General features: G+C 41.4%; 3 protein-coding genes across 6 annotated transcripts in view; 1 reads left to right on the forward strand and 2 right to left on the reverse strand.

Moving 5' to 3' along the window:
• Positions 1 to 35,550: 35,550 nt before the first annotated feature.
• ARHGAP24 (Rho GTPase activating protein 24) lies at positions 35,551 to 218,666 on the reverse strand. 4 transcript variants are annotated; one of them, XM_036382895.2, is made up of 10 exons: positions 218,431 to 218,666; positions 188,745 to 188,944; positions 153,854 to 153,941; positions 65,793 to 65,915; positions 53,985 to 54,192; positions 43,489 to 43,621; positions 42,645 to 42,718; positions 42,114 to 42,235; positions 38,495 to 39,566; positions 35,551 to 36,281 (listed from the first exon to the last, which is right to left on the reverse strand). In XM_036382895.2, exons 2-10 carry the CDS (start codon positions 188,922 to 188,924, stop codon positions 36,038 to 36,040), a joined length of 2,244 nt encoding a protein of 747 aa, XP_036238788.1. In that variant the 5' UTR covers positions 188,925 to 188,944; positions 218,431 to 218,666; the 3' UTR covers positions 35,551 to 36,037. The 4 variants fall into 4 exon arrangements, with proteins under 4 accessions (XP_036238788.1, XP_036238790.1, XP_054370736.1 ...); XM_036382897.2 differs by lacking the exons at positions 153,854 to 153,941; positions 188,745 to 188,944; positions 218,431 to 218,666 and adding an exon at positions 122,298 to 122,373; XM_054514761.1 differs by lacking the exons at positions 153,854 to 153,941; positions 188,745 to 188,944; positions 218,431 to 218,666 and adding an exon at positions 106,733 to 106,875.
• Positions 218,667 to 249,002: 30,336 nt separating this feature from the next.
• Positions 249,003 to 250,030, forward strand: LOC118686440 (U4/U6 small nuclear ribonucleoprotein Prp31). Its single transcript, XM_036382669.1, has 2 exons — positions 249,003 to 249,059; positions 249,473 to 250,030. Exons 1-2 carry the CDS (start codon positions 249,003 to 249,005, stop codon positions 250,028 to 250,030), a joined length of 615 nt encoding a protein of 204 aa, XP_036238562.1.
• A 35,597-nt stretch (positions 250,031 to 285,627) lies between these two features.
• The window catches only part of COPS4 (COP9 signalosome subunit 4), a 9,001-nt gene continuing 6,270 nt past the window's right edge, over positions 285,628 to 288,358 (reverse strand). The window contains exons 8-10 of the mRNA XM_036382534.2: positions 287,123 to 287,238; positions 286,676 to 286,760; positions 285,628 to 286,180 (exon numbers count right to left, since the gene is read on the reverse strand). Of these exons, the coding sequence (XP_036238427.1) occupies positions 286,047 to 286,180; positions 286,676 to 286,760; positions 287,123 to 287,238 (335 nt within the window). The 3' untranslated portion in view covers positions 285,628 to 286,046. The remainder of the gene's footprint in view (positions 286,181 to 286,675; positions 286,761 to 287,122; positions 287,239 to 288,358) is intronic.

The raw sequence follows: 288,358 nt of genomic DNA on the forward strand, positions 1-288,358 counted from the left end.
CACTTCTAAAAACCACCACTGCACAGAGGAACTATTGCATTTTTTGCTCACAGAACCAAGCAGAGTTGGTGATGACTTCTGATGCCCTCCAGTTTAAAAATTAAGCAGATAACATTTCTTCTGCACATGTCAAACTGCAGGATGTCTTCTCTCTTCTGACATAAAACAGCAAAGAAAGTACATAGGAAGGGTACTACACTTCCATGAGATTTAGGCTGGGATAAGAGCTAGTCAGACATATTATCATACATAGAATGGTTTGAGTTGGGAGCAACCTTAAAGATCATCCAGTTCCAATATCCCTGGGCAGGGATGTAATTGATTTGACCAGATTGCTCAGAGCCCCACCCAACGTGGATTTGCACATTGCCAGGGATGGGACATCCATTCTTTCATTCATCTTTCATCCACCCATCATTCTTAATATCTAACCTAAACTTGCTCTCTTTTCAGTTTTAAGCCATTCCCCCTCATCCCATCATTCTAGGCCCTTGTAAAAAGTCCCTCACCATCTTTCCTGTAGGCTCCCTTCAGGTTATAGAAGGCCACAGTTAGGTCACCCCAAAGACTGCTCCAAAGGCTGAACAATCCCAATCCTTTTTGCCTTTCCTCCTATTATGGTGACATTCTATCTTGCCAAAAATACCCTTTCAAAGAACCAAACCATTTTCTTCAGTATATCAAATTCATTGGTCAAAAAGAACGCCAAGGAACTCATTGCAGCTTTCTGGCCACTGGTCTGAATATTCCACAGGTTTTGCCACACCCAGAGGCAAACACAGTCCTGTGAGACCAGGAACTCAAACACAGAGGTTATCTAACCCAGGCTGGGTAACTCCTGCTTTTCTCAGGGCCACCCAAGTGCCCTAAGCAGCCCATACATTGACATATGGCATGACACATAAACATTTAAATCGTTTAACCTGGCTACAGACCAAGTGAAGTCAATGGCTGTGATGGGCCCCTGAGTTATTGGTTGCCCATTCTTCCCTATATATACACCACTCCCCCTTCTCCATCAGCCTGTTTCTTATCTTTTGGAGGTGAAGGTTTTTGTTTTAATTCATACATCATTCCTGCATACATAAATAATACATAAATACATGCATGAAGGTCTGAACACATCTAGTTGCAGCGAGAAAATATTCTATAGTTCCAACTTTCACACAGCTGCCTTCCCCCCACCCCCCATTTACTTAACAGCTCCACCACAAGCCAACAATCACCACAGAAAGGCCTCCCCACACTCCACATATTACGAAGAGAAGATGTGAAGATGTCCTGCCATTGTCACCAGTGCCCCTTGGAGGGACAAAGGGCAGCAGGGCACAACTTCCACCACAGTTTGTGAACACCTGGACGGTAAAAATAAACAATATGCCAGATACTTTTAATGTGTCAAGCTACTGGTCTCAGTACTGGTCTTCTTCAACAATTCACTATTTTTAGGTAAAATACTAGGGTGAAATTACCTCTCTGAAAGATTTTTTTTTCTTAAAATATATCCATACACATATTTTTCTGCATTACAAAAAACATTCAGCATACAATAAATTTAAGTTTCATAGGAAAAAAAAAAAACAAAAAAAAACCAACAAACCCACACTATTGTGTGAGTCAGGAAAATACCTTTGAAAATACCACTAACTGACCACTCACTGGTGCAGAAGGGATTAAGGGTGGCTGCTTCTGACATAATTACAGGAGTGGGGTTGGAGAAACAGAGAGGAGACAAAGAGCCTAAGCTTCTGCAGCAGCGACAGAAGCTTTGGAGTACAATTAGGATACTTGCCCTTGAAACAATGGAAAATAATGGAAAATAGCGGCTTTTCAAATGCTTCTTTCCCCAATGAAGGGATGCTGCTTCCTCAAGCTCAACACCAATTCTCTCCACATTCATCTCGGGTGATTTCAGTGTCCTCCTGAGATGCTTTACTGGCTGGGCCAAGATACACCAAGATGCCACAAAATGCATTCCACACTGGAATCAGGCCTCAGCTAAACACTGTAATGGCCTGACACAGTGCATCAGACTGGCATCAAACAATTTAAACAGATCATTTTTGGCACCAGTTTCCCAGAATAGCTGCCCCAGTCTTAACTGGTAGCTATGCTCTGTGTGACAGGTAAGGCCAGAAGTGGGTATGGCCTAAATTTAAGGTTGACTGGATGTGAGCAGATGTTTACAGCACAAAATTAGCTACAAAGGTCACAATGAGCCAACTTAATTAATTTCAGCTAAACTCTTGGACCTCCTCTTTGTGCCTCTAAAGCATTCAGTGTTGGTCCTCCTTAGTACAAAAATAATTTCATTTCAAATGCAAATTCTGCATACAATTTGCAACCCAGGAGATGAAAGCTGGACTGTACCTCTATCACTGATTTTCATGAGAGACACTGGGAGCACATTTCTCCCAGAGCCTGCTGCAAGGATGGCTGAATGTAGCAACTCCTGAATTGCCACAGTTTGCAATCCAGCACATCAAAGCAATCTCAGCTTGGTGACGGCTTAATGCAGTGGGCTGCAAACTGTGATGGTTTAAGAGCTGTTACACTCTTCAGCTCTGCCTGCCTTACAGGGGTCATATTGCTCTGAATCACATTAAATTAAAGCCACTACAATAAAATCCTAGTGAGCGAGCATCTTCATGTTTTAAGGCATAAAGCAACAAACCAATCTCTGAACAAATTCTTCCACCCCAGTCGGTGCTAAAGCCAGGACTAAGGGATTTCTCAACATCACTTTCAGTCACAGCTTTGTATGATTCCAGCCTGATGCAATGCTGCACTCTCCAGTGGAACAGTGAAGGTGTGTGCCAGGCTCTCCATGGAACCAGCCACTGCTGTTCTCCCCAGGTATGTACCCGCTGTACACGAAATCCAAGAGTGTCTTTGTTCCAAAAATTATTCTTCAAGAAGGGTGCAATATAAACAAACTCTTTTTTTGCAGCTCTCCTTTGTCTGCCATACAACCCTCCACTGTACTGAACTTCTCAGCTAGTTTTTAACAAAATCCAAAAATTTGCAATGCTTTCTTATTCAGTCTCATTCTCAAGGAAAAATTACTGATGAAAATTACTGTCCTTGACTTCACCCCGGATAAAAGAAATAATAATCTTGGATTTTGTGTTCATCTCCATCAAGAGGACTTCAAAGCCATTACATTTTCTACATTGTTATTATGCCAATGGTTGAGAAAGGCTTTAAAAAAATTTAAGAAAGCTACACATACTCCTATAACCCTTCTTTCATCCCCTTTACTGCCACTACCTCTTCACTGCTGTATCATAAAGAAGTGGACATTTTAACCTCAGGATTTCTCTTGTTATGCAGGTGGACAAATGTAACAGAACTAAACTGAGATGGAGTATTAACTATGGCCAGCATCATGTCAGTTTTCTATATAACTCTGAGGTGGAAAAGCACAATCTAAACCTTCCTGTTACCTTCCTGAGGCCTGACCCACACAGAGATGCTGCAATTACAAAGCGTAATTGGAGACAAAGCCGGGTAATTGAGAACAGGCAATGATATCACAGGGCAGGGCACGGCGGTTGGACAAGTCCACTTGATTCATTTACTCACAAGGGAGGTTTTAAGTGAAAGAAACAGTGAATCAACACAACAGGTGCACCAGAAGAATTCTTAAAAGACAGACTGATTAGCAATAAGCAATCTAAGAAGTTGCACTGATGACTTGCTTGTACTTTGTATCAAAATCTAGCACATATCTGACCAAAATGCATTATTTTAGATATTGAAATCCTAGCTTAGATCTAGTAGAGGACAAGAGCAAATTCAGAAAAAATGGTTCTTCAAGTCAAGAGTGCTTTTCATTACCCATACATTTCTAAATCAAATCAAAGATAGGATAAAACAAACCTTAGCAGATATGCATTGAGCAGCAAAAACACAGGCAATAAAACAGGGGAAATGTGCACACAAATACATGCACATGAATACACAAACTTGAAGGGTTCAAGCTTTTACACTCATCAACATTAGAAAAAGGATGTTGTGATAGCAAGCCCATAAAAATGAAACAGCAAGATGCACACATATGTCACTAGCAATAAATTAGATGTACAAAACTGGACTGTTAAATACTTACTTCAGTAAAGGGAATGAACTTAATGAATAACTTCAAGCATCCAAATGTTAGAGAAACAGGACTCTCTCTGTACATGAAACTATTTCATCTGTTCCTTCAATTACTGCATCGTTAGTGAAAAATATTTTACTACTTACTTGATGACACACATATCAAAATTACAGTTTTGGCACACAATAATACAGCTGCCATTTTTGAAACTGCTTTGTCTGCTGTCAAGGGCTGCATGTCCTGTAAAAGTCTAGCAAATAAATATACCCTAAAATGCACTGATACAATTTTGAATAAATTTATCATGGGTGTTTTATTGTTCTAATGATATAGAACATTACATAAAATGCCAAAGGTGCCATAAACCAAATGCTTACTATGAAAAAGAAAAAAACCTTAATTCTAAATTGCCATCTGAAGGTAATGCCATGAACTGCTCAAGTCTTATTTAATTTTAAAAATTGCCACTTCCTGTATTCAGTAATTCTTCCAGAGCGCATGATTTCATGCTCAATTTTCCCTGCAGAGATCCATAAGGCATGTATGAAGGATTCAATTACAAATGATTCCAGTACAATAGAGCACTAAACAGAATTTAATCTTGTTTCAGTATGCAAACAAACAGAAACCAGTCCCTCCCCCAAATGAGTACATTCCCCATTTACATAAGATGAACACACAGCCATCGTTTACAACATTTCACAGGTTTACCTGAAAACCAGGACACACTTCCAGCTGACTTCTGTGAAAAATTCCACACTGTCAGTTCACTTTGCTACGACCATAAAATTAAATCAGACTGTGACAGATGGTGTCCAGCCTGTCTGAAGACATTATCTGCTGTATAAATTTTGATGATTTCAATAAGTTGTGCTCCAAATATACATTTTGAAACATACAGATTCCTATCTTGAGCTAACAGTAAAAGCTTTGGCTATATTACTATGACAATAGTATGTTCCCCAAGGTAGGATTTAGAAGATATGGGCCAAATCATTCTCTTGGCTAAAAATGCTGTATTCAAAGTTGCACAGACTTACTGAAATGGGAAAAGAATGCATTAGTAGATTTAGTGAACTACATGGATTTCAGCACCCTGCTGAGGGATGGCTCAACCTGCTCTGCTACTGAAAACTCTGGCTCCTGGGTTGCTCAGAAGCTTTTAATATACTGCCTTTTCTTGTAAAATCTTTCTTGGTACATTACTTGCTTGGGAATTGTTTCATTTCTCAAATTTAATTCTCACATAAGAGCTTGGATCACTCATCGATTTTTTTTCTCAAGCTCACCGGGTGATGCTTTCATTTACCAAGTCCTGATTACACATTTCTTGCACATAAGCAAGTCTCTGCTCCCACAAGGAAACCAAACAGTTCCAACTAAGACTACACACTACGATTATATAATGTCAGAATTAGCAGTATGTGTTTTTTTTTTTAAGCAATTGGGCTGACTGCCTCTGTGCACTTGGTTCTCCCAAGTATTTCTTCCAAATATGTGATTTCAAAGGTGTTCTTGTTCCCCTTCGAGAGCAGAGTGATCACAAAACAGAAAAAGCATTTTTGGATGTTGTATTTTATCTGAGCCCTGACCCAAGAAATAGGTCAGAAAGGTTTCACTAAACTCGGGAGTTGTAAAGGCTGCAGCTCATAGAGACAGAAACTAGCCCCGAGGACTCCAGCATTGCCTGTGAGTTAAAAAGAAGTAGAACAGCCAAACTTTCATTTGATTTGTACAAAATTCATTCACAGCAAAACACAGCGAGGTAGGGACACCTACCTAGTGCAACATCCATGAGATGCACAATCTCAAAGCATGTAAAAATTCCCTCCACCACACCTGCTTTCGACACTTGATGCCTCAGGAATGCTTGTGATGCTCTCCAACGCTGGACAACGGCAGGAGAGTGTGAATTACACATGATGCTGCACCGGCATTTGCATGAACCCTTCCCACCTGAGGCAACACTGCCCAAGGGAGCCTTGGCTGCCCCACCCCAGCAGGAGCAGCTCACTCTGTATCTCTCTGTGTCACACAGGCTGGCATGGGGCTGAGAAACCACCTGAAAAACCTCATTTCCTCTTCTCCCACAACTCCTCATGTAATCCATGGTCCCTGTTGGAATGGGTACAAACACAATTTAATGTCACACTCAGATCCTGTTTGCCAAGACACAGCAGCAGACACATCTGAAGACAAACAGAATAAGACCCTTGGGGTTGTTGCTTCCATGGTGTGCTCAGATGCTGCTGTCATACGGCACTGTGCAGGTCTGTCAAAGCAACACTTTAAACACCATATTTCAATATTGATTCTGGAACAAAGCAGCAGCTAAGTGAGGACAATGCACAAACTGACTCTGCTCAACAGCTCCATAATTGCCCAAAGGTGCAGAACAGAGATGTGAAAAGAGAGTAATTCCAAGGCAGCACATTTCAATTTTAGAATTGAAGTAATAGCTCAGATATAACAGAGCTATTCATGTTTTCCAGGCATTCTCATTCCACTTAGGCATTGTTCATGCTTCTAGCCATTCCCCTTTGTCACTGCCTCAGCATTCTTCATTTCATCCTGCCACATTGCAAAGAATGCTCAGAAACAGCAAGAAGGAAAAAAAAAAACAAAACTCCAAACCCCCAAAAATTTATGCACTCATGAAAATCCTGCCAAGGCCAGAGAAACATAAGGATCCTAATCTGTTACCTCACTGAAAAAATAGAGAGATGGTGTAATCAATGCCTGTTTTCCTACACTAGAATAAATTACCTGATCTAGAGAGTCACCTAATCTTGTAAATCAGGGTAAACCTACAGCCAGCAATTGGAATATCAATCTAGGCAAAGATGGAAAATAAAAAAAAAAAAAAAAGAGTCCATAACACCATGTTCTGAAAGTTATGCCAAAGCACCTGGCAGGCCTCAGTCTAATACTGCATTATTTCTGCTGACAGGAAATTCAAGACCATAACCTGCTTCAAGGTTTAAAGACTTAGGCAACCGCTTCTGTTGACTGAGAATAGTTTGCAGAGGCCAGTTCTCAAGGATTATTCTTTTAACTGATCTAATTACATCACTGAAGATGGACTGCAACATCCTAGGATGTTTATGGTGGGGAAGAGGTAAAATATTCCCATTTATTAAGTTAAAAGGAAGTTAAGAGAGTTTGAAATTCAGGACTGATAACTACTGAAATAAACTATTGACTGCTGGAAATAAAAAACAAAACCAAAATCAGCATCTGCAGAAAATTCTATGATCTGCCTTCAAGAGAGAAAGAGAGGCTCTAAATCATGGTTTAGCAACTGGCCATTTCAGAGAATGAAATAACACTGGGTATCTGTATTTGAATCCTAAGAATTAACATATTGTGGGGATGGATTTCTCTACGGTGGTTTTTACTGAGGGCCACTACAAACTCCTGTGACACCCTGTGTTTATTTTACTTGAGCTGAAATCCAGGACAAAACCCAGAAACACTTCTGACACCTACCTGGCAGGTATCTCTCCTGTGTTTTCCCCTCAGTGATTTGTCTTATTTGCCCTGGACTCAAGCAAAACAAACACATTATGGAAATCATACACTCTGAATCCAAACAACCCTCCTGGGTGAGCTGGACTTCTTGCATCTTATGGAGCAGGATTCTGTCATCTCCTCATGAGCACTTGATGGTATTTAAGACACCATTTGAAGCCCAGGACAGTCTGCACAGGCTTAGACATCAAGGAGAGCTATATCCCTCCTGAACTAGCATCCAGATAACAAACAAAATTCCCTGTGGCACTTCACATCCCACTGGCATCTGGTGTTTGTGCACCTGATTTGGGCTTCTCATGTCCTTGGATATCAACTCCACACCAGCCAGCTGCCTGTTGTCAGCTCCAAGTCAGGCTCCAGCTTACCTTCCATTGTTATCACAGACAGATGAAGCGAGGTAACAACATGAAACCACGGCTTGGAAGACATCCATGAAACAGCTCTTGTTTCCTCTTCTTTTGATGCCAGATTCTAGGTGTAATCTTGACATGGATTCCTTTCAAGCATAGCATTTTCCTCCCAAAACAAAGCACCAGGTGCCCCAATGAATCCTTGTCAATCAGTGAAGCTCTTTCATCTGCATGCAGTGTCATTTAGAGTTATTACCAAGGCATTAAACCATCCAGCAGGTGACAGCTGACACACATTCTGTAAAGTGGCTTTGGGATGAAAGACATTATAGGCATTAAAAAACATTAAGTTTAATTCTGTAATATAACAATTGTTAACAACATCACTTCTGAACTGGTAGCACCTTCACATGAAGAATGTCACATTCACCTTTTTCTCAAATGGGAGATTCACAGGAAAGGAACATTCTAAAAGTTTTTAAAATTAATTCCTGAAATCAAGAAAAGTACTTGAAATCCCTACGAAATAATAGAATTAATCAGAACTTAGTGAGAAAGCCTCTTGAAGGAAACAAAAACATAGATGATGGCAACCAAAAGTTATTTACCCTGGACATCAGTGATCACTTCACAGATTCAATAAATCAAGTTTACACAAAGAGAAATTACAGGAGTGCTTGCATATCTTTGTTTCAACCAACTTTTCTTAAGAAAAGTTTTAATAATTTCCAATTGCAAGCATATTTATTAACCTCAGCACAGAAACAGCTGTGCTGTCTTTTGAGTGTTTCTGTAGGTATAATCTTAACATTTGTTATAAAAAATTCAAAGCTGCTCCACTTTTGCATCTGGTCAGCCTTTTTTTTTTACCTTTAGGATAGAAATATATTTTGCCAATATCTTCAAACCAACAGTTCTCAAAGAATCTCATAACCTGTATTGTTGCACTGCTTTCTGAAGACGTGCTGTCATTAACACAGAAAATTCTTGGAAATGAGATGAGGAGTTCAAAGGTTTTGTGCTAACAAAGCATGAAAAAGAAAAGCAAATTACCATTACCAAGAGTTACCATTACTGCCAGCAGTAACTGCAACATGGAAATTGATGCCAAAAGTAAGTAAATCATATTTTTTAGTGGTTACCCAGCAAAGGTTTATAATAATAACTTTTTTTTTCAATTGACAGTGAAAGGATTGGGAAAGAAGACATGCAAAAAAACCCCAATTCTTCAAATGTTAACTGGAAAAGAAAGCATTGCCAATCCATGAAATTCCTATTAAAGTCATGACATTTCACTTTACTTTCCCCCTTAGACAAGCAGCAAGGAAGAAGAACAAATTCCAAAGTAATTTTAGCTTCTTTCCCATCACAGGAAAAAAAATAAAAGAATCACACAACAGATGGACAAAATGCTATATAACGAAACCTTCATGCTGGGGACTGTACTCAATATGTGCCATAAATAGCCACCTCAAATCCGCCCCAGATCACTTCACCAAACCCAACATTTACTACAGAGCCTCTGTTAAAATCACTGGGCTCAGTGAGAAACCTGCACACCTAGGAGTGGCCCACTGACACATCTGTCTGTCAGGCCTGTGGCTCCCTTGGATGGAATCCAGATCTCGGAGCTGCGATCCAAGGCTTCCCGTACCATGTCTGGGGAGGAACAGGCGTTCAAGCCAAGCTTATCTAAAGCTGCAGGCGTGAAGGATGACAACCAGCTAGTTATCTCAGAGGAAGCATTTTCAACTGCACTTGATCCAAATTCCTGTCTCTGTCCAGAATGTGGACAGTCCAGGTCTCCTCTCACAATCCTAGGTGCCTGCAGCTGGTCTTTGAATGGCCAGAGAAGGACTCTGTTTATTTTTGAAGTGCAGCTGGAAGAAGTTGCAGCACTTTTAGCTAATAGCTCAGTGGCATAACCACTTTCCCAGGCAGTGACAGGCTTGGATTTACTGCACAGAAGTGAATGCAAAACCCTAAAGTCAGAAAAATAAGGCACAGGGGAAACTGTAGCATTCACATTCTCTGGAAAAATCCCTTCACCCAGGATTTCTCTCCTGGGAAGCTGAGAAGCCTCAGAGAAAAGGAAAACAATTCTTATCTCATTTGCTTCTCTGTGTTGTGCTCCCGTGGAATGTGTTTGGAGATTGTTCACCTACAGGTGATTGTTTCATTGGTTTCTGGTGTGAGTTGTTTTGACTCTTTGGCCAACTGGGGCCAAGCTGGGTCAGGACTCTGGAAAGAGTCACGAGTTTTCCTTATTATCTTTTTAGTATTCAGTAAGTATCCTCTCTGTATTCTTTAGTATAGTATTCTTTAATATAATATAATATCATAGAGTAATAAATTAACCTTCTGAGAACATGGAGTCAGATTCATTATTCCTGCCTTTTTCAGGCATTCCCAACAAATACACTAGGAAATAACTCACAGAATCACTGGGTTGGAAGACACCTTCAAAACCACTGAGTCCAACCCGTGCCCTAATACCTCAACTAAACCATGGCACCAAGTGCCACATCCAGTCTTTTTTTAAACACATCCAGGGATGGTGACACCACCACCTCCCCAGGCAGACCATTCCAGTACTTTATCATTTTTTCTGTAAAAAACTTTTTCCTAGCATCCAACCTCTATTTCCCTTGATGCAGCTTGAGACTGGGTCCTCTGGTTCTGTCAGTTGCTGCCTGGAAAAAGAGATCAACCCCCACCTGGCAACAACCACCTTTCAGAAGCTGTAGTGAGTGATAAGGTCACCTCTGAGCCTCCTTTTCTCCAGGCTAAACACCCCCAGCTCCCTCGGTCATCCTTCATAGGGCTTGTGTTCCAGACTCGCTTGTGCAGTTTCTGCAAAAGCGGTAAAAGAGGATCCTTGGGTTTATTCCTATGACTGTTTAAGCAGAAAGAAGCAGTTTTTAGAGCATCAAAAAATAACTCAGACCTGTGGTGAATGTGCAAAGCCACTGAGATAACAGGCCTGCCTTTCACATCCCTCCCTCTCTCTGGCTGCTTTTCCTAAATAAAGTATTCCCAGCTGCAGCCACAAAGAACCCAGTTTAACTGCTATGAATGTTTTCAGCTCTGCCCTATTTCTCAATCCCTACATTTAAAAGAGATGTAGGTGATTATCTCATCTGATACATAAAGAAGGGCATAGAATTGCAGGTGCCAAGATAAGGAAGTGATAAGACTTTACAGCTTTGTGTGTTTAAAAACCCTCAGATTGTGAACACTTGTCCTTCTCACCACTGCTCTGAATAGCAGAGGGAGAATGAGTGATAAGTCACAGACCAGCCTCAAAAAGACTTTTTGTTTTATCCTCAACTCTTAGCAGCTGAAGATTAATAATTTATAAAAAATATTAGTCAAATATTAGATACATGATACTGTGGGTGTGGTCCAGGTCATCTGATGGTTTCCAACTGCTGCAGACTGGATACCATTTTCCTAGTTTCATTATGTTTTCATTAACAATATCAGGTAACAGTTATTACCAAATATTTTACTTCCTGCCCTAGAAAACAGTTATGTGCTATACCTGAATGAAATAATGAAAACCAAATTTTTTTAAAATTATCCTATTGTTCCATTTCATAGTGCGTTCACTTTGTCCCTTCCGCTTTTTGCTTGCATCCTTCATTTAAAACTTCATTACTTCAGAAAGAAGCAAACATTTTGAATTTAATTATTTCTGCAAATTGAGGTTTGGGGTTGTTTTTTTTCAATATTATTAAAGAAAGATTTTTAAGTAAAATGTTTATTGTCAGCACAGAATAAACCAACAACAGCTACAAGACTGCTTCCATCAGCCCAGTGGCCCCAGTATTGAAGCAGGTTGCCTTGAACAAGCTAAAAGGATGATTCAGATGTTTCTGGATGTGAGAGAGTAAATCAGACCCTTGGATAACTGAACCAACGAAAAAAAATAAAGACAAACATTAACTCAAATGATTAGCTTGATTTAGTATTAATGAAATACTACATTCATTGGGGTGTTTTTATAACTACCCTAGACTTGTGAATCTAGATTATTTAAACTGTTAATATCCTGGGTTACAATCCTTGAAAGCAGTTTGAAATTTCATCAGAATAGGCCTGTTCTGACATGATCAACTGAGTGAATGTCATTTTACAGTGGTTATCCTCAGGAGTGCAGAGATTTCTTCTCAACAAAAACCTTGTGTAACTCTACCATCCTTTCCAGAGCACAGAAATTTAAAACCTCAGCATGATTGAAACCTTGGTGCCTAAAGGAAAATGCTGGAAATACAGATTCCAGAAGTCCCTTTCTGTGCCCCTTAACATTTCTCTAGGCAGAGAGGCCATTTTTATTCAGCAATGCTCTTTGCTTTTTGCCAATAGTAACTTACCACAAGAGCAGTTGGTCCACTTCCATCTTCACAGAAAACACCACAGTTCTGTGCAGCCACCACACCTTTGTGTAACTGCATCTCCTCTTGAAAAGCCAGATCTAAACAAAAATAAGCATTCATTATCTTCTTTTTTTCTTTCCTAGAAAATGCATGGAGAAACATGGCTAATTTTTCCATTTTAATCTATTTTTCACATATAGATCCATACATTGCAGCCCTTTCTATTCAGACACCAATATCACAAAAAAGCTAGAAAAAAAAACCCCACCTTACTTTTATTTAATCATGTCATACAAGTTTTATGCTCCATGTACATAAAACTATAGAAACCCATGATCAGAGTGTAATTTTTTTACTTCCAAATTCTTTGCAGGCATGCATTTTGCAGACATGTAAACAGAGAGGCAATGCAACCATCCACTACAAAACCTATTTTAGCCCATTATGAGCAAGTCTTTTTTCCCCACCTGTCTCTACATGGGAAAGAAGGGCTCAAGTCAGTAAAGATTACAGTGAAGCAGATTAAAGGTACAATGTTTTCTATTTTAGGTCCCAAACTATTTATGTAATAAACTTTTAAAATGTTTTGTCTTGGAAGGGACCTTAAAAATCATCTAGTTTCAACTCCCCTGCCATGGGCAGGGGCATCAAGTATTTCAAAGGACCAACCATCATTTTAAAGCCATATTTATAGTCCAATGACTTTATTATAGACATGTTATAGAACTTTTCTGATTCCTACACAAATCAAAAGGTTTCTTTACAGCTGAGTATGGTATAATTTGACTTCCACTTGTGGGAAGAGAGACTTCAGGTTTCTATTTTTCCCCAGGTATTCCAGAATGGCTGTGACTGCACATCAGCTTTGGGCTGGATGCCAACAGTGACCTGGTAGACTGAGAGATCTCCAAGCAATTCCCTGATGCTCCTGCATAGTACATTGCACACACCACCACAACTGGTACTAAAAGGAGTTCTCCCTTGGGTCTCAGCTGGCCTACATTGCTGATCTTCTCCTTTTATCCCAGGACAGCATGGAATGTGGTGCAGCTTTGTGGCATTCACATTCTCTGGAAAAATCCCTTCGCCCAGGATTTCTCTCCTGGGAAGCTGAGAGGCCTCAGAGAAAAGGAAAACAATTCTTATCTCATTTGCTTCTCCTGTGTTGTGCTCACGTGTGGAATGTGTTTGGAGATTGTTTACCCACAGGTGATTGTTTCATTGGATTCTGGTGTGAGTTCTTTTGACTCTTTGGCCAACTGGGGCCAAGCTGTGTCGGGACTCTGGAAAGAGTCACAAGTTTTCATTATTATCTTTTTAGCATTCAGTAAGTATCTTTTCTGTATTCTTCAGTACAGTTTAGTATAGCATTCTTTAATATAATATAGTATAATAAAGTAATAAATTAGCCTTCTGAGAACATGGAGTCAGATGCATCATTCCTCCCTGCCACAGGGGACCCTGCAAATAAAATACAGCTCCACCATAAACTCCCCCACTCCTCTGCTGTCTTTCCATACATACACACACACACACTACACAAATAAGTGGATATATAGATAAATTAGATAACATTGAACTACTGCTGTCATACCTTTGTATTTCCATCTACCTCTTACTTTTTGCTCTATATGAGACCTCTGGGTCCACGCACACCTTCACATCTCACAGTACCAGGCACTGAGGGAACACACAGAGTAAGGAAAAGCCTCCCACTGAATCCAGCAGTGATGCTTGGGCAGGTCACAGCCTCTTGCCGGGGGCTCCAGCTGCTCCCCCCACCCAGGGCACAGCCTGCAGCTCCCACTGCATCTGCTCACCAAGCTACTGGCACTGTGGGTATTCCTCAACACGGGCAGTTCCTCAGCATGAGGGAAACAACAAGGCCTCTGTTTTAAAGATTTTAGCTATTTAAGAAAAAAAATTCTCCCTTTGCATACGCTGGGGGCTACACTTCTAAAGCACATAGGGCTTCCTTCATCTTTTCATAGAGTTTTGATTATGATCAGTGAAATGGGTGCACACTGCAAGCAGCAATCCAAAGATTCACTGGCACCAGCACCTGTGTGCATATCAGCACAGTCATGTAAAGAAACTGTATAATACAAGCCTGTACAATACAACACCTGCAAAGGGCCTATGTAATTAAACCCTTCCCATCCACAGGCAGAGCTGAAACAGCTCAAGATCCCAGATAAAAGGTGTCAGGGAAGACAGACCTATTACTTATCACACAGCTAGCAAGACCAAATATAAAAGACTAACCAATAGCCTTTCCAATCCCACACTGCCAGCTGGCACTAAATGATAAGTGAAAGCACTGCAAAGTGCTTTTTCCCTTGCTTTTATAACAGTGCAATTTTAGTATGTGGTGTATGGCACAATGCCATTTCCATTTTTTGAGTGCAAAAGCCTTGTACAGGGAACAGGGAGTACAGCCAACAGAACCAGATCCACCTAGAACTTTGAACTAAAATTTATTCTTTCATGGGTGAGCAGCAAATGCTTGGAGGTTTGGTTTTTTTGGTTAGTCTTCATGCTCAACAGTATGTATTTAATTGAACAAACTGTTAAAGCAAGCTTTTAATAAATGCATTATCACCAAGAGGTTCTCATTTATCTTCAACTCTGCCCAAATCGATTTTGCCAGAGGGATTCACAGCCAGCTATACACAAATTCTCCCAGGAGCAGCAGAATACCTCACACTACAGTCCATAGTGGGTGGAGGCACAGGATTCAGAAATCCTAACACTAGTGGATGACATGGGCTGCATTCAGCCCTTCTATTTATCTGTAGGAATAGACAGGGGAGGCCCTAATTGATTCACCCTTGCTGCATCCAACCCCACGTTCATAACCAGCCTACTTCAAGAGGTCAGCCTCAAGGACACACTGGTTGGTGTTACAGACACCAGAGAAGGCACTTTTGTCTGACAAGCGTGCATACAAGTAACTACTGATATCACAGTGAGTGCTCAGACCTATTTACAATGCAGAGACAAGGCAAGTACACATTGTTCAAAGAAAAATCTCTTTGCTCCAACTTTATCCTGGGAATAATAACAATCAAAAAAAGGGCTGTAGTTACAAACCTACCCAAAAAGCAGGATGCAAGATTCTTGGTGAATTTTACCCGCACATGATTATCTGTGGGGGGTTTTTTTAGTATTTATTGTATTTGTGGTAGTTCAGTATAAGCAGTTCCTCTTTCTGCATTCAAATCGCTAACTAAGCAGGATAAAAAAGGCAGATTATGTGACAGACTCCTTTCAAAACCTGGAGACTCCCAAGACCAGGCTAAGAAAACTGATAAGCTGGCTGGAAACCTGAAAATTCAGGAATAATAGCAGGGATTAAAAATAAACACATCTCAGAATAAGACTAATGCTATTGCATGTCGATGCTGCAGAATTACATTGGCAGAACAAAACATTGTTGTTGAGGCCTGACTAAATTAAATGCTGCACTGCCTCTAAAATAAGACTACAATTACATTAAAAACCACTGCACACAGGGAGAAATGTTTTACAGAAAATACTGTTTTGTGACCATCTGCCTGTCAGTAAAAGCAGACAGTCCCTTAAAGGTTTGAATAGGAAATCCCTTCCATCTCTGGCACCTGAATTGCCCCCTGAATGACACAGCTTAACTAAACCTCCTGAAATAAATATACTAAAAAATTATAATTCTGAATCTGGGGGGTTTAGTTTGGTATCCACTTAAACTATCATTTATATTACCTTCAACAAGTAAGAATAAAAATAATTCTTTTTAAAATGATAGATATTACCATGAGAAGTCACTCTAATAATTTTGAAATGTTTAAGGATAAAGAATTTTCATATGTATAAATAGGGTACAGCAAAAAAAATTAAATGCTGTGGGCTATCAGATTCATGCTTGTAGTGGGTTTTGGTGTCAAGTTTCTCAAAACACATTTTGCTATTTTAGTAAAATAAATTATTTTTAGGATCATTTAAAATAAAAATGCAAGATATAAGAAAACCTTTTTCTTTTTTTTTTTTTTGAGGGAGGATTAAACAACCATAAATCTTACTAATACAAAACAGAATTTTTTCACAAGATAATCCTAAAAAAGTCCAAGACTCATACTATTGAAATAGGACTCAAAAAAATTTAAACTTCCTTCTCCATATGAAACAGACAGTGATGGAATTGCAGTGCAACAGGACTATGGCAGCAATAAGCAAAAAAAAATTCCACAAACTGGAAAACACAAGAGCTTTGTAAAGGAAGATAGAACCATACCTAAAAAGCTTCAAAACCAATATGTAAATAATTTATTTTTTATATATAAATTTATATATAAATTTATTTTTTATATTTATATATATTTTTATTTTTTTATTTTATTTTTTATTTTTATATATAAATTATTTTTTATATAATCAGGAATGCCACTTGGTTGTGGAATACATATAGACCAAGAGTATGAAAACAAAGAGTATCTCAGAGAATGCCACCAGATAAAATTATTAACAAAATTTAACACCTAATTCTAATATAACACTTAGTAAAACCAAGTCTTCACCCATGTGGTGAGCACCCTAAGAAAGTCAGGATTTTGGTTTTTTGAGGGTTTTTTCCTAAAAGTTGTGGCAAAAAAGCAATGGAAATCTCTTCTATGTCCAGAACTCACTGAGAGCTTCTCCTGAATTCCAATGTTTTCTCAGCCATAAAAGAAGAGGGAAATAGAGGAAAATGAGGGAAAACTCATTTGTGAAGAGAGGAAAATGAGAGAAAGAAGAATGAAAATGAGAGAAAACTCAGGAGTATCTGACCTCAGGGCAGGCAAGAGGGATAATGTTCTCCTCAGATTCCCATTGAACTCAGCTGTGGGATGCTCGGGTCTCACCTGTGTGTCGAGACACCCACACACGTTTTTATAGCATCATAAACCGCTTGTTGTGGAGAACCTAAAAGTTGGGGTTTTTTTAAAAAAAGAGTGTATTTATTACAATTGAGGCAGTATCTGCGACTTGCTGAAAGCCCAAATCATATAAGTGCCCTCTCTACGGAGGGGCCTCTCTGGGAAGGGCGTTTATCAAGCACCAAAAAAAGAGAAAATAAAATAAAAAAAAAAAAAAAGTTTAAATTCAAAACTTCCCCGCCACACTCCTCACACCTGTGCTCCTGGCACAGATCCCGTGGGAATGAGGCCCTTTTCAGCCCTTTTTTCATCCTAAAATAGCGACGCCCCCGGCGGCGCTCGGCAGCGGCGGCGTGAGGGGAGAGCCGGAGCTGGAGCTCCGTGGGGGCCGCTTCCCTCATTCCCTCCCTCCGCGGGAAACCGGGAATGCGCGGTGCTTGCGCACCCGGCATTCCCAGAGAAACTTCAGCCCGCAAAGAATACAAACGTAGTGCATGGCCGAGTACAGGACACCTGGGAAGTCCACAATGCTTGCTCCCCGTGGGGAGCAGCACGGGGAAGTACCAGCGCAGCTAACTTCAGCTCCATCGGTGATTTATTATTCCAAAGCAGGTGCGCTGTCTGTGCCTCACCTCGCTGTGCCCGCACGGAAACACTCGAGGTGGTAACTGGCAGCCTGCTTGGTGTTCTGGCTTTCTCATGGAACTGAAATCTAAAAAACAATGCTACCAAACGAATTAAGTAACCTTAAAAATTCTGCTTTCTACTCACGGAGCAAGAAGCCAGTAAGGCATTTTTTGACTCAAAAATCAGCATAACTAGGCAATATATGATCATACAGGATGTACACAGAAGCTCTTGCCTGCTACAGTGAGCTACTAGCAAAAAAACACCTACAAGAACTGAGAAGTGAAGAAATTAAGGACTGAAACTGTACCTTGATTTGCTGCCTTCTTCAAGATGCAGAAATCATAATGCTGTCCAAGTTCTAGAAAACATAGTGCAAAATACAAACAGTGATTTTAAAATAATTTGGAGTCCCATAAGCATTAGCTGGCTGTGTGCATTAGCCTGCATTACTTATTTCTAGCACTTCATGCTCTGTCAAAGAGCAGGACTACACTGAGCTATGGACAGACACACAGTTAATTAAGGTGCAAATTAAGCTCAGAGAGAATGATAGTCTATACCAATTGCTTTTCTAGAATTGGCTACAGCTGTATATTTGACACTGGAAATGCCTCTAGTGAAGCTAATATTAAGAAAGAATTGGCAGTATATTAGTGACAGATGTAGATAAATTCTCCACTGTGAATGGGATTTTTTTCTTAATCTGAACAGGGGAAAAAAATAAATTACACAGTCTCTGCCAGTTCCATTCCTTGAAACTGAATGGCAGTGCAGTTATTGGCCACAAAGTCCTGCCCAAGTGAATTCATACCCATTTGTTTACGCTTCTGACTAAAACCCAACTCAGAAAAGGCAAAATATCTGCATGACTATTAAGAGTTTTTGAAGGTGATACTCTTGTGCAAAGATTAATTTAAACTTCACTTAAATTCATTGATTTCTATTTGTCCTTCAAAATTATTTTTAATAGGCTAATTATAGTCCAGGCACAGTACACTTGTAATGCTGTGGGATAATATCTCCAGAACTAAAAGGCTGCATTTGGGATTCCTTTTTTTTCTCCACACAGTGGCAAGAAATAAGTTAGGTTCTCCAGTTTCTGCCTAATAGGTATCATTATACTTATATATACACTGGTCACTTAGAAATTACAGCAGGCTAATACCTACAACTCAATCCTAAATCAGACAGTTGCATCTCCTTGCAATTCCCAGCTCTCAAAAGGGAAACAGGGAACTACTGCCCTGTGAGGAATTTGTTAAGAATTTGAAGAGAATTCTCCAAAAACAAAGAGAAAAATTCCACTAGTAAAGAAATAGAGAGCTATTTATCAATTTACTTATATAAGCTATTTTCTTAAACTAAATGAGAAACATGTGATTACCTTTTTATTTAAACCTAAATTAGATGAGTATCAATACTTGTTTATCTGACCCCTTGGAGCACTCAATCTCTACTTTTTCAATGTTTCTTACAATACACATACCAGGTAACTTTCAAAGTAGTCAAACATGCACTTTCTCTGCATTTCTTAGGAGACTGAGGAGTACTGTGCTAAGGTATTACATAATCACTCACTGTAGGGGGTGGGGAAACCAACTTGATATTAACTTGTAGGATAGACTGTAACTTGGTATTACCTTATAGGACAGACTGTGTCACCCATCATTACATGAAATTCTTTAGAAACAGGAAAACAGCGATTCTGACAGCACCTTTCTGGCTTTTCTCATATGCTCTCTTCAAGCTCCCTCACATTATGAAACAATCTCAGCCACTGAATCCTTCTATCACTCCTATTTTTCTTTTGCCTGTCCACAGGGGATAATATATACACTACCATCAGGACAGAATTTTTCCTTCTGCGAAGAAGCTCTCAAAATGAGATGACTCATTTTTTCGTTCTCTTGATCATGTAAGCAAAGGGCTGAACTAGTCATTCAAAATGTGTCTAAGCTGCTTGGAAAGAACCAATTCAGTTAGGTTAAAAATGATCCTATTCCTGCCACATAATCAGTGCTTCTAGGGAATGCAGTACCTGGATTTATGTGGCAGTAGCTGGGGGAAGTTTGGGCCAGAAATATCCACCCCTCAGAGTATTCCTCATCTGAGAGAACTCCTTTTTCTTAGGAAGGCAGAAAGTTAAAGGTAGAAAATCCTGCCTTTGCAGTTACTCTCAGCTGACCCAGGAGTGCATTCAGAAAGCCTTGGAAGCTGAGAAAGGCTTGTGGTTTGTTGGTAATCGAGGTGAAATATAAATTGTGAACCACCTTCCCACGTGGGTGGTAGGTGAGCTGAGGATCTGGAAAATCACCATGATGGAGAAGGCAGAGTAGCTGCCTCAACACTTCTAAAAGATCCTGATTTTCTGTGTGGTAGAAGCTGTAGGGTCACAGAACTGTGCTGCAGCACAGCTTCACCCTATTTGGGTTAAATATTGAGATTTCTTAGAGTTTTCTTAATCTAGGAGCACCATTTGCCCAGCTTTGGTTACCATCTCTCCTCAAAACCGAAGCAAGAACTACAAGTGTGCTGCCCCACTTCCATTGCAGCCTATGAATGTTTTACTGTATTTTCTCTTCAAATTGCAGACCTCTTGAAAACAAATCCCAAAGGAAAGTACAGAAAGAAAGACATTCTAACACAAATAGCAGTCATAACAGTAAGAAATTACATCTAAAATTATCATAACTGAATTGGCAAAGAATAAAAGCAGTCATCTCTTTTTGAGAGAGTTTTTTTCACAGAGAATGTTAATAATGGGAAAAATTCTGAGATTGTTTGATTTTTGATGTCCTTATTTTAATAAAGCATTGGTTGTTTGTGAACCTAGACACTGATTTTATGACTGCAAGTCTATGCTTGCAGAGTGTGCTGGCTGTAAGTATGATCTGCACCCTTTGGTGCACCAAAGCAAACTGAGACTTCGGCTCATGAATTGTGGTTAGAGCAGCTCAGTCAAAATAATCCCATGAAGCCCAAGAAAACTTAATATATTACAGTTGTGCATTTGGCCCCATTTCTCCTTTGATCCATATTAACATAAATAATTGCCTTATTTTAGAATCCATGGCAAGCAGGTTCCACCACAGAGGGGTTGGCTGTGGGCAGCAAGGTCCTGCTGAATACACAGAGATTCATTACATTACATTGCCCTGCACACTCATGTTGAGGTGCTCAAGATGGGCCTCTGAAGGAAGCTTTACTCAACAGGATGATGCCCTGCTGGAACAAATGTAAGCAGCTGGCAGTATTCTGTCATGCCCTATAACAGGGAAAAAAAAATCTGGGTTTGTTTTTAAGACTGCTATGTATTCAGTAGACAAAATATGTATAAGATGACTTCGGGAATGGCAAGATCAATGATGCCCTGAAATGAGGCTTGGGTCCAATATAAAATCACAAAATGGTTTGGGTTGGAAGGGATCTTAAAGATCATCCAGTTCAATAGAGACCTTCTACTAGACCAGGTTCCTCAGAGTCCCATCCAACCTGCTCTTGAACATTTCCAAGGATGGGGAATCTGCAGCTTCTCTGGGCAACCTGTGCCAGTTCTCACCACCCTCCTAACACATTTGTTCCTAATATTTAATCTAGACCTGCTGAATGCAGCACTCCAGGTGGGGTCTCACAAGAGTGGGGTAGAGGGGCAGAATTAACCTCCCTCAATCTCCTGGTCTCGCATTTTTTTATGTGGCTCAGGCAGCTGCTTCAGAAGAGAATTCAGTTCCTCGTACTTCTGTTGATTTATGTAGAAGTATCTATTGTTTTTATTTCAAAGAGTTTTCACAATCGTCAACTCCAATGTAACCTCAAAGCTGTTGTCTGACATCACAATCATGTACTAAGGAATCTTAGATCAAGATTTTAAAAAAAAAGTTTGCAATTTTTGTCCTGTGAACACAGTTGCAAACTCATGTGGAACTGATAAATTCTTTATATGGGTATTAAAGTTGTATAAATTTTGAGGTCCTGCAGAGTTTATGGAGACAGTCAGCTCCATGTGAACACAATTCCTTCACTGTCTGTGGTAATCTTAGAGACCTGCACATGTGCAGGAATCTCTTTTGCAACAACCAACAGTAACAACTGCTTTTCATATACCACCCACAATAATGGCTGTCCTTATTCAAAGTACTTTATAAGGTTGCAATCTCACCTTAAACAAAATGTCATTGGAAGTATTTGAAGGATATGAGTGACAAAGCAAAGCAACCCATCACATGCAAGAGGAAAAGAGATTAACCCTCCAGACTCTGTTAAGCACAGAATAGGTTAAAGAACATCCAGAACTAGAATTACACACCCATACTTGATTGCCCTTGTTTTTTAATCTCAGCTTCAGGCTTAAAATGCAGACTGCACCATAGAGAAGAACATTTTAAGCTCTATGACCATCCAGACAAAACACAATATGATGCAGCTGGACAGTGGTTTCTGTAACAAAGAAATACACCAGAACACTCATCAATTTTCAGGCAGAAAATGAATTAGAGGATTTTCCACAGGATAACAATGCACTGCTCTGAAAGGCTGCCATCCTGTGGCACTTTAGGGATGCTGTAGTAGCCCTGAGTTAGTAGTTTCTACACTCTGGACTCAAAACATGTCCTAGATAAACTAAACACTTCTTTGTTTTTTTAAAATATTTAGATAGTTTCAAGAGAAAGCTCTGACCCCTTCAGAGTTAAATGTATCATAGCTCAGCTTATAAAATGGAGCTTGGTCAAAGTTTTTTATTTTATTTCCATCAAAAGAGCCAATAAACATAACATTCTTAACCTGAAAATATTCTATTGTACTGCTGCCATATTCAGCAATAAATTCCAGCTGCTGAATGAACACATACATTTAAAAATAGAACAGGTGAGGGAAACTGATTTGCTTGCAGAATCATTAGTATGTTGTCAGTAAGCAGCACATTATGAGTTAGAAACTAGTCCTTGGTATTTTTTTCCCCTACAAATCCTAAATTAAGATGAGCTTGCAACTGTAAAATAGAATTCCATAGTAAATAATCAAAGGAGAAAAAAAGCTACACTTCTACTCTTTAGAGAGCCTTTGTTAAAAGGGCTAGGAAAAAATGGGTAATTGAGAAACCTTTCCTCTGTTAGTACAGAAGTGATAAAGAAGTAACACACAGCTCTGAGACATACGTGCAAAGTTTAAATCTTGGCTCCTTGAAACACATTTCGATTACTTGAGCAAGACTTGTATTCTAACAAGTTATATAAGCCATGTGTGTATATGTGTATATAAACACACACACACACGTATATATATATATATATTTATATATATATATACACACACTTTAGGACTCAGATCCCAGGCAGTTGGTTCAGCTTTTTGACATCCACACTCCATTATCTGCAAGGATAAAGGATAAAGCAGCTGACCCGTGGCCCTGGCATAGATTTCTCCGACCTGAGCTGGCTTTTCAATCTGCTCTCTGGTGGCAGGTAGTATTACCTCACTGGAGAAGCGGTTCTCAGTTCTATTTCTCTACCCTTGTGCCCCACTCCCAGGCTATTTTTCAAACTGTACTGTCAAAGCTTTTAAGGATTAACCATAATTCTCTCCTCCAGTGTCCCTTGAAGCACCAGCCACCTTTCAAAGTGCACAGAGCAGGAGCCCTCAGCAGCACCAACCTCCACCTGCCACGTCTGTCGTGCTACTGGAACATTAATCTGCTCTTCCCCTCCAAGACCCAAGGACATCACACCTGCCATTCCACACCTGCCTCCAGCCTATATTTACCTTTCCACAAGCAGGAGGGGAGGAATTTCTGGTCAGACAACAGCATTTCCACCTCTCAATCCTGGCTGACACAATCTTCTTTCACAAGTAGTCCCAAACCACTGAGTGTCCATTAGTCTCTTCTAGCTGATGAAGCCTTCACTAAGTGAGAAATTAACTCTCCCTTAAAAAAACCCTAACACCCTAAATTCTAATTCCAGTGGTCCCAGAATTCTAGTCAAGTATTTACTACAATTTTTCATTATAGCAGGGAATAACCTAGAACATCTTCCTGTTTAATCCTACCTTATGGGATTCCTCTCTGGAAGCTTCATAAGTCACAGCATTTTTAATCTTGCAGGAAACACACTGATAAGGAAGTAAGATGGTTTCTTGCTCTGCACTTCAAGCCAACATACTCCTGCTTTCACTGCTTAATTAATTATTGAACGTAAGGAAACACAGTGTCACAGGAGACAAGGGAGGGAGAAAAGTCTGTATCAGAGAAATTACACTCACCTGTTGTACTACTCCAACCCCTTATTGACATGGGGAAGAGGAGACTGGGAAATTCCGCAGCTGAAGTTCAAATCTTTCAAGTGAACTCAATAAGTGCAAGCCTAGGCCAATGCCCTTTATTTAGAAGAGAGGCTGGGGTACGTGGGATTTGTATCCTTTGCATTGTAAAACTATTTTTAATGAATCATACAGCTTAATGAACTCACTGCCCATCCCACAGTGAGGAAATCTGATTTTAAGTTTTCATTGTTTGGCTGGCTGGTTTCAGCCAAATGTGATTATTCAGTAAAACCATTATGCATCTTTGCAAACCACTTCATTGTCTGCAGCCTCACTGCTAGTTTTCTTTGCTTAATTTTCTTTTGTTTGGCAAAATGATGTAATAAAAGGCTGAGCTGTAGGGTTTTTACTGTAATCCATCTTTCCTTTGTATAGTTCTGCTTCACCTGCAGTTACCAGAAATTACAGATGAAAAGATTCATATCTTAATTAACCTGTAAACTTATTTTAGAAGCTTGGGGTCTGGGCCTGGTTTTATGGGTTACAAAGAAAATTCAATTTAAGCAATATTTTGTTATTATCTTCAGGCTTAGATTAGATGCATCACAACAGCTTTAGACATCCAGAAAATCCAGAAGGAATGACAAGCTCTTCTTCAGTCCACCCCAACCCCACAGAAGTATGATTGGCTATAAATAAATTCCAGAGTACTAAATTAGCTGTGGCAGCACATATTTTGTAAGGCACAATACACAAACATCTGAGACCCCAACAATTTCTAGAGCTGGATTTCTAGTGAAACTAAATCTTCACTAGAATGGCTGGTGAAACTTTCCTAAGAGCAAGACCCTAATAAACTCAACTAGACTTTTACAGTTAATTTTCTTGTCTAAAACAGTATTTCCTTTGCATATTTCTCAGCTTTGAACTCTGCTCTAATCTCCTTCAGCTATGGGTAATTAATTAATGAACACATCAAAAAGATTTAGCCGTGGGGGCTCAGTTTGGGATTGCAATTCTCATTTCCATTTGAGAAGCTTCAAACTTTAGTTCACATAGCAGCCATTGCTAGATGTTGTAACAGCAGACACAATTTCCTTTCTTCTGAACAAACAAGCAAACAGAAACCAGTATTTTCTCCTCATAGTCCAGTGGGTGAATCGCTGAGCTGAGCAGTAAACGCCTCGCCTAAAAAGGTTTTTGCAGCAATTAATAAAAGGTGTTCTGCATGGTATTTTTGTACTGAACTCCTCTTTCTGGTATCAACACTTTATGAAAACTGTTTGCACCAGCACAGAGCTGTCAACCTGCTTTTGTTTATAGGAGCTGTAACATGATTTAATGAAAAACTTCCTGAAAAATGAAGTAGAAGAACCTGCAAAGAGGGATGTCTTCATATTGTTACAGTTCAGTAATTTTTTTTGCATAGGAAAAGCCTATCAAAAGCCTATTGCCAAGTGTTGAAACAACAGGAAAGATACAAAGTTGACAGGGACATAAAAAGAGGTGGTAAATAAAAAGCTCACTTGGAATGTTGGCTCTAGTAATTCCCAACTTAACTCATGACTTGACAACGTGGCATGCTTTTTGAATGACAAAGGCTAAAAGGCACTTGATGATTTCCAAAGAAGTTGATAAACGTGAGGATTGTTGCCCACTACACTCTGACACGTGTCATGTGAGGGAAACACTTTCTGGATTTGAGAATAATCAGAAGTTCGCTTTTTTAATAACAAAGTGGTTGCATGTATTCAGAAAACAGAATTTTCAGTTCTTGTCTCCCATAAAGAAATCCCACAGATTAAACTGGAAAAATCTTCAATATATAAAAATAATAATCCTTCTCTGGTTGCCCAGCAGATCCCTAATGCTGCTCAGGATATAATGGAATTATTTCTAAATAGCAATGTGCTTCCTAAACTCCTATGCCAGCATGGCAGTTGTGAAGTGTCTGTGATCAGCACCCATCAAGTCAGGATTAGATGCAGGCTTTATCAGATGTGCTTACATGCACTCATATAAACCTTCAATAAATTTGTAATTAACAGCTCTGAACTTTATTGGCACATGAGCTGTGCTGTGCTAAACAGAACCTGTGCTGTAGCCTCAGGAAGCTACAGAGTGTGGAAATTGTTGTTATCCTTCACTGATACTGGTACCCAGATTAAAAACCTGCATTCCAATGTGCTTTCTGAACAAGTCACACTATTACGCAGCACTGCATTTGAAGCACCTACTGCAACACTGGAAAGCTAGCAGAATGAAATCCCTTTACAAAAGCATTTGCACTGATGCAGAAAACCTCTTGGCACAGGTGATAAGGCAGGAATATGGCTGAATCCCATCTCTCCTAATCACTGGAAGACACAAGGAGACATAAGAATGTTAAGAATAAAGTGGTTACACAATTAAATCTGGGTAAGAGAGATTGAAAAGCATTGGATTTCCCAGTAGAGAACGCTGAGGCATGGATCAGTCCTTACATGGCAAATTCTCTTACACCAGGCTCCACCCCATTTTCTTTTCCAAGGACACAGAGGAGAACTGCCTGGATTTGCAGAGAGATTGAAGGAACCACATAAGCAACATCATTCCTTTCTCTGAACACACAGTGGCATGTACATGGTGGCAGAACTAAATAATCACATTTCACAAAACATATAAAATGGAATTTTTTTTTTTTTGAGAACTCAGCGTTACTGAGATTCTGGTGCAGAGAAAGAATATTTGTAGAACTAGCTGTGAAGTGTAACTGAAAAGCCACAATTATTTTCCTTCCTATTAGGATTTTTTACATGTTAGATGTCTAATACTTCAGTGCACTTAAGTGTCTCTCAAGAGTCCTCCACATTTGTGATTGAATTTATAATTTCCATTAGTGCAACGTGAATCTCACATCCACAAAACTGGCAGCAGACACTTGAATATTTATAGACTGCAGTAGCTCCAGATAAACTTAATATTCTATATTTACACAGCACTGATCCAAAGGACCAACAAAACACTCCAAGAACAGGTGTGTAAGCACTGATTGAAGCCTTGGAGGGAGAGGCACAGAGCCCATGGTAAGACCCTTGCTACCAAAAATGACTGCCTAATTGAATTGCAGGCTGTGAGGGTTTTCTTCTTGGTATCAGTATGCAGGGGAACTGCCTCACTGGCAACATAATTTATGTTATTGTGGCTGCTGCAGATAACCTTAGCTTCTGAGTAAGAATAAATGGTCACAAGCAAGAAATGCTGTGGTTACTGAGTCAAATAGGACAAAATAAAATGCCTTGTTGTATGTGTCCCAGGAAATCTCACTTATCTTTTCAGATATAGATGGAGTACTATCTGTTTATATATCACTGTGTATTTATCTACTCCTCCTCTAAAATCCTTAAAGCTTGAAACCATTGCCATCCTTCACAGTTATTCTGCAAGCATGATTATCACTGAGATAGAAGAGGGTGAGACCAGCATTTCCTTCCACTACATCAGTTTAAAAAAACAAGTAATTCACACATTTAACAAGTTTTATGTGCCAAGTAATGGCATTTGGTGTTAGCATCAAACATTTGAATTGCATGTAAGAAAGCATTTAAAGATAGATGCAGGTTCTGGTGTTGTGATTTATTTGGTTTTGTTTCTCTTGTTGGGTTTTTTAGGTGATTCTTGGCCTGATAATAAGCTCACATAATTTCAATAGAGTAAGTCAATCCTTCCTAAAATTTATATACACATGAAAAGCTCAAGGCTTTGGGATTTATCCAAGCACACAGCTCCTGGATTGGGATCACAGCTATCGATATTTGAAGGTTTACTCTGTGACTGCTTTTCTTCTGCTAGTATATTTCTACCTATGTGGTGCAGATACTTGGTCTAAGTTGTTAGTGGTCCACAGAAAACCTTAGGAATCAACTAAGTTAGTAGGTGAAAAGAAGACCAGAAAGACTTTAGCAATGGCTATTAGGACCCTGTGGGGAAAGATATTAAAGATATTTACAATTTACAAGAGGAAATTGTATAAGGGTAGATAATGGTCACTGCCAAAAGTGTCATCAAGTTTCACAGATTTTCAAGATGCCTTTCCTTTTCTGGAGCCAAAACAATTAGGAGGAGCAGGAAACATCTTCAAGTCTACCTTGAAGATGGAACTTGTCCTTGCCAGACACATCCCATCAAGAAGAAAGTTCTGCTGTGTCATCAAGCAAAGACACATTCCCAAGGTAGGAAAAAAAGCTTCCCTGACATTCACTTCCTTGGTGTCACTTCACAGCCTCTGGACAAAGAGACACAGTCCATTGTTTACCTGATTCCTCTCTGCACTCCTGGGCAATTACTCAGCCACCGTCTGGGTTTTGTTCTCCTGGGCCAATCCTGTACGTACCTAGGGTTGGAGCTATCTTCCAAGAAGAAAGCATTTAAAGGGCTTGTTTTGCCAGACCACAGTACTCAGCACACAGAAATTTCCCAATTCCGTATCGTCTCAGACACTCTGGTCTTAATACAAATTTGAATCTTTCTTTCACTTTATTGCCTTTCAATTGTCCCTCCATATCCACAAAGAGGAAAAAAGAAGATGGGGTGCAGAGTTTTGCATTTATCTCTAAATTCCTGGGCAGTCACTCTCTGAATTAGGGAGCTCTTGGTTTTACTGCTTGATCTACAAACTCCTGTGATCCACTGGCACCTCCTCCTTCACCACACCAGCCAATTCAGCACTGAACAGTCTGCAAAAACAAAGACATTCTGTATGCACAGCACTGTCATGGTTGTGACAGCGTGTCTGTACATACAGAGTGCAGGATAATCCACCTGAAAGCCTTTGCAGTGCTGAGAATAGGGGTTTGTGGCTACATTGCTTCTAGCAGGATGACATCTCTCTTGCCTTCTGACTGTGTCCCCATCTCATACATCCCATGCATAAATCAGAACTTAGGGAATATTCGTTGTTAAGTGGTGCTTCAGTGTCAAGAGTTCAGCAGAAGTGGATCAGGAAGAAGGAAATAAATCCAACAGAGTAGATGCCCAGAGATTAACCACAGAACAATCAGTAAATTGTCAAGATTGTGGCCAGTTTTCTGGAACTTGCCCAAGCAGTTTCTGGACACCGTATTCTGTTGATAGTAGGCCACATTTGATCCCAAATTTATGCCTTTAGTAAGTCTCTAAGGCCTTTAATTAGGCCCTGCCTGATTTAGAGGATAATCTATAGAGGACAACATCAGATTTGTATTTCTGCAGTACCACAGACTTTCAGTTAAACATCACCACCCTCAGTGTCAGCCATCACACGAAGGTGATGCATTATTGCTGTCCTCAGGTGGGTCACTGATTCAACTCCAGTTTCTCAGGCCAAATCTGCTGACCTCTTCTAATGTGTTCAGCACACACCTCTTAACCATATATTCCTCTTCTATTTCATATCAAAATCAATGCAATATTTACACCTAACATTCACAACTGACTATTCTGTAATTTTTTTAAATTCCTAAGTAGGAAATCAATGTCTGTGACAGGCCTGTTGATTTGTGTTCATCAGGGTGGACCTCAGTCTCCTGCTAACCTGCATTTTTAATTGCCTTTGCTGAGGTGTGATGGATTTTGGCTCCCCACAGTAAAACCAAGATTTATTGTTAAGTACTGCAATGCATAACTAAAGCAGCAGAGAGCAGGGCCTGCCTGAGGTGTGCTTCAGTGCATTGGAATTACAGGTTTGCAAAGAATAGGGTTTATACAGGTCCACTGAGATTATAAGGTTTAAACAAAGAAACAGATGCTACAACTGGAGCCGGTTTTCTTTTTCCCCCCCCGTCTTTCTTCCTGTTTGCCTTGACAGTAGAACTTGGATGGTAGAGAAGGAGTGTCCAAGTAATTTGTTTACATTTTCTTAAAAATTGCCCAGAAACTGACAGGGAACAAAAACCTGTCACACCATTAATCCACAGCACCTCACACCTCTAAAGTGTGTGCGATCAGTACAGAAGAACACAGAATCCACACAGAAGAAGAAAATTCTTCTGAACAACTGCTCCTAAAATGGATGCCACTTGGGCTTACTGGCTGGACTGGGGAGCGAGAGCTCCAGGTGGGATGTGTGCCTGGTCCTGTAAGCTACTGCAGATGCACCCAGCCCCGCTGGCTCCAGGGCATCCAAAGCTGTCCATCTTCACTCAGCATATCCTCCTGAGTAGATACTAGCAGGTCTCCACCTCTTTCCTTGTTAGACAAGGCTTTTAATAGCTTAGTGTGCTTTTTGGGCCTTGGGAAAAACAGGCCTAGCTGGCAGCACAGAAATACATTAATAGTTCATGAACTGTTCTCTTAATGGCCTTTGGAATTGCCTCCAGAGATGCTTCATTTCTGCCATGGTTCATACCCTGCTTACTTTCCATTTCAGCCTCCTTTGATGTAGGTCCCTCCAGTCAGACAGAAGAATATAAATTAAGTCAATTGTGATAGAGTCACTATTAATACCATTAAACTATACAAATATATCCATTAGCCACATGCACTGTTAGTATTAAGGCATGTCTACTCATGGGAACTCCTATGGAATGAGGGAGGTGTGAATTTGTAACTTTTTCCACACACAACTTATCCTCAGAGTAAGGTCTCACTGTTACACAAGGAACACATCTGCAAGAGGAAATTAAGCAAAACCTCACCAGAGTGCTCAGTCTAGGTTAAAAGTGGGAACAGCACTACATTTGTCATCCTGCTCTGCCAAAATCCACGTTCATCCTGATACATACAATGCACAATCAAAAATACCAATTACTGGCATAGCTCAGCAATGCTGAAGATTTGGAGAACCGTTTTTGTTACAGTTTAGGAAATTGATTTGCAAGTAGTGCTACATGCAACAATCATCATTGTTTTTACTAAACTGTAGACTACATTTCAGTAAATGCTAACTTTTAAGGTCAAAAAATCAAGATTGCACCTTTGGCACATGAACAACAGGGAAAATACTGGTGCTCAAAATTACCTATTTTGGTCCCAAGCCAAGTCACCTCCTAAATACCACACACTAAAAAAAGTACAGCCATGCTCATAATAGTATTTTAAACACAAAGTGCTACTGAACGTTAATCACTTTAAACCTCTTTCTCATGAAGAGAGTAATACACAGAGGTAGAAGGGGTTTTCCACTCTTGCATTTATAAGATTCAAAAGTGGAATTGTCTTGCATATAAAGCTCATTATCCTGGATCCCTCTGGGAAAAAGCAAGGAATACATTTGCATCACGATCATGTTTCTGGCCTCAAAAAAATTTTTTTGCACTCTCCATTATTACTGGCATACTAAAGAAACCTGTTTTATTGCTGGCAAGCCTTTTTCCAATAAAACCTTTTTCCAATAAAACTAGATCACCAACGCTAATTGTAATTACACACATTATGACAGCTTCTAAAAGCCTGGCAGGGAGAGCTCTCAGTGTCTCCCACCGCTTCCTGAACCTCTGCAGAGGCACGGCAATTTGCATCAGCATGAATCTCATTTCCTGAGCAGCAGCAGCGCTGCTCCAGAGATGCTGGATGACAGGGCAGGGCCATTAGCAGTTTCCAGAGCGAGTGCTGGCAACCCAGGGGAACTGCCCGAGCTTTGGGCTCCCTCCCTCCTGCCACTCCCACGGCAATGGCTTTGCTGGGTGCTTCCCCCCAGGAACTCTCGCTGCTGGCACACAGGACCCACAAAAGCAAGGCAGGTAGTCGGGGAACAGCTGAGCCAGCTCCTGGTGTCAGCCCACAAAGCAATTTAAAGCCAAAAAAGCTCTGAAATAATAACACAACATTCTCAAAGAATGCTCTTAACTGAGGGCAGATTACTACCACCTACACATGGCAATTTCAGGCATATTAACTTCCTTGTTTTCCTCATCTCTCCCATCTGCTTCCTCTATTTTTGCATGCCCACATCACAAGTACGTGTTAATTTCTATTTGCCCGTCTCCCCTTTCCATCTCCTCTGCTTCCTTCCAGATGTGCCGGGGCACAGAGTCTGCACTCTCCTCTTCAATGGACAGACTCCAGAGGGACTTAAGAGTAAGAAAGGAAATTAATTAGGAGTTTCACTCATCCAGGAAGTGTTCAAATGTAGAGCAGCTGGAGGCAACTCGCTGTTTTGACTGGGCTGTCAAAATGTGCAAATCACTGTACCTGCTTATTCATTCTGTCCTTACTCTGACTCTGTTCCATCCCAATAGGGACGCTACACAAGAAATATTTGTTAAATATTAGGTTTTTTTAGGAAATTGTATCTTTCTCAAAAATTTCTGGACCAGCACTTTAACTACTCGATCAAGTACTGCTTAAGGGCAGTAATATTAGCAAGCTCCTTTCCTCTTTGTTCTCATGAAAACCTAACACCAGTTTTGAAAATCCCTTCACATGGTATTTTATTTATTAATCTTTTTGTTTGGGAAACTGATGCTGAGTTGCTGAAATAACAACATGTGGCAAAGATGTGTAGTAACTTCATTTATCCTGCTGCACCGGGGCATATTCCAAATGTGTAGTAGGACTCTAACAAACAGAAGGGGAGACAAAAGCTTCTCAAAGTAGAGCACCAGCATCTAACACTCAATAGTTATGGGGTGTTTCTGCCACTTCTCCAGTCTGCTGTGCAAAGGCACATAAGGGTATGAGCACCCATCCCAGTGCTCCCACGATGTGGTTGAAGACGGGATTAACTGGGCATCACTCTCTTACTCTCTGTGCATCAACTCCAGCCTGCTTGTGTGTCTTGAAATTATGCTTTTGGATGTAATGTGAACCTTGGGATTGGACCAGAAGGTCATCAGCTCAATAGATTTTTTCCCACCATCTGTGCTGATTAATTGTAAAAGCCTTGCCTCTCGTGAGCTGCGCATGAGGCAGAGGGACAATGTGCTGGAATGAGCTGTACTGCCATTCTCAGCTTGGAGCTGGCCAGTGAACTCATACAACAGACTATTAACCTGGGGAGCTCACTAGACCTGTCAGGAAGAGCTGAAAGCAAATATATTAACCTCATTTTAACTGATACTTGAAACTTAGTGCTCTCCTGCAGCAGGTAACACTCTTAGCTTGGCCTGCTTCATTACCCAAGCTTATGATAAAACCAGTTGTCTCAGTTATATTCAGTACCTTAGCAGGTAAGAATCCCAAAAACTGCCTTTATGAGAGACACCGATCTACAAATGCACTGCATGAAATCCTTAGGTTTTATCACAGCTTTCAGGCTCAGTCTGCATTAACCCTAATGTTGTGAATAAATCTTGCCCCTTTCCACTGCACTGAATGAGCAGGAGTGTGATTTTATGTCCTGGCCACTTGGCTCCATCAGCATGTCCTCCCCAGCAGGTCACTTGACACTCAGGCTGGACATGCTGAAGGGAACAGAGAAGCACAGGAGTTGTGGGCCACCTGGGAATGGTGACATCCAGATGAGAAGTGACCAGTGTTAGATTCTGAATGTAAGAAACATCAAGGACTTTGTGCTTTTAAAGAACTACGACAGTAACAGGAGCATGAAGATGACCATTTAAAAGACATAAATGAACTTTATCACCACAGCCTAAATGCTGCTGCAATCTCACAGGTGGAGTGGGATACTTTGGATGGATCATGATGGGAAGGGACATCTGCTGTCAGTGGTGTCTTCTAAGTTTGCTGTGCCTACTCAAGTTCCCCCTCTGTACAGATGATTTCTGCAAGACAGTGAGGTGAAGACTTGCTCTGGACTGCAAAGCAAGAAATTTGGGTGTCAGTGCTTAGCCATGCAACTGGAATTTGAACATTCTTTGAGGAACTGACTAAATACCTTTTGAACCATGGAGGTAAGCTTCAAATGCAGGCAAAGTTAACCTTGAAACAAACAGACAAATCCTGCCTAACACAAGGTTTGATAGAAGCATTCATTACTATGTACATCTAGTGTAAGAAAAGAAATTCCATTTAAGAAAATACTTAGAGGCTTTGATGTCATGTAAACAGATGTCAGATATTTCTAAAATTGTGAAGCCTACTGCATCAGTTATCAAGGTCTCTCATTCAATTTAAAAAACCAGAATTAACATAGTAATCTGTTTTCTTCTCACCATTGTGGCTACATGTTGTGATTGCTGCTAACTGATGTAAAACATGCAACTCATACATTGATCTCTCCCTTTCTGACTTTTTTCTGATTTACACATAGACTGGAGGTGCACTGGACATGTTCACAGCAATCAAGACAACAGCTGCCCTGACAGGACTTTGAACTTCACCACACACAAACAATGCATCCACAAGCACCACATGTAATGCTCTGTATTTCTCTGGAATTTAAAACTTCATGTTTGCTTCCCAGTGTAATACCCACACCCAATTAATACTTGTTTAATATCCATACTATAACCAAGAAGGTTCTTTGAAGCCACCTTCATCAATCATTTTCAGCTGGAATTAAAAACTAATTGCAATATATTTAAGAGACACTAGAGGGAAGCCAAGATGTCTCAACAACCCTCCCTAATAATACTGCAGCCCTAAACCCTAAGTTAAAACCAAACATCCTTAACACGGTGGAGAAAATACAGGTTATACTTACTGTGTTTAAAGATGCCAAAAAACAAATGATTAATTTACAGGATGGCTCTGCTGTTTCTTTCCATGGCACTCTGCCTGCTGTGACGCTCCAGGCTGTTCCCTCTAGGTGCTCCCTTGGTGATGCTGAGAGCCTGGAACTTTCACAGTTGTAACACTTGACAATAATCTCTTGAAGCATTCATGACAGTGTGATAACTTGTTAATATACACTGTAAATACAAGTGGTGAATATGTTGGTGTGTTTTCTTCCTTATTTACTGTTTGTTGCCAGCTGCCCCAGTAACTTCTACCATGGGCATTTTTTAAATTATTTTTTTGATACCCATCACACCAATAAGGTTACCAGAATCCCCAGGTAAACCTCCCGTGTGTCTCTTCACCAGCACTACAAAAAGGACTTACCTTCACCCAGAGTGCAGAGGTAAGTCAGATGCAAATGTGGTCTGAACAACTGGTTTATATCCCTGCTCTGAACTGCAGTGATCAGGCACAGGGCTTCTTTAGGGTACACCAAAAACTCTGGTCATGTGATGAACTTCTCCTTAAGTCCCCTCTCCCCTCTCCCCAACTTCTTACTTGGTCACTCATATTTGTTCCCAAACAGCAAGCTGTCATTTGTTCCCAAGCAGCTGTTTACCCCTCTGTCACTGTCCCCAGCCTAGGCTGACTTCATATCCTCACTTGTTATTTAACAATGGGGTGCCCTGGAACTTGATCCCCTGGCCATCAATTCTGTGAAAGCAGTATTGCTTTATTTTTCCCGTGGCATACTTCAGTCATATTTCAGTTTCTCAATCCTGCTGTCTGTTTGAAAGTGACGCAAATCAGGGCTAACCATCCACACATTTACCTTAACATATCTGTTTATCCTCACTCCCCAGCAAAAGGGGTAACAAAACAAAAACAAAAAAACCATTTGATATACAAAATAAGCTGATGGTAACACAATGCCAAAAATAGCTTATTATGTTAAGTGCAAGGGAGAAAAGCCTTTATATAAAGCTTGATTGCAACAACATCTCAATTTACCAGTTTAAATACAAGACTTGCATTAAAATATTTCTTCAGATACATCTCTTGCTATAAGGTGGTTTTTAAATTTATATACACATATCCAGTTGTAACACTTGACAGTAGTCTCATGAAGCATTCAAAGAGTATAACTTGGTAAGTACACACTGTAGATATGACTGCTTAATGTATGTATGATTTCCTCCTTCAAGGGTTTGTAACATTTTGTTGAGTACTAGCCTCAGACAGGTGACCAGCCACCTGATACAGTATAATACCCCCAAGCCCTTCCTCAAGTCCCACAGCCTATGCTTCCACAGCTCACTGGATCCAGATGGTGTTGCCTCTTTCTGGTCTGCGAGACTCCACTGTCAATTCCCCAAAAGTAGAGAAAAACTGCTCCATTTCCTTCTGCAGCATATCATTCCTCTTCTCTGCATCCTCCTTCGCGCGCTCTGCGTTACGCATTTTGATTTCTACCATTGTGAACTTCTTCCTCTCTTGATCCAGCTCTTCATGCAGGGCCATCATTTCAGTCTCCAGGGTGAGATTTCTCTGCTCCAGGCTGCATGAAGGAAAAAAAACAGACAGGTTCTGAGCAGCACTCCTCACTCACTCAAGCAGAAACACACACCACCAACAAATTCATACACGTCTTGTCATTTCTAAAGCTTAGACTGAATTTCTGATGGGTGTATCTACAAACCATGGCTTCATCCATGAACTGCTCTCACAGGGCAAGCTCTCTGGCTGTCTGTTAAAAAAATACCTTTGTCTCTTTGGTAGCTCAATTAGAAAATGCCTTTGAACAGCAAAAGGCACAGAAGGAAACAGCTCCATGTCATTCTCCAGGAGTAGGTTAACTGTTCCCTTTACTTCCTGCACTGTTGACACCCAGCTGCTGCTAGTTGCAGTAGTGCTACCCACAAGGTCAGAATAGTGCCCTGAATGCTTTTGTTTCACTGCTAATCTCCTTTTTCAGCTGACCTGCCTGCTGTATTTACTTGCCAGTATGGATCTGCATGTATGTGTAAATATGGCCGTCATGAAGTTCAGTAAAGCGAGGTCCTACACCTGTGCCATGGCACCCCAGGCACACCTACAGGCTGGGCAGAGAAGAGACTGAGAGCAGCCATGCTGAGGAGGACTTGGGAGTGATGGTTGATGAAAAACTCAACATGAGCCGGCCCTGTGTGCCCACAGCCCAGAAAGGCAATCATATCCTGGGCTGCATCCAGAGCAGCGTGGGCAGCAGGGTGAGGGAGGGGATTCTGCCCCTCTGCTCTGCTCTAGTGAGATCCCACCAGGAGTGCTGTGCCCAGCTCTGGGGCCCCCAGCATAAGGCGGACATGGACCTGTTGGAGCAGGTCCAGAGGAGGACCATGGAGTTATAAGAGGACTGGAGCACCTCCCCTACAACGACAGGCTGAGAAAGTTTGGGCTGTTCAGCCTGGTGAAGGGAAGGTTGTATGGAGATCTCATTGCAGCCCTCCTCTATCTGAAGGGGGCCTACAGGGAAGCCAGAGGGACCCTTCATCAGGAGGTATAGTGATAGGACACTATCAGGGAATGGCTTCAGCCTGGAGGAGAGTAGGTTTAGATGAGATGTTTGGAATAAATTCTTTACTGTGAGGGTGTTGAGGCACTGGCGCAGCTTGCCCAGAGAGTCTGTGGCTGCCCCATCCTTGGCAGTGCTCAAAGCCAGGCTGGATGGGCCTCTGAGCAATTGGGTCTTGTGGGAAGTGTGGCTGCCCATGGCAGGGGGTTGGAACTGGATGATCTTTAAGGTCCATTCCAACCCAAACCCTCCTATGATGCTAGTAGTACTAAACACAGTGAGCACACATATTAAACTGTACATGAAGTGCTCCACTGCAGTGCACGCTATGCTGGAAAGAGTGATGCAAGTAAAGACTACAACACCCTGCATGCTGCACTTTGACTGGCAGCTGCTGTTGCCAGCAGCTCTCACACTGTGATCTATGACTTGCAGTGCCAGAGGTACCAGTGCATAGAGCTGCTGTGTAACAGAGGTGAGAACAGAAAGTCCTGAACAGCTTGAATGAAGAACCTTTGTAACAAAGAGAGCATATTCAGCTCCGCATTGCCGAGTGCATTAATTAACACTAAGCCCAGACTTTGAGGTTATTCACTGATCTCTACAACCATCCACCCCAGCAACATTGCTCTGTATGAGCAGAGTCTGCATTATCTGTAGATAAAGACACCCTCCTCCCTCCCTTGCTCTCTTTTAACAGGTCTGAGCTTTGAAGGAAAGTCTCAGCAGCAGAGCAAAGACAGGACGATGAGCAGAGGTAACTCCCAGATGCTGCACCTCCTCAAAAGGAATGAGGACTGCAAAGGAGTCCAGCAGTCTCCCCAGTCCCAAAACCTACAAGTGGAATATGCCACAACATTGCTTTCACTGAAGGGTGACACTCAGTTGCCTTTCTCTCGAGAATAGGCAACAGCTAATGGAAACACTGTGAGAGGGTACTGATTTTGTTAATTAGATTATACAGAAACTCACAAGGTTCTGGCTTTGCTTTTGACACCAACAGGATAACATGTCACAACCATGGCAAACAACTGCTCTGAAAAAAACTCCTCTGGATCACAGTATCACTGAAGCAATGTCAACACTGAAAGATGACAAACCATTGGCAAGCATCTAGTGAGTGACACAGCAGTGACTGCAGTTAGTGCAATTCACAAGAAGAAAAACTTGGATTTACTCTGCAAAAGCCAGTCAGATGGTAGAGCGCTGAACCATCTTACCTTTTTATCCTTGTCTCATATTCTAGTTTTTGCTTGGCCATTTCTTGCTTCAAGCTGGACACCAGGCTGTGCAAAGCACTGTGGTTGTTGGTACTGTTGGGCACAAACGTTTCACTGTTATCGCTGCTGCTGGTGGCTCGGCTGCTGTGGCCCCCCACACTCCTCCTGTCACTTTTGTTCTCATAGTCACCAGGGTTAGAGAGCTCTTCGTGGGGTGGCCCATCCAGCACAGAGTCTTCGAAGTTACCCGCATAAAAGTCCTGCTCAGGGCAGGTGGTGGTGGATGAGCGACAGGAGTTGGAGTGCTCTGGGAGGGATATTTCACACGAGGACGTGGACCAGGTGGCACTGTCCACGCTCTGTTTGTCATCAGAGTTCACCATGGAGAACTGCTGGTGGACATTGTCGTAGGTGGAAAGCCTGTTGTGCTGGCCTGACTCAGCCACCGAGGGCTCCCTCTGCTTGTTGTCCCTGAGGGTGACGTAGCCATTGGGCGCCCAGCCCGGGCTCCGGCTGCCCAGGCTGTTGCTGTGCCCGTCCGTGCTGGAGACGCCCATGCGCACCCCGCCATTCTGCACGCTGTGTGTGCCCATCTTGGTCACCGGCCCCTTCAGGGACGACGTTCTCCTGGCTTGCAGGGAGCAGTTTGGCACGGCCTGGCTCTTCTCCGGGCCCTCCACGGAGCTGCTGAAGGACCCGTTGGTGACTATGCCGCTACCTTTATTAAAAGCAGGATTTTTTTTCACCGTGAGTGGCGGGCTCCTGGTGACATCTGGTTTCTGGATGCTGTTCCTGGGGCTGTTTGTCTTGCTGCTGGGCAGAGCAGTTGGAGACTCACAGTCCATGCTTCCCCTTTGGGGAGACTCGGGTGTATCCCACGAGCAGCGCCTCACTGCCGTCTCCTTGGTATTGTTGTTCTCTTTGTTCTGTAGCTGCCCTGCAGTGGTTTTCTTTGGAATTTCGTTGTTGTTGTTGCACACCTCAGGTCCCATCTGAGGGTCTACATCCTTGGGAAACAGCTCTTCATGTTTGCTTATCATCACTGACATGAGCTGCTGGACTACTACTGTACCTGAAAGGGGACACCAAGCACGTGGTTGTGAATGGCCTGTTTTATTTAAGGCATAAATATATTTTATCTCCCAGATTCCACAAATACCTAGCAAACACTGAGCTTATACAAACACTGACACAAAGCAGCCATCTGTGTAACACCCTGAATGTTTAACAAGTCTGAAGTGCCTCTTGGCTACAGGGTCACAACAGCATGATCTCTTCCGTCCATCACACCAAGCCAGCAAGGCCTCACAGACCCCCTAAAAACAATGGGAACATTTGCAAAGAGGCTGTTACCGTGACAGTAACTGCATCCCATGAAGACCACAGGAGGAGATAATGAGCAGAACATGGTAACATCATTCTAAATGATGGCTTTCCACTCAATGTGGTGAACGTTTTAAAACCAAAGTCTCATTCTGGCACAGCACTTATGTCTGATAGTTTAACAGCAAATGGGCAGGCAAGGGATTTGCACTGGTGGAACAGACTTTTTAGTCTTCTGAAGCAAAACAGTGCAGTAATGAGACAGAATTAATTTAATGTGAATACATTTAACCACTCCATGGTGGTTAAACACAGCCAGAAAACTATGCCACATTATAGCACACTATGGAAGTAATGCAGGACCACAGCTTGGTGCTTCCTGTAATAGATGGCCACTTCTCCTCTAAAAGAACAGCCCCTTGGTGTGCACACCACTTGACTGCACTGTAATTTACACACTAGCACTTAGAAGTGGACTTGGCATGATAAAGATGTGCAACTCTATTTTGCTAAGCAGTCCCTCATTACAGTTTATTAAGAATATTTCAGGAACAAGGTCAAGGTAGTTATAATAATCCCCTCATTTTTAAACTGCTAAAAAGGTTTGAGAGGCATGCTGTGCTTTTCTAATCAATAAATTTCCACTGTGCAAAAGTCATTTCACATCAACTTCTCTATAATATTCTGGATTTTTAAAATACACCAATACCAAGAGTCAATTCAATGTGGGTACTCAGTATCTTTTTTAGCTGTTCTCACTTGTTTGTTTGCTGAGGCAAAATGATACTTTAGAACTAGGCAGCAGGAAAATTCACTTAGCTAATCCCTTGGCACACTTAGCTGCATTCCTTCTTAGAACATTACCTGTTGTGTGCAGAACTTTACTACAAACACTGCTTTGTCCTCAGGCAACTTTTATGACTGCATTTGACAGGAAAAAAATCTCCCTGTGGCTGGAATTCTGAAAGAAATCTCTGCTGAATCAAACAAAACCAGCTCCTGATCCCCGTCATAAAGATACGATTCCCCAGATCTGCATGTTTTGTTTTGAATGATTGTGCAAGAAAAGCACTCTGTATCTTCCAAAAGGCAAAGAGAAATGATGAAGGGTGGCCCTGAGCACCAATCAATGTATAGTCTTTGTTCAAAGTCCCTATACATTTGAATATGTGTAGCCTAATTGCAAATCAGCACTGTTTTATGTCTAATCTTACAGTAATGCTTAGAAGAGGTCATGAATCTGTTTAATCAAACCTGTTTCTCAATAGTTAAAGATGTGTTATGTGTTTTCCTACAGAGAATGTAGTATCCATCCCGTTTCCTGCAACAGGCACCATCATTTTAATTCTAGGGCTGTTGATAAGCAGGCTGGAGAGCTGCTCCAGACAGTATTCTCAGATTTCATACATGATTTGGAAATGTCATGTTTCTGTTCACAACAACATGGTCATTGTCATAAGAATTAAAAAGAAGGAGGAGAAAAAGTAAGGCTTCAGAAAAACATGTGAATGAACTTGTAGAGGGAATTGTATCTGGGAAGAGAAAAGGCATCATACTCACAGGGAAAGTGAAAAAATTCCATACAGTATCAAATAAACTAAGAAAACTGCATTTTTTGAATTTTCAGTGTACAGTCTGTGTACAGCCCTAATTTTCAAGAAAGCTGAGTAAATCCTACACATTAAACAAAACACGTTTGATGGCAGAAAAGGCATCGTGTACTTCACGCAGAGTTAAAGTTACAAAGATTAAGACTAGAAGAAAGTTAGTCACAGGAGGACATTGTCACATCCATATTTTTGCATTAATCACAGCAAAATGCTACAGCTGAACATGGCTGTAAATGAGAGCATGCAATCAATCTGTTAAATTGATTCCTGCTGTTCAGCAAGGCATGCAATACACAACTGCCTCGTGGGGGTTCTACATGGGTCACTGCAGTGTGAACCTGAGCTCTTCCTGGTCCTCAAGAACCATAGGTGAAATATTAACTGCACTCCAACTTCACATGCTGAGTAAGAACATGCCATGCTTGCAGGAATTTTTGAGAGAGAAGGTCCATGTTTAGTGAAGCTGCCAAGGCAGAACAATCTCATGGAAAGTCTGTTTGTAATGCTGCACATTTCAGTACCTTTCACACTAGCCTGCAAGATTTAACCCAAAAGCTCGTTCAGGTTGAAAATTTCTGTCTCTATATAACAGATATATGGAATTTATTGCACAGACTGGTATGTGCTGGCAATAAACCTAAAGACATTTCTTCTTTTCTCTTACAAGTCATGTACAGTAAGCTCACCCTCCATGATAGTCAGAGGATCTTCCACTTTGGGGCGCAGGATGTTGGGGCCAAAAACTGTAGCCAGGTTTTGCACACTCATTTTGTTTACACCTGAATAGGACTGCACTTCATCAAGGAATCTGTGGGGAAGAAAGAGGTCCTTAAGGAACATGTAAGGAGGAAAATTAGGGAAAAAAAAATCAAATCACATGATTGTTTCTTAACATAGTTTAAGTACTGCATTCCAAATGCAAACAAAGTGAATAACTACAGTTAGAAATGGGAAAAACAAGGTCCTGTCAAGAGGATACAATATATTCACTTCTACTTTCTTGCACTCCTTGCCTGCTTATGAAAGAAAGTCACAATCTTGATAGAGCAAATTACTAATTAGTCATGCAGTAAACCTACCATTTTGGTACCTTCACTTGAGTTCTCCAGTCCTCCAAGTGTGAGTAATGTTTTTCCTTCAGGGCACACAGACAGACAGGTCTGTCTGTCAGCTCACACTTATAAATACCATTGTGATAGTCTTGCAAGAACACTTACCTACAGATGTATTTCAGCAGATTGTAATTGACAGCTGGCAGGCTCTTCACTTGCTTCACCAGTTCCTTCAGGCCCTTTAAGAGGTTTAAGGAAAAATAAAGAGTGAGTAGGCACAGTTTTTTAATATTTTATCAGAGATTTAAAAAAAAAAAAGTCAGCACTTCCAATTACAAGACAACACACATGCTACTGAAAGTGCAGCATTAAATACATTAAATACAGGTTATGATCAGGAACAAACAGCTTGTAGAACCCATTTTGGATTAGGCTAACATGGATTAGCTCTGGAAATAAATAAACAAGAAAATAGATATCTTGTTTCATCATGCCTTTTCTTTTTCTTTCATTCTTCCTTTTTTGACCAGCAGCTCCATTCCTCCTGCTGTTAACAAGGCTAAGCCTTCCAGGAACAGTTCTGGTTTGACCTAGCTGGCATTTCTTACAAGAAACTACTTGGTTATTTTACCCAGTTCTGGTCCATAGTAATTATTACTAATAAATGACTCCTGATTTAACAGCAAGAATTGAACAGCGACCATCAAGACCCTTCCTCTTACAGTTCAGAGTCTAATCCATGAAAATATACATCTCTTCCATGCAAAATGGAAGCCTATTGATGTTTACAATGTTTACTTGAACTGGATTCAGTGACATGCAATAAATACAGCTGAGGTTATGCTACACACTTTTATTTAGAACTCCCCAGGACCTAGGTGGCAACAATTTTCATATAAAACGCACTTCAATTAATAGATGCTCATTTAAATTAGGACAATCTCCAGCTTCTCTCCTCCTGAAAACTGGAACAGCCTTTTATTTCATTTTACTTGAGTTACCAACTCACCGTTTCTTCCTCCTTGCTGAGCATTTTGGCACAGGAAAGAAAATCTTCATATTTTGCATATGGTACAACTGGTTCTGGGAGCTCCCTTAGGTACAGCTTGAGCAGTGAAGCCACGGTGTGCACATCTGTGTTGCTGTTGGGGTGGAATACGAGAAGTCATGAATGTGAATCAGGATGATGCTGTGAGACTGGCAAGCTAAAACCTGCCACTTTTCCACTGCCACCCCACATTTTACTCATCACCAATATATACATTTACAAACCTTACCTGTAATCTGGTTTTTGTTGGATTTTTTTGTCCCATAAAGAACTCAGGATACCCACAGGCAAATGTCCATCAACTCTAGTGATTTATCACCATAAATAATTATACATAAGGCCCTGTTTGCAGAGACAGGTTTGGAGGAGATAGATCCTGCCTCTTGTTGACAAGCATCTCCCTTCAGACATGCAAAATTCATCCTAAATTACACTTTTCATTTTCACCTGAGCTAGAAACAAGGCATTTACACACTGGAAATTTTTCTCCCACTAGAGATGGCCCCAGGTCCCAAAACATGCCCAGTGTGTCTCAATTCCATTTTATCAGCACATCCTCTGTTACCACTATTCAAGAGGCAGGTTTTAAAGGAAACATATATACCACAGGCATTTAGTTGAAATCTACCTACTGGAATTACAGCTTTTTTCCTGATATGTGTCTTTTTCCTATGGGATCCCACTAAATAACTACTGTGCCTTATAGCTGTACTCTTACACTGAAAACCTTGATAAACTATACTCAGAACCACAAATCCCTGGGAAATGAGTTAGCTCTATCCTCTACCAAATAAGCTGATGCACCAAACAGAAAATGTCTGAATGCTTGTAGAACAGGTAACATCACAGGGCCAGCAGTCAAAGGCCTGATACAACATGTGCTCCCCATAACTGCATTTGCAGAAATGTAAGGGTTTTTTGGATACAGCTAGTAGGAGCCTTGGCTGTTTATCAGGCACACTAAAAGTAACACAGAGGGAAGGATCACAATCACAAGTTCAGACAATGCAATCACACTTGCTTCAATGTTTCTGTGGTGTGTAAATTACACTCCTGTTAACTTAGCAGTACTTATCTAAAAATAAGTAAGTAGAAATTAGATATAAGGCACAAGTTAGCATGAAGAAATCTCTCTTGCATTATGTCTGGCTCCATCCCTGGGTTTAGCATTCAGGCATTTATTCAAATCCTTACTGGAATGTTCTACATGCTTACCCTGGCTCAGATAAAGAATTGTACTGCAAGCTGCTATCTTTCCCTCTGGTCTCTGAAAAATCACAAAAGGGGGCACTAAATTATGCTCATTTTATTAATAAGAAACAAGAAAGGCACACACACCTACAATGTGCATTATTATGTATTTTCTTTTTCTTTGAAGACTTCACACATGGAGTATTTTTTAAACTCACAGTGTCTCAAAGGGAGCCATTGGTATTTGATGCACTTACGCTTTGCTAGAGGTATGTTAATCATTATTTTGGAATAATCTGTTAAAACAGTAATGGCTTTTACTAAGTTAAATCTTAACAGGAATGGTGGGAACAGCCTGAGAGAAATGTGGTATGTCAGAAGAAGAGAGATGATAAAGCACTGTATATGTTTTTATGTTCACCACCACCAAACTCCTCAAAATGAATGTGCAGAAAACATTTCTAATTCCAAAATGAATAATTCCCAGCCCAAATACCAAAAAGGATTTTCTGGAGAAACTGTATAAAATACTAATGCAAACCCACATTTTTAAAGACAGTTCAAATTCTAATCTCTTGACTGCAACCCTCTGTTGTAGAGTGGCTTGAATTCAAAACAGTGTTTACCTACGCCCACAGTTTTTGGATACATATATAACAGATGTGGGGAACTACTAGCATGAAACTAGGCCTGATTGTACTCTTTAATGAGATTTCAAATGCTAGCTCAGATTTGGCCTCTAACCTTTCTGCTCTATCTAATCTCAACTCAGCATTGATCGTCTTTCTGAAGATTTCATTATTACTGCTTTTTTATTTAAACCAGGAAATTCCTCACACCTTGCTGAAGGACTTAACCACCTCTTTACAGAGTCTATTTGCATAAAACTGGAGAGGTCTTTCCAAAATCCAAGAATCAAACAGGTTAAGTGAGGGAAATTACTGAAGAACAATTAGAAGTTGGCACACAGGTGTCTCAGTAAGGGGATTACACAATAACATCTTCCCTTCTTTGTACTGCCAGCATCATGCTGGTACATGCTGGTACAGGATCATACGGACATACAATGCTTCATGTAGTACGTAAGAAAAATTTCACACCAGTCCTTGCTGTGGAATACTTGTTCCTAGAGGGCACAGCAGCTGAAAGTTAAAAAAGGCTGAAGAAGGGGACAGAAGCCTTGAAAATTAATGCAATTTCTAAACTTTCTTATTTTGGTGTGAAGTACTGTTAGGATATCACTGCAAGAGGTAAACTGAGTGCCAAAAATTGTGGGTCTGCCATGGAAGAACTGAGAGGGAAACAGGGAGGCAGGATGCTGAGGAGGAAGGAAACTGCGAAGTGTTGCTCTCAAATTAACTTCCTGAAGCACATGCTGTATTTACAAGTATGTAGAAAGGTGTTTTATAAAATGGGATTAGAAACCCAGGTCACAATCAGCAGACAGAGATACACATATACAATATTTTAAACTAAGTTTTCAATTCTTGTTTTCTACGGCACTACCACAGACTGCCACGAGATGGTGGGGTTGCAAAGTAAGATTTTGGAACATTTGTTATTTTTTTTCCCTTAACGGTACTGGACCACTTCTTAAGATTTAATCTATCTGTACAGAAATTACCATACAGATTTGGGCAGCACAAACAAAATAAACACAGCCTGCATACACAGACATACTGCTTGCCAAGCTCTTTAAGAACTGGATTTTTAAATTCTGCTTTATCAACATTTAGACAAAAGCTAGTAACTTTCTTGAGTGCAAATGAGGGTAAAAAAAATCAATATTTTTATAAATAATGTAACTAAAAGACTGTCTCAGAATCTGAGACTTGTTTAGACTTTGCAAGGTAGTATAATTTTTTCACTTTTTGCTTTAAATTACAGGGGAAAATTTTAAAATGGCTGACTCCAGTCCTAATACATCTGTGTTTTGAGTGTTTTAGTCCACAAATACCACTAAACACTTTTCAGCCACAGAGGACAGCTGTAGGTTTCAAACAAGTGCTGAACTGGAGGGCTGGGAGCATTTATTTCCCTTTTTAGTCTACAGTGTTCCATCGACAGTGTAAGTTAAAAAACAGCACTTAGATTCCTGCCTTGAGGATAACTGGTGTAGTTTTTAAAACATGGATCTTTGCAGGCCTATGGAGGACCTTTTCCTCATGGACTTTTTTCAGTTACAAGTGATTAGCTTAAGACAGGGCAGAATTTCCCCCTTGAGCACTGTCCTTGCCTACATTCCAGAATCATTACAGCTACAGAAATTTAATGATTATACCTATCATCATATTTCTTTTGCTATCTGACTGTGTAATATCAAAGTGTTTTATGATTACACATTCATAATTAACATGATTAGAAGTATTCATTAATTTTTATTAAAACACAGGATGTCAATTCTGGCAGAAAATCCTCTGTTATCTAAATTGGAACAACTCTCATTAACTGAGGCAGACTTTTTCCAAGTCCACAATTACGAGCTTGAAATGGGAATGACGAAGCACAAAATGGGGAATTTAATGTAAAAAGCATCAGCAAGCTGAGGAACAGCTATTTTGGCATGTTGTGGTGGGAGGTCTGAGAAAGATGACTTATCTCACCGAAATATTAATACTGCATTCATGGTGGCATTTCCAAAGGAGCAGGCCCCCACTCCAGCACTGTTCATGCACAGGCATGACAAATGCAAACGTGTCCCAGCCTCTCCTTAGTCATCATATTCAAAGGCCCATTCATCTGAACTTTGTCAGTAATATCTCTCATGGCGCTGCCGTTTTGACAGCACTTTCCTTTGTGATACCACAGACACCGTGGAAGTGGCTGTCAGACCGATTACACTCCCTGCAGTTTTTCACTCCCTCTACCATAAACAATATCCCTGAAGCCCAGCAGGTCACCAGAAATCCAGGCAGAACCCTCACACCCCGAGCAGCAGACAGTGTGCTCAGAGAGCTGCAGTCAGCGCTTCAAGCACAAAGCCAACAAGCCCCTTGTAAACTCTGTGAGAGGAAGTATTAACAAGGCAAGGTCACATTACAAAAAGATTAATGCCCTGCCAAAAATAGCTCTAGATCATGATGGCACATAAACAGTTTGCATGAAGAACAAACAGTAGGGAACAATAAGCTGCGAGGCTATAATTCAATTTAGGAGTCCTGGTAATAAAACAAAAGAGAACATTGCATTTTGTGTACCAGTTTGACTAATTTTTGGAGACAAGCTTTGCTCCAGAAATTCAAAGGTCAGGTTAACGTAATGTGCTATGTGATTTTTCTTCCTCTATGTAGGTATTTTCAAAGCATTACTCTATATAATTTTCCTACAGAATGTAGAGATGTAGTACAAGCAGTCCTGTGCTTCATTTAATACCAATTTAATTCTGCCTACACCTTGTGAAGCATATATGAAAGCATTTACCAGTCTGGCTCTAGTATAAGTTAACAGCTGATTTCTATTCTTGTTTTTTGGTTTAGACAGAGAAATAAACCAAACCTATCCTGCTCCTTTGTCCTGGTGCTCACCATTTTTACAAAGCATGCTACCTTCCACAGTCCACAAGGAATAGTGAAGACTGGCAGACTCCATTCCCAAGTTAGGTACTAACTGCAGTAATTGTAACAGCAGCCAATTTATGCAGGTTTATAAAGGCTTTAAAAACAGCAATGAAGACAGCAATTTAGGACAAGGAAAAAGACAAGCTCTATGGGGAAGGATGTTAAAAATTACTTCAAAAAATACAGATCCTTAAAGAGACACAAGTACTTTCAGCTAAGGTGGGCAGAGGTCTAAGAAACAGCTGGGTTTCCTCTACGAAAAAGATCTACCAGCTCCACTGAATATACTGAATATACTGGTAATTATTTTCTCTTGCTAGATTGTTCACAAAAACTGTTAAATTTCTCCAATATTTTTCAGGGATTGCAAGCATATGTAAAAACATGGAAACCCACAACAAATAACCTACCTGTTCTTATTTACTGGAAGAGAAAGCCACCAATTTAGCAACCCGTTTTTTTTTCAAGAATGCTTGAAAAAAACACTCTCTCAGACACTGTGCATGGTAACAAAATGTCATCCTTTCTTAAAGGTGACCAGGGCCCTCTAAGAAATCACTGGTCACTGGCAAATGAAATACATAGCTGGCTTTTCTTTTTTTTTTAATCAGAGCTGACAAACCAACCATTTCTGAAATTGAAATTTATGCAAAGTAACTACAAATGTTTATTCACTGCCAGTAACTAAAAACACTCTGAGGACACCAAACCCAACTAAAAACACAACAGGACACCAATTAAACTAATTTAATGACCCTTGCATCACACTAGATATATCTCCTAATGAGTATTTAATTGCTAGATTAGGTCTTTAAGTTGTGCCATATGCAGTGATTATTTCTGTTAGCTGGTTAGAGTAAAGGCTGGAACTGGAAAGGACATGGAAGTGGGTCCAGAGGCATAGCTGATGAGCAGATTGAGAGGATCAGGGAAGAAAGGCTGGAACCAGCAGAAACAAACAGGAATTTTCACAGGCCTAAGGACATTTGTGTTTGGCAGGAACAAGCTTTCGAGTAAAGACTTCATTTCACACAAAAATGTGGAGTTTAAGAGATTACTGTACTTTGCCAGTAGGAAGGCATATGAAGCCCCTTCTTTGTGGGAAACTATCTGCTTCTAAACAAATTCTTATGTACAGGCTTGGATCTGAAAAACAAAGAACAATTTTTACAACCAGTGTTTTCTGCTTGCCATCTGCACAATGCCAATGCAGACTGCAGCCCAAATGAGACACGTCCCATTTCCAGCATTCACCAAAATTTTAATACATTCTTTAAAAATTTTTCTCATCCTCCAGAGAAGAAAAAGAATTGTGCATGCATGTGCTCCTTCTCACCTCATCCTTGTAACTGTCTTATTTTGCTTCAACAATCCCAGTGATTACATGCCTAGGAACATAGCAGCTTTACATTTTGCATTATTTGGCTCCAGTGAATAAGCATTTGCCAGCTATCACATACTACCAACTTAGGTACCTTTTTCTCAGCTGACTCCAATGGTGACCAGAGCAGTAACATTTTGTTCCTTTTTTAGAGCAATTCATACTCATAAGAGAATGTATTAGGGATTTTGATTTGCTAGATATGCATTTATGTGCCATCCTTCTCTCTTGTGCATGCACACAAAATGCTGGTGAGTGAGCTATGTAACTTTTAAACTCTCTGAACCACTGAACTATGTTCATCAGTAATAGTTATAAAAATTCAAGCCACACACATCAATCATATTAATTTTTTTATTAATATTTGTTTCAGTGACATTTCAAATATTTTTTCTCCCTGAGAAATCTTATCTCACATGTCATCTGGTAGTAACTGTGATGAACAGCAGATGAAAAGAGGCAATATGGAAAAAGAAATCCAATTTTTACCCCTCCGAGGTAAAAACTGGAGAACAAATCCTTATGCAATTTTCCTTATGCAGTGCCATATTCTCTGTGCTAATTTCACAGAACAAATGGTCATAATTCAGTTTGTGTCATTACAAATGTATGATTTGTAAAGGAGATGAGGGACTTTATAAGTAAAACATAAGCCACACACACAAGAAGAGAGAAGCAAATACCCCAAGGGGGAAGAAAATGAATTCCCTGGAGGGGGCAATTTTACACAGAGGTGGAGCTGTACTGGAAATACCAAGGATATTTCAAATAGTAGCAAGCATGAGTGATTGCCTAATTGCACAGCTAGTTCCTTAGAGCAAATTTCACAATATGTGCAGATACATTCAGAGGGAGTGAGGTATTTATTGATTTTTGTTTCTAAACTGACACACAATTTTGAGGCGTTGAGATTTTCTTCACACGAAAGGCCTCAGCAGTTTTCTGCTGCAGCAGCTGCACCTCACCTTTCCAATACTGATCATCAAGAAATGATGGTGTTCCAGTTTTTGTCAGAGGGGGCTTGAGGTGTTGGATGTTTCAGATCAGACACAGGGTTTTCTCAGTCTGTGAGATTGAAAATTTTTAAACGCTTGTTCCATTCTCATACACAATTCTTCAGCAACCTCTTATTCCAACCATAAGATCAAGATCAAAATTAGTAAGTGGAGGTTCTTTCCACTATGTTTTTTATAACTGACTTCAGTATTGGAACACCCAGCTCCTAACTCACATGAGAGCAACCATTTCTCAGATATGTTTTATATGTTTCAAAATATGGCTGCATTTTCTTTTGAGTGAAGCTATTCCCCTTCTTGTTTCTAATTTGCTTTATTCACTCTGGTTGTGCTTGCTCTGTGGTCTTCTCTGCCAGGGGGGTGCAGACAGGAAGGCAAGAGGGGACAAAGAAGGACAGGGGCTCCACAGAACCATGGATAGCAGCTGAACTCTGGGCAAAGAGCAGATCTGTGCCTCTGAACTCCATCTCCCAACACCAGCATGGTGAGGTGTGCAAGCATCTTGAAACACAGATGACATTTTAAAGGAGTACTAACTATGGCTGTATGATCTTACTTTTGGTTTTGTCTTTAATTCTATGGTACATATTTTACTGAATCAGCTATAAAGGCATAAAGAGAATTGTTTAATAGCAATTTGTCACACAAAAATAAAGCCTACCCATATTTCAATGTATTTCACGTTGTTTCTGTTTCTGAAGTGTTTGTCTAACATGCACTTGCATATGGAAAAAATGTGAGTATGGAAAGTGGCAAGCTCCTCAAACACCAGCTCTTTGTGTTATTTCCAACACTGATGAGAGCAGCCAGTCTTTCTCCCTGTCAGAGCCAGTGACCCAGCACCGCTACGGAAGTGTGACCTGTATTCCATTGTGTTCCATGCCCCAGGAACAAAAATGTCAGCTCTGCTCCAACTGCAAAAATCTCTATTACTATTGATATAAATTAATAGAGAGAACCTGGGTGGATCTTGCATGATGGGACTTTTGGCTAATAATAACATGTAATTAATTACAGATTAAACACAGTGGATCTAGAGGTTCACAAGAAAAAGTGAGCATGGATGCCTAATGTATATGGTTTTCTCCTTCTCTACAGCACTCTTCATACTGTGGCCACTTTCCAAGAGCTCAGCTTACCAAACAGGCTGCATCAAACCCAGAGCCCATGCTACTGTTCAGCACAATGAAAAGTTACCCCAAACCAAGTTCATCACACAGGTACTCTACTCACAGGTACTACATTGAAATGAACTTCACCTCAAATGTAACAACAGCCTGGGGGAAAAAAGCAGATGCCCAATGGAAACGATGGAGAGGTCAGAGCAGAGTTTATGCCTGACTTCTGAACCACTGCTACATCTGAATCACACCTCTCCAAACTCAAATGTGAAAAAGTGAACAGGAAAAGCACCCTGTGCAAGGCATGGGGACATACAAGGTCAGTGTTCTATAAATTCTGAGCTTCAGAAGCAGAACTGCAGGACCAGCGATTTATAGGCAGCTCCTGCTGCTGTTTCTAATTGCTAGAGTAGAAATTACGTGCATCCTTCACAGCAGTAGCATGTAAAATCTCTTCTCCTTTTCATCTGCTAAAGCTCAGCCAGCATACCTGTTCATGGGGCTCATTAGTCTGTGCTGCAGATGTTGCTAGATAACCTTGAAAAAGAATTAGTGCAGCTGAGCCCTGTTCTCATTTGTTTGGAGTAGTTAGAATTTGTGCACTTCCTTCAAGCTGTACCTCTCAGTGGGGTGTTCAATACATCATCTTCCCACAGCTCAGGGTGGCTTGTTTTCTTAAGCATTTCCTCTACAATTATTTGGTTTACAGGCACAGAAAAAAATAACCTTTTGTTTCTGCCACTCGCCTACCCTTTGGTAGAGCCAGACATTATCAGTAATATTTATCATACTGTCCAAGTAAGGAAACGTATCCAGTAGATGCTTCTTCACCATTTTTAAATAAGCTTCATGGTATTTGAACAGTGAGTGAGCATGCCATAAGCATTCATCAGCTAACACAGTCACTTCCCATAGTCCTCTGGCTCCATAAAGCCATTTACTCATCAATTATCCTAACTCACCTTCAAACGAGAAACTAATAACCTCATAGGAAGAGCATTATAAATTCTTAAATTTTCTTTTAAACCAAGGGTCAGGACTGAGGAAACTGTTGGAGATGAAAGAACATTACAGGTGTCTGCCTTCTGTGCATCTGATGCACAAAACTTCAAGCTTAATGAATCTGCTCACTTCACAGGAACAGGGAATGGAGGCACCTAAATGATTTCCAGCAATCAGGTTTGAATCATGGTATGTTTTTGCACTAAAAGATCAAGCTACAGTTTCTTTCCTGTTACTTGGATTGCTATCAGACAAAGCTCTCACATAATAAATGCAATCTGCCTCTTCCTCCTAATTCCCATTGGGCCCACAACTGCAGCAAAGCAAGCCAATGCCACTGTCAGATGGTGTGTGATGTCACTTATGGATGTCACTTAGGGCACATGCTGAGGACAACCACTGTTTAACAGTCTCTTCAACTGGAATTTCATGACCATCAAACTAATTCTGGTCAGACTTAAGAAGTCCATGTGGCACTCATAATGCACTGGTGCTGTTTCTCTGGATATGTGACTACAGCTGCCAATGCTTACAGGAAGACAGCACAAAAATCACAGGGGACTACAATTACTTACAGGAGAGTAAAGTCATACCCAGCTGAGTGAACAGGACCAGGTTTTCCTTGGCCCAGAAACTCTCATTAACTCTGTAAAATTGCATAAATACTGGAACACAAATCAGACCTGGACCCTCAAGACCACATAGGTTTGTTTTTATGGTCAGAGTGACTTTCATTGTAAGACCAAAGGCCCAAAATTATAAAGAAATGCATGAAAGTATCTTCCCTTCCAGTCAGTTTTATAGGTAACAGAACACACTGAGAGTGGTGATAACAGAAATTCTTCCTTTGTGGAACTGACTAAATGCCAGCATCACCACTGCATTTCAAATGATATTAAGATCAAGGCAATCCAGATATTTTTGATTAAGCCAAAACATTAGCAATACTTCTCCTAACCAACTTTTCACAAAAGGAAATTCTCCAGAAACGCTTTGAAATCAGACATCAAAGTCAGAACAAAAAAGAAGACATTTCAGAGCAGTAATGGGAAACACACAGAGAAACCTACAAAAACATGCCACTCTGTCTGCTGCTGCCACGTGTTTTACAGCACTGTGGGTCAGCCAGCCCAGCACACCGGTGCCCTGCCTGGGCTGCAGGCCGTGGGGAACAGCTGCAGGGTTTTACCTGTCAAAAGAGGGCTTTTCTCCACAGTCAAAGGCATCCTGTAGCTCCTTGACGAGATTAGCCTGCCCAGGCAGTCGGAACAGGCCTTCCTCCTTCAGGCCCCGCTGGCGGATGAAGTCCACGCACTGCTCCACCAGCATGGGAGCCAGGCGGTTCCCATAGCGCTTCTCGTACCGCACGGTGTCTTCCAGCTTCTGCCCAAAAATACCTGCACCAGAAAGAGAGCTCTGACTCAGCTGAGCAGCACAAACATATCTGAGGAGTCCACCCTTCTCTTGCAAACCCACGCAATTTGCTGGTCATTTAAATGCCTCGACAATTAACCTACTCCTTTCTTAAGAACAGAATGCTCAGTTTCACCACTGATACTCTTCTGGAAATACAGTGCTGACATGTTTTCCGACAATGCTCAAAAACATTTGAGCACTTATTTAAACATTTGAACATTTATTTAAAATAAAACACTAAATTATTTGCGAGATCACAGGCACAGAAAACACAGAAATAACACAAACAGGATTTTCTGTCATAAAGCTTCTGATTGAAAATTGATGCATATCTCCATCTTTTTTGGTTAATGCCTAATTATTAAGTATCTCCTGTATTAGTTCTACAGACATATTAACATTATCTGTACACATGGAGGGAAAAATATTTATAACTCAGAATTTTGTTGCTACTAAATGAAATTACTATTTTCTTCTCCAAACAATGATAAATCCATTATGTATTACCAACTGCATTATCACCATCTGCTTTAGCAGTAATAAATTTTGTGTACGAAAAGAAGTTCCTGACATGAAAGGTGAAATATGTCAGATGAACTGCACGAAACCTGAATTCGTCCTTAAGCTCAGAAGAAAATGGAGGTTTTTTGACAGAATTAATTTCAACCCTGATCTGAGGGTATGAGTGCTACCACTGGAACGACAGCTACTCTTTACAGCTTATTTTGCCTCTCCTTTCAAAGTGCAGAGCAGCACAATAATGTTCAGGCATGTCATCTGTGCTGGAAGCTCTCTCTTGAGACCACCACTTGCTGAACAGTACTAGGGCTGAAGCAAGGCAATTCAATTTCTATATATAGCAAGACAATGAATGGTTCTAAGGCAGTCACGATCAGAAATTAAAGACCAAATGACTACTTCGCTTTTGCAATGACGTGCACTGTAAAGTATAGGAAAAAAAGAGGCAGTAAATTGTGCCATTCACTGAGCACACTGTTCCTGCTGGTTTAAAAATATAAAATATTTAACAAGAAAAACACTGTTGTTTTGGTTTGCTTTTTCTAAAAAAAAGCCCAAAATTGACCTAGACAGCTTTTGCTTTTGACCTAAAAACTCAATTCACCCTGATATTTCAATTCAGACTGAAGCATCCATCCAGGTAACCTTTTATGTGTACATTTTTCCTTTAACAGAAAGGTAACTTACACCTCAGTTGTCGGTAGGACAGCTGCCTTGCAAATGCACAAGGATGTAGGGCAGGTCTCAAGTTACCATATGGAAGGTCTGAGGTTTGTAGTTAAAAGCAATTATTTTTACTGCAGCAGAGGAAGTAACTGGAGAGAGTAAATGATGTCCTGCTAAGACATCCAGAGAGTCTCTGAGATGCAGAGCAGTGTATTTTGTGATTTCCATGGTACCCACACTTGGGGATGCCAAAACCAGCAGTAGGTAAGGGGAATGAACATCACACAGTCATTCCTTATTACTCCTTTTGTACATGCTGTACAAAACCCAGAGCCCAACAATTAGCAGTTAAAGAAGGAATTTTTGCAATTTCAGAGTCAAGCTTAGAAGAATACTGACTGAAGTAGCATCCACAAAGTTTGGGGCCTTGAGGTTGGCAGAGGAGTTAAGTATGCTAAGTATGTTTTCTTAATTATTGCATACCTTCCTAACCTCCTAAAAACTGACTATGGGGATGGGAGGAGTATTAATTGAATTTGTGTTTCTTGTATTTTTCCAAGTTAAGAGTTGCAGCTGGATGACACAAAGAAAATCCTCAAGTCCTTCCACTTGCTACACTCCTTCTCAAAGTAGTGGAATTAGGGAGGAAGGTCCACTGAAAGTCAGTTAAGGAATCTGTGTGATTATGAGACTCTGGGGATTTCAAAGCTGTTAATATACGAGAAGGCTGCACTTCAGTGCCCCCCAGTCTGTCCCTTCTCCCAGCTGAACGAGCCCCATTTTCTCTGCCTCTCCTCAAAGGACAAGTGTTCTAGCTCCTCAACCCCGTAGTGACCCTTTGCTCAACTCATGTTAGTATTATCTCCATCTCTGGGTTTGATGGGTTTTTGCTTCTTAAATGATGTAATATTTGGATATGGTCTAAAAAATGTTAAGCAGAAGACATTAATCACCTTCCTCCTTCTGCTAGCTCTGCTTCTGCTGATACTGCCCAGACTGCTGTCAAATCTTCCTTGCTGCCAGGTCCACTGCTGGCTCATGTCCAGCTTACTGTCCCCCAGGACACCCAGGTCCCTTCCCCAGAGCTGTTTCCCTGGGGTTATTTCTTCTTAGGTACAAGACTGGGCCATCCTACTCTAGCTTGCCCTATGAACATACAGCCTAAGCCTCCTTGCAAGAATGCATGAGATTTCCTGGTTTTAAACACAAGACTCTGCCTCTTTTCAAACAAAATAGGATAGGATATTCCAATTGTATCACCAGAATGTACACATAACTACACTTCATGCCCACTGACAGTACAATTAGCAGGAGTAAGCTTTCTGCCACTGGTTATACCTTCTTCTCACCATGACAACTTTCTTTAATCAGTAATGGGCATATTGCAGCTTCCATTTGTAGGAGAGAGTAAGTTCTTAGATCAGAGTGCTTAGGAACTCCTATTAGTAATGACACTACAGTCAAAATACATCACTTTCTATTAATACATTTTTTGATGCTGCCTCTTTTTTTTTTTTGTTCATTTTAAAATTGGTTTTCAAAGCACATCTAATAGATAATGAATAAAATCAGAATAAGGGCATTTTGTGCAGTGGGAGCAAAAACCCCTTACTATATTATTATAAATTGCTGATACACCACAACATAAAATGTACTGAAAACAGGTGGGAACCAGAAAGCACCAAGATGTCTGTAACTATTTTTCAATGTGTTTGGCACTGGAATTAATCTCAGGCAGGCTTGGGTTGGTGTCTAAGCGTAGGTTGAACAAGATTCTCCAAAGGAAGCATTTCCTCCACCTAACAAACATGGAACACTGCACCAGGCAGCACTTGGCCATGAAATGAATCAGTAGTGATAAGCTTGCACAAATATTGACCTGAAGTTAGAGATTTGCTGATGCCTTATGGCAAAGGCACTCTGCTGCCAGGGGCAGAAGGGACAGAAACATGGCAACTGTGCTTCTACATCATGTTGCCATAGCTTCTACCTGGCTCATCATCCTCTTCTGGTGTCTCCTGGGTCAGGCATACCTTCTCCCACTGCCCTCTCTAATGCTTTCATCCCCTCTCATGCATGCCACAGCTAACTGCTACAGAGATGCTGCAGACAACAGTCTACAAGCATTAAGAGGTTGACTATTTGGAAGCAAAAGCATTCCTGTGGAAACTGCAGTTCCACAATGTTTGGCAGAGAAAATGAGAAACACTATCAGTTATAATTGGTAACTCCTTGCACCTCCTTTATAAAGAAGGAAGGAAAAGACAGTCCAAGCTATGGAGACTAGATTATAACCAAAATCACAGAGATAATCTCAAATGCCGTTTCTTAGGAGTAAATTTCCACTACAGTAAATAAACAAGAACATCTCTGTTGGAGAAGGAAGTAAAAGAGAGGCCTCATAACTCATGTTCTAACCCAAACTCAAGTGGCTCCTAAATCTCAATGTCTCCAAAATCCAGAAGTGCACAGATACACAAGAGCTGACCTGTGGTTTGGTTTATCCTTGGGATAGGGTACCAGAGGAGAAACAAATCAGCAAGAAACTATGAGATTCAGAATAGCACTGGTTTGGCTTCCCCACAGCTGGTGGAAGGCAGGGAAATGCACAGGATCCAGTTCTGACCAGTCATTAGATTTAATCAGCAGAACTGCTTTTTCAGAGAGCCCTTGCAGTCTGTAAAGCTATATCCAATTAAGCCAAGATCACGCATAACATCAAAGAGGAAAATCACATGCTGGTAAAGGGCATGCTGAGCAGTTATTCATTAACTAGAACATTCCCGTGGCACAAGTTTTGTAAACACTTTGAGAAACTGGGTTTCCATGCTTAACAGATACCCAAAAACCTTATGAAAAACACCACAGTGCTGTATGCAAATTCTGCATATGTCTTAGGAGCTGTGGAAGCATTGTGGTTATTGTTCATGGTACACAGTCACAGTTAAGAGTATGGCTTTAAAATCTAAGAATGCTATTAGTCAATGATTTCCTTAGCTAGCTGAACACAGGCAGGCATCACATCTAAAGTCCATGGACTTCTGATTCAGGAGGAAAAAAGGAGAAAAAATCTAGGTGTCGATTCTGCCCATAAGGAAAGGCTTGAAATAAGGAATATCTCAAAAAAGGCCACCTGCCACTCTAGATCCACCTCAGCACACACATTCAGTGAGCCAAAAGGTTTCAGACCGCAAAAGGCACTGAGGGCTGATGTTTTCATAGATGACCCAGAGGATCAAGGGAGCCTGGTGCTTGCAAAACACGTTCTGGTTTCATGGGCTGTACTGATCAGAAAGGGTCAGTTAAGGTTAAAGGAACTGATCTCAGCTTAGAATCTGGATGTGAATTGTTGATCAGCTCTTAATTCTTCATCAGTAATCCACTGACAGAAAATAACAGATCAGATGAATGGCTTTCAACAGTGGGGCTGGGAACAAAGGTCCTGCAATAACACAAAAGAAGTGGCTATCATGACCAAATAACACCTAGTAAAGAGCTTTTAATCATTATTTTCCATCACCTTTCTGCTCAGATGTTCCCCAGCAGTAAGTGCTGTTTTGAGTGGATCAAAAACAGGGAGTATTTTCTTCTTCTCTACAGAATTTTGTAACGTACAGGAGAGGAAAAACCCCACCAAAACCAGTGGTAGCAGAATTTTGTTCCTGCCTGAATAAGGTAAGATAAACCCCCACCCTGGAGTTTAGAACATATGCACACCCCAATAATCTGCTTGCAAAAACAACTCTGATACAAGGGCAGAATTAGATACAGGAAAGGAAAGGAGACAATCTTGAAAACATCATCAGGAACTTGTCACAGTTGAACACATCAGAGCCTGCACTATTTCTCTGGCCACAGCCAATGCCACCTCCTTCTCCACAACCCTGTCCACCCAAATTCACCACATTATTGAACAATCTCAACACTGCATGCCTCCTCAGATACAGCTTTTTCCATTGACCCTGCATGTTCTCTATGGAAGTTCCTGTGGTGGTAATCAGAGAGCGTCTGCTTCAAGCTGGAGTTTGAAGATGTTTGCCTCTGTCTCTGTTCAGGTGCTGCCCTCTGAACTTTGACTTCTCCTATGACGTGACTCCTAAACCCCAAAAGTCTGGCATCTAATTTTTTTGTGCCAACCACAATGGAACTTCGATCTGGATTTCCATGAGGAGTTCTATACTTGATGTCATTGGTGAAGATGATGTCATGATTCTCTTATACATCTTCCCATGACTAGCCAGTGGTTTTCCCTGCTAATTTTATTTTCTGCATTATGTTGCACAGCTTAGATCTAATTGATCTGCTTTATGCAATGATGGATTAGGTTTACAGAAGGCTAATTTTGCCTTTTTTTTTTATACTTAGGTATACAATCTGCAAATGAAGTTGCAATAATTCAGTAAACCAATTAATAAGACAAGTGCAGTTAGCCTAATGTGCCAGTGCCACCATAGTCAGGGCTTGACTGAATCCAGTTAGTATCTGTTAATCTTTCTGTTGACTTCAGTGGGATATGGATCAAGTTAAATACATGCCCCAGCACTCCACAGCTCTGATCTAGGGGCCTTTACAGAAAATGTATATAAGAAAGCAACCAAAACAAGTTTTACACAGAGGAAAGCAAATTAGCAGCATCACCTCCATCACTCTGTCCTCTGCCCCAAGTGCTGCTGCTTCACTTGGGAGTTTTAGGCATGGAGAGTTTCTGTATCAGAACATACGGGGGAACAATCAACAGCTGAAGCTCTTTCTTGGAGCAGCTAAGGCTGTACTCAGGCACAAAGGCAGCTGTCTGCAAAACTATCAGTTAATCCTTTATTCAACTTCCAAACATTTCTCAAATAGTTAAGGGTATAAACGGAGCACAGGCAGCTCTAATTCACACCGACACCTTGAAGTGCAATACACACACACATCCTCCTGGCCAGCCTCCAGCAGGACTGAACTCCAGCCACCAAGGGCCTTGGGGAGTGGGGTACAGGGGGCAAGCAGCTCCCAGTGCTACCTCAGCTGCATGTGATAGCTGATCTCTGCAGCAGTTCTGCAGTGAGCCCCTCGCTGGCTGCGATCCTTCCTTCCAAGACATCGCCCCTGACTGCCTGCTCGCCAACCCTCGAAAGCAATGATGTCACTCCATTGCTGCTGAGGCTTGGGAGCAAGGAGCTGCCTGCTCCTGCAAAAGGGCAAATGGCAGCACGGGGCAACAGCTGAGGAAGGAGCAGCAGAAGAAGGCGACAGAATTGGTATCATTTGTACATATTATTTGTAAAATGGTAAGATAATTTCTCACGCTTCAGAAGAACATGACAATTTAGCCCTTTCGCTTGGATTTCTCAGTCCAGCAGAGCTTTTAAACCAGCACAAATTTTCATCCTCTTTTCCCCCCACACAAAGTTTTTGTCCTTGTCATGGAAACAGTTTCTCCCCACCCATCCCAAGTGCCCTAGCACCTTACTATCCCTCCTTGTATCTCTGTCTCGGACATGTTTATCCCTTCCAGTGCTTTCAGCTGACATATTATGACATCCAGTCTCCTCTTTGCCCTTTTACCCCGAGTACTTCCATGCTCCGCTTCAACAGGGGTATGTGCAATCCAAAACAAAACTGGCTAAAAACCTCTCTATGCAGCAAGTGAAAAGGCAAATGCAGGCTGCAGGGCAGCACGATGAAGTAGCAATGCAGCCCTTGCACCAGGACAGTGCACTGTAGAGCTACACTTCATTCGATCAGAAACCTCTGAAATCAAGGACTCAAGCTTCTGCACAGATAGACACTGATCACCTTGCTGCTCCCTCTCTTCTCCCTCCCTCCTCCCACAGACTAAATGGAAATATAAACTCTCTTTCCTGATGTTCTGCCAAACAGGCAACTCAGAGCATCACAGGTCTAATTCCCTCAGTGTTCTCACTCAATTCTGCTCAGAGGCACTGCAATGATCTTGTCTCATTCCACCTCATTCCTGCATTCATGGGCTATTATGTAGAGGAGACTGTATCCGCTGGCCAGCTACAAACAAACGAACAAAGGAGTAAATAAATCATTCGTGGAATGTTGGCATCTGCATTGTTTAATGCCTTTTGTTTGGGTGCTCTCATCTGCCCCTGCACACAGAGCAGACCCCCTTGCCTTCTCAGAAGCCACGGCTCACCAGCCCAGCAGAGCACAGCACAGAGCACACCTACCTTTGCGGAAACTAAAGCACCGCTTAATTCTCCTGTAAGTAGTTTTGGGAATGAAGGGAGCTGCTGCTAAGGCACCTGGGCTGCGGACTCCAGCATTCCTGTCTTCAGGCATCGTACAGGCCAGAGCCCCCACGTCCCTCCAAAGCTCTCCTTTACCAGCAGCATCCAGACAAAACACCACGATTAATCATCGCTACTGACTGCTGAGGAGTTTTTGTAATAGTGTATTTTCCTCTGGAGCTAGGAGATTTGTGGTCTTCTAGATCTTGGGTAGGGCTTGCAACGATCTCGATGTTCTCTTCCCTGCTTCAGTTTTGCTTTGGGGAACAATTTCTTTCCATCTATTTCCTTTAGTTTCTTTTATTTCCTGCAGTGAGACAACTGCCTATTATGCAATGTCACAACAAAAGAGTTTCAGCAAAAAGATGTATCTTCCATTCAAACAGAAGTGCCTGCACAGATGGATGGGAGAAAGACCTCTTTCCTCCCGGCTGGAACAGGAGGCTGAGTGGCAGAGACTCTTATTCCACAGCAAAAGCTCAGCACTGTGCGGTGTGCAAGGGGAAAGAGAAGAACAATACCAAAAAGGCCTCGGAAGAATCCTTCGGGATACAACACTCCTCGTTGGCACCCTTTATTTCCGCAACCGAGAAGCAAAAATAACAGTCCCTTCGCCCGAAAGGCTCTTTGTCGGTACCAGATTCCTCCCAAAAGTCCTTTTACACGGCCAGCTCCTCGTGTGATGCTCTCGCGGGCTTCTCGCTTGTTTTATTGCCTTCCAACTACCAGGAGCTCTCCCGGGAGAGGCGCGTCAGATGCGGCAGCGGCGCATCCCTGCCGGCAGGATCCCGGGAGCCGCTGAGGAATCCGTGCCTGCAGCGGGGGATGCTCTGGCGGCAGGGCAGGCGACAGGGCAGGCAGCAGGGCAGGCAGCAGGGCTGGCAGCAGGGCTGGCAGCAGGGCAGGCAGCAGGGCAGGCAGCAGGGCTGGCAGCAGGGCTGTGCTGCTGCCGCCGGCGTGCAGCAGGTGCGGGGAGGACGCGGCGCGGCAGCCGCAGCGCAGGTTTGTGGCTCCTCGGGTGACTTTGAGTTGACTTCAGGCTGTGCCTGTCATGTGCGGCGGCTGGGAGAGCGAGCAGGCTGCGCCCGGCTCCTGCAGGAGGTGCCAGACCTTACACTACTACCTACCCCTGCTAAAATGCTCATGCTCCTTCTCGCCGCCTCCCTCCCCGCTTACTTGCAGGCTCTGTGAAAAATTGCCTTTTTAATCTAATCAGGAAGGGAATTTCATGTGCAAACAGGCATTACATGCCCTGCCTCATTTGCATTTCTTTTCCCTTTCAGATTTTTCTTTCCACAGTCACCTTATTCTTCTGGTGCAAAAAACAACCTGTTTCTGATGAGCTTAGCAGATTCCCACCTGCCCCACCTCCCACCTTCTCCTTCCAGCACAGGTTAACAAATAACAATTTAATGATAAGGTTAATTATTTACAGAGCTCCTCACTCTGGTACCAGGAGTCTTCTCCTGCTGCCAGACAAACTTTAAATATTAGTGGCTCAGCAAGGTTTGTACACATCCGCTGCACACACACACACAGAGCTTACTTACAATGCTTAAAAGAACCAGAAAATTCACGTGTTATTCAAAGTGGCACTTGACTTGTGTGACACCAGGCTATTGTGGTTTACCACTAAGGACTGAAATTCAGGAAGCTGATATAAAACGAGTGTTTTGATTAATTAGCTGTCTGAAATAATGTTGTGTTGCAAGTAATTACTTGTTAGTGGCTAGTCGTCAGCATGTGACGGCAACTTTCCTGTATATTTTTTAATATGTAAAACCATTTTTAACTTCAGCAGCTACAGATCAGAAAGGCAGGCTCTTAAGACATCTGAAGGCAGAAGTGCCTGTCTTAAGAAGAGTCAGACTGTTGAAGCAGCTGTAGCAACATCCACAATAGCAAGGATAATAAAAATGTGAGTGTGTCTGGTCATTCATAATTACAGAAGAGTTAACAGGATTTATTTATACTTGTTAAATAGCTCTGACTATCAAGTAGTGAATAAAATGGAGGACATGTTGGAAACTCGGTTCTTAACAGTGACACATCCCAGGATACTGCCTTTGCCTTGTTATCACAGTCAAACCTTCTCCATGAACACTACACTCTAAACTATGTTCCAGCTATTTTTGCATTTTCCAAGGAGTTAACTGTTTGCTTCCCAAAACAAACAACCCTGAATCAGTATACTTGCTCAAGAAACCCCAAAAGAAAAATAAAAACATACTTGGAAGTGTTTTAACTGCAAATGAATTGGAAAGGTAATGCAAGGATTGCACCCCTCTAGTTTCATGCAAATCAGCAAGTAAAATCCTCAGCGAGGTGCCTCCCTCAGTAACTGGCATTAAACATTCCTGCAACAATGATGATGTCCTGAGAATTTTCTTGGTGGCTGGAAGGATTCCCAGCTGCAAATCACAAATAGCTCTTGCCCTATAAAAGCAAATGAGGAGCTGGTGAAGAAAGCACAGGGTCAGGACTTGAGAGATTTGGTTTCTATTTGTAGCCCTGTTCATTGACTTGGGCTAGAATTTAGTTTCACCTAATGGCAGCTCCCCGCCTGTGACATGTGGAGACACCTCCACTTGCAGGAGAACAGCAAGGCTGCCTTTCCCTATTATCTGCCACAGAAAGATACTGTGGTGCAGGAAGCACAAAAATCCACAAAGATACTCTCTGAAAAATCCACTTCTGCTAAGCCTCCAGATGTATTACTGCCACAGCAGCTTATGCTGCTGCTGGACTGGAGTAGGAGAATGCTGAGGAGCTCAACACAAGGCCTACTTTCTGCAGAAAAAGCTGGGGCTGGGTGATCTTTGTGCTGTGTAAAACCACGTTTCTTACCTAGCCTGACTACAGAAGGCTGTGCTACTTATATCTTCCCTTTCCCAAACCAAGTCCACATACCTGTAGCAGTTCATGCCTTTTAAGATAAACCTTTCACTTGGTGAGTTTTGGGGTTTTTTTGGTACGTTGTTTTCTTTTTTTTAAAGCGTTCTAAGACCTACATTTCCAGATTCAGGACTGTGCCATCTTATTTAACATAAAGGGCCAGATGCCAGTGACATGACTCCTTTGCACCATCTTTTCAAGGCACATTCTCCCAGGAGAAGCCATGGAGAAGGCAGTCATGTTTCAGAGATGCCATGCAGGCCCTAGCTGGCCAAGTCCCTCAGTGCAGCCCACCAGTGAGGCCAAAGTCCTCTCCTAAACACTGTGTGACCTGAATAAAACACAAAGGATGATGACTGACTTACAAGAAAAGTTTTATTTAAAATTTCCATTAGTCTCTCCCTCCTCCCTCCTGTGTTCTACCCAGCAGTTAAGAGAAGGAAGTCAGCAAAAAGAGTTTTCAGTGATAGCTGCACTTCTTGATCGTGAAACAGCACAGACAATCCTGCCCTCCTGACTTTTTTCCAGCAATCTGCAGACAACAATAATCATTTGCTGCAATACAGGTGTAGGAAAATATTTCTGGCCTCAGAGTTAGAGATTTGAGAGGTCCAAGGAACAGACTGATTAACATACAGACATTTTGTGCAAGAGTATCAATCACACTCATATTATAATAAAGATATTATCACCAGAATAGTAATGATGAAAATTAGTACAATAATTTGCAACCCATTCAACATAAGAGAGCTTTTAAAAAAAGACAACTGGACTCCCAATGATAAATTTTGGTCCAGTACTACTGAAATCGTTGGAGATGCCAATCAAATTCCCACACTGTTAGTGCTAATATTCTGAGGCACAGCTTTATATAATGCTATTACTGCTCTTAGCTGTCACTGGCAGGAGAACTGCTGACAGCTTTTCCAACAGGCATTTAAGAAACACCATAGATGGTTTTTCAGCTGGTGACCAAAGGAATTACCCTGCAGGAAAGCTGATTTCATACAAGACCAATCTTCTTTAAAACTTCCCCTCACACTATCATGTGCTATCCTCACCAAGGGAAGCGGTTCCAGACAGTTCAAAGTCTTTTAATTGAGCCCTCTGCATGGAAACATGTTTACTCCACTTTTCTGGAAAGATCTAGACCCTTCTCCTCTTCACTTCAAAACCCTGGCTGCGACTCAGAGATAACAGAAGAGCCGCTGTGAGCCTTTGTGCATCTGTGAGCAGTGCATGTTCCCTCCATGACTCACCTCCTCCAAAGGGTGCCCATATAACCCTGCGGATGGATTTCACCCAATCCTCCATGTCATTCTGCGTGCTCGCCATGAGGAGGTAGGTCTCATGATTGGCTGTCATCCGCTCCCGGTCTCCTCCTGCAACACAAGAGAATTGCACTTAGGAACCCTTCTGCTTCCCTGCCCAGCCAAGCTCCTGCCACTCCGGCTGCTGGAAGCACCAGAGCAAGCAGACGTGGACACTGTGCAGTGCTTGCTGACAGACATGGCATGAAAAGAAGGTCCTGTAAGTACATTCCCCATGAGACACTGAGAAGCTGTCATGCTTCCAAAAGGAAATGAGAGGATAAATGTCATCAGTAAATAAAAACAGCCCCATGCTGTTCCAAGAACCACGGGGGCCTGCACTAATCTGTAACTTGATACACGCACTGGAAATTTTGCAGCAGTTACTGTACCACGATGGAGAGAATAAATGCAGAGACTGATAAGGGTGCTTTGAACAAGTGGGGATGACTCCATTCTTATTTTCAGGAACACACTGTGCCAGATTCAGGGCAGTAACACTTGATACACCCAAGTGCTGCTGTGACTCCCTAAGGAGAAGGCAGACGACACGGTACAGCCCGCTGTCTTGGACAGCTCGGATGAGGATTAGATAAAAGGGAACACGCTGCCTTTTTATCCTTTCTGTAAAGAATGGGCCCACTCTAAGAAGGTCAAAACCAGAACTTGGCTTGCCACAGCTCCATGTTTTCAGACCTGTAGTACTGTTTCATCTCCATTCTAAAAGGTACCTTAGTACAAGCGCACTGAGGATTCAAACCACCTTTCCAGCATTGCAGAATGCCAAACCCTTCCAGAAAAAGAGTGGCATTTTAATGCCCTTTCACTGAGCCAAGGGCATACACAAGTACTTCACACACAAATGCAATGCACCTAGAAATCCCATCAGTCCTGTATTCACATCTTTCCAGCTTCTTAAATTCCCATTTTTTATCCTGGTGATATCTAAAGTAAATATCTCTGCTCATTACAACAGGAATACTGCTCCTGGAAGAGTGCCATGCTTAGTGCTGGGTATTCAAACAGCTAGAATTTTAAAGAGAAATTTCTTAAGGACTAGAAAATCCTAGCCCAAGTATTCTGTATTAATTACTCCTGTAGACCATGCTTTACAGAACTAGGACACACAACTGTAAAAGAGACTTAACGAAACTTGATGAATGCAAAAGCCAGACATTGGCAGATTCTACTGAAAATTTATTCTTAAGGATTGCATAATTATTCAAAACCTAAATTTTAACTTGGAGGTAAACAGAGATTCTGGTTTTCTACAGCCGAAACTCAGCCATTCATATGCCCTATGCTCCCCAAAAAGGCATCAAAACAAATAATGCAACAACCTGAACTACAGTACCTTTTAGACCATACCACAGTTTAAAAGTCTAAAGAACACTGCTTTTTTTTTTTTTCTCTAAGATATAGTAAGGATGAACCTATATCAATACTAGAAAAATATCAAGATTAATTTTTTTAAAAACTCTTTCAGTGACTAGCCCAAGGTCAGTACAAAACACGGGTCTTACTTCCATGCTGTCCCATCCTTTTTACCACAGAGAATGAGGGTAAGGGGACAGGGAAGCATCAGAATTCCAAGACCTTAACATTCCACATCAACCCTGCCCTGCAGAAAACACACAGTCAGGCCCTGGGAACTTGCTCCCCACTTTTACCTGTTACACATTCATTTAAACCAGAAAAAGGACAGATTTCTGACTCAAGGACAAAAAGGAGACATGATACTATCTTCAGTTTACTTCAACAGTATCTTACACATCATCTATAGTTCTTACCCTAAAAAGACCAAAAATTAAGGATAGAAGCATAAAACCTCAATATATTCTTACAGCTATTAAATATAATAGTAATAAATACAGCATAGAGAAAAATAATGCACCACAACTGAATCCTTTCTGTCGCTTACGAAACCTGAAGAAATTACTTATCATATTGCACTGTAGCTCCTTTTTATTTCAGTGGACTAGGATCTTGCAAGGTGCCACACAAAAAAAAAACCACCCACAAAACATGCATAAACATAATATATATCAGATCCAGCAATTAAAAAAAAAAAAAAACCACCAAAAAACTGGCAATGTGGTCTTTTTCACTAAAGAGACAAGAAAAAATATCACATGTGATGGTCATCTCAGGTGCTGCCAGATCGATCCATATTCTTTTAATAGCCTGCATATTTAAACCCAACAGATTATGTAATACTTGCTTAACAGATGATGTAGTATTTACCAAGTTACCATGTTATGACAAATTGGAGGGTGTTCTCCAGATAGAGTGGATTAATCCTGGAAGCCTAGCTAGCTTATTTACAGTGTGAATTCCAGAGCAGTACTTTAGCTCAGGTAAACACCCACTGAGACAACACACAATCAGCCTGATTTTGCAGAGAAGGAAAGCATAATGTTAGGTTACATTTCCTTGTTATGAGAAAGTGAAGCTTTCCTAACAGAAAGAGCTTCATCGTTTTATAGCAATTTTGGAGCTACTTTGTAATTCATATCCCTTTCTTTCAGACACCATACTGGATCTTGCAGGTTCTCCTACTTGTGTGTTAGTGTAGCTATTATTCATTAACTAAAGCCACATTAAAAGATTTTTTGGGACACAATAGCACTTGGATTTGCGTTTTACAGCAAATAATAATTTTTAGTAAGAGTATATTTTAAATGCAGAATTTACAAGATAAGACAAGAAGAAATGACAAAGATAAGAAATATCAGAAAAACAAAAATAGAATTAGGACCTTTCTGAATCTTCAGTAGGTCTGCAGGACACTTGTGAAAGACAGTTTTTGGAACATTCACTTCCACTTTTTTTCCTTTTAATACTTTTGTTATGACCACAATGAAGCATGAAGAGATCACAATCTCCAATAATCAGACATCTATTCATACCACAGATATCAGCATTAAGAATATCAACTTGAAAATGGTGCTCAGCATGAAGTCACATTGCAGATGTGAATCCATACTCTTTTCCATGTGCAAACCATAACCTATTTTACCTATATTGTTTTCTAGTTTCAGATTTTGCCCTCTCAATTTTTCCTGACTGCAATCGCAGTCCAAGAAATGCCTGAGCCTGTGTGATGTGGCCTGGTTGTGAACAGCACAGCCAACTCAAGGGACTGGAATATGAACTCCACTTTTTCCCTTTGTTAATTTGCAGGTGCCAGAGGAGCTGGAAGGAGCAGAACCCAGACCACCTGACCAAAGAAGCTGACTATGGTGTGTTTAAGATGAAAAGCTGCTGTTTGCACCACTGATGTGTACATCCTGTACATTCCAGCCTCTGGAAACTGCCAAAAGAAATTGGATCTACACTGTTTGGAGTCTCAAAATGACAATGTACCATCACACAATGCTACTCCTGTGGCCCTAACCAGACCCTAATCCGCTTTATTTCCTTGGCAGCAGCAGAAAGGAACTCTTATTCATTAAAGGGATCTATCCATAACACCCATATGGGTGACCAGTACTCTGTCCTGCTGCTCAGGGGCTCCCTGACCCACAGACTGGTGCTGCTGGTACCCCCAGTACCACAAGAGATTTTAAGAACTCTTGCCAGCATCCAGAAAAAACAAAAAAACAAAAAAACACAAAAAAACCAACCCCCCCCCCAAAAAAAAACAAACAAAAAAAAAAACCCCACAAAACAAAACAAAAAACCCAAAAAAAACAACCCCACAATCCCAAACTACAATTAAAATACAGAGAGGCCAATTGCTGCAGGATCCACTCTGCAGGGGAAAAGAGAGGGCCCAGGCTGTGCTGGTGACACAGCACCACAGCTCCCACTTGGAGAGGCACTGGGAGTAGGGACTGCATTTAAGGGGGGGACTGCTCCCTGAAGTACCAGGCTCAACAGCTCTGCAGCTCCTTACAGCCCATCCATTAAAGGAGAAGGCACAGACATTCTGGCATCCAGTCCTGAAAGGTGTTTTTACTACTTTGTAGACATTTCCTGTCTAAGCCAACACCTTTCTTTACCTGGATGTACCCGGGCTGAACTCTGTACGAAGTATTGCCTTTGTCCTTTTAAAAGGATCTTGGATTTCCTGTGAACAGTGGTTCCAGCATTTCTTGAGAATGGAATGTGAAAGGATTAAATTCATACCAACTGTTTAAGAGAGAATTTTCTCCCAGAAGGAACATCAAAAAACTAGGATTAATCCGATTTTTTCTGAGCTGAGAATGTCATGGCCAACCTCACAAGAACATTCCCATTCTAAACAAAAAATTAAAATTAAATTGGGGACCAATTTCAAAGTGAAACAGTTTCCTACTCCCTTGTACATTTCTCTTAGCCACAGTTTCTGGAACCCGTAACAAGAGAACTCACTGAGTTTTCTCTAGAAACATCCTCCTGCTTGGATGCTTTATATTTGTCTCCTCAGGAAAAACCTAAATAGTAAAATTTTAGCCTTCTAATGTTTCAGATGAATACACTAAATGCACCTCCATATGGTATTCAAACAGAAACTCCTGTTTCTCCACCACCTCCCAGCACACTCTTCTCTGTTCAGGTGGATGGTAAGACTGTGTGACTTATCATTCCTGATCAGGACTCCAGTTAGTATTACTTCACAAGCAAAACACCAACATTCATGATAAAATTCACAGCTCTTCCACTACACTTTGTGTTCCTAAATTTTCCCCTTTGCTTCAAATGAACTGTACACTAACTGACATACTTAATTAATCTATGTCTCTAGAAAAACCCACCTGGATTTCCTGCATTAACTTTTATTTTAAAGCATTTGTATTCAGACATTTTAATCCGAAGCAGAAATCATCTCAGCAAATTGTGGAGACAGTATCAGAGAAAAAGATGAACACCTTATTATTCTCCTTTTTTTCTAATGAAACTCCTTGTTCAAGAAAAAAAAAACAGAAATTTTTGGTTACCCAACCTTGACAGCAAAAGCACTGCTGCTTTAAGCATAGGTCTGACCTGACACACTGATGTGCTACAGTTCAAATCCAAATATGCACATTTGTCTTGCATATACCAAAGCTGGAAACTATGGGATCCATCCATCCTCAAGTGAGACAAGGAACTCCACCACAGCTGTTAAACTTTAATGAAATGTGTGAACTATTCTGCTGGCCACTCCTTCTGTTGATGAACCCTATGCACCTTGAGTGTGATGAAAATCACACATGGCTTCTTTCAAGGATGATTTGGGCTCCTGCATTGAGCTGACAATTTATCCTTCAAACTGCCATGGAACTGGTAGATGAGTTTAAACACTAAAATGTTTCATGTTCTAGGTGGGACAGTGGAAAAACCTAACTGCAAAAAGCTTGGTTGAAGGATAGGCTGAGCAAAGACAAATGAAGGAGCTAAGCTGCAGAATGCAATTGTATTTTAATGAGATTTTCATGTCTTCTTGGGTTCAGGATTCATTGAGAACTTTTCTTTGTAGCAAGTGACAATCTGTGTTGAAGGCTGAGCAACTGCTGCATCTCAAAAGACCAACTTGAAAACCGAAAGAGAAAAAGCTACTTGAAACTTGCTCTCTCTGTGTTTGGGATTTTTTCTGTGTTTTTGTTTGTTTATTTAGAATTCTAAAAAGCTTCTTTATTCTGCATAGGCCTGGTAATTGGTCCTGTTCTTCCTGACTGTAAAACTTGACCAAGAATTTACAGCCTTCCCTCTTAGTTCATCTGAGAATGAAGACAGGAGTACACAGCCTAAGTTCAAGTCACTGCTGTTTGGTTTTTTTTACTACAGAAAAGAAAGTCTGGACAACCAATGGCTTTTAATGACCATGCAAAAACTCATGTCTTCAGAAGAACACTACACAGTTGCATTACCTCTAAAGCCTTAATGAGAATTAATAGATTGGGTTGAGGGAGATCTACAAACTACAATTCCAACTACAATTTCCCAGGACTGCCCTGTTCTATCTACTGTAATTGTTTGGCTCAAGCTTGCTGAGTCATCTGAAGGACAAAGACATGGCTGGAGAAACACTTGTGCTTTACCTGACTGATGCCACCACCACTGAGAAATCTCAGCTTTGAAATGCAGAGCTATCAAAATCACCAATTTTTACTAGCAAACCACATCAGGTGTCCTATTGAATTTCTCTCTTCACAAAGAATTAACACATTTTCCTAGAAGGGGAATCAAGTAACTGAACAAGTCAGTAATGAGGATACTGCTTTTTAAATACTTCAGTACAAATATAACTTTCTCTTGCTCGTATCCAGCCAAACTTTTGCATTAATAATCTGCAACAGCAGTGTTCTAAACTATGGGTGTATTTTTTTTTAAAGGGGCATATTAGCTTTTCAACATTAAAGCTGAAGCCTTATTTAATTGCTAAGTGGCAAAAGATTGCTAACACAAGTACATTCCCTGGTGGGCATTGTGCTCTAGCACAATCCCCCACTTGCAGAATGCCTGGAAGACAGCAGGGCTTTTTCAACAGAATGAGCTGTTTTCATGAAGCACTGAACCAGCTGCTGTCAGATATCTGAAATCAGGCTCAGGAAATGAATTCCTCATGTGTAACACAATGAACACTCTGTACAGGTAGGTCTCTCCTGTGCTGCAGGGCTACAAGGGCAGCACCATTAGTCCCTAAGAGCAAGTTCAGTGTTTTGCACAATAAAAGCATAAAAGCAGTGCCAGATTTAAGCATTTTTCGTTTGTATAGCTGTAATTATTGCTTAAATACCTGAGCAAAGAACTGTGATGCTTGCTCATCAGCAGTTATAATTGTGTGAGAAAGAGATCATTAATAAGGAAAAGAGACACAAATTCAAATCATCCCTCGCACAATGTAAGAGCTCCAATTTTTTCAGAGCCCTTTAATCTTTTCAGGCATGTCTCATTCTTCCCCCCGTTTTTGCTTCCCTTCCTTTATTCCTAATTTGAACTTCTGCTATGCTTCAAACAGATTTCACAATCCTCCACCTCATCCTCAGCCACAGATCCCAAGTGGCACCTATTTTACAGTCTGTTCATCCCACCCTTCCCTGTCTCTAAGATGTTGGTGCCAACACAGTTCACTTCTGTATTTTGCCCTTTCCCAGTGCCACTCTCACTTGAAAAAATCTCATTTCTCTTCTTGCTCAGGGCACACCACACTGAACAGTTTGTTTACAGGTTTTAATAGAAGTCCATCAATCTGTGTGGACCCCATCACAGCTCTGCACTTTACCAGCCCCTGAGCACACATTGCCCTCTTGCAATGGAATTTCATGTGGGCTTTTTTTTATGATAGAAAGATGGGAAAAGCATAAATAAACAAAAGCCAAGAGACTGGCCATAAGAAATCTGCTCCTCTATATCCTTCATTACTACTAGGACTTGAGACTTATAAAATATTGATTCAGTTAGAGAAAAAAAAAAACCATTGCATGCCACATTTGTCTATATAAATGTACAGTGCTGTTACAGTGCCCTATTTCCAAAATTTTAACCATAAAGAGCTTTCCTCTGAAATTTTGAGTTAAAAAGGAAAAATAAAGCAGAGTTTTGCCTAATGCCACAAACCATTAAAAACCTACTGTGGCTTTTTTAGCTAAAACTTGTACACACAAAAGCTATCAAATTGTCAGTGCTTGTTTCCTGGGGACAGAGACAAGAGAGATTTATTTTCTGAACAATAGCTTTGTTCCTATCAGACAGCAGAACTTGTTTGGGACCTCCTAGAATAAACAGCAGAGAAAGAAAAACATGAGTTTTTCAATGACCTGTGAAGGGAGGAGTTTGAGGGTCACATAATGTCAAACATCACTGGTAGTGCAAGAACTTGTGGACAACTTCACTGTTACCTGTTGTAACTAATTTATTCTAAGAGAAAAGCATAATTTCAAATTACTACAGCAACTTGTTTTCTCTGCCCCACATGACAATCTTGAAGATAAATTATTGTCTTTTGAGAGTAAGAACCTTCTTTGAAGCTTCTCAGGTTGGACACCAAAATGAGCATTATGTTATTTGAAATCTGGCTGATCTCCAAGCTGATTTTAGGGGAAGTCTCTGCAAACATATGCTTCTAAGGAAAGAGGGGGAAAAAGTCCCATGCATTTGCTGGTGTAGTCATAGTCAAACATGTAAAAAATGGTTTAAAAGAATTTGACTGTTAGGACTCTGTTTTGGGAAAAAAACAAGACCCTGGAGCTTTTGCTGCTGGGGAAATGAGTGCCCTGCACTACCAAATTCTTTCTTTGCTCTTCAGCCTCTCATCATGAATTGCACTGAAGTGCAAACACTCAACCTGAAATGGATTTTTCTGAAAGGTCAGGTCCACAGCACATGTTTGTATGGCATTTGATCTAGCAGGAAATTAAAACTTCTGATGATTTTAAGAAAGGAAGGATCAATACCTGAATGGAAGTCCTCAAGTGTAAATTCACCCAGGGACTGGCAGGACCTACCTATATACACACTGGCATGTGAACTTCAGGCTGCAAAGCCAGCATGTCAGGATGTCAGAGCAAGGCTGTTCTCAGAGACTAACAAGAACAACATTCAAAGCACATGCTCACTTCAGCTCTCAGCATTTACTCATTAAGCTCTCCAGCTCCCAGCATCCATTCATTAAGCTCTCTGCTCCTCATGAATATGGAATGTCCTGAGCCTTCAGCAGGTAAAGATCGAGATGCTCTTTTATCAGTCTAAGCATGCTCTTGTGTGCACAACACAAGGTGGGGAATTAACTTAGAACAAAACAGCTAAATTCATGTGGTATTTCTTCACAGAGTTCAGCCAAAAGAACTTCCATCAAGAGACAGCCTTCCAGTATCCCAGGACAGCAAATTGTGGCTAAGCCATAATATTGTATCTGCTGGGACCCTCGTGGCAGGGAGGAATGATGAATCTGACTCCATGTTCTCAGAAGGCTAATTTATTATTTTATGATACTATATTATATTAAAGAATGCTATACTAAACTATACTAAAGAACACAGAAAAGATACTTACTGAATGCTAGAGAGATAATAATGAAAACTTGTGACTCTTTCCAGAGTCCCGACACAGCTTGGCCCAGTTGGCCAAAGAGTCAAAACAACTCACACCAGAATCCAATGAAACAATCACCTGTGGGTAAACAATATCCAAACACATTCCACATGAGCAAAACACAGGAGAAGCAAATGTGTTAATTACTGTTTTCCTTTTTCTCTAAGGCTTCTCAGCTTCCCAGGAGAAAAATTCTGGGCAAAGGGATTTTTCAGAAAATGTGAATGTGACAGCAATAACTTGAGACACTCTAAAATTCTGTTTCATACAGTGGCCTACTCACAAGTAGAGTGAACTGCCCCAAACACAGAAGACATTGCATGCCTTCTAATTTTACAGACAATTATTTTGTAACCAGACAGAAAAGATAATGTCGCTCCAAAAGCTTCCAAGAAAAACAGTTTCCTTTCTCCATCAGGAACTGACCATATTCCTCCCTGCTTCTTGGTGCTTTCCAGTCTGCACTGAGTTAGACCCAAACACAGAAACACTTCATTTCCCCAGAGAGCAGCCAGTCCTTTTAGCTCATTCAAATTTGATCCCAGATAAAAATAACAGCTCCTTGTGGCATAGATACAAAAGCAAAATGATGCAAATATCCTAAATGAGCAAGTATATATTATGCATACATGTAATTTTATTGAAGCATCACTTATTTAATAATGCAAATTCACTTATTTAATAACGCAAATTCATGTTTTAGCAGTTCAGTAAATAAATCAAGAATAAGTTATTCAATAAAGCATGTGGGCTAATTGACATATGCCAAAAACAATTACCTAATAGAGTGTTAGGTCTCAGCATAAGACAACCTTGCTTATCTAAAGTAGCAGGAGATTTTAGTCATCAGCTCAGGACATTTGTTCCACAGCTCATCTAAAATCAGCCAGAAACACTGTGCCTCCTAGCACTGTTTTGGGATATCAATTCAATATTGACTTAAACAAAAGTGTGCTGCTTAATGAATTATCAGCTCAACTCTCCAGTCCTTTAGACATTTCAGTCTCTGAAATGTCAGATTCAAGCACAGCTTTCGTGTGGAAAGAGCCATCAAACACCAGTTATCTGCAAAGCACAAACAGAGCTTAGCGCTCTGTACATCTCCATACCTTGCAATAGAGCAGGATGAACAGAAACCTCATTTCAGCCTTGTTCTGCTGTATTTATGACACAGACATGTCCATAATATGGTCTGCATTTCCCCTCTCAATAATGAGCACAGAATAATCCCAGAGTGAATTTACTACTAATCTGGGTAGGTCTATACCTTTGCCATGACAGCTGGAGCCCATATACCACGGAATGGTTTTTTCACACAAAAATCACTTAGGTCTCATTTCTGGCAGAGTGCACTAACAGAAAGTGCTTGCAAAAAGAAACCCAGTGTATTTCAAAGTATCCTTTTTTAAAGGACATTATACAGTGAGTACCTACAAACCATTTATTTGTTAAGAAATATCAGTAAATCTATGAAGTAATCTGCAATTAAGCAGAAAAAGTTATTCAAGATGCTTTATTTTTCTGGTAGGAAAGAAACAAGGACTTCTTATAGTAAAGTCATGACTGCAAGACAAACTGAGAGGTTACCAGCAGGCATTTCTGACTTTGGTACACAATTATCGGCAAATTTCTGTGCATCAGTGAAGGGATTCCAAGTCTGATAATGGGAAAGGCAACAAAAAATCCATCACTGACAACGTGGACAACAATGCATTAACCAACAAAGGCAGACTCAGCAGACATTAGCTAATACTGAAGAGACAGCATCTATCCTCTAGGTAATCACTGGCCTCTCATGAAACACAGAGCCTTAACCCAGAGGAAGTTGTAAGTTTAGGATAAGGACCTAATGATGGCATACAAATACCTACTACTGAGAAAACAGGAGACAGGAATTTAACTACCATCAGCTCTGCTTTGAGAAGTTTACTGTCCATAACCACCATGTGCCATGTAAACTGAGGCCACTCTACAGAAGCTGCCACAACTTTCTGGTGTCCTCACAGAACAACAGAAGAGAATGCTAATTTGAGCTAGGAGTTAGACAAAGAGATTTCACTGAAGTTTAACAAGATTCTCTAGCTATGTTAGAATCTACAAAACTGTTGAATGCCAAGTTATGGCAGATTCTTTAAAATTCTGCCTTATGCTTAGACTAAGTTTAAACTCTCCCAAGAAAGGTAATTGATTCACTGACAGGTTACCATTCACTGAGGATGTTATTTCCATATGGAGGGTATGGAATATTTTCTTGTTAAGTGTGCTGAGGATGGACATAGCAAGTAATTGTCCCTAAACCATACAGCATATGTGGCAGAAGATATTTTAAAAGAACAAGAACCAAATAAGAGAGAAATATTTGCCAGTGAGATTACCCAATGCATCACCAAGATTCGTCACCAACTCAAAATACAGAGAGAACTGTAGGATCTCATATCATGCTGTACATGAAAATTGCCAAATCCTGTGTGATTTCTTGGAAAGGTGACTCTGGTATCTTAGAAAGACTCTCAGTATCAGTGGCACAGCTAGAACTGGCAATTATCACAAAGTCTGGGTGAGAGCCAGCTCTTGTAAGGTTTCCCACATTAAATCCTCTGACAGGGACACAGACTCTGATGGTTATCCCAGCTGAACTGCTGAGTCCCTCTGGAGTGTAGCCAGGCACTCAGCATGGAGAGAGAGGGAGGCTAGCCTCAAAACCAGGGTGTTTTTAGGTGACACAGCCCCACTAGAGGCACAGCTGCATTCCCAAAAGCTGAGCAGAAATCCCAGGTAAGCCTGACACAGCACTTTATTTCTTCAAGTATTTTATGGTACAGTCAGCAGCTGCCAGGAAAAGAGAAGTTCCCCATCACACTGCAAATGAAGTCGCTTCTCCCACGTGCCACAGAACCTCCTCAAATTGAGAGGTCAATCTATCAGACACAAAGCAATTAGCCCCCAGTTCAAAACCACCTTCCTCTTGCAGTTTCCTCTCCAAAAATGAGACATTTAGTTTGCTGCTGTTTTATGCAATCACACAGAGTTGAATTCCAATTCTAATTCTACCTTGCCCAAAGGCAACAACAGGCACACAGCAGCCTTAGAACAGCCTTGGTCTACAGGAATGGCTGTGGATTGGGGGTCTCCTTGCTTCTACACACACATGGAGTTCAACCAGTCTCATCAAACCCGTCTCTGAAGGGCTGTTCAGCCAGTGCTGGGGGATACAGAAGTGCTCTCCTAGGTACCAGCATCTGCTTAGGTTTTCAAAATGAAAAATGAAGGAGAGCAAAGGAAAATACTTGAAAGAGGATGCTTAGATGAGACCCAACCATGTGTTGGTGCCTGCACTGCAAATTTCACTTCCTTTCAAAGAATTCCTCTTCAAAACATCTCTGTGATCCTTTGCAAACATACTTCTCCCTGTCACTTTCCAAACTGTCATGAAAGTAAATTGGATACAAAGTCACTTTGAATGTTCAAGGATTTAAGCAAATTCCCTGGAACTCTGTGTTGCCTCCTGTGATTATTCTACTGTAAAAACATTTATTGATCACAGGGTGAACAGGAATACACTTTCCATCACACATGCTACATTTTGAAGTTGAAAGCACAAAATTCACAGGAGAACCTCTTATTCCATAATAAAATCTTATAAAAAATAAAATTCAAGTTGATTATGCCTAATCAAAGAGGGAAAGAGACTAAAACTTAGTAATTTCTGCAGATTGACAGATGGTCACATCTAGTTAATCTCATCATGTTCCTTACATATTAAATACATCAGCCAATGCCCAGCATTGTAAATTATTCTGTGACTACACAGCACTGAAAAGGAGAAAGGTCCTTATCCTTGGTAGCTCAGTAGTTGGGGATTTTTTTGAGCAGAAAAGAGTTGTTTGAAATGAATGGCATGAAAACTGAGCTGAATGACCAAAGGACACCCTGCTAAAAATGACAAAAAGCCACATCTCTCCACCTGGAGCTGCTACAGTACCCACAGATAGAGAAAGAAGTGACATGACTAAGGGAAGAAGTAACTCAAATCAGGTTAAAAATCCCCAGCTGGAAAGCAGGGTCCATAATAAGAACCAGGCTGTAGTGGGTGTTGTGCTGGCTGTGGCCAGGCTGCTAAGCCACACCTGAGTAAGCCAAGCAAAACCTCACCTGGGTACACCCATGTGGCACTTCAGGGACAACACTTCAGGAGAAGTCATTCCTGTACTCAGGCTCTGAGAAATGCTGCACTCACCTACTGTAGGATGGAGCTCTTGCCTGAGTCTGCTGTGGCAGGGGAGTGCATTTTCTGCTCTGATTTCTCTCTTTAGAGCCTCTGACTAGACTCACTTCTGATGCAGAATCACTCCCAGTGAATTAGGTTTTAGCCCTTGGATAGAGACTGAGTGGGGAAATGGCCCTTTCGACATTCAGATTCATCTGTTCTCTAACTGATATGCACAGAGTAAATAAACTTCATTTACATAAAAGAACATGATGATTTCTCCTCTAATGAAGGATTAACTATCAATGCCATGAAAGGCATCTGGCAGCAGTAATCCATGAGCCTTCCTTCTTAGGGGCCTGGACTACTTACAGAAATAACTTCTGTTCCAGCTGGGAGGACACTGACAGATCAACAAATGGATTAACACAGTCCCAAAGGCTCACAGATTCAGTCCTGTGCCCCAGTGACCAGGTTGTCCTTTTCCCCAGCACTTAGCTGCTGCAGTAGTTATGCTGTGTAGGCCTGAATTGCCACGTGAATATTCCAATAATCAGCACAGGATAGAAGAGCAAAACCTGTTTTCCACAGTCTCAGAGCTCTTTGCTACTGACTCAGGAATCCAGGGAAGTTGTGTCATTTTCCTGACCTTCAGATACTCTAAGTGGGGACAAATGCTTCTGCCTTACTCAGCTTATTATTCTGGCATAAAACACTATTTAAATGCTGATAAAATAATTATAAAGGAGACAACATCCCATGGAAGAGAAAATGAAAGTGGCAGCACGATCTGAGGGGACAGTGTAAGTTAATTCAAAACGATAGTGGAAATATAATGATACAATTAGAGTGGTAAACAAATCTAGAGGTAATGAATCAATTTATTAAACTAAATGTCACTATGCATTCCTACCATGTAGACACAATTCTCAGAAGAATGCCTTAAATAAATCTGAAGAACTCAAACATACCAAGATTGCAATTCAAAAAACTAATGGCAAAGTCTACCATTTAGGACTGCTAATAAGATTTCTGCAGTTTAATAGCTTTTCTCCCTAAAATAGATTTTGCTTAGCCATGTAACTAAGCTCACAGATCTCTGCTCTTGACCTTCTAGGGCAACTTCCATGACTGTACTAAAATATACACCACACTCCTAGGTCTGGGAGACAGATTTGTTGCCACAGAGGCTGGGTCACTGGAAGGTTAATTCTTTCAGTAACTGTTTCTCAGCAGGACTTTGGTATCACGTCCAACGGCTCTGCTCCAGTATGCAGTGATGAAATGAAGGTGTTTATCTGCACAAGAATGGGTGGGTAGGAATGGATCCCTGTTTGTGGGGTGAAATCCTGACACATCCATCCAGACATCGAAATTGGAGGCTTCCGAAGCAAAGACTGCCATAAATAAGAACAAGTCTCCTACTACATGATGCTCCTGAAGCCCAAGTCCTCAGGAAAAAATTAAACTCTTAGCTAAAATGGGGAATGATATTTCCATGCTTAGAAGAGAGGCCTTCTTGCCATACAGGGTATAGCCACCTTCTTTTTGCCTTTTTTTTTTAATGTGATTAATTCTCCTGACCTCACAGATCTGAAGACGTAACTCATAAAATGCAAGGTTATTACCTGTGGAGAGAGGCCACAAATGACTGTGTTTGTGCCAAGACAGAATCTCAGGAGTGACCTCTGGGAATGGGATAATGGAGATGCAAGTTTCAGCTCCAAGGAGGCTTTACTGGACAAGGACACACATCTGGAAATGCTAAGGGAGGGGTGGGTGACAGCAGGACTTAGAGACTTTGTTTAGGCTCCAGACATCTAAAGCACCTGGGATTCTCCAACCACTCCAGAATGGCTTTGGATCAACTCTCCATATATATATATATATATATATATATATGTGAACAGCCAGCCAACAATAAATTGGCTTTGCTCCATTTACCTCAGGTATCCTATAAACCCAACCATTTGCAATATTCCCTTCCTTTAACTTTGCTAGTGCATTACTCTTCCCAGGCTGAAAGCATATTGAAACCCAACAACCAAGTGCAGCACCTGTGGAACAGCTTCATTCATCCTCCCATGACATGAGAAAACCCCACGTCCCACAGAAGGACCAAGAGATGCACACAGCCCATTCATACTGCATCAGGAGAGAGAGGAGAGAGGTACCATCCTGAGACTGGAGAGGAGTATCTCCTTCCAACAATCCCCTCCCAACAGCAGCACAGAAACTTCCCTTAACAGCTTCATAAAACACACTAGCTGGGGAAGAGATCTGCTCATCAGGGCCAGTTACAATTATAAAAATACATTTAATAAAATTTATATAAAAATAATGTGCCGCCTCACTGTAAAAGGTACAGTGCCACCACATACACACCAGCACACTGCCACTGCACATCCCAATGTGCTATGGTCACATCAGCCTCATGAAGCTCCACTTACTCAGCAAATTCAGTATACATACAAGCCTGCATGAAATATTCCCCCCTGCTGTCTGCTGGTGTGGGGCAGCTGCAACACAGGCATGTCTGACCAACACGTCCATTTATTTGCTTTTGCTGAGCTTTAAAATAAGGCTTCAAGCCTATGGAAGCAGCTGCATGCTGCCTCAGTAAAACCTCTGAACAAGAGTTTGTTTACAAAGCAAACTGAATTTCTCTGGGCCACCACCAAACAAAACTGAACCTCCCAGACAGCATGTCTGTTCTCAGAGATGGCAACAGAACCACTTGAGCTCCCATTAGTATTTAAGCACACAATTGGGAACAACCCACCCAGAGCTGGGTACCAGACCTGCTGTGTCAGAGGCTGGTGACTGCTAGGTTTCCCTCAGAGACTGCTGCAGGAAGAGCCAGCCCCACACCTTCAGGAGATGGGAATTCTCAGCTAACTTTCATGCATGTGGCCTCTCTCTAAAGGCACCGAAAAAGAAATCACAGCACAACATTGCTGCAGAGCCCTTCAGAGCCATCCTGGAGCAGGCTGTGCTCACCCAGCTCAGGTAAGGTGCACGGGTATGCACAAGAGAGCCCTTTTACTGCTCCCCACACTACTGCAGAGGACACAGACACATCACCCAGGCTAGCTCAGCCATGGCACAGACTGCCTGCTGTCACTTGCCAGGGTGCCCAGCTGCACTTGGCTCTGTCCAGCAGATGGGCTGCTCCCACCATGTCCCATCACCATCACAACCCCAGACCACCACAGGAAGCTCTGCATACCTTGCCAACAGCTCACCTTGGCCCTTGCTCATGTCCAGTGTGGATGTGTAGCTCTCACAGAGACCCTGGCTGTTTAACAGGTGGGAACAGGGAAGCACTGCTCAAAATGCACTACTCCTGTGTGCTGCCTGCAGCTTTGGTCACAAGCAACCTTCCAGGCTGCTCCACAGCTTTTTGCTCTGATATCCATACAATTCACCTGCAGTGCCTTGCAAAACACATGCTTCTTTGCAGTTGGCCTGTCCATTTCTCCCCTCCCTCCAAGGGACAAAGGAGGCTTATCATCAAAAGAAGACAGACACGGATATCAGCAGCCTACCAAATCTGCTTGAAGCCAGGCAAACAGCAGCTCTGACCTTGGAGGCAGTCAAAACAAAATCACATCTTATCTCATTCCCAGCATGGGTATCTGATTAGTTGGAAGGACACTTAACATGGCGAGACAGAAGTACCTTCACTGCACACAGGAAAATCTTGCCTGCACACAGAAAATACAATCTGACAGTAAATTCACAAGGGTAAGTTTGCAAGAGTTAATTCATGAAAGGTGGTGACTGCATCCTCAAATCAGCTGCCTGCATGCCATCCTATCACTAGGGTCACTTGCCTTTCCTGCCCCAGAATTCAGTGTCTGATTCCAGTGCTGGGCTACCAATATGCAATTCCATTAGAGAAGAGTTATGCTTCAAGACTACACTTGGGATAAACTGCTAACCCCCCCTCCCCAATATACAGGGCTAGAAAGAAACTGCAGGCTGGTGTCATTTGCATCACAAACTATAGTGGGTGAATATTCTCCGCAGTGAGAGGGTGAGGTGAAGCACTTCAGCTGAATGAAATCAGGAACTTCATTCTGGGGTTATGGCATACATCTGGGAACTGAAATGTAGCTGTCATCTAAAGACATCTTTGCTGAGTATTTTATTGATGTGCATGATTTTTTTAAAAGGAATAAAATGCTATCCAAAGAAGTTATCCCAGTGTATGTAGTACCCAGTGTAAGCCAAAACCCTAAGTGGAGAAAGGAGCAGGTTGAGAGAGACTGTGGGATTTGCAGAGCCAACCACTTAAAAAAGCAAATCATCTCCGAGGACAAACCACACTGAAATTGTTCCCAGGCTGCATTCAGGGAAGGGAGGAAGAATGCTCCAGTTCTGAAAGAAAACCTTGCATTTTCTCACCTGGGCAAGTGTAGAGACTCTTTATTTAAAAAACAAACATATTTTCTATACCCAAACCCACTTCCTCTGCTAATTTAAACTTAAAGGAGTTCCTGAACCTGATCCTGGACTCCATAAAGCAAAAAAATATTTTTGAAAGAGATACTGGAGAAATAGACAATTGTCACAGCCAGGTTTTGGGAACCAGTAATTTACTTGGTCATTTGTGGATGCCAGGACCCAGAAGCTTCATTGCATTAGAAATTTACAAAAGACTCATGAAAACACAAAAAATCAGCTACATAAAATTTCAGATGACAGTGTGATGAGTAAGTACGTTGCCATCCTGTCCAGCTGGTGGTGACACTTGGGTACATTTACCCAAGACATACATTGTCCTTTCCATAGGTGCACACTGCTGTAGGCAGTAGAGCTTTCCCCATAGCACTACCAGAAGCTCAGTGCACTGGGAAAAAAAAGTACTGATGTGCAATACAGCCTTTACTGCACACAATTTCAATACTTTTTTTATCATGTGATCTACAAATGATCCAAGATAATCAGAGATATTTAACGAATATTTCATTGTGAATATTTCATCGTTTGTGATGACTTAGAAAAGAAGAAGCTACTTCAACTGCTGATCAAAATAAGCTCCATGAGTGGTCTGTGAGGTTAGGGAAGAGCAAGACAAGCAGATTTTACTCCTATCAAGTAAGCACAGACTTTTCACTGGCCTACCACAAGAACAGATATTTACTGACACACCAGTTTTCAAGGCACATATGATGGTTATTGATATAAAAACACTGCCTTCTGAAAGAACTGCATACTGCATGTGGTCATGAAGCTGTTCTCAGCCTCAATCCTCTGCTGAAAATACTGTAAACACCCCATACACAAACAGTCTGTGCTTGAAATTCAAACTGACAAATTATCTGATTCATAAAATAGAAACAAAATGTCTCCAACAACAACAACAGAAATTCCAAGTAAATCCAAAACATAACTCCTTATCAGAGAAATTAATGAAATTACAGACTCCTAAAAATGATGGTAAATCATGCAAAGAACTGACTCAGCAGTTCTCCATGTCCCCCTGAGTGGGTAGCAGTGGAAGCATTTCAAGCTTAGTGGGAACCTCCATTCCATTCCTAGCTTCAGGATCCAGTTTCAACAGGAAAGCTGAGCTAGAGAATCAACACAGCTCCCGAGTCCCCCCTGGCTGGTGGGGTGCACCGGCCACACAACAGGAGGGAGCCACACTTATCAGGAGCAGCATTAATTTCTTCTGTGAGAACAAAAGCTTCAGGTACGTGCCACAGGAAGATAAGCATCTGGCTCCTTATGCACCGGGAATAAATGGCATTTAGACCCCTGTGCTTCCTGAAGGACAGACTTGAGGACTCCAGCAGGCTGTACCTGCCCAGCAGCAGTGGATTGAGACTTGTTTCTGTGCCCTTAACCAGACCTACGTCCTTGCACTCCCCTTGAAAACACAACCAGGACTGAAACACAGCAGTGGGAGGGCACAGGAAGCACCTGAGGTTTCCAAAATCACCAAGCAGGTGTGTGAGACCTGGTAATCCACAGGTAGCATCCTGGTAGCATCCACAGCCTCAAAGGCAGGGAAAGGGCAGGTCCCAAGTGATGCTTATAAAGTCTGTTAACAGAAAACTGGGCACAGAGACCCTGTCTGGGTTGGCAGCCACTGAGTTATTTGTGAAATAACATGGGGATATTTCAAGTTTAAAAAAAACAAAGTCTACACCCCCAGGAACCCGAGACTCCACTGATGTTACACTGCAATGTGGGGACCTGGGGAGGGAGATCCCAAAGTGTTACAGTGAAACAACAGTGAGAACCAGTGGGGCACAGACCTCACCACAGCCACAGGGTCAGTGGCTGCAGTGACCCTGTGACCCAGTCCCCACACCATGCTCTGCTCACAGAGACTGCCCAGGGTGCTCCTCTTTGATTTGAGACTTGCCACAAATTTGTCCCAGCTGCTCAAAGAGGTGCTGGGGATTAATCTGCTCCTGAACAAATACACTCCCTCTCTAACAACCTCATGTGCTAGACTGCAGGAGCCAGATGCAAGCCACACAGTTTTCAGGACATCCATTAACAGCAATAAGCATAAATTCATTATGTGTCTTACCAGCTCTGGGTAGGTGATAGTATTTTCCCTCCTGTAAATCAGTCCATAGCAAATTAAATCCCTAATTTCACTACAGGGATTTGTATTAGCTTCCACCAGCCTTGACTTTAAGCTGCTTATTTCACCTCAGACATCACTGTTTCATTGATTAGAACATATAAATAGAAATGTGTTTCTGCATCAAGACTTTTTCTGTATTGCACAGGATGACAGATGTATTATGTGACTACACAAGAAGTAACCAGCCAATTCTAATCCCAATATGAAGTGCAAGTTTGGAATATTTCCACTGAGAACAGTAGGGTTAAATTTGTCCAAACATATTCATAGTAGGCTTTTGCATGCTGATTTTTAACTTATGATAAAAATTAAAATCTCACTGCTGTTTATTTCTCAAACAGCTACTGATATCAATGGTAATCATGTCATGAAAGAATGCATAACTAAATATACTAGAACAAAACACATTACTCAAAAAATCTTTCATTTTCAATTTTATGGAAGACACTGCAGTCCTTCTCATAAAAGATAAACAGATTTTTTGTTTTCAGTCACCTGTAAAAATGAATTTAACTATGAGAATGAATGCAGCAGTCAGAGGCAAGACTGCAGGCAGCTCTTGCAGTTCCACTCAACATGCACACAGTGTCAGGACCTGCTCCAGAAAACCCTCCTGCTGCTGAGAAGCACCTGTGTACCATTGAGCTCATTTCAGTGCATGAATCCTGGGAAACCAGGGCTGGAGAGCAGGCAATGATCCACCCCTCACCTTTGCAGCACACAAACTCTACCTTGTGATCCCCCCACTGCCTCCTGCTGCCCTGAGAAGCTGGGATGTAAGGGCAGAATGGGCTTTGCCAACAGCCAGGCTGTGCTCTGCTGTCCATGTGCCATTTCTCTGCAGGGAATTCAGGATACTCAAGTCTTACATTTGATGCTCTGTGCCTCTAAGATTCACATCTACCATGGTAGAGTTCTTCCCTTCTTAAGTATTAATTACAATATTTTCTTAGATCACTTGTTGAGTATCTATCCTTGAAACCCATTTCAACATATTTTTTAATTTAAACTGAAATTTGTAATCCCTTAGAAAGGACCTTCCAGGATACTCAGTTGCCCAGGGTTAGGCATTTTCATTGCACTTTTCTCTGGACTAATCCCAGCTAACCAAGCTGCATTCATTAAGCACAGACAATCACTTAATCCACTATTTTCATAACAGGGGCCGGATCCCACAAAATGTTGTCACATCACTTATTCCATCCTATGAGAGGAAGAAGGATGATGAGGCATCAATACTGACCCTAATTGTCAGAGCTACAAAATGTCAGTTTGCAATTAAACTTCCTTCCCAGTTTGGGTTTTGCTTTGACTCTAGATCTCATTATAACATACAGAGCAATTTTATCCAATGCTATGCCATGTTAAATATCCTGCTATAGGGTACTTAGGGCAGAACACCTTTCTAATGATGGGAATTACATTTCTATTAGATTTGCTGCACACTGGAAATCTGACACTGAGTGTTGCTCAATGCATGAAAAATCTGATTTATCTATTAATTTATTTAAAGTCACTTTCTGCTTACTTTGCCAGTGCCTTGAGGAACACTGCAGTAATGAAGAGGCTCTGCAGAACTCCTGAAGGTCTTACAAAAATAAGATATGATAATTCAGCAGTCCCTGTAGAAATCTGAAGTATTTTCAGTAACATTATTATTATTGAACACTAATAAAGGAGTCCCTGGCTTGCAGTACAGGTATGGTGGTACTGCTGACAAGATTTCATTAAAAATTCCTAGAGGGCAGCAGGGATCCAGCTATGAAGACAGCACTAACATCCAAAGCTCTGAAGGGAAGAAAGCAGATTTTTGGCTATCATTTATTAAAAAGGAGCTTCGCTCTTCAGCTCATTCAGAACTCATTCTTTCAGCTATATTTCCAGTCCTTCAGTTCATGTAAAGCACATGTTAATGCACACCAAGATGGCATTTCAAGCTGGAGTATAGTTGTCTGCCAGGTTTTACATCCTTAGACACTTCGCTTCAATTTTGATTCATGTAATTGCCACACTAAGTTGTGGTAGAGGGAGCCCAAGGAAAAAGGCTTTAAACCATGCTGTTATGGCTCCCTACCTCTTGATGTGACAGATATGTTATTAATGCACAGTAACTGCAGTATCTATTGACAGTGATACTTCCAACTCAACACTCTGTGCCTGTAATTCAGCTTGCTAACACATAACCTTGAGCGGTGTAATTGCTACAGAAAAATGAGATGGAATTACAAATTTACTTTACTCTGACATATTTGAGAAAAACACACAGTTGGTAAATTGTGAGATCAAGAGAGTGAACACTGAGTGCCTGGGGCTGGAAATGTAATAATGTACCTCATCTCACAGCTCCCAGCCCAAACCTGCCAGAGGTCTGTGCAAGCTGAGCTGCAGTGGACAGGCTGCAGAGGCACAGGTGCCAGGGTACTCAGTGGCCATGGTGGCAAAGGCAGTTTACCTGCTGCTGACCAGCACCAGACACTGCATGGGCCAGGTGCACCAGCTCTTCTTTGGCACTATTCACAGGGGCTGTATACCACACATTTTACCTGCACAGCTAAAATTAATGGTAGAGGAAGGGAAGGAAGGAGAAGAGTGTTTCTATGTTTAAGACACTGAAGACACATTAACTGGCAGCTACAATTTCTACCAGGCGCTTTAAAATATTGTATTTTCTGGGACCCCTGGACAATGGAAGGAATGACGAATCTGACTCCATGTTCTCAGAAGCCTAATTTATTATTTTATGATACTATACTATATTAAAGAATACTATACTAAACTATACTAAAGAATACAGAAAAGATACTTACAGAAGGCTAACAAAATAATAATGAAAACTCGTGACTCTTTCCAGAGTCTGACACAGAGTTTGACCCTGACTGGCCAAAAAGTCAAAACAATTCACATTAAACCAATGAAACAACCACCTGTTGGTAAACAATCCCCAAACACATTCCACATGTGAGCACCACACAGGAGAAGCAAATGAGATAAGAATTTGTCTTCCTTTTTCTCTGAGGCTTCTCAGCTTCTCAGGAGAAAATCCTGGGCGAAGGGATTTTTCAGAAAATATGAATGTAACATTAAAGCATTTGGATAAATATGTGAAGCCACAAAGATTGCAGATGGGTCTCCAAACTACAGTCTATAGAAGAGAAACCAAGGGAAGAAAGCAACTGGCCTAGAAATAAGTGTATGTGCATGGTTTGGTCTTGTTCAAGACAACGAGGGCTAACAGGAGACAGGGTTTGTGGTGCTCAGCCCAAAGCTGACACACAAAGGAAGATCACTCCATGCCATTAGTCAGCTACAAATGATGGTTCTAACTTGATGAGGATTTTAGTCAGAATGAAACCCTGCACTACACCCAGCCCTTGGACTCCAAATGCAATGAAGCACCACTGGGATTTATGGTCCTGAATTTGTATTATATGCAAGAATCTGACAAAACTCCTATTTCCCCCTCTTCTATGTTCATTTAGCCTCTCATTACAGATTCATAAAAGTGCCTCAGTAAAATGAGGCTATTACAGTCCCAAGCAATTTTGATTTGTTTAAGACAACACGAATGAAAAATGAGAATGTAAAATATTTATACAAACAAATGACATTTTACCATTTTCCACGCTAAAGCAGCAAGAGGAGAATGAAAACACAGTTGACACTGAAATTCCTTCTCCCAGTAGGCAGAAATTAGAGATCAATCATACATGACATAGAGTTAAAAACCAAAAAAAGTCAGTTCAGGAATTTAACCATGCTGTGGCTTGCATTTGCAGCTCCAGCCTCATTTCTTTGAATACATCTTCTCCTATAACTGCAGCAGAAAAATGTGCAAACCAGTCTCTGTCTTGGCTTCCTCGCCCCCATTCCTGCTTCCATCTAAGTCCAGCCTACAGAAGGCAGTTCTGAACATGACATGCCTACGTACTGCTGCTGTGATGGGTGTGGAGATGCTTGGCTGAGGACTGCTGGCCCTAAAGGCTTGATTCCAGCTGTGCTCATGGTTTAGCACAAGGCCCAACTATGTTGGCTCTTGAACTGATTGTTCTGTACTTCATTTAACCCTTACAGTACACATTAATTACCTCAAGTGTATTAGGAAGCCATTCTTAAGGCACACAGCTGCTATGGAAACAGCTTTTGTAGGAAGCAGATGTTCCACTCTCTCCATAAACCCAGCAGCTTTCATAGCACCTTGTGTTGTTGGCAATACCCAAGGAAATACTGCAGTCACAACAAGTGAAGCAGGCAGCCTGCTGCCTGCCATCAGCCACTGCTGTTTCACTGGAGACATCATTCCTAAACAGAGACCCCAAAAACAAGTTAGACAGCCAAGGCTGCCTCACACAGGGATTACTTCTGAAGAGCTCTACTCTGTTTTCAGCACCTGCAAAAGGCATTAGCAGCCATCACAGCCAGCACAGTGAACAGGCACGGAGAGGTGCTGAACAACTGGCTGCTGCAGACATGGATTATTAACAAACACAGGCCTTCCAAGGTTGCTGAGCACCCCTGGCATATTTTGATAAGAGAGCAGAAAGGCAGCAACTTCTTTTCATGATTCCTTGCAGGGGAGCCAGCCCCATGCTGCACAGCCATAGCAACCCAGACAACAACAGAGCATCAAGGCAGATGAAATCACAGTGACAGAACTGCAGAAACCACCCGAGTGAAGCATTTTCATTAGGTACTGCCCTGCTCCAGAAAGCAGCACCTGAGCTCTTTCTCCTTGAAACACTTAACTGGAGCTAAGTTTCAATCAGGACTTTTTGCCTTGAGTCCATGCTGCTTTTCATGTAACATTCACTTGTAAGCCAAGGGTTGTGATCACACAGGGAAGAGAAGACCAGACTTATCTTTCAGTTCTCAGGGTGACAACAACCACCTCTGAATAGCTCTGGCACACAGCTATTCATTGTAATGCACATGTGGAGCTCCCCTTTACAAGAGGCCCTGGTAACTGCAATGATAACAAAAGCCCATTATGAGAAGATGGTAGCTGCTGGCAGATGCCAGCAAGGAAGATGCTAGCTGCTGGCAGATGCCAAGTTGCTAATGACCCCACAAAGATGAAATCAGAGCCAGGGCTTAACCAGCTAATAGCCTCAGCAGATGCCATGGGCCTGGCTCTCCTGGAGCAACAGGAGGGGATGCACCAGAAGCAGCCGCAGCTCGGCCTCAATGACAGAAGCCTTTGTGTGGCAGCAATGCTACCCAGTCAGCCTTAGACCCACCCAGGTAGCTGCTCATCCCCTCTGGGGCTGCAAAGATTAAAAGAACACATCTGTGGTCCTTGAAGCACTGCTGCTTCATTTTCATTAAACTATCGACTGCTATTTCAGAGAAGAGTCAGGAAACAAACCTCTGCTTACCTAAGAAAAATAGGAAAGAAGAGAAAACAAATGGCTCCATCCCAAGCAAAGCCCTCTGCTCTATTGATTACATTTAGCAGCACAAACATGCCTTTTCCCTCATCCTCTCTCCAGCCTGCCCCAGATCTGTGAATTAACCCTCCACAGGAAGAGGTGACCTGTGACGCACCAGAGAATTATGCTTTTATTTTTTGAAATGCACTGGCAGTCCAGCCAACAAAACACAACAGGTTCCCTCAATGAGGCAGTGAGGTAGAAGGGCAAACAGTCACTGAGACTCCTCTTACACCCTGCCTAGAAAAGCAATATAAGGGGAGGCTTGAGGAGAGATCCTCAAGCTCTGGGTCCCTCACACACACATCTGCATGGCAAGGAGAGGAAGGGAGAAGGAAAACATGGTTCAGGCAGCTAGAGAAATCAGATCTGCTTCTAACTGAACCTGTTCTTAATTGGGGAAGAGGTTGAGAATGTGAGGTCAGTATTTCCTTAACTCACCCCACACCTAGGGAGGGGGTTCAGTCTGCTCTGTCACCAGGCACTCAGGGACCTAGGCCTTCATTGCTGTTGTTTATGGAACAACAAATACCTCTTAAATATCTCTCTCAACAAACACCTTTGATCCCCACATAAATATTTTTATTTGTATATCCATCACAGGCTGTGGCCCAAAGACAACACACATTTTCATATAGTCAGGTTTTTTCTGTCATGTGTATAACCAGTTAAGAAAGGAAAAGACACATATGAGGGTATTTTTCAGCAGTTTACTGTAGACTGGGAAAGCAGTTATTTTCTTTAGCTGCTTAGCTGTTATAAATCAAAATGTGTAGATAGGAAAATATTAAGGTATTTATAGCTATGTGAATAAGTGAGTTTGTGGGATGCTGGCCAAAGAAAGCCAAACAGTCCTTTCACTGACTGAAAATGACAAGCTTTTTGGCTTCCTTGGTAAAACAAAACTGCAAATGTTCATTTCAGATCAGTAAAAATACACCATAATGCAATATTTAAAGTATTTTGTTCATTTAATGCCATATATTAATAGCAATCTTGATAATGTTACAGGCAATATGAGGGTCACTCAAAAGGAAAAACACCTGACCTGTTATTTGTTGAAAACATCATACACAATCTACTCATATTTTTTTACCTGACCTCTTTGGCAAATTCAAATGTACTTCATGTACGATTTTAGTTAACCAAAGGAATCAGGCAAGTGTTCCAGCCCTCTTCTACTAGAGCACCCAAGCCCTGGGTAACACAAAATACTTTATCTGGTCTTGTGTGCTCAGGGCACTGCCCAAAGCTCCCTGTGGCTGCAGGCAGCACCCACTGAGCTAAGTGCAGCTCCCCAGGCAGACTCCAGCCACCACCTGTTCCATTCCCCACTTCCTCTGCTTTCCACCATCTTCACCCATTTTACTGACTAGAGTAAAACTAGTGTAAACACTTAAGCATTCATTATCACACTGATACCTTGTCCAGGGACACACTGATTGCTACCAAGTCGTTTTGACACCATGCCAACACATTACCTGGGACCTAGCTGCCAACTCTGGCATTTTGCTTATTTTATGAGCAAGATGGCATTTTGTAATTCTAGTAACAAACCATTAAGACGGGCAATTAAGTACATTATATGGGGAATTAAATGTAAGGCATAAAGAGCAGCAGCAATTTCTGTGGTCCGTTGCTGTACAGAACCAGACAGATGTGTTTGTGTTGTTTGGTTTAGCAGAAGGATCCCAGCAGCAAGAAAGGGGATGGAACCTGACTCCCTGGGCCAGCTGGGCCAGTCTGGGCTGAAGCCCATGAAATGCTGCCCAGTTTCTTGACCTGGGTCAAGCAACTACCTGCCAGCATGAAAGCTGATCTGAATCCTCAATGTTTGCAAATGATCTTTCTGTTTCTGCTGTCCCAGCTTTGAACTCAATGTACACTTAACAGTCAAACTAAAAACAAAGCCATAATCACTGAGGTGGAAACGACTGCAAATACTGTTTAATATCCCAAACTGGTACCTTTTGCTAGCTGAGCTCCAAGGGCCAGCACTACCATGCTGTTTGTTTGGGGGGTGTTTCTTTGGAGGTCACCTGCAGCCACAGGAGCCAAAATTGCAGCACCTGGGCCTTCAATTCTGGCATTCAGATGTGACCTCCAGAGCTAACACAGGCCATCTGCAGCATGGCCCCTTTCCCTCTGCCCTGCACCCTTATCTGCACTTGCCTGCCCAAGGCACTTTTGGGCAGCTAACAGCTTCTACTGGTCTCATTTCTCCTCTCCCTCTCTCCCACCCATTCCCCCATAGGAACCCAGTCCTGTTTTTCTCAGAAATGCTTCCATTTCTCTCCACTAAAGGGACACTGTGTCTTAGCCCACGGACAGTATTTAACATACTGCAAAATGTTTATCTTCAACTAATTTACACTTTGTTATTCTTGCAGTCATCCATCTCTTACATTTTTCCAAAGTTTTTCAGCTGGGAATGGAAAGCTAGATCCCAAGACCGTAAAACAAGCTCCCACCAGGAAAGGTGTTCTGTGAATTGCTCTTTTAACAAACAGGGAAAGGATTTGAAAGCCAAAGAAAAACACAACAGTGACAACAGCCCTGACAGAAACCTGACTCATAATTCCTGCCTGTATTTCAACATCCCCTCAGCCACAGCATGCAATATAAGCATTCTCTTCTGAGCAGACTCAGTCAATATTAATTAAAGGCACAAGCATTTTAACATAGCCACCAGGCCGCTTTCTCCACCTTTGTGACAAAGGCATCACTTTCTTGCTCCCGCTCTTCTAAAATAATCTCCATCCCTGAGTAAATTTACATTTCAAGGCAGAGTGCAGAAGGTCTCCAAAAACCTCATTAAAGTTCTCCTTTCACTGGGGCCAGACAGATGTTTTTATTTGCCAAAAAACAAACAGAGTCCCAAGCCAGGGGCAAATGTCTGCCCCAGGAAGGAGAGAGGTGAGAAGTGGCAGTGGTGGGCAGGTTTCACTGTCTGCAATTGGCTTTTGCAAAAGGTTAATCCCTAACGTGCTTCAAGGAGGCAAACACCAACCTGCTGTACATGCAGCTGCATACAGTGGAAAGAGCTTTATGGCCAAGGACAGAAAGGTCAGGAACAGTCATCACGTTCACATTTCTCCTGGAAAGCCATGCTGAAAAGCAAGCTCCTGAACATGAGCCTCTGCTCACAGAGAAACAAGCATAAACTAAGGAATATAAAGCTGCAGGTGCTAGGAAAGGGGCAAGAAAGCACAATGTGTAGCTGCTGTAAAGGACCTCATTTGTCCCAAGCATCCCATACATTCCCTGTATTGAGCTATCAAGCTCTGAAAAAAACAGCCTGTTAATAATTGGATTTGTAGACACGTGGTTTATAGAACACTAAGGCATGAAAGGCCTGATAAATAGAAAGAAACACATTTTTGTGAACACTACTGCAAAGCAGGACATTTGTTGCTTCCAATACCACAAGCACTTAAGTTGAGCCTCATTTTTTAGATCCCATCCTTTAGATTATACTTGGGAAATTCCTCCAGCTCCTAGTAGAACTGGTGAGCTAAATCTTGCAACTAAACTACACCACACTATACAACAAAGAGGCTCTTCAGGCTATCAGTGCTTGCATGACTTTTACACACCTTGGGATCCTGCTTTCTCCAGAGGGACTGGCCTCAGCTGATCCAGATCCCATTTCAGAGCTCCCACCGTGTCACCACAATGCAGATGCAGCAGGAGCACTAAGGAGAGGGCAGGTGTGAGATGCCACTGCCCTCTTTCTGCACACATTGTACAATCAAGCCCCTGAAAATGAGGCAACTCAAGCATGAGATACCAAAGGAGTTACCAAGGACAAGCTCCCCTGCAGACTCCTGTGCTGAGGGAGCTGACCCACGAACAGAACTGCCTTCCTCAGCATCTGGGCTAGAAGCAAAGTCCTTCATGAGCACAGCTGGCTGAACAAACTGGAGGAGTCAGTTCCTTCCAACTCGGTGATAGCCATGAGCATGAAAGAAAAGCTTATGTGTAGTGTAATACCAAAACCAGCAGAAGAAAGACCGAAAACTGGGATGGAAAAAATAGAGAATTTAATTATCAAAGCAAGGAGTATCTTCCATCCAGATCTAACAAGTTACCACCAAACAAATGAATGAGTACTATAGCTCTAATTCCATCCAGCAAGACGTAGATTTTGCTGAAATGATACAAAACACCATCCCTGCAAATTACTCTGCCACTTTTATCTCTTCCCAAACCTCTGCAGCTATGCTTCTGGGCAACTGTCCTGACCTTTGGTACAGCCAGGTACAGAGCTGATAGAGATGCAGACATTCCTTCCAGGTTATTCTCCCATGCTTCCTCTCACCAACCACTCTGTTCAGATAAAAAGGTTGACAGCTGAACTGTAGCACTGGAAAGAGAAGGTGCCACAAATAAACCTTCAGGTCATCTGAAAATTGCCTCTGAGAGACAATCACAATAAATCCCAATTTCTTTCTTGAGTTATATTACCAGCTTCTTTCTCAGAGCTGTGTATCAGAATACCCTGGAACACTATCATACTTCAATACGTTATTTCCTGTCTATTTACAAGAACAATTTACCCTCTAATTCTTTGCACTTCACCCATTTCTAAATCTGAGCATAACTGCTTCTTCTGCATTAAAATCTGTCTCATAGCAGGCTTATGTTAAAAAAGCAGTCATGTTTGTGAAGTTTCTGACAAAATAAGCTGGTATTTTGTTTGAAGTATGAGAGTTACATTTATTTTCCTGTTTGCTGACAACTTTTCAAACTACCACAATTCTATGCCCCTGTGATCTGTAACAGCTAGAGCGTGACTGCAGAACAAATTTAACACATTCTTGACTTGTTCTAATTCTGATTTTATTTTGGGGAAGTTAGGAGGCTTTTTCCTTAACCTTGTGATTCATTTTTGATGGGAAAAAAAACGCAAAACACACCCATAAATAATCCTGCCTTGTTTTAGGACTTACTGAAACAATTCTCTCCAAGAAAGAAAAAATAATTTCTATTTCTGCTATCTAAAAAAATCGAGACTCCAGAATCAGGCTTCTCTTCTGTCAGGAGCACTGGGAATTAATTCATAGCACATGATGACATATGCACAGGCTCTTCCAGAGCAGACAGAGTGGAAATTTCTCATCAGGAAGCACTGCCCTGCCCCTCAGCTGGAAGTGCATTATAGCCACAGGTCCCACATGCTCACTCTGAGGAACTGACCAAAGTTGAAATTTCCACAATGCAGGTAAGTTTCAGCAGATCCAAGATTTTGGAAAGAGATTCCAGCATATGCTGCAGGGATGTAAACATCTTTGTAAGACTACAGATCACAGTGCTGGCAAACCCATTCCAAATGAATACAACAAACAAAATACGACAAAGTTCATCTGGTGATATTTATGCTGGGAGAACTTGTATAAATTTTTGAAAAAGGGACTTTTCTACTTCACCACGAACACAATGTACTTCTAAACACTGTTGCTGATTTAATTGCCCAGTACAAAACCAAAGAGCACACAGAGTACCTCTGCTCCTTACTGCTGCTGCTCCTTTCCAGTCCCAACCTCCCTTCCAGTTTTCCAGGACAGTGTGGATGCACTGGTTTGTCCCAGCTCAGCCCCACCTTCAGCTACCAACAGCCCATATCCGAGCAGCTCTCCAGCACTGGCCCAATGTATGTTTTACTCCCATTAGGGCAGCTCAGACTGCTGCCTGAACAGCCCTGGACAAAGATTACGCTGCCACAGCGGTTTCTACGCGGAAGAGCCATTTCTTGTTAATGCCTCTGCTGTCTGCAGCAGCCTCACACAGCCCCGTGCCCTGGAAAGGGGCAGGGGAGTGGGATGGGGCTGTCTCCCAGGCAGTTGGCTGCCAGCCATGGGAGAGCAGCTTTGCCTTTGGGGCTGCTGTCTGAGGCTTTTTTAAATCCCACTTTACAAACGGCGGCTTTGATTTGTCAGATGTAAAGGTGGCCTGCAAGAGGGGATGGCAAACTACTTAATTCCACCGTGTTATACAGGTTTAGATATACTCACTTCTTTTATAGCATATGAGTACACAACCATCATCTTCTCTGGATATTAAGTGTCAAGCAATGAATCTAAGGGGACTCCTTTCACTTTAGTCATGTAATTCAGATCACAGTGTGGTATCAGCTGCACTAGGAGACTATTTTCAGTGCTCTGAATAGATACAATGCACTCAAAATTAGTCAAAATACTGATCCAATACTTCAATGAGTTAGTAGCTGCAGAAGTAGATGAAATAGGGTAGAAAACCCACAGGGGCATGTAACAGAATGGATAGACAGCATGGCAATGGTTTTGTTGTCGTAACACTGAGGTCAATCCTACAGATTACAGAAAAAGAACATGCCTGTCATCTGGTTTTGCAATGCTTGGATCTCAGTGCTGAAAATGCTCAGGTACCTACCACCAATAGGGTATTATTCAGTAAATTACATTTTCTAGACTAAAGCTACATTTTTATCCTCAATCCTGTAAGTTCTCCCCAAACTGGAAGCTAACAAAGCACTATAGAAAATTTTAAACAGTGACATCTCAGCATTTCCTCTTCCAGATCAAATAATTAATCAGCTATGCAGTCCTGAACCTTACCTCCTTATGGCCAAGAAGCCCTTCCTGATCCAGACTGTCTTTGGTTGTTAAATGATGGCTTTAGCCATATTAGTCACAGAAAAAGGAAAAAAGGAATTATATACATACTCCACCACTGGGAATACTACCATGAACTCTGAAGACAGGCCATCAGAAATAAAGGTCACGTCCATTCTGGACTGACCCTGGTTCCTGGCTGTTTAAGTGAACACACTTCCACCAGTTCATAATAAGATGCAAGAGAAACATTGGTTCCATCTGCAATGCAGCAGACACAACACAGGCAGAATACAGGAAAAAGGCATAAGCAGCAGGAGTTTTGTGGGACTTTCCTACCCCCAAAAAACCCAATCTTTTCCAAGCTGGAAGAGTTCTCACACTAAGGTCCCCTGCCTGTATTACCAACTTCTTGCTGCCACAATAAAGGGAATTTCAAACTTTCTGGTAGTTTAAAAATATACCTGGAATTGGCTGACCAGCACTAAGGCATTTAGCTTGCTAACAGTGATTTCCTACAGGCCTGACACTCAGCAGAGGCATGGTCAGGTGTAAGGCCATAGCCCCCAATGCCTGCTTGCAGCAGGGCTCATTTGGGATTGCTGCATCATCAGACAGCTATGGATGCACAGTGTTACAGCAAGCACCAAGTCACTTCCCCTGGTTAAGTTTCATTTCAACAACCAAACCACTGTGACATTCCAAATTTAACAGCAAAAACCACAGGAGAGATGGCAGGGTGTCCTTAATGCAAAATCACTGCACCAATTTCTTATACAGAATGACACCTACCAAACCTATGCCCTGTGAAACAATGGGATGAAAGCTTCACCTTGCAGTCTCTTCCCATGCCATAGGTGACACACTCCCCACTCCAGCCTCCTTCAGTTCAGCTGGCCGACTGGGATGGTTTGTTTGCTAATAAACTACTTACACAGCAGATCATGGGCCTGTCCCTCTTCATTTTGTCCCTACTTTCCTGTGGGTTTAAATGAGTGCCACCAGCACCTGCTCTTGTTTTAGATTGTTTTAAGTCACCCCCTGACCTATCACAATTCTTCACTATCAGCCAGAATTATCAGTAGCTAATTCTGTTAAAGTCTCTAGGCAAGAATTCCAAGCAATTCTTAATGATAACTGCTGTTTCAACAACTATTCTGTGCCAGCACAATTCAAGGCCATAGGAATCTCTAGTGGCTCCAGCCTTCCCTGCTTTAAGGAGGCTTTCTTGGGGCAAAGCAACTCCACTCTCACAACAGTGACATGCTTTTATCTGTTGAGCTGAAATACAAATGAGTTGTGTCCAAGCCTTCTTTCTAGTGTCCCTGTAGAAAATAGGTGATTTATTTTCTAAGAAAAAAATATGTGAGGTGCAAACATCAAAGCAATAATAATCTAGAGTTAACTCTTCATTGTTTCTCATTTCACCTAAATGAGCTCATCCAATTTGTTATTGTACTACTGCATTTACTGTAATATCTATTTAACATGTGCTGGGTAAAAGAAAGTGCCAAGGGCTTCAAGGAAACAAAGGTTTTGCCTTCTTTGTCCCAGCTGCTCCTGGCTTCTTTGCAACTTTCACAGTCAAGAGCCTGCTTTGTACAAAGCCAATAGTGCTTCAGCTCCCAGTGAAGTATTTCAGAGCACCAGCAGCAAGGGCTGTCTTCCCCTGGCACTTCTGCACTGCCACTCTGACAGTGGTTCCAGCACTTTATTCCCTTTCCTCTCAACGACAGAGCAGCTTGTGCTGTCCCCTCTTGCCTTTGCATTCAGGACATTCAAACGCAGAATAAAGCCTCCAAGTCCTTCCAATCTTGTCATTAGAGCCATTCTACTTTCAGGAAAAATAAACCACCAGGTACTCAAGGGTAAAAAAGAACTTCCATGTGGTGTGGAGCACGGTTGAAGGGACAGACACAGCTTTTTCACACAGCTGTGAAAGGACAATGATGCCCTGTTAAGCTTCCTTCCTTGGTGGTCCTTAAAGCTAGGCTCACATTTGTATTGTTACCAGTACATATGGTAATTTCTGCTCAAGGTTCTGCTACCATTTTTCTGATAAAGTATTCAACAACACAGTGGAAATCTGTTTCCCCTTTAACTCAGGACAGAGTGAACAACATCCTTTGATCAAAATGGGACTGAAAGTCATCTTAACACTGCACATTCCCCTCTTCCCAAAACCTCCAGTGACTGGGCCTGGCACCAGCAGCCTTGAAGAAGTGTCTGTCTGTCCCCGACAGCCCGTTCTGTCTGCTCCCTGTTTTCACCAGGCACAGAAGGTGACAGCCTGACGAGTGCATTAAAACTTTAAACTACCTGAAGGCAGCCAGACAGCAACTTTGTGTACAGACCCCCCAGGGGACTCTTCTTTGATTTAGCTTCCTAAAAATAGCTCTTCAGAGGGGACTGAGGCTTTCAGGGGTTGCTTGTTGCTTTTTTAACCAGTTCTGAAAAGGCTCCCTCATCCACAGGCTTTTGTTGCTTTCATCAACTTAGAGGTCAAAAAGCAGAAGATGCACTGACAAAAGAAACCTGACCTACATCTTACCTCACTCTGCTGGGTTACATCGTTCCTATGCATGCTTATGTAACAAAGAGAAATGGTGCACACCAGAGAGGGTTCAGGAATCACAGCCTCTGCTGCTGCCTCTTCAGTAGGTTTTCACCCAGCATTGGTGAATTCCTTTAAAATTTCTCTACCATATTTTCCTCTTGCTGCAAAAAGCAATTAAGGGTATTTACTGACCTCAGAGGGGAGACACAGTATTTCAGTTAATTATATCTTGTTAAGACTCTAAGAACACCCAGTGAAAGACTTTATAGCAATGTGAAGTGCATCATAAACTCAGAAAATGTACCAGCAGAGACAAAAAGGTCATACCTGAAGTGAAGTATGTCAAATAAGTATCCCCCCGTTTAAAGAAAAAAAGTTGTAATTTAAATAACTACAACATGCTGTCCCACCATACCTTAACTGAGATTTTACAGGACACCCATCAGAAACTCAGTAATTTCACAGGCTACTTGGTGAACCAGAAGGAATCTAAATAGATAAATAAGGTGATTTGCAGTCAGTGAGAACTGTTAGAAACCACTAACTATAAAAGCTGGTTTATTATTTGCTTTAAAAAGACAGAGCGAGGGCCCACACAAGCAGAAGCAGAAATGGCTCTCACTACTACCTTTTGCTATCTTTAAGTAAAAGGCTCCTTTCAGTTTTGGTGATAAAAAGCAGAAATCAGATCCTTTCAGTACAGAAGCTGAAAGCTGCCAGTGCCTGGGTTCTTACAGGACTGAAGGACAGGATCCCTGAGCTGCAGGGGAGCAAACAGGCAGACAGGGGCAGGGACTGTGTGCAAGGGCAGGGAATAGGCTGCTGCTTCTACCATGGCAATCTGCTGGGCTAGCTGTAGATTTGTAGATTTTGCCCCCAGGGGATTTCACACTAAAGCAAGATCCCATGCCCCGACTGAACAACGTGCCAGCTGCCAGCCGGACCAGCCAGCATCACAAGTCCAGTCACGGACCAGGGCACATACCTCAGGGGCCCTGATGTAATAATTACACAGCAGTGACTGCACCATTGCACAAGTACCCACTGCTGCCTCAGTATCCTTCTGCTAAGCCGAAAGATTCAAATGCAGTTGGGACCACAACTTGGCCACTTGAGAGAGGGAGGGCTGGCAGGTGAGGATGACTCTCCCAGGAGAGCCTGGGCACTGCACAGCTGTACTCCTGCTGGAAAGCTGGCCCGCAAAATGCTTTTGACAGTTCACTTAGTTGCCCTTAAGGTTACCAAAAGTGTATGCAATTTGTCATCTTCTCTGGCCCAAACCCCCACAGCATTTGTTTCTTTCCCCTAAGAGTCCTCTCTATTCCACGTGTGAACCTCAGGGTGTTAGGTCAGGTTTTGTAAGGCTGATGCACTTGCACAGCTGCCTTTCCTGTTTTGCCTGATGAACATCACATTGTCCAGGGCATCCAAAGCCCTTTATAAAGCAGACAGATCCCACCAGTGGCCTCACATCCTTCTAGGATCAGACAAGGACTGCTTAAAGAATTTCTTCGGTCAAGGATGTTCTTTCTGTTGCTCTACTGCTTCCATCAGCTTCTTCTGCTCTTAGGGAGCATCCCACCCTTCACCTCTCCCAGCCAAAAAGACATGGCTTTGCCATGTACCAGGGTACCCCAGGGGAAAGGCAAAATGAGATCTGACTTTCCCAGTCTATCTCCCACGTTTTGGAGGCAGAAAAAGGACAAAGATAAGCCCATGTTTCATTAATCCCCTCAGGATGTCAGTACTGAAATGCACTGGTTGTGGCCCAAGATTCACTCCTGGTGACCACAGTGTGATCTGGGTAAGGTGTGCACCCTGATTGCTGAAGGAAGAGCATGTGAGATGCAGTTTCCATAAGCTGCACAAAGGCAGATGATACTATGACTCAGCACTGAGGTTGCTTGCTGGCACCATATCCTCACCATTATCATCCTGTTTCTGAAAAAAACCCTAAAACTTACAGTTTGCTTAAATCTGACCAAGTGACCTTCTATCACTCCGGCGCCTCCTCCTAATGACCGCAAAACCTCCAACCACAGAATTTCTGATTCACTCACATGTGTCCAAAAATCCTACTTACAGGCTTTTGCCAGTGGCAACCAAGATGAAAAAGCTATTTGTGGAACTGAGAAAGACAAGATGATGTGGAAGAGGGAAATACAACAACCAGGGCATAATCTAATTCCACAAGAATGAATTCTACTTTCAAACCTCCTCAAATTAAATTTAAATGAAGAAAGTATTTCCTTAGAACACATTTCTCATTTGAAGCAGCCACAACTCTCCTGATTCTGAGTGCCTAAATAAATATATTGCACACACCACTTTTAATAAGGATAGATTTTTCCATTTTATCTTTGACCATTTATTGCAAGCTCCAATTGTACTGCCATCTCTCCCATATTTTAAGTCACTCTGGGGCTATATTTTACACCTTCAACCTATCATTTTATTAGTTTTCCTGTTAATAGCACACAGAAACAGAGATGTCCAAAGCCACTAACCCCCCTTTTATACTGAAACAAAGACCCCAATGGCAGGCCATGGGGAAACATGAAAAAATGGTGCCAAAATACACTATCTCTTTCCTCTGGTAATACAGCACCATTAATTGGCTCCCTAACTGGCTGAAGTTTAAAATCCACAGACAAGCTTGGTGAATTCTTACTGTTAGAGGAAACATTTCAGAGGTTTGTTCACTAAGTATTGGAAACCTTGTGCTCCCTCATTACAAATCCAACACATTTGCAATGGAGATATCCCAGGGGGAGAATAAAGGAAACCAAATGAAGCCTGAAGCAGGCTGCAAACAAGGAAGCTGAAACAACTGCTGGATGTTGTTAGCTCTTCCACACATTTTCAGGAAACACTCCTAGCACATAGATAGCTGAGTATTACCTGGATTTTCCTGCATGAGAATGGTTCAAAGCTGCATTAAGGGACATTTAGACTGGACATCAGGAAGCATTTCTTTACTGAGAGGATGGTTAAACACTGCAATAGGCTTCCCAGACACGTGGTTGTTGCCCCAAGACCGATGAATCTGGACAGTGCCCTTAAAAACACACTTTAAACTTTTGATCAAGTGAAGTGGTCAGGCAGTTGGACTGAATGAGCATTTATAGGTCCCTTCCAAATGAAAAATTCTCTTTGATTTCTATTCTCTTCTAGCCCATGCCATCTCTAAACATACTATGCTTATTTTTCACAAATATTCTTTGCTACTACTAGCTGCCCCATTTTTATTTATGGCTAAGTGTAAAATGTCAGTTCAGGTATTCTCTGACACCTTTCTCATCCACAGAAACTGGACTTTTTTAGTTTTGTGTACAAGGCTCCCTCTTTACCCTGCTGTCAGATGGGCTGAAAAGTGCTCTGGGTCCTGGACCTAGCTGCATTCCTGGAAAAGGGGAAGGTTTCAGAGCAGCTCTTGTGACAACCTAAATGACCCCAATATGTTCCTGGTCATGTTGAAAGTCTGACACTTCCTTTCATCACTAAATAAAACCCCTGCATTATTCACAAAATCTGTTGCCAAGAGAAGTTTCTAATTGCTCCTCTGCCAGCAGGAATGAATGCTGAGAACTTCCAAATTTTACATGCATGGTATTAGTACATTTCATAACTATATCTTGGAAGAAGAGAGAGCTGCAGTCTATGGATAATGTTCAGGTTAAGTACTTCAGAAATCTGCTACCATCTGACATTCACAGACAAAAAAGTCAATGACTTCATTTAATGATTAAAATTAGTTTGGTTTTGTATCAGACTTGGCTTAAGAAGGATGAGCTGGATTCATTAGAAAATGATGTTTAATTTATAAGCCACTTCTACTTGAATTAGCTAACAAAGATCAGGGGAAAAAAATCAAAAATCTCCAGAAAACTGTTTTAAAACAGATGAGATAAATGTGAGTTACTGCACTGCATTCAGAGGACATGAGAATGAATCTGACACCTGCTCATCTTTAGCCATAGCTCAGAAACCAGTATTTCCCTGAATGGACATTTAAATGACAGTGTCAGTCTGGACTTTACAGTTTGCTTTTGAGTTGCATCACTTGGATTTATGGCCTGCAAGAGATATCAGGTGCAGAGCTTATGTGCAATCCATCACTTCCCAACTGGTACAATAAAGCCAGAAAGATACTTCACCTCCTTCAAATGAGATTTCTGACCTGTCTCAGAACCTGCAATGAAGACAATGAAGTACAAGTGTACCCCATTTAGGAAAAAGAAGCCCAGAGGTAGCAGCAGGTCATCCTGCAGAGCACAGGGAGGGAGTTCTATCCATGAGCAGCTCCAGAATCAGGGTGTTACAACACACCCTGCAGGACCACCTTCTCCCATGCTCAGGGCATGATGTGTGACCAGCAGCACAGCATCTCACCCACTCACCTAACTAAAAGGCTTAAGGGTGTGAGAGAAAAGAGGGGTTTTATATCCAAATATTGTGTAAACACATACTCACTTAACAGTTCTCAGAAGCATTGCAACTCACTTCCCCTTACCTCTCATATTCCCACTACCAAACACCAACTGAAGTGCTGCTACTTTGAGCTGTCCTCAGGCAGGGTATGGACAGCATCTGTGGGTAGCTGAGAAGGACTGCAGTATCCCTGAGGTAATGGAGTTTGTCTTTTGAGGGCCATGTGTCTTTCAATACAGAGGTACCAGAGTATCAAAATGAGACAATGCAGTTAGTCCCACAGAGTGTCCCCTGTGCCAGGCTGATTCTGGCATGTGCCAGACACAAACTGCACTGCTCACCTAAAAGCTGTCACGGTTGTACTGTGCACAAGTATCCCCTGTGCAAATACAAACACTACAACGTGCCAGTGAGTATTTCTAGAGGTGGGCTGTGTGGTACCTGCCCTTGAAACACTCAGGATAACAGGACAAGTAGATGGAAAGACACAACACTGATCAAGAAATATCCAGTCAGCCTTGCCAGCAGTTTGGTAAAATTTGCTTACGGTGATCAAATGCACAAACACAGAGCTTTCATCTACACTGACATGTACAGCATGTCCCAGAGAAGTGCCCTAACACTAAAACATTTGTCACTGGAGTTTTAATAAAATCTCATCCACCTCTACTTTTTGCCAGAAGAAAACCCAAATAATTAATCTTAATTACTCTGAAAGTATAACAAGTTCTAAACCATGCAGACTCAGTTTACTGAATTCAGGCCATGGAGTAATTGACTTTTCATTCTACTTGTCTTTGTTTTAGTAACTAGCACTGAAACTGGCAACTAGTGATGAAGACTATTTCTGGAGGATAAAAGTCTGGATTGGCCAGAACCAGCGAGAACAAAACCGAGTATGTGAAATTTTTTTTAGACAAGCACCAAAACATTAACTATTTCATCTCCCATGAGCATGACTGATTATTATCTAATTATATGAACTAATTTAATGCACAAGTAAGCCAGCACATGCTGTAGCTACTCTGCTTGCACCATCTGCACTGTTAATATATAGATGCACAGATCGAACAGGAGTACACTAAAATCCCCATTATGGATGTGCCATTCCACCTGTATTTTCAAATGTACCTTAAGCACAGCTAGGGCACAGAATGTGACCACAGCAGCAGAGAATAGTTTGTAATACACATTTCTAGTACACGGAGAAGACTGCTACAGCAGCTCAGCATGCTGAAAGCCTAGCAGGATCTATGAACACAAAGTTCATGGGAATTCAGCAGTTCCCTTTCCTTGTTTTTTCTACCAAGTAACTCAAGGGAGGCAGCACATCGAGCTATTTTAAGATAATGGTATCATTAAGGGTGAAACACATGTAGTTATTTTAAAACAAAGCAGTGCAGCTAAATTGCATCAACGCTCAGTCCAAAGCGTGGGTCTGACTCTGAGGCAAGGAATCCACAAGCACTGCACAGCGGAGTTGAACCAAAAGGGTGTAAATGCGAGACAGCAAAGCACTGCCCTGCTCCCCACGGCACTTCACACACGCACAACTTTCCCTGCCGAGCCCTGCCGCCTCTCCAGCAGGCCGGGATCCTCGTTCTTGGGGCAGGCTGGCAGAGGCTGTGACACAGCGCTTGGAAGCGGGCAGGAGGCGGGCGGGATGCAGCCGGGATCGGGCGGCCCATCCCGCCGGCAGCGCTGCCGTCCCTGCGGGGCAGGAGCGCCGCGGAGCCGCCCGGCGCTCACCTGGCACCGGCGGCCGAGCCCGGGCAGCCGCGGCCGGCGCGCCCTGCCCGGCCCTGGCGCCCGTCCCGCCCGTGACTCCACCGCCCAGGAATGGCGACCACCGCGCCCAGGAGCAGCCCCTGAGCCCCCCGGGACCGGCTGCCCGCGCCCGGCACCGACCTGCGGGGAGCGCCGCGGCCGAGGCGGGGTGCGGCGGGCCGGGGACCGCTGGCGCTCGGACACGGCCCGGGCACGGCTCCAGCCCCTCGGGCGCTCGGACCGACCCCCGCCGGCCGCGTCCTCTGCCGGCCGCAGCTCCGGCTCCTTCCCGGCTACTCACCCAGGCACTGCCACGGCGGGGCTTCCAGCAGAGCACGACGCCTTCCGCTCGGGAAACTTATCTCTCTCCCGCTACTGCCATTTGCTAACTTGCCTAAAGAGCCTGCAAAATCCCAGAAAAGGCTAGGAAACGAGAGGAGACGACTTAAAAGCTGACGGTCAGGACAGGAATTTATGGAATGAAATCTTTAAGGGCAGGAGCAGATAGAGCCAGCCAGCTAACGCTTTCATGCCCTGACTCTGGCCAGCAGCTTCATTTCGTGGGCAGAGCAAGGCTCAGGAGATGATTTAAAATACCTGCTCCTGGCGTGTTCCCCTGTGCATCAGCCGGAGTGCCCGCTGTAGCCAGCACGCTGCCGCGCCTCGTCCTTCTGCCTTTTCCAGCAGACCCCTCACGATCACGGTGTCACGGCTCCCCAGGCCTTACAATCAAGCAGTTTGTTGTAAGGGAACTAAAAATAGCACTGAATTTTTCACTGGAGCACTTGCTTGAGTGAAGATAGTGCCAGTCAGCCCGTGCATTAGTGAGCCTTACAGACCTCTAATACAGCCCAAATCCTCTTGGAAATACGGCCATTGACTTTTTTCAAAAGATTTTCTTTCTTTCTTTTTTTTTTTTTTTTTTTTGGAAAGACAGCACAAAATAAATCTTCTTTCTGACCACTAAAAGATGAACTGAGTGGGGTTGTTTTAAGAATATCCTCGGGAAAGAGTGAGTCACTTAAGCTGCTTTTATGATAAAAGATCCCTGGAGGAAGTATATCTCCTTAGTCTCTGAGCCGTTCAGAGATCTGTGTGTCCTCCTGCAAATCAAAGTTTCACACTGTTAGGGTTTGTGCTGTTTGTTTGTAATAGTATGAGCACCTGCTTCCACTGAGGAGTTAGGTCTAGCATGGGGAAGAGAAAAGGATTTTATCCTGGCCTCACACCAGGATAAGAAGAACACCTCAAGAAGCTCGCTAACAGAAGCATATGTCCTGCAGGGCATTGAGTAAGGTCTGCAAAAAGTCTACAAAATGGCCCATAAGGTAAGTTTATGGCACAGGCTGACAAGTCCAGAAAAAAAACCTCTGGAGGAATTATTTTTTGCAAAGCTTTTCATTGCTGTGCCCTGAAAAAAAAATCACCGACAACCAAATTTGCAGAAGATGTCATTCAAGACAAAGATGCCAGAGCTGCTGCCAGTATCTGAGCCGGGACAGCAGATGCAGATTTGAATGTAAAACTTCCAGTCTGTGGATGCCAGCTTCACACATATTCACACTGTGTCACACAAAGAAATGGGAAGGGGCAGGTGATGGCTGGCAGCAGCCACTTGTGGCATTCTAAAAGGCTGGTAAAGCCACAGTGATTCTCCTGCTAGTTGCTCCAGCCGTGAAGTATGCCTGACAACAAGCCAGGATGTCCAAACCACAGCAAGTTAAGTCTTATTAAAATACATATATTTCAAAGGAAGATTTTAGGATAGAAGTAAATTAAAAGTTGGAGACTTACTGGGAATATCAGAGGAGAGACGCTGGATTTTGTTTCACTTTTGTATGAAGAAGTTGACTGTTAATGTAAAGTTGTCTCCCACACTTGTTTCCCTTCATAAGTCTTTGAGCATTCTGTGGGTTTTATTTGTTCTGCAGCAGAATTGCAGTATTTTCGCCCTCATGAAAGGGCTGGCAAACTCTTTCTACTCTTTTCTAGTGCTGACCAAACATGCTAGAAGGCATCATGTAACATCTATGTAGCAGCAGCAGAGGTAGCCACAAACATAACAGTGTAATGTCCTCATTCCTGCTCCACTCGCCAGCTATTATTTATAGAGAGAAAGAGCATTAACCGAGCACAACGTTCTCACTAATTTAGTCTCACTTCACCATCTGTTACTTCCCATGAGTTGATCCTAATGAGAAACTACTTCAGAACACATTTGAGAACCAGCTGCACCCAGTGAAGTCACCGTAGGAGAGAAATATTCCCCTCCTAATACATCATATTCCAATGTTACAAAGCAGCTCCTTCCCTATCAAAATCCATGGGAACAGTGCTGTTAATATGAACACAGCCCTAAGTCACAGCCTCTTGCAGTCATGTTGAGCAAGTATCACTCTCAACATTGTTTTTCTGAATAATTCACAATTCTACCCAGTTGGCAGGGCAATGAGAGAGTTACAGACATCACCCGTCCCCCAGGTCTGAGCAGCCTGCTTTCTGGAGCTGCTTCTCCTCCAGTGAGTTCATGGAATGATCACAGAAACTGGAATCTCCCCAGGAATAACATGTGACCATTACCCCTCACCTTTTCCATGCAACTCCTTGTAAAAAGAAGTCTCCATCTTTATAGGCACCCTTTAAATACTGGAACATGGTGATATAAGGCCTCCCTTAAGCATTCTTTTCTCAGGGCTGAACAAACCCGTCTCTCTCAGCCTTTCCTCATATGGCAGCCTTCCCAGTCATCTTTGTGGCCCTTCTCTGGAACCCCTCCAGCTTGTCTACATATTTTTGTATTGTGGGGACCAAAACTGAACACAGTATTCCAGGTGTAGCCTGACAAGCAATGAGTAGAATTGGATAATGATCCTTTATCTCTGCTGGTGGTGCCCTTGTTGGTGCATCCCGTTGGATCTCTGCCACAGCAGCACTGTTTGCTCATACTGAGCTTGCTGTCCACCAGGACCCCTTGGGCCCTTTCCACAGAGCTGCCTCCCACCAGGCAGATCACACACAGCCTGTGCTGCACCCCTGGATTATGTTTTTTCCAAGGTGCAAGACCTTACACTTGGCCTTGTTGAGCTTCATATGGTTCAGGCAGCCCACTCTTCCAGCCTATCCAGGTCTTCCTGCAGGGTAGGTCTCCCTTCTGAAGTGTCCCCTTCCCTACTCAGTTTGGAATCATTAGCAAACCTCGCCAGGGTGCACTTGGCCCCATCACACTGATCACTTGTGAGGATATTAAACAGTTTTGGGCTCAATATCCATCCCTTTGGACCCCACGTGTGATGGGTCACCAGCCTGAAGAGGAGCTGTTTACTGGCACCTCCTGGGTGCTTCCTGCCAGCCAGTTCCCCACCCACTGCAAGGACCGCTCCTCTAGACCATAATGTGTCTGTCTGTCCAGGAGGAGGCTGGAAATATGGAAATCCCTGCAGAAATCCAGGTAAACAATGTCCAACCACCTGCCCCACTTGGACTGAGCAGTTCCTTTGCCACAGAAGGTGATCAGCTCTGTCAAGCACGATTTGCCCTTGGTGAATCCATCATGGCTTTTCCCAATCCCCTGCTTCATGTATCTTGCGATAGCTCCTAGGAGGATTCCTGTGGTAACTTTCCCAGGAACTGAAGGGCCTTGTATCACTGATGGGCCTGTAATCTCCTGGATCCTCTGTTAAGCCCTTCTTGTATATCCGGGTGAGTTTAGCCTTCTTGTAGCCTTCTCTGATGTCCCCTGATCTCCAAGATTAGGGAGAACAGACTCACAATGAAGCCATCCAGCTCTCTCAACACCCTCAAATGGATATTGTCAAGGCCCATTGATCTGGGGGGTCAAGCTCCTGAAACAGTTCACACAGCAACTCTTCTCCCCCAACATGGTGGGTTTGTGTTTGCACCAATCTGGATTGCTGTTCCCAAAGCCTCGGATCCAGCAGTGCTGGTGAGATGGACGTGAAGAGAGTGTTGAGAACTTTTCAGTGTTGTTGGTGACTAATTCACCTCTCCTGTTTAAAAGCAAGCCAGTGATGCAAGTATTCAACAGTCAGCCACTCTCCAAAGAGTCAGATGTTGGCTGACACCATGCATGGAAAGACGAGTGGAAATACTGGCCCACAGCTGCCAAGATTTAGAGTTCACTACTGAACTCGTAACAAGATTGCTACTGCCAAGGCCCTGCAGACAGCTGAACCACATCACAGCAAGTTGCACCATTTTCCATTTGAATTGCTGAGGTTAAACCTCTCTGTCCTCCTGAGAAAATTCCTTCTGAACATCCACCTAAATCATGTGGTGGTCCCACATAGTGGTGGGAGACACTACAAGATCAGTTTGGTTGGAAGCCAACCTGTAACACTACTGCATATTTTGGTCAAAAGCACACTAGCAAGAACGATGCCCTGGAAAACAGAAGTTGCTTTTTAACTGTTTGAGACAAAATTCCAAGGCTTTGTGCTGTAGGATTCCTTATTACAAATCAGGTTTAGCCTTAATCCTCTCTGTTGCTGTACCTAAGTGAATCAGCTGGGCTTGGGAGTGCACTGAAGAAACCCAAGAAAAAGTTGTGGAACAGCTCTGCAGAGTCCCTGGGTCCACTTGCATTCCCCAGGGCTCAGAGGAGCAGAGTCTGAATGCAAGTTACCACTGCCTAGATAAGTCACTGCTCCCAGTCAAAATTAAGCTAGCAATAGCCTCCTGCCTTCCCTACAGTTCATAAAAAAGGCAAAAAAATCTCCTTCTGTTGCCTTTGTTGCCTCCCAATTCTGTTCTCCGTGGCACCAGGGAATATTTAGAGCAGTATTTTGTAAACAGCACGTGTTCCAGTGGCTGGCGCAGCACTGGCCCAGCACCATGGGGCTGCGTTCCTCACATTTTTGGACGCTGGTGGACACCAGGGCTGCCTGGGCAGGGAGCAGCTGTGTGTGTAGGTGGGCAGGGAACAAGGGGAGGGACAGCAAGATGGGAAACGCAGCAACTTTGCAGCTTGCAAATGTCATGGTCCTGACTGCAGCTCCCTGAATCCAGACTGTTCAACAAATTTTCCTTTCGTGCCAGCTGGCCGAGGTGAGGGAAGCTGTTTTGCCAGACATTTTACTTTCTTCCCAAGTACCATGAGAAGCAATAAATTAAATTTCTTAAATGACGAAACCAACTGCTTAGGGATTTCTGCTCTGCCTCCAAGGTTTGGAATCTGCCACCCAAAGTATCCACTACACATCCCACTCAAAAATTCTTCCTTATTCCTGGAGAGACAGCAACTTTGCATACTGGGGTAATTTTTAATACTTCATGTGACTTCAGAACAAAATCCTTTCCTTCACAGTGCTTAAATGGGATTTGAGCCTCTACTTCTCTTCATTTTTAGTACTTTATGGCGGGTTTTCAGAGGTGCCAGCTGGGTTACACCCATGCAAAATGGGAGTAACACCCAGAAATGGGAATTAAGGATCACATGCTAACGTAAATTGAGCATATCCCTTGTGTTTTATGACATGTGTTTAACAATATGACCACAAATATATTAAAGGAGGAGGTATGGAAGAAGACAGCTGTGCAGTGTAGGTACTTGCAGAACCCTACAAGGGGAATTTCTGAAGTACCCATAAATCCCCAACTGCTTAGGGAATTCAGTGTGACAAGAACACTTGGGGTTCTTTGTTAAAAGTGCCTAGAATATGTGAGGATATCCAGATTTTGATCTGCGCTCCACTTTATCAGCAGTCTCTTGCTGTCAATAAAATAATCTCTGCTGAAAGCAAAGCTGTCAGTTTGTCCATCAGCATTACTAAAGGCAGCATTACAGCAATAGGCATTACTAGACAGCCCTAGGAGAAGCTGAACTGTCCTTTCAGTTGTTCTGCTAGATAAAATTGCTGTACACATTTCACAGACAGGTGAAAAGTCAGTCACACACACAACCGTAACAGCAAAGAGGATGTTACAATCACAGAAATTATTTCCTCTGTGATACAGATGCAGCATCTGGTTTTGCATATTCCAGCACAAGAATAAATCTTACAGAGTGCTTTCCTCCATTTCCTTCCAACTTCACTGCAGTCCAAATACAGTTTATCTGATATGTAAGAAATTATACTTTCTCCATATGTTTGTGTATTTGAGCTTGGAATTGGTTATATTCGTGCAGCCCTCCGGGATGCCCAAATAACCCTGAATATCATGCTGAGATCTTCTCATGGAAGCTTCTGTCAGCTGTACCATGCAAAGGGCTCTCAGCTGCACACTATTTAACTTGCCCAATTACATTTTAGGCTGCTGTTCTGCATTGCAGCTTAGAGAAACCCTTTCCAAGAGCTAGGTCACAAGAAAAAATTGCCAGAATATGCTGTTTTTCAAAGAACCTATTCCTAAGGGGAATGGGAGATAGGAGAAACATTATAGCAGGTCTGGAAGAAAACATCAGAAAAAAAAATTACCATGAAATTATAATCCATAAGGACAACGTATTTGTTATCTTCCCCTTAAATCTGGTTGTTACATTTGGAATGAACAGGTTCATAAACACAGATGCATCCACAAATTGCCCTTCAGATATTAACTCCCTTTCAGTTTTGATGCTGGAAAAGTATGGTGTTTGTGTGAGGCATCTGTCTACTAGACATAAGCAAACACCAGCTGTTATTTCCTTGGTTTATGAAAAGAAGGAGTAAATAAAAATTTATTAATTAAACATGGAATTCAGAAAGCTCAGATGTGGATTCAAGACTTGTTACACAATCATGTCAACTTTGAGTCAAGGAGAGCACATGAGACCTGTGTCTCCCTCTGTATCACAGTGAAATGTGGTGACAGCAGCATCTTGGTTTCAAATCCAGAGAGGAAGTCAAAAAATAAGCAGAGGTTCTGAAGGTGAACATGGTTTTGAGGTTTCACCATGGAAAACAACCCTCCATGTGAGCCAGAAAAGCACATTATTTGCTCTTACATGGCAAACAAAACTTCTCAACCTCTTAGCCTTTGAGAACCAGACAGCACATCCTCTGGGTTTGCTTCCCAGCAATTTTTCCAACAGCTCAGTGACACATGCACCAGGGAGGTACAGTTCATCTGCAGCATCAGTTATGAATCCAGCTCTTTAAAGCTGCTCCCTCCCGGGTCATCAGTTCAAACACAACCCTAGTCTGAGATGATTGAAACTTGCCATAGCCTGACACCTGTAAATCAGCTCCAATGAAATGAGATTGGCTTCACTCCCATGGCTGCTGGAGAAGTGTCCCAATAAAAATTACTAATCAGCAGCACCTCTGATATCAAGCTCAGTAGAAGAGGCTTTGTCTTTATAGATCATCTGTGGGACCTTCAAAGATCCTACAAAAAACCTGACTTACAGCTATAATTTATAAAATATTAATAATACACAAATCACACATGTGGACTCCAGAAGTTTTCCTAGGTTACAGCATCAATTCCATGAAAGACCTGTCTTAACCTGTGTAATGTGGGCTCTGTCAGGAGATCACTGTTCCTTTCCATAAGTTTATGTTTATTCCAAAGGTCCTGGGAAAGGATAGCAAGGACAGGACAAGAATTAGCTGTGCACCACCATTTCACAACTCACACACAGAGAGGCACATCAGCTACAACTTGGCAGCTAGGATCAGCAAATTATTCCAAAAACACAGACTTGACAGCAAGCTGGAAGGTAAAGGTAAGTTTCTGTGCTTTGCATTGCTTTAACTCTGAGAAAGGGTCAAGGGAAAACACAGGAAGAAGGCAGAAATCTTGCTCCTGTCCACAGAGGCTTTTGTGCAGTTCATAAGCTGAGACAAAAGAAGAGTAGTGAAAACTCATTTTCCATATCCCACATAGGTAAGTCCTAAAATAATAAATGTCTACTAGGTATAACTGTTGTCTCCCAGGGACCAAGACAAGAGAATAGTTTTTCTTATGGCTAATGATAAAATATATTTGAGAAGGCAGTTACATAAACAGATTATTCCTCTAGGCTGCACTAAGCAAGTACGTATCTCTATCCCTTTTCACAAACAGCAAAATGAATGTATCATAGAATCATAGAACGGTTTGGAAGGGACCTTAAAGACCATCTAGTTCCAATTGCCCTGCCAGGGGCAGAGACACCTTTCACAAGGCCAGGTAGCTCAGAGTGGTATCCCTCCCCTGGACTTGCTCCTGTGCTGGGGACCAAAGAGCTGAATATGTAATGGGGCAACAGTGAAATATCTAAAACAGACCTGAGAGAGGCAGCTCCAGGAACAGAAATGTAATGTATTCGTTCCCTGTTTTTGCCACTACTCACTCCATCACTAACAAGGCTAAAAATAAATAACAGATTTGCTTTGCCTAGGGTAGAGGTGTCCTCAGCAGATGCTCCCTGTTCCGAAGTGAGAGCAGGGTATAGCCATGAGCTTATTTCCAATTTGGCTTGCTCAGCTGCAGTATGGAGTGGGCATTCCTGAGGAATCCTGGAATCTACCACTGCACACAGCCTCCTACCTGAGCAGCCCATTTTTGCTGGCTGTTGGAGCTGAGCTGTCACACTCACTGCACAACTTTTGGCAGCTCATAAAAAACCCTTAATTTCTTGGTCAGTCCACGCTAGAGAAGAAATAAGTCATGAGTATCTTCCAAAGGGCAGGATCAAAACGTGCTGAGAGCAGAGCCCTGTCAGAAAACATCCAGGCTTGCTGCCAGCACTTCATGAAGGATCTATATTACACCCAAACAGAGGCCTGGGGATAGATTCACTGCTCCAGTGATATTTATGAGCTTTTTACTTTGACAGAGCTCATTAGAGCATTCCCCCATGCCGTGCTCCCCTGACCTGTGCAGCAGGTTCACTGCAATCCTGATGTCTGTGGAACACAAGATGCAGTTTTGCCTCGTCCTCTGGGAAACAGGAACGTGATTTCTTAGACAGTAATCACTACCCTTATACCAACCCAATATAGTTCCATGGTCTTACACTGTTTAGATCACCTTTTCCTATACTTCCTACAATTGCACACTTTTCAAAGGAGATGAAACACATTTGGTTTTCCCTTTACAAACACATCATCCTTAGGGAGCACTAAGAAATGCTTAGGATGTAGCATGCATCTGTATCAATTAGAAGCATGTTGGGAACTCTGAGGAACTAAGCCAAATCTACCCCAGCTCTGTAAAGCAGGACCATTCTCCCCAAGTGAAACACATGCACACAGAAAATCCACAAGCCTTGTTTCAGGTGTTCTATATGCATCTATACACTACCACACCAGTAACATTTGGAAGCAGCCAGTACTATTTACTGAAGGATAAATAATCAAATGTTTCCAACCAGTACAGTTGTACAGCGGCAACCTTCAGACACAGTGTGATACACAGGATATATGATGTCCTGCAAAAATCCTTTAAATAACTTCAAGTGGAGTAAGAGGACTTCAAAAGCATACAGGAATTTCTCATTAATACTACAAATACAGCATGTTCCAAACTGCAGATGTGCATTCACTATCCCATATTTTGTGTATCCTCCTCCATGTTCCTTGGCTTTATACCTACATCTGGTAGCAGGACTCCTTTGTTTGATGCCCATATTGATTTCTCTTTAAAGCCTATCCAGACAAAATGTGTACACAGGCATGGTATTACAGCCAGACTAACAGCACTTACAAATGTCCTTCCCCACACTAAATGAGCTCCAATCTGACATCATCAGGATTTGCAAACACACCTGTCTTAGCTGACATGCTTCCTTCAAACAGTGATTACACAAAAATGGGGATGAAAAACAGTGCAAGTCATGGGCATTTGTCAGGAAGCTTGTTGTCTCTTCGATAAAAGGTGGCTTAACTGGTCAAAGACAACCCTACATCTTGTACTCCAAAGAAACCAGATAAACAAAAACTAAAGTGCAAGTTGTAAAGTTTTTCAAGTGTCATTATCATAGAAGAGGGAGAATCTGAAGCTGTTTCCCTGCACTCTACCCAGACCACTAGATTTTATCCATAGCCTCCCATGCAGTTGTTCAGACATTAAAACCTCTTCAAGTCCTGACAAATCCTTTCCTTTAGGTTCCTGAAACATTGGAGACAGCATCCTGCAGCTAAAAAGGCAGAAAAGCAGATTTAGCAGCAGTACTTCTAGCATTGGCTCATATGTTGCAGCAGAAAGATTATCTCACTCAGAGATGAGAGTATTGGCAGACAGGTAAGTATTTACCTGAACTCCAAGTTCATCTGTTCTCCAGATACTCAGTTTTGTATAAAGGGAAGCCCAGCTGAAGTAACACACCAGCCACACTCCACCTGCTACTTCAGCAGAAACCAGCTGCTGCATGAAAAACTTGGATGAGCACGTTTCAAAAGCTTAAAGAAAATTGATTCTGGGTTAAAATTATCAACTGATTTCCCTCTTGGCCTTCCTGGGAATTGAACCTGTCTACACAATTAAGCTGTATAAAGATTTTCTCTGAAGCTGTAAAAGCCTTTTATTTATAACAGCATCTCATCATAATAAACACCCTGCTCCAATCTATTACAAGTTGAAGGGATGACAAATACTACAGTGTAAGCTGAATACACTCAGCACATTAGGCATCTAAAGCACTGCAAAATTTTACTTATCAATTTCCACCTTAATTAAGAGCAATCTTCTCTTGAACTGACTACTTTGTACGAACCCAGCGACACTCTGCCAGCAGGGGATGAATCTATGAGTAGTGTGGGGGTTTTAAGGCACATCTTAAAAGTTTCTTAATCTGTAACCCATCCTGACTATCTATTGACTCAAGTTTAGTTATGGTAAGTAAGTAATTTTTATGCTCCTGTTATCTGAAATCTACAGTAGCAGCTGTGGCCAGGACTAAGTAGCAATGTGTTAGTAAAACCAGACCTAACTGCAAAACCAAAACTGTAAAACAAAAGTTATGCAGCTCAGAAGTGAGATGCTGCAATGTACCTCTGTTACACTTACTTAGAGCCTGACACCTTGCCTTAGGAACCCCAGAGCTCCAGGGTCAGTGTATCTTCCCAAAAATAACTGGGGCAGTGCTGAAATATACCCTAAATCTAAGAAGCTGCAGAGAGAATTGCAAATATAACCCACCCAGATGGCACAATGCTATCAAAGTTTAACATGTCAATCTGCTCATTTAATTAAAGCCCTTTCATCTCCATGGTTAATGGCAGGTCTGTACAGCAGAAATGGCACCAGAACAGATGTTAGCAAATTTGTCAAAGCTGCAGGATGATTGCTCTGGCTTTAGTGTCTTTTGGAGGACTACTCTATTTACATTCCTACTGATCTCTCATGTCAAATCTGGTAAATATTACCTCTCCTTTGGCTGCTCTACAGGAAGGCATAAGCCAAGTTTCTTGGTTAAAGTCATCTGCTTTGGGAAAATATCATATAATTACAGGCCTTTTTTAAGATTTCAGGGGAAAAACCTTTAAATGATGGAAAGCATGCCTTAATTTGAAATAGGCCTTCCTCCGTATTTTCTTCTGTCTTATCTGTTCAGGATTCCCTTGAGAAACCACAGCTGTGAGTTAAGACAGGAAAAATGTACTTGGAGAATGGCTTGACTGCTCAAGGAAGTCCTGTACAAGGGAAGTCCTGTATCATAATCCACATTTTGGTGGCATCAAGAGTGTCCAGGGCAAAGTTAAACCTGAGGATGCACAGAAGAGTCTCACTGTGCATGCTGGCATCCAACTAGAGGCACAGCCCATGGTTGATCCACCTGCCCTGTGCAGAGCACATCTGGACAAGGGAGGGCAGAGGAGCCAGCAAGCCTTTGCCCCAGGCACTGAACCACGTTAATGAAACTTTGAAATGCTTGCATTACAAAAAGCAATCCAGTTACCACTGAAGGCAAAGTAATTGCCTGCAATGTCAAAGGGAGGGCACAGCTGTTTAAAGCAAATGTGACCCCAGATTCTGTTTATAGGGCAGGTCATCTGAATTATGTAAGAAAATAGTACATTTTGATGGGGTAATAGTTTCTTTTCCAGTTAGGGAAGTTACACTTCCAAAGGCTATAATATGCAATGCATCAGAGTGAACAGTTTGATCTCAAAATACTGCTCAAAGAGCCAGAGGCACACAGGAATGCTGCAGGGTCAGCCACACAATGGAGAAGGGCAAAGGGCTTTCAAAAGAAACAGCAAGCACTGTCAACAGAGGCAGCATGCAGGAGTACAGTCCTCTCTTACCAGAGATCTGCCTCGCTGAACAAAAACCAGTCCAGGCTGAGCAAGCAAGTTTTCTCATTTTTTGTGATTCTAAGCAAATGCCCTTTGAATCGAAGATGCTCCAAGATAATGAGAGCAACTACAGTTTATGAAAGCAACATTAACAGAGATATTCCCTGTCTTCCACAGGAATTGCTCACAGAGCTTTTCAAGCTCAGTTACCATCACTTCAGTTTATCAATATGCAAATTAGAGCAATTAGTCAGTAAGTGGCTCACTTTATTAAGTGCACATTAAAAGATAATGAGAGGTTGAAAAAACAACCTGAGTCCATGCTAAGGTGATTCATAAGCTGTAAATATGAAGTTATGCTTTATAGCACAAGGGAAGGTGCAAAAAGAAGGATCAAAAGGAAAAGGAACTTCAGCACCTTTCAAGGATCAAAACCTGAAAAGAAACTTCAGCACCTTTCAACATTACTGATCCTGCAAAACTCATCTATGAAATTACTGTACAATTTTTTTTTCCTTTTACACCCTTCTGGGACCATACATAGCTGGAAACCAGCAAATGCCAAATTATTTGACATTATTTCAGCATGACTTACACATAACTACAAAGTGAGCAGCCTCCTTTTGAAGGTTCTCTCAGACTTGGGTTTTAAGACCCTGCTTGCCATCAGAGCTGCCTTGGCTTGGCCCTACCCTCCCTTCCCTTCAGCAGGAAGAGTTTGCCATGCCTACAGCACCAGGAGAGAGGATATCACCTAGTAGTTCATACAAGGAAGCACATAGTGGATGTGTTCAGGAGCTAGAAGGGATTTCTTTTCAGCTCAGCAAAGTGTTTCATCATGAGGGAGCCTGGAGATGAGCTGTGTACAGGCAGGTGGATTAAAATGCAGAAAAGCAGGACTAAAAGGCTGGTCCAGCCCTGCTCTGCCACCCCAAGGGAGCAATTCAGTGCTGGGGATCCACAAATCACATCCTACTCTGCAATCATGGATCCTTCAGCTGTGCCTCATAAGCACAGTATTTTTTTTTCTCTGCTCAAAGGTAATGTCCTAAGGGCCAACATAAAGAGAATGAACATGAAGGAGGTTCCCCACTGAATTAGGGACTGGCTGTTTGTGCATAATTTCACCAGGACTTACTCCTTCTTTATTAAGCACTTATTCTTAGCTATTTTACAACAAAATCCCACTGTGCTGTGCTCTTAGAGAAGATGAAGTACCTCTCTGCAGGAGAAAAGGAGGTAATGCTAAAATGTCCACATCTCTCTAAGAAAGTGGGTAAATTATTCCTTCAAGTTTACTGAATGCATCTGTGCACTTCTGCCTCAGAAAACTAACACCCTGTGCAATCACTTATTTTCTACTCGCTTCTTAGCATAAAGGGGTATAAATGTTTCATGAACCATAAATGTTTCAAGAAAAAGATAAATGGTGAGCAATTACAAATGTAATCTTCCCCCATTTTAATGTGGCATCTATTTGCACTTAGGGCAGATGGATCACCTGAAACTATTCATTTGTATAGTGGCATGGTGAGTACCATGGGTACTGGGTAATAAGAACCCAGCTTTGCTCCCTGTTGTTTCAAAAATATTCTTAAGTTATTATTTGTTTGCTAATTTAATAATAAAGATAATTCTAAGTAGATGTGCACCATGTTGTCTCAGCTTTGATCTAGGGGCAACCATCTGAATCAAAGTCTGTTAACAGAGAAATTACCCTTGCAGGGAAATAGCTGAGCAGCAATTTTTTTGATAATGTATAATAACTGGGGATCATCAAGGAAGATGTGAGTGTAGGGAAGCACATGCTACAGCATATGCAGCTCTCCCCAAATGCAGCTGTAAGTAAAATGAACTGGAATTATTATTGTGTTGTTTTGATCTTGTATGGAATATGCAAATGCCCTGTGGAAGGTTTCTAACATAGAACTATTGCTATAAAAGCCACTTGTACCTTCCCTCAAAACTCTGCTGGGCTAGCCCCACAGTTACCAAGAATCTCATCTCTCACCTGCTTTATGCTGGACAAGGGAAGGAAATGTAATACATTCAAAGGCTTGATGTTCCATTTGTTTGTGGTTTTACTATTTCAGTGGGTGTTAACTAATTTATATCACCAAGAGCCTTTTTTCTTAATTGGAAACTCATTCAAACACTTTCTTTAACTCTGGGAAAAAGATTTCCAATAAGGGTTTTAGAAAGCTCAAGTTGACCTCATTTACTTTAAGGGAGGTAAAAAAAAAGAAGAGTAGTCAATACAGGACAGAGTAATCTCTCAGGGACATCTTGTTTTACTTCTCAGAATGAACAAGCACATCCCCACACCACTGAAAGAAGTCAGGCCACTTTTCCTACTTTTCCTTTCTCTGGTACATATGCTCTGGAGGAGCAAGACATCTGCTGAACTTTGGGGTTTAGAGACTGCTCAGCTGTACAGTGATCTGATTATGCAGTCAACTCCTTTGGGAGCCAGCAGGCTACTGAATTTTCAGTGTGTATATATATATATATATGTGTGTGTGTCTGTGTGTGCATATGTGTGCTGCAATGTGAACGTGCAGAGACAATCTCAATTGCCAGCTACTGCATTATTAAAATAGCTCCCAGCAAAGCTACTATTTCTATCAAAAATAATGTCTGGTATGATTAAAAAAACCCACTGCTGTTCACAATTTCTACTGTCACTTAAACTTGCTTTTCCTCCAATTTAGCCATTGAAGCTTGCTTGGGGCAGCCGGCTCCCTTACAGCATGCTGTCAGCACACTTGGGTTCTACCTGCTGGTAACAAGAAATCCATGCCTGTGGGACTTTTGAAAGGCCTATAGAGATATTATTTTGTTCATGCAAAGTTTTGAATGTGTTGTTCTACTGCAATCAAAGTAACAAAACAGCAACTGGGTTTAATATGACACTACCCTTCCAATCTAAGCAGTAAGGCCTTCAGGGGAAAAAAAAAATATTGCTCCCAGATGGGAATGCAAAGTTCTACCAAAACAAAAAAAAAAAGTAAACTTGCAATGGGAGGGAGAACATGGAAAACAGTTAAGGAAGTGATGTCAAATCACTCAGGATTTGATGTAAGATTCATTACTTTCACAGATGCGATTTTTGATAGCTTGAATTCCAAGATTCAGCAATTTTAGTGGAAAGAATTTGTAACAAGTCATGGGAACTGCTGGATTTGCAGCAATTAAACACAGGCATGGGAAAAGATGTTATGCTATGCACTATCAGGGAGTTAAAGGTATGACACTAATATTAGGCTTCAAATTAAAATCTTTTGTGAAGCCTTCAGCAAGTGGAAGATACATGAGCAAAAAAAGTCACCTCCTTCCCTCTTTGGAGAGGTGTATGTCCCTAAAAACAATACTTGTGTCAACTGCCCATCAAAATCCATAACTCAATTTGTTAATTATTTCTTTTTAATTCAAATCAGCCTAAGTTTCTGATTTTCCCCAGGATATTTATGCTACAGGAAGCTTACAACATCTCTTGAGATCTGAGCATTTGCTGTTAATGGTTTAAATTAAACGTAGTGGCAGCTACTGATCACTCAAAACTATTGTCATTACAGCTTAACTGCAACTTACAATATTTCTTACAGCAGTACAAAATACTGTCCTTTCTTCTGAGCAAATTTAACCCTATCTTTTCATTTTTATTATTCAATTAAGTGAAGAGATACAACAGTTGGACTTTACGTGCTGACTGAAAGTACAGCAAAACATAAGGTGCATTCTGGCATCCTGAAATGCCTGTGCTAACTTCCAAACTACTGCCCAAGGACAACAGTAGCAGCAGGGAGCAGAGGATGGCACAGCTTCTGGAATCAGCTGGAAAAAAAGAGTATTGTTATGCTAAGCTCTCAGAAAAGTGTATCCTGGTGGGCCAACAAAGAAAAACAGTGATCAGCCACAGTCTCCCAAGAAAGGGAAGGAACAATAGGAGAGAGCCCTAGTTTTCACGTGCATATGCAATAACCCCTTGTGATCTACAAATGTCTGATTAGCTGAAATGACAACAAGCTGTGAGCCCTCCAGCTGGTATTTGAGACTGAAGTTTAATGAACTGAACGAAAAAACAAGAGCCAGGGAAACAACAAAAACATAATATAAAAAATATAGAAAGAAAAATCAAATTAAGCGTAGTTGCAATTTCCAAATGACTAGGTCATGATGAGTAGGAAATGAGATTAATATGTGGTTGTGCAAAGGTTAAGGGACTTCTCTTCCCACACTTGAAGGGGAAAAAAAGCAACTGAAAAGATTTTTCCAGGTCAGGGTTTGTTTAGAGTTAGTAGGATTAAAGGTTGACGGTTTATGGGAAAAAATGTGCCTCCAAGTGGAAAACTTTGCCCTTTTTTGGGCCACTTTAGTATGGCCTGCCATGGCTGCATCTATGACAACTGCAGAGCTGAAGCAATTCTAGGAACTGACAGGCCAAAGGGGAGAGCCTAGCACTGTCCCTGCTCTGCATCTTCATTAACTTGGGAAAAATACTACATTTATTGCATGCACTACAAGAGGCACTCCGGTTTTTGGTGACTGACTTTTCAATCTCGTGTTCTGTAATGCCATCACAAACAGATTCATGCGCTTTGCAACTTCTCCCTGCCCCACCCCAATTTCCCTGTACACGAGTCAGGTGTGTCAAGGGTGGTCAGCCAGCTGCTGAGGGGGAAAAAAAAAAAAGCACTGATGTGGAAACAAAGACCATCTTTTCCTGAGAGGGAACTTAGCACAGCAACTCCATAACTGTAATTATTAACAACTCAACCTCCTGGACATGTGCAAGGCATTACCCCTCTTCAAAACTCCCTTTTACATTAATATCTTAATTAAAATGAGATTGTATAGATGCATACACAGAGGCAGCATTATAAAGCACAAACTCTTTCCATCCCAGAGAACTGTATTTTTGGTTTTGTTGTTTTTACCTACAAAAGGGCAGGAGGACAGGAGGCCAACCCTACACAGAGATTGTTCAGTAGCATCTGCACCTTGAAATTCAACCATCCCAAGCAGACAACACCTGGGAACCTCTGTGACCTCAAATGAAATTTCCGAGTACAGTGGCCAAAATAAGAAGTGTTACAGATCACAGGGGAAATACTCCTAAACATACTGAGCACTGAATACTCTGTCCCCAAGGATTCCTAGTCTTAAAAGCCTGTGCTGTCCTGCTGGGAACTCATGTCACATTCACAAGGCACTGCTGGTAACACTGAGCTGTCACATCTGATCCGGTCAGTATGACAAAAATATCCCCTCTTCTCTTCCCAAAATGCAGCAAAGGGGAGGAGCTCCAGTCCAAACTGCACACACTCCTTTCCCCTGACCTCTGTGGCAGACATGCATGCACACAGCTATGGCATTTCCCAGAGGGAGTGAAGGGGAGTGTCGGCTGTGGCATTCCCAGACAGCTCAGAGACATTCATCACATCATTACCCAGAAACTGGTTTCCTTCTCAGCCCAGGGCTGACTCACGATTTTCAGCTTAGGCTGTATAAGCTACACAAGTGTGTGTCATTCTCCTGCAAGGAGCCTTCTGCAAGCCTGCAAACACATTCAAGTTTGTCAGGAAGAGGCTGCAGGCCTCTGGGCATCTGTGATTCTCCAAAAGCCGTTTAATGACTGGGTATCAGCCAATCCTGGTCATGAACACACAGCTGAACCTTGGTGACTCACTTCTGACCAAGTCTGGTCCTTGTGTGATATTCTACATGGCACAGATTTACCTGCAGTTCCCAGCACTCAAATAACCAAAGGCAGATGTGCACTGTCTGAAGTTCCACTGATAATACAATTTGCTCTTTTAAAGTTTCATTTTATTATCTCTACGTTTTCACAGGGAAGAAGGAAAAGCATGAATCCTTGCAGCACTGGCAACAAGCTCTTTGTGTGCAGAGTTATTTTTGCATCTAAGTAAAACATGAAAGGGTTTCCTCAAAAAAAACCCCAAACCCACTGTTAATTCCTCCCAACAGGTGGATGGATACTGTGAAAATGACTTGGCTGATGTCCAACAGCAGCTCATGGAAAAGATTATTCAATTAGTTTTCATGTTAAACCACAGCATGGTGGTTAGACAGAATGCATTTTAGAGGGCAATTCCATATTTCTTCCAGAACTAGCCAAGGAAATATTCCTAGATACTACACAAAGCAAGGTATTTTGCTGTGCATGGGGAGCCTCCAAAAAAGGCTGAGTTTGTCCTGTGCAAGAAGTAGAGAATTATTAATTGGTGCGATAAATATGTGCTGATCACCAATATCAGCATTGAGAACCATGTGTCTTGCACACTAGAAGAAGTATTAAGTAGTGTCCAAACCAGACTGGTTTTTTAATCCCACATTTCACCTCAAGAGAAAACGCAGCATGCAAATTGCAAGGGGAACTCAACAACAGTAGGACAGACCAAGAACTGAGAGAGGAGCAGGAAGGCCTGAGCAAAAGGCAGGCAGTAGGACAAAGGAGAAGCAGCATCATTATGACATCCACAGTCATCCTAACATAATAAAGCTACATGGTACATTTACTGTGCTTGCCCAGTGTACCCCCAAAAACTGCCTCTACCCTACAATCATTAGGAAACTCAGCAGAGACTCTGCACTAGTGAGGATTTCTATTTACTTGCTCCTGACTGGAAAACTGCTCTACTGTACAGCAGAAGCTGCTGTGCCTTCAAGGAATCCCTTCCATTTGTTGACAGGGTGAAGCATCCAGCCCTGAATTACCCTGCTGAGTCCATAAAGCTCCAGGGGTCTCTAAGAACTGTGGCCCTGGCACTGAGGAGCACTGAGTGCTGTGCCTGGACACCCCTGATTTGTCCAGGCATCACACAGATCCCTGCGCAGCTCCATTTGTCCAGCCCAGCAGAGGCCAGGCCTCGTGCTGACTGAGCTGCAGACTGCATTCCTCAGCTCCCAGACTATGCTGTTTGTTTTTCATCAGAAGCAACAGCCTAAAGCAATGGAAACTGTGGGAATTAGCTGCACTGTGTGAAAACACCATTTACAGTACTTCAGTGTTCAGGCCCCTCAGACAATATAAATTCCTCCCATATGGATGCCTGTTGCTGGCTAGCCCCAGCTGGGGCAGGGCACAAATCCAGAAGAATCCCTGGAAGCACTGAAGCCACCTGAGCAGGCTGTCCCCCTGAATGCAGATGGGAATTAGCTCCCTTCTGAAGAAAGGGTAAGTCAGAGCAGAAAGGAGGAAGGAGCTGGTGCGATGCTGTGGGATTCAAGCTGTTTTGGTGGGATCAAAATAAACATCAAGCAATTATATTGGTACAAAATAATAGTGTGCATCTCCTTTGCCTTATCCCTGTGCAGCAAAATTTTTGGTTTACTACCCATGGTATCAAAAATCTGCTCTAAAAGCAGTCAACAGTACTCAAATGCTCACCTAGGAACAGGGTGGGGAAGCTTATTTCTGTATCTCTTCCCTTCTTCCTCTGTACCCTCTCCTCTAGCATATGTCCCTTTCATCTCCTCAGAGCTGAAAAGAGGCAGCTCCCTCAGCTTCTCCTCTCCTGTCACTGCTCCAGCATCTCCCTGACACTTGAGCACATCAGGATCTTCCTTGTACTGGAGAGCCCAGACTGGAGCAGGCACCCTTCCCTCACCTGCTGATAGCACAGCTGGCCTCCCCGGCCCCAGAATGCCCAGCTGATTCCTGCTGGGCTGCTTGCCCACCCTGTCCACCAGGCCAGCATTCCTTGTCAGAAATCTGGGCATAAGGCTCTCTACTAGAAGAAGAATTCCAGATATAAATCTGGAGTTTGTGTAAAATCCCTAACTCTCAGAGCATCCTGAAAAAGAGGCATTCTGTATAATGTTTCCTTTTGTTAGCTTCCTGTGGTCAGGATGCCAGTAGGATGTGGTCTGGGAAAGGGGAGATGGATTTGTTCATGCAGACAACAGCTGCCAAGCCAAGTGAGAAGTGCAGAGCCCCACAGAAACTCCAGCACAACAAATAATGCCCGTGCAGAGTCCAGCCTGTGCTCACCCAGACAGCACCAGCCAGGCTGCTTATGCATTCCCATTAGGAAGCACAAGTCTCTAGGAGATTTTTTGGGTTGTAATATTGAATAAATATTTTTAAAGCAACAATGACTAGTTGAAATCCCTTAGCACGGGAGGAAAGGCAGGAATTTCCATCTAAATGTTGGTGTACAGTTCATGTCAGCAGCCTGGGTAGGCAACAGCCTTCAGTGGTATTAATCCAATTTCAAAAAGCAATGAGAACTCTCAGTGCACTGCCCACAGAGAATTAATGCAGAAGAATTCAAGAGACCATCTGACCTTAAAAAATGTAGTGACACACTAAATTACCCACATTTCTGCTACTTTTTGCTGTATAATGCCATACTATTTCTGATTCCTAAAACTACTATAGATTTTTAGAATTTATTTCTATCTAGCAGTGCTCCAGGTTTTCTTCCTGCTACTCCAGGATGCAGCAGAAGTGCACACTGATCTTGTGACCTTTTCACAGAACCATTTCATTAAATTGCATCTCTTCATGTCTGCCTTGCACCAGGTGGCATAACAAGAACACTGTAGGCTCAGAATAATTTTAAGTTTTCCAAAGTAATGCCAGTGGATGTCAGCACATCTTCCAGGCCTTTTCAACATCATTCACAAACAGTTTCAATAGAGGGAAGAGAATCAAGTCTCAGACAACTGGCATCTTCCAGGGTTAGGCAACTCCAGGTTGCTAAAATATTTGGCCATACTAAATAGAAAATAAAAGAGTGGGAAAAAAATTGTGGGGAAAAAAAAATTAATGGCAAATGACAAATGAAAGTGGTCTGTAACTTGAAAAAACAAACTATGTCCCCTTTCAACTTCTATCTCAAGCACAGGCATCAAGATGTGTAAATCAGTATTTTCTCATCCAAACTTTTCAGAAACAACAGATAAGGCACTATTTTTCTTAATGTCTCATCCAGGAAATGCAGACCAGCAGAATTTCTTTGGTTACAGTGGGCAAAGTAACAGAAGACAAATAAAACAACAGTTTCAAATCCTTTCCTTCTCCAGTGAGAGCAGTAGCAGAAAAAGGGTAACAGGCATTATGAAAATATTTTTGTAAAATCTCCATCAGTCTTCCAGAGAAATTCAGTACTTCATTTTTTGTGGCCTTGACTTGACTTTATAAAATGTACAGTAGCAAAATACGTCATTTTTACTCACAATTTCAGCATTTTTACTAAAAACAGTATTAGAAGAACTCCATCAATGAGGGATTCAGAAATGCAGCAGATTGGGCTGATTAGTTATGGTAAGGAGCAAATTGTGATATTTTAATAATCTTTTGGATTCCAGTGTGTGCATATTTTGTTGTCTTTAGAAATGTGTACGAACTACTTCTGTCCTCCCACACCACAGGAAACATGAGCTGTGAACACAAATCAGAAGACACAACACTATCAGCACAGATGGACAGTTTTATCTCTGCCTCTCTTAAATTCAAGTTATTAACTGCCAATCTTTTCAGACATGAAATGCACAGCTTATACTCTGGAGACATTTTAATAGCCTAAAGGAGAAACTATTTCTCTAAACAGGAACTAAGGGTAGCCTGTGTTACCATTTATTTCCCAACCTTCCTGGCTTCACTGTTTTCTTAAACAGAATAAGTTCAACTAATTGAAATAGCAGACCCAAAGCAGTATTATCTTCCCGTTACAGAGAATTTTAACTGGTACTGTTTCAGTCACTGATGCTTCAAGAATAGAAGAAAAATTGTATTTTCAATATGCTTATTACATTTTTGGAAGTGGAAAGTAAACCATTTCATGCTGGCAGTTTTATAGATAATTCAGTCTCCCACCTTGGCTTGCTCTGTGTTGATTCTTAGTTCTCCAGCAAGCTACATTACTTCCCAAGTTTTAGGTCCTGGGCTTCCAATTACAAGAGTGGGCTTTTCCTGGCTTTTGCAATTTCCTTGCTTCTTCTGGGAAGAAGTGCCCATTCCATGCTGACCCTCCTCTACAAGACTTTTCCATCAGATTTATTAACTCTGTTCTAATTGTCTTTCAGTCTCCATTTGGTGCCTGCAGTATCCTGTGTCTGTCTGCTCAGGGGTTTCTGGCCTTAACAGCATGCAGGCTTCCCATGTAGGAAAGACTTAGGCAAACACCACATCTATGTATCCCTAACACAGATGCATAAAAACATAAGCATAAAGATCACAATCCTGAAGCATTCCCAAGAACATACCTTGCCCTGGGACATGCTGCCAGAAGGATGATTTCAGCCTCCTGTGCTGTATGCAGTCTATCAGTAGCTAAGATGTCAGTAGTCAGAAATAGCACCCAGAGCACAAATAGTTGCACCCAGAGCCCAAACCTTCTTGCCCTCTGCAGAAACCTGCTACATTTCATAATTCCAGCCTTAAAATTACCTGTGCTTACAGTTTTGAGCCCAGTGTGGAGCCTCTTCAAGCCACTGCTTGGTTGTGCACTCAGCTATTTATAACAGTGCCTTAAAGTCAGCTCAGGAAGGGGAAAAGGCAGTGAATAAGTGTCTGAAGGCTATTTCTCTCTTATTTAATAAATCTTTATTAAACCCTTCAATAGATACTTTTAGCTCTTTTATTATGTGAGTCTGGAAGAACAAGGCTCAGCAGACTGGAAAATCCCAGCTTACATTGTGTTTTCCTCTCTTCCACACCTTATGGCAAATCCTTTATTGTTCAGAGTACCTAATGCCCTGACTGGTGCTAAGGCTTCCCTATGCATGGCACACAAATCTTAAGGACTCCACACAGCTCACATCCCAGTATCCTGGGGCACAGCTCGTGCTTCACATGCAACCAGGCTGAAGGAAAGCATTGTGCCAGAAAGGAAGGGCTTGTTCCATGCGTGCTACTAGCAGGGAAAATCCTTAGGGATCATACCCTTTAATTCCAGCCTTACAACAGGCTTAGCTGGCCACTGCATATACCACTGCTACTAGGCAGCAAAAAAGGTTATGACTCACAGACAGAAAAAATGCTTTTATTTTCCAATTTATCCCTGCCTTAGTCTGGGGACACCCAATGACCTTCAGGTTTAATAGAACTGAGTTTTTAAGTACTGACAGAGAAAGCACAGCTCCCTTCTCAAAGTGTGGGCACACAGCAGCTGCCCTGCCAAAGCTGCACGGAGAACTCACAATTTCACATACTGGGAGGGCCTGTTCCTTCATGTGTGACAAATACCACATAGCTCCAACAAGTACCTCAGTGGTGTTGATAACACACTTCATGGCATGCACAACACTCCATGGAATAATCTTTAAAACTGGATGCAGGTTCATATACAAATCTTAATGGCTTCCAAGACCAATTCCAGATATGGAAAGGCAGCTGCCTTATTTTCCCTCTGAGTCTTTCACTGAATAGAATTAGTAAACATGGTAAGATAAAATAACTCAAATTTTAGTTCTCAAAAGAAAAAATGTATTAATAAATGAAATTATAAAATCCCATTTCCATTTACTGTCTTAATAATGCAGCATAAACTGGGATTATCTATACCACATAAAAGCTTTTACTCGTATGCTTTTACTTATCAATAAAAAATTGATGAGCTAAGCCTTGTTTTGCCCATGTGTCTGCAATACCAGTCATGCAAACATTCAAGTTTCTGACTGCAGCACGAAACTGTTATCTGCAGGTATATCAAATACCCCATGAATGCAAGTTGGCTCACAGTCAAAAGACCATAAACTTAAAAGGAATTAACTTTCCACCAAGTGATACTAGATGAATTTCTCTTTTATTTACTTTCTGAGTTAATGTAAAACCTTGCAATGGCCTTCAGAAATATCAGCTTTGGGGAATGTAAGGGTCCATCTGGGACCACAGTTTGCAGATACAAATTTTCTCTCTTAGAAATCAAAGTATCTTTTCCTAAACCTGAACTCCCTTAGGAAAACCTCCCGTGCTGGAGTGTTACTACTTCCATTTGTCAAGAAACATTTCTCTTGGAAGAGATCAACCTAACATTTACGTGGCACTGAAGAAAAATATATTCTCCCATGCTACATCTTTAGGCTACATTCCTACTCCCAGAAAAAAAATGTCTCCTTGGGAGAAATAAGAGGCAGACACAGTTGCAAGGACCCAAAAATCAGATAATGGCCTAATAGCTATTATGCTATAAAGACTATATTGGAGGTGAAGTTTTTTTCCATTGCTGTCACACATTTTTGTATGTCTAAGTAAGAGGGCTAATAATTATTTAGAAGGTCAAGCCATTTCTACAGTGCACCAAGTGAATAACCATCCAGGCTGGATGCAGCCTCCAGACCCACTCTTTCACATGCCAGCAGCAACACCACTGTCCCTCTGTTTATGAACTCTGGGGGCTTCCTAACAATTGGAACTCAAACCAGCACAACTTTTACTTCCTGGGTTTAGAATTCCTTTCAATCCACCACTTTCTTCTTCATTTTAGAGACTTTAAATTAATAAATGTCGCTCTCATGGCTCCCAAGCACGTTCCAACCCCCAAGATAAATGTGTCACACTACATCCACAACCATTAACAAGCAAGGAACAACAAGGTGCAAGCAGCATTTGGAATAGGATGGCCACATGAAGTAGGAGGAGAGGAGGGGAAAAAAGCAGTAGCATTTTTTCTTACTATTTCACTCCAGCAAACATCGATTCCTGAAGGAGAAATGTGCTTGGCTTTTGCTTTCTATCAGCCTGTGCAATCTGAAATGGGACATGTGCTCCCAACACAGCTGCAGAAGGGCCAACACAAGTGAGCTAAGGGAAGGGGGACAGTCTCCAAAGCAGGAAAACCAGGAAATATTAAGAACACAAGAAGATCCACAAGGGCTGCAGAAGTGGGTAGCTGCTTGACAGTAAATTTCAGCAACAGCACAAAAACTATTTAAATGAGATTCACAGCAATCCCACAGAGTACGTGAGAAGAGCTGAGCATCCCAGTCACTAGCAGGGATGGTTTGGCTACACTGATGTTCCCAGCAGAAATTAGGAGCAAGAGGAAGAAGGTCCAAGACAAAGAGATGGCCCTGGGAGCAGGGGACACTGATAGATGACAGTCAGAAGGCAGCTCCATGAGCTGCAGTGCTCCCAGTTCCTGCTGGATGTCAGCAAGAGCACGGCCTCCCTGTTTGTGGGACTGCAGAGAGCAACCATTGTATTGAACCACATGTTTTATTCATTTAGTATCCAACAGCAGTCACTTCAAGGTCCAAATGCATGCTTCCAGGATGCATATTTCACCAACTAAGTGTTGGCTCCAACATTCATGAGGTCTGAGAACAAAAGCATATACATCTGCTAGAGATTTCTTTACCACTTTTTTTCCCAAACGTTGTGCAGTCCTGTTTCCCAGGCAGTGCAGATTGAGAAACAGGAAGATCTTTAAGACTTCCCTTTAACTTAGACCTTATTCACCCAGACACTTCCCCAGCTGAAACTGCGTCTTCTTCAGAGTTTCTTCATTGTGTCTTCTTCCCTTGGCCCCTCTAGAAAGCAGCTTCCAAAGATAACCAAGATCCTAAGAGTACTGTACAAACTTAGGGTGGTATCATAATTTACTGCCAACACTTCTCAGAAGCTAGGCATACTCCCAGATTTTCTTCCCTCTGATTCCTAAAACAAATCCACTGAAAAGCATGCAGGACTTTTGAGACATCAGGTTGATGTTAAGCTGCCTGCCATTCCTGGAAACACCTTTGCCTGCAGTCTCCCAGTCACTCCATCAGTAATGAAGTGAATATAATGGCTCTGCCATGACTCGTTGAGCTGATAGGCTGCATTAGCTAGAAAGTACTGAAAGCAGCTGTTTATTTTACTGCTATTTGAGGCCATTAAGTGGCTACACTACTAAATCATCTGGGAGGGAAAAAAAAATAGAGTCAGCTCAGAATGGGAAGCATTAGTACATGAATGCCCTTTTCCTTTTTCTTCTGCTTCCTGCCATTAAAGGAACACAAAGTTCATCTTTGGCTGAGCCTCATGGGACATACTGATATGATTTCATAATATGCACAACACTGTCAAATATGTGGCTGGTTAGATAGAGGACTGGACAAAAATATCTGTATTTCCTTATTAGCCCCCCCAAAATTCTGCAATATCAAGGGAAAACATGCAATCACCCTTCCTCACCACCACCAAACCCCCAAAATAAAATTCTTCCAATGCCAGAATCTTGTCAAATTCTAGGTACAAGAAAAAAAGTTAAAGAACAGCAACACTCAGTCTTTGAAGGGCATTTCTATAACTGACAAAAGCTTTTAAAGATGATGCCACACTTGCTCATTTTAAAATGTGTTTTTCTATGTAATGACAAGTATGCAAAAGTTCATCTTTTAGGGGGAAAAAATCCTTTTTAAGAATAAATCTAACACTATAAATCTTACATTATGTACAACACTGAATTGTCAGGTATTCATTAAAGGCAAAAGAGCTTCCCAAGAGGATGCCTGCATGGAGGACAGGAGGAGTGGAAGAGTTGTGATGTTGCACTGCTTGTTTGAAGTTTCTGAAAACAATCACCCCTGTGGATGGATTTTATCTATAGTAGGCATAAATTCTGACCTCAAAAAGGACAAAGTGTTTTTAAACATATCATTACATATATAAATAAACAATACCAAGTATACATCCTTCTATTTATATATACACATCCCTTCTGCTGAATATAAACATACCCCATAGATGCTTTCATTATTAAAATTGTGTTTATTGCTGAAACAGGACATGATCTTTGCAAACCTTGTTCTAAGTCAATTCCAGAGAAAGTCTCTAAAGCAAAAGTAAAATCCTGTTTTTCTTATTTAAAGATCAACACATTTCACAGGTGACTCAACAGAGTACTCTTTTTTTCTTTTTTAATTATAATAAATTATAGGTTAGGAACATCACAGAGAGGGCATGGCTGTGTGGGTTTCTTCTTCCATGGAGTTCTATAATGCAATAAGCTACACAAAGAACAACAGACCAGCTTCCAATGTTATTGTTTGATTTTCCATGTAAGAACATACTCTCAGAGCTGTGGTGTATCTTATTACATATAAAACTTTTGGATGCAATCTGGAAATCTGGAACAGACTTCCTGACCACATGCTGTTACTCAAGTCCTTGCAATGCTTTTACCCCCCAGAACATTCATATGGGGAAATGGAGGAGAGGGGATGTTTAAACATTGCTGTTACAGTGAAATTAAGATGTGATACTTAGGTAGTTTTCAACCTAAAATCCTCTTTCCCATTTCAATGTATTATAGTATTTTCCATAATATCCTGTCATAATTGGGCTGCTTCTTGTTTATACTTAGTTGCTGGGAACTTTGCCACTGGGATCAGGAGTCAGATGTAATGCTGCAAAACTCTAAGTGGTGGTTTTCCAGACAGAGGTCATTTCCAATTGATCCCAAAAAAAAGAGACTAAAAGATTTTTGGAGTATTTGGGCAAATTATTACTGGAATCAGTAAGCCAGTCACAAGTAGGATCGACACAGAAGCATTTTGTGTTGACAACTAAGTTGTCCCTCAGCATTAATGAAACCGCATGTTTTATTTATAGTATTGTCTCTTAAGTAAATATTGAGATACTGGCAGCTAAACATAAGAACAAGAAGGCCAAATACTCTCTTGCAAGATGCTAAACCACAAAACAACTTGGTGACAGGATTCTGATTTGGTGCAAATTTTCCTTTCTGGATAATAATAAGAATCTTTGCAGTACTGATAAAAACAGATTCATCTACACTGAGAAGTCAATTTTGCCAAACGTTTTCATGTATTTAATAGATGAGGTGTAGCAGCACAGACCAACACATCTGCAGCTTCTCAGATCATAAATACAGACTTTCCAGCAAAAGCCCTGATAAATCTGTCCACTTACTACAAAACTACATGAAAAGAGAAGTGGTTCAAAGACCAGAAATAGCCACAGCACGGCCTTTGTGTTCATTCAAGTTCTGTCTCCATCCCTCTGCAATCTGAAGCAGGAGACAACCAATTTCAGGGCATAAAATCACAGAATATTCTAAGTTGGAAGGGACTCACAAAAATCATTAAGTCCAACTCCTGTGCCTGAGAGCCTTGTCCAAATTCATCATGAGCTCTAGGCAGGCTTGAAGCTGTTCCCACTTCCCTGGGGAGCCTGTTCCAGTGCCCTCTGGGTGAGCCTTTTCCTCATATTCAACCTAAACCTCCACAGAAGGGAAAAAGAAAAAACCAACCAAAACCTGTATCTACAGTTAACCTAGTTTGCTCAAGAACTCAAGCCTAAATCCCACTGTCTTTGAAAGAATTTGGCATAACTTAACCAGTTTGCTGAACATTCCAACCTTGTAAACTGGGACTGATTCCAATTGCACTTGGGATTATTTTTTTAATGTGGTGTGTTTCAATGTAAAAAAGAAGATTTAAGAGACACCACAGAAGAAGCAGCAAGAAGAACTATTTTAGTTTGCTCTGTAAATCTGCTTTTAAAACTTAAACAGTGCTGGGCACTATAGTACACACTTTTTTTAAACACATAGCTTTATTTATATTGCAAATATGTCAGAGAATAAGAACTCCAGCCGAGCTGGGGCACACGAGGCTGAAACCTGATCCCAGCACCCCCAGAGAGGTGTCATTTTCCCTCCAGCTCCACCATCTACTCTGCTTATTTTAAATCAATCTTTTGTAGTATGTTTGAAGTAGATTTCAATCCCATCCACCCTGCCAAAGACAGATCCAGGACCGTCCCTCAGAGTGCACAGGGAAGGGGCAGCCCCAGATCCTCTGACAAGTCCATGCCTGCATACATGGAGCTGCACGCTCTCCTCACTCCCCAGGCTGGGTATCTGGAGGGAAACTCTCCCACCCCATGTCAGCCTTTCTGCTTTGGATTTTCTGTTACTTGTCTGTGCAGTGGGGTCAGTCAGAGACAGGCCTGGCATTCTCCAGTTTTCCTGAAGCAGCATCAGTAGCCAGAACGTTAAAACATTATAACAAAACCAAGTCTACAAGAAGTCTCTTGTAAAACATTTCCAAAAGATTATGAAATTCCTCCATTTAAGAATTATGTTTCTTTTCCTTACATCATATGGGTTAAATACTTGTTAGCGTAGTATAGCATCTGAAAAATTTACCCTAACCATTGAATAGTTATATGTTGCATAGTGGAATGGGAAAAGAACAAAAATCAAAACAATTTCTGAGGTGCCCAAAGGCCATTTGGGACCAGACTTCCAGTATTCACAGAGCTACACAGACATTAAGGTCAAGTGTCACAACAAACACTTAATAACATTCAGCAACCTTCAGTAACTGTGAGGGTAAACTTCTCTTTGAAAAGAAGAGTGAATCACCCCCTTCAACAAACACTAGTTTTGAAATATAATTTTGAAATATATCAATACAAGGTAGAAAAATTTTTATTATTCAAACTTTGGTACACAGATATTCAAGAAAGAATTTTCTAAAATGGTTGGACACCCTAAGTATATCCTAGGTAAAGAATCTACACCCACATGGTCACAGTCACAGGAATCCGGTGGCTGCAGTGTGCAGCACCACTCTTGTATATACACAATTCTGTGCAAGATACTAACTTCTTCCTAGCACTAACAGAAAGAATATGGTAATATAAACCATGTTTCAGGACTGAGAATGGTATTCCTTATCCAATCAAAAACACCATTCCAGATTTACTCTCTAGACGGCATATGATTGCTGTGACACCACGGCATCTTGGCTTGCCAGCCTGCCCCACACCAGGACTAGCTCAAGGGAGCAGGCCACTGCCAGCTCCAGAATTAAGATGTGTTACAGCTGGGCAGAGGACCACAAGCCCAAAAAACTTGGCACTTCTCAGGGACCTTGCTTCTGGAGATACTTAGCAGAACTGCCTGCTTTGACATGGCTGGAGGAAGCATATTCCCCAGGATTCTCCTAGAGAGACCTAGATGTAGAAAATCCTGAGACAGAGATGTAAAAAGTAAAGGTAAGGTTGTTTTTGGCACTCCGTTTCAGCATAAGCCAGTGTAGGTTCCATTCCCATTGCTGGTCATTAGCCCAGAGTTCTATGGCAATTATGAAGCAGTATTTATGTTACAGTTTGGACGTTTCTGTGCTCTCCTGCAGACATCCTGAAAGCAGAGAAGAGGGGAGAGAGCTGCCTACTGAGGCTGAGAGCAATTTCAGAAGCCAGTCTGTTGAGCAGCAACACAAGGAGAACAAATCCACACTGCTTCTCAGGACATTTTGCAGATGGAAAAAAAATCTGAAGTTATTGTACCTCAGGGTGAGCTTTTCTAACACCACATCTCCAATGCTCTTTTTCAAATCACTGAGAGCCATCAAGGACAAGAAGAGAACTGATCCTTAGAGAGGTACAGACAATTCCATTTTATCCAAACAGGATGTGAGGGATAACCAAAATTTATGAAAACATAATGCAAAGACCAAACATAATTTTCCATTGACTACTGTTCACAGTGCAAAATATCTTCAGCACATAAACACATGCACAAATATAAAAAAATAGCTTTCATTAATTTAGCAGCTTATGGCATCTAAGTGCCTGATTTTAAAGAATACACTTTAATACTATCTGATTCTGAACTTTTGTTCTTAGTATGCTTTTTAATTCTTGTACTTACGTTCCATCCAACTACTTCCATCTGCTATGGGGCTGAACTACCAGCACCTTCCAGAAGGTGAGTTTTTTCTGATTACCTTGATTTATTTTTTTCTTGTACATAGAGACGAATTGGGCTTTATAGCTGTTGTCTGCCAACACCTCTTGAAATTCAGCCTAGCAGCCAGACTGAGCTTTTTTTAAACCCTAGTTGCTCTTCTCACCAAATCGTTACAGCAGCTCACGTACTGCTTCAAATACTCTCCCATTTTCAAGCAACCCTGGACAACAAGACACCTACAGTGTCATTAGCACAGTATCATTAAGCTATTATTTTCAGCTATAAAATAGCATAGAGAGCATTTAGGAGTGCAGGTGCTACAGTACCAGAAAATGCAATTTGAAAGCCTTTTATATAAATCAAGTGAGCAGAAAGTGAGCAGCCCACTGAAACTAACTTATATTTATATATGAAAGCTTTATGCTTGCATAAATCAGTAGGTTTTCAAATTTCAAAATAAGCTGTAATTTCAGTCCAAATTGAAGAAACTGTTTACATATTTATTTTCTCTTCTTGTAATGCATATATTAATTAAAGACAGATATATGCCTGTCAAGAGAGAGGGAAAACAGTCTATCCAAGTATGCAACCACCTGCTGCCTTTTATAACTTGCCAGCTTTGAGATTATACTAGTGAAAAATTCTATTGAACCTTCACTGCCTTTGCTTTCTTGCTAGTTTCACTTACAGGACCTGATACAACATTTTAAGGAAAAACTCTCCAATTTTTTTGACTACTTCATACTGAATGGTGACTTTTGAATGGGATGATTCACCTTGGTAAAATGCTGGCACAGCTGAGACACATTACTTTGACACAGCTCATAATATATGGAATCAATGCTTCCTGTCTTTCCAGCACACAGCATCATGGTTTTATTTATCTACCAAAAGACATGTTTTTCTCTCTCTGTCAGCTGTACTCACAACTGAGAGTACAGAAGAATAAAGTCAATACCAAAATTGTAGTCAGCATCCCACTTTGGTTCTGCAAGCTTTGTGAGTTATCATTTCCATTTACTAAATTTAATACATCTCTGGAGCTTCCCTACTGGCTTCCCGAAAAGATTATTCTTGCTCATGTTTCATTTCTGGACATAAAATAGTCACACAAGAAAGAACAAGAATAATAAAGTCAAGAAACACTGAATGCTTTTCTGCTGAGAAAGATGCAGTGAGGACATGATGGATGGATTAAAACTGAATTCTCCAGCCTGAAAGTCAAGGCTTGGCTCAGTTATTCCAAGTCATCATACGGACAACTGTGGGACTTCACATAATTTATTAGGAAGTTGATTATGTTGCTGGGATAAGTTTAAATTAATCACACCAAGGCCAAACTCTCTTCTTACTCACAATAAAAAAAATGAAGGATGACTTCACGTAGACACTGTAACTAAGACTAAACACAAAACTTTCACATTTAGAAGAGCATCTGTAGCTGAATGAGGCACATTAAGTGATCACTGCAACTACGTACACCAGCAAACACAGATGATGTGACCAAGTGTACCTGGTGACAGAATACCATATTCTTTGCTCACATGAGACACAGAATGAATTGAATGGACTTGATTATTCAACACAGAAACAAAAGTAGAGCAGGAAAATGTTGTTTGGCTCTTTTAAAGCTATTTCAACAGATTTAACTACTCATCTTCGTCACACTCAAAATTAAAGCTGTGAAAAACACACAGAAATCCCCCCTTCTTCTTCAAAACATCATCCTAGTGCAAAGTCCAGAAAAATGAACAAGCAGCACTAGGGACACAGCATCCATGTTCCAAAACATGTTCAAAACTTTTCAAGTAAAGAAGTGCACTCTACAAAAATATGCCACCTATAAAGCATGAAGTCTTCTTGCCAGGGGTTGCCAGAACTGGTGACAGGCACAAAATGCACAAACTTTCAGATAAAGAAGAACAGGGACCAACACACAGCTGTGACTCTGTGTGAGGATACGTACCTACTCACCAGACGTCTGCACTGATAATTGGGAGGAGCATCATTAAATGAGCTAAGGCTCAGAGCATCCCACAGAAACCTGACAAGTCCAGCTTGCCTAGCAGCACCAGGAGAGGCTCACTGGTGGGTACAGCACATCAGCAGGGTGACAGCAGGAGCCAGCATTAAGAAGCCCTTGCTGAGGGTGGGAAGCTTTCCAGCCTTACCCAGGGCAGAGCTGCCCTAAAACAGCTCCCCAGGATGGCAGTGGCCAAAGAACAGGAGGCTGCAGAGGGCAGCACTGCCATGCACTACCCATCCTGGTACAGCACAGCCCATAAAAATGAAACATTAACTTTATTAACTTCATGGCTGCATGGATCATAAAATTTCCTTGATTTTAATGTCTCCCTGAAAACCAGTGGACTCTTAGTGGTATTAGACTTTGTTCATGCTGACTGAACCATAACTGGCCCTTCATGACAAAAGTGGGATAACACTCCTTTCAGTCCTGCCCATAAGCCTCATTATGAGATTTTCAGAAGCAACATTTTTTGCAAGACCACATAAATGCTTTGGTTACTCAGAGCAGGGTGGTAGCTGGGGCATGGAGTGACCAGGACAGGACTGGCATTGACAACTCTCAGAGAACACAGTGAGGGCAAAACCTCAGCTAGCTCTAAGGCAGGAAGATGTAGGAGAGAGGAAGCAAAGACTCATCAGGCATGAAAAGGGGATTGCAATTCTTTCCCTTAGCAAGACAAAGAGAGAACTGGAAAAAGTACAGGAACAGCCAAAGGCCTGGTGACAATACCACTGCTTGCTGGTACCGGATAGGAAATCTGAAGGAAACTGGAAGCAGCAGCAAAACAAGGGTGCTCTCAGCTCATGGGCTGGCACCACGTCAGGGCACCATCAGTCTGCCTGAAAGGTCCTTAGATCTGAGAGGTCTTTATGCACTGCTTTGTCATCCACCTCAGTAGAAATAGTAAATGAAATTAGAGAAGCTGATCTGTGAGTACTGAGATTAATTTTAACCACAGAAAAACTATTCAGTAGGTCTGTTCAGCAGGAGAGGGGTTCTCTGCCACACAGCAGAACAAAACACTGCTGTGGAGCACAGAGAGGTCATACATCACTGCCTCAGGTGCAGAAAAAATCCAGCTTGGATTTAAACTTTGGTTTGTGTAAGAGCTGGCCAAGATTAATCACTTAAGTACATAAATTAGTGAAGTGATCACTTAAAGAACTGCCACACACTTCACATTATATTGATCTCCCCATCCCTTCACAAAAATAAATTTTCACATTACTGTTACAGCGATGACAAATTCTGCTGTCAGTAGGGCCAACTCTGAATTGTATGAATCATCTGCTTTAGAATATAGTAATAATACAGATATTAAAACAAAGAATAATAAAAAAAATTTAAAAATCAAGGAATAGGTATGGTGACCAATTACAATTTTAAGGTCAAGTTCACATAACTCGGTAGCACTACTGTAGAGAAAAAAAACACAGAACACCTTAGGAAAAGTATTATGCATTACTGCCTGCATTTCAGACAGGAGGACTCAACCATGGGCCAGCATGGTGTGAGGGGGTGTCACACGTCATGGAATTAAAAGAGAGCTGATGCATTAAAAACAGCTGCAGATCCAACAGAACCTACTGGTACTCTGAGAATATAAATCTCAGTTATCCCAGCTCCAGTGCTGACTCTCTGCCAAACCTATCTGAACTGTGGTTTTATCACTGAAGTGTGTAGGAGTCCCACAAGATCAAAAGCTCTTTCAAGTGGGATGTGACTTCCACGTTTTTCTTCTCCCATCATCTGCACATGCGGACAAAGCTGTACTAAAACCAAAATTATATATATGTACACACCTATTACAGCACCTCGTTTAAGAAAGCCCACTTCTCTGCAAATTGACGTGGCTTTAAAAAGTCTGCCACATGAAAAGCCTTTGGGGATTCTTTAAATTGGTTTTAGCACACTGGAGTCTAATTCACCTTTGACACAGCTTTTAAATGAGAATCACAAATATGCACTTCGAGTTAAGACTGCAATTACAGCATTTTCAATACAGGCAGGTTGGGTATCACACAAGTTCGCAAGGATTAATAATAAGGAACCAAATAAATTTGCAATCTTTTGTGGAAAAATACTACTCTTCAGCTCATAGAGGCTGCCTCTAGAGATAGACAGGAATCTCTCTGAACGAAATACATGCTTGTCCATGGGCCCAACTCCTATCATAATGACAACTTTCCAAAGTAGAATGCCAGGCTCTTGCCACTTTCCAGGAAGAACTACTGACTGATATAATTGGGTACTCACTGTATGGTGCACCATTCTCCATAATCACAACAGATTTTATTTATTTAAAGGAGAATTATTTCAGACATTCTTTGATGCCTTTATTTAATCACAAGGCAGCATAGATGTAAAAAAAAAAAAGATGATAAATGTTCACATTTCAGTATGCAGAAAATAAAGTATTTGACAGGTAATCCATTTCTTGAATTGCATTATAGTTGAGCATCTACATTCCGTATTACTTTCAAGTTACATTCCCACTTTAATGATATCTCAAAAACTGTAAGGTAATTATGCATATGATTCCAGGAAAGCAAAATTACAGTTACCTGAATGGTGCCAAAACATATCCCTAACTATTCCCATTCCCCATCATTTCTGTGCCACATGCAGCAGTGAAAGAGGGAGAGACAGTAAGGGGAGATTCACTTCATCTAACACCTGTAGCTCATCACCACCTGCAGTCTATCTGGCAATACATGTCAAAAAGAAAGATAGATGTCCAGTAAACAGAAGGGAGAAAGTTCTGGACGAGCTAAAAATGGCAATGACTTCAGATATCCATCACTGACAAAACTATGACCCCTCTATCAGCATGATCCAAACTGGAACAGATGGAAGCTAAAAGTGCTTTTATCCATCCCAGGCCCATAATGAACTGTAGGCTACCCTCCCTGCCAGAATTCTCTCATAGTTGTTCCAGAGCTGCTCCTCTGCAATACTGCAAACAGAAGGACAGCACGGGCATGCACGTGTGCCTTGCAGGAACAGATTTTATACTTGGGGCTGTTCTTGAGCCTTTACCACAACCTGACTCTCAATAAATAAGGAAATAAGGGTATGGCACAAATTATTTCATGTTCTCTGATGCAAACACACCCCCTTAATATACCATTTTAGTAGCCCACTGCTTAGTTCCATTATTTGCTCCCCTTAGCTCCAGCCATTATTGTCTCTTGTACCTTGATTTCAATGTTTGGCTTGCTTGCTGCTAAAAGTACACTCTCCTACCTCAGTGCCACTTTCTTACCATCACTGAGATGTCAGTATTTTGTTCCCTGAGCAAAGATACATCAGGTAGTTTAGGCAGTTTATTTCAAGTTTTTCCTTGAGCCCCTGCTTTCTCCTCTGTGCCTAGAAAATGAGGTGCACACCTAGTAAGTCACAACACAAAGTGAAAGGCATGAAGCTGCAGGTGTCATGTCCTTCCAAAGCAAACCAGCCCCTGGTGTACCTGATCTGGTTTGGGGATGTTCATCCAAGTTCAGCAAGGTCTCCACAGAGCCAGCTCGTTCTCCATTAGCTGGCATAAGCCTCCTGTTATTACCACTCTAAGAGCCTGATTGGAGTTATGGTTCCTTACAGACACATTATCCCGCCGTGGTTTGGGAGCCCCGTGCTGACCCCACTCACTGCTGGTGCAGCTGCTCCTTCCATGGCAGAATGGAGGAGGCACATGACAGTGCCCCAGGCAGCGTGTCCCTCTCCCCAGCACTTGCACCACCGTGGCACGCGAGGCACAGACACGTTTGCCCTTTTACCACCACGTCCCTGCCGCTCCCATCCCTTGCCAAAGGCAGCATCCCAGCAGGCACACTGCCAGCTCCTTCTGCCAAGGCCGAGGACAACGATGCGCTTTGTGCCCCCGCAGCCACCGTGCCAAATGGCAGCATATGGCACCTTCCCCCCAGACCCCGTGGCTGCAGCACTGCACTCAGCAAGCTGCAAAAATCCCCCATCTCTGGGTGTTCTCCTCCTCCACGCTGGCACACAGCAGAGTGTGACACGGCTGTCACATTTTCCGTGTCGCCCTGAAAGGAGCCCTTGAGGAGCAGATCCAACAGCGCACGGACAAAGGGCAGGCTGCTCCCGACACACGCCGGACAGGGAATGCTGGCTGCTGGGTTTGGCTTGCTTCAACCCAGAGCAAGCAGTCCCACTCCTCCCGCAGCAGAGAGTGCTCAGTCTGCAGCAGGAATCCGTGTAATACCATCAAACAATGCTCCCTGACTTCATGCTTTCATTAGTCATCACCTAAACTGCAGGCCTGCTCCATAAAACCTGACAGTCAGCCACGGGCTTGCAGTTTGACACTATCTCTTCATGAACACACATCAATCACATGGTCCTCCTTGCTATTTCTTCCAGAAAATAAAACTTAAGAGCTCACTAAATTTATGGATATAGCAAGGATTTGAAATACAGCACAGAACATCACAATTTCACAAGTTATGCCCATCAGATTTATAAGAGACAGAGTTTAATTAGCAGAGATTTCCACCTCCAGAGGTAGCAGGACAAGCTGTGACTCCATGAGGAGAGATGAGACAACGCTGGCCTAGGAAGAGACATTCACATTTCACAGAAAGGTTTTCCTCTCCTTTCCAAGGGAAGGAATCAGCCTAACATCACTTTTAACATGCTGCATAACCATGTACATGATGTAACTCTGAAATTGGCTGATATTCTGCCTTTTCAGCATTAAATCTGACACCCATGCTGAAGAAACAAGTGAGGTCCTTGCAGTCACCATGAGTTTGAAAATTTTTTTCCCATCCTTTTAATACAAGGCTGGAAAAGAAGAAAGATGATGCTTTAAGTAAGGATCAGTGTTCCCCAGGCACCAGTAATTGAAAAGGGGGAAGATGAAAGAGTATGCAGAAGGGTGGGATAAAGAGCAAAGGACTTGGGAGCCTCATACTGCCACAGGGTGGAGGGTTCGGTCAGGCAGCAACACCCAAGCACTTGAGAAAACATGGGTTGTCTGCTGTGAGATCTGCACACTTCTGGAAAATAATCCAGGTCCTATGCAGATTACCTAGGCACTATGAAGTAAAGTATTTGGAGGATGCTTTGCTAAACCATCATTTAATCCAAGTCGAACTAGGATTTTCCCACTACTTTCAGAGATAAGAGGACTTCACAAACTTCCATCCTTTTCATCCCACATCAGAGGAATGGGTCTTTGGTGCACCAAGGAGGCAAGATCTGCCTTCAGAGCCAGCCACCAGCTTTCCAGACAGCTTCAGGCAAGCCACTTCCTCTCTGGCTTTCCTGACATTTACAGTGGAATCGCACCAGCTGTATCATGGAAGAGGTTATATGCATCTTAACTGAATTACATTTTGCACCTGCAGATTTTCTTGCTGAAAATGGTAATGAGCATGGGAATTTTATGTTGGTTTTTATCATTGTTATTATTATTACTATTATGATTACTACTGCTACAAAAGACTGGCCAACATCTGTACTAGAAAATACCCCATCAAATTTCTTGAATTTCTATGCTTTGGAGTTTGCCCCCATCACATTTCTGTCTCACTTCTTCCTACAATGCTATTTTCCTTACTTAATCGAATACAGAGCGTCTTTTAACAACTGAAATACAGAAAGTGCACACAGACAATTGCAATGAAAACATTATTGTCTTGTAAAACCTTTCACGCTGACTAAAGCTGATAGATCCTCGATTCTGTGAGAGAAATGATCATCACCACGATCCATCCAAAAAATATGAGTATGGGCATTTAGGAACATCTTGTGTCAAAAGAAGCTTGGATTATCACTGCCTCTGACTTTTCACTTTTTCCCAGAATTTTCTTCCTACTTCAAAGGATTTATTTGGGAATCTAAGTTTCAAACTGTGCTTATTCCAAAAAGCAATAATGAAGCTAAAAACTAAAGCCTTGGACTGGGTATCCCAGACACAACATCTATTACTTCACTGGACTTTTTGATGTCGCCACTAGAGGGACTTACATGAAGCTATAAAAACCGTGAACAACCAACGAAGGCAGCTGGTGTATTTAGAAAAAGGCATTTTGCTTCTTCTGAGGCAAAGTTTGTACTTCCACCCCAGAGAATGCCAAAAGTATCAACGCACAAGATTTTGCACTGGCAAACAAAGCAGCCACGGACACAAGGTTAATGGACACAGACCTTACTGATGACCTGCTGTAGCTTCACAACTCACTCCAGCCACACACCTGGAGTGCAATTTATCTTTATCTTTAGCCCCACAGCCACTGCACACTCAAAGTTCAGGGATTTTCTCACACCTTTTAACAGAACAATGGAAAAAGCCAATATTGTGCTTCCCCACACCTATAATTTGGTCCCCAAATCACTATCAGAAATGATCCAACAAGCTCTCATTCCAGGTACCTTTCTCACTTCCCACAGACCACCTGGCTTTGTGAGAACTCTCTCTGCATTTCTGGCACTACTTGAGCCATTTTCCAACATTATTAATGATCAAAATCCAGTGCTGGCTGCAGAGCTGAGGCAGAGAAAAGAAATCTCATTGTTGCTGCAATTACAACTGGTAGTGTTTAAAATAGCCTGAGAATAAGCCATATCCCTCAAAGCTCATTATGAGCTGCACCCTCAGTGGGAGCCAATCTGGTGTGTGCACACAACAATGGTGGGAGAAGTTTATCACAAACTCAACCATTAACTTTGCTTTTTTGCCACTTAAGTTTTTAGAGGTACCACTGCCATTATGTTCCAAATTCACCTGTGCAGCAGATGACCTCCAGAATGACAGCAGTGGGTCACAAATGATCGATATTGCTAACTTAACACACCTCAGATCACATGCACCACGGGCTAAGCAGGATCAATAAAAGCAATCCACTGCTGAATTAAAAGACACAAGTGAAAAATAACATTTTAACTTCAGCTTCATACACCATGCTTGAGTAATGGTATATTTTTATGGAGTATGGGTGAATTTTTATAGAGTCTGTACAGTCTTCTGCCACATGAAATTAATGTCACTGAGAACAGATGATTAAGCAGAATTACTTTAGATGAAGAAAATATACAATTGCACAGTAGATTTCAGAAATTATTCACCTCTCTCACTTATTTTCAAAATAGACTGTAACTAGAAAATAACATTCAGAAAACAGGCAACATTACTACTATTTCTAATATAAACACACTTTTAAGCCTATAGTCTGCACTCATTCACCAAGACAGAAAGGATTCAAGATAATGGGTTTTATATAAAAAAATCTGTGATGTTCCACTAAATACAACACCCAAGCCATCTGAGCAAGGAGAAATGTGTTTATTCTACACATGCTGCATACCTCAGAGAAGATATTCAGAGAAGGCTCTTCTTTTATTTTTCTTTTAAATAGTTTTTACATCTAGATCTAATTCCTTCACTTCAAAACCAGATGGCCTAAACTTCAACTATCAGATAATTCTGGGCCAAAAAAACCCTGTTAATTAATGCTTCCATATTTAAAGAAATTATGTGTAAAACTGTTATTTCAGGCTCTTCTTTGCTACATACCAGCGCTTGAGTTCTACCAGAAAAGCAATCTCATCTTCTGAATGGGAAAAGGTGCTTCATTTCCTCTTGCATGATAAACAGGGCATTTTCTGGTAGTCCTTTAGTAGCCCAAATCTGAGTCACACCAATATCAATCTTTAATCAGACGCAGTATCGTGAGGGGATCTCATAATATGAGATCTTAAAGATACAGTGTTGTGAGGGGATCTTCCATGTGAAGGAGATGAGGCAAAACTACACATGTCACTCTGGAAGTATGTGTCTCAATCTCAGCCCTGCCTCTCTCCCCCAAAGCCCTCGTACATAGGTTGTCATTAATTCAGACTGACCCCGTTAGTACGCAAGGCTTGTTCTGCAGGTATCATCTCAAATATGTGTGGACACATAGGCACAGAAAGGTAAGACTTGGTCCAATGTCACAGAAGGAGGCACTGGAACAAAAAGAAGGTTTCCTAAACTTGGTGACTTCACCCAGTTGTTGCTCAGTAGCCATGACTAGAAAGGCACAAAAACATAAGTAAAAGGGGCTATCACATGCATTGACTTGTACAGAAATGAGCAGATTTTATGGTGGTAGCACAACAGCTCAGCGGCATGACCCACCATCTCATTTCACAGGGACGTAGGATTGAGGATAGTTTGGGTTTTGTTTTTCTGAAAACTACTAAGGAGACAAAACTGGGCACATCGACTAAATTCGCATCACGAGAACTGCTGCTCAGGATGGAAGAGCGTTCCTTTCCAGTGAGCCCTCACCATTAACCTTGTGAGAAACATGCAGTAAGGCTTCAGCCAGCTTCATTTCCCTGGCTCGCTGACTCCAGGAACCTCCAAGACCCACTTGAAAAAATAAAAAAATCAGTTTTGAATCACCTTTCAAAGGATGAGAATGAGGCAGAGCATGCCAATGTGTTCAAGTGCAGAGAGGTGGCTCTCAACCAGATAGGTTTCTGAGAAATGTATCACCCTTAATAAGGATGGCAGTGCTTTCAGGAGACCGTCGACGGGGAAGGAGCAGCGCTCAGAGCTGCTTTAGCGCAATGGGCGATTACACAGAGATATCTGTGCAGCGGGGCCGGTGCCCATTTGATTAAACAGCCTGTCTGCTCCCTCCACGAGATATCAGAGGTACAATTAGTTCAGCCGGCGCTATCAGCAATGCCCTTGAGGTGCTGTGCTCCTGACGACTAATGAAGAGGCACTGCTGGCTGTCAGCACGTACAGGGGGAGGCATTCATCTTCCTGGCAGCATCAATTAAATCCGCCCGCATCATAACAGGAGCCAGGAATTCAGCGCCGGCAAGGAGTCAGAGCAGCTGAATGGTTTAACACTTCGGTTTGGGGTTTTATAGTGTGGAGAAAAGGGAATAAATTGGGCTAGCTATGCTGATGGCAAGGGGAATGCAGAGAATCTGCCTGACAGCAAAGGCAGAGGGAGCACCCGCAGTGCTCAGGTGTGTGCACACGTGCGCTGTGGAAGTCTTTTTTTTTTTTGTATCAGGGCAGGAAAAACCTCTTAATACACAAACAATTTTCTCCTGAAGTCAACAGAAGAGAATTTGCTTATTGCACTGGGTTGCCAATATTCTGCTAAGCCTTCAAAGAAAGCTATTTGCTGCAAGTGTGGGTGTAGCCTCACTTAGGACATGGCAAGTACTCCTGAGAAGATAAGGCAGGGAGCTCTTGTCCCTTATTTCTTACAAGGCTACATCCTTACAGAAAATACACAGTTCTATTTCAAAACAACAGGCTCTAAACCTTCTACAACATTTCTATCCCTGAAACATGGTGCTGCATCATATCAGCCATAGTCAAACGTGTCAGCTAACCACCTGCCCTGCTTGGTGCCTCACTGTAAAGTCCAACCTTCCCCATCCCACAGAACTCTAGCTGTCAATAGGAATTACAGGACTAAAAAGTACTGATATCAGAGGAGAAGGTTATTGAAGTTGAAGCTACAGTAAGCACCTGGTATCTAACTTGCTAAGGTACACAAGAACACTATAAAGAAAATTGCTTTTTTAGCTGAAAAAGATATATCTGCAATTTCTGTTTTGTCTTACTTGTGTCCCTTAGGGAAAAAATACAAGTCAACTTAGCAAATCCACATTTTCCAGGCCTTCGTGGACCCTTAATTAAAATCACTGTGAATCAGTAGATGGCAAAAATTAGCACCTAGTGTGGCCTTCCCGTTTCAGATGTTTGAGAACTCATGGCGAAAATCTCAAAGGGCTTAACCTGCTAAACAGTGTACAGCAAGAGGGAACTCAAGAGGTTTTGGTAACTTCACAACAAAGTGGCATTCATTCATCTTCTCAAACCTCCCAACACCTTTGTGGAGGCTAAATGGGCTGTTCACTGACAGGGAGATCAGTGTGACACACACGGCAAAACAGAGTCCTGGCTCTCAGCCACAGGGGCACAGACCTACCTATGCACATCTCAGCTGACTAAAAGCAGTGAAAACTTACTGCAGGAGAAGCAGCAAAACTATTTATTATCCAATCTTTCACATAAAGGAAGCTTAAAAAACCCCAAGCCTCAAACCCATCTCACACTCACTACCAAAACAGTTAAATTACATTTCTTGCAGGTTGCCATACAACATGCAATTAAATACATGAAGCAACAAAGAAAAAAGCCTTTGGATGCCACTCTTCCTCTGACTAATAAAAAAAAATTAACTATTTCAAAGTTCTTGGAATTTAGTATTTCACTCCCTCACAGAGGTTTTAATTAAGAGCCAGACAAACTGACCTTTAACAAAGTGTAATTCTTGCCTTCTGCAGTCTCCACCCTGCATGACTCAAGACAAAATCTCATGTTGCCTGATAGGAAGTGATATAGCCCAGGATCCACAAGCACAAGAAATCAGCAGACACAAATGCAGAAAAAAAAGCATCAGCAGAGACTCCAAGTGACTTTGCTGGATTATTACAGTTCTTTCCTAACAGTCTGAATAATCCCTAAGCCAGAATCCTAATTGATTTAAACTGCAGACACAACTTGGGGCTGCACAGAGAATGCTTTTAGTGGGATGAACTGACTTTGGTACCTCAGTAAGACCAAACTGCAAATTGATCTACACAGATGCACATGCTGGACTATGATACTTTGTCAGTGGTAAAAAACACAACACAGATGCACAAAGTTTACAAGCAAAAGATTCCACAAAGAATACTGAAGATCAGTATTTGGAAATGTATGTTCTAGTTTAAACAGTACTAAATAAATATTAAAATTCATGCAACTGCACAACTCATCAGAGAACTCTTTAGGATATTTTTGTCTCTAAGGGAACTCATGATTTAGATCAGAGCCTGCGAAAAGGTCACCTGCTAGTGAACATGGTCCTGAAAGTAACTTTGTCCTCTGTGTTAATTTTTTAATGAAATCTGCATTAATACAGGACAGGGACAAAGACAGACATGATTCAGGAACATCCAAATGGTGAGGTAGCACTGGAGTGATGATCTGGCTTCTTACCTGAGGCCAAGCTGCAAAATGATTTATCAGACTCAGAGAAGGACATCAGCTAGCACACAAAGATCTCAAGTAACAGCAGCTGCTGGGGTAGCAGTATGAGCAGCTTAGTTTCCAGGATCAAACTGCAGTCAATGATGGAGCACATTCCTTTGTCCATTCAATAACCATCATCTCTTCTAGACCAATTGCCTACATAGGCCCAGATGACTCTGAGTGGTGGTGCTTCTTGAGAGCATCAGAAAAGGAGGATTCAAGTCCTTGGAGCTCCTAACAAGCATCCAGACATCCCCAGGAAAGCCACAGGCCCCTGCTGCAAGGCTTCTCATGCTGCACTTGCTCCAAATGCCTTCAGGCAGCAACCCTTGGAGAGTCCAGGGGACTCTAAAACTTGTGGACAAGAAACAGTGGACAAGCCTGAGCTTCCTCCATCTCTGTGCTTGGCTGCTCCTGGTGCCAGTGAGGTGCAGGAATCCTGTCTGCAAAGCACCACACATGTAAACCACAGCTGTGCCCCTGTCCTGCACCTGTGGGTGACATGTAACCCACCGAGGCACAGCAAGGTCACCTGCTTCAGTTCCCTGGTAACACAGATTCCCTCCCCCATTACACTGCACACCAAGAGCAAAACCTCAGCTTTCCTTTAGAATCCAATCAATGCACAGAATGAGGGTTTATCCACTACATAAAGCTCAGAATAATTACCAAATACAATGCAATCACTCAAAACTAATCACACAACTTGGCTGTATGTGCACATTTCCCACTAAAAGGTATTAATTTAAACCCTCTTCTGATTTTTGTTGACCATGAAACATTCCTCTGAGTGCACAGGCATCACTAATCATTTCATGGTCACTGACTCCAGCATAAAAAACCTCCCACACAGAAGAGTGGTGTGGGCTTTGTGCTGTACAGGAGAGAGTTTCTCTCCTGTAAATTAACTTAGCCAGCTTGCCAAATTTTTTCTTAAAGAAGGAACAATTTTAAGTATTAAATCATCTAACGACTTAGAGAATGAACAGAATGTTTTCAAAATGCAAATTAAAGGCATCTGTATTTTAATTACAGCACCAAAACTGCAAGATACTTGTCTCCACACACATTTTTCCATTCATCTTCAGAGATGGCTGCATACAGAGTATTAGTTTCCTAGTATAAACCTACTCCCACATACATTCCCAAAATAATTTGCATGTATTACCAATAAACAAACACACGCACACAAGTTTTCAGGCCGCCCACAGACACGAGAGACAAAAAGACGACTTGTCACTTTTGCTTTTGGGATAGTAACTAAAACTGCTTCAACTTTTAATACAGGGAAAAAAATGCCAGAGCAGCATGAGCTTTGGCACCATACATTTAACACAATGCTCAGTTGACAAAACCTTTAAAAATGTGCAAATAGATCCTGCTGCTACATAGCTGATTTCCCATACGAAAGCTAACAAAGGCTAAACAGAACCTTAGCTACAATACACTTTTCTGTGTTACACTCAATGAGCTCAGTTGTGTTGTTGTCAGCCTATAAAATTGACTTTTATACTGAGTCACTAAGAGGATACAGATGACAAACAGCTCCATTACAGAAGGCTGACAAATTCTTGCCTTGAGAAGCAACAGTGACATGACGACAGTGGCAACGCTCACTTCATCTCTGCACAAAATACAGCTGGCACTTCTGCTTCACATCTGCACTGTGATACCTCCTCCACAGCCAGTCTGAGTCTTCATTTTCATTTCATCCCCCAAAGATCAGTGCTATGGCATGAAATGTCCTGATTTTCCAAAAAACCCTTTTTTTGGTCATGAATCCTTGCCATTACATGTCCAGTAGGAAGTCTCTGCAGCCACATGCTTGTTAGCATGGAGGGGCAGAGGTGGGGGATAAATACACTGGTGCTATCCTAAAACACATTCAAAACCCCATTCTCAGAACTGAAAACAAGCAAAACAAAAAAGCCTACCTGATTCTCAGGGATGCTCCAGATAAATACTGAACTCAGCTCAAAAGTAAGTACAAATTACTTTTTAACTTGACTCTATAGAAAGGTGGTGTAACAAACATTTTGGGAAATGGAGCACACTCAACTTGGGCATGAAGGACAAGCATCCCCAGTGTCAGCATTATCAAACAGATTAAGGTGCCATATAAATCAGGACATATGGAGAATTCACTAAATTTCCAACAGAAAAAGGATTTTAGTCCACTCCAGAGTTGCAATTAATATATTAATAAATAGGTTTCCTTCAATATTTTGAATATCTAAAAAGGGGACTTTGAGGAGAGACAGTGAGAAACTTTCCAAATCTGATTGATTTAAGATGAGGGTGAGTGTTAAACCTCAGAGATACCACACTGGCTGTCTCTGCATAACAATCCCTTGCTGCCCATGGCTTTCATAATCAAGTTTTGAAGTCTACTTCAAATTTCTCACACTTTTATAATTTATTATAACTTGGCACATCAGTGAACACATTTGAGCTCTGATAGCAAAAATCAAGAACAATAGACATTACCATCTATTTGCCCTTCCCAATAGCCATGATAGGAGGCAATTTGAAATGTAATACTGGGATTAACAGAACATATTGAATAAATACACTGGGCTGACTGGATGCGGAAACAAAATTCTTTCGTTTCGGAAAACATGCTTAAAAATCAAGTCCAATTATTAAACTCAAGACTGCAACATCCACCACTGAACCATGTCCCTAAGCATCACATCTGTAAATCTTTGAAATAACTCCAGATAAGGTTGATTCCCCTAATTCCCTTCCACAAGGAAGTCCCAATGCCTGACAACTCTTTCAGTGAAGCAGTTTTTCCCAATATCTAATCTAAATCTCTGCTGGTGCAACTTGAGGCCATTTCCCCTAATCCTGTCACTTGTTAACTGAAATAAGGTGCCCACCCAGCTTCCCTTTCTCCAGGCTAAACCACCCCCAGCTGTTCCTCAGAGCGGTGCTCCAGACCCTTCCCCAGCTCCACTGCCCTTCCTGGGCTCGCTCCAGCCCCTCAGTGACTTTCTTTAGTGACGGGCCCAGAGCAGGACACAGCACCCAAGGAGTGGCCCCACCAAGTCCAGGGGGACAATCCCTGCCCTGGCCACACTACTGCTGATCCAGGCCAGGATGCCACTGGCCTTCTTGGCCACCTGGGCACAGCTGGTTCTGTGTCCAGCTGCTGTTGAGCACCCCCAGGTCCTTTTCTGCAGGGAGGTTTTCCAGCCACTCTGCTGCCAACTCACAATGCCACATGGGGCTGTTGTGATCCAAGAGCAGGACCTGGCACTTCCTTGCCCTGAGGAATTCTGCTTTACAATGACAAAATACACATCCTTTTCCTATGCTGCCTGGGGGTGAATGAAAAAATTATGAACCACCATATTAACAAATTAAACTTTTTTTTTCCCTTAAATTGAATCATTAATCACCCTCAGCTTCTGTTCTGGCAGAACAGATGTGGCCATTTGTCACTGAGGACAAACTGCAAAGGCTTTTGATAAGGAGTAGAATATCCTACCTGGAACAACCTCAAAAAGGAACTTTCCTGGACTTTCTTCATTGCAGGGATGCTCAATTACTCTGTTGCCAGGCAGAAAGATGGTACCCTAAAGAAAAAAAGTAACAACAAACATGGGATTAAAACTGCTACCATACCTGGACAAACTAATGCTTCTTCTTTTTGGACTGGGTTAAACATGAATTTTTCACGGTAAACACCTGAGCAGCTGATTTCCAAAGTGAGATTGAGGAGGGATTATCCCAAAAGCCAACATCACAGATCACTTTAATTAACTGAGGCATTTGACAACAGCTTTAAGTTTTTTAATCTCTTGGGTATTTGATACCATGCAGAGTTTTGTACTTATCACATGTACTAATCCCACTGTTCTGCAGGGAAAAATCGAGACTTAAAAGCAAGGGGTACTGAAGAGCTAGGAATTTGCATGGGTGAGGCTGGTGAACTCACCAGCCAGGCTCCTTGGCTAAAGCCAAAGGGGGTCTGGATAGAAGAGGACCCTCAGTGTGTGGGGTGCATACCCAGTTCCTGCTCTGGGCCCTTTCCCCATAGCATCCGAGGGAAGAAATAGAGAGAAGACATCCCACTCCCACACAGTGGCTGCAACGTGCCAGGCTGCTGGTGCTAAGCCACAGCAGGCACAGAGAGAGTCCTGTCCAAATATGTGCTTGCTACAGGCAGACAGATGTCAGAAAATCTCTGTGGTAGGCATTGAAAGCCTTTATTACAACTTTACTACCTTGAGAGAGGTGGGAAGTTTTAGCTGCGCATTCTTCTAGTAACACCCAAAGACAAAAACAACCCCTGTAACCCTCAAAACATTTCTGGGGCTGTGTTGAAGACAAAGCTTATTTCCTCTCCTTTGGTCTGCTGACATGTGGCATGGATAGACCACCCCCCTTTCCTCTGAGAGCTCTCATTTTTAGAAATTACAGCTCCTCCTAGTACATTTCAACCCCCGTCAGCAGGCACTTCTCAGTGAAATTATGCTGGGATGGCTGTCCAGGGATAAATTTTCAGAGCAGCATCCTAGGAATTGTATTAAGTACAAGCTCTCTACCATTGTTAACAGGAGATAACACCTACTTAGTAATATTCTCCAATTACAGCATAATGGGGCTCTCCAAAGTAAACAACTTACATAACTTACACATCTTAAACACAGAATGCATCAAGTAAGGTCCTGACAGATCATTGAGTTCAACATGAAGCACCATTTTCCATAGTAGTTTCAACTAAATGCCCAAATATGTCAGACCCCTCATTTAAACAGCCCTAAAGATATCCCTGTACATGAAAAACATCAATTTTGTTACCCAGTATTCATTGTTATGACCTGGGAACCTTCATTATAAGCAGAACCGTTTACAATTATTGGGAAGTCAAGAGAAAAGCGGAAACACTACAGTCTTCTCGCAAAGGAATTCTTACAAACTGACAGGAAAAAGCCACCTGAAAGAACAGGGAACAAATGTTTCACAAAAGTAGTATTTGTTCCAGCTGATGCAGAGTCTGGGCTCTGTACCAACTTGTCAGTGCTGTGTGCCAGCAACAACAGTGTCATCACAGGAAGGAGAAGAGAGGGTGCACAGCGATTTCGTCAGAACATACAGATCACCTCCATGAAAGCAGATTTTGTCAGAACATACAGATCACCTCCATGAAACACTGTGATTGCTTGCTGCTGCTGAAAGCAGATGAAGCAGCACAGCTTTCTGCTGAGGTAGAACAAGCAGCAGGTATTAGCCTAACCCACTCACTGCATATCCAAATGTATCATAAGCATTGAGTGCCTTGGTCCAACAGCCCCATTCAGAGCCATCTTCCTTCATTCCTGCCACAAGCGGCACCCCTTAATAGATGTCACACTCCAAAGTCTTCTGCAATGCACCTTATTAGGCCGCCAAAATATAATAAACAAAAATGATTATGTGAACACGAAAACATAGGTCACAATACAGTTCAAATTCTCATATTAACACCTAAAGAAAAAACAGGAAATATAAGGAATACATTTTTTTCTGAGGCTAATGGGAGACCAGGAATAAGAATCTCTAAAAGGCATGTTAACTACATGCATTTTTGTCCTGTGTACCAGGCCATCAAGACTGGTATAAGACTTTATATCCCACTCTCACGTTGAGCTGGTTTTACCCAGAAGAAGCTCCACCCAGCACACTGGATGAGCAGACCACTCTTCATGCTGGAGTTTCACTGTCTCGGGAGCTTGCACCACTGAGGGCATACAACATATTCAAGCCAATCACAGGTCTTGTGACTCAATTAAACAAAAATACAAAATTAACGAGACCTAGCCTACAGCACTTTAAACTAAAACCAATTCATGAGACAGTAAACGAAAACTGCATTGAACTTTGCTGTCAACTCATTAGCAACAGGCACACTGCAGACACATTACAGTGTGATGTTTTCTGATTCTTTAATGCAAAACTTTTACCATTTGCAGGGAGCTCTCCTAATGATGGATTTTTGAGAACATAGAAGTGCTTTATTTATAACACTAGTGCCTTTGTTTCGTAGATGAAACCTATTCCACCTACTAAACTGTAAAGCCTAAAGCCACACACAATAGCTAAGTTAATATGAAGAGAAACCAGACAGTAACACCATACAGGAATATTGCCATAGTTTATAAAGAAAATGTCCTCAAGTGGTGATTTTATTTCACTGTTTCCAGAACTATTATTGCAAACATCAGTGCCCATGAAATACTTCAATATATGTATCTGAAGGGTTTTTTAAAACTAAAAAAAATAGTTTTGTTTGTGCAATGTGCACCTGGGTGCCCAGCTCTAGTAGAGAAAGCGTTAAGAGAGCAATTACAGCTCTCTCACTTCCCATTCTATCTGCTTTCACACCCATCTGCCTGCCTTCACCACACAGCAACACTTCCCCCTTGCCAAGCTTTGTAGCTGTCTGCATAACTGCAGTGAGGCTGTCTGGAGTGTCCCTTTGCTGAGTTTCTCAGCAGCTGATGCCCAGGGAACACATCTGTACTGTAACAAAGACCTGGCTGTGGGGTATCTGATACAAATGGGGTCCCCAGATCGCTGTTGTTCCCCTTGCTCAATTGCATTTCTGGGTCCTTAAGGTGCAACATTAGGCCCATCCTTACAGCGTGGAAAGTCCCATGAGTATGGACTATCAGTTAGTTGCAAAACTTCAACAAATTCAAGCTCTGCTTTCTGCCTTGAGTACATAATTCCAGGGGGAAGTAGGAGAAAAACCAACCAGATAGCCTTAGACACCTAACAAGACAGTAATTTGCATACAAAAAAGGAAGGTGATTTCCAGAGGAAATACACGTTTAACTTGGCTGTCAGTGCCACGTGTGCATGCAAATGTTCCACAATAAGGCAGCTTCACATTGCTGCACATCAAAGTCTTCAGATCATTCAAAATATTTAAAAAATCGCAACCCAAGACTGCAGATTGGAGCAGATTAATATTTTGCTTTCAAAAAAGAAAAATGAAAAAACCAAACTAGCATGGTGCCAGCAGGAATCAAGACATACAGTCTATATAGAAATACAGGAAAAAGGGAAGTGGGAGAAAAATGTGGCCCTGACCCAAGTCTCTCCTGGCTCCTACTGCCATTCTGTTTGCAGGCTGTGCCTCCACCAAATCAGCAGTGTTTTGCAGAGCTCCTGCTGCAGTATGCCCGAGTTATTTTTCCATTTCCAACACTTCTGTCCTTACCAGGGCAGTTCTGCTTCTCTAGCTGAGCATTCAGAATGACTCGCAGCATGCAGGAGAAATCTGGATTACTCAAGAAGCATTGGCCTTTTCCCTAACAAAATAACAAGCCCACTTTCAAAGGAGATTCTCACACACAGAGATTTTTTCAATAGCACACTGTTGCTTCAAACTAAAGATCTCCTAAACAGCAGAACAACACATTTGCTAAAATCAAAAATCTGCATAAATGAAGCATTTAACTTGAGAAAAAATTTCTGCTCTGTTAAGTAAGTGCTTGACAAAACACTGTAGTGCAGCAAGAATGACTTCAATCTTGTTTTGGATTAGTCTCACAGCATGATACAGTCTTGCTCAAATAAATGTTTTATCCCATGCTGGTCCCTGAAAACATTTTCAGCACCATTCAGCAGCTGAACTTCAGGAGGAAGCACGGAAGAGGAGACAGGATGGCCACTGCACAAGTGCTTCATGAGGAGCAGCTGACAGATGGCGTTTCTGTTTGCACGCTCCATGTGACACCCTGCACCAGGGAAGTGACCCTGTGCCTCCTGCTGGCTCTGCTCCATTACCCTTCCCTAGGTACATCTCCCCTGCCTTATTTCAACTCAGTTTTCTGAAGCAGACTTACCACCTTGCCCAGGAGATATCAGGTTTTGCCCAAGAAAGTTTATGATACAAGGAATTCCAATGATGCTGATTGGCAAATGTGAAGAAAAACACATGATTTTAAATATCTCTGTATGGATTTTACTCAAAAAGCACATAGAGACATGAGGCAATTAAGTGCTTTCTTGCCAAAATAATGTTTTCAGGTTTTATCCTTCCCTGGGGCTATTTGCTTGCTGTAGTTTGTCCTGCTATCCCTTAAGAAAGGATGAGAAGTACAGAGTACCAGCAGTTACATCAGATGTTCTTCTTGTCCTTCCAGCTTTGATTATTTATCAAAGATCACTGAACTCTACTTTGACTTTCAAGTTAGGTGCTTTTTATTTACATATCTGTTTTTTGTGGTTTCATGGAAAACTCATCACATCAGCTCTCAGAGAGGCAGGAAGATCATCAGCCAGGGAAGAGGCAGCTGATGGAGGGGATGAAGAGGCAGAAGGAATCTTTGGGTACTTGTGTCTTCGGTATGACTCACAGCCACATCCAACACAGCAGTGTTCTGTGGTTTCTTTTGTCACTGTTACTGTTTCTCCAAAGTCTGGGCTGTCAAACTGTGGAACAACAGTGGACTTAAGCTCAGATGGCATCTTAAACTGAAAAATGCCATCTGAAAAAATGAAAAATACTACTTTTAGTGAATAATACTCTCAACATCACTAGTATTTACAAGGTCACCACCAGAAAGGCATCTACTTTATTTCACAGAGAAGGCTGTTAATCAATGTAAATTAAAGAAAATATATGACACAAGTATGTTTCTGCATGTATATACAGACGTGCACACCTGTGAATTCATAAATAAGTGATGCATAGCAAAGAAGGAGAAAGAACATGCAAGTTATCAGCTATTTATAAATTCTTGTTCCTCCCATTGCTGTTTCTGCTTTTAAGCTACCACAAAAACAGATCTCATGTCCAAGTGAGCCCTTTGGACTGCCAAGAGCCTACAGACACAAATCCACTCGTACTAAAGTCAGTAATGAATGAAACCTGCACTATGTTCACCACAAGCAGTTTGACTGCAGTAGTTTTTTAAAAACTCAACTCCACTTCCACCATTACAATTCATTTCCAGGATCCCAGTGAAATCACTTGCTGCAAAAGGGCACAGCAACTCTGAAAGCCAGCCCTTTCATCTGACTGCCTACACAGAAATATCTGTATTTCAAACTGGGCCTGAGCAAGTTCTGCAGCTGGCTCCAAACCCTGGGTCAGTGCAGATTTTTTTAATTTTTATCATAAGAATGGATTTTTATACTACTTAAGGAACTAAAGCATTGGAAGAAGTATATTTACTGCAGGAGGTAATTCACTCCTTGGCTTGTAGTTATTGCAGCCATTTACAGTTTTGCAATATGTACAAGGAGAAAACAATGGCTGGGGGTGACTTTTCAGATTTTAGGGGGTAACATGCCAGGAATGAAGAGAAGGAAAGAAATATTAAAAAAAAACCCCAAACCAGGGTTGGTTGGACAAAATTAAGCCATTACACAACATACATTTTTCTGGCATAAATACCACAGCATTTGACATTTTCTTGTCCCACTAAGTTAAAACATTTTTAGAGCTTGTTTCTGTTGAAGAATGAGAACTATTGTTTAGTTCTCAGCAACTCTGCAAACAGGAGCCTAGAGAGATCTTTTCCTTTACTTAAAGCAATATTCAAACCTACCTGATAGCTTAATATAAAAAAAAAAAAAAGGTAAGTTCCTTCCCGTGGTAGTGAATAGCAACTCAACCGCTTGCCTGATAGGGAGCACCAAAACATTTATTCTGACATGAGAGATAGAACTGACAGTTTTATTACTATGTGATTACAGCTTCTTTAAAGATTTTTCTCCTTCCCTCCTGCCAGACATTTCACTTCATGGTTGAGTGCTTCTCGGCTTGAGAGAAACTTCTTTCCTCAAGAATGAAGTAATCTTGGCTTGAGCAGCCACCAGGCAAAAAACTCCCTTATTTGTCCCGTAAGAGAAAGCAAGCTCATGCCAAGTTAAGCTATTGACAGCGCAAAAAATTAAGTTTGCCTAAACCCAGAGGCTGGATCCATACTGCATGCCTACGGTTTTGATTTCTCTAGTAAGAGCAAGAGAGAAGAAACAGCTATGATAAGACTGAGCTCAGGTAAGAGAAGAGGACAGGTCACAGGATTCAGGGACAGGAGGTGCCTTCCTGTGCATCCCACTCTGCAGTTCCCATATTCCTCACAGAAATGTCCCTTGGTATTTTCCAAAGGCAAAGGAAAAAAAAAGATGCCTAAATAAATTCGGAGAGTGCACTGAGTTTAAGAACTCATGAATACAAGCTGAGAGCAATATTACATGCACACATGGAAGTTCTGATTAATTTAGGCTTCACAATGGTCATTAAATTTTGATCAACACAAAAACGGAACTGGGCACTACTGAATTTTTAGATATTTTTATTACAGAAAAAATACTTCTAATAGCTCTGGTCAGTAAGAAATTCAGCTTTTAATTAGATAAAACACTAATTCAGCTTTTAATTAGATAAAATTCGATTTCCCAAGAAAAAAAGCCAATAAAGCACAGAACACAAAGGACCAAGTCCTGCTTTACAGATCTCTTCTGCAAAGGAAATTTACCAACTTCCAGTCCTCAGAACATCTGGGTCAAAACAATGCAATTATTCCCCAAAAGGATAATATTTGACAAGAGGAAAATTTCAAATATAACCTCTCATTTATATGCAAAGCTCTCCAGTGACTGTCTGGACAGATGGACAGATACAGCAACACTGTGAGAGAGACACACTGGCCTGTCTAGAAGTCTGGTTGACCTGAGTCCCCTGTGAGACATTCCTGCAGGGCAAAGGAGTCCAGGAAGGCTGGACATTTTTCAAGGAGAAAATCTTGAAGATGCAGAAGCAGGCTGTCCCTATGTGCCAAAAGACAAGATGGTGAAGATGACCACCAGCCTGGGTGAACGGAGAGCTTTGGCAGAGAGGGAAAAAGAAGGTAAGTTTATGATCTTTGGAAGCAGGGGAAGGCAATTTAGGAGGTCTGGGAGGACGCGGTGAGATTATGCAGAGAGTAAATTAGAAAGCCCAAAACTCAATTAGAACTTAATCTGGCTACTGCTGTAAAAGCCAGTAAAAATGATTGTGTAAATACATTAGCAACAAAGGAGGGCTAAGGGAGACCTCCACCCTTTACTGCACGTGGGGTAAAAATGTAGTGACAAAGGCTGAAGAAAAGGCTGATGTACTCAATCTCTTCTTTGGGAACAGAACCAGCCAGCATGGATTTATGAAAGGCAGGTCAGCTCGCTTGATCTCCCTCTATCACAAGGACACCCCATTAAAGCATGAGGAAAGGGCTGTGGATGTTTATTTAAGACATGAATAAAACCTTTGACACAGATTCCCACAACATTCTCCTGGAGAAACTGGCTGCTCCTGGCTTGGATGGTGGCACTCTTTGCTGGGTTAAAAAGCTGCCTGGATGGCTGGGCACAGAGAATGGTGTAAATGGAGTTAAATCCAGCTGGCAGATGGCTACAAGTGGTGTTTATCTGCTGGAGAGTAGGAAGACTCTGAAGAGGGATCTGAACAGGCTGGATCCATGGGACAAGGCCAACTCTATGTTTCTTCCAGGAAATCTATATATGGCCAACTATCCCACCTAGAACAATTAATTTCCATGTCAAAGTAAAGTCTGAAGTCGCTGCAGATTTCCTAAAAATTACACATAAAGTGCAACTTTTACAGCATAAAAAAGGTGGCCGAGAGACATGGAAATGCGACCACAATTCCACCAAAATTGGTTTTTCTCCTGTGCAAATACTCTTGTCAGCCTTTGTCTAGCAAGACCATTCCAGGGAAATCTGCCTAATTTATCTAAGTTAGCTTGCAGGTTTTCATGGGCAGAAAAAATTCAGTTTCACATGGAAAAAATTCAGATGTTAATGGCAAGGGTTATCTATTTGTTTTGCAAGGTTTTTTAATGACTATACTGCCTGTTGCTTTAACATCTATATACATTGTTTACATTTAATCTATATAGTAAATTTTCTATGAGCACAGCTTATAAAGTGCTACTACACTACAAATACCACAATCACACATTTAACAATTCATTTAACTTTCTGGCATCTGTGTAGGGTACTCTGCTGGTACTTGTTTAAGGGATTACATTAAATAGCAGTGATCCTATCTCAAGGGGAGACCAGGGTCATGTCTTTTGTGCTATCTACACAAAATAGGTACCTAAACAAATAGCACAACTAGAAAATTACGATTCCCTGATTACAAATTACTTCTCCTGCAGGACTATTTGTGTGCAGCAGCTATTTCCACATGATACTTTTAGTTCAGCATCTTCATTTGCTTCATCCATTCTGTGATACTGTTTCCAATTTGAAACTGAAGTTCTTGGATAGTTTCATTTTTATAACTGATCAGAATCACACACTTTTACAGCTTTTGTATGAGACACAGCTGTTCATTATTAGTCTAATTAGTGTATTAGTAACATGTTTTTTGAGGACAAGGCTTAATTACAAGCTACGTAAGAAAAGGTGCCAGATAATCCCCAGTTTAAATAACTACAAAATCAAGGCAGAGTTTAGGAGGAGCTAGTTTAGGTCAAGTCAAGTACCAGTGAATCAGTTCAGCTGTGCAGAATGCAGGCACATTTCTGCAATTCTGCTTGCACAAGTTAGGCTGAGGGTTTTTTGTGTACATGTGGTTTCTGCATAATCTCCAACTGGCACAATGCACATTCAGAACTATTTCAACCTGAGGCAAGTTGTTGACATCAGTTCAACTCCATGAACTGATGTGGATCACAAAACCAACCTCGGGTAAGGCAACAACCACTCAAGGACCACCACAAACAATTCCTCTCACTGCCAGTTTAATTGACCTATTGTTTCCCCTTGGATATCTCTTTTGACAGTTTGCTACTCCAGGAGGAATTTACCAGGTGCATGATTAAAATCCCACAGTCATAGGATAACAGATATCTATATTGAAAAGATAACCATGGGGAAAAAAAAGGCCACTTTTCTGTCTTTTATCTCAGCAGTTTGGCTGTAAGGACACTATGGGAGACCACACCAAAGCCAAAGCTGAGCCATAGAGCTGCTCCTTCTGTATGGAAAAGTTTCCAGAAGGACTTGCTCCTGCACCTTATCAGGGTCTGTAGGGAGCCTGGACTTTTTAATTAGAGATATCTTTTAAAAATAGCCAATATTTTTCAAGACTATGCCGTCTCAAAATAGTACTTACTTCACTGAGAATAAATGAAACTCTCATAATCTAGATTTTTAAACTGTCTCTGAGTACCGCCATCGAAGGTATTTTGCAACATTCTGTAAACGTACAGCAAGAACAACTGAGTGTACCTGGCCTTACTACAGCTTTTTTAAATTTTACAGACTTAAATATCAAACCATCATTTATCTGCTTTTCCACAGGACAGAGTGACAAGCTTTCTGCAGACCTGTTGAGGGGGGTGTATCTTGCAGAGTGCCAGACAGTCTGGAATAAAAATGGATTCAGGGTGACTGGAGGCCAGCATTATTAACTGCACTCCAGCAGCTGCTCTGTTCCAACAGTATTAATATAAATACCTTAGATTCCATGTTGCTATTTTAATAAGTTATCAAAATATAAGTGACCATGAAGGCCTTCACGGTCTGCAGGAGAAACTACAGAAGCCTTTACAAAAGCAAGAGGACAAAATACTGTTTATGGAAGAGGAGAAACCAAGCAGTGTTTACACAGCAGGTGAACAGAAACAAAACTCCAGGTTTTCTGGCAAAGACAGGAATATTTTGGCCACTGAACTGCTCCCTGCCTGGAGTTATTGTTGAAAAGGGGCCTTTCTTCCAGCTATTAAGAAAAAGTACATCATACCAGTCATCTGCTGTCAACACTTTGGAATCTGCTTTTTTTGAGAGACAGCTCCAGAAGCTTTAAGCATTTCTAGATGCACATTTATTTCTGGTGCACATTTGCTTTCTCCAACGTGAAAACACAGGGCAAATATGTCAAATTAGTCAGCCCACCAATATGCAAGTAAAAACTTTACTCTGGAGCTGAACCAGAAGTGGCCCCATTTTCTGGCATGCTCACAGCTACAGAGAACAGTGACTCCAGCTGGAGCTGGGATCATCATGGGAAACCCAGGCACCCATGAATTAGGACGTGACAAGAAAAAGAAGGGTGTGTCAAGTTTATAGTAGTTTGTGAAAACTACCACACTGTTTTATCTCATGGGACAAAATGTAACTGAGCCAAAAGAAAAACAGAAAACTTCTGAATTCCAATATCCACTTGAGTCACTGGTTTGAGGATGCTTTCACAGGCTGCTTTCTGAAGCCAGAACACACAATGAAGGTAATCAATGACATTTCATTACTATTTTTAAAGGGTACAATTTTACAATGCCAGTGGTTCCACCAATGGATATTACTGATCATGCGCCTAACTTTGCCCATGTACCTCACAAATCTCTACACAGCTTTCTCCCTTGCTATTCTACCTCCTTACCCACTGCTTTTACTTTTTCTAGCTCCTTTCTGCCCTTCTACAACATCAGTGAGCTTCAGTCTGATCATTGCATAGCTTATGAGTATTGTTTACTCAGCCAGAAACGTCTTCCACATCCACAGTAAATCAAAGTCAATCAAGGACCTACAGAGCGAGCATCCAATATGCTTCTGGATGAAAAAAAGAAGACTGGGAATTCATTGAAGAACATCGAAAAAGCATCTTGTTGGGGTTTCTCAGAAGAGAAGGTTCTGGGGAGACCTTCTAGGACCCCTGCAGTACCTAAAGAGGGTCTACAAGAGGTATGGAGAAAGTCTTCTGAATACTTTTCCCACCTGCTGCAGAAAAACTTCCACCAACCTGTCTTAATGCACTCAAAGGCTTTCTCTCACACACACAGAAACATAAAATCCTGGTACATTTTTGGTTTATTCTGAGAAACATCATCTTCCATTTAGAAAATCCAGAGCAACTACTTTCCCATTAATCTAACAACATAACATGAGGCTGGGCATCCTTTGACTCCCAACAAAACACGGTCTCCCCGTGGCTTTGGACAAAAGGCCCATGTCCTTGTGGCTGTGCTGCACAAAAGCCACATTTAAGATTTAATGGCTCCTTCACTGCTTTGCCTGAATTCTAATTAAAATACCAGAGCAACACCAGAGCTGCTCCACTCAGAAGCATTTGCTACATGATATCTCAGAGTGCCTGAGATAAGGGAAATCTCAGCAAAGGAAAGTGACAACATTAATTACACTTTTTCTGTTAAATACAGAACAGTTCATTAAAAGCTTTAACAGGTGGCAGGTTTGGCAGCTCCATTGTGTGCTGGTTCTAGACAGATTTATCATGCCTTTCATTTTAAAACATTTATGTGAATGTATTTGCTGAGATAATTTATCTTGTTCAGAAAAGCATCCTGATCAAGGCTGCTGTTTGAAGTGTTACATCAATCAAATCATCTTGTAAAAATGTTAGCATCAATTTTGACAAACAGCATATCTCATATTTATAGCTTTGGTGCTCTCTCCATTAGTTTCCCTTCCAACTTAGGTATTTTGTACATTTTAGATCTACAATAGTGAAGGAAGTACTGAACACAAACTGGCTGAGTCATTCAACATGGCTGGACGGATACCCCAGGGAAAGCAGACAGCAGGCACACTGCTGCTGTCTCATAGCAACCCAAAAAAAAAGACATCTAGACTCACAGGCAGGTTTTGGAAGGTTCATGAAGGATTGAAATGAAGGGGTGCTTTCATGGAAAGGCAAGATTTCAGCAATTACAAGGTTTTTCATTAGGCAGCTGTCCTCAGAAACATTTGTCTGAAGGGAAAGGAATTACACTGCTATGGTTTCCATCTTTGTTCAGAAACTTATTTGTGAGGCACTCAGATGCACAAAAGCCAGGGTCGCACATCCTAGGCCCCATCCATCCAGCTAGGAACTTTTCACAAAGACTTGGTATTCAGCCCAACAAACATTTAAATATATATACTACAAAAATCCAGTCCAACTGAGAGTGCCACTGAGCAACAGCCTAAACTTAAAAGACTTTCAGATTAAGTTTCTGCCTACATCAGCAGAGGTGTCTGAAGTGAGACTTAGAGCTATGCAGAGTGAAGCAAATTAACAAAACTTCTCCTGCTATGATCCACTGTCAGAGCACCAATCAAGAAGTGGGATCCCATGGAACACACTCAGCAAAACAGAGCAAGAAAGCTCTCCAGCCTGAGAGCTCCACTGAAGTGCAGGATGATAAACATACAGTCACTCAAACACAAACAGCAGCAAGTTCATTTGAAGCCACAGAAGCCATCTTTTTCAGCAGGGTTTTCTTAAGGAACAAAAGTTTTTCCACTACTCTGAATTAGAAACCCATGTCTAAGCCATCTCCTTTTCTATCTCCTAAGAAGAGTTTGTTTTAATGATTGCTCCAGATCTCTTTTCTCTTTCCTCTTTAAAGGAGAGAAGACCAACTGATGTAACAATATTCCAACTCTAGGGGATTGAGTAGGTTTTCATTTTGAAACACAAATTTGTACCACAATTTAACAACCTCCCTCTAAGGCTTTCACTCCCATTTACACAAAGATTTCAAGTTCTGAGTGCTAAGAAGAACTGAGAATAAAGAAAATTATTTTCAAATGCAAATGGCTTTATGATCTAAAAAAAACAGAGCAAGTGTCAAAGCCTGTAAATACTCCTGTCCAACATTCAGTCCACAGTCCTTGTCACTGAGTTTCAGGGCCTTTTCACTGATACACACTTCTTTGCTACCACCTATTCCAGACTTCAGGCATTTCTGACCAAGATGCCTCTTAAATATGAGTGCCAGTCAAACAAATGACAGACACAGACACCACCAGCCTTGAGGGATTCTCATCCTCTATTATTAAACTGAGAAGTTTAATAAAAAGTTACATTAAGTACAGCATCTATCCAAAGGGTGGGTAAGGACACAGCCCCATGTGATAGACACTGTCAGAATTTTGGGGCTTCTGTCCCTTCCTCATTACTAATATCATACAAGTATCAAGGGAATTGCAGTCTGTCCTGATCCCTGCTGTCTTGTGCAATGTCTTTGCTACAAACAGACATCTGAAAGTAAGACAGCAGATGTCAGAACAATAACCACCAAGCCCTTTTTGGCACTTAAGTGTTTAAAAACTTTCTCTCATCCACTATAAACTCCTGAATTTGCTAATCTTAATTTCTTAAACTGAACTACCCTCATTCCCAGTGCAGAAGGACTCATCTGATAAACCCAAGCTGTATAAAGGCACTGCCATTGACTCCTGTAATCAAGTTTCTTGTACTAACCAGTACAGCACCATCTCGGTTTCTTCTATACCGCACTGTGTTCTGTACAATTGTCACAAACTTCAGCTGTTAAAAGAGCCAAGTTATTTTTATGTCCTTTGCTGCTGATAGAGAATTAAGTGTCTTGCTTAAAGGCAGTCTGGCAAGATTCCTCTCAACACATTTTTACATTGTTTGGTCTAATTAAAGAAACTTGGAATGGTTCTTGATGGAGACTCTTTATCAATGACTGCACAGAAACCACAGTTCAACCCATTAAAAACAAGTTGAGCGTTGCCATCATAGAACTGGACTCAGCAGGAGCTTCTTTCCCACATCACTGACTGTCCTAGCTGGAAAGGGAATGAGAGCAGCTCCAGAAAGCCAGAGTCACTTATGGAAATATTTTCAGACTGCCAACTGAAGAGTAAGGAGGATTTCAGGAATGCAGTTTGAGATCATTCAGTTTTTCTCTACTACACACGCCTGTCGAAGAACTAAGAAAGCCTCTTCCCCTAGCAACAAGTCATGTTGTACATGCTGCTTATTCAGCTGCAAATACAGCTTTTATCCCAGAGGTAATGGACTTAGAGAAGGCTATTCTTAAGCACTAATACGCTAAAAGGACTCAATTATTTTAATTTCAAGCCTAATGAGGCTCTCCTGTGAGCTATTCATTTTGCTACTTCCATGAGCCATGCACACTTGTACCACATCCAAGTAAATAAAAGGAAGGAAGAAAAAAGTCATCATGACTTGGCCCTTTTAATGGACACAGACCTCCTACAGTGCTGAAATTTCCTTTCAACAGCAAAACAGGAAGATCATCAAAAGCCCATCACCCACACAGAGGTCAAGCTGTAGAAAAGACTGATTATCACACAACTGCTTATCGTCCCTAACTGTTTGGAAATTTTTATAGCATTGAGACTGAGTGTGGGATGGAACAAACTTGAATTCTGGTTTTCTCAGGCCACTCATACTGACTTGATCACGATTAGTCTAATGCACAAGTGCTCGTATCTGACAAGATCAAGAGATTATGTGACATTACAAGGAACAGCACCACTGTTACTCGTGTGTCACCTGTGGAATGAGCCCATGTGAGGATACACACCCACTGCATCTTCCCCTGTGGCCACCCAAGACTCACTGCCTCAACCCTCCCATCACACCTTTAAAAACACACAAGGAGTTTGGTTGCTAACCCCTGGAGGACAGAAAGCTATTTCTGGTCTTTGAAAGCAAGGTGGAAGACAGCCTTTCTTTTGTGTGGGGAAGAAACCCCTACTATTTTCTCAATATCTGTGCACTTTCTATATTCTATTTCTCCATCTACCAAACAAATTTATTTAAGTCTTGGCTAAGTCAGGTAGTGATGATATGGCCTGTGCTGCTGCTAAAACTTCTTAATGCTTTACTGAAAATACAAAACAAACACAGAAAAAAATCAAATTAAGACATCATGATTCAGTGCTGCACTTCATGCTACTGACATCAAAATAAAACTTCCAATTTCCAAGTCATTCTTATTTGATTTGTGCCCCTCTAGCTCTGTCTGGCTGTTCCTCATGTAATGGTAGCCCAGCACATAATGCACAGCATGCTTCTAGATCCCTCCTCTCTCTTCTGCCATGACAAAATGGCTCTCTGAGCCTAATGTGATTTCCTGCTAGCTCAGTCCTGACACCCGAAATCCTTCAGCCACTTTTTCTTTTCCTCATGGCTGTTTACAACACATAGGTGGCAGCCTGTGAAGGATGCCTGACAGACTGGAGAGCAGAGTGATGGCCAGTGGCAGAAATGCACCATCTCACCTCAGCTGCTCCACAAAGCCTGGAAACCTTTTTCTGCCCATTTTGTTTCATCTCATTCCCACTCCCGTCAATTTTCCCAGCAAAATAAACTATAATAGAGTTCTTTGCAAAGTCCTCAGACTCTAAAGCTACTACTACACAGCCACCATGTTCAGAAATGTCTTATGAAGAAATAGTAAGAAGGAAATCCAAATGTCAGAAAGACCCCCTTTCAAGTCCAAGCCATTGCTGAAGCTCAAGCTCTTTTCTGCTAGCCAGCATGACAGGCAGCTCAGCAGGCACTGAGCATTTACTAGTTCAGTTTTATACAGAATCATTTCCACATGGTCACGTGCTTTCTTCACACCAAGAATATTTTTTTCATCATTAATGACTAACTGAGATATTTTAATTATCTGCTGTAGCACCAGGACTGACATGATAAAGCAGTGAACAGTAGTTTTATTTTTTCAACTTGTCTGAGAAAGGAGACTCTTTTTTCCATACAGTCTGTTTTCATCTGAACACTGAAAACTTATCAACCCTGCCCTCAGAAGTTTATCCCAAAATTCATTTGCACATTCAGGTAAGTAATTTTAAGTAAGCAAAAAGCAATCTGACTCCCAATCTGAAGGCACAGGGTACTGAGGTAGTCTTTCACAAGTCAGTGTGAACATAGTAAGAAATGAGAATTAGTCTATGAGAAAACATCAGCTTCTGGTGTGCAGTAGAAATGGAAGCAAAATCAAAACTGCCTTATAAAAAAAAAGCAGTTACCTACTAAAATCTATCTGGCAAAACCAGCAGTCACTCCACAGTCTGCAAACTCTGAGTATTGTCTGAAACCTACTGTTATCTCAGGTTACCCAACCAGAAGGGATCTGACCTGGCCAAGTGCCTGCGCTGCCTCTGTGCAGGGCAGGGGGCTCACGTGGAAGAATGCTCCCCTTGTTTTTAACACTTCCTGCCCATCACTTCCCTGTTATCTTAGGAATCCTGCCACGAGCCTCATCACCACAATCAAGGACATCCCTTCTACTCCACTGAGCTTCATTTCCTACTGAGGATGATGAATGGTGACAAGTCACCTCTAATTTATTGGGACTGTTATTCTCTCAATCCAGAACTGTTTGGAGCTGTCACCTGCTCACTCATTTTCTATGTGCTAGTAATATAGGACAAGGGAGACACTTCTGAAAAACTCATGCAGGTGCTAGCAAAAATCCTGTGGTTAATGGTTGGATTAAATTATTCCATTGAATTCAACAGGGGATGATATATTCCTTACAGAAATGTTTGGAGGTCATTAAACATTTCAGTATATTTCCAAGAAACTTCCAGTATAAAATAACAGTGAAATTTCTGTTCCATCCTTTTAAGTGATAGAGAATCTTTCCATAAAGGTTATGAAGAATTTTAAAGCTGGAATAAATGGCTAATAAATATGAATGTTAATCTTTATTCCTCTCTTTAAGCAGAAACCAGGCCTCAGTTTCACAATCTGATAAAATAGCACAGCAGTAGTATTTGCCTACACAAAAATAGAAAAAATCCTGTGATGAGAAGTGCTAATACAAGTCTCAGGAAAAGAAGAAGTGGCAGGTTCCTGCACCACACATGCTAACACCCCAAAGCCATGTCCCTTTTACTTCAGCATAGCATCAAAAGCATTTCTGCACAATACTCATCATTCTCTGTACATGCCAAGATGGGAAAATCTACAGGAACTGAACACCCATCAGTCTCTAATATCACAGTGCTAATATCTATTAAACCATGCATATGAGAAGAGGCTCGTTTTAATTTATGACATAGGCTTGGACTAGGAGAGCACATTTTTCCACAAATGAGTGGATACATTTGGCAAAGAAAGGGATCTGGCAGTGCTCCATTACATTCATGTGATTCTTCCTAGCCCATTCACCTCATATGATACTGGCAGAGTCAGTCACTCAGCCACGAATAAAGTTAGGAGGCAAAACCAGAGCAGATGGGCCTCACCTGATGCTAAGTGAGTGCATTCATCCCAGTGTTATTATGCAATTCCTACAGATGTCATCTCTTAGAAAAACACTTCACATAATTGCCCATATGCAAACACTCGATACATGTATTATTTCACTCTGTCACCAGCTCCCTCCAGGAGACACTGTGTAAGGTCCAATGCAATTCACCACTACACTCCATAGTAAAATACCATTTCTAATCTCATAGAAAGTTACAAGAAGTCCTTCACTTTTACTGCCCCACAGCTGATGGTACAGGGCCCTTACTCATTTATTTCAAGACAGGGCAGTTAATGTTTCTTTCAAGAAATTAGAAATAACAAGTTTACAGTAAGTTTTCTTTTCAGTTAACCCCACACAAAGCATAAGGTTCCCTCCTGCAGGTAAGTGAAGTAAGCAATGGAGACCAAAGAAACAACCATCAGACAGGAAAGTGCTCCAGTGAAGAACTACAAAACTTCAAATGCCAATTCAGATTCCTGCCAGCTGTGCTTACATCCAACTTACTGCTAATTTAGAGAGAATACAGAGAGCATCTTGCTCATCTTTAAAACGGTCACAGCTCTCCTCACAGGTGGCTGGCACAGAACTGTCACCACCAGCAGCCACCCCATCATACTGTGGAAGAGGGTATTATTATCCCAAAGCACTAACTCACCCCACTTGTTTTCCCCAGCTCTGGCACACTCCCTAACCCACTAAGAACACACTGAAATCAACATAAAGATGTCAACAAAGCACATCCAAGCTCTTAACGTTCAGATCCACGTACTCTTAAGCAAGTTTAGAAAGGCCATTTCCACCATGGTGATATCCTGGATAGCAAGAGCCAGGCTGCAATGAATAATTATCATTTTCACTGAGTCTTTATGTGACACACTGCCCCCATTCTCTGAGCCACAGGGAGCTCAACTCTTTTTGTCCCTTATAAAACAAACTCCTTGGGTTTAAAATGACATTTTTCTTCTAGGAAGCCAACTGTAGTGTCCCCAAGTTCTTTCATGTGAATAAAAAAAAAAACATCTTCATTGCTTTGCTCATTTTCACAGGGCTCGTTAGGCTGCTTATGCATGCAAGAGCTGAATGCATGAAACTTCTCATTCCTTCTTCTGAAGGAATGTTTCCTCTACTTTCCACAAAAAGGCAGGCCTCGAGTGACAATAACAACAAAAATGTAATTCCCAGAACTCACTATAAAGTACTGCTAAACAAAAAAAAAAAAATAATTCCAGGGATATTTATTTGTCTGCCTTGCTGAAGACAGCCTAGCATTTGCAATTTCTCCTGAAATGACATCCCAACCTAGGTTAAAAAGCAGTGTCTCAGCTTTTATAACACCTGTGACTTAAGTGACCTATTTTTTCTATTTATGCATCTGATAGTTTTGAAGAGCTCTTATCTCATTTAAGTTTTAGCACGTCCCTGACAGAGTCCACAGCTTTTTCTGAAACAAAAATCATTGCCACACACAGTGCACAAATGTGTGCATCCTACTGTGCACGTAATCTACAAATGGAACTAAATGAGTCATCATCAATTCCATTTAATCCTTTTTCTAATATTCTACAAGCCCCTCACAAACGTCTGTGTATTTCCAAAATATTAAATGCAATTGAATCTTCTTTCCAAATTGTATTTAAAATATTATCTCTACTTGCTTTTAGTAATTGTGCAGTGCTTTTAAGCTAAGAAGTGTTTATTAAATTATCCATACACTAAAACTAACTGTGGATAATTGAAAATATCTGAAAACCACAAGCCTAAGCTTTTCCTTTTGGGATACCAAATTCCTCCCCAGAAAAGACTGCACAAGTCTTCATACATTTTGAAAGTCAGAACATAGGTAAAACTTTCTGAAACTACAGTTCAGAAACTCTGCTGTTCATTCAGATACCTGCCAGGATTTGGTAGGGCAGCTGGTAACTTAAGGACGAACATTTGCCCAGATCTACACCCTGAGACTTCCTGCCTTTCTCTCTCCCATGACACTTTTGTTCTTTATGAACATTCCTAATACTCTCCAAATCCCAAGCACCTTTTTTGGCACTTTGTCCTTCCACTCAAACAACACAAGGGTAGGAAGAATATGAAAGGACAGTGTTACCTGGAGTAACTATATGGTAAAACACAATTGTATTCTGAGCATGCTTTGCATCACTCTGCAAGATTCAAAATGGGACTTGACACCAGAGCTACATGACAAAGGCATTCTAGTTTTTGCCACTCAGAACAAATACAGGCATGAAAAGAGGACCACTCTCCTCGCATTCACCTGAAGCACAACTTTTTCCAGTGGTTATTTCTCCAGTCCATTTCCTGGTACGCAGGTATGCTGTAGTGATGTATTTTGACATTCACCCCTCATTCTTACTTGTGTCTTTTAGTTTTTCCCTTTGCTTTTATGCATACAAGGCCAAAACCCAAAGCTTGCTTCTTTCTTACCTACCTCTTTCCTAGAGCTTCTGTTCTTGAATTATTTCTAGTCTTTTTACATATAAAATGGCTTGTCCCAAAAATTTGGGTTTTCTTAGAAAGGCTTCCTACAAAAAACACTGGACTCATTCTGAAAGTAACACAAATGTGGATCTTCAAAGCATCATACAGGATCACTTTCACTTCAGATAGGAAATAAAGAGACATCTTCAACACCATTCCATTAAATCACTATCTTCAGCATTTTCTTTTCAGACAGTCCTTAACATGTGAGCTACTCTCTCGAAGAAGCACAGCTTCGTTCCTCCTCCCCAGCTCAACTTCACCACTGCCCAAAGCCCAGCCAGACTCACAGACAGTCTGAGCTCAGCAACCCTTCTGAAAACCTCCCCCCTGAAGAAGGCAGGCAATAACAGCACTGCCTGCAACATTGCTACTATTTGAGAGAAATGCAGCCATTTATGTCAGCTTTCTAAAATTTCAGACAGCTAATGGTACCCCTTAGATAATCTCTTCCTGTAGTGATTCATATAGAGTGAACCCTACCTTCCTGCAACATCACCTTTTGGATGTCCAGTCAGAGGCTGTCTCACAGTACTTACTTTTGCAGACATCTTCCTCTCCTCTCCTCTCCCAGCCCTGACCATGGTATCTCCCAAAGCAGATCATCAGAGTTTTCCTCTCTGGAGGGACCTTCTACTACCTCGCTCCTGCTGTGCACACAGTGGTTGGATTATTAACTGTGTAAGCAGTTAATAGAGAAATCTATCATTGAACCTTCCTGCTGACTACACAGGCATTAGCAAACTCCACAAAGCACAGCAATTCTTTTCTGGATAGTATCCATTATTCACAGTCACCCTACATAAAAAGCCTTTATGCTCTTCCTGAATGTTTGCAGCGTGTTGGGGAGCTGCTGGACGGAGCCCACTGGATAATTGGCAGCAGGGCTGCCTTTAGCTGGTTTCATCCTTCAGCAGCCTCATGTACCATTGCTGGCAATGCCACCAATTTGAGAGAAGCATGGGTATTGTTCTAAAATCTCATTTTACTGTCTGCTTTAACATTATTTTTCTACTGTCAAATGTCCATTCAAAAGTGCCTACACAGCAAGATTTAGAGATCATCCTGCAAAAAAGCCTTTTTCTCCCTGTATCTTCCACAGAGGATACATTCATGGGCTCTACTGTGAGCTGCTGAAGGTTTTAAAAACAACAGAGCTGATACGTTTTGTGGGAAAACACTACAAGCCAAATGCTGAACCTAAATGCTATTTGCAGATGCACACTGTGCTCACAAGGTGAGCCAAGCAGAATAATGCAAGCAAGTAATTATCCTCTGAAGAAGACAGAGAATGTGAAGAATAGTGGTTAACAAATTAACGCAAGTCCTGCCAACATTTTAGATCTGGAAGTTTAGCTCTTCCTCCCCACACCTGCTGTGAAGCCCTGGTGCAGTTCTCCAGCCCTCCATTTAACAGGCTCTTCCCTTGAGCTCTGGTTACATTCCTTGAGCCCACACAGCACAGCTGAATTTTCTCCCACAGCCCCCTCTGACCACTTCACCCTCTCTCCCAAGGTTAAATGCTATATTCATGTCCAAGCTCCCACAGCACCACATTCAAGCCCCTGATCTGAAAGAGACTGCACAGCTTTACATGAATGTAATTAACCTCTCTCTGAAATTATTCCAGCTTCTACCCCCTCAACCCTGCCAGCTCAGGTTTGTAAGCTACAAACCCAACCTGACTAGCTCACATTGAGCTACTATATCCCCAAAGCACTTTTATTGCTGCAATCACAGTACTAGGCAGCATCTCCTCTGTCTTTGCACCAGGACTCCATTCCCAGCAGCTAAGAGATGGCACAACAGGGTGATGGAAATCCATCATCCATGCCCTGTAAAAGGTCTCAGTCCTGATACATGGATGCTGCCAGAGGAAGCAAAGGGTGACCAATACTTAAGGGCCTTTCTTTCTTGCCTGGCTCCTATTTCCCCAGCTCTGCTCCTCTCCCAAAGCACAGTGCAGTGGGAGAGGGAAGGAGAGGAGCAGCAGCACACTGTGAAAGTTTGAACTGAAAAAAAAAGTAATATAAGTTGAAACAAAACTACAGAAGGGACACTGTCTAGCAGACTACATATCAGTCAAGTACACTTCAGCACTTTTTCTGGCAATCTGAGAGCTTTAAAGGATTCTTCTGGCAATCTGAGAGCTTTAACAGGAATGATACAAGTTCACCTGTGGTGAACTCAGGATTTTCAAAGTAAGAGAAGAGGTTCTGGAAAGCATCTTGCATTTCAGAGTCCTGTAGCATACTGGAGACAAACAACTGCTGATCCCTGCACTGAATCCAAGTCATACTGCTGCCACTACAGAGAACATCCCAGAGCTGCAACCGTGCACCACTTCTGAGAGCTGCACTAAATGCCTCAGACTTAAGCATATTCAGGAAGATATTTGAGAAATATTAGAATACTCGAGAGAAATTATTATTATTTTTGTAAATACAGCAAACATGAATCACTCAATTAATGAAACCCCTTTAACTTCTGAAACACAGGTGATTTCAAACAGCAGTACTGGTAGTGCTGGTTTTATAACTCAGTTATATCCAGAGGCAGAAAACTGAGCAGGACCCCAGCAAGGGAGAGGACACAGACACATCTGTAGTACAGACTCCATACACAACACTGCTTCAAGTCAAACAACAACCACTCACATATACAGCTGGATATTTTCAGCAGGATATACCCATAAAAAGTCTCAATGCTGTCATCTTTTGGGAGACCAAGAAAAGCACCAACAACTTAACCTAGCAGACCTTCAGTTTAATTAAACACTTTATTAGAAAAACTATGTACTTATTTATGATTCATATTTAAAAAGTCCAAGAATACAGCTGTGTTGTGAATGCAAGCCAAGAATGGGAATCTTGGTTTTGTGTTTTCCTTATGTCAGCTTAACAGCTTAATTAGCTCCACTCACAACATTAAAATACTCTCAGAATGAGAATGAAATCAGCCTTTTGTAAGATTCAGAGCAGTGGATGAGGTTTTTTCACTCAGTTAATTGGATACTTCTTTCCAGTGTAGAAAACAGACACCAAAATAATCACTGTGCTTACTAAACCAACTGTTACACTAAAGAGGTTAAAATAAATGCCATCAGGCACACTTGTTTGTTTTTAGAATTGGTTATAGTCTGTTTCTTGCAATCACAAACAGGCCTGGTGAGAAAAAAACAAGGGTCATAATGCACTGGTCCTAAAATCATGATTTCACACTTGAGTAAAATCCATGTTTTCACAGTCCAAACTCACAAGTGCCTCGGGAAATATAAACCTCCAGCTTGCAGAGGAGAAGTGAGAAGGACTGGGCCATATCTTCCCAGTGAAAATTGCTCCACAGCCACCAGTGATAGCACTGACATCTGCTAGACTTAGGCTTTTTATTGGAACAAGTGCTTTAATAGAAATTGAAGACAATTTTAAAGAAAAAAAAAACCTCCCCATTTCCTCTCTAGCATGTCTTCAGCATAAAGTACATGAATCCTTGTCTCCAACTAGCTCAGACAGTTTGATTACTCATAAAATGCTTTACCTTCACCTTGGTATGAACCAGAGGGTAGAAAATTACCTTAGGCTTCTCTTCTTATTGTCACATTATAAATGCCAAAGATTCACTTTCCTCTGTACCCTCCACCCTCAGCTTAGGCTAACCTATTAAAAACCAAGGCAACTGGCCAGAAGACTAAATTTCAAAAAACCTGACACACAGGATCTGTGTGTTTTATTTTTCAGTTATGACTCGCACTTCTTCCCAGATACTGTTGGTTATATAAATGACATTATATAAATACTGAGAGAAAATGAAGAAACACACCTGGAGTAACAATCAAACCCATGAAGCAAAAGGAAAAAGATCTTCTGTTGATCCAAAGGTATTTAAATGCAGCATGTGTTTTACAGCCTAGGCTGTGAATGAAATCTAACACCAGGCTTCTCCCATACTAACCCATGAACTCTCATGCCAACAACATCTCTCCAGGAGCCTACCATCACACAGATCTTGCTCACCCTCACCCCCATGGAGTGCTTGTCACTCTTTTTCATCAGGAAAAAAGATACTTGGTGGCAGGAGAGTTTGGATACTGCACGGAATTTCATACAACTTCACTATAGAATATCAAGCCAGTTTGGTGCTCCTGGGACTCATCCGGCATTCTTGAGAGGCATGAAGAAGGTTACAGCACAGCAAACTTCACACTGTTACATCTCCTTTCCTTTCCCAGCACCACTGTGTGCCTCATCCAAGCTCTACCCATGGCCAAGCTCTCTTCTCTTAAACATTTATGTAAGGAATTGTGAAAACAGAGTGATCTCAGTCTGCCTTTTTTCTTTATCTTTTTCAGAGACGTGCTAACAGGACGTGCACCAAACACCAATTGTGCTAGCATTTCTCACGGGGTGTTTTCTCAAAAAGTCCCTCTAGGCAATGTTTTCCCTGCTGAAAGGGATTATTTCTGTAACATGCAAAAGTTGGTTTATGTAGCACATCATCTGTCTCATCCACATAAAACTGGATCATTACAGGGAATTTGAGAGTATGCAGATGAAGAGGTAATACTGCAGTCAACAAAAGATATCAAGAAAGGCAGTGAAGCTTACTCCAAGACACTGTTAGTGATTCTGCAGTAGAAATTAAAGGCTTTATAATGAAGTGTACTGAGCAAAAACTTCATTTGCAGAAAAGATATCAGGAGAAACACAATATATATATTATTTGCTAAATACATGTTTAGCTTGCAAAAGCTCAACAGTTTCAGTAATGGCTGGTACACGGTAAGGTAAGTATCACTTCCAAGTCCAGGGAGGACTGGGAAATCTGGCATCTGAACATTAGGCAGTTTATGGCAAATAGTAACTTTAGTAAGAATGACAGGCTGAGGTTTTTAATAATATCCTTTTTCCATATGAATACTAAACCTCTTCTTCAGATCTGGAGCATTATTTATTGCTCTTTAAGCGAGGAAAAGGAAAGGAAGGAAGTGGGAAAAACCTGCAAGTGTCTCTCATTCTGACTGGGCTCCAAAACATGTAAATAATTCTCTATTTCTTTCAAGAAGTTTCTTCTGAGATCCCCACTGTTCTCTGGCAAATACATGTATAGTGGCTTCCCAAGCATCAGCTCATATACTTAAAAACACAGTCTTGTGTCTGTTTTCTATCACCTGCATGACCAGATCATTACAGCAATGCTCAGCTCATGTCAACCAGCTTCCAAAACATGTCTGTGTCCACAAAACTCCTTAGTACTCCTCAATTGCTTGTGGTTATTATTCAAGAGTAAAAGAGTGGAAACACTGCAATTACTCACTCAAAGCAGGAGCACTTTGTGGGTAGCTGCATAGACTTTTAATAGATTTCATTCTGCAGTCCAAGCAGTAAAAGAGAAAAGTTCTTGTTAGCTCAACTTCTGTGCTGCAAGCCTGCTGGAAAGGATGTCCCTCCAGCATTAGAAGTTAATTTAGCTGCTTCTGTTACTATTCAACCCCTGGACTCCTTTCTGAGGCTGCCAACACAAATACCACCTGTGAAGGCCATTCTCATAAACTTGTTCCATGCAAAGGGATTTGAAATGTCTGGCTCAGCTCATCAGGGAACACGTGGCAGCCCAAAAGCTCTAACAACCAACACAGAGGAAGGTTTTCCTTGCGCACAGCGTTTATGTCAGATAGCACATCTTCACCATGTTGCTGTGTTAAAATTTGTATAGGATTCATGTCATTTTCCATGTAAGAGCATTTATGCAGTCCAGCTGAATTAAGATGAAATCGGTGGACTTGTGTGAATGCTGCTAAAAATTATTGCTAGAATAAGTTCTCAATTAATGCAGCAACAACATTAAGTAAATCCCTTAGCAATATGCAAGGAAATAAGCAAACACACCTAGGATTTCTTTATTTTGGGACATGAACTGTGGCCTACGCAAGGTAACAGAACCAGCTGAACTTTTCCACTCCTCAAACTTCCCTTAATAGCATATGCTAAACTAAAAACTATCAACAGCAACTTTAGGTTATGAGTTGATCAAATGTTACTGAATTTCAACTGTCAGGCTCCAGAACAAAACATCCTCATCTAGTCATTACCCCACATGTTTGCCTTTAAGTAAGAGAGACTTACCACATAGCCTCTGCTGCCCAAATTGATGGAGTATGAAAAAAGATAACCATTGTAAAATCTGAAGGTTCCACATATGCTCTAAAGAAAAAGCATTAAGTTTACTTAAAGATGAATCTGGAGGCTGATTTTCATGGAATTTCATCCTATGGCCTCACACGTGCTATGTAGCACTATTCACATGAGTTGCTTTACTGCTTCTATTAAGCAAGAAAATCTAAAGAGTAACATCAAGAACAGACCACTGCTGTCCCACTAAATATGACACACTACACTGGAGTGTGCATTGCACACTACACTGGAGTTCATAAACCACTAACAGAATTAGGAATTTAGATCGGTGTCTTTCAGACAAGAAGCTGGCAGTTAAGAACACAATAACAACCATCCAACATAACGTGCTACTTTTCAACCAGCCTGACACCATCCTTACTCCTCTCCACACAATTTCATTAATCTGTTAAATATATATTCATTAGCATTCACCAGAAATGCACTTTTCATTTGGCAGCCAACAGAGAAAAGAAAAAGACAGTATATCTCCCTTTGCTTCCCTGTCCCAAATCCTGGCGCTAGTCAGAAACAGAGAGGAAAGGAGGGAGGGAGAGAGGATGTAAGCATAAAGGGAAATACAGAGCTCAAGGCAGCTACAGCCTGGGCAGCCCCACCACGATGGAAAAGCAGCTCTGTACCACGTAGCAGCTTCTTAACATTTGGAAGCCCTGCCTATCCACGAAATGCAAGGAAGCACACCAAGGGCTGAACTTCAGCATTAGCAAGCTTTTACAAACAAGCCAGTTCCCCGGTCCCAGGAAGAGAAAGGTGGGGGCAGCCCTCTGAACATTTGGACTAGGCAGATGCATTGGCAGCCAAGACCTGACATTAAGCTGTTGGCCAGTTTACATCTTATTAGAGTGCCTCTCTTTTCCAATCTAACAGCAGGTGTTGGCTGAGTCTAATGACACACACAGTTTACACAACACACGGCAGCGAACTCAGGAGCTTCAGCTCTGAATGCACACACATGGGTCAATGGTGCTGGCACTTGCAGTCAGTGCCACGAGGCATTCCTGCTTTGTTCTATTAGAAAAATATTTACTGGAACTAATTTCCCACTTTGGATTGATTAAAGATACAAAAGTCTGGGAGCATGTATTTATTTTTCCCAAACAGCTCTGAAAGAGGACTTGGGGCAGTACTGACTGCCACACAGACAGACACACATGGGATCGCATTTTCTTTACCCTCCTGCATTTTGAGTTTGGTTATAACAACAAAAATACCCCATGGAATGTACAAATTGAAACACTATAGAAGGCTCACATTTCCCACCTTCAAAGCTGTCTCATTTCACTGAATTTTGAAATTCAGTCACTGGACCTGTTTCCTGAGGTCCAAAATGAGACAGAAACGTTCTCAGTTTGGCATAGCTTGGCATGGCATCCAGGCCCAGGGTTGTGGGGAGGTGGGTGTCAAAAGGCTGATTATGGAAAAACAAACTTTTAGTTTTAGTTTAAGCTGAAGATCTACTCAGGCATCCAGCATGCTAGGGGCATGGGGAACAGGAAGGCAACCCCTCAATCTGTTATTTTCCACGTTTTCAAATGAGATGGAGACACTGAACCATGATAAGGAGCAACAATCATATAAGCAGACCTTTATGAATGTTACAGGCACTAGGAGAGGAGAGGGGCACAGTCCTTTCATTAGCCAGTGTATTCAGAGGCAAAGGAAGACCAGGAAAAGTGGGAGCCAGAGCTAGATCTGAAGAAAGGGAACAGAAGCAATGCAAGAAGGACAAAGACTGCACCTGAGAGCTGTTTTAAAAACTCAGTCAAGTTCAGGGAGCACGAAAGGCTTCACGTCCTTGGGAATGAAGCATGCATAGATTTCAACAGATTGGTATATAATAGCAGGATACAGCAGCTTGCAGATGTTGCCAGTACGGTCACAGCAATGACACAACCCCTACATGCATACCTGACTAAAAGAGACACTGAATTCCCCTTGCATTGCACTCAAACCTAAAAACCATCTTCACAGGGGAACTGCATTTTCAACTGCATAAGCTGGGGCAAAACATGGAGCAACAACTGCCTGATTCTGGCACAGACTCCTTGCACAGTGTTTATTAACACTCCTGTAATTAACGTGGTAGTTAATGCTTCAGAAAAAACCTTTTTAATTCCTGTGAAAATCTGTAAGACTCCTACTGGGCCAACCCCAAAGACTTTTTAAAGGAACAAAACAAAGAACAACTACTGAAAATTCAAGTCAGCATTTTTGATCTGAAAGAAGTAGAAAAGGGGATTAAAGTCGGAATTTGATCATCTCCAAGTTGAGTACCTCAGTGATGGATCTTGTTGCTATTTGTCTTGGGCTGAGAACAGAAATTCAGTCCTGTGAATTTGAGAAACCCTTCCCAGCAACAGAATAATGGCACTAGAAGTACCCTGGTATCAAATAAACTCAGTCTTATCACACTAATCTCTCATGTACAAAATTCCCAAGGGTATCTACTGACCAAAGTGTATTACACCTCTAAAAGCACTTATATAAGCCATCGAAGAAAAAAATTGTGTCTCTAGGAGTAAGTTGCTGAAACCTGCAGCAGTAAATTACTTGAAAACTTAGGAAGTTATTAGAAATAGCAGAACTTTCTACTGTACATAAAAGCTAAGATTTATCCTTTGATAACCCTCTGGGTACTTCACTGCTTTAGTTGCAGAAGCCTGTTTATATTCATATAATTGAGGAACCATTCATGGAACACCCAGTAAAAGAGCCCAAAGTAGTTTTGAGCCTTTCCCTTCACCTTCCATTCCACTGCATTCACATGAGCCATTTAAGGTGTGCTTTTTGATGAATTTCTTCATGGAGGCTTTTTGGTTTTGTTTTTTTTTTTTTTTTTTTAAGTTCCGTATTCACCACTACCCAATAACAGAAAGTCTTCCTGGTAAATAGTTTGATATCTGGCAAACATCAGTACTGATGTCAAGAAGATCCTATTTAACTTCATCCAGTATATTAAGTTTCTAGTGAAATTCCTAAGCAACATCTCTCTATCAAACCCCATCTCCACCCCCCCACTTCTTGTGACACCTGCATAATTTCATTTGATTAAATTCTCCCTTTAAAGTTTACAATAGGTCTGCACAGGCAAGAGTTCACCCTTCAGCACATGTCCATCCCAAAACTCTTTCTGCTTTCCTAGATTAATAACAAGTGTTTTGCCTAGAAATGGAAAAAATTGGAATATCATTATCAGTGGCTTGGACATTCCTTGCTGTTTTCACATCAAATTCCTGAATTGCCTTTGTGGATTTTCAAGCAAGGCCCATGAAGCCAAGCATGGACACGGTGTTTCACATCCTTCCCACAGCAAGACTGAGGGGAATGCTCTTAAAAATTAAAGCAGAATCTACTGAGAAGCTGTTTCACTTGCTGTGATGCTCATCAGTACTTACACAAAGGCTGGTTCTTGCTGCTTCCCAGAGATGAGGACCACAGTGCATACTCTGATCTCCCTTGACTGAAAATGCTCTAGGCAGCACAGAAAGATCACAGTTCCTGTGATGCAGTTCTCAAGTGCATGTACAATTAGGTTTTTGCCATCCACACAGAAATGTTTTCCACTCCCTTTTAACTTATTAAAAACCATGATGATCAATCTTTAATCATATTCAATACTAATACTGAAGGATTTTCCCTGAGAGACTAAGATACAAAATATGTATTTATCATAGTAATTTCTATTTACATTCATTAGAAGCTTGATTTTAATTTAAAAATGCAACTGCAGTTTATCAAGCTTTCTATGAATGCTGTTAAATGGATTTATCGGTCGATGAAATTTTTACACAAATTGCATTAAATGGGAAGCAGTGAATCTGGCAGAGACACAAAGAATAACAAAGAGGGGCTTCTGCAAGTATGTCAACCAAAAAGAAAAGGTCAAAGAAGGTGTAGCCACCCCAATAAACAACACTGGTACACTGCTAACAACAGATGAGAACACTGAGGTACTCAGGGTAGTTGAGATACTCAACTTGTTGGCCTCAGTCTTCAGGGGCAACCTCTCTTCCCACACCTCTGCAGTGGAGGGACAGCAGGATAGGGACTGGGGGAGCAAAGTCCCTCCCACTGTAAATAAAGATCAGGTTCATGGCCACCAAGGAACCTGAATGTACATGTGTCTGTGGGACCTGATGGGAGGCACCCCAGAGTGCTGAGGGAATTGGCTGATGTAGTTGCCAAGACACTCTCCATGATGCTTTAAAAGCCATGGCAGCCAGGTGAAGTCCCAAAGTCCCAGATGATGGGAAAAGGGAAGCTTTGTACCCACCTTCAAACAGGGCAGAAAGCAGGATCCTGGGAACTACCAGCCTGTCAGCCTCACCTCTGTGCCTGGGACTGTCATGGAACAGCTCCTCCTGGAAGCTGTGCTAAGGCACATGGAGGATTGGAAGGTGATTTGAGACACCCAGAACAGCTTCACCAAGGGCAAGTCCTGCCTGACCAACCCTGTGGCCTTCTGTGATGGAGTGACTCCATCAGTGGGCAAGGGAGGGTTACAGATGTCATTTATTTGGGCTTCTGTAAAGTCTTCAGCATGGTTCCCCACAACATCCTTCTCTCTAAATTGGAGACAAATGGATTTGATGGTGGGACTGTTCGGTGGATAAGGACTTGGCTGGATCCAGAGGGTAGTGGTCAAGGGCCGAGTCCCAATGGACATCAGTGACAAGAGGTTGAAACTGGATGATCTTTAAGGTCCCTTCCAACCTAGGTCATTCTATGATTCATTCTACAATTTTTCCAGAAAGCAACACTTCAAAACATATTCTTTTTGTACATCAGAGAACATCTTTCCCTTACAGAAAAAACAGTGACCCGTAAGACTGCAGTTGCCACTAACTCACTTTCAGTCAACAACCAATTCAAATGTCGCATTTAAGACTGACACTTTTCCACTTCAATCCCCGGTCCCATCCCAGGGCCTAAGATACTGTGAGCCACTGAACACTTTCCAGCATTACTTAAGCTGAACAGTTAAGCGCTTTTAGAGATATTGAGGATAAAAGCTGCATAGCAAACTGTTCAAACTGGAACATAAACTTATAAACTAGGATATAAACTGAAACACCAGTTCCTTGTCAGCCTTCAGACATACACCAAAAGTGGTTCCTGAAGGCTAACTCATAGTTTTTCAATATCTCTGATGTACGCACCTCAAATTTAAGTCCATAAACCAAGCTGAGTCTCAACAACATTAGAGAAACTCAAATGCTTTTTAGACTGGACGAGCTTGTCCATTCTTGTTCATTTACAACCTACCACCAACGATGCTCCATCAGTACAAGGTACCAAGCCTTGCTCCCACTTTCTCAGTAACACTGGGAGAGTGAGACAGCAAAACTGCAAAAAGGAGACAATGCTCCACATCTCCCTTCTCCTGCTCACAGAACCACAGAAAAAGCACAATGTCTCATGAGCCGGCACTGACTTCCTCCTCCCGGCTTCAGTCAAGACCGTGGAGAGGTTAACCATTGGAGAGAAGAAAGGAAGAAACTAATTTTCATGGGCTGAATTTAAACAACAGCTGTACTGTGGAAGAGGGAGCACTGAATTCTGATTTCTTTCAGCTGCCCACATTTCAAGCTTGAAGAGCTGACCTTCAGATCTAGCATAAAACTAGCTTTCTAAAGCACAAAACAGTAAAATGAATTCAGAAAGCAAAATCCAGTATCACTTCCAAGCAGTAGAGATAACACAGATTTATCAGAAATCAGATTTTATTCCTTCACATGGCTTACTCACTTATTTGTTAGATTTTTTCCTCCTGTGGAATTAACTAGATTATTGCTGTCCAAACACACATCTTCAGTAAACAGAAATGCCATCTTTGCCAGATCCTCAGAGATATTTCAGGGATACCAGAGCAAATGACAGATGCTAATTTATTGACAAAACATTACAAGGGAAAGATCCATGTGTTTGATGATAATAAAGAATCAATGACAATTCACTGACCTTGACTGTAACAGCTGTGCACTGCTTTTTTTTCTGTTGTTCTTCACTGGCTCTGTGTGCCTGTAGGCACAGGTTGGCAGAGGCAATTCCCCACTCTCACACTGATAGTTAATGACTTTTAAATTTAATAGCCTTGACGCCAAGGAGATGTACACACACTGACTAAAGCATATGTGGTACCCATCTCTGTTACTAGCAGGAAATGAGCCTGCTTCAGAAATTCCAAAGCATTTACTGATGGTTTAGACACGAACTGTACCTCCTTCTCTTCCATTATACACAGTCACTTGGAGACTAAAGTCTGACAGATCATAATATTTTTCTAAAATTTGGTTCCATTCACATCTCCCACACTTTCAGAAACACAAAATATCATGGCATAATATCTTTTACAGACTGAACAGAAGCCAAGCCCAAATGTTAAGCAGACTGGTGCTCAGGACACCTGCTGAATTTGCACCAGAAACTGTATTCTGCTTTTCTCTAATTCCCATTAACATGAATATAAGCTATGAATATAAGCTCTCTGGCTTGTCTTGTCCTCTCCCACTATAGTTCTTCCACCTTCTATAAATATATGCATATATATACACACACAATTATATTTATTATATATACACATGCAATTAGAATATTCCTCACTACAAGTAATCATTGCTCTCTGCCTCCCTCCAAACACAACCAACCAGCAAGCAAAACTAAAACTAAAATCTGATTTGAAACAAAACCTCATTAGCTTTCCTCCATTATATTATTGTCTAAAAGAATTACTGTACATCTGTAAATCATACAACCCAGTAGTAGTATACCTATAAATAAATACCTCCAGTAAAGAGGTATTTATCCTAAATACAGATCCAATATAACAACATATGCTTGCCATTTCCTAATATCCCTATGCACTGAAAATTCATGTTCTCAGTGGAGTTCTTTGCTTTAGCTCTCCACAGCAAGAACAACAGGGCTCCCAGAAGGTCATAGTGATTTTCTTGTCACAGTTAATGCAGCAAACCCTTCAATGTAATGGGAAAAAAATAGTTCTGTATATGGCATTGAACCTGGGACATATTTCAGGCACTGACACTTGTGCAGTTTGTTTCGGAAACATTTCAAAAGCTACACCAAGGTGAGCTATTGACTGATCCTAACTTGGACAGACACATTAATTTTCCAAACCTATCAGCATACTTTAAATTACACTTCTCTCAGCACTTTTCCCACCCTACTTTATATTTCTTTATGAACTTCCTTGAGACTAAAGTGGAAAATTCAAATAAGCTTTTAGTTATTTCACAAGCTGCTACCTAACCTATCTCAAGTATCAGATCAGAATCACCACCTCCATTTGACAGAAGGGAAGCAGCAAAGTCAACAGGATATTGCTGAAGCCATCCCAGAGGTCAGTAGCAGATGGACAAGAAGGTAATTTGGGCTCTGGGCTGTAGAAGGTTCCATGAAACGCAGCATTATACCACCTCTTAAAAAGCCATGAAGTCTTTGCATGCAAGCATCCTAGCAGATATCAAGTACTATGAAGCAGAGTTATATTCTGGAAACCCAGGATCTGGCCCACAAACATTTTACTTTGATGGCTGCTTTTTACACTCTTGATTAAAAATATATATATAGTGGAAAATATGCTGTATTTCCCAGAAATTATTAACTATTTCACATTCAAAGTAGTTATCATATAATTTGTGTAAATATACAATGTGTTATTTGATTAACCTACACTGAGATAATTTTATGGGAAAACAGCTAGCAAGATGTGAAATAGGTATTTAGAAATTAGCTCACACTTAGGAAACCGCTTCCTCAAGACTGAATACTTTTCTTAGCATGTGCACCATAATCCAAGCTGTAAAGCTTGGCCAAGTGTCACGTCTGTTCCATACAGGAAGCTGGATTAGATGGGTTTTACATCTCTGAGAACTCCCTGTGAAATTCCATACAAAAGGTATACATCAGGAATTTAGTAGCCATAAAAAATACAGGTGTGATGATCATATTTTAGTACCTACACAGAAGTAACTCACAGATGTCAAAACTTTTTTTGAAAGTCACAAGCATCTGGAAAATCATTAATACATGAGACTATCATACCCCTGTAGGTGCTAGCAGGAGATCCTTGCTATCAAGAGACTGACCCAAGAGGCAGCACTATTTAACTCTATTCCTCTGGCACTCTGGGGCTAGGCAGCCCTGAAGCATGCTGATGAAAAAGCTAAATAGCTAGGAAAGGAGATGAGGTTAAGGAGCAGTAACTCACTACAACAGAACCAGCCAGGCACACACCAGTCTGCTCCATATTACAGGTGGCAATGTATCAGGCTAGGGTCTTATGTGGGAAGACACAAAGCAGGGATACTCTGCAAAGTAGAAAAAAAAAAACTAAAAAAAAAAAGGCAGTATCTTTTCAAATACAGCTTATTCATCGGCCTCAGTCAAATCCATCTGACTGATGATTTTTGCTACTTGAACTTCCTGTATACTCCTCTCCTTCTAAAATGCAGAAATGAGAAAACCTGACCTGGGAAAGGAAGTTTTAGAAATGAGTCTGATGGGGAAACCACATTAACTGCCAAGACCTGACTCAGTGTAATCAAAATCCCAAATCCAACACTAAGTCAGTGACAGAGATGGAGAAGTTTGGTGCTTTACACTCCAGACAATTCTGCTTGCATTAACTTACTTTTCTCCCTGACCTCCCATCCTATCTCCTCTTTTCACTTACCAAGGGCTTGGTTTCATCCTCATCTTTGAAATAGTAGAGCTGGTCCCCCCTGAGGACAAACCAGCGCGTGTGCCAGGTCTTGACGAAGCCCCCCTGCTTCCGCAGCCACCCGCACTTGATGGCAACGTGCTGCCCTGGGCTCAGGGCAGGAGCCTCTGAAGAGCCACTGTGTTCTTCCATACTGGCAGTGGGCAACTCTCCTGTTGGGCAAACAAGAGGAACAGGTAAAATCATTAGATTATTATGCAGGCAGTAACTGGCTCCTTTCAACACAGCTGGAAAAGAAACACATCTCAGCTACAGAAGCGTGTTAGATTTGCCATATACATGCTTGTTCTCATACCAGCACCCCATCAGCTGAGAGAACTACTACTCGCCTATAAAATAATGATTAACTGCTAAAAAGTGGGCAAAAGTATGTTCAACTGCTGTGCAAGGCATTTTGACCAGCACTGAAGAAGACATCAGCTGTCTCTTGAGGTGAGTTCTGCTGGGTTACAGGCAGTAGCAAGGAATGAACTTACAGTACTTCCTCTGACTAAGGAAAGCAGCTGACTACTGGAAGTCCCCATTTAAAATTCTTTGGCAGGCTTGGGGCTCTCATGGAATGTTCAAAAAGCCTCTGCTTCACCAAAGCTTAATTCTGCCACACAAGACAAGCAGGGTTGTTTTGTTTTGTTTTTTTTTTTTTTTTTTGTTATTGTTTTTACTTCTTTTACTGAAGTCCATTTAAAGGAATGGGACAGGAAATGCAAGAATAGTTGCACATCACCTCATACAAGCAACCCCTGACTGGAGTGTATGCCCAGACACTTGTTATAGACATCTGGCAAATAATGAATTTTGGCCCATCTTAAGGCACAAGAACTGTCAAAACTAGAGCTGAATTGTGGAACTGAACTTGACAAAGTTTCATGTGGCATTTTGGCCTTATTAAAACTATACCTTTTAACCATTTCTGGACAGTCATGACTCATCCTGATGGATTTTGTACATACAATTATGTAGTAATGCGCTAAACCTTCATAGTCATAAAGCTTTTCCTGCTCTCCTATTAAGTCTAGAGCAGAAGCAAATGATTTTGAGTTGCAAGTTCTGCTATTTCCAGTTAAAATACAAATCAGACCAAAATCTACATGTGCCAAAGAGTTTACACCTAAACAGAATAAAATGTGACTATGACCACAAACACAGCAGTGTGCAAAATCAATCATGAAATTTCATTCTAAGTGTTTGAAGAACAACATGTTTCTCTTCTTTCCAGACTGCCACTGGCAATCTCTTGCCTCATCAGGAGCTTGCACAGCTGTTAGGGCCCAGAAAAGCTGGCTTCTTAGGTAGCCTTTTTGTTTCCAAACATCAGTTTGGGAAAAGAATGAAATATTATCGACATTGCAGGCAGCAGATCTCTCTAAGAACATCTAGACTGAAGCTTCATGTTGTCACTTTAGCAAAGTGGGTTAGTGAGTCCAAGCCTGGCACGCCTGCTCTGGGTCCCCTACACAGCAAAAGACCTTCACTGAAGATGGTGCATGGACATCAGCACTGCCACTGCAAAGGGATCTACTCAGTTTCTAAGGCAGACTGGAAACACAGATAACACAATCTTTTGACAGAGGAGATCATCCCTCTGACAATTAATAAACAGTGTTACGTCACATAAAATGAATCACAATAACAGAAGGAATCAATAGATTCCAATCAGAAGTGGTTTTCAGCTCTCTTTTCCTTCGGCTCCTTCTTCCCACTGCTCACACATTCCCTTTGGAACAACTTCTCCAGCTGCCACCTCCGTTGTGTGTTTAGAGCTTTTTCTCTTTTAATACCCACATACAGTCTGTTTTCACATCCCTGCTCTGAGGTGGATCCTGGAATCTGCTTGCCATGGTTACAGCTCCTCACTGCCCTGTGCCACTGAGGTTAACAGGCCTCAACACAGGCACACAGGTTTCAGCAAAGTACAAACTGCAAGATCAAAACTTAAATCACTTGGTATTCTTCTCAGAGAAAGGAAATCCTTCTGTCTCTTTAGGGTTCACCTAGAGTCACCCAGAACACTTGTACTGTGAGATTTACTTGAACCAAGTGGCACCACAAAACATACAAACATCTCTGGCTCTCTGCAGAGCAGATAAATTTTTGTGTGCGTGTGTCTGTGGTTACAGTTGCAAGAACAAAAATGAACCTGCTGACAAGTCCTCAGACCACACCACCCCCTCTCCAAAAGGAAATGCACCAAACTCACAATGGGCATTTTCTGAATACAAGCAGGAATCTCTTGGATGCTGCTGGGTTTTGGCTGGGCCAAAGTAGATGCCAAGAAGCAGCCCTCCAACTCACACGCTCAGAAAGTGAATATTAGCAAATATTTTTGGGAAGCATTGTAAACAGCAGGTGAATTACTGCAACTGAAAAAAGCAACAAAATCATTACCCATAGGCTACCCTGTGCTCCTTGGTGCACAACTGCTAAGCTGATCAGCTCATCTCTGCTGCCTGGGCAAGCCTCAAGGCAGGGACAAAGGAGTTTAAATACAGTATCTATCACTGCAGTGCTAAAGACATTAGGTCCCTATTACACTTGGACTACAAACAAGAATCTAAATACCAAAGTCAAAACCAATTAGCTGTTTGCATGAAAGGCAACTTTTTATTTTCTTTCATGAAGTCACATGCCAATGGTGCTGATATCAGTGTACAAAGTAAGGATATGAATTTTTATCTAGCCAAGGGAGATGTTAATACATCTCCATCTCTTTGTCTGGTAAAATTTCTATCTATTTCTGCAATATTAAATGAGGTGTAGGAGAGACAACAGGTCTACTGCTCCCAAGTCCTCACAGGACAGTGCGAGATCTCCTTTAAAGCAGTAGTATGCACTTAGAGATGCTCTGTACCAAAAAAACCCCTATATTATTTCATTCATTAGTGATTTAACTCTCTTCAGCAGTAAAAAATTCAGCCACTTAACTTGTTTGCATTTAGTCCTGAGATTAAGTTTATTTGTTGTTTTTCATATATCCTTCCCTTTCAATGTCTGCCTACTACAAACCAGACTTGGAATCAGAAATTCCAGCAGCTGGCTCACTTTCGCTGCTTGTTTTTACAGCTGTTTCAACACTAAGATCATAAAAATAAATTGCAGAAATATCAGGGTGCTGGCACTGATGCAGAGAACAGTGAGGTGCAAACAGTATGTAAACAACACATGACAAAGTGTGGAATTACATCAACATACTCCCAGTCCTCTCAGTCTCATAAGAGGAGGCAGAAAGCCGTGCATTTTCAGCACTAAATGAAAATATTCCTCAAACTCATCTTCTCAACAGGAAACACAACTTGTACTCGCTGCCAGAGTCAACTCTACTGACTTGGCCAGCCTCCAGTTTAGGTAATGACCAGAACTGAATAAATTCTATACAATATATTCATTTGGGGCTGCCTGTGGGCTCACTCTCCTGGGCTTGTCTGGACATCGGGAGTGCAAAGCAAACAAAATGAGAAATGTTCCCTGACACTTTGGCTCTGCATCAACATCTCCTGGCCCATGGAGACCATCACCATCCACCACTGCTGGCCCCAATCCAACCTTTTTCTGCTCCCATAAAGCCACTTGCCTCTCTCACTGGTCTGTCTAGAAGGCAACTAACTGCACTTATGTTCTCCTTGCCAGTATGGAAGGTCTGTGCCAGCAGCAGGCACAGAAAGCAGGGAAGTGTTTCTCCTCAGCTACCACTCACTCAATACATTAATTATGAAATTGGGCATCTCCCCCAGATCCCAGCATTTTGCCAGGAAATAGTCAGAGAAACTCATTAAAGCACACCAGATCCAGTTACAAGAATAGCCACAGGACTGCACGAAGATGATCTGTTTGGCAAGAAACCCTGGTGGTTTGCAGTCAATGTTTTTCTTCTCACTGAAATTTCTCATGGCCAAGATAGCACATTTCAAGCATGCAAAACATCAGCAGAGTTCACTTCCAGTAACTCTTCATCTTCGCCACTGCTCAAATGCTGTTTTTTGCAGCCCAATGTCAGCCTGCCACAAAATGGATACAAGTGGGCAGCTGCCAGAGTGCCTGCCCCAGATCCATATTCTTTCAACCCACCTCATCTAATCCCCTTGCTCTCACAAAAAGAGCAAAAAAGAGCAGGCACACACAACACTGCAGAGACATGACTTCTCTACACCAGACACATGGGCGGATAGGCAGTAAGAGGCAGAAATTTTGCAGCAACAATAGGCTTGGTTATTGATGAACATATCTGCCAAATACATAAACACACACAAAATTCATAAAAGTCTCTGTGACACAATGGTGCTATGTAAAATTAGATTAATACTTCAACACTTACATCTCTTTCCAAGTGATGTCCAGTTCTGGGTTCCCTCAGCTCATTTATAACAAGTTATCCAGAGTGTGTTTGAGTTCATTGGTATCTTTCAGGTTCAGAGTTGCTGCCTTTGACCAGTGAGTTTCCTTCCAATTTATTTTTGATTTAGTCTTACTGAGTAGCAACTTCTTAAAATCATTTAGTATGTGAAAACACTGTCAGCATTCATCTTGCTGGTAAGACATCCCAAGACACCTGAATCTCTGCTGCAACAGAGGCATGGGCTTGTAAGCAACTGCTGCAGGAAGCAGAAGACTGGCCTATTTCCCACCATCAGGATACTGCAAATCAGTTGCTACTCATCTGTTGTGCCAATGAGATACTGCACACAGAAGGAAAAGCATGTCAGAGGTAAAAACATACTTAATAACTTTCTAAGCTAACTTTCTGTTTGTGCTTAGCATTTTTACTTTGCAGGGAGCATGTCTCAGTTTCTGTCACTGCAAGGAGAGATCTTACAGCATTCCTCTCTTGCTTGCTTCCAAAACCTGCAGCAGTGCACTTGCCAGTAGCTTTCTGCCACAAACTTTTAGAACAGACATTATACATTTATCCAACAGGCTTTCTGAGACATCTAACAAACCTCTTGGAGCACTGGCAGTAATGTTCCTAGGCACAGATCACCTGGCTGCTCTGCATTCCTCACTCTCACTTCTGTCCTAACAGGGACAGCCTGAATATACCTTGCTTGAAAGAATGTTAATTCCAAGGCCTAAATCCAACTCCTTAGGCAATAAAAAACTGTGAGAGGTATTATCAGCAGTCAAGTTGCAGCAGGTGATATTCACTGCCTGGTGCAGCTGAGGGGAAGACATCCATTACTTTTTCAATGCATTTTGGGATCAATTCAAAAATCAAGACCCAGTAATTTTGCTAGAAAACTGAGGCCTTGGTCAAATACAAGTCTTTAGTACTTCATTTGCATTTTCATGTCAGAATTTTCTAACGCATTCTTAGACCAGCCAAACCTTTACAAGCCTACTGTTTTCTTACAGGAATTCAAACACAGCTATAAAGAGCCCAAATAAAACAGGACTTGAGGATTTATAAAGAATATAAGAAGACATTCAACTTCTTATGAATTATAACAGGAATTAGTTAACACATTTGGTCAGGCACTTTTGAAAACATCCACTTCTACATGTGTATATTTATTTTCTGTGATAATGACTAGTGTTAATAAACATGTGCACAGTTTTGTAAAAGCAAAGCAATAGCAGCCTTTCAGTTACTGCAGCATCACATCACACTGTCAGATCAGCATTTGGACTAATTTTCACAGCTTTAACTTTTGCTGCCCTCGCCATTCAGTCCTATTCTGTGAAAATCCACACAGCAGCTTTCTCCTTTCTTGTCCTCCCACTACTGCTGCGGCAACAGGAGCCATAACAAAATTGCAAAGCTAGGAGCACTTTGTTGATCACAGATTCTCTCCTAACACCTAGAAAGGACACCTCACCATCACTTCCTAATCCCTAACTTTTTTGGGTGGAGATGGACTCCACCTGTAGAAGACTTGTGTAACTGGCAGACATTTGCACACAATCTGTCTGTGTATTGTTTCTCAGGTACACACACAAACACCATACCTGATTCAGGAGTGGCTGCAAAATGTCACAGCACAGGAAAGGGCTTTGAAGAACTTCAGCAACAACTTCCAAGGATAACAGTATCTCTGTTATGCTTTTTTGCATGCTACCCATTATGTATATACCCCCCCAGCTTTTTCCTCACATGGCAGCACACAGTTGCAAGACAAGGCTGCTGCTACCCAAGTGACTGGAAAAGTGAAGGTGTCCCGTTCATTGCAGAGGGGCTGGACTGGGTGACCTTTAAAAGGTCCCTCCCAACACAAAACTATTCTATCATTAGAATGGAGTGGTCCTTAACCTGCCAGGTTTCTACCCAGACTCTCATTTCAAGTGTCTAATTCTGCACAACTGGCAATGCTAGAGGTAAGCTGCACAGAGCAGATCAGCTGTAACTATCTGGAGAACTTGAAAAACTACAGACAAGGCAATAAAGAGCCTCTGATAGCTGAAAGGGTCAAGTGATGCAAGATAGACAAAAAAATGCAGAACAGCTGACAAGTCTTAGGAACTGAAATACTGAGCAGTGAAAAGGTCAGGGAGCAAGTCAAAAGCAGCATCTGGAACAGCTGAAAGACATTTCAAGTCCCAGATGTCTCTTCCAACCAAAGGGTAACACTGCCTCTGAATATTTGACACTGGAAATACATAAACCCTGTTTACAGCTTCATACTTTACATGGAGAAAGTAGTAGTAAGGGCAGCTTAAAAGTAACTTAATTCCCACATGTGAGTGGCAAATACTTCAGCAGATACTGGCTTCACTTGCAAAAGAATTGATTAAGAGTTGTGCCCAAGCATAATCCCAACAGATGATCTCTCAAAGTATAAAAATAATCTCTAGCACTACTCTTTGTTCTCAAAGATTGGTGGCAAAAGACATCTGAGTACAGATGTCAGCAGCCCTCTGACAGTGAATCACTGAGAATGAAACAAGGCTGAATGCTTTTTTAGGAAATCCAACACAACAGGACTTTCCATGTTGTCCAATTCACAGCAGTTCAGACTTGCACATTCCTTATAAAATTGATCAAGAGAATTAAGATGCTACAAGTGAAATTCCCTAAATGTGCTGCCAAGCAGCAAAAACACATTCCAGTTTGTCTGTGGCAGCAAAAGCCTCCTCTCAGATCTGCTGCAGTACTTGCAAATCAAAGGAGCTCACAGGTTCTGCAGAAAGAGTTTGTAGTTGCTGGAGAGTGAGAGGAATAAAGACAAGTATTTGCTGCCTGCACCACACTTCAAACTCTTCTCGTGGTCAGAGCAAATTTAGTCCCAAACTTTGGAAAGAGATTAACACAGCCAAGTACTGGCTGGCAACATCTCTCTGGATACTTAGATGTTCAGAGCAGGAGGAACCTTATCTCTGGGTGACTCTATAGAAGCCTCAGGGGAAACAAAGGACAGTTCAACCCACCTCAACTCAGCCCACAATGACCTTTAAAGTCTTACATTGGTTCACATTTGACAAAGAGAAATCCATGGACTTATTTTGAATGTATTTGCTATGAACATTTCATGCAAAATTACTTCCTCTGCACAATGTAATGTTTATCCCTGTCAGTAGAAAGAAGTTCAAGTAACAGCAGTCCTTGGTGATGTGCCAAGAGATTCCTCTGAAGCCGATCTTTCCCACTTCCATGTGCTCCTCCCCAGAAGGATCATGGCATCACAGACGTGCATGTGGGAGCACCCTGCCCCAGTGTATGAGAGGAACTGACAGAGTTACAGCCAGTGCCTACACTGCCTCCAGAAGTACCATGCCCATTTCCTAGCTGTGCTGCATGCATCCAGAGGAGTACATGGATATTAAGCAGGTAGGCACATACTGTACACAGGTAGTGAGCACCCACCCAGCCTCAGGGAGTTCCTTGACACTGTCCCAACTCAAATAAACACGGGCAAGTCAGAACCAAAGGCTCAAACTTGGCAACCTCAGAGGTGCATCTGCTTCCATTCCTACTAAACTTAGTACCAGAGCCAAGATTTGTGTCCTCTCTGCGTGCCAGCCCCAGCAGGACCTAAACTTTAAATAGACCTACTTTTAAACAGGAATCAGTATAGTTTTAATGCTGTTCAGAAATGTTTTATGTAAATGGTAATTGCATCTGTCACTTAAAAACATTAACCATACTGACATAAATTTCCATACTAGAATGCTGGAGACAATATAGTCAGATTTTTTAAAAAGCAGATGTGTGTCTTTCCACTGAAAAAGCCAACTCTAAATAAGCACCATTACTTTGCAGTTGACATTTCCATCTTCTGCCCAGGAAAAGTATTAATTCATACTTTAAGAACTAACATTTCACTTTTGTAAGACCAAGTTTACATCAGAAAAATAGAGTCCACGATCCTTCCTATATATTTCAGAAAGCAGCAATGTATGCCATGCAACTTAATTTGTTTTAGTAAATGAAAAAATATCATATATTAGTAAATGAAAAATAACACCATTGTGGTACTGCCCTTTCCAGTAAAGCTCTAAGCAAAGTGAATACTGTCCCTGAATTTCTAAATCAGCACCAACACTATCCTTTGACTCTAGAATGAATTCATATGGGGGAATGGAATAAATTACTGGGGTCCTTACCCTTTAAAAGGCCAATCTGTGCATGGATGCTAACATCTACTTTTCCAGCTTGTACTAAAGGAACCATTAAGAGCAAAGCCAACCCTGCTGTGTTGCATCCACAATCTTCACACTCCACCATCATAACCCCCAGCTAAAAGGTGAGCACACCTTCCTAAGGGCACTTTATGCTCACGTGTCTCTTTCTGGTCACTACTGTGCCATGTGAGCTGAAGGAGAGGCAGAACTGGAGTCAAGAACACTTCAGCAAGTAACTGCTTACCTTCAGTGACCTGAAAGTCAGCTAAAAACATGTAAGCATCTTTTGCTGACATTGCTGCACCCAAAATGAAAAAGGGAAAACCAAGTTAAGCTATTCACCTAAAAGGATTCAAAACCAGTAAATGTGTATATGTTACTTACCTACATAAAACTTAAGGAAAACATTATGTTTAGATTTTTTTTTAAAGTACTAACTAGTAGCAAACAACATTGGACACTCTCCAGGTTTTAGGCAGGCTACAAAAAGAGAAATTGACATTAACTAGGACTAACACTTCAGAAAAATAGACATAAAAGCAAAAGAAAAATAATCCAAATATAGTGGCTCCTGGATCTGTAGCCACTTTGAGACTGTGCTCGGCATGATCATGTTTACAGAGTTCCATTTATTCAATTTATCTAATTTAAGAGAGGCAAGGTATCCTGAGAATATAAATTTCTTCTGCTATGAATGACAGAGCTCATTAGCAGCATAAAATAGCATCAAGAACAAACCAGCAAAACCTACCTTTTCTTATTAACTCCCTTTGCAGAAAAGAGAGTCTGTGTTTTATGTAAGTCACTATCTAAAGAGGAAAATATCAGCATGCCCAAGGGAAAGGAGGCTATCACCTCCAGTCAGACTGGCCTCACTATTTCACTTTACTGTAGTCAAAACAGCAGAGAAGCCTTGCCATCCAAACCCCAAAAATGCCCCATCTCCCTCCATATGACCATCATGGCTCTGCACTGTTGCTTTCTTGATTTTTTGTTCTTTATTTTCATAAAGAAGAAAAGGACACCTTTTTTGCCTTGCTTGTAACATTCAGGTTATCTGTGACCTGCACCAACACCATCCTGCATTTCAAAAGCAACATGCTTCATCAGTGCAGGAAACCAAATGAAGTTTAAATCAGGGTCTCACAAACCCAAGCAGCTCCTTCTTGGCCAAAGCACAGATTGTTTGAGGATTTCTTTTTGCAGAATAAGGTGCATTCTGGAAAGTATGAATTACATGAGTTGACTGCTAAAACAATCAGCACCACAGTTTATTCCATTTGCAAAGCCAGTTCAGTAGAGCTGGGTGAAAGCTACAGCTGTGACTTTTATTATTTTATAACTACCAGTTAAGGACAATTTTTCCCAAGGAATCATACTCACAGCCAACCTCTAGAACAGGTATTGCAGAAAACTGCAGAACAGACACTGCAGAAAAGCCAATTAAATTAATCCAGCCTCCTAGTAACTTCATACTTCCTCTTTCTCTTTATCTGCAACCCTAACTACACCCTTACTTTTTCATCTTCTCTTGGTCAGATAATGATTTGAAAAATAACTCTGGTCTTCTAAGTTGGAAGGTAAAATCCCTAGGTATCAACCACATAGAAAGCTATTTTTACATGGAGTTGTGTGGTTTATCACCTTGATCCATCATTCACCCAAATTTAGGAACCAAGTTTAATTAGAACAGATGAAGATGGAATAGGATTCTTCAGATTCTCTTCCAACAGACACAGTGGTTCTCAAGACAATATTTCAACCTTTACAAATGGAAAAAGATAATTAATCTTTTAACAAAAGAGATTCCCCAGTGCAAACAGACAACACTGTAGCAACAGTTGGGTTTTCTAGAAAACACAAAGAACTTTGTGCTTTGGAAGATTGCAGAACAGATGCACTGATTATTGTCTTGTGACCTGACTTCTCGTCTTATATTAGCTCTGGCACAGCTTTTCTAATTCTTCACTTTTTTGTTTTCAATTATTCCTAAGGCCTTTGTCTTTGGGAAGACATAATACTGCTGGTGCTGCTTCAGAGCTGTTAAGTGTAAACAGCAAGACTCATCAAAAACATTTATTTGACCTTGCATTTCCTAACAAAACAGTGAAATGCCCTGGAAGATTCAAATAAATAAAAAAATCACTTTATACATACAATTTCCAAGTTGACACAGAGAAAAACAATCCAGCAAAGATAACAGATGTCAGACATTGTTTGTGGAAGGCATTCAGCTTCACAGCAATAGGCTGGTAAAGGAATCTGGACAAAACACATACAAAACAGCACCAACACACTTTGCCTCTTAGGATGATGAACTTTGCCACATGTTTCAGTAAAACAAACAAGAAAATGGCTAATCCAGTTGCTATTTGTGACTAGGTACTGTAAGAGAGCAGCATCACCTACCTACCTTGTGCACCAAGGCTGCTGAAGAGTCTAAGTATCAGCTACTGAGATATCAACCATCACCAAGTGTCCTTGGCCAGGATCTGGGAGGAAGCTCCAGGAGCAGCAGCTCCTTCAGAACACGTGAGATCCCCAAGCCAATACCTGCAGCAGGAGCAGGGAAGCAGCACAGGGCTCCTCTGCCCCACACCAAGAGCCAAGTGGAACCACAGCTGACCCGATGGCTTCGTCGTGGGTTCACCGCTGCCCTCCAGCTCAGCCCACACCAAAGGGATATGGATCCAAACTTACAAATAAATAAAGGCAGCTAAACTTGGACACCTCTGCTTTGCACACACAGAGGAACAACTCCACTGTGATGCTTTCACTCGCAGAGCACTTGCAGTTATATTTCAGCAGGAACAAAACATGTTTCCAGCATTCCAGCTCCGCTAAATTGGATGCAGATGATGAAGGGTTTTTTCCAAACATATGGAAGGCAGCATAGCTGAAATCTCAGCTAGGCCTTGAGAGATCCTGTACATAAGGCATTAAGCTTTCTACAACACACAAGGAATCTAGGCAGCAAATATTATGATTTCATTTCAGAGTGTGATTTAAGATGATATTACGAGACAGAAATGTTAAAAGAAACTAATAAAAGCCTTTCATGTACTCTCAAATAAAGTCAGATGTTCATATGCCATGTATCTGGACAACCTCTGCTTTCAATGGAAGCCTGATCTCCACTTCAAAGGGAGGAAATTAGACAAAAGGGGAAAGAATGTACACCTCTCAGTACTGGAAGCCCCAGGAAACCCAAGACCAAAGGACTAAATCCATCACTTTCCCAATACCCCCAAGACAGACAAGCCTACAAGATGTTTAACCAAGAGAGAAATCAAAAGCACAAGCATTTGCAGTCCTCACTCTCAGCCACCAGTACATAAACTCGGTTCATTCTATTTTTTGAGTAGTTACAGCATAGCAAAAAACATTTCTGTACATCAACTGCTAATGTAACCTCTGCTTATTGCTGTGAAAAGAATTCCCTCCACCCAGTGTAAGTGGCTTTTTTGTTTTAATTGGTGTTGCAGGCAGGACATATGTTTAGCTTTCTCAGTGTTTAGTCTGTCCTCAAATATTAACATAATAGTCACCACCATGACCAAATTCAAAACATTAAAAGCAGAGTTAAGTCCCAGCTTCCCATGCTTTTTTTTTCCCCCCCCTCTATATTCTGAAAGTATTTCTACACATTAGAAGTTATTTAATGGTGAACAAATTCCTCTTCTCCATCCTTTGGTACGCAGCTTGACAGGAACTAGTTTTATCTGTAAGCTCTGCAGGAAGTAGTTTTGACACTTGGAAGCAGAAATAAATTTTTCATGAGATACCTTGCTGATTGCTCAGAATTTTGTCCATCTGTGCTATGAGTTGATGCTTTAGTCCTAACACAGAATATGTTTGAAACTTCTGCATAGGAGCAATTATTTTTGCCTTCAGTGGCACAAAAATCTTGCGACTAGCCTGAAAGTTCAACCATTACCACTGCATTTTCAAGAACACACTCACACTGATGCTTGATGGGTATCAAATATTTCTTATCAGACATATATACCCTTCACTAGGACAATTCACATGACCAAAACACATTAATATGGCTAGTATTACTGATTTAGCCACACAGATAATCCTGTTCACACTGAGACAGATTTCAGACAGCTAATGAAGACGTTGCACAAGTTTATTTCCAAAATCCTTGAAAACTTATTTATGCATTGCTAACTCTTCCTCTTCTCAACTCCAGTGACAAGACAGATATGACTAAATTCGTCTGGAACCTTCACCAAAACTCACTGAAAAATATAGTCAGTTTTAAAGCTAAGTGCAAGACACAGCTAAGTGCAAGACAGAGTTAAATCACCATTAAGTACTTCCACTTAATTTCCATCACCATTATCAGATCTCTGTAGAGACTGCACCAAAGTTATCCCTATGTTTGAAATTAATCAATGTTTTCTTCTGGCAGAATGGGAAAAGATCCACTAAGCAGTTTTAATTTTTTTAAAAAATTATTTTACTCACTAAGCAAATAATTGAAAAATTACACTTGCAGTAATTTATACTATTATTTAAAGCTTGTTGAACAACCTATAAAGTTTGAATATCTTCCTTTCTTAAACTATTCTTAATAGTTTTATAGAGTGTTTTGGTAGGTTCATTTTGGGAGGGGTTTTCTGAGTTATTCTAAAACCATTTTGAAAAACTAGTATGAATGGAAATGAGGCCCAGGTTCATTTTCTCTATCCAAGGAACTGCAGGTGCAAGAGGAGTGTGTGTGATTGATTTCAAAGCATCTCCTTTTGCCCTGCCTCCCCTTCAAACTGTTCTCTTGTAATTTCACCTCAATCTATTTTCTCCTGCTCAAAACTGGCAAATGAACATTCCCTTTATAAATATTTTTGTACAAGGGAAATACATTCCCAGGAATTTACTAGGCAGTTATTTGGTTACTGCCCTTTCGTGCAGCTCAGCCACACAGCTTTTCCTGCACAAACACCCACGCAGGGGATCCAAGCATAACCATGGCACAGCTGTGCTCAGCCCCTCACAGCTCCACACCTGGTTCCACAGCACAGAAATGTAAGGGAGAGAGGGCTAAAACTCCACTTGCCCCTCCCAAGCAGTGCCAGGGAAGCTGAAACCACTCCACCTTCTGTCCCCACCTCCTCACAGACCTGTACACCAGAAAGAACGGTGTAAGAAAATCCTCCTGTCCACTCTTAAGTGGTTCATTTCTCCACAAAGGGTAATGAGCTAAGAATGCACATTTTGGTAACAAAAAAAAAAAAAACAAAACCTGCTGTCCCTGCAGCCGTTTTCATTGGCTAGTCCTGTAATAAGAGTGACAGTATCTACCACAGTCACAGGTACGCCATTTATGGCAGAAAATGGCACAACAGAAACTGAAGAACAATATATAAAAAGAAGTAGATTTATTTGTCATGGCCATCACCCAGTAGTGTCTGTATGTGAATTACTGCCAAATCCAGGTACAAGCTGAAGTACACATAAGAGCTCCTGAGAAGATGAGAAGTGTCATTTAAAGACTGTTAAAAGTGCAATTATTATTGCATTCTTACTGAGCCTTAGAAAATTGTCAAGAACCCCCCTCACCTTTCTCAGGCTTTTCTCATCTCGAACTTGAATCTGAGTCCTATTTTTCATTTAACCTCATCATTTCAGATATATTCTATTATCCTCAAAGTGAACCCACACTACATTATTTATCACATTAGTTTACAACATTCTCTCAAAATCGAGCAGTGTTGGCACCAATAGGAACCCAAGAGCATGAAAAAGTGACACACTTAACAGCAGCTCCCCTGTGCAGGCAGAACTTGACTTCAATCAGAGCAGTGCTGAGGGGAACCTGACCATGTCCCTGTGCCACAGTTTATATGGAGGACTAAGCCAAAATTCATCCTTTGAATTACTCAACTCTGAAGAACACAAAGTGAAAGGAAAAGAAGAAAACAGATGTTGTCACCACAAGTGATTGACAAAAGGAAGGTCTAGACACATCTGGATATCATGAAAGCTAAATATTTTTAACATGACTTCCAGTTCTTCTCTCTGGCAAATACGCATTAGATGTCCTAAAATCTAATCCCAAATTATTTGGATTAGTTTAGAAATACACACCAAAAAAACACAACCATCAGGGGAAAAAAAGAAGGAAGGGGAGAAATTTTCTGCTGGAAGAAAAATCCCATGATAAGCAGCACAGTACACAATGGAATTCTAAAAAAATCAGAAACAGTTGTAAGATTTCAACACAGCCTTCCAGAACAAAGCTGGTTTTATCATCTTTATTATGGTCCACTGGATAATTTTACTTTATTTTTCCTGTAAGGAAGGAAGGACATAAGTAGTTCTCACAGCACCATGACATTTCCTGAGAGACTGCCAAGGAAACTGGGGTTTCCCAGAAGATATCCCAAGTCTGGGACCGGGGGGCATCCTGGCATAATTCACCTCATGGTCCAGATTTCCAGAAGAACCTACCATTCAAGCAGCCCATTCAAGTTCCCATCTGCAAAGCAAAACCATAACAAGCTGTACTAGCATCCTTGAAGAAAAAAAATAAAGAAGTTTCAGATAGTGATAATTTGGAAGTGATGGAACAATTTGCAAAACTCAGATTTTGTCAAAACTAACATGAATTTTCCTTTCCTACCCCAAGGCAGTGAGGTGATTGCTCTCAGAAACACAGCTTGCCTTTAAGATTTATAACACAATCTGATCCTCAGGAGAACTGCAAAAATCACATTTGAAGGACAGAATAAACAGAGAAGACACTGCAACTCTGACCTATTTCTTGCAAAATTCACATTTGAAAAATACTATTTACCTTCTCTGATAAAAATAGCCTGGAAGGAATACAGAAAAAATATAAATATTTTCTTCCACTAAGTTCCCTAATAGTGGAATATATAACAAGCTACTTGCAGACTTGCTTTCCAATTCAATAAGAAAAATAATACGCCATATCAATACATCAACATCTTGTTTATCAAGTCCCATTTTTCACCACTGGAAACAACAAAGCTGGCTTGGCAGGCATTCAGGGGAATGGAGATGAGCATTTGGTTGGACTGACACCCTGACAGCCAAGAACACAAAACATTCCACAAATGTTGGAAGGGTGAAAACAGCAAGGAGCAAAAACAACTTTAGACGGGGGGCGACACACATCAGCTCACTAAGGCACACACATCAGTGGCTCAAGAAATACATCAGTAGTATCACTGGCAGCAACAGAAACCAAAGTTTCCTTCCCACAACAAGCCTGAGTGAGCAGACAGCCCCTTGTTCAGAGAACAAAAACAAGCACCACCTTTCTGCTGCACAGCAAAAGCCTCCAAGAGTTCAAGTGAGGACTACTCCTCTGAAATCAAATAATTTCTTCAGAGCCAGAAATTCATGTACACCATTCAACACAAATTGAGCTCGCCCATGCTCTACACCTGCATCCAAATTTGTACTATAAAAAGGTGCCCTGAAGAGCACTCAAAACATTTAAACATTTTTGTCATCCAGATGACAATTCCATAAACCCAATGCTGACAGTAATAATTCTACAAACTGTCTCACTAATTAATTCCACTCTATGGAAAGAAATCATCCCATTTTTGTACTGTTTTGTATTATGACATCACCTACTCTGCACAGGTCAAACTAAAAAACCAAGCATACAAACACACTTGTGGATTGCAATAGACAAAACAGCAGTAATGATAAGCATTTTTACCTGTGAAAAATTAAAATAATTTGTATTCCATGAACTGCATGACTTCATTTGCAGGAAGTTTTCCTCTTTCAGTCTGCAGATTGTCACAAACAAGTGGAATTATCATAAAACTGTGTTGCACATTTTCCTACTCACTACTGACTCCATACTAAGATTATTTTACTCTGCTCACATGATTCTTCTTTTCTGTGTTGCCTTTTGTTCTCAGCAATACTTTTTCTGCCTCTTCACTTGGTCTCAGATATTGAACACAATATAATTGGAAGCTTTCTTTAGGGAAAAATAATCTGAGCTATCAAAAGCCCAGAGAAAATGGATCTAGTCATGAACCAGATGCCTCATGCAAAGAGAACACCAAGACAGTGTCAGCAACACTTCAGATAACAACATCAATATTTAGTCCAATGGTGACAGCTTTTTTTTTTGAAAGAAAGATGTGCCAATATATAATGGTAAAATAGCATGGATCATAGAGCTGCTGCCACCAACCTCTACAGCACATCAACATGCTGAACAACAGTCAAAAAAGTCCAAGAAAGTGTTGGAGACACAAAAAAACCCACACCAAACTGTTCCCAGTTTTCTGCACAGCAACTGGGTTCTCTAAGGTCTCTGGCAATTTTTAAGAACCTGTCTGAAAACAAATGTGGCAAAACTGCAAAACATCCTGCTACAGAGAGAAAACAGGAGGTGCTCAGTGGAAAAGGCCCACAATTTCACCATACAGGAAAACATATCCTAAACCTGCTAATGAAATTCTCAGAGCCCTCTCCTGTGTTAAACCTGTGCCCAGTACATCACCTGCCTGAACACACACAGTGATGAAACATGATTTCTTCTGGTCCATTATACATGGAATCTGCAATTCCACCCAGCTCTCAGGTACTTACAAACAAAAAGGCTCTTGGAAGTTTGTCCTCTGCCATCTGCAGAAGACTTTTTTCATTTGCCAGCCCTTCACACCCACAAACAGGCCAGTCAAGAATGATGAAAATCTGCCCCTATTATAGTATATTGTATTTAGCCATCACACCAGCTTACAAGAGTCTTTTGTACTTTGACAGCAACTAAAACTTTCCTGATACAGTTTGTCCATTTTAGCTGCAAAAAACCCACCACAAAATTGGCACAACTCTGCAAATAAGTCCAAATTATCCTGAAGATCTTATTAATAATTGAGAAGTGCATGAACCATTCATAATGTACTTGATAATTTCTTTAATGCTTAAGTCTATTTATGTGGCTTTTAAAACTTTGCACCATATCCTAACTGATAACAGGAAAGTGTGGATGGTTAATTGAAACAATGAGGGACCCATTTTCATCATTGCTCAAAAAAAAAGCAGCAGTTTCAAGCTCACCATAACATTCAAGAAAAATTCTTAAGGCACTAAAGACTTAAGATCATTTGTAATAACTTTATTTAACTTTCCATTCCTCCATCCCACATGCTCAAATTAATGAAGCATTTCTGTAAAATACCACCCTGACCCATGCCATGTTTTCCCAAGTTCCACAGCAAGACAAAATACAGTATTTTGCTTGGTTGTGCTTGCTGTTTGTGATCAATAACATTACATTACAGTGTCTGCTGACTGTAGAGAATTTATTTTCTTTCAAGAGAACACTTGCAAACTGTCCACATTTAGTATTTCCTCTTCACAAATGCCTTAAAAAGTCTAACAGCAGTGTGGAGTCACACATTCACACTATTAAATGACATTGAGCATGACAATTAAAAAGCAGCAAATGCAGTAAGTGCCAGCTTGAGTAAGGTGAAATCAAGTGCCACAAAAGCGGGGAAAGACATAGAGCTACTGATTTTCTACTACCAAGGAGATTCCTGCCCACCTTCAGCTCTGAAAATGACATAGTTCATAATTCCACTTAAATTTTTCATCTGTATGGACAAACCAGAACAACAATTTTTAAAACAGTTCAACAATTACACTTTTTGAGGAGGCAACTCAAAGTGTCTTATTTTTCCTGTAATAAGTTTTCAAGATTCCACAATTCATTTTCAGCCAAGTTTTGTAAAACCCTATTCTTACACAATTTTGCAGACAGCCACATTCATTTATCTCTCTGCAAATCAAGATAATTTCACAAGATTTTCTCAGAGTAAACTAGCAGTACCTATGGCAGACCAATGGGTGACAAGAGAGAAATTGGTAGAAAAACATTACAACTAGAAAATTAAGCACTTTTAGACAGCACATAAGAAAATATTTAATGCTAAAAATATAATGATATGGCAACAAGAATCAATCACGAACATCTGAAAGTCATTTGTTAGCTGATGAAACTGTGCCAAGTCACACAAAAAAGTTGTAATTTACTCACAAAGCCAAATTTAAGCCTAGATGCAACTAACAGGAACGGGCAACAACAGATCTAGGACTGTCTTTAGAAAATCTCTAAGCCAAAGTAGCTCTGATGCATCTACAAATACACAAAACATACAACAAAAATCCCTGCCACCTTGTCCATGGGCTTCTTATCTGAACAAGAACACTTTATCAAGGTTATTCAATCCTGTCCTGTGTAAATGTTTAAAACCTCCTTGCCCATTCCCCATCTCAAAGGAGACTACTTCAGTATTATTCCCCCATCTCTAAAGTACCTACTATGAGAAATTTTTCCATCCCTTATTCACTGATTCACAAAATTCAGGTTTATTATGAAAAATGAACAACCATTCTAACACTGCAAAGGAACTCAAAGGTCTTAATGAGAGATGCTACTTAATAATAAAGCTTTTTTTTATTATTCCAAAGGTAATTGAAACCAATTAAACTGACAGTTTTATTAACATATATATGCTACGTCATACTGTACATTAAACAATGCCAGCAAAAAAATGGCACTCAGACCACTCCAAGTCATCAGCAATTTTACCCTGTGCTCTTTTGTCCCAGGATGGCAAATATCTTTATCTTAGAATTATTAGAATTCTGTAACCTTTTCATGACAAATTGGTCAATACTAACAGATTTTCACAAAAGCTTTCAGCTAAACACCCATTTGTTCTGTAGAGATGGAACACAATCTGTAGAGGTGTTTCAGTACTACCATCACCAAAAATATGACAAGTTAGAGCTTAAAAATGTTCTCCAAAGAGCTCTGTCAAATTTTAAAGGGGGAAGAATTACAGGATCATGTCCCAATTTCCACACTACTTTACTTTTTCCTACCTTATTACCCTAAAAAAAAAAATCTGCAAATGACAGACTAGCCAAAAAAAACATTTTCTTTTTGCTCCAATTTCATTGAGTCTCAGAACAAACTATTTGCTCTTATCAGTTTCCAAGCAATCTGTCTAGGCATCCAAGTTTATCAACAAGAACCATTCAAGCCTCCCTGCTTTTAAACATACCCAAACTGAAAAGCTTGTTTAACTGGCCTATTAGGCTCTGTGATTGATTTCTTGACATTTCCAATAAATCATCTTTCTGGTTTTGTGATAAGACTTCAATCCTTCATTGCTTGCAATCTATATATCGGATGCCAAAAAAGCTAAAATCTACTTATTCTGGACCTCCAACAGCACATACAGCTTGCTTCTGAGTTCAAATTCTTATCCTATTTTTTAAGCACAGATACTAACTTCAAATTAATTTACAGAGGACTTTCTACCAGCGCCACACTAAATATTTTCCAAGTAGGCATCCAAGATTGCTGTACTGTCATGCCATGGAAAATACTCAAGATATACTGTCTGAAACTGTCGGCAACCTCCCCATGCAAATCTGCTATTTGATTTTCGAGTTTCTAGGAAACTCCCTAATACCTAACGGAGCTCAGTAACACAGTAAAAAGTGTTCCATGAGAGAAAGATGCAGATTTAACAAGATGCATCACGTGAATTTTCTGAGTACAAGATTGCTTTGCATAAAATACCTGCAAACCATCTCTCACCATGGACCTCTGATCCTCAGCTAGAGAAGAACGAGCCATATGAGTCAGCACAGAACATGACACTGCGCACACATTACTGATTCTCTTTTTCAGGTACTTGACACGGGGGAAACTTGAGACACACACAGTCCAACACGAGGCACCTCCACGACTCAGAAGAAAAATTCTAAACTTTTTCTCCAACAAGAAAGTACAAAAAGAATAGCAATGTTCTGGCAGCTCAAAACCAAACTACTAATTGAATACACTGTTATCACAGCTACCGTATTTTTCCCCCCCAAGAGTCATCTTGTATGGAAAGCTGTTGGATATTTTATGGTATTAGAAAATTCAGTATGAATTAACTTATGTTCATAACTGAGTGGTATCACAGGTCTCAGTTGCTGAGTTTTGGCTGATTTCTGTACAATCCCTCCAGCCTAAGACACTCAGCTTCAAGGCACAGGAGGGTATTCAGCTCCTTCATGGACCATCATAGTGCCACAATGGTGAGCTCAGTTACCAGAGCTAACTTTTCCTCAGAAGTCTAAGCTCATGGGACACCAGAGGCTTGACCCAGGTGTGCATTTGAGCAGCATAACCTCCTACAAAATATCTCTTCTGAGCTATGAATCCTTCCTTGCCCCTCCAAAAACGCTGTAGGCTTGGTGCACTGCCCAGCAACACAGACCTGCCTGTGCCAGACTAGAAATTATTTCCTTTCCTGGGTATTTCCACCAGGTAATGCACAATATTTTTTCATTACTAACTGGACACCTAAATAATGTACAAAATACTGTGGAGTCACACGTGGTCTAACATAATAATCTGTTATGTTGTTTTGACTAATCTGCCATTTTTTCTAGCAGTCCCTACAAAAGTAAGAAATGGTAAAACTCACGTTTCAGAGCCTTCCTGTGGGTGCTGGGAGATGAACATCTCCAAAGCAGTGTCCCAGAAGTGACACCATCAAACATGATACTAACACCTGAAGGGAGTCAGAGAGAATTCAGGATTTTATTTCCAATGCTGGCAGAGGATCATGCCTATGCCCAACTTGCCCTGTGCACGTTTCCCAGTTGCCAAGGGAAGGAGTCAGAGCTACATGCATTGCACAGCAGTGCTGCACAGAGGCTTAATCTCGTTACGTGATAAACAGTCCTGTCACTGAATGTGCCACGTGCTGCATGCCCAACTGGCTGCTTCAGTCCTTTCCTGGTGTCAGCTGAGTGCACTGGGAGCTCTGTGACAGCAAGAGGTGGGAATTCAGCTCCTGGGAATTCAGCACACACTGAACAGGAGAACAGCCGAACGCAAGAGACTTGAAGAGGGTGCATGAGAAACCCCCAAGCTCCCCAGCTCACAGCATCATCATCATCATCACAGCTGTCCCTGCCCACAAGTGTCCCTGTCCCCTCACATCTGGCAGAAGGCAGCACTTCAAGGGACCAACTACTCCCATACAAAGAGTCACCGACCACTGCAGATGGCAGAGCCAACAACCCTTTCCCAATGTGGTAAATCTACCAGTAATACCAGCTGACCAACTCGGGAGCTGAATCACCATGGCAAGAAGCCATAATTGTAACGTCAGTGCTAAAACCTAGGAAATTCTTCAAAAGCAGTGGAGCTGTTAAGAAAGAAGTGAAGTCACTATCCCTGAAAGCGTTCAAGTAGTGACTGGATGTGGCACTTAGTGCTGTGGTTTAGTCAGCACAGTGGATGGTGTTCAAAAATTGGACTCAATTATACTGGAGTTCTGTTCCAACCTAAATAGCTCTATGATTCTGTTAAATTAATTAATAGTTGACTCATTGCAGGACAGAATCATGACAGTAAAAATAATAAGGGTCCTACATTGATGTCAATTTTATTTTTATCCTGGCACATCGTACAATACTTGTAAAATATTCCCATGGTTCAGAACTAGACTTATTTTTCCCTGCTGTCCACATATGGCAAACAGGCAGGACAGGAAAGGATCTCCCTACTCACTAAGCCTAACTTCTAAAACCCCATGGAAGCCAGCAACATAGTTACTCTCTGACAGAAAAAAAAATTATCAAAACAGCTATTTCAATATTTCCCCTCAGCCACAATGCAGCAGTCACAAGGCTTCTCAGGAACTCCTTACCTTGTTAGAATTTTTTTCTTTCATTGCAGCACACTCATAGACAGGCCACACCAATTTACTCCGTATGAGCCCAAAATAGTTCAGTTCTGTCCCTGATGTTTACACACCTGACATTTTTATGTGTAGAGTCTACGGCTGCTTTCTCATTTTCACAGAATACACAAAGCCAGGTCTGAGTTCCTCTGAAGAAAGAGGACTCGAGCATGGCTGGTGAAGTCTAGGCAGCAGCAATCACACACATACCAGGTAACGTGGAAAACTAAACAGCCCAAAAACACCAGGTCTCATACACTTACAGACAGATATTTATTGTTTTGTGTAGGTTTTCATTACTCAAAAACACTACTTACAACGTGTGCCTTCTCAGAGCTTCTTCCTGCTTACTCAGTTGTGAACCCTGAGAGAAAAACCCAACCTAAGAAAGCTGCTGGCATCAAGACATAGATTTCTATTTATAAAAATATGCATTTTCCTAAATATCATTTATTAAAACATTTCTGGGGGAATGTGGTTAACTGATTCCAATTTGAGCCCTGTATTCTCCTATGAGGAGAAGGTGATACTCCTTCATGTTGGTGAAACCCCATCATGCACCAAATGTTAATAATGTTTTACATTTCAATTAATTTATTGACTTCTAAAGAATTTTTACTTGAGCTGTACTTGAAATAGCACCTTCAAGACTTCTCACTGTCATACATCAGAACTGTATTTGCTTTTTTCAAAACAGCTGAACAAATGCATCTTACATAACAGAGTTGGTCCTCAATCTTGCAATCAGTTATTGACTGGGGGAGTGGGGGGTGTTTGCTATGATGTTTTCATTCCAAAATTTCACTTCTAGCCACAGGGCAGAGCTCTGTCAGAACACGTTTTCTGACCAGTATGTTTCCTATTCACTTCTGAAATGAGCAAAGTAGACATCGAAGTTGGGTCCATTTGGGTTCCAGCAATGCTATTAAGATCCCAAATTACCCCAAGCAGATTCTTACTCTCAAAGTCTATTTGCAAAGCTCCTATTTTAGGACACTTCCATTCAGCTCTGCAGAGCCTAAGCAGGCTGTGGACTTGGCAAACAAACTAAGAATTCACAGTCATTTTGAAAGAACGTAAATTACTATGTCCAAACTAAAAGGTATTGCATTTTCTCTCTCTTTCTCCAGGCAGGCCCTTTAACATTTCTGCCTCAGTTTGCTTACTTCTTAGGAGAAATTAAAAAAAGAAAAAAAAAAAGTCAAGAAAGAAGAAACATCTGTGGGAACAGCTGCACAAATATTGCAACTGCCAGAGGAATTATTTCTTTCTAGCATCCAGGATTTCTGGGTTTGTGTGTTGCAACACTTAGTAGTGGATAATCACAGTGACTATCCATGCATGTGACACACAATTTTGATCTCAATCACGGATAAGAGGCAAGAGCTCAACACCAGCCCACCACAGACATACAAACATACAGAGAAAAACAACCAGAAACCCACACTCTTGAAAGAATTGTCTAGAGGGTTCACAACAAAAAAGCTTATACAGCAAGTAGGCTGCTTGCTCCAGCTTCTGGACAAGCAAAATTCCATGGCAGCTAGTTTATAATTATAAGCAAAGGTATGGCACAGCTTTTCCCTTCATCATTATCTCACCTTTAACAACAACACTAGGACCCCAAATTACTCAGAACACTTTCCAAGACAACACTCTGAAATAAGGCAATGATGTCACTAAATAAACAAGATTTCAGAAGTCTGTCTTCATCTCCTAGATACATGTCTGTGTTCACATACTTGTCTTTGAACTGCAGCAATCTGTTTTGCTCCAACAGAAAGGATTAAAAATGAGTTTTATCATGTTCTGTGCTATTTATTGATAACTGCACAATTCTTATTTCTCAGTCCATGCCCAAGTAGGTAAGGCAAATATGATTCAAACTCCATTACACTAATAATCAACTAAATTAAAGTCACTAGTTCTAAATACAGACAGCAACAAGATATTGAAGCTAGTGTACAATGCACAGTTTGTTTAGGAATTACTGAAACTTTTTTCCCCCTCCAAAATACTGAAAAAATAATCAACCAATATGGCCCTGGAGGGAAGTCACCTCATCCAGCTGATCCACAGAGCAGGATTTGAAGAATGAGAAGCAAAGTTAATTGCCTGCAGCCTCTGCATCACTTTTCTTTCTCAAGAAACTCAAGAGGGGCCTTAAGCATACTTTAAGTCACCCTTGACTGTAGCACTCTCCCATTTGCTAAACAGTCATTTAGCACACTGGGATTGCTGCAGCATGGCAGGACTTGAGCTTCCTCATCTTCCACTTCTACACAGTCAGCTGTCAAGCTGGGTAGACAGAAAAAGCCTTATTTGACCAGGATCCAGCAAGCTTCAGGGGGTCTCTGCTCCACTTGAATTGATATGATCCATTGTTATTCCTTTTCTAAATACTCATCCTGTAGGACCATGCCTACACATTCCTGCAGCACTGCCTGGAAACAAAATGGTGATGAATCTTTCTGCTTTTGATTTTTAAAGATCACAACTTGCTTTGCACCAGCAGCTCTTATCCTTCCTCATATCCACACATTCCTAGCTGAAGAAGGCAGCCCTTCATGATCTGCTGAGGTCATTCAGCTCCTTTGCATCAAGCCACAAACAGAATATCAGATCTCTTTTCGCCCCATATCAGTAATACTAAAATGACAGAGGGTCAGAATTGAACAAATGAATGGCTACAATGGGACAGAAAGAGCCCATCCAGCCCAGCATCCCATCTCCAACTGTGACTCAAGTAAAACCTCATGGAAACAGGATAGCTAAGACAACCAAGCAGCAATACTTTGGGCTAGCTACCCCTTAAAACTGGGTTTTCCTTTTACTAACCTCTACACTGCAAGTACTTATCAATTACACCTTACTTACACCTTGTGCACAGTATTACTTCCTTTCATTTGTTTTGAGCCTGCCACCATCACTCCTGGACACACCCTGGGACTTCTCTACTGAAAAATAAGGGAAGAAGTAGTCTCTGTTTACCCTTTTCTCACCACTTGTTAGTGACATTTTCTCAGTCATCTCATCTTCAGGCTAAAAAGTTTCTTCCTGCTGCACTGTTTTTTGCACAGAAGCTGCAGTCCCCTTGACCATTCTTTTCAAGATCTTTTCCAGCTCCAGCTGTCAATTACTAGAATCTTCCTCCCCTGATGTCACCTCTATCCTCCTTCCCATTTTTCTTCTCACAGCACAGCATGTGGTAGCTGGGGGAGGTCAAACATACAGCTACAGAAAGGCAGCTTATAGAAAATCCAGGATGCTGTTGCCAGAGCTGAGGTCGAGTCAACCAAGCAAGGATTAACTGGAAGGCCACTTTCTCTGCCTGCTGCAGGAGCACCCTGCCTGCTGCAGGATCTCTGCTTGGGAGGCAGTAAGATCCCTCTAGATATCACTAACTGGGAGAACCAAACATGCCCTTATTTTTGATTAGTGTGGTCTGGGCCACAGACCTGGCTATTTCCTTAATTTGAGCTATTTCCCTGTTTTGCAAGGAGGCAAATTGCTGGGTTATACTAATGCTTCATGATTGTTCAATTTGACAGGCCAAGAATACCAGTCCATTTGAAAGTTAAGTTCTGTTTTCTTTGTTAACAAATTGCTGTTCTAAAAGCAAAGGTAAATGTGGGAAAAGAAGCATGGGAACACACCAACTACTTCTTGGAAGTAACACACATGAAAAATGTCTTTGCTAAAAAGCTACTAATCATAATTGCCATTACACAAAACTCAGCATAGGAAAATGAAAGGTATTTCATGACTAGAAACCATACGCTTTGCCAAGGAATAACATGTGCTGAGGTTTGTCTCATTGAGCAATGGAGCATGAGAGCCCCCCCAAACTAACAAGTACAACAGTAAACAATAGAAGTTTGTTAAAGTTAAAAGCAATGAGCTCGTGTGTTCCTGCAAGACCCTGGGCTTGATGGTGCATGACACTTTCATTAGAAAAGCCCAATGAAACTAGAGCTGAGCCAAGCAGACAAAATTAATTCAAACATTTAACAGATAAGTCAAAGACCATGACCGTAAACAAAAAAAAGCACCACGCCACAGGTGGCTTCGAGTCTCCAAGCAATTATCTTATTTTGCAGTGTAACCAACGACTCAGAGAAAAATGAAGAAAAAAACATAAGACTGCAAAGTTGTGCAGGTGAAAAATACCAAAGAAGCTGTTATTTACAAAGAGGAAAGGCCACTGACAGCCAGCCGTCTGTCTGTCTGTGCACCAGTCTGTGTCTCCTTGTTCAGCAGGTGCTCAAGTTGGGAAGAACTGACAGCACCCAAAAGCATCTTCTCTGGAAACCATTTCAAAAAATGTTAGAATAGAGAAAGGGAGAAGAAAATGAAGAAATTAAGAAACTGTATTTTCCACTTTTAAAAAAGAAGGTAAATAAAATAGTAACTCTAGAGAAAGCAGAAATATGGACAGAGAAGGCTATTAAATGTACAAAGAGCTAATAAGAACCAGAGCTAACAAAGCTGGTGGTCAAAAACACACAGTAAAGATGACTGATGATAATTACACCAAATTAATATATTGGAGTCTATCAAAAGACAGTTGGCAAAACAGGGTATTCTTCACAACTGAATATTATCTAGTTTATAATGGAAGCTAATCAAGGCCTATTACGGTTTATTCTGGATCCATAATCAATTAAATACAAAATCAATTTACAGCTTCACTCCAGTGCTTACCATACCCACTTTCATCACCCAAATGTAACTAACAAAATGGTGAAGCAGAAGGAAAGAGTCAGGAAACATACAAGAAGCTGCTATGCTGCTTAAGCTGAAGTACATCCATCTTTGACATGCCTGGTATTTTCATGTATTTTTGTGTGCTTTCAATTAAAAAAACTACAACCTAATTAAGATTTTTCTAAATAAAGGCAGGCAACAGCTATAAAAAACAACACTAACTTGAAATCCTCCCTTTAGCATAGTAATAGAAACCAACACACTAAATCCTACCACTCACACTTTCTACAGTCTTACATGAAGGAAGAGAATCTAAACTGGAAATTTGGCCTCTTTTGACTTTTTAAGTTTCTCCCAAGACTGGCAGCAGAGTAGCAAATGTCATTAAAAGCTCTGTTTCCTTATCATCCAACACTATCAGGCACTCACCTTACCTGGAGTCTTGGACATAACAGAACACCAAGTTCCAGACTTGGAATTGCATCAGATACACGCCTGCCATGTTTCTCTTGGTTTACAACAGAATGAGAAGACAACCTTTGTTTTTCTCCCTGGCTGAAAGCTAACATACAGTCACCCTCAAAACAGTGTAAAACACAAATGCCACCCCATTATGATGAAGTATCACACTCTGTTCAGATTATTTTAAAATAAAAGTTGTATCAAGCCTTCCCTCTGTCCAATATAGAGAAAGTCAGTTAATAGCTCCAGGAATGAAACATACTTCCAAAGGTCATCAGATCACAATAAGCACAAAAAACTCTACACAGAAGACAGTTAAAGTTAGCAGGTGCAAATCACTCCTAACTACCCACCATGAATTTCAACTAGTTGGGGTTTTTTTCCTTCTACCTGGTGTCCTTAAAAAAACCACCAAAATTTTGAATCGAGCAGCAAGACATGATTGTGTGCTACAGCTGCACATGGAGATCACAGAGAGTATTGATTCTGGCTGCTTCTGAAGATATGACCTTACCAGAACTTCAAACTATTACCTGGTCCATTTCTTAAAGGGATCCTGATTTCTGTCTTTCTAAACTCCATCTTCAGAAAAATGAACCTAGTTACAGAACCACTAATAGAAGTGATCTTTATGAACCAGTCTGCAAACCCAGGAGAGGCACATGTCAAAGGAACAACCCAGAGCCTCCCTCTCACCTGACCCTAGCAGCACATCGCCCTACAATGCAAAAGAAGTCATGCCTTCCACACAAAATCATGTTTTCAGTTGAATTTTCTACATAGCTTTATATTTTTTACTTCATTATCATGTTGTTTGCTGGGATTTTTTTTTGTTTGATTTGGCATTTTTGGGATGGGCACCCCATTTATTCCAAACTAAATCTAGTCAGTTTCATCAAAGCCTGAAAATCAAGTAAAGAACAGGAGAATAAAAATGCAGCTGAGAGACAGGACAACAATGAAAGAAGAGGCAGTCTGATAACTTTAGACACCATGCACAAGGAAACAAGCTTTAAGCACATTTATTTTTAACATTAAGTCACTCTATCACGCACTAGAAGATGCCTTTTGCAATAACAAAACCTGCCACAACATGAAAATTTAATGGGACTGGAAACAGGCACTTGACTCTCAATCCTTCTTTCTCTCTACCTCTGCCTGTCTTCTGTGACTATGAAATTCCACTTAAATGATTATTAGCTAGAACAAAATATTGTGCTCCTTGTACTGCTCAGTCCCACTCCCATAATTCTTACCTCAGAAGGAATCCTGAATGTACAGAAGTTACTGTCATCTCCTAGCTACAGAACTACTGTGCAACAGAAGAACTTAACAGCATCTTAATACCTGCTCATCTAAGAGTTACCATCACACTCTCTCAGCAACCATGCTACTGGACAAACAGAATTCAGCTTAACATTAGATAAATTCTGTGTTATGAAGTCACTGTGCTACACAGTAAATTTCTTATTTCTGCCTATACAGGATAAAGGTACCTATCTTAAAAAAACCCACTCTTTACTTCCAGTCATCTGTTGCAGAAATTTTTCTAACATCCAACGTGAATTATTTAATACCCTCCACCCTGTTGGAAGAAGAAAACTCCCAAACTGACAACATACATGCATATTACTGCAAAGGAAGATAGAGACAAATATTACCTTCAAATGCTTTCCCAGGGAAGGAAAAAGACAACTACTCCCTTATGTTAAAAAGAAATCCCCTCAGAGGCTCTAAAAATCCATGGAAGACTGTAGTCACTAAAGAGTTAGGCAAAGTCCTCATTTCAAAGTCTGTCCCCATGAGGACCTTATCTATCAAATCCTTCAACAAATACTTACGCAGGAGAAAGATTTTAACACAACCATCACAAACCCAAAACTGCAGAAAGCACAAAGGGGTTTGATTTATATTCAAGTCAACAAGTAGTCAGATGACCCACACTGTACCCCTGAAACCCACAAAACCGGATCCTGTTAGGAGGCATTTAGCACTGCTAAGAAACAACAGCACAGAAGAACGCTGAAAGATGCCCCCACACAAACACACACACGGAGAGCAGACAAGAAGAGCCGGCTCACACACGCTCAGCTGCTGCCACCGCTCCCCGGTCCGGCAGAGCCCGGTTCCGTGCCGGTACCGGGGGTACTCACCCGGCGCTGCCCGCCCTCACGCAGGGCCGCCCCGCTGCCCCATACACGCGGCGCCGGCTCGGGGCACGCTCGGCACCGCCGGCAGCTGATTCCAGCCCGGCTGCGCTCACAAGTTTCTCCTCCTGCCCCCTCCCTCAGCCGCTCAGGCGACCTGTGCGCAGGCGGGGCTGCCGCCAGCACCACCAGCACCATCCCACGGGGGCTGCCGCGGTGCCCCGGGAGCCGCGGCGGGGGCAGCCCGCGGGGCGGGCGGGGCGGCGGCGTGTGAGGGTGATGGATAATGTGCGATGTGCTGTGTGCGCCGGCCGAGGGGCCGGGGCGGCCCTGCAGGGCCAGCCCCCGCGGTTCGGGTTTCACGGGCAGCTGGCAGCCCCGGGGCGCGCCGCTGGAGGAACGCGCCTGCCTTCACAGACGCTCTGGGAATGCCAGCGCCGGGACACCCGCCGGGAGCCGTCCGGGCTCCCCGCTGTCCCCCTAACCCTGCCACGCTCCAAGGGGACAGCCCGAGATCCTGCGCAGAGTTTTGCCGCCCCCTCTCCTTTCTCCTTTGTGCCTGTGGTGCAGCTTTAGTCGGCTGAACACAGTCCGAGCAGCCCCGACTCATCCACTTCCAACAGCACCCTCTGCAACTTAGCGCGGCTTAGCTCTCTTTAAGAAGGACTCGGGATTTTACCCATTCGTGGGCCCAGCTCTGACTCAAGTGCACAGCAGAAATCTGGGAATCAGGATGGAAACTGCAGCCCTGGTTGGGTTTCGGGAGCTGCTGTCCGCTCCCTGGATGGCAGCAGTGATGCCTGCTCCCGGGTGACTCATGGGGCTGCACTCTGCTTGCCTCCATACGGAGGGCAGTGAATGACATGGAACCCCCATCCTCCCTTGTGCCACACCACAGTATTGGTTTCGGTGGAAACAGCCTCTCGGAAAACCCTTGATGCTGTGTTTCCTGGTCTCTTCTTTCAGATCCCCATCACGAGACAAAAAGCAGTTTCTAATGCAATACCACCATGAGATCATAAGAAAAAAATTATTAATAATGATAGTTGAAGAGGGCACAACATCACATTTTGAAGCCCAAGCAGGGTTCAGCTGACTCTGCACACTAAGAACAAAATCTTGCACATTTTCAGCTACACGTACTAGGCACATGACATTCCTCTAATGACTGGAGCTGGAAGATCTGTAGAAGCTAGAAAATTGTTTTCCATGAGAATCTCAGTATCTGATGAGTGCAGCTTGGACAAATGTAGACACATTCCCACTGACTTCCCTCCTATGACCCATTTCTCACAATTCTGTGTTTGCTGGTTCCAGCTCCACCCAATGTGAAAGCACTAAAAAATGCTCACTATCACAAGAATAGGTACAATCTTTTGAAAGCTATCTGTTTTCTGATTTATTCTTCAGATTTACCAGGTTTTTCAATAGATGAGGTCTGAAGAATATTTACGTAGTGTAGCAGGTGACATGTCATAGCTTGCAGCAGTGATAAACGGGATACCACTGCACTGGAGAAGCTTCTACTTTTAACAGAAACAAAATAGTTCAGGTACCTGGTTATCCATACTAAATCAAACCTCTGACCTCTGCTTGTCACTAATGAAGGAGGAAGGGCTGGGGCTTGCAGCAGTCAGTATCGCTACATTTATGAGGGGAATACCCAAGACACTTTTCCTCAGCTTCCCAGCTTTTCGTGAGATAACCAGCCAGAAAAGAGAGTCAAGCAAGCCATTAAGCATGAGGGCTGGTCCCTGCTCCTGGCTCTGGAAAAGAAATCCACAGAGACAAAGCAACGAGGAGGCAGAGCAAGCTCATTCCTGTGATCTCCCTGCCAAATGGAGAGATTTGGCTAACAGAGGTCCTCAGCATCTGGAACAGCATGCTGCACCCCACCAAAATTCAGCTTCTCCCTGGAGCCATAGCAGTTTGAAAAAACCACTGAGTCTTGCTGACTCTCTGCCAATGTAATTTTTTAAGAATAAACAGGGTGTACAATACATGGCTGCTCAGGAAGAGAAAATAAACGTGCACAAACTTTAGATGGTGAGGAGGACAGAATTAAATAAATGCACAGCAGGATACCTATGCTGGCCTTCAGTTTGCTTGGCTGCCAAATTCAGGCTCAGAGGGAGAACAGCCAGAATGACACACTAGAACAAACATTTTTTAGTGGACTGGAAAGGCTTCCACCATCAAGGACCATGCCTGCTCAGATTAGGGGCCTGTATGTATGGCAGCCTCACTTTATGAGTCACATTTATCAACATTATACAAAAATTTAACCCAGGCACTTCTGTAAGTTTTATCTTTGCAGCTCTGCCTTTATCTCAACAGCAGCCATATTAAGACACAAGACCTCTTGTTTAAATTATAGGAAATGACTGTTCTGTTACTGTGCTGTTCTCTTAAGAGAGAAGTAACCCCAGGGAAATTTCCAGCTACCGTGGAGAAAGGAGAGTGGTACAATGCACTTCCTAAGCACAGGGACACACAGGAAGCAAGCTGCAGGGCAAACTGGAACTGCTGGCTGCAGCACTGGGTAAACAGTGAGCAAACCCCCTGGTTCTGTGCCAGACCTGCTCCTGCAGGCAGCTCATAGCCTTCTGCCCACAACGCAGGTGCTTTGAAAAGCTGAGCTGCAAAGCCACTCACGTCCTTGAACAACTGCACATGTGAAGTCTGGCTATCAATACAAAATTACAAACAATAACAATGAGGAGGCTCTTTGTAATCAACTTTCCTTCCTTACTTGGCTTATGGGTGCTCACTTGCTCCTGTTCTTTCTTCTCTGTTTATGGTTTGCTAGCTGGTACCCTTCTAAAGTTGAGGTTTAGAGCATAAACCAGTCCATATTTGCAGTTTTATGGGCATTGAAATTCTTCAGCCTGAGCTGTCTTTTTTACACGTGCATGATCAATATCCAGTTTTTCATTAGCTATGTTAAGAAAAAAACAGTAGGGGCAGGCCTATAACTGCAAACAGCTTATCCAACTCTGCACAATTTAAGGCAAAGAAAAGCCTGTTTTGGTGCCAGTAGGTATCAGCTCATGTCAGAACTGCTTTGATATAACTCCTTAGATACCAAACCTGAGAGTGAGGCACTTCAAAGGCTTGACCTTTGCATGGCAGGGAGCTAAGATTTTGAATCTTTGCTTCTGGAAGCACAATACATTGGGTTTTTTTCCAGAACACTTAATGACAAAAACTAGAAGCACTTTACCAATCAAACAGGAAGGAACAAATCTGCATTTCTCACAGTTTGGCCCTGCTCAGGCATGGAATGCCCTTGGCCAAGTGCAAGCAGTTCCAAAGGTAATCCCCCTGCTCTGGGCAAACATGTTCCTAAGGCAAGTATCCATATAAACATACATATACACAGTCTTTGGAACTCAGCTTCTCTGCAGACATCTGTGCAGTCTGGTGAACAAAGTGGGCAAAAGTCTAAGCAAGCAGGAAAAAGCACCACTTTTTTTTCAATGGAACTAAACCCGGAAGGCATCTGCTGCCCTTGTTGTCTAATACCAACAGAGAAGACTGTACTAAATTCACTTTACATTTCAGGAAATATCTTCTCATCCTATTCTCACTGGTTATGTTCTTCACTAGAACAAGCTGGACAGTCATTTCCTATTCTCATTTTCATAGAAATCAATTCACCTTATTAACTCACTCAGAGACAAACTTGTCATATTTCCCCAGTGCCTGGATTATTTTGGAAGAGGCAGTATTTTTTTTTAAACTAGTGTTTTAACTTTTGTTGGATATTTTTGAGTACTGGCTTAGCACTATTTCCTTTGTTTATCCAATGGTACAGCTGACAATAAGGAAAGAACTGCAATTTCAAACAGCAAGTGTCATCAAAATTTAAGGCCACAAGGTAGAAAACACAACTACAGCTTACTGAATAAATATACTCCTCTATCTTTAGTCCTCAGCAAGAAAAGGACAAGCCACCTTCAGAATTAAGAGACAGAACCCAGAATAGTGGCTTAAATCTTTACTGTTTCCCTAGGGACAGATTCTGCAAGATGTTTCACAAATGAGTAAAGCTGCTTACACTGACAGCCATAAAGCACAGACATGGAAGTCCTCAGAGATAGGGCCAAAACCTTACATGTTGAAAATGGTTTGACAAGTGTTAAGTTCTTCCTTCCACATGCAGGCAACTTCTACTCAAAGTTATCAAAAATGTTGGAATAATTTCTGGGTCTTCAAATCTATCAAAAACCTAGCTGTCCAGCTGAGAATCATTTTATCTCAAATAACCCAAGGGCATCCTGCCATTTACATATCCACTTCTCCCAGCTGCAGCAAACTATTCCTTACCAGATTGTAGATTATTCTGCTTTCCCTGCCTTATAACTTGCTCCATCCCTGTGCTTGGCAACTGAACCTCACATACAACAATAGTTTCACTCAATATCCTAAGTCCTAGCTACATGTTCTGTTTTCCAGTCTGAATGACTGGGACTAATGTAGGACTCTTAAGATGTGTGTGCCATATGTCAAATCCTAAGAACTTGTGATAATACTCCTTTAAAAAAAAGAAAAAAAGGTTTTTCATCACTTCTCTCTCCTCTTTCTGTGCAAATGCTCAGAGTAACCTCATGTTTAGGTTGGATGTCAGTATTCAGCAGAGAATTTCTCCTCCTCTTATAAGCGTCCAAGCAATTTTATCTGGTCTACTTCCTTCATGTTCAGATTGTTGAGTCTAGAGTTGTACTAAAATTATTATGAAAAACAAAGCAAGGTTATTCTGGACACAAAAGGAAGCTGATTCCCCTGTGTCCTGACTGAGGAAAAGACATTCACCCATGTAATATGTGCTTCAAATTATACTATTTCCTTAGAACTGAGAAGGCATTGGAAGGCACAGAATAGAGCTTCAGTAGATAAAGTGATGATAAAAGGTGGCAAATGGATGAAGAAATGTAGAAATAAGACAAGCAAGATCAGGAACATCAACACAAGGCTTTAAAACTAATGTTTTTGTTAAAGCACTCACTCACTACAAGACTTGACTCTTTCACAAGGCTGTTGCCAGGATCTCAGATTAGATTACACCACTTGGCTTTGATTTTCTAAACATCTTCCAGTTTTTCTCTAAGATTACTTTGGAATTAGCCTTTACTAGTATAAACATACTATTCTTTCCCAGCTATAAAACAAATTTCATTTAGACTCACAGGACAGGCAGATGGTAACTGACCTTGTGTCTTTGCAGAAGGGCAGAACACAAGCAAATATATCCTCACCTGCTGCCATCCCTTGCAGGAAGAAATAAAACTAAAAAACCCTTCCTAATGTAGTCATTCCATCAGTGAATCTTGATTTACTATTATAGGACACAGCTCAAAGCAGCAAATTCTGGATCATGTTTGCACAGGATAGTTTAGAACTGAAAGTTTAACTTCTGTTCCTTTCTATATAGAGAGCAAAACCCTCAAATATACAAATACAACGTGTGTTTTCTTCCAAATTTGACAATGGGTATTTTGCAGAGTAATTAGTGCTGTGCAAAAATCATGTTGAGGTTTTTTAAAGTAAGTTAAAAAACCCCAAATAATGGGATCTTCCTAGAAGCTGAAATTCACATGGAAATAAAGGGGATTTTGCCTATATCTCTTGGGAACACTGACATTGCAAAACAAGATTTCTTCCCCTTAAAAATTAACATCTACCCTTATGTTCTGCGATACATTACAGAAAACTCCTTGGTTTTCTATTTAGCAGCTAGAGCAGCCAAGATGGAATTAGCAAACCCAAAAATACTGGGTTAATTTTTGGTGATGCATTTAAAATGTATATACACAAGAATACAAGCAGAACTTAATTTAGACTAATGTTCCTGCTATGTGATTTTTAAATCCTTAGTCTCATCTTCTACTCAAAGATGCAGACTCTGAGCAACTTCACTCTCATAAGCAACATAGCCACAGCTGCAGTAGAAAACTAGTAAGAAAAAAGCAGTAGAAAGTAAGCAGTAGGGAAAAGAAAAAAAAAGTCCTCAGAGGAGTTTACCATTGGCCAAGCAATCTTCTCAAGTCACTGAGAAGTGCATGTTCCTCATCAACAGTAAACAGGAGCTCCAGTTTATGTGGCTTCTCAATAGGCTGGATGGAAAAACAGAAACAGCCACCCCATAAAGCAGCAGTACATTTACAAGAGAAAAACAGCAGCCCACAGTGAACCCAGAATAACACACAGGGATGACTGCATCAAATGTGATGAATTTTACAGTTAAGGCAGCAGGTAAAGAATTCAGAACACCCTAAACAATGGAATTATGTGCCACTGGGTCTGTGCTTTGCAATTCCCATGATTTCTAACAAGCTGTCTGCACACCCTGCGCAGGGGACACTCATTAACCTGTCAAGGCTCATCTCTGAGGAGAAATATGAAAACACCACAGAGCACATCCTCCTCAAGGCAACCATGTTCTCATTTCTATGCTTTCTTGTAACAAAAAGCCTGCGTAAAATGTAAAGGTACAGTTATTGCACAAGGCACAATTTGTGTCTGTTTAAAAACGCTCAAGTCCATATCTATCACAGCAATTACTTCTGCTGACAGCTGCAGCCAGACATCACCCTCTGAGTCAGTCACTGCTACACTAGATCAGTAAAGAACAAGCACAGAGGGGTAGGAAGTCAGTGTCTGAAACAATTTGCACCTGGAAATGTCTGTATTTTTTTTTAGTTGAGAAAACCAAGACAACCATTGCATTATATTTTACCCTGGTGGCATGTGAGGAGGGGGGATCTAACAAAACCGATGTTTAACCCCAATACAGATTCCCAGAGGTCAGTCCCAACCTCTTGGGCTTAATGTCTCAAGTGACAAGCTCCACTGCATGAACTTCATCATTTAAGGTGCAAAGGGCAACAGAGGTAAGATGAACGTGACCAGAACAAAAAAAGAAGACAGCAAGAACTGAAGACAATTGTTACCCAATTGCCAACAAAACACTCTTGCACAAGGCAACAGGCTTAGTCACCAGGGAGAAATTAGAAATGTTGCTCTTGAAAACTTGGATGAGGCAGTAAAAAAACTCACAAATAGCTTTTTGGGTCAGCTTTCATTAGTTAGCAAAAGCAAGAGTGATGGAAACAAATTACTCTGTTACGTATTACCAAGGGATTATTTTGAAGAGTGATTCAAAAAGGAGCACTAAAATGTCTTGAATTCATCCAATAAAGTTGCTGTGTCAAGACTGCTACTATCAGGACTTGCACAAGGCCTTAAAATTGGAGCATACCATTTCCCAGATTGTGGAAATCTCACAGTTTCTCAGACATTCTTCCAGGTGCAAGTATCTTTTCTAGTCCAGGTGATGATCCTTTCTGCATCATCATGATACCAGCTGTCACAGCCTGAGTGTCTTGAATATATGATACTTGCACAAAATCTGGACCTCCAATCACCAACACATTCTATATCAGGGGAACCTCAGTCCTTTGGTAAATCCACAGATTATTTTCTTGGAGGACGTTGCCTGCAATATCTATGTTCTGCAATAATTTAACTGTGATCCTGGAATATCCATCAGCACTTCCTTCAAGGCCAGATGCAAGTAGGCTGTGTCAGTGGCTGAATAACACCCAGAATCTTAGTACTGCACCAAATGTTTCCAGATAACTTATTTCCTACCCCTACAAATAGCTTACCCTGTCAGTGTGCCATTGACTAATGTGTCATGGTGTGTTAACATTACTGATTGGCATCTGCAGTGCACAAAATTATTTCATCAAAATCCTTCCAGAAGACTCACCATTTCTGTGTTATGATGCATTCTTCTTTCCCTAGCACTGAAAATGCTTTTATTAAGGCTGCTGTTGTTTTCTTTCATTTTTGCTTTTTAAAGTTTTATTTTATTGGTGATATCAGGAACTGTCTGGACTTCTTTCAACCATGTATTAAGGCATATTTGTGCAATTAATCTAGTTAGGCATCCAGGGGAAGAAACAGTTAAGAATTGTTCAGTGCCTCACCAAAATATGGATCACTTGGACTTGATTATCTACTGCTTTGGTTCCACTGTGGTCCTGACTAGAAAAAACTGAAATAAAAATTCCAATGCTTACAGCTCAGATGCCTTTTGCTAGTGGGCTGTTTGCTTCCTAAGCCTCACTAGCAGTTCTTGCTGCACTTCATCTTCAATGTGTGCTGCATTGTTTTGCTGTACTGTAGATCTGAGCAGAGACTTAGAGTGAAGCCAAAAGGTGAGATCTATCTCACTGGAAAAGATAGGACACAATCCCATTCATATTTTTGGATTGCTGATCCCAATTAGTTTGATCACACTTTCATGGTAAGCTTGGTTACCCCTGAAGTGCTGGTAAGCTGAGCACCTCAGAGCTGCAGCAGTGTTTGTCATTCCTCATCATGCATTTCACAGGAACTACAGAAAGGAAAGCCTGAGGATATCCCAATTAAAGCCTTCCAATTCCAACAGGTGATTCAAGTGACAGATAGTTCTAGCAACAGATTAAGCCTTAACAGAAAGCACAGCAGCCCAAAGTCATTTCTCTCCCTTTCTTTTGGATGCATCCTGAGGCAGGACAGATAGACTTCCATCTCAAACAGTGGCATTTACTTCAAACTACTAGAGAGAGTTCTTAAGCCATTTGATTTTAATAGAAAAAGTAAGGCTTTTACCTTTAGAGTCAAAAAGCCCCATTTGCCACTCAGCACACTCCCTTTGGATCAAGCATAAATAGGAACCTCTTACAGTTATCCCATACATAAAAGCCATTCTAGTGACTGTCCATTCTTCTCCCACACACAAGCTGTTTTCAAGGTCAGTCAATTGACTCCAGGTACTTCTGAGATGTATTTTATGCCTTCCAGGTGCTTAATAAAAACCTTTCAGCAGGAAAAAACCCTCAAGTAGCTCTTGGGTTTCTCTTGCAATACCATTGTCATCTATTCTTTTTCCCTTTAGAAAAAGAAGAGATCCTCTTCCCCTCTTCATCAAGGCCTTTTACCCAAGAATAACCCTGCCAACAAGAAAAGGATTTTTGCATTTGAATGTTTTAAATGAATGTTCTGCTTGCCACACAGGTCTATCTCAAGTCCCTATTGCAATTTTCTCAACATGACACAAAATAGATGCAGTGAGTGGAGGTGATGCCATGAGCAGAGGCTACATGAAATCAGAGAGTCAAATGAAGCAACATGACTGGATACCTAATCATGGCAATAAAGGCTGCTGCACTCATCTCCACATGCCTCATTTAGTTTTATGAGTATTTTCCAGAACCTAATCTATGCCCAGTGACCTGTGTACTCAAAGTTTTTAATTCCAGAGATTTTATCAAAGTGTCATGGCAAATGACCTCCTCCTCTAGGCAAGCAGCCACAGAAATGAAATGGGTCACTTCTTGTAACAATAAGGTAATTAAGGCTGTTTCTCCTAGAAGAAAAAATGCTTCCCTTCCTTAATTACTCAGAATAAGGCTTTAAAATCACAAAAAAAGTGGAGATTACTACTTCATGCTGTATAAGCCAGGACAGATGACAAACAGACGCCTCATTTTTTGGCCCCACTATTTCATTGTGCAATTTAACCTGGTGAATTTTGTATTAAATACATATATAAAGGACCTGGCATACAGGTTATGTTGGGTTTTTCTTTTTAATTTACTCTCGTTTTTGCAGTACATACTGCAAGCACTGAGGTTACTGCTTGCCCCTCACAAGCAAGCTTCAACAATCAACACTTGCTGCTCCCCAGCTTCTTCAGTGCTGTGGAAGAAAGCCCCTGTGGCAAACAACCAGATCCAAAAATGGCAAAACTGAGATCACACCTGGTATCTCCAAAATTAAGAAACTCACAGCTGTTCCCAGAAGGCCTTGGTCACGCAGTTTTTCTCATTGTGAGGGAAGCTGAGCCTTTCACTCTTTGAAGACAGGAGATTTCTAAGCCAATATACAATTTCAGCATTTAGACTCTACAGCAAAAGCTGAAAAATGGGGGAGTGATCTGGCAGAGGCTGCCAGTGATTCACACCTGCCTCACACTGTGCATCACTGTCTGTATCAGGTATGGGGGAACAGAAACTAATGGATAAGAATGCATACTAAATCCCAACAGCTAGCAAGTGAGACTGAACAACCAGATAAATAATACTAAGCAGAAATTACACTTCAGAAAGTACCTTCAGGTTTCCTTTCCTTATCTGTCTGACCACCTCTGCAACCTCATGTGTCTCTTCCTATCCTCTATCTTTGCTACTAGATGTCTGTTTATCTCCATTTAGGGAGAAGCAGTTTTGGAAGACTTTTAGGCAGCAGCAAACAGAAATTGTTCATGTACAAGGAGACCTGCAAGAAGTGTTTGCCATACAAACAATGGCTGATAGAGAAAATAGCATCATGTGCCTCATCTACACCAAGCCTTTCACAGGAAATTCCAAGCACTAGCAAGTTAAAGGCTTCTCCTCTTTTTAACTCTTTTTCCTGGTAACTCCTCCCCCCTGCCCCAGGCTAGGATGTCACAATAAAGGGCCTCAAGGCTGTATTTTGTGAATCTCTGAGGTAAAACTTTTGCCATCAGCCACAAATAAATGACAGACTAGTCCCTGTAAGTGACAGAGGAGCTGTGGGATGATAATACTTACTGAGCCCTGTTTCACTCAAGTTCCCTTGCCTACCCAAGCCCCCATCACCCATCTAATTATGATCAAACAATACAGACTGTGGAGAAGGAAGAGAATGTAATTGGTTACACAAGGAAAGAAACTTTCTGAGGAACCGGCTCACACCGCATCTACCATTAAGCTCACAGTGGGATTCAAATCCCTTTCCGAAAGGCTGCCAAAACCCTTGCCAGCTCTCAGCCAGAACCAAGCTGTCAAACACAGACCAGGGCTTTGTAGCAACCCGAGCCTTCCTGCTTGCCAGACCTTGGGGACCAGAAGCAACAGAAAATGCAGTAGTCTTGTGACTGGCTTCCCTGCCACTCCCAGCAAATTGCTACACTGCTAACGTGGTAACAGAGCTGAAAAAATCAGGGTAGGAAAATGCATCCCAGTCTGTAAAACCATTCCTACCTGATGCTTGCATACAAGTCATGCATAATCGATCCTGTAACTGGAATGTTTCAGCAAAACTAGATGTTAAAAAAAAACCCAAACAAAAAACCACTGTTACCTCTCCCCCTTCAAAAAAACTTGTAATTGTGGTTTTGGGAGCTTAGGGATACTGCAGTGGTAATGTCCCGTTAATTTCTTTTCTTCAGCCTACCTGGCAAGTCTCAAAAATGAGACAGATGTCATGAGGGGTATAAACAGAGAGCAGGATCCAGCCCAAAAAAAGCAATGAGCTAGGGGCCTTGAGATTTGAGTTCTAGTCCAAGTTTCTGCCAGCCAAGCAGATCTGGGAAACCCATGCTGCTATTCTATGTCTTTCTTCTTCCTCCCCCACTTCTAAAACATCTGTTTCAACTTAAGCTCTCCAGGACAATGACTCTCTGTTGCTACAATGCCCGTCATGTCGTGCTTCCATTAGGAAGCAACAAAAACCTTATATGCATAAGATGACTATAGGATACCCAGTCTTAGTTCTCAAAGATTCTGGCACAGGATTTTATTTTCTGTATTTTCTGCTGCAGGGAAACAGGATGAAGTCACCCACTCATTGCACTGGAAGCAAAGTAAAGAGGAATTTGGACTGTGAATCCGATCTCAACAGATCAGGCAACGCATCTTCAAGTAACTGTATAGAGCACAAGTAAATAATGTCTTGCCAACTTTTACCCAGACCATAAAAATCAGAGACAACTCTTTTTTTTTCCATATTTGGTGGTATGTAGATAGCCTGGAAAAGAGAAGTAAAAAATAACGCAGTATTGGTCCCACTTTGTGGGGTAAACAGTCTCTAAAGCACAAACGAGAAGTGGACTCAGTAACTAAACTCCTTCAAAGCCTATGAATCAACTAAATGCTGCAGGAGGGCAATAAAAACCCTACTGAAATGCACCAGTCCTTCACTGATCTGTCTATCTGTGGACATCTACCTGCAGCATCACACTGATTATTAAAATGATACTGGCAAAAGGGACATAGGAAGGGGCTCCCAAAGAGGAAATGGATATCCACAGCACAGATCAGGGTTTAGAAGAGAAAGCAGAATGATTGTACTACTGCTCAGTCAGATATGCACTGCTAGATAGGCCTACTATCTCCTGCCAAAATGCACTGCACTGTTGCTGCTTTAATACTACTTTAGAAATGTTTTAAATCACTTTATCCATCACCCTGTCTCAAATGAACTCAAAGGTTAAGTGCTCTCGCACACCACCTGCAGACCTTCCTCTGTAGCAGGAAATGTTTCTATTAATTACACTGAAGATGTGTCATTATAAGGATAAGAAATACAGGACTGAGAAGAGAATAACTGAGTGGGTGAATTATAAGCTTTGGCTTCATATGATGAAGTAGCAAAGCAAAAATCTAATACAAGTGAATCACAGTTGATTTTAGTAAAATGTAATTACATTAATCAGTTAGACATTTCCTGGGGAAGAAAAAGCAAACCAAACTACAGTGACATCATAGAGCATGAAAATCTTTTTAGCAGAATGAGGGAAGAGCTTTTTGTCCTTGCTTTACCTTTGTTACTCAAAGCTGAAAAGACAGCCATTAGCATTCACATTACCAGGAACAGTCCACAGGAAAACATCACCAGATCATAAGGCAAACTCACCAGATCTTTACCTTGTAATATACATATATATATGTTAGATAATTTTAGTCCACAGTCTCATCTTACAAGTATTTTGTGGGTGCTTCTTGATGGTACAGGCTGCGATGTCAGTAATTCTGTGAGTTGCTTTTGTGAATATTATTGGCATTATTATTTATATTCTTTGCAGTCTGAAAGCAAGCATGCATTTTGTATTGGCTGTTCAGTTTTAATGGAAAATCCAAACATTTTGTGTATGAAATGATGTATGACACATTTTGTTATGAACATGGAGTGTGATGCAGCCAGTGATAACTGTGACAGAATGCAATGGACAGGAAAGAGGTGACCTGGATAGAAAAGAGAACAATTTAATTGACTTTTAAATAGATCAGCTTCTGAAAAGCTGTAATTTCCTAATATGGCCAGGACGGCCACAATTCAATATCCAATCCTGTTTTGTTTCCATATTTTTTAGGAAGGATTGATTTGCTTTGGGTACTTTTGCTTAGCAGCTTTCCTGTCAAATAAAAAGGTTTTTATTTCACTGACAAGAACAGGATGGAAAGACTCCAGTGATTTGAAGCGGTTGAGGGGTTGGGGTTTTTTGGAGTTGTTTGTCAAGCCCAGGGAAAAAACATTACTGTAATACCAGACAATAAATCCTGAGAGATTTCTAAATATATTTCAAGGCTAGATTTTCAATTTCCATGAAGCGTATAAACTAAACTAGAAATGGGGAGTTTTTAGTGACATGATAAAGCATTCAGACATGGTCTGGTGGCTTACAATGTCACCTGGACCCTTTCAGTGTTTGGTTTTTTCCTTCGCACCCCCCTTCACGTCTTTTCTCTGTAGATTCCATTTTTCTTTCCTAAAGTTAGAGATTCCCAGCATTAAAGCAGCAATCCCAGGAAACCACGTAAGTCACTGATACAACTTACGTACCTACAGCCTCTCAAAATCTCCATCACACACCATTTTTTCTAAGACTCAAGATTTCCCAATTCTTCTCACCCTCCTTTCATCGAACCCAAGATTGCCAGGCCAATCTGAGATGTTCAGGGCAGTTGGTTCCTGCCTTTTTCCACACAACTCATGCTAGCGTGTAACATCAATTCTCTAAGTATTTTACCATTTCTGCCTTGTGAAATAAATCCAGTGATCAAGCAAAAAGGACAAGAGCACTGAAATGGACCTAAGTGAAAACCTATGCCTCAATGATCAGGTGTATTGATGAAAATAATACTTGTTGTCTAAAACACAGTTATTTCTATTCAGGCTATCTCCACAAGGAGCCTGAATAGAAACTTCACCAAACTTGACTACTTGAACAAGTCCAAACAACAAGGAATACTGGATCAAAGTGGCCATTTCATAGCCTCAAGCACATTTACAACACTTAATTGATATCTCTGAACCTGCAACAAAAATATATTCTTTTCCAGCATGTCAAGCAAAGCCAGCTGTTTGCTTCATCAGCACAGGTCAGCACCAGTTAACACTCAGCTGCCAAGCAAGAACACGTCTGACAGTGATTTCAGTGGTACAAACTGTACACAAGTATCCTATTTCTGTGACAGAGTACAGAATGCCTCATCAAATGAGAACACACACTGGTGACAAATACAGCCTGAGGTGCTGAAAAACCTCACACCAAAGTTTCCCTTTCTATCACTAGAAAGAGGCTGCTCCCAGCTCCACACATAACCAAGTTTTTCAGATCCATCAATTGAGCAAATTGCTGGTGTGCAAGGGCATTTAAATTCAGCCACACACAAGTCAAAGTAAAAAACTACAATTAATTCCTAAGCAAATAAAAAACATGTCCTCATTTTCATCTGGGATCCTTTTCTTTATATTTTCATGATTCTTTGTGCAATTGCAGAGTGTTCTGTGTAGCTCAGCTTTGTCACAAGACATAACACATTACTTGATCACAATCTCCTTTTATGTTGCCAGCAGTGAACTAGTTAAAGCACAAGTCTAAGGTTTGACAGTGGGGACTGATGACAGCTCTGTCATTGTTGTCAAACTATAAAGCCCTCAACAGTTTGCAGCAGAGTGAAATTAAGTAGACGGTGACTTCCCTCTGTGCTGTTCCATTGTTCATTTTCCTCTGGACTATCCCTCTCTGTTTCTTACCCTTCTAGAATCTCCTCAGGACATAATAGAAAGACATAGTACATATTTAAATAGCTATTGCAATTATTTCACTACCAGGAGGATGGAAAAATAAGAGAAAGGCTGACTCCATGCTGCTGAACTTCTCTTGATGGTGGTGTTCTTTTTAAATGGAACCTTACTCTACAATAGCATCTGTGTTTCATCTCCCCTTGCTCAACTTCTTTGAAGTGTGGCTTTCCTTTGGGATTTTTTGCTTAGAATACAGTAATACAGTGGGAGCACTAGCATGCAGACGTGTTTCTTGCAAGAACTCAGTTTGTTGGAAAAAAGTACTGGAGTATGTTTTATGCTCCTGCAAACCATTGGGACCATCAGAGCTGGTCCAAAGCTGAGCACAAGATAATAATTAGCATCTCACAGCAACCTTACAAAGCCTGAAATTAAAATTTGGATAACAAAAATGAAAGATTGGAATCAATCCACTGTCCAGAGTCTGGAAATGTCTGAATCAAATCATGGGGTTGCTCCATGGTCTCTAAATTCTTGGGAATTGTAGCATTTCAATGATGCTTTTAGCTACAACTGATATTTATTTGGAGGGGTTTTGACCTTTTTTTTTTGTGATTTTCAACTGCACTATGAAGGAAAAAATGTGAAAACTATACAGCATGAGAGAGTTTTGGTAACAGATTATCACAATTTGCATTGTCACAGAACCATAACAAATTTCCAGATTTCTTTGTGATCAAACCCATAGCAACTGTAATTGTCCTTACAGCAGCCATATAAGTGCTAACCTTTCAAAAATTCACCCATACCCATCACCATATCATGTTTTCCTCTGTGGCAACTTCCAAAAAACCCAAAGATAAAAGGTCTTATAAGGTTTCTGTCAACTATTTTTCACTTCTCCAAAAGCATTATAAGAATTCTTTTTCCTCTTCAGCTGAGTGAGCTGAGCCACAAGGGCTGAAATGTTCTAGTCCACACATAAAAAAGAAAAACATGTCATGATTAAAAGAAACCAGACTTGGTTCTTTGTTATAACTCCTAGTCATTACTCTACTTTATCCCTTTAATTATTTGGTATTTCTTCATCTAAGCCTGTTAGTGAAGCTAAGCTAGATGTAGCACACTTAATTAAAGCTGAGCTTCAGCATTCAGTTCTTTTCTATCTGGAAACTGCTATTATGAGACTCTTGTTGGCCAAATAAGAATGCAAATGTTCTCTTATGACAGAGCTGGTGATGAACTAAGAAACATCCCTCTCATTAAAGGTGCAGTCATCTCACTTAGCATTTCAGGTCATTGAAATCACTTGGAGGGAACTTCCTCCTGAAAGAATAGCCATAGATTTACAGTGACTAAAGAGAAGCTGATGCTTTAAGTGTTGAAAGGAGGTGTGCAAATATTAGATGATTGTAAATCCGCTTAAGAAAGTGTAAGGCTGTCAAGGCCAACTGTTGCAAGACATTACTCATTAATACAACCTAACAGCTCAGCATTCCTCCTGAATGCTATAGCCACCCTGTCAACACAGGCAGTGTATTCTTTTGCCACAGACACACAGGAAAGTCAGCTCTAAAAGCCAATACGAGTGCAGCTATGATTCTTCAGTAAAAACTTCATTTTTCTGCTTTTGGGCTTTGGGAAATAGGAAACAGTTATTTCCTAGACAGGTATATTGCTCTCTTAGCCATGTGCCACCCTGGGACGATGTACAAACAAGCAAAATGCTTACAACAGCAACTGTGAAAACAATACATACATTTTGTGCTACATTCTATGCTAAAACACTGCTCTGTACAGCAGTTGTGCCCTCATTCTAAAATGGAATAAACAATTCAGTGCCTCGTGCAGACTTTTAGATAAGGTCTCTTCTGTGTCATGACAGCAGCAGTACATGTAAAAGACCATTCTTAAAATAAATTAAAAGCATATGTTATAGCAATGTAATTGTGTTCTGGACATAATCTGGTTGTCCATTTATTCAATGGCAATGAGTTCATCATCCTGTTCACTCTGAACATCCAGTTCAGAGCTTGAAGAAAATGAAAACAGGATCTTGGAGTCCAGGGCTGTTGTGCAACTGGAACAGTAGGCAAGCTCTGCTCTGCCAAACACCAAAGTATGGCTGTCGTGGTCAGGAAGAACATTTGACACAGCTTTTCACTCAGGAGCCAAAAATTCATATTTCTGATAGCATTGACAGTAATTTAAAAGTTGGCCTTAGCTAGGATGAAAATCCCATACTCAGAGTGCCATACAAATTGTTATTTGTTAAATGCAGAAAAATCTTTCTTCCACAGATACTCCTCCCCACTTTTTTTCCTTAAAACAATGATCTAATATTTCAGGCACCCATCAAAAGTGTTTCCACCTATTCTTTATCTCTGTGTCTCTAGATCCATCATTACCATCTTATTTGGAGTTCTTCTGTAAGGGATCTCTACCACATTTAAGCTCCCCTAAAAGCAAAGAACCTTTCACCTTTAATTAGCGCAGATTCCTACAATGGAAATCAGTGGGAACACAGCAGTAAGCCTGTTCCAATAGATGATTTTAGGGGGTTTACTTAGAGCATAATTTTATGTAGCTTTAAAAACCCTTTATGACCTAAAATAAGCTAAGAACTTTGCAGTTCGCATGATACAATCCAGGCATTCCTTGATGTTAGGACTCTCCATTTTCTTTCGTCTTCCAATTTCAAGCGATGTTTACTGGAAAATTACAGCTAATTTTCCTCCCAGCCCAAAGTCCCTTACCAAAAAAAGTAAACATACTCCTTTACTATTTTCCAAGAAACAGACAACATTGGCAAGATTCCCACAAAATCATTTTTATTTATTATGTGCCCTGTCTTAACTTGAGCTATTGTTTTGCTAATACCTGTGAAAGCTATGTCCCCACCTTCCAGATGGCAAAAAAAAATAAAAAATTCAATGGCCATAGTTTCTTTTACAGGCAATAATTGCACTAACATGCTACACTTTGTGTTTGCTAATTAGACTAAACTCTATGCACACATTCACATCAACACATTCTGATTCTGGGCCATTTGTTGCAGAGCTCTCCTAGCTACATTTGAAGCTACTCCTGTTGATAAATTACCTCTTTGTATTAAAAAGAATATACAGACAAGTACCTGCAAGATCAGCCTCCAGGCCTCCTGTTTCTATCAGAGCAATATTTCACCAGTGTTATTCAGCATTACTCAGCCTTGCACTGGGCCTCTGCAATAGCTGAGTTTCCCTACTGGCTGTCACATGTAATTTTTATGATCCACTTCTTCTCCAGCACAAAAGCCTCTCTCCATCAGCACCTCCATCACACAGAGCACCTCCAGAGCTCTGCTTTTAAGGGCTGATACTGATGCCTGGTAGTTCAGCTGAGCTGCTGGCACATTCATGAATGCAATGATGCCAGTCATCTGCTTGACTTCACCAATAGAATCCATCCACTGGCCATTCTGAGCTGAGTGACTTCAGAAGGGTCAGACAGACCAGGAAACTCACACAAAGAGAGCAGGACTACAGAACACAGCTTAAGCTGTGCTCTGCAAAAGCAGCATTCAATGATCATCTGTAAAATTCTGGAATTTTTTTAGTGTGTAGTGAGTATTAACTCTAGTGCAATTTTCACTGTAAGAAAACTGACAAAACAACATCAGAGCCACAGCCTGAATCTGCTTCATATCAGTGTCTCCAAAGAGGTAAAGGTTTCCCTCAGCTTTAAAGAAAGAAAAGGGTAAACCAAATCTTTTAAAAAGAACCTGCAGTTCAAACATGACTTCTAGAAAGCCTTGCTAGCTCACAACACACTGACATTTGTTGTCCTCAGTAATTAGTAGTACCTTTGTGCCTCAGCAAGCTGAAGGCCAGATCATCCACAGTTCTGAAAAGATGTAGCAAAACACAGATCTAGAATTCACTGAAGTATGTGGAATTGTTTTCTTCTGATTCATCCTTTACAAAGTGCCACACTAAGACTGGCATTCACACAAGTGGCTTTAGGTAGACCTGCATCATGGATACCTGAACTGCTCACTTCATTTTGTTTTCAAAATTACTTGTCCCATCCCTATTACAGAAATCATCAGTGCTCTTGCATTCATGCTAATCTTTAATCTACATAAATAAAGCAAGCATAAGGAACTGGCTGAAAAATTGAAGCCTGAAAATGTAAAAAATGTTTCAGAGCATGGTTGAAAATTATCTGAGTTGACCCTGGAAACTTCTAAGGAACTACTCAATGCTATGTCTAACCATAATTAGGAATTTCCTGCAGTCTCTGAAGTATAGTCCATGAGAAAAATTAGGAGATACTGGAAAAAGGGTCAGCAAACTACTGGTGGAAAAAATACCATCTTGCACAAGAGCTATATTAACAGTAGAATACAGTGGAAACAACACAGAGCTGAAACATTTGGTAAGGCATACTGAGAAGAAAAACTAAGCAACATCCATTCATCACTAAGCTATTTCATCAGAGAGGAAATATTGACCAATACACTTGTTCTAAAAGAAAATACAGCAGCTGGCAATACTTGGTGAAGGCAAGACAGAGATGAACAAGTATAGCTAGACACATTTCTGAGACCCAGCAGGTGTGTCTGCTACCCACAGGAGTGTTTTAAATTAGGTCAGATGTGTGTCTTAACAGTTGTTTTGCTCAAACATTTGCTGAGCCTGCATCCTGGGAGTTCAGACTGGACATCAGGAAAAGATTCTGAGAGAGTGGTCCAGTGAGAAAGTGAGTGGTCACTGGAACAGGCTTTCCAGAGAAGTGATCATGGCACCAAGCCTGACAGAGTCCAAGGAGTGTCTGGGTGATGCTCTTAGTCATATGGTTTAGTTTTAAATAGTCCTGTGAGGAACAAGGAATTGGACTTGATGATCCTTATGGGACCCTTCCAACATGAGATATTGCACGACTCTGTTACAGGCCTGGCCCCACCAACTACTGTCTGTCCTTCATCCAAAGCATACAGACAAAATGCAGTAGCTTCATTAGTTAGAACAATTTGAGAATAACCTTTTTTCCTCAACCTTGTCCAGATTAGTAGTCTGACTTTTTCAATCTTACTTCACCACTTACGCAGAAAATGGTTGCTCCGTTAGAGTTGATGAGAGCTCCAGTTACAGCATCCCCCAGCACCAAGTACAAGCACAAAAGATAAGGTATGTAAAGCACTGGTTCTTTAGGTGAGGAAAAATGAGCATTTCAAACACAGATTTTTCACTGATAAACCTGCAGGTTCAACAGATTGCACAAGACCAGAGAGTTTCTTCTGTCTCGTCTTGCACAGTTTTCACTGTTCTTGTGTCCAGTGTTTCTTATCCTGTTTAATATCTTTAAAGATGATCTGGGTGAGGGGATTGAGTCAACTATTAGCAAATTTGCAGATGGCACCAGGCTGGGTGGGAGTGACTATCTGCTGGAGGGTAGGAAGGCTTTGCAGAGGGATCTGGACAAGCCGGATCCATGGGCTGAGGCCAACAGCATGAGGTTACACAGGACCAAGTGCCAGGTTGCAGCTGAGTCACAACAACTCCAGGCAGCACCACAGTCTGAGAGATGAATGGAACAGGACCTGGGGGTGCTGGGTGACAGCAGCTGAACATGAGCCTGCTGTGCCCAGGTGGCCAAGATGAGACACAGCACCCTGGCCTGTTTCAGAAACAGTGTGGCCATCAGGAGCAGGGCACTGATTGTCCCCCTGTGCTGGGCACTGGTGAGGCCACACCCAGAGTGCTGTGTCCAATTCTGGGCCTCTCCGTTCTGGAAGGAAAACTGAGGTTCTGGAGCAGGTCCAGAGATAGGCAACAAAGCAGCCACTCAGCCAGACTCATGAGAGTCTTTTTCACCCTTCCACACTTGCTGGTCTTCTCTAGGAGTGCTGGCTTGCCTGCCCAGTTGTGATTATCCCCTCACAGAACATGGCCCTCATGCCTCTGCCTACAGTGAATGCAAGTGTCTGACAAGGGAGCATAACTGCACCAAGACAGTCACTTAACTGGAGTGTTTTAGCAGGCAGGAGGCTGCACTCCAGCAGGCTGATTGCAAAACCTCCAAGGCAATAGTAACTCAATTCTGATAGCCAGAACATTGCTGGAATTACAGTAGTATTTCATCTCTGAAAGGAGTTGTTCATTATCTTGCCCAATGATCTCATCTCAGGATCCATCACTCGCTTGTTCAGTTGTTTTTCTTTTTACTGCAGTATCTGGAGCTTAAATCATGAACTGTTATAGAAAGGGCAGACTTGACTGAGCCAAACTGCAGAGGCATATGAGCAAGCAACCAGAGCTACTTCAGTTTATCAGAATAGGAAGGTAGCAAAAAAAGACTTAACTGCACACAACAGGCTCCCCTTGGCTGGTGCTTGTGCTCCCAGTTGTGGGACAGCTCACCTAAATCAGGCATAAACTCAAGCAGCCTCTCCTTAGCCTTTTGCTCAGTTAAACTCTTCCACAAAATGGCTTTCCAGGCATGAAGCACCTGCACCAAGTCAGACATCCAAATACTCTCCAGGTATAAAAGAACAGAAAGAGCAGAGTGCAGAAGACAAAGGGTCACAAATGAAGCCGGCAACAGGCTGAAAATTTGCATTTCTACTCCTGAAAAATTTCTCCTGCATCTCCTAACCAAGCAGCCCTCAGGTGCTAGAGCACAGAACTCAGGAATGTTCTCTGGGTGTGCCAATATGGGACAATATTCATGCTCTACTTAATCCAGGGAAACTAAATAAACTATAAACTTTGAACTATAGTTAGATACTAATAGATATACTAGATACTAATCTGCAACTTTTGTTATACTGTGATCCTAGAGTTTTCTCAGTTTCTGAAACATCTCAGAAAGGATATGAAGAGCATTATTTCTAATTATTTCTACATTATTTCTAATAGGAAGGCAGACTTTGCAAATATACATCACTGTCATCAAGTAGCTGAGTTTTAAACAGTTAAGGTGTACACTTGGGCTCATCACAAACTAGGTAGAATATTTCTTTTCTGTTTTCCCAATACCAGAGTCACTTTACACAACAGAAATGTATCAAGGTTTTATCATTAGACTTTTAATGCAGTCATTTTACCTGTAAAAATGGAATATAAGAAATGACTAAAACACCTCAGAGATGTAAGTCCTTTTAGAAATGAAAACCTGTGTTTTGTGTTCTAACTACAGCTTTTAGATTTTAAAATTGCACATTATTTTGACATTCTAAAAAAATACATTTAAGTAGCATCTGAAATCCCATTAAAACCTCTACAGGCTAAATGCCAGCAATGTTTAACACTGTAAAATTCTGCTGCAGCAGGATAATCTCTACATCAGTAGAACTGAATAGGTTTGCTTGTAAAACACATGCAACTATGCAGATGTCCTTTACTAAAGGAAATACTTAACCCTATTTCCATTACCCAGACATTTGAATGCCAGGGAATCCAGCACACAAAATATATTTGAATTTAATATATATCATTTTTATTGGGTTTTCTTATTGTAGCACATACACATTACTAAAGAGACAGGGAAATAATAAGTTACATGTTTATAAAATTCTCTCAACTCTGTATAGTAAATGGAAGAAAACATGATTACTGTTTCATTCCAACCAATCAGAAATGCCACTAAAAAGTACAATGGAGAAACTGATTGCACAGGAAAACAAATCAGGGAATTTCTTCAGAGAGCAATAGTTGCTAAATACCATTGATTGGTGCTGTACATTTCCTATGGAGCTCTTTGTGAAGGTGGTAAAGTTTAAGGACACATTTACTTAGTAAAAGACTGATGACACCCCTCCTACCAAGCAGTTCAGCTGACCTTACTGCCCCCACAACTTTTTTTGGTGGGAAAAGTTAATCTTGCTTGGCACCCACAAGAAGGGCACTAAGCCCTGGAAGGAAAGCACAGTAATTACCAGCTGATACATTTTCATGTGTCTGTGTAAAAAGAACCAGCAATTCTCAAGAATTCTCTGTAACAAAGAGAATTTGTTACAGAGAATTCTGTAACACTCTAGACTGTCTAGAGTCTAGAGTGCTGTTTCTCATTGAATGTATGATTTTTTTTTTAATTGAGCCGAGTCACAGATTGCCAAATATTAAATGCTGGCTTTTTAACCTTTGATTTGTCCGAATCACAACAGGAAAAATACATAGATGATAAAACTAGTAAGGAATTTGTCTTTTCAGTTTTGCAAAGAAACAGTTTCCCACAATAAAACTGATACTCTAATTCTAAGCTTCTGAACAAGACATTCTTCTAAAGCTTTGTATCCGTTGGTACTATAAATCAGAAGCTTCTAAGTTAATTGCATTTATTTTAATGTCTTTTCTTCATCTGGAAAATTTAAGGCTTCAACATGCTGTTCTTTTAAATCAGAAAAGAACTTTATTATTGCAGCAATGGGGAGGGTTATTGCTGCTTTAACTAGGGAGTTAAATTTTCATCCTGCCTCAGTGTTTGATAAACAAAAAATCAAAAATCAGAGCTGATAACATCCATTTCCCAAATGATGAAAACAGGTATACTTCCTATTTATTTCCATGGATGACACTAAGCCATGTCATACTTAAGGCTTGGACAACTTTGTATCAAAAATAATGGGTTTTGGGTTAGTTTCATTTTTATTCTAAAAGTACTGGTAAATTGATTGGAGTTTTTGTTTGTTTGTAATTTAATTCTTTAATTCTTGGTGGCTGCTACCTCCAGGGTACATTCTTCCAAAACAATTTTATTAATACAAAGATTTAAAAAAACTTGGTTTTCCTCTGAGTTTTCATTAAATTACAAGCTAAAATGTGTCCAGAACTCTTGTGATGTGATCCTGGTCCAGACAGAACTTTATACTGGCTCAGCCCAAACTTTTGCCTTGTGTGAGCTTTTTAAACTCAGTTGATGTTTTTCACCTGCCTCTTGGAGGCTCTCCCTGCCTGTTCAAGCTCACAGCACCTTCCTTGCAGACAGCCCCAGTTAACCCAGGCTGCTGAGGCAGCCTAAGGATGGGTGTGAGTGGAAGAAAAATTGAAAGACAGCAAGCACACTGAATCAAGTTTGTTACAGCTGAATATGAGCTCTATTATGAAATAAAGAAAACCAAGAACAGCTGCAAACACCATGCTGACAAAACAAACAAGAACCTAGATAAACTGTTCCAGCTTTACCATTGTGTGACACAGGGAGTTTTGATCTTCACTTAAGATCAGTGTGCCTAAATCCACTTAGGAGTGGTTTAAACTGCATCAGTTTCAAACCAATTCCAGCTGGTGCCACTCAGTAGACACAAAGTGTGCCTGTTTTCTTCTGTCACATGGTTCTCACTACTGGAATACCAAACTTAGTTTGCAGTCTTGACTTTCTGCTTCTACTACTGTGCCAGACAGAATATCCCCCCAAAAACATTGTTGCAAGGAAGCAAGTAGTGAAAGACCCAGCAAGACTATTCTTCACTGATGATGCATGAATATTTTAGTTCAGCTTTGTGGAAACACTTGAGATGTAGAACACCTCAGCTGTAGGTAGGAGTAAAAGTAGGTGAGCTGTCAAGTTCATTTTTTAAATATTTAACTTGGTAGCCCATGTGCTGGGTTGATATACAAGGAAGGAAAATTTATGCTTCCTTTCATCACCAATGTGTAATATCACTATGGAGGAGCAGCTGGTCAAATACAGAGCTCAAAGTCAAATTTCAGCCTGTTTCATAAAATCCATGTGCCTGAAATCAGACAAGCAACCACAACAAATAAAACCACAAAAACCCTCCAAACAAAGAACAACCCACAAAGCCAAAGCAAAAACTAGAAGAGACATGACCAATACATATAAAAGTAATTCCAGGTGTTCTCAGAGTTTCCTGAAACATCATTTTTGTACTTTCCTCCCTCACAAAGAAAGGTGCTTATCAAGTTATCTGTATTTGACCTATCCTGAAACCATCAAGTTATTATCAAATTAACCATGAAAAAAATGTGTAAACTGTGAAACTTTTCTGTGTCTTAAAGCAGAGCTGCCTGTTGTTTGCAACATCCTGTGTACATAGAGGGAATGGGGAGAGTAGAAAAACCTAAGTACAGCAAATAAAATGAAGGCTGTTAGGAAGGAGAGCACTGCATTAAATGCTAATAATCTGCTCATGATGGCCCTTTAAGGAGTTTTGATACACAAGATGAAAGGAAAAGTTGATCAAGAGAGAATAAATTACTTTCAGTGTTACCAGAGAGACTTTTTTCCAATAATGCTACAGCAATCTAACAGTATGGTTAGAGCAAACAGTAAAGAAACTACCAAAGATTTTGCAATACACTGAGCCAAAAATATTACATGACTGTGTTTTAAGACACTTCTAGACACAGTACTTGAGCTGTTTACTGAGCAGTCCACAAGCAGCCTACTCAGATATTTGATTTTATCAGCGCAGGCCACCCACATCTGACCCAGTAAAAGTGCACATGTGCAAGAAGAATCCCCCAAAAACATTGCATCTTTTTTACATACTCTGACCTTTAGCAAACAAAACCTCTTCTTTTCTGTCATGTTCATACAGAAAGAAATCCAGTACACAATTTCATGGAAAGTACACTGGGAACATTTCTTGTATCACTGAGCATGGCATTAAGTCAACACAAGAATTTCTTCTGAGACTTGTCAATACCTCAGCATTTCTTTTACTTCCAAGTTTACAGAAGAATATCAATACAAAATGTTCATATATCCCACATGTTCCTAATGTGTTCAGTCTGGCAAGGTAGACCTGAGACTCCCTGAGAAGAAATGAAAGGACAAAGAGTTGCTCATTGTAGGTGGTGCTGGACAACACATGCTGACAATTACTGTGTGATCTGAAAATGTGTATTTTGCTTATATTTCCCTTACAGCAGAGGCAGGCAGAAAAATAACAAACTGTGCTTCATCTTTTTTCTTTTTCCAAAACCTACAATTTATTCATAGAAAAACACTTGCAGGCAATCTGTAAGGTTTCAGAACAGGGAGAGCAGGGAGAAATACAGCCTAAAGCAGCAAAAAACAAAAACGAAAAAAAAAATTAAATGCAGTGAACAAAGCTCCATCAACCACCAGAGAACCACCATCATGTTTCAGTTTGGTTTAGAAACCATAGCCTGCACTGACTGAACAATTTGGTTTATACTTTCAACTTATTCCTCCTGTGGGGATCCAGTTATCATGTCTCAAGTTAAACATGAGTACCTAGGAGAGAATAAACCCTTGGCATAAAATGAACATATGATGTTTCTATATACAGTACTGAAAGGAACTTTCTCTCCTAGACACAGAAAAAGTGAAAAATAAACAGTTCTACTGCAAAAGTATTTGCAGGACCACACTATTGTCATGCTTATCAGTCAGCACAGATCTCAATGGAGACACCAGGGAAATGGAGAGCAGTGGGATGTAAGAACTTCCATCAGATACAGGAACACCCACAGGAGCAGGTCATGGGGAAACTGAGCTCTGCTGTGGCCAGCATTGTGTTTATGTAACACCTACAGGGAAAATCAGTTTTGGTTACTGTAATTACCAGCCAAGATGCCTTCCCTTCCCTCAAGCAACAGTTCAGACAGGAAACTTAGCTAAGGATTAGAAAAAAAAAAATCACATTGCAAATAAGATCATATTCAACATTAAATAATGAACAGCATGAACAGCCTTTTGTGGATTAGATGGCATACTGCAACTGTGCCTGCAAGCAAACTGGGCAGCAGAAAATGCTGTGTAATAAGCAACTAATAAAAAGCACCCAGCACATGAGTGCTGAAAGATTGCCTCACCTCTTTTATGCAGTGACTTTTGGCTTCTATATACACCTAGACACCTTGATTTGCTCATCTCTCTAGATTTTTTTATGACATAATGATAATCTCAAGCCATTTGAAAGTGCAACAAAGGGGGGACATCCATGAGCAACTTTGTTAAGCACAGCAAATGTCCACAGTGACTCACCACACTCATCCATTTTTCTCTACCTGAATAAAAACCTACCACTAAAACAGGAAATTTCAAGTTTCAAAGGTGCCAAGTATAAAGTGTTAAGAGGCCACGAAAAACGCTGTCACTATTCATTTTTGTATTTCACTTGACTCACTCAATCTGTCTCCATAACTTCACACTGTAGCTTCAACAACTAATCCTACAACCACATTTGAATTAGAGGAACAGGATAGGTCTAACAGCCTATTAAATAGCAATGGCACTTGGTTTCCCATATGAATGATACTTTCTCCTGCCTATTAATATTTCATTACACCAAGTCAGTCTACCAAACAGCTAAAAAGTTCAGATCAAATTAGGGAAAAAGACGTTATAGTCTACATTTTATTAGCAGACAGCGTGCAGTTGTGGAGTAAGCATTTTGCAGGAAGAATGGCAAGCTGTATCCTCAGTTCTCTAGTTGGATAGCATAGTGATGGCTGATGAAAGCTTTTCTCCTTGCATCCTACAGGTTGTTTCCAGAACAGTTAATGTCTGGCTGTAGTGTTAGCTCCCAATAAACATCTCATTATTTTGCTCAGTTCTGTTCAACAATCCCCTTTCAAAAACAATCACCCAACCCCATCAAAACTTATTCAATTTTCTATTTTCTGGTTTTGTATGTCTCACATTATGTAATTTACTCAGATAGTGACCAAGGGATGTAGTGTTGAGGTCAAACATAAGTTACAGAAGAAAAAAAAAATCTTATGCTGAGGAAAACTGCTTCTTGATGTGTAGTTAATTTTTAATGCAGCATGCACTTGGAAGCCATGAGAGAGTTAAACCTGCCCCAGACCTCACCAGCTGCTCTGTGCACTTCCGAAATAACCTTGGGAAGGAGCTAGCAACAATCTGTGTCCCAGCTCCCAGAATGCCAGGCATTCACACATCACAGCAACAGATGCTCCATTACAGCACAGCAGCTTTCTGTGCTGGCACACTTTCATTTGCTCCCAGCCATCATCCCCCCACTGACCTCCTACAGACCTCAGATCAAAAACAAAGCGGGGGAAACTGCAGCCAGGATCCCAGACAAAATGCAGCTTTCCCTCAGTATGATGGTACCTGACAAAGCAAAACCAGAAGCACTCCAGAGCTCAGCTACAGTCACAGTAAGTATCACACAATGACAGTGTCATTAAGACAGTGCTTACATTAGTAAAATTAGCATATAACAATTGAACCTGGCAGAACTCTTCCCATCCCAAGAAACCAGCATCAGATTTTCCCTGTTACTTAATCATCACAAAACAATATGTGATTGGCCCATACAAAACCAAGAAGCACATCCTGGTTGTTCGAATAGGTCACGAGGTTGGTTCAGATATTGCTTAAAAAGATGGCCCTTAACTTCAGCTTCACTCCCAAGAATCTTGGAAAATATAGTGCTGTTTATCAGTACCCCAGACAGCTGGGTGAAGTTTCTATTTCCACAGACCTTCTGTGTCACAACTGATACTGAATTTTTTTTTTCTGCATTATAAAGGGATCTCAAAGTAAAATCTTCCCAAGCACATAGAACAGTCTCCACATCAGTTCCTTTTCACATAAGTGTTTGCCAAAAAGATGATACTCATGGGAAAATATTTTTTTTACACTCAACTAGGAATGTTCAAACAAGTTCATTCCTATAACCGTAGGAAAATTATGACACAGAGCAAGCATGAGAATGAATGCAAACAAACCCTATCTGTGAACTTACACTTGAAATAATATACACATAACTGGTATAGAGAACTCAGATACCAATTAACAAAAGGAGCAGCAACGCTTGATTTTTTTTGCCAAAATGTGCATAAGACATTCAACCTAGAGCTGGTTATGTAATCTGCAATACCCTAGCCTTAAATCTCCTTCCCTTCTATAACCTGCTCTTACCTACAGTAAAAAGGTATCTGTACCTGAAGAGCAATATGCATCAGTTCATATTCTTTGTTTCAGAATTTGTATCCCTTGCAAGCAAACAGATCTGAAACTCAAGCCAAAAAACAAGTCCCTGAAATGGTATACAGCAGTTTTCAATACACAACATACAGTGCTCAAGCAACTCTGCATTAGCACAGCCAAAAAAAAGCTCTGAGCTTTAGAGTGCTGCCATGCCATCTGATGTGGAAGTCTTCAGACAGAAGAAGATGAAGGGTGGGAGAATGACCAGCAAACAGTGGGTGGCAGCCACCTCCAGTCCTTCAGCTCTCCACCTGATGAGCTCACCAGCCAAAAGTCCTATAAACCATCTCCCACTAGGTCTGCATTTTTTATGGGCCCCCTGGGAGTCCAGACAGAGGTCATCTCTATGGTCACTGTGTTGTGCAGCTATTCCGGGAAGCTGGAACAACTGAAAACATTACACTTGGGCAGAGAAGTGTCAGGAGGCTGAGCTGTTTCATTCATGGGCCTGACAAGTTCATGTGAGGGGATTTTGTGGCCTTTTGTCTCCTCTGTTCTTTTCTTCTGCTCTGTCCTGGCAGGTGTCATTAATAATCCTGTAGTGGATTTCACTTGGTCTGACCTCTGTTTAGGAGAGAGACCACAGTGAATCCTCTTGAAGGATCAGGGAGGAGCCTGGGTGTTATTCCAACACCAGCTCTGCCTGCTTGTGAGAGAACCCCCAGAGAGCTGCACAGAGAGCATTTGAGAGGGTGGGAGCATTTACAACAGTGCCCCTTTTGATAGGTGTTTCTTGGTAGCCAGTTACCATATTGAAGGAATTAATCCTTGCAATCCCCATTTAGGACAGGACATGTGTACACACAAACAGATCAGGGTTTTTTCAGTCCCATCACCAGGATATCAAGTGGCAGCAAAAACGGCACAAAATGTTCTGCCCCATGAAAATCTCAGATGTTAATGAAACCGTAACAATTGCCAGGAAGCCAGCTTTCCCATGTTCTGGGAAAGCAAACACAGATTTGATGTGCCAGGGGTCTCATATTCCACCAAAAACAAACAGCTTCAAGGGTTAAAGTCAGCAGAAGACAGATGTGCTGCCTTTTCCCATCAGCCACCCATAGCCTGTGCCAAGTCTTCTTGAGACCACAGAGAGAACTAACTGGAAGTCAGCTGAGGCAGCCTAAGTATCTCCTGCATAGCACAGGTCTGGAAACATTCATCCTTCCCTCAACAGCTGTCTTCAGAAGGTCTTCAAGGAATAATTTGGGATACAGAGGCAATTGGACAACAAAACCCTCAGATCATGGCTATAAATACTGCCTTTCTCCACTGCTATTTTAGTTAAGGGCCAGTCTTACACATACTATGTGTACACAGTCTTACACATACTATGCCACCCTTACACATACTATTCAATTCACTTGCATTAACTACTCAGAAAATGTGTTATTAATGAATTGACTTTCCAAAAGCTCATTTAGCTCCTAATTCCACCAGCTTTCAGTAAGATGCCCAGCTGTCATACATCTCAGAGCCTGTATCTCAAATGGACAGAACCAAGTGTCTCCCTGATCTCTCCTGGGAAAGTTTGTGCACCTGATGCCTTTTACAACCTAGAAATGAAACCACACACACTTTCAAGGTAATATTAGTGTAGGAGGTAATATAGAAGCTGGTCTTTGTTGGAAGCCTCCAGAGGCAGTTATGGAGAAATGTCCATGGAAGTCCACCCCTCACCGGGGGCACACAGTTTTACAAGTTTAGTAAATTAGCATAATAGTCAAAACCCACCAATTAGGAGCACAAGGGGTGATGCAGTCAGAAGTGAGAGGAAAGTTAATGTCTTTACAAACAATTTGATGGGTGAAGGTATGGGCGTTAACATCTTCGAAAAGAGTCTTAAAGCCTCTACTAACTTTGGGCAGCAGGTTTGTTGCACAGCCCAGAGACCTTGGCTCCAGGTTCAGACAAGAAAAACATGCAAGAGTCTATACAAGCCTGAACTTTGGGGTAAAGTAACAAGTTCAAGGAGGGAACATGGGGTCAGCTGTTCAGGAAGGCTGTACCTTCCTAGTGTCACCGAAACTGCAGGAAAATCAAAAGCCCTCCAACAATATTTTTAGTGTTAGAGAATCAAGGCATTACTTTTTCTGGCAACAGAAATCATTTCATCCACGCATACCCCAGATAAATATTCCAAACAGTCCCTGGAGCTGCAGTTGCTGGTGCCCAATGCCCTGGATTACATTCGAACCATCAAGGAATTGTAGAATTCCCTGGATAGCTGCAAGAATGAGAACGTGCAGCAGATCGTGATCAACACCACCATCATGGTGGTCAGTGTGGTGGCAAGGGGGGCAGCAGCTGTCAGAGGAGGAGCTGGGCAGGATGGAGGAAGCTGAAGGAACACTTGGGGCTGACAGAGACCTGCAAGCAGGCCAACAGGATGAGCTCTGGGGAGATGGAGGACATCTACCAGGAGGAGCTCAGGTTTAGCCTGGGCCACCTGAGCAAGGCCAGCAGCAGCCATGTGCACCAGACCCAGGTCAACAAGGCCACCAAGGCCTGGATCAGGAAAGCTCTGCAGAAGACCCTGCAGAAGCAGAGTGTCGTCCACAGCGGAAAATCCATAATCCAGGGCCGCAGCTCAGGGATGGCCTCGAGCACAGCCTTCACCCCCCTGCAGGGGTTGGAGATTGTGAACCTGCAGGCAGCCAGGAAGAAAGTGGTTGAGGCCAACCAGAACTATTTCTCCAGCCTGGCCAAGTTTGTCAAGGTGAAGGAGAACAAAAATGGGATCCCCATTCCCCCAATCCCACTGAGATCCCCAAATCCCACCCTGCGACCCCCAAATTCCCAAGGATTCCACCCCAATGTCACTTTCCCAAACTTTTTATAAATATTGGAATTTGTGGTTGAAGCATCTGGGGGGATTGAGGGTGTCACCATGATATTTTATGAAAAATCCCTTCTCCAGGATTTTTCTCCTGAGAAGCTGAGAAGCCTCAAAAACAAAATGTAAACAATAATTATCGATTGCTTGGAATGTGGTTTGGAGGTTGTTTACCAACAGGTGCATCTTTGATTGGTTCCATGTGAATTGTTTTTACTTAATGACCAATCCCAGTCCAGCTGTGTCAGGCTCTCTGATCAGTCACAAGTTTTTATTATCATTCCTTTCTAGCCTTCTGATGTCTCCTTTCTCTTTCTTTAGCATAGTTTTAGTAGATCTTTTCTTTTAACATAATATAATATCATAATATTATAAATCAGCCTTCTGAGAACTTGGAGTCAATTCTCATCTCTCACCTCATCCTGGGGACCCTCACAATAACACCACAACAATTGGTGACCACACTAGGGGGGAGTCAGGGGGTCCTGGAGGGATTTTGGGGGGTCCTGGGGAAAAAAATGACAATATATAGACTACAGAGTTACAAATATATGTGTAAAGAACACAGACAACACATAAAAAAAGGCAAAAATCAATAGGCATCACACCCACACAGTACTTTGGTATTTAAGAAGTCACCATGGTAACATCTGCACTGCATCCCAGAACGAAGCAGGCCTTGCTACACGTCCTCTGCTAGAACTACTGGAGCCTGACTTTTTATTCCTTACGGTACATCAGGGCCAAAATATCAGCCCAAAAAGGAGACAACAAACCCTGGCCACTAAGTAGTACATTTAATGAGCAAATAACTGTAGCCAGAACTGTTGGTTTTCCTGGGCATTCAATTGGCTGAGTTTTATGCAAGGGAACTTAAACCAACAGAAACTGATTAAGAGCTGGGCCTGGATTAAGTTGTGTTTGTGAATTTTACAGCCTCCAAATCAATCTAGAACTACAGATGACAAACTTGTATATTAGTACAGCTTCCTAAAATGAGAAATATGTTCCTGGGAGAGTACATCACATTAAGCAGTACACAGGTCACATTTCTCAAGTTGTTTTTTAATATCTCAAGAAATAAAAATATAAATATAGAGTCTAAGAGTCCTCTCCATCCCCTTGAAATCCATCACCCATGGCACCATGAATTCTGGAGCACCTGCATGTGTTTGGTTTGTTAACACAAGCCCTGTTTATTTTCTGTCACTCAGAGCAGGCAGCTGCTCACACACTCTGCACCAGTGAGCCCTGGCTCCCTGTGTCCTTAACTCTCCCACTTCAACCCCAGAAGAGGGCTGATGTGCAAGATACTGACCTTATCTTCTAAAGCAAGGTGTGGAAATACAAACATGTTCCATAGCAGCAGCTTGGGAAGAGTTATTTGAGAGAAGGAGCAAATTCCTGTCTGCTTTGTTGTATCACTTCAGATAACCTCTGGTTATTTTGTCCACAAAACACTGAAAGACACCACCTCCGACATCTTCTCCTGTGCCTGGCACAAGCTGCTAAACAAGCCTTCATAACATGAAAATCATTGTTATGAATGATTGCTTCTCAATCATTACTGACCTAAAAGATTATGGGTAATACCACATCTAAAAACACCTGCAAAGTTTTCTTTCCACCTCAGCATTATTTCATGTTCTACCTAATAATGCAATATAATGGTAAATACCAACTCTGCAATCATGGATTAAGAACACCAAAGAGACATTTATCAATTTTCTCAGTGCCTTTTGTTTTTAATAATCAGCTCAAAAGACACTTGATCTTCTGTATCAAAAACCAATAGGTAATTGAGAAAGCTAAAAGGATAATGTATTTCAGCCAATGCCAAAAACTTCTGTATCCATCAAAATTAAGATTCCACTGAAACAAAAGCCCAGTAAACCAGAAGTTATCCTATAGAGACACATACCTCTATACTCCATTAAGTACAACTGTCACTTGCATTTAGTGAAAAAAGTGTAATGTTTCTGCTTACTGGGGAATTTTGTAATTCTAAATTTCATTTGAACCATTCTTCCAGCTCCTTCAACTGCCAGTCCTTGTGGGTTTTGTTATGCAGGCCCTAGGAATACATGGACCAGCTGCAACAGCTGGGATCCAGTTTCACTTTCTGTCTTATCTTACGGATCTACAAACACTTAATGTCAAACTTCAGAAAATCAATCCAGACCACACCCTTTGAAGTACAGCATGATGCTTTCTGCAGTTTGCTTTTGTGGGGAACTTCTGTGCAAGTCCAGGCCTCCATCAGCTGCATGTTTCCTCCCAACATCTGTGGCACTGCAAACATCGGACCAGATACCTTGAAAACTATTAATAACAGAATGAGGTAGCTATAACAAACAAAACAGCAGTAAATATGCTCAGCTGGTTCCAGTTCTCCTCTTACCCCTGCCTAACTTGCATTTTGCTCCACCTCTCTCATGCCATGAAGTCAGCTTCCTTGCATACACACTTTCTGTTTATAATTTGGAGTCAATGCAGAAGTCGCTCACAATTAGGAATTACATTTTTCTGAAGATATTAACTCCTGTTTATTTCAAAATAAAATTATGCATGTCCTGAGTTCCTCTTAAAAATGTTTATAAATCATTCCACTAGGGTTTTTTTTGGAAATCATGATAACTTGGCTGTGTACACATACCTCTCCCACCTGTTTATAGCAAGGTTTGTGACAGCTTTTCGCTGCTTTCCTAAGAAAAGTAAAGCTCATCTATTTCCCAAAAAGAGCTGTCCATTGACTTCTAAAAGCAAAGTAGCCGAAGAGCACTTTTGACTTCATGCTTTGTCTGGCAGCTGGTTACTAAAAAATGTTCCCAAATACTCAGCTTTAAGATAGCAATTTAATACCAAAGGCTACAAGCTTAAAAATAACATTTTGAAGACAGAGATTTTTGAAGGAATCACAACAGAGCAAATACAGAGAAGGGCAATGGACCTGGGGAAGGTCTAGAGGACAAGTCCTGGGAGGAGAAGCTCAAGGGGCTGGGGTTGTTTAGCCTGGAGAAAAGGAGGCTCAGGGGACACCTTATCACTCTCTACAACTGCCTGAAAGGAGGTTGTAGAAAGGTGGGGGGTGGTATCTTCTCCAAGAGAACCAGCAGCAGGATGAGAGGAAATGGTCTGAAGCTGGGCCAGGGGATGTTCAGGCTGGAAATCAGGAACAATTTTTTCACTGAAAGGGAGATTGAGCATTGGAATGGGCTGCCCAGGGAGTGGTGGAGTGTTTTGAGAAACAACTGAATATGGCACTCAGTGCTGTGGTCTTTGGTCAAAGGTTGTGCTTGAGCCTGGAGGTCTTTTCCAGCTTTAATGATTCAATGAAGTCACAACATGCTCTAAGAGAAACAGATAATTGTGTGTCAGTGCTGCCAGAGCAGCTTTAACTGAACCCTGCCATGGTCAGACATTGTTTATATTAATTGCAATTAACATTATGTTAATTAAAAGTTATCTGCCAAAGCAGAGCTCATAGCAAGAGGCATTGATGTAGAAATGGACAGCCCTGCTCTGTGTTCTGTAAAGTGCTTTCTTTTGCCAAGCCAAGAATCAAATTCAACCCTCAACACTGACATTCTTACAAATAGCTTGGTCCCTTAACAGAAAGAATATTCAATTAATTATTTACACTTCCTTATTGCATTATTTTACCAAGTCTGTTAAAAACACAAATCTTAACCTTGACCCTCCCTCACTCAGAGAAGCATTAGAGATGTACAAGTCTCACCTTGTCCTTCTCAGTTATTTAAAAACAACACCAAGCCCCCTGACTTGCACTCAGCATCACATGCTGTAGGCACAAAATTGCAAACTCTGAAAAGCATTCATTTCTCTGCCTGTACTGTTCTCAAACCCTGGTAGAACAGAAGGAAAACCATCTATAGGATATGGGAACATCCCTGTTGTACTCATCCAGTAATAGTGGCACATAGCAGGTGACAGAGTAGCTTCTATTTTGAGGTTATTGGAATTCCAGTGTATTTTAAATTCAACACCACAGCAAACTTGTGTATACTTGATGCTTCTGTAAACTAAACTGAGGCTCCTCAAGACATCCTCTTCAGGACAAAAATCATTGTTACAACACATCATCTCCTGCCAGCACTCATAAGCAATTTAAACTATCTCTAATACCTATACATGTTGCAAGTGAAGCAAAAGACCCAGCTCTAATTTTAAACTCTGGAGTTAAAGCCTAGTGAAAGATCAAGTTAAGCAAGCTACACAGCCAGTATTAAGGGAATTCTAAGTCCATGAGGGGAATTTTCAGGTTAAAAAGGCATCATCTCCACAGAAGGCTTTGCTGGTATGGTTTTAGTAGAGGTTGCCATTTAAAAGTCATACATATAAAAAGCCTCTTTTATCAAATCAAGTGTTGCACCTGCTTTTATGCACATATTTTAACAGGACTGTCAGTGAAGAAGATACTGAAAACATGCAAGTTTAAAACTGAAGACCAGGTAAATGTGTCATGAATCAGGCTGTGGCAAATCACAACAGTGCTTAATGGGCTTCTCATGCAGACACAGAATCATTTTATAACCCAGAACAGGAAATTAATTATTATGAGTTTCTACTCAGCATTTCTGAGTTTTTGTGAGGGTTTTTTTTGCACACCTGAACAAAAACCTTTTCTTTTAACTGTAGCAAAATTACCAGCTTTCAATTTCACATAGATGCTTACAGAGGGAATGGTTAGAGACTGCTCCAAACAGCAGAGGACTGAGCTGGAAGAGACCTCTAGAGATAATCTTGTTCCAAGGCACCTATTTCACATAGGTTATCTACAACAGACTGTCTGGGACCAGGTTCATTTGGGGTTTGAATAGCCCAAGAATGGAGATTTCACAGTCTCTTTGAGAAACCTCTGATCCTTCTTGACCACTTTCACAGGAGAAAGATTTCTCATCTATTGCCTTTTGCCCTTTCACTGGTGTAAAGCAGAGCAATTTAGCTCTGTCACCTTTAGTGCCTGTAAATGATGTTTTCTTTTACTCAGAAGACCTCCCATAAAACCTAAGTTGAATTACCTAAATAAAAGCCAGTTACTCTTAAATTCGAAGTAAAGCTTGGTAAGGAACCTTGTAGATTACAAATCCATTTGAATAAAAGAGATTATTCAACCTCTGAAAGTCTCAGCTCCCACAGTCTTTGCACAGGGGAGTGAGCGAGCAGCACTTCCAGCCTATTTCCAAGACCTGCTCAATTGACTCAGTTGGTACAAAGATAAAGGGATGTACAATTGCTAGAAACAGGCACAGACTGAGCAGCAGGTATGAAAACAGCCTGAAGCTCCAAAATTCTGATTCAGCCTTGAAACAAATGTGAGCCTAGTGAATTCACAGGGAAGAGCAGTCTGCCCCACAGGCTATCCAGGCAACACAGAATTGGTTGTTTGTTTGTTTTTTCAAACTTTCTTGTACTATGAACTTGAACAGCCTTTAGTTAGACACTACCAAAACTAACCACTACTCTGATCTGGAGACAGGGTAAACTTGAGATGGCTGTGCTCAATTAGCAGCTTCCCTACTCTACTGCTAAATCCAAATCCTTCCCTCAAAAAAGACAGTAAAAGCTTTAAAAAAAAAACTAAAATGGGCATATTCCAACAGTTTAAGCCAATTATTTTACCATACCACTAAAAAAAAAAGATAAAGGACTTAATACAGAGAAGTACAAGATAAGCATTGTTTTTCTAATGAAATGGCAAGAGTAAAACACTCACAGCATCTTCTCACACACTTAGCAAATGCTACCTGCAGGTAAGTTCACACAGAATCCTGCACCTTGAGTGTTTAAAATGAGACTCAATAAGCTCAAGAAAACATTGACTAATACTCATTTCTGCTCTGGCAAAGGGAAGGACATGTTAGGATCAAAGGATTAGATATCAGCTCCATTAAAGCACCTAACTATGTTAGTGTTTTCCTGCAGATGTTATGACAGTGTAGGACAGGTAGCTACCTAAATAAGCTTAAGCTTGATGTTCTTAGCAACTCCTAACAAACTTCCTTCTCTCTGCCCTGCTGAGCTGAGTAGTTTCTGCTTCTCTCTAAGATAATTACTAGTCCCTACTGGAGAGAACATTTCTTTATCTATTTTCACATGTTCAAAGAAAAGATTACTCCCTTGATCATACCCCTTTAATACTTGTGGCATTCACATTGTCTGAAAAAAATCCCTTCGCCCAGGATTTTTCTCCTGGGAAGCAGAGAAGGCTCAGAGAAAAGGAAAACAATTCTTATCTCATTTGCTTCTCCTGTGTTGTGCTCACATGTGGAATGTGTTTGGAGATTGTTTACCCACAGATGATTGCCTGATTGGACTCTGGTGTGAGTTGTTTGACTCTTTGGCCAATTAAGGCCAAGCTGTGTCAGGACTCAGGAAAGAGTCACGAGTTTTCATTATTATCCTTTTAGCATTTACTAAGTATACTTTCTGTATGCTTTAGTTAGTATAGTACTCTTTAATATATATACTATAAAGTAATAAATTAGCCTTCTGAGAACATGGAGTCAGATTCATCCTTCCTGCCTTTGCTGGGATATTCCCAGCAAATACAATAAATACTTTTCATATTTCCTTAATTTGGTACCTGTAATACCAAAAATTGGTTCTTTATTTCAGCAAATCTAGGATTTTAACAGTACACTTGCTTGAATACAGAGCAAATACAGCCTACAGGACCTACCTGCATTAAAAGTTCTGCCTTTATCTAAACTTTTACCCTGAATCTGACTTGGAAAGAATGGACATTTCCATAGATCTCAGAGCAGCAGCCAGCCAGCAAGGACTCAGGAATCAAGTCAATCAAAGCCAATCACGTAACTGAGACAGAAGGATGAACTGAACTCAAGTACCTGCAAAATTCATTACTGGAGATTCTGCCTTTGCTGCAGTACAGCTTGAAGATTAAAAGTTTAAAAGCCAAGCTATTTATTAAATAACACATTTATTTCCTTCTTCCCTACTCTGTCTCTCCACTTTAAAGCAAGTAAGACCAGCTTCCATGTGTGAACAGCTGGGTGGAACCACTGAACTGGGACCACGTGCCCACTGGGATTTTAAATTACTTCCCTTCAGTCCAGACAGCCTTGTAAGACCGTGCCCTTGGTCCTCACTCTTAGATGGTTCACATATGACTTTAACAGAGCCATTAAAAGTATCAATGTGAAGGAAAAGTCAGGGCCAAAAAATTAAACTGGACAGAAATATGAATTTCATTTCAAGAATGATTAAAGGAGAAGTTGGTGTCTGCTTTTTGCTGAACAGCCAAGTCTCAGATTTCAGCGCCCCTGAAATGCAGGATACGAAATCCAGATTTTGAGTCTCATAGTTTGGACCCTCAGCCCAACACCAAAACATCATGCCAGAGAGCAAGGTGAAAATTATCACATGCACTTGACTGAAATGCAATTTACCCTTAACATTGCCACTAAAAATGTTCAGATATTATTTAAAAATTCATGGAAGATCACCTTCCTTAGGCCAGACTCTCATTTAAACAGTGCATTTAAACTAATCCATGCCATTTATGCTGATAACCATTACAAGCACAAACTGTTAAAGTGACAAGTTCTTTCAGACTAAATCAGAATCTGCACACTTCAGAGGATACCTGCAATTCACTTGTCAGTGTCCTGCACCCCCAAAGCAGACAACTGAAGCAATTACTATATTGCTGATAATCTTGCAAGCCTTTTTTTTTCCTCCTGTACCCCACTTCCAGCAGGAAAATTATATTCCACCTTTAGGTGCATAAAAATGTTTCAGACTGCTAATTTGCTAAAGCTTTAGCTGTAGAATTGACTTGATCAGCTTAATATCCAGGTCCCCGGTGTAGCAGAAAGCTTGGTTGTCTGGCTCCCATTCATTGCACAAATGAGCTGCAAGGAATCTGAAGCTGTCTCTCATTTTTCCCCAAGGACAACCCAAGCTCTGTTCTCTGCTGTGAGGAATATTGGCTGTCACACACACAGAACCTCAGGGATGGGACTCCCCTTGCTGCTCTGCGCCAAGCTCTCACCCACAGCAGTATCAGCAAGGGGAGCCCATGGAGAGGCAGCTTTTCCATCTCCAGTCCTGCTTCTGCCTGGAGCCACTTTGATTGCTGCTTGGGCTTGCCGTACTGTACACCCTAAATCCCTCCTCTTCTGCAGGCTGGAGTAGCTGGAAGACAAAAATACCATGGTCCCATTCTTCACATTCACTTCCAACCCCAAAACTATTTGCTACAGCTTGCTGTCCAGACATCGTCCCCAAGGCAGTTCCCAGCCCTCCTCTTTTTTTCTGATCCTTGCTCTACTGTCTTAAATTTCCATGTTATTTCTCCCCAGAAATCTTCCCTTTGATCTACTTTTGATCCAGCAGGGAAAAAAAAATGGTGGGAAAAGAAGATGCACTGAAAAGCTGCATTTAGCACAGAAACATTCCATGAAAGTCATTTAAAACATGGAGAGACATCTCAGCTAGAATTATCATAAGACAGTTTTGTGGCACTAACAGACACACACACACTCTGTATGTAGTGAACTTTTATAAATACAGCAACTCCACCCTCTCTCTTCTTTTTAGAAGAGAAATTCAAAGGGATTGCCAGCACATGCTCACTCCAACCTTGTTCAGAGCAGGAGACAAAAGTCTTTTGTTCAGGTTCAGAAGGCATTTACTGCTCCCCTATGATGACAAAAACTTAATAGAGTCAGGCTAAATGGAAAGCTTTTCTTGGTATTAGCAATAGACTCTTTTATACATCCATATGAATTTGTGCTGTTAAAAGCAATCATGGAATTTCCATGGTAAGTATACCTTAAGGAGACTGATCATTCCCAAAAAAAGAAAGTTCAATTACCAGCAAAAACTGAAACTAAACTTGTTTATGTTGCATTTTAGTGTACCACACTTCCTTCTGGTTTTGCAGTCCTCCCTTACATTATATAACCTTATTTTGTTTTGTCATCAATTTATCTCCTTTGTTTTTCACTTTACATCTTGCAGCACCAGATCATAAGCACAATTTCTGGTGAGAAGCTGCATTGCATTTTAATTTAAAATAGAAAAATTTTTGTTTAAAACCAAGATATTTCTTTTTTAACAATGGCATGATGTGAGCTATGATCTACAAGGTCTTCCCCAGTCTAAGTGATTCTATGATACTCTGGAACTAGCCTTAAAAAAATCACAGCTTTTACTTATTGGTCTTAAGAAACTCACACCTCTATTGTCCACATTACAGCTCTCCTATGAATAAACCCAGTATTTCACTTCAAGGGCTGTCTGTCCCAAAGTTCCTCTCATGATAAATTTAATTTGTTTTTCAAAAGGAGCAGAGCAGCTGAAGGTCTCTTTTCACAATATTCACAGAGCAAAGCAAGATCTTGTTATTTCAGTAGCACTCCTTGTGGCCCTAAAGACAACATGCCAGCCTTTCCCTTATCCTAACCCCCATTTCTCAGAGGTTAATAACTCATGTGTCACTCTGCAGCTACACACAACAATCCACAAAGTCTCCATCAGGGAGAAGGCCCACAGGATACAGCTGGGTCTTTTCCAATTAAAATTAATTTCTTCTAGCAAACAAGTTTAGTAATATTAAAATGTTAAGGTAATTTTCAAAGCATCAAGGAGAATAAAATTGTCACCTAATAAATTCAGAAATGCATTTTTAGCTGTAGGTATGCTCCAAATTCATTTTTGTCTTTAGACTTTGGAGCAGGGTTTTTTAACCTGTTTTCTAACTATGAAGAGAAAGGCTTCTGTCCTAACAAAAATTCCACACTTGAACTTTATGACACTCTTGCATTTTCAGCAGTCCTCACCCTTCAAACCAGTCAAATATGGTAGTTCATATGCAAAGACTTGAATTTAAACGATTTCTTGCAATTCTAAAAGTACTTCAAACTCTTAATCTAAAAATATTCAATTGATTATAATTCCTTCTTACCAGTCCACATATTAGAGCAGAAGGTCATAACCAGCTCCATTTGCTTCCAGCACGTACAGAAGGTTTGCTCTTGCTTCTCACGCACTCTTAAAATATATTTAAAGATATTATTTCACATACTGTTTTCTAGAACTAAATCTTTCCCTTCTCAATCTACATCCTTTGCTCTTCTGTGTGACCCTATTTAAGTACAAAGGCCCTGGCCCCCCAAGCTATGATCACTTTCTGACAGGAGTATTGAATAAATATTAACATGTGGCAAAAATCCTCCCAGTGAGAATTTAAAGCTGTGTTAAATGAATGCACTGCTTTGTGCAAAGCAAATGTCCAGTTCTGATGCCTTAGCACAAAGGTCCCTCAAATTCCACATGTCTACTTGAACACATGATTCATTAGAGGATGAATACAGGTTTATACTGGGCAAGTCTGAATAAATGTCAGGCACACAACAATTGCACTTCCCCTGAAAACAGCTCAGTTGTGATTCTGCACTTCTAACACCTGACTGCTATGATAATTCATTTTCCATGTAGGTGAAAGACTTAACAGAGACCCTCTGGCCAAGCTGGGGCTTTGAGGACATTCTAGATGTCATGGAGTTCTGCTTCTTGGGATTTCCTCCTGCTGATGTGACCATTGCACAGGCACTAAGGAGATTCACGTGTAGCTAAGTACCTACCACACTAAATCCACACTTTTCTCATACTTGATGCATTTGTAAAAACCTAAGAACTGATTATCAGCAAAACAGGACAGTCCTCCCCCCACCGACTATGCCCATTGCAATAAAGGTGTATGTCACAGACATATTTTCTGGGGAAAAAAAAAAATAGTTGAAAGAGGTAGCAGCTCAAAAGCATTGAAAAGCCAAAAATTAGCCTCAGCCCAAGTGGTTCCATTAGGGCTGTGGCCAGGGCACTTGAGTCCAGAAATTTTCTCAAAATTGTTTGATAACTGTCAATGGATTTTTGATGATTGTTGATGGATTTTCTTCAGCAATTCTTGGTTTCAGGATTCTGCAAGCTATTTCAGGACCAAAAGGGACTTCCAGAGATGTCAAAGAGGAACATCTCCAGTCCATGGACTTTCTCCTGCAACTCAGCTGTTTGGACTTGAAGCAATGAACTTTCTTTGCATTGTTTTTGCATTTTCTTATTTTGTAAGCTTGTTTTAGTGAAGAATTTCCTTGATCATTCCACATCAGCACTTGATTGATGTTTTTGATGGCAGCAGATAAACCTCTTGAGAACTGTTTGTTCTCTCTTCTGCATGGGTCCAGCAGAAGAATTTACAAACACATTTCTTTTTAATTTAATTTAAAATAGAAAGGGTAAAATGTCACAGACATTTTCTGAAAAGTCCTTTGCTAGGATTTTTTTCTCCTGAGAAGCTTCTCAGCAGAAAAGAAAAACAATAATTATCTTCAGAGGAAAAGAAAAACAATCATTATCTGCTGCTGTGGAATGCAACAGGTGCATCTTTGACTGGTCCATGTGAGTTGTTTTTACTTGATGACCAATGACAGCCACCTGTGTTGAGGCTGTGAGCAGTCACAAGATTTTATTATCATTCCTTTCTATTCCTTTCAAGCCTTCTGATGAAAGCCTTTCTTCTATTCTTTTAGTACAGTTTTAATATATCATTTTATTTTAATATAATATAATATATACCATAAAATAATGAAATCAGCATTCTGAAACATGGAGTCAAGATTCTCATCTCTTCCCTCGTCCTGGGACCCCTGTGAGCACCACCACATGTGGAATTGCAGCATTATGCTGGATCTCTCACTGCCATTCATGAAAAAGGCACACATGAAACCTCTCAGAGCTCAATGGGACTTGCAGCCTCTCACTGGCCATCTTTCATGTAACTTGACATCCTGCTGTGTGAAAAACAAGAAGGCACTAAACACTTGCCCCTTGCTATGCAAACTAGACAATAGCTGCATTTTTCATCTATGAAATAATCTATAATTTAACTATGAAGTCAGCTGTGTTTACTGTAAAAAGTGCAGTTAATAACTTGCATCTTTCTGGCTACAACATCAACATAAACGCCTAAAACTCCACCACTTCCCTGGGCAGCCTGTTCCAATGCCTGACCACCCTTTCAGCAAAGACATTTTTCTCAATATCTGATCTAAACCCCCTCTGGTGCAGCCTGAGGCCACATCCTCTCATCCTGTCACTTGTTACCTGGGAGAAATGACTGAGTCCCTCCTTGCTGCAGGCTCCTTTCAGGGAGTTGTAGGCTAACATCAAAGTTTCTCCTCAAAGCTCAGTTCTGCTTAACCAGAGAAATTGAATTTTAAAAATGGTGTTGAAATTATTGAATTCCAACTGAACAGGCTCAGTACCAGTGAAGAAGTAAACAATAAAAACTCAAGTAATTAGGAAGCAGAAATATTGAAAAGACATTTTTCCAGTATCTCCTAGTCTTCTTCAATTTGTAAAGTGATGGAAGAAAAGAAAAGCTGCAGATGAGAAAAAACACCAAATATTCTCTCTCAACAACAAGATGTGAAAGAAAAGGATGAGCTCATCTCTAACAGCACCAGCTTTTTCCATCCAGCATGTGCCACTTGGGCACATCACATGTCAGATAAGATCACAGCAGAGCACACATTGGCACATGCCTTCTTCACTTGTCACCAAATGAGTCATCCACTGCAAACCACAGAGAACTGGTTGTTTTCACCTCCAAGAGGCAAACTTTGTTACTTCCAAAGAACAAAAGTGTAAGTAGGATCTTCAGCTGATGGAATTGTTGCAAGGTTAGTCAGCATGTCCACAGTTATCTGTGCTTCACTCCTATACATGCATCTTATGTATTGGTGTAAGGAAATGCTGATTAATTAAAATATCCCAAGTAACTGCTTCCTCAATTGTAAAATTGAAATTAGGACACAGCTTAGCAGACTGCTCATCAACACCAGAAATAGCAAGGCCATGGAAATACTGATAGAGGATAATATTGTTATCTCCTGCTTAGCTACCTGTAAACTACCTGTTTATCATGCACATCTATTATTTGATTCTATCTTCCAAAAGAAGTTTAATACCAACATGGAACATACAAAATGCATGCTCACTGTGAGCAAAGCAGCCGCAGAACTCTTCCCAAAGGGCCACACTGTCCTCATTTAGCTCTGTGAAATCTGTGAAATTGTCTTCAGCTGCTTCATTGCCATCACCCCTCTCTGCCCACCCCATGTCACAAAGGTCCTGCCACAGCCCACCCAGAGCACCATTTTGAACTGCAGCACTGAGGTTTCCATTTGGGATGTTCTGGCCTCTGAGTATTTACTGCAAAACCTGTTTTCCTTCTAACAAGAAATGGCATGACTCCAAGTTTGGGATCTGCCACTGCATGTCACATTTCTTTAAATCTTTGATAGCTTTCTCTTAATTGTGAAGTTAGAGGAATCCCTGGAAAATTCAGTAAGAAGCAACAGATGAGAAGAAGCTTGTCTTTCTATATTCTTTAGCAGAAAAAAAAAAGCTTAAACTTGAGCTTATTACTGGCACAGTACTGAGAAGCAAGAGGCATTTTTGCATAGTTTCCAAAACTCACACATCTTGGGGAACTTGGCATGACTCCCTTTTAAAACAAGCCTTGCTCTCCTGTCACCTTTGCAGACATGGGCTTCACTGCATCCTCACACTTCACTGGGGGTGTAGGAGCAAGCTGAGACTGGGGAAAACCTGGCCACAGCAAGTTTACAGAGGAAGCAGATTAAAGAACATGATCTATAGACCATAAAGTGTAGGAAGCACCTTAAGATCATGCCTCATCAGAGGCTTGTTCCAAAGCAAGTAAACTCCATCAAGATCAATAAGCCCTTGAAGTGGATTCCAGACAACTCATACAGGGGGAAAAAAAAAAAAATATATATATATATAAGTCCTTTCAAAGGGAAGAATAGCAAACCAGGACAAAGAGGGAGAGGCTGCAGATAAGTGAGTGCAGCCAGAGGTAACATAAAAGGCTGCACTCAAGATACAGAAGTCTACTGAAGCATCTCAAAGTGCCATTGCTCCATATATTGTAGAAACCATTCTTTTTATTCTTCCACTCTTTTATTATTTCTTGAGTCAAAGCCAGGAGCTCCCTGAGCAGATCTCTGATTTCAGAACTGCTACACTCAGATGAATAATAGATACCAACTCTGAAAGGAAATAATTTGAAACTTCAGATTTGCTTTAGCACCACAGCAAAGCCTTTATTGCCTCCACAAGTGAATGTAGCCTGCTGTACAGAAAAATGTGTATTCTCCTGTTTCCAGGAGAAAGCTTCTCATCAGGACAAAACAGAATTAGTGATGACCTTTACTTTACATGGGCCAGAACCTTAACCTAAGCACAGATCTGCATATTTCCACAGATGGCACTTTCAGGTGAGGATTGTGACAACATTTGTGGGGCTGAAGAAAAAATTCTTTTTCTTGCTCCTGTTTATGCCATGTTCTCCCCCACAGATGTGGAAGTGTTGTGGTTTTCCCCAAGCTGGCAGCTGAGTAGGACACAGCTGCTCTCTCCCTCCCCTAGCATTCCCAGAGGGGCTGGAGACCCTCTCCTCCTCCTCCCAGCATGGGGGGACCAGGGCAGAAAGGATTAGAGAAGGCAGGCAGTGGGGCAGTGGCTCTCCCTATTTTCCAGGTAGCAGAGCTGAGACAGGCCTGGCCCACAGCTTCCTTTGGGTGGTGTGGCTGTGTGATGGTGTTCACAGGGGTCTTAGGATGAGGGAAGAGATGAGGATCTGACTCCATGTTTCAGAAGGCTGATTTATTATTTTATGATATATATTTATATTAAAACTATACTAAAAGAATAGAAGAAAGGATTTCATCAGAAGGCTAGCTAAGAATAGAAAAGGAAGGAAAGATAACAAAGGCTTGTGTCTCAGACAGAGTCTGAGCCAGCTGACTGTGATTGGCCATTGATTAGAAACAACCACATGAGCCCAATCACAGATCCACCTGTTGCATTCCACAGCAGCAGATATCCATTGTTTACATTTTGTTCCTGAGGCCTCTCAGCTTTCAGGAGAAAAAATCCTAAGGAAAGGATTTTTCATAAAATGTGTCTGTGACATGGCTGGGCAGTAGCAGAGCTGGCACTGTCACCAGACCACACCATCTCAGAGAAATGCTTCATATGTATCAACCACCTGAGAAGGTTCCTTTCCTGATCATGCTGAAAGGAGAAACCTTAGGTTTGAAGCATTATTTCCATGAAAAATAATCTGTCCTAAACTATGAGTGTGTCAAATTAACTCACATCTCTGGAGCCCTGTCCCACACACAGTTATGCCAACAGCAAAACTGACACACACAGAGCATTGCTGTGAGCACACACACAAGACACTTCTTTTGCTACTCTTCCTGTTGGATATAATCCTGCCTCATTGATGTCTTGTTCCAAACTGATTAAACTCCTCTAAGAACAATGCAGCCCTTGAAGTGTATCCCTGACAGCACTTAGTGAGAAAATGACATGTTCCTCCAAGCAGAAGGAATAGCTAACAGGACAAAAGAAAGCTTACATAAGTAGTACAGTTGATCTTTCCAAAAGAATTTTCTAAAATACTAAACCCTGCAACACAGAACTGAGTGAGTAACAAAAGTCAAAGTTGGTTTAACTGCAAGGTCATTTTCCACTGTGAAAGATTTTCCCTTATCAGGATCAGTATCATAAGGTAGAGCCTCTGAGGAAAAAAACCTGGGCAAATATCCTAAGGTGTCAACATTTTTGTCTGCCTGCATTCCCAAGACCTCTTAAGGAATGATTTATATTAACAGAACAATACAAACTTGTCCTAGCAGGAACTTGAACTCTGTGACTGTTCCCTTCTAAAATATACTCCTTCTTGTCTATTCTCTTTGCAAACACCTTCAATTGCCAAAATCATCTGACTCACCTGCCCCCACCAGTGAGCAGCCCTAAGTCTTCTCATGAATATCACTTTCTCCTTTCCCTTCTGACTGTAGTTCAGCAGAGCTACTGGCACAGGATCCATGGATCCTGCAGAAGAAATCATGCACATCCTTGAGGACTGCCCATTATATTAATGCTTTAGCATTCATTTCATCCACCACTAAATGTGCAGGAATGAGATCTTTAATGGTCCCTTTCAACCCAAATCATTTTATGAAAGAGTATGAAAACACCATGTCATTTGCTGTTCCTCAAGTGCTTTTCAAAATGAGGCAATAATGTAGTGGCTTTCTACCTCTCTCCTTGCAGAGATGAAAATTTATTAGACCACCTGACCACTCCAGAGGAAGCAGATATATCATTCTGATGGAAAATCCATGTATTCATAGCTGCCCTCACAAACATTTAAACCTCAGAAATTACCTTGTGTTCTAGGAGAGGAAAGGGAAGCACAAATATTTGTTTGGGTGCCTTGTTAGGGAAGAGAAGGGGAAGATACTGATCAGTATTTCCTAGAATCAGTGAAGTGGACATTAAAGCCATGGCAAGTTAGAACCCATAGCTTACAGCTGAAGTTGCAGCAGAACTGCAGATGATATTACAGACTGGTGCATATTTTTGTTATACTATAGCATCCCACAGAAAATCACCACTAGAAAAGGCTGCTCAGAGCTTTCACTTTAATGTGGGAAACCATAATTGGGCTTGAGGCATCTCAGTCAAGCAGAACAAACAAGCTAAAAAAAATGATTTGAAGCACAGACTCTAGCCATGACCCTGTTAGACATCAAGTGTTTTTCATTTAATTTCACCAAGAACTAACTTTCTCTGCTTACCACATTTTATGAACTTGACTGACTGCAGAGGAGGTATTTCAAGTCTCTGCTGCTAAGTAATTTGTGAAAGCATTTGTAATTTAGCACATGAGCATACAGGAGGTAAAACTTAGATATTAGTGTATCAATAATATGAACTTTCTGGGTTTTGTTGGTTTGAGTTTTAATCTATTGTGAAAGAACCATTTTTATAGAACATTTATTCCCTTTCAAAGGAAATTTGCAACTTGTACTACAACCATTTTTGTTCTGTCCTAGAACTCTTTCCAGAGCTGAAAACACCAACTAATGGGGCTAAGTTTCAGACCAAACTGTTATCCTCTTGTAAAAACCTTGATGAATGTTGTCCTGTTTACCAATTTAAAAAAAGATATCCTTAAGATTAAGAATATTGACAGGAATATTCACATACAGTTAGACACAAGAAAAAGCCTATGAAGGTGAGATGAGCCTGACTCCTGCCTGCTGAACATCAGCTGATCTTGGATTATGTGTCCTTGCACTTGCCTTTTTCCAGGTAAGGAAAGATTGGAAGCAGCTTCTACTGCAACTTGGGCAGCTCTGGAAAATTTCCTGAGATAATCAGAAGATTGAGAGAATTACTTGCCCAGCTTTTGAAAGGGCTAAAAGACCAGGGGTGATTTGCATTTGGCCACTGGCAAAGGCATCACAGCAAGATGTGCCCATAAATAAGGTGTCATTAATTTACCTGTTTCATGCCACTGAGTTATTGAGGCACTGGATGCTGCTAAATCAATAATAATCAATACCAGCAAATGCATGAACAGCACTTTTTCTTTGCTCTTTCAGCTATGTAGCAGATGCTCAGCTAGAATAACTCTGCTCCCTGCCTCTAGGGGCCCCAGCAGCAGTCAAGTCGGGATTTCACACCTCTAACTCTTGCATAGCATAAAACCATGGACACAGGAGGCTGCACAATCCTTAGAAACCCCTCCACAGTTTAAGATGCAGTGCCTGGTTGTTTAAGTGGTGCTCATTTTCAGTTGATTTCATTTCTAGTAGTTTCTGTGCTTTGTCTCCCATCTATCGAAACAGGGCACTCAAGGACCCAGCTCAATGTATTCCTTTAGATAGGAAAGTATTACTTGCAAAAAACCAAACAAGTTTTTCTACCCTCAGGAATTGTAGCAGCAAATGAGAAATTGGACTCTTTGTGTCATTCTACCATACATTAGCAGACTCAGGAAACCTCACTAATAGGAAGTGCTAGAACTATTTTTTTCCTGATACTGCAATTACTGCTTTTAGAGATATAATTAATCTTCTCCCTGCCTGCACTCAGTATATTTGCCACACAGCACCATCCCCAAAATGCTTGTTACACACCCTCAAAGCAGCACAGTTTACATTCACACTTCGTATTTATTACACAGGGGCTGAAGAGTTTGCATATCTGCATCCAGCCCTTCTCCACAGCTTTCAATTTCTCACACTTATCTTTCAAACAGCTGGAAGTAATTGCCAGAAAGCCCTGACAATCCTATTCAGATAAGCCACAAGTAACACCACATTTATAGTGTCCAACAGTGTTCAAGTAAACCAGAACATGAATCAAGCCTACATAGATATCAATCTCTGTAATACAGCTTTTTAAACTTTATTTGGTTATTCCATCAAATGCAGGTTAATAGGTGTATTTGGTGGCATGTGAGTCATTTATAAAAGGGTACAAAGAGCAGCCACACATCCAACAACCCAGCAGCATTTATTTAGAAAAACACTACAAGTCTTGAAAACAGGACTTGTTTTTAATGTGGCTAAGTGGAAATTATCAGCTTTCTTTTCTTCAAGGTTACACCCAAGTTTCATATATGGCATGATCCCCAGCTGTGCAAATGCTTAAGCTGCATTCATGTTAACAGATGTTAAATATTTCAGTCTCTGAAATCATGACCACAAAACAGAGAATTTCAATGGCTACATTTGAATATGCAAATTTGAAATGTCACTCTTGATGAGCGGGCAGAATACTTTCGTTTCCTCCAACTTACGGATTCCTTGATTTCAAATCTAAAAGAAAGAGATGCCATCATGCCACCTGACCTCCCAAATTCCTGCAACACACAGAGTTTCTCCAGAAGCACAGAATTAGCCCTTGTGCTCACTGCCTGCTTTACTCTCTCATATTTAGTGTCAAGCAAAGAGCAAACCCAGGCTGGGTACTGTGGAGCATCTGATTTTGCTGTGACCCAGAGAAACTTCACTGACCTTTAAAGTTAAGCAAGTGCAAAACCTCAGTCAAGTAATGCCCTTTACTGTGAAAACCTTATGCCATTTTTTTACTGTTTCCAATTATGCCCAGGAAAAGAGAGTGGGTACAGTCATGTGAAACAAAAAAAGGAAGTGCAAATTGCAGCCTCCTATGCACTACTGAAGCATTCACAAGTTAAGAATCCACTGCTTCTTTCCAAGATGGCTCTCTCTACAGAGTGACTTTCTACTTCTTCCTGTTTAATTGTTGTGCTTGGGCACAGGTTACAGGTTTGCCTTAGATACTTGTTCACAGCAAGAAAATAAATGTATGATGCAGACAGATATAAATATTCACTCAGTTTTACTTCAGGAGAAGAAATTCTGTGAGAAATAGATTGCCAAGTAACAAATGGTGATTGTCAGGCCACAGCCAGGGTAGTACTACTGCAGACAACAGCAGATACTTGTCACTGTCATATTTTCTGGATTCTTCTCCTGGGATCTGAGAAGTCTCAGAGAAGAAGGAAAACAATTCTTATGTCATTTGCTTCCCCTGTGTTTTGCTGCTTTGGAATGTGATTTGGACACTGTTTACCAACAGGTGCATATTTCATTGGTTTCATGTGAACTGTTTTGACTTAATGACCAATCATGGTCCAGCTGTGTCAGGGCTCTGGAGAGAGTCACAAGTTTTTCAGTAGTATCTTTTAGCCTTCTGTAAGTATCCTTTCTTTATTCTTTAGTATAGTTTTTAGTATAGCATTCTTTAATATAATATATAACAAAATAATAAATTATCCTTCTAAGAACACAGAGTCAGATTTATTCCTTCCTCCTCCAACAGGGGACCCAGAAAATACCACAGATAATTTTTTAGTCATCAGGCAGAGGGTAAATGCAGCACAAGGCTGTATTTCTCTCCTCCTAGTTCCATAAATATTTCTCTATAATTCAGCTTTCAGTATCTTTCATCAGCCCTCCCTTTTATTTGACATCATCACTTTAAGTAGCTACCCTGTTGCTATTTCCTCCTTTTCTGAGGAGTGCAACCATTCCTCCTATACCTGTCTATAATTTGCCTAAACAGCAGGTGATCACGTGGTTCTAACAGCAAGCATCCACCACAACAGCAAAAAAAAAAAAAAGACAAAAAAAAAATCTAGGTAGCTCCTGTGACTTTAAGAGGCAGTGAACACAGCATTGCTTCTTGATGGTAAGAGGTGTTTCTCAAGCAGTAGAGTTCTAACAGATTACTTTTTAACAAGAGGAAAAAAATCTTTAAATGCATGCTTCTAAGGTTTCACATGCAAGAACTTGATATTAATAGAAAGAATAAAAACCCCTCTGACAGACCTGCAAGATAAAGCACACCAACCATGTTGTGCTACATTCAGTAGCTGCACTGCAACACTCAGGCTCACAGAAGGCTGTTGGCAAATTTGGTGTAAGTGACAAGGTAATTAAAAGCTTGCTGCTAAAAAATTATCAAGTTCAGCTCTAGCTCTGCAAAGAATTTTAGCAATTTGTCTAGCTCTCCACAACCTAGCCCGTGCATGCTAGCTACAGGAATAAATGAAAAAAGCATGGCCTTTGTTTTGAGCTGGTCAGGGTAGGCTCTGGTAGGGTTTATAGCAGGGTCAGACATTCAGCACTTAGTGTTGGGCAAAGGGGGTGAACAAAGAGTTTCACCCAGTTTTGCTGGCTATAGAATTTCTTTAAAAGGGGATATTTGACTGTGACATAGAAAAAGGCTATTTGAGGAGTAGGGCCAAATTTTCTTCTCTGGTGCAATTTAGAAACCACAGTCATGGGTCTGGTGTGAGGCAGATCTGTTCTGTTCCACTACTGCCAACATCTAGTAATGGGCACTAACTACTTTGGCACTTAGAGTACAGAGCACTACTCCTGAGTAATTTCCTCTCTACTTACATAATTCTTCAGATAGATCTGATGCCTTTTTATAAACTTTGTACTGATCTAAGAGCAGTCAAAAAGCAACTCAAAAATCTAATTTAGGTAACTAATCTTACAAATCCAAGCGAACAAACCCAGTCCCACTGCTCACTGACAAATACCAGTTTGCTTTGCAGCACCTGATCACCCGTCAAGAAACCACTTTCCAGCACACAAGTTGAATGCCCATATGTCCATTTTACAGCTGAGTTATCTGAGGCATCAAACAGGCTAAAAATACTTAAGATCCCAGAAGGAAGCAGGGCCAGGCTAGAGCACCATTTGATATGAAAACAGCAGTCATCCTTCCAGCACAGTATCCATGCTCACTAACTTGGAACAGTTGTTCTGTCTGCAGTTTGATCCACTGCTGCCCAGTTATTGATGCAACATTTTCTCTAAAATGCTTTCTAGTGAAGGTTAGCAGCTCCTTGCTTTTGTTTGAAATATCTGCTGTCAAAAACCCTTCAAGACATCAGCCCAGACCATCCCCATGCTGCTGTTGTTTTACTTTACACTAGGTAAGTTTACAGGATTCTTTATACAGAGATTCTCGTCTAATATCAGTTTTTAAGCCCTTTTATTGAATGGATTTCACAAATCTGGTAGGTTTGATGTCCAGCTTGGGGACGTTAACAGGTGATTTTTACATTCAGCATTTCTCAGCTCTTATCTTTACTAATCCAGACTAACCATTTCCATTGCCATTTTAAGGGCTTAGTTGTTACTGTAACATTGCAATCCTACTGACAGCATCTCTCAGCGTGCTGTCAGAATCCATGACCAGCATGCAGGAGAATGTCAAACCCAATTGTTCATCACAAGCACTCAATTCACTGATAAGAAATGCTTGCCCAGCTCAAAACCCATCCCACTCTGCAGAAACTTCTGGCATTTGATTTGAACACAAAATTCAAGCATGATACAAAGACCAGAGGGTAAAATCTCTGGAGCCTGGCTGGAGTATCACATATCTAGGAAGATTAGACATCAGTGTTGCTACCAGTAACGTGAGATTTCAGTGAGCATTTCCCATGGTGTGCTGCACACATTTCACTGAAACACCAGTGCCTGTGGCTTATCTTTCCAGACTCAGCTCTCCACAAGAAACAGCAGTCAATTAGCTAAAAGTCCTGCATAGACAAGTTCAATTACATCTATTTCTCCAGACCCCTATGGGGATAAACCATATGCAGGACCAACAGGGTTGATAATTAACAACCAAATTACAAAGCAGAAGTTACAGTAATCCACGAAAGAGTTAAGCTTGGAGGCAAAAGATGAAAGAAAGCCTAGCAAAAAAATCCTATGGTAGCTTGTTCAAAATGAATTACTCAGTCTAATGTTTGCCCTTTAAGTCATTCCAGACTTACTACAATATATCTGCTAGTGTTTTGGCCTCTAGATAACCTGCCTAGTAAATCAAAGCAAAACAGTGCATAATTAAAACCTAGTCTGATTCAGATTATAGAATATACAATTTATTTTTACAAGTAAGAAGACAAACCCCATAATTCACTTGACATTTCACCACTCTCTTGAAATATAGTCTTTCCACTGGTGAAAATAAACTGCCTAGCAGCTGTGTTATATATTTTACCTAAATGTATATTTAGATCCATGATGTGTACAGTCTAACAGATTTGTAGCAGTTTTAAGGAGCAGAGACAGTCCCTACTCAGCTTTCACACAGGCAAGTTGGGAAAACATGGTAATAAATGGCATTTGGGTAAATAGAAGAACAGTAGAGACCAGCAGGACACTTCATAAGTACCACTTCATTGAGAAATAGCCTTTACCTTGTTTGGATTCCTTCATTCCAGCCTGTGTCTGCAGGATCCCTTTGCTCAGAACCAGTGAGGTACTAACAGCACAAATTTCACAGTGATAGCCCCAATGATAGCCCCAACACCGCTGTAAACACAGTGGTTTGTACTGGGTGGGAAATCCAGGCAAAGCTGCTCATGTGTGTCTCAAGAATACACCCTGCCAACACAAATTCTTCCCTCAAACTCACAGAATTTCAGACAAATCCCTAATATCTGGCTCATTTCCTCATCTCCTCAGTTCACTTCCCTGCTCCAGCCACCCTATTTTTGCAGCATAGATGTTGAGAGCTCACTGGATCATTCTGTACATCCTTAGCTGGAGTGCCAATTCCATACATTTCCAATAGCTACATGATTAAGCCTGTGCACTTGATGGAAGATGCAAGAGAAAAGGGAATATCTCTGCACGTTCTTATCCCCTTTTTTGTGGCTCCCACTCCATCACAGACAGAACAACTGCATCCTACTTGCCTCAGTCATAAGCAATGCTAACTGTGGCACATTTTGTACAGGTAACACAACAGTTTCTCCAGCTACAAGCTTTGAGATAGTTTCTGCAAGGAAAACAAAACTTAATCCCAAGATAAGCAATCACCATCTTCTTTCCAACAGCCCTCAGCCCTGTTTGTTACTTGCTTCTCCATGACTGCAGGAAAGTCTGTATTACACCAGATAGAGAAGATGATTTCCTGTTGTTCCTGTGTGACAATCTTGGTGTTACTGCTGTGCCACAATCCCAAGGGAGCTCAGTTCACAGCCAGGCACCAGAGTCTGCTCTGTGTCTTCCACCTGGCCTTTGACAAGGAGCTGCTGGGAAGGCTTCAGCTGAAAACGAGCCCTTGCTTCAGGCTAAGTTTTGTACATTTTCTGTATTGCTGCCTCAAAGACCTCCTTGCAAACCAGGACTTCCCAGGAATTCTGACACTGTCAGTGCTGCTGACAAATTATATCACTTACAATGGAAGGGGAGGAAGGATATTTAAATAATAAGGAAAGACCAATTGTCCTTAGCAAAACTTATTTGCATTAAATCACATTCTTGGGAATCACTGAGTACCAGTGGCTCTGCTTTCTCAGTAGAGTGTTTACTGCAGACAGGAGCCTAGGGCAACCCCAGAAAATCATACCCAGAAACATATACAAGAATAAATAACTTCTTTTTTTTTGTCCCATTAGCCCTGTCCTGACACATATAAACTATCTTTTTTGCCCTTTTATACTGTCACATGTTAGTTACACTGGATCTGTTACCATCAATACCACATTTTCCATTCATGTGAGCAATCTGTGGCTCATTTCAATCTCCAAACCAGAGGTTATACCATTGGCATGGCCTCAATCACTGTCAGAGGAAGGGTTAACTCTTGGGTGGCTGTCATGGTACGAGGGACAGTGCTCTGAATATCATCTCTCCAGTCCAATGAATGCTGTTTGAAGGTGGTGTAAGCACACAACATCCCAGGCAGGATGGTTCCCTCCACAGGCAAGCAGGATAACCAACACTCTCCTGGGCAAAAGGTGTCCCACACACCCCAAAAGGTGAACACTTCCTTACCTTTAGGAGACTGGATGATTAATTACCCACCCACTGCCATGGGTAATGCTGTATGAGAAGCATCCTCGCTCCCTGACCACCCTGCAGGCCACACTGAGGTGGTTTGGGACAACTCACATTTGGCTGTCCTCTCTGCTTCTCAAAACCCTGATTCAGGTGGGCTCCTATTAGCTGGTTTGTAAATTAAAGGTACAGGGCACTGGTCCATGTCCTCCCTTATCTGAAGCACTGACATCAGGGGACTGTTGGATCAGGGTGCATTTTCCCTTTGAGAAATACTGTGGGACTCATTTGCCTGGACTGGCAAAGGCTTTGTGTGGCCTCCCATCACAGCTTTGGGCTACTGCTCCCAAGAATTGTCTCCAAACCCAGTGAGCCTGAAAAATTCAGCCTCCAGGGGATTCTAAACTTTTACATAATCTTAACTGCATTTTGCAATTTCTCCTGTCCTTTGCAATTTCTCCAGATCTTAGTAATACACTGCTACTTGTTCTTTCCTAAAGGGAAATCAGTGAAGAGCAAAGACTAATTCCCACCTCCAGGTACTGGAACAAAACCACTCAGGCTGAGCCTTCTCTCAAGCCTTCCTCTAAGGTGGTAGCAGAAGGTACCACCATGGACAAAATTCAACAGTTTGCCCTCCAATGGTGGGAAATCCCTGCAGGGCATTTTGATCTAACAGAGATAAACCCTGGCTCACATGTTATGTGTTTCTCAGCTTGAGGAGACTGGAGGATTAGTTATGGGCACAGAGCAACAAGCAATGCTCTGTGAGAAGCATCCTTGCTGCCTGACCACATTGCAGGCCACACTAAGCTCATTTAGGACACCTCACATCTGGCTTTCCTCTCTGGTGCTTGGGAACTCTAATTCAGGTGAGGTAGCCTTTATTTTTGAAACAAATCACCATCAAGACCTCTGATAGAGGTTTTCAATAAAAATTCTTTATTACTGTGTTTAAGAAAGGATCTTGTAGTCTCAGCTCAACAGCCCCATGGCTTTTACTGATAGTCCCTAATGCACTAGACAGGAGGCTGCTGTGTTCAGTGAAATGATGCTCTCTCTGTGTTAATACTGGAAATAAACTATGACACCACTTTGAATCACTGGGTGTCCTTAGGAGCTTAAAATGGCTCAGCACAGATTGGGAGCAGCAAAGGAGACAAGCTGCAGAGCACACCAAGAATGATCCATGTGACAAAGCAGCAAGTGTCTGAGAATGTCCTATGAAATGTTCTGCTGCTAGTACTCAGGTTTCATGGCAGCAAACTGGTTGTTCAGTGTTGTAGAACACAAAGAAAGGGTTCAAGGGGAGCAATGTCCAGGAGAAGATTCCTTCATCTTCCTCCAGATTGTTGTGCTAAGCATGATGCCATATGGTCTGGAATACCCCCTGGGTCAGCTGGGGTCAGTTTTCCTGGCTGTGTGTCCTCTCCCAAATCCTTGCACACCCCCAGCATCCTCACTAGCAGGGCAGTACAAGAAGCAGAAAAGGCCTTGATGCTGTACAAGCCCTGCTCAGCAGTAACCAAAACATCCCTGTGTTATCAACAGTGTGTTCAGCACAAATCCAAAACACAGCCCCATGCCTGCTACTGTGGAGAAAATTAACTCTACCCCAGCCAAAGCCAGCACACATGGAGACAGCACATTTCAGAGCACACATGGAGACAGCACATTGAACATTTCAGAGAAACCAAAGCCCCTAATTAGCCACACACAAAACCTAATTATGGCATAGGATAGTTAAGAGAGATGGGAGCAAAGCTGAACTGAGGTGAGCCAGAAGGCCATGACAGGTTAGGTACAAACCCCAGAATCCAGCACAGCCTGTTTTACCCAGCTTGTCCTCAGTGCATAGCTGGGATTTGTCTATGGCACAGATACTGTGGGAAAACACCAGTCTGAAACTGAAATCTGCTTTTTGCCACCTGACTGTCACAAGGCAAAACCCACAGAAGCAGGGACTGGCACAGCTTCCTCTCTTGTCCTTCACTCCCAAGTGCCACAGGAGCCACTGTGTGATGGACTGAGCAAGGGCCAGGGCAGCTTGCTGGGTCCTTGCAGTGGAAACTTCCACTGTGGGGCTCAGCTGCTCATCAAGGGAAACCACCCAGCCATTTCACCCTCACAGGTGTGGAGATGCAGCAGCCCTCCAGGTCACCATGCACAGCAGCCATTTCCAGCAAACAAAAAACCAACTGTGTGGAAAACATGAATAAAACATAGCCCATCTGAGGCAATAAAGAAAAGCCCTTATCACAAGCTGAAACAATAACACACCACTGATTCTTCAAGACATGCCCCCCAAAACAAATAAACTGTTTAAAGGGTAACTTTTTAATGGGGTATAGCTCAGAAAATATTTTAGGTACTAAAACGGGTGCCATTTTCACAGTGCCCATTTGTGCTATCAGGTATCCTGACAGGATATTTTCACTTGGGTTTCTTAACTCCCTTCTGCTGCACATCCATTAGCCTTGTGAGCCAATTTCAGTCAGAGATTCCTCACCTGCTCAGAATCAGACCCATGTCAGCTTATTGCTGTGGAAGTCCTGACAAAATGTGCCCCCTTGCCATGCAACACCAGCTTTCAGAAGTACAGTTCTGCTAACTCAAGCTGGGCTCTCCTTCTCAGGGACTCCCCACTAAACAGTCACTATTAATGACTGATTAACAATCACTGTTAATCTTGCACATCTGTAGCACTTTGGGACACCTTTACAGATGTTACACTGGAGAAGGGGGCACACTGGGTTGCCAGGGTTGTAACTCTAACCCACCCAGGGCCATGTCCCAGCCACATGAAAGACACAGGGCAGGTTTATATCCACACCTAGCACACAAAACAGCTGCTGAGCACCCCAAACTAACAACCTAGTTACACTTGCTGTGAGGTAGAATCAGTGTTTCATTCCTGAAGCCCTTAAAATGTGAGACAACAGATTCCCTTCCCTGAGCTGTATCTAACTCGTAGAAATCCTAAGCTGGCTCCATGGTGCTCTTGGAAAATCAATCCAGCTAAGTGCAAAGGGCTTCCCACCAAGATGGAACATATTTCATTTTGTGAGGATGCAGTGATCTGTTCTAGGCTCAGCAGCCTAAGAATTGATTGCCAGGTATGGGTGAGAAAGAAAAGCCAACCATTTGCACAGATTCTCACCTATTTTAGTACAAGTTAATATCACAATCAGCAGCCAGAAGCAATTGCAGAATGTCCACAATGGAAGAAAATGCCTGACAGATCTACAAGTGAGGGAAACAACAAGCACATGAAATATCTTGAACCATCTTTTCTTAACTACCAGAACTGGTTTAGACCCTCAGGAGCAGGTAGCAGCTGGCTGGCATCACTCTCTGGGACACTGGAACAAAAATAAGTCATCAGTAATGAGCACATTGCTTTGCTCCCAGCTCCCACAAGATGCATAAACACACCTAGACATCCCCCAATGCCTGCTGTCAGCACAGGTGGGCTTGTAAGAAGCCCTTTGACACAAGGGGGTTTTCTGCCCTACCTCCTCTTCCACCAGCTGCAGCTTCCAGCTGGATTCCTCTGCACGGGCTGGTGCATGCAACAGCTTGGCAATGAGATTAATGGTCACAAGGCAACAAAACTGAGATCAGGGTAAAACCAGACCTGTCCTTGGGCAGAGAAAAGAGGAACAACTGGCTATGAAATTGAATGCCTGCACAACAGGACATGTAATTGAATTGTCAATCATCTTTCTTCAATTAAAAATTATGCAAGAGTCCAGTGTGTGATGAAGTACTACAACTGATAATCCAATCTGTGTCCTTTAGAGGTGTTTTACCCATCTGTCTCCCAAAGGCTGTCCACATTGATGCCAGGAGGCAGTGTGCTGCTGGGATTTCATGACCAGCCTCAGTCTATAAATCATACTCAGAAAAAGCCAAATGCACAGGCTCCAGCTGACAGCAGAAGGCATTTCTGAACAACCCCACCGCTCTGCTCACAGAGAGAGCAAGGTACCCACCTGCAGGTGGGGCAGACAGATTTGAAAATCACCCACCTGCCCTTAGATTCTCCCCAGGGATCCAGCTGGGTCTCTCATCAGCCCTAATGTCTCTCACGAGAGGGCAAGGCACAACTGTTATCAGCTTTTCACCCATGTTTGATAACTCCCTGGAAAATGTTTTCCTGACTTGACTAAGGCAAGCAACAGAAACAACAGAGTGCCTCACACCTGGCAATATATCCTCTAGCATCTAACTTTCTGATCAAGGAATTTAAATATTTATTTCATGAGTTAAAGTCAAGCTGTCAGATGAAATGTGATTACCTTATTGGAAAACAGAATGTAACTTTCCACTCAGACCCAGAAGTTGGTGCAGTTATTATTTGAGGCATTTGATTGCTTTGCTGTCTGGCCATAAATTTCTGATGCAGTTCTGCCTCAAATACAAGCATCACAGAACAAAAACAATTAAAGGCTACAGCATGGCTGCTGTGGGTAAGGTACAAGTCTTTTCACCTTCAAATCACTTCTCAGATTGAAAAAATCTTAAGGCTTGAACAGACCCCCTGTAGGTCAGACAGACCCTTAAATTGCACTGGTGCCTTTGGACTAAACTCAGCCAGTATGAACTGCCTAAGCCACTTTCCAGCCAGGCAGCCATTCTGGATTTCAAGACAGCAAAACAGTGGAAACCTACCCTTGCCTTTGGACAGTTATTTCCAGAGCTTAATTCCTGCTCTGAGGAACTGCCACTTTGTTTTCTCATTACAGCTGCATATTTTCCTTTCTTTCACATTTGTTACTGCATCTCTTACCCTAGTTCTGTGAATATGCTTTCCATGGAAGAAAATGGATAGTTAGCCACTCCAGGGACTCTTGAGAAAACTCAACTCAGCCTGAATTCCTCAGGTCCTCCCTAAAAAATTCACCTTTTTTAAAATCAGTCTGATCACACTTTACTGTATTGTCCATATGCTTTGACACAGCTTTTAAAACACACACAAATATTTCAGGCTTATTTCTCTTAATAGCTTAATCCAGTACCAAAATGCAACACAAAAAGCAATGAAAACTGACACACCTGTGTCTAATTCGCATGCAGCCATTTCTATTTTGCATTAATGACTCCCTCCACCCTGACTGCCTTTACTGTAGCACAGAACCCACAAACCCAAAAAATCATTCTATCAGCTATTTGCTTGCAGACTGCAAACAAAAAATGCTTAATTGAGGCTGCCTCTAACAAAAACTCCCAGCTGATAAGGATTCCTTAATCAACAGCCAGAACGAGATCAGTTTGTTAACTCTTATCCTATCAGCTCTGAACAGTTAATTCTTGCAAATCACAAGCACCTGTGAAGTTGGGTACCTCTTGTCCCCTGCACAATTGCTTTTTCCAACCCTACTTAGCTTCTTTGGCAGCATCTGTTCCCCTTTAAGCCACATTGACCTACACTAATGCATTCCCATCCTGTAGTTCTTTATTGAGTGAATCACATTTCTGTTTTGACATATTTTCCCTGGGAATACTGAGAGAATAGCCAGCCTATGGATGAGCCCTAAACTAATGTGGGCTCCTAGTCCAGTGATCAACTCCCATCTGTTTATCTCTTCACATCTGCCACAAAGAGGAGAAGCAGCACTTACAATACAAAGGCAAATTCCAGCTGAAAACCACACATAAAAATTCAATGTAAATCTGGAGTTGATATTTTTTCACTGTGAAAGTTGCAGCAACTTTTGCAAGCAACAACAAAAAATCCTTATGATCCTGTCTTGGGTCTTCAGTTCCCCCTACAGTACAAATACACCTCTCAGGTCGTGCATTCTGTACTAGCCCCACTGGCTGGGTGTGCATCCTGAATTCCCCAACAGCCTCCAGGGAATTCATAATCTTGCCCTCTCTGCTAATCCTCCCCTGGCTGGTAATCTTTATTCTGCATGGAAGGAAAAGGCATCTGATCAGAGAAGATGCCCTCAGGTGAGGGGAGCAGGTATTGAGCTCCATTAGCAAAACCCCACAGATCAAAGCTATTGACAAGCTGCTGGGAAAGCAGGCTTACAAAGGCAGATCTGGATTTCCAGCCCTTCAAAAAGATGACAACAATGGAAATAGCACAGGCTGGGAGCACATTCGAGTAACAAGACATCTTGCAAACAGTATGAGAATTTGAAATTTTCTGACTACTCCTCTCTGGTTTTATCCTTTACTGAAAAGTAGAAATACATCACAACAATTATCTAACTTCAGATAATAAGCACGCTAATTCAAAGGGCACAAAGTCATAATGCTGTCTATAATGCCACGAGCTATATGGAGTCACAACAAAACGCCACATCCAACACAAATGTACAAGGCAAGGCAGTAGAAACTGGAGAAAGTGACTACTCCTCATTCCTCAGAACAAAATATTATAGCTGCTCATGGACTATGACCATGCAAAATAGTTATAAAACACTTCACATACCTTACTATTTTCCTCTAATTTTACAGTCAGTGCAGTACCTTGGGACTCTTCATACCTAGTAGAGACCAGCTAGACAGACCATGCTGGAAGAAGGAGGTTCTAGCCTCCCTGGTCCTTAAAAACCCTCTGAAACAATCAGTGCCAATTGTTCCAGGAGGCTTTAATGGTGATCAGGTGTGCAATGACAGTGCCTGTTTTGAAAGCAAAGTCACAGCAGCTGGGAATTGTTTTGCACCCAGAAACAAAGCATCATACGGGCAATAGTGGGAGCATCATATACCCTGAAATATGGAAGTTACAACGATGATTGCAGCATTTGAAAGCCAACAAAAACATAATTGTGCTGGGACTCACCCAAAGCTGTGAGGTAACTGATAACACATGTTTTCCTCAATCCTTGCCCCAAACAATCCCCTCATGCTATGCTGTGAAAATACACCAATTGCAATTGGTAACTGATCTAGTTCCAACCCTGCTGCCATGGGCAGGAACACCTGCTCCTACAACAGGCTGCTCAAAGCCCCTTCTAAGCTGGACTTGAACACTTCTAGGGATGGGACATTCACAACTTCTCTGGGCAACCTGTGCCAGTGTCTCACCACCCTCACAGTAAGGAACTTCTTCCTAATATCCAATCTAAGCCTGTTCTCTTTCAATTTAAAGCCATGAGCCCTGGGGTACCCCAGGTCTGGACACAGCATTCTGAGTGCAGTCCCACCAGAGCGGATCAGAGGGGCAGAATCCCCTCTCTCTCCCTGCTGCCCACGCTGCTCTGGATGCAGCCCAGGACACATTTGGTTTTCTGGGCTGTGGGCACAGGTTGCCAGCTCATATTGAGCTGTTTATCCATGAACACCCCCAAATTCTTATCCTCAGGGCTGCTGTCAGTGCAGTCTCTGCCCAGCCTGTGTTTGTGCTGGGGACTGCCTCAGCCCACCTGCAGGATCTTGCCCAGGCCTTGTTGAACTTGAGGTTTACAGCTCACCCAGCCCCACCTCTGAAGCCTGTCAAGGTGCCTCTGGGTGGCATTCCTTCCCAAAAAAGTCATAATTTCCAGTTTATGTTGTTGCAACAAAATGAATGCTGTGCACTCATTATGAACCTAGGCTGACCCCCTGCTTTTCAGTCTAATGTTCTTAGTCTGGTAAAATCCTTTGCTTTTGGATTATCTTTTGCAATGAATAACAAAGTTAGAACAGTGACTACCCCAAAGAATAAAAACATCATTTTATAGAGAAGTCATTTATCATCTGTAAAGTGAAGTCCCTAAGCCTTAAACAAAAAAAAGGAAATGGATTTGCATGGGTGTTGTCCCCGTGACAGATTACTTACATTGTTTTCAGGTTTCTTCATAGAAAAAAACCGAAATATTTCTAGATAAATGTAGCTCATTGTACTAAGATTAAAAAAAAATAATAAAAATTGTTATAATACTAAGACCTTATTAATCCCAAATTCAGTCCCACATTATACTTAAAAACATATTATGTATTGTTTCGATCATCCTGAGAGGCCCTGTGGTAATTTTTACTCCCTTACTCTGAGAAAAGTTCTCTTTTTGTCATTTGAAGTTTGGGTGAAAGGAAAACCTTCTGGTAGCAGGGGACAGTTAGTTGAAGTCAAGAAGTATAACCTCGGCCCAGCATGTGGAAACAAGCTTTGTAACCTGCTCTGAATGCAGCTAAAGGCTCACAGATCTAGAGGACAATTTATTTGCTCTCCTGTGCTCTCTACGGATGAGCGGAGTTTAATCCCAGAACAAACCCGGCAATGTCCGTGCTGCCGTTCCGAGCGCGGGGGCCTCCCCGTGGGTTCTGTGCGCTTGGCTCTCCATCTAGCGGGGAGCTGCCGCCTTCGGATCCCGCCCGGAGCAGGAGCATCCCGGGCCAGCGGGGCGGAATGGGCTCGGGGGGCTTGGCGCTGCTCTGTACACACGTTTGGTAAAGAAATAGCCGTGTCTGACCGGCTCTGGTCCCGGGCTGTCACCGCCGGGAGCGAAGCCCTTTCGCTGTTCCAGCGAGCCGGGGGTGCCCGCTCGGCTCCCGGCACTCAGGTGCCAGGTTCCCCCACTGGCGGGACCCCAGCTTCCCCATAGCCGTGTCCCACTCCTCTGGATCCTCAAAGAACATCTGATCTATATATTGATATATATACTATATATATATATACATACTATATCTACTATACTATACTATATATATATATATACACTATACTATAGTATATATATATATACACTATAGTATATATATACTATATATATACTATATATACTATACTATATTGATATATATACTATATATACTATATATACTGTGAAAGTATAATCACAGTATTATACTTTATTATACTTTATACTTAATATATATATATACTTTTATTAATACAGTATTGTATAGTATATAAAGTATAATGTTATAATATACAGTATTATAATATTGTAATAATATATATATTATAATATTATAATTTTATATTATAATATAGTATTATAATATATACAGTATTATACTTTATTTTTAATTTAATGTTGGTGCAGCAACACCATTAACAGCTGGAGTTGTGCTTCCAACAAACCTGAACAAAGGATTATACTTTCTCAGTGTATATATATATATATATATATGTATAAATAGACATACTTTCACAGAGATTTACACTTTCACAGTCTGTGTGCCCGTTCCAGTGGTGGTATTTAGTCTGGGATCTTTTTGCTGTTCATCAGCTCCTGCTGAGTCTCAGGGTGACCAGTCACTCCTTGGCACGGTCACAGCCCCTTGCTGGGGGCCCCTGGCGTTCCCCTCACCCAGGGCACAGCCTGTAGCCACCAGCACTATGTGTATTCCTCATCATCACTCTGTTTTAATTGAGCATCTACTTCTGTTTTAATCAGCATTTTACTCTCAGGAAAAAGAAATAAAAAGAAAACTTTAAAGATACTGAACCACTGCCCTTACAAGCAATAAACGTAACAGAATTAAGGCAAACAAGATTGCCATGGAGTGGTAATGATTATCAATACAAAATCATGAAGGAGTCTCGAAAGTCACTTGTTGATCAACTGGTAGATCATTTAAGAACTCATCTAATGTGAGAATGGTGGATCCAGTTTTCCTTACCTAAAACTGTTAACTGCAGAATAAGAACAGAGTAAGAGAGTGCATAGCCCCTCCCATTTATGTTCCTATTTGGGTTTTTGTGAGGAAATGTTCATTAACACTTCCATGTCAGGTTGTTTATCATGTACCCGTATCTCTGGTGGCTGGACTGATAGCACTGAGCACACTTTTTCCATTGCATATATATAACATATTGGACCAGGTGTTCCAAGCCATTCCCTTTACAGGTTTCTGGGATGCCTCTAGTGTGGCCTGGGCAATGGACTAGAGCAGTGGCTGCAGGTAGCTGTACTTTAATAATTAGATCTTCCCTGCTGATGTGAAAATTACACTCTCTTTCCACAGCATTCCTGTTGCATGACATATCTCAAATGCTGCATGTGTCAAGGCTACAGGTTCTGTCCCTTGTGTGTTCATCCTTGCTGGAAGTGGCTCTGCTTCCCTCACCTGTCCCTGGCTCACCACAGCATTCCCAGGCTAGACCTGGCCCATGTTGAGGCCATCAGATAAATCAGTCTGTGGCCTGAAATATGCATCACCCAAGGTCATGTTGGTTTTGAGGCTTGTGTTGGCCACTTCATGTCTGTCCTTTCAGAAATGGTTCAGTAGAACTGTTTACTGCTCTCCAGAAGTCAGTCCTGGCCCACAGGGAGAAAAGGTCCACAAGACAGCTGTGAACACACACTGGTACAGCTTTTTAGGACTGGATTCTCCCTTAAGTACCAGACTGCAGACGCAAATCACCTAAATGGGAATGTACATGAATGGCATACATGGCACACCCCCATCTGCAAAGGGCATGCTCCAGGAGAAGAGCTCTGTGCAGAAGTCAGAGCACAAGCTAAAAGAAAAACAGCAGGCTCCAAACTAATAGTGACTGTGTCAGCATTTCTCTTGAAGGGAGAGAAAATTCTCAGCCAGTACCACTTCAAACAAGTTACAAGTAATTTCCCTTGGAAATTGGTGGTCAAAATACGCTTCAGCCTATTCTCACCACTTATGTCATCACTTTGCTCTTACTTTTATGATGCTGTTGTACTAAGATGTGCAGCACTTGCACAGCAAAGAACATAATTGGGTCTACACTCACCAGACAGTTTATTACTGAGTAGTAGTGTCAACACACCTCAAAAAGAGGCACTTATTCACAAACAGCAACAAGTGTAAGTATAGCAAGTGTGCATGCTGCTCATTCCTGTTTAAAGATTTTGATTTAATAGCAATTAGTTTCTGCTGTGCTTGACACCCTGAAACTTATTAATTCCTTTCTTCAGGGATGTTTGCCTCGTCAGCCGACTTGGTTTTGTTTCTCTAAGCTGTTAAGAACTGAAAAATATGATGGATCCAAGGTATGGAGCTAATATGCAACTGAGTGGATAATTGAGTGGATGGAGTTTCCAACAGATTGGAGATAACCAAGGGTAGAAGCCTCTGAAGACCCAAATATTTGTCATGTTTCTTAAATGTGTGTACCTGGCAAAGCACAAGGATGGGTAAAGAGTGCCTGACTCCAGACTGATAAACATCAGAAGGGGCACTTTCATGCTTCATTGCTGTGCATAAGCATTTCAAGTGAGTCCTGCTTTTGACATGACACCTTGACTTGCATTTCATAAGCAAAGAAAGGAAAAAAAAAAAGGATTTTCATTTAACATTTTCAGGAGCTGAAAATGCAATTACAAAAATCTATTTTATTTCAAGTTACTGTTTAAGAAAAATATGAAAACAAAACCAAAAAACCAAAACCACAAGTCCTTACAACACTTAAACCAAGTGGCTTATCTCAGCCTTTATTAGAATAATTACAACTAAAAGAAACATGGTGCCTCTATTTTCACAGCAGAACACGCACCATAGGAAGTAATGGGCTACAAAGCTATAGCAATACAGTGGAAAAAAAATAAAATTAAATAAACCAAACCCAAAGCTTGCTGCAGACATTACAGCTTCTTTAAAATGAAAACCACAGAGCAGAGTGCAAGGCAGAGGCAGCAAGAGCATCGAGCTAAGCTCAGAGAACTGGGAGCCTGTCACACCAAACATGGGATCAGCTAGCTGTGTCCTAAGCCATAGTGAAAGCAGAAGATGGGGAAGTGAGGACAGCGTTGTGTTTGTTTCCCAGTCCTGCTCAGCTCCCCCTGCCGGCACAGCAGGCAGGTGACAGCGGGGCACGGTCACTGAGCCATCTGTGCCTCCATGGCCTGTGCTGTCCACTCCGGGGCTGTCTGACTGATCTTCTCCAGCAGGTTGTTCACCTGGAAACACAGGGACTGAATCTGCTTGTCCCAAGTTGGCAAAGCTTCACGGGCTGAAAAGAAAAGAAAAAACAACTAATAGTCAACAAAGTAAGTCTTAGCAATTCCCTTGCCTTGTCAACTGCAACCTTTCCTTTTGCCACTGCCCTCACCTAGCTCACAGAGGAAGCCTTCCTTGCAGTGACACCAGGATCACTTCTGTACTCAAAGGCTGCAATTATTTGGCTGCCTGTTACAAGCCTAAATCTTGTGTTGAAGGAGATTGGAACTGAGAACTTCCCAGTAAACCTGTTCCTAGAAGGAGACCGATGGAATAAATTCACTCTTTCCTGTGGGTAAGGGGCAAAGCCCTCTGCAGGGAATGGGTGAAATATCAAGGTTGTCCTTTATGGCCAACTCTGCCACCTCCTGGCTGCAGCAGGATGAGCAAGCTCACTTTAGGCAGAAGGGATTATTAACAAAGTTCATTTCCTTATCCTGGCAGGGACCACCTCAAAAAGCTCACTCTGAGAGGTGCTAAAAATAAATTATACTGTGGCTGCACTTACTCTCAAAGTGAACAATTCCATCAATCTGATCAATAAATCCATTCATGCGGCCCTCAGTTATCATCTGAGAAGCGATCTTCTCTGCCTAGAACAAGGAAAGATGTCAAAAACTTAGTCCATTCTCAGAGGAGTTCCAAATTATTCACACTTAACAGTCTTATGGGTTTTTAACCAGGTCCACACACAGGGGGGAAGGAACCTACAGACAGCACTCATTAAATGATTAGACAAACTGTCAGTGGCATCTAACTCCACTGTTGTTCATTCCACATTGTGCAACTCCCACTCTCATAAGATGTGCTGGACACTTAACCTTCCTCATAACATGGAATGTTTAATTATTCCCTAATACTTAACTAATTTTACTAATATTTATCACAGCTATTTTCTCATGCCATTCATACGCCTTGTTTAAAAAAAAAAAATAAAAAGGTAGGCAATGGATACCTTGGCTGCAGGGATCTCTAGTAATGCTCCAAGCTCTTCAAAGGTAATGTTGTTGTAAAGTTTGCTTGCAGATAGTAAGTTGTGCTCAATAACAGCTCTGTCCAGAATACTGGAACCTTTAGGGTTAGATGAGGGGAAAAAACCCCAAAACATTACTGTAAGATTGAAAGATGGGTTTATACAGTAGAGCAAATGAAAAAATACTTTTTTTTCCTGAAGTGTTACATGTGCAGAAGGTCCAGATGCATCTTCCTTACATCCCTGTTAAGCTGTGCAGAGACAGCAGACAGAAACAAATGGATGGCACATGGCTGATTTTAAAACAGATAAACCCTTTATTTCATTTCTAGAGTAAGCAAGTGGAGCCCTTGCTATAAGACTTACTGTCTGAATTGAGGGAGTTTGACCTCCTGTGATCCTAGCCTGACAAATGGGAAGACCATTGGGGGTTTTCTTATTGTTCATTATGGCTCTTAGGGGTACAATTAACCTCTCTCTTACTCTGCTTGTGATAAATCCTTATCTGATGTCTCTCCCCTTGACTGAACAGTTTTCAACAATAAAACCCATTTGCCCCTTAACCTCGAGCTGAAGATAAACACATTATTAAATACCAGCTAACCTGCATTCTTTAAGGACAAACAGTACAGGTTATAAATAAACAACAAAGTCACCAAGGGAAGGAATGCAGCATATTGCTAGCAAGTACCTTTAACCCAGTTTTCACTTCTGCAAGTACATGGTTACTTCTTTTTCCTTAATCAACAATTATTTTTCACTAGGAAGGTTTTCCTGATTCAGAGGTATTTCATGCTTATGTATTTTTCCATTTTTATATTCTTCCAGTCTAGAAAACTGAGGCCAGTGTGTTTAGGATATCAGTTAAGTCATTACTTGACATTTTTTCTGACTGTTCAGATGTTCAGGACTTAGTGTCACGTCAGTGGAGAGGTGTGTGAGGTCCAACCCATCCCCTCACTATGTCAGGAAGCAGTTCCAATAAGTGTATCATCAGTACAGACCATTTATGGCTGCATGCCTGTCATGGGTTTCAAGAGGCACCCTACTCTTAATAGTGCCTGAGAATCTCAGGAGGACAGAGACTCCGTTAGAAACACTGGGAAGTTTTCAGTGAAGAGGACTGTACATGGACATGGAAAGAAAATGTGACAAGTTATCTTCCAGACAAGTATTTCAAAACCTTAATGGCAAATCAGAAAGATGAACTATATCTAA

The sequence above is a fragment of the Molothrus ater genome, chromosome 4, assembly GCF_012460135.2.
Source record: "Molothrus ater isolate BHLD 08-10-18 breed brown headed cowbird chromosome 4, BPBGC_Mater_1.1, whole genome shotgun sequence".
Taxonomy (NCBI): Eukaryota; Metazoa; Chordata; class Aves; order Passeriformes; family Icteridae; genus Molothrus; species Molothrus ater.

Coding starts and splice junctions, on each gene's coding strand:
- ARHGAP24 (XM_036382895.2), bottom strand. CDS start 188,924: ATGGAAGAACACAGTGGCTCTTCAGAGGCTCCTGCCCTGAGCCCAGGG. Junction 43,622..53,984: donor GAAAAGCCCTCTTTTGACAG/GTAAAACCCTGC, acceptor CCACCCCAACAG/CAACACAGATGTGCACACCG. Junction 39,567..42,113: donor TCCTCTGACTATCATGGAGG/GTGAGCTTACTG, acceptor GTCCCCTTTCAG/GTACAGTAGTAGTCCAGCAG.
- LOC118686440 (XM_036382669.1), top strand. CDS start 249,003: ATGGGCGTTAACATCTTCGAAAAGAGTCTTAAAGCCTCTACTAACTTT. Junction 249,060..249,472: donor CTACTAACTTTGGGCAGCAG/GTTTGTTGCACA, acceptor CATGGTGGTCAG/TGTGGTGGCAAGGGGGGCAG.